A 217,602-nucleotide genomic window follows, 5' to 3' on the forward strand; every position below is an offset into this window, starting at 1 on the left:
GCTTTTTTTTCCTATTGGAAGTTTTCTTCTGCTAATCTTGTTTAGACTGTTACATTGTCCTCATGCTAAGAATTTTTAGATCACTAGATAGTAGCGGATGGGGAGCTAGTTCCCAGGCCATTGCCCATCAGTTTTGTATAAGGTCCATTCAATAAATAACCGAAAAAGTTGTATTAAAACTTCGACAAAGTTTGTGATTCTTCGGTATTTTTGGCGATGTCCTAGAACTATTATCAGATGGGCCTGGCACGCCTACCTCGCAAACGGGATGCTGGCCATCAGTGAAACAAGATGGCGACACCCTTGCAGGTTTGCACCAACGTAGAGCAGCGAAATGTCATTAGATTTCTGTTGGCTGAAGGGTTGAAACCAATCGAAATTCATCGTTGGATGGCAGTGCAATATGGTAAAAGTTGTTTGAGTCGAACACAAGTATACGAGTGGAGAGATAAGTTCAAACGGGGTGTAACAAGTGTTGAAGATTCACCACGCCCAGGACGCTTTGTCCGTCACGGAGAACTACATTGCGAAAGTTGTTGTTACTACACCCGTTTGAACTTATCTGCCCACTCATACACTGTGTTCGACTCAAAATAACTTTCACCATATTGCACTGCCTTCCGACGGTGAATTTGGATTGATTTCAACCCTTCAGCAAACCGAAATTTAATGACATTCCGCTGCTTTATGGGGCGTTTACACTTAGTCGATTTGCGTTCGATTCAGTTGAATTGACGTCACTTTCAACTTAATCGACCGTGTAAACGGGACTTCAACTTAATCACTTGTTGATCGAAGGCGACTAATCGACTGGCAAATGAATTGAAAGATGTTCTATTTTCTGTGGTTGAAATAATTGAACACATCCATCGATCTGATTCGGCCTAGTTGCTTCGATTTAGTGACAAATGCAGCGAGTCGATTTAGTCGTGCGACTAAATCGATTTAGTCGTGCGACTAAATCGACCAAGTGTAAACGCCCCATTACGTTGCAAAAGTGCCGCCATCTTGTTTCACTGATTCCCAGCATCACGTTCGCGAGGCAGGCGAGCCAGGTCCATCTGATAATAGTTCTAGGATACTACCATAAAAAATAACAAAGAAGCACAACTTTGTGGTAGTTTTGTATATTGTATACAACTTTTCCTGTTATTTATTAAATGACCTTGTTTATAGAATTTTTTCAAAACTGCATAAGAGCCTTTATTGTTTCAAAAGCAGCTCCCTCCACTTTGTTTCGAGACATTACAAGTTGACGGTAGTGAGACATTCATGTACGCATATCACTAGTTTCTTGACGTAAGTCACAATGCCCTACAGGAGGAATAGTAATTGATGTGTGCAAGTAAGTATCTGTGTTATATATCGTAATAGACTGAAATAATGTGACGTCACATCCTTCTAGTTACCATGGAGATAGCCATTTTCTTTTCTAAATAGCACAGACTAAGGAGCTAAATGCAAAACGAAAATAGTGTTACCTTATGTTCCGGATTACAAACATTAGAGCAATACAAATACTTTAGGGTGTCTACTGATACTGGAAATACTTGAAATACTGGAATTTAATTTTGATACTGAAAATATACTGGAATTTTGATCCACAAACTGGAAAAATTATGAAATATTCAAATATTATCAATCTTTATAATCTACCCTCTTATTTTTGAACTCCAAAGGTCCAAGTCTTGCATTATAACTAGAATAGAATAATACACAATTATTTATACAAGTTATAATATAACTTAATAATACCTCACTGTATCGGGCCTCCGAGTAGGGTGTCTACGGGCCATGAAAGTCATGAATTGAGGTTGTCGGTCAAAGGAAAGTAGTGAAATTGAGGTTCAGATCATGAAAAAAGTGATTTTATGGAACAACAATACTTACGTAATACAACACAGTTACTGAAATAATAAATTGTAATTTTCTCTAATGATCCGACGTTACGAGGTGATACCATCTCTCTTGGGGTTGCAGATAGTCACTAACTTCCTCCTTTCTGCTAATACTATTTTTAGTTTCCGCTTTTTCTTTCTTTTATTTTCAATATCTCGACGTATAATAACATGAATGCATTATATGATATGCAATGCTTCAAGTACACTATACAGACTGCAAACTAGTCAGTAAAGGCAGTAAAAGTATCCAAGTGATGGGAAACCGTGGGCCAGTTTTAATGCTTGGTATGGATGTGGCACATTGCTTGTGTAAAGATTTCAGCGCTTTCATGAGCAGCTACATATACCTAATAATTTGTATTTCAAGGAAATCAAGGCTAACTAAATTTATTAGAAATAAAATATTCATTTGATGGTAAAACAATTACAAACCTGAAATCTTCAAGTATGTGATTATTCCTAAAGAACATGAAAAGAAAAAAAAAATGTATTAAGTATTGGATTTTGCTGATAGGTACACTGAATATACTGGAATTTTAAAATTGAAACCCAGTAGACAACCTGTAGTTGTAATTTTGTTAAAAAAAAAAATTAAAAAAAAAAAATCGATAACTAATATGTTAAGTATTATTACGTAAAGAACAAGTATTGAAAGTGAAATCAGCGAGTTCACGTACGTTGTGAAATTTTCACTCTTATGTCATAAATTTTGTGTATTTTTACATTCTGTGGTACATTAAATCTTAAAGTGGTTACGTATTAAACCCTTCTTTATGGTTAGGTATTAAATTCAAATAATCATGGAAAGGTCTGATTGAGTGGTATCGGTATCGTGTATAATATTGCAAACATGAAGAGAATTACTGTTTAACAATTTTAAAAGTCTATGGTAAATCAATCATACTTAGATATTTGCTTGTACTGTCATGTGTATATTTTTTTTAAGTTAATAAGGAATATAAGGAAAGGTCCGATGGCTGTACACCTTAGTCGAAATTGAAAATTCTCAGCACACAAAATAACAAGCCTAGTATTTATTTATTGGAATTTTGTGGAGATTATAGTGGTGCGTGCATCCATATTGTAAAGGGTGGGCATAAGAAATGTAACTACATCAGTAGAATTAACATTATTGTAGAAGTGGATAATGATTTTTCCTTTATTTTTTCTTTTGGTGGGCAGTTCGTCCATCTGCATGTTAGAGAGCTTGTATTGTCTATATTTGCTTCTTCTTACGGTGAATTACATTTAACTGTAATTTCCTTCAGAAGCAATAACTAGATTCCAACTCATGGTTTACTGCATATCCCACAGTGATCAAACTCCATGGAACGAGAACCAAATAAGTCGTTCAGTGCGTGGATCACCTCGTCGAGGATTCCTAACGAACGGTAATTCGACGGTTCAGTATCCGGGGAATATAGAGGATATATTAGCTTCCCCCCAGCCAAGTCTGATAGTGGTATCACGGGTGAACTTTAGCAATGTACCTTCGCGTTGCTGTGGAACAATGACATCTTCAATTCATAACCATTGTCTCCACGTTTTTTAGTTTTTCATACCCATGTTCCAGTTACTGCGAATACATATTTGCATTGAGCATGTAGCCAGGTGGCAGCGGTGCACGAGGAGTCTACCAAATTCAGAGCATAAATTTTCGTTGGAGTGGTAGTTAAGGTGGTTTGGAATGAATTTAAATGGTGCTAGCTAACCAATAATAATTATGGTTCTAAAAGAAAGTCCCAGTAATTGTTAAGAAAATCCCCAGTGCCGCGTCCAACCTAAAACGAATCTCCCCTCACTATACAAAAAAGAATCTTTTTAAGCCATAATCAACTCATTTAGGATCTATTTTCCCATTTGCTATCATTTCCCAAGCTAGTGTAGTTGAATGCTTCTCCTAATACCTCACATGTATGGCCATTGTCGGATTCAATAGTCGCCTCGTTGTCTGTGATTTGTAAATGTTCCATTCATGTCGAATCCTGAAGGAATTTATTGCCGTTCTTAAGGTTCTTAGCCTACTGCTGTACTGCCCATATTGAATTATTGCATTTTTTTTTTTTTTTTTCGTTTCGCTTGTTCCCAGTTTAAACTCGCAAATTATACGAGATAATGTGACGCTGTTTGGATGGAGTTCCATGTTTTACGTGCTCTCACTAACGTCCGTTTAACTGTAGCAGTCACAACCAATAAGTATCAAGAGAAAACATTCATTGTCCTTTAAACAATCAAGTAATATAAATAACTCCGTAGATACCAAGTAATATTACTTTGGTCTAAATGCATTAATTTGTTCATATTATTCACATTTCTCTTTGAAAGTCTGTTATTGGTCCCAGTTACATGTGAATAAATGCCTCATAGTGTTTTTGTAGTTTTCAGTTGAAAGAAACATATTAATCTCAATATGAGAGGAGGGTGGATTCCATCATCTTGAAAAACAAAAATCCATACTACACGCTGGTTTATTTTTTAACACGTTTTTGAGAGGAACACTACTTGGTTCAACATGATTTGTCTGTGAGATTTCTGAGCCATCTCCATTTTTAAGGGAAGCGAACGAACCGGAGCCGGAGGGGGGGATCTATTTTTTTTTCTTAGAACAAAAACAAATTGAGATTCGTTTTTATTTCTACACCCCTCGCCCCGTCCTTACACCATGATTTCTTCAGTAGACATAGGTCTTACTTTTTATGAATTTTTGATCTGTTCTGCCCTATTTCCTATTTCATGTGTCTAGATCAACTAGGGAATGAGCTAGTAGCATTTGAAAATAACTAAAACTGCAACCCTTAAAAAAAAGTTGCTCGGTATCAAGGGTGTTACCATGCGAAGTAGGTTTGATATAGGTTAAAGGTTAACATATTTTCATTTCATTTTATTATAATTTTGTTTTGTGTTACTACGTGGGAATCCGATGGAGCTTTTGTGGGCACCTAACACTTAGTTCTTTTATACATGAGATCCTTTGGTAGTCTTTGTTAATTTACTCCTTCACTAAAACACTCTAGTTTTCATTTTTACATGTACACAATTTTGAACCAGAAGTCTAGCAACTTACTACTTCTCTACTGGCGTGATATCTGTCCGTTATTACATTAGATAAATGGGCGAGAACATGCCTTTGGGTAAAACAAAAGAGTGTCGAAATCAACTAAGATGGAAATATTGCACAATACTTTGATGTTTAATGATTATTGCAACCACTGGTAAGTAATGATGCATTTGTATATTTTCAAATCAAAAGTTTTGAATTCTTAGAACAAAACCGTACCTCGATTTTTTTTTTTTTTTTAAATCAGGGTGTGGAGTTTAACGTCCCACAATTATGCACCAAGGTTAAGGGAGACGGTGATGATGAAATGGTTGACAATGGTGGAATGACAGAACTGTGATGAAATGGAAGAACTATGAGAAAACCCACACATAGTGTTTGTCCATCACAAAGTCTACATGGCAGAAGCTGGGATCGAGCCAGGGACTGTGGGTCAAAAGTGGGCACTCTATAGGGGTGCCAGATCTTATGTTTTCTTCAGTAAATTTGCGTTTTTATTTCGTATCGAATCGATACCCTAATCTTATTTTAAGGATAATTTTGTTTTAGCATCTTAGCCTTCGTTTGCCAACGATGTCTCATCTCAGTTTCGATCAATCATGATATACAGGTGTCGGGAACAGAAGCTAAAGGTTAAAGTTGTTTTTTTACATTGTACAAGAGTTATGTACAGCGGTGGACACTTCTAAATGGTACACCTTAGCCGTAAATCTCCATATGGCTGTACCATTTAGAAGTGTCCACCGCTGTACAATATCTTGACATGAATCTTTCAAGCTCTGAAAGGAACGTCAGATAGGGATCTTAAAAGGTAAAATATGTTAATAATAATAATAATAATAATAATAATAATAATAATAATAATAATAATAATAATAGACTTGATTCTCTTGTGCACTGAACGCGCATGCGGAGCTTAATGCATATTTTGTAGCTTCATTGTAACATAGTTAGCAAACGCGTCTTTGGAATGGAATACTAAGGTTTTATTCCAGTAGGAGCACGTTGATTCAAATTCTACGTTTTAAACAGTTGGTCTGGTGCTGAAAGTGAATGGTGGACTAAATTACTCATTTGTTTTAGAAACGATCGAAATCGAATGTATACTTGAATTTGCCCCTATTGAACTTGAAACTATTATCATACCCCTATTTTAGAACTTAATAAATAGACTGTATACGAGTTTTTCCAGTGTACCCGTTTTAAATTACACTGTTAATAATTATGTTTCGGTATGTTAATGAGTATGAATCAGAATGATTTTTACACAATCGATTGAGAAATTCAAATTGAAGAAATAGATTGACTAGTGTTCACAACATAATTGTTTACAACTTCGTGAATAGCTTGAATTGTTTGTGCTGAGTAAAGTATGTAAAATTTAAGTTCAACAATTCTGTATGTGAGACACTAGATATATTATAGAATGACAAATTTTGCTATTTTTCCTTTAATATTTGTATCTCACATTCTGATTGAAAGAATGCCTTCAAAGTGAAAACTCACTGCATGCCTCAAAGTTAAGAGTTGATTTTGCGGGGATTGCAAAGTCTGTTTTACCGCCATTGCCGAAGTGTAGAACTCTGGAGCCGCCGCACCGCTACAATATTTTGTGTTGGGGCCGCGGTGGCTCAGTGGTAGAGCGTTCACCTCTGGTGTATAGGGTCCCGGGTTCAAACCCTGCTCCCGCCGAGTGAACTTTGTAGTGGACAAACACCGTGTGCGTGGGTTTTCTCGGGGTTCTCCCGTTTCCTCCCACTTTTTCATTCCACTATTTCCTTCATTTCTCATCATCACCGTCTCCTTTAGTTTAACCGGCATAACCGTGGGACGTAAAACTCAAAAATTTCATTTCAATATTTTGTGTTCTCAAATCAGGGCAATTCCAGTTAATTGGGACGTATGGTCACCCTAATGAGCAGACACGTACACAAGATTTCTTTCAGGAAGGGTCGAAAGCTTTTGTAGGAGGGTTCAAATTCAATATAAGCATAAATTGTATTAAAATTTGTCAGATCGCCCCTAATTAGACTAAATTTACAGAAAAATTGGGATTTCGGAGGGATCTGGACCCTCAGGACTCATCTCCTGCACACGTTCCTGCTAATGGGACTGACTGGCATTCGTGCCTATACTCGTAGTGAACCATGAATAATTTTGGCTTTGAGTAGACAAAATTCTCAGATGTTTCCTTTTTCTTCATGTAACAAGCAAGTGGATACGAAAAATTTTTCTTTCTCCTTTCGCAATTGAGAGAAAATAATGTCACTGAAGGTCATGACCATCTGACACTGATTCTCAGAATATTTATAAGCAAGTACTTGCTAACCTTTGATCCATGAAATTGCGATAGAAAGGAGCGATAACATATATTGAATTAGCCGTTCATAGATAAAGTCAGAAAATTAACTTCTTTTCCGATATAAGAATGACACCAATTAATCATCACTCTTGTTTCAAACGTAGCCTAAATTTCATGCAACCTGTAATATTCCATACGACGCATATTATTCTGGCTACCTATACGATCTTGAAATTTGGCAATAGCGGCCCTTGAGGGAAGTCGGATTGGTAAAATTTAAATTTTGATCGATATGACTTCCTTCTAGATCTGCTGTACTTTGTGTCATTGTCTCCTCCTTTCGTCGTGAGCACCGCTGTTAGGTATAACCAGTGGTGCTATTCTAATTTTTTAACAACCGGTCTGTATATAGGCCTAGGAAACGGATAAAACAAATCATAGAGGATAGACAAAAGCAATTTTCAAACTAGATACCACAAGTAACAAATAAGAGACCTACACAGTATCCTAATACAAGGTGGCGTGACGAAATTAGGTAGCAGTGCCAATATCTTGGAAATGAATTATCCGAGATAGATGGTTGTCAAAAAAAGTATTGAAAATACTTTAATCCAACAATGGATCAACAATTATTGATAACGGTATGTATGCGTTTCAGATATAGGTAACCCTCACTACTACACTCGTGATTCAGTTCTCATTCTTGATGTCTGATCATTTGAGATTGAGAAATAAACGCTTATGCATTGTTCTGAGAAATCATATGTTTAACCCTGTAGCTGTAAGAATTTCTAAAAACAAAGATGACGAAACTTTACTGTTCCTGGAAATAATGGGTAAAATTTACTGTTATGTCTGAGTATAACAAACGGATCTACGTACTCGAAATATTTTAAGAGCCGGTTCTAGCGAACCGGCTGAATAGCACCACTGGGTATAACATTGTATTCATCTGAAACAAGTAGAAAGCAAAATGGAAGCCTCAATAATCATAAAGTTAACATGTGAAGAAAATAACTGACTTGAATACCGATCGTAACTGATCGACTACTATTACAGATGGAAACGAACGTGTTTAAACGATCTAACTGTTGCAATAACCTTTTCAGGACCAACGCGGCTCAAGGACTGAGCCAGTAGTTTAAGCCTCCGTACTCGGCTCCTAATAACGTAGAGAGATGATTTAGGTGTTCATCTCTTCAGGAAGGATGAAACTTTCCAACGTGTGTATTTCATCCACATAGGGGGTCCCGCAGCGGAAGAGTAGGGGGAAATTTGGATGTTTTTATTTCCCCCTCCCCTCAGCATTTTTTTGGGGAACTCCACTCCAAAGGAGCTACAAGCATAAAAAGTAGTATCAATAAAGATAAATGAACATACAACTATTGATACCCTGTGTATGGCCATTGGGCTTGCAAAGGGTGAATCGGGGTATTGAATTTACCCTTTTCAGAGTATATTTTTTTAAAAGATTACACACACACACACACACACACACACACACACATACATATATATATATATATATATATATATATATATATATATATATATGTACAGTATATTTCATCTACTCTGACGTTGGCAGCCTTAGCGACGCCCCTAATTGTTACAGAGACATGAACGATATCTCGTTGAAGAGCTTATGCGACCCAGATTCCAACGAAGTAACTTTTGTGCCTTCCATGTCCAACCCGTATCGTAGCTTTGTGCCTTCCATGTCCAATCCGTATCGTAGCTTTGTGCCCCTGCGCGTACGAGAAATAACAGTGCCCCAGAGCCCCACGAACTTCATAAATGTGTATTTTTTTCGACTTTTTTGACTCTTCTTCTTTTACGGGTTGCGAATAGCTGCTTGACTGAAAGTCTAAAAAATTGCCCAAAATGCCAGGATCCGGAAAGGGTTAAAGTGACATCCGAACCGCTACTTTGTTTACGCATGAAAGAAGGGTTGTGGTTCGACCGAGAATTGAACCTGGGACACCTTGATTAAAAGGTGAAAAGGAAATAAAACCAATGCAGATGGTTTGATGTATGGAAACATCACTATGAAGTTAACACGATTCTCATTTTTCGTACCTTTTATTTTTTTTTCGGTTTAAACCAGTTGTTTATTTTAAAAAAGAAGAAAAACAGCTGGTGTAAACCAGCCAACCCTAAAAGTAAATACTTCTTTTAAAAAAATACTCAAATAAGTAGCAAAATTCTATGTAGTATTTTTACTTCAAAATATTTCATACCCTCTTTTTGGAACAAAATAAAATTAAAATAAAACATAAGGAAAATACTTAGATTTATATGATACACTTAAAGGCTGCACACCTAGAGCTTTTAGTTTTGTATATTCTTGAAATTCTACAGTTTTATATAAGCACCATCACGGTTTATTCAGTCCTCAAGTTTTCTGTATTTTTAACAAGAGGGATTGAACATGGTAACCCATAATTTTACTATTTTAAGAAATTAGAAATTTTCTGCTGCACAATCCATTTTGAAAATCGGAAAGCTGATTTTTCACATAAGTCTATACATGAGGGATTAAACGAAGCGGTATGCGTTGCTGCCTATCTGATGCTGCGTAACTCAGCAATTGAAAATTTTTTAGTTACCATGTTCTTGGCTCACACCCTTCATATCATTATAAAACTCTCCCCACCCCACCAACACATACAAAAAAAAAAAGGACTACGGAATATATTTAAGTTAAGATAAATACAACTGCACAACAAACATGATTGACTGGAGCTTTTGCGCTTCTATCGAGAAGTCCGGAATTCAACTCAGCATTTGACCATTCTGACAAAACTTTTCTTCATTCCATCTATGAAGTAGAAATAGTGCGTGTACTGTGAGTTGGCTGACTTCATTTCTTATTGTTTTTAAATCGTTATTATTACTAATTACCAGCAGTGACGGTTTTGCGAGGGTTAGGGGGGCGGTCTTTCGGACTGAAGCCTGTTCCCCAAAATTACGGAATGTCTAAAACAAACGAAATATCTATTAGTTATGCCTTTACTCATAAACTTTAAGCTGCCGTCAAATAAAAATTACGAATGTTTAGAAAAACTAAACATTAGTAAGAAAAAAAACCCTCCCAAAATACTTTTCTAAATCCGCCACTGATTCTCAGTATAAAATGATCTTCAAGGTTGTATCCGGAAGATTATCGCTAAATATATAAACGAAACGAAATACAGAATTAGTTATACCTGTACTCATAAACTTCAAGCTCCTCCCAAATAAAATTAGGAGATTTTAGAAAATGAAACAATCAGAGAAGCCCATCCCAAAGTACTTTTCTAAATCCGCTACTGATTATTTGTATAAATTAGTATTCAAGGTTGTATCCGGAAAATTATTGCTAAATCGTTGCACAGCTACAGTATAACAGAAATGTGGAAGTACGGTTAGACGGATATATTGAAAAACGTGGCTTTGACGGATATATAGAAAAACGTAAGTTTAACTTCTGCATTAGAAGCTAGAGTATTAAGCTCTTAGAAATGAAACAGACGACAAACTGAAATGATATCGAGAAGAAAAAATATCGATAACTCAAAAGTTAAAATAAAGTTAAATAGCCTCTAAAATTGCCCTCAAATACTACATTCTTCATGTTAGCTTTAATTCGTAAAACATGTGCTCCATCCATCTTGTGTAGGGAAATGAAATGGTTGGCAGCGAGGAACTTAGGTTTTAACGCCAAGTATGTAATGTTTAAAAGAAGAAGAACTGTGTTAGCATGTTGTTTATGGATAATTCAAACTGTAATGTCTAATAAGTTAAGGTGTTAGGAGCTGAGCAATTTATGATAAGATGACGAAATAAGTGATCCTCAATTTAAGTGAGAGTTTAGTGATTGTAGAAGTATTATTGGTAATAATAAACGTGTAATATGATCAGAGATTGAATTGTAATTACAGATATATAATTTAGTAATTATTCATTGTGCAAGTTAAGCCTAACCCGTACTATAGTTGAATTTTCATCTTTATCAATTTGGCGACGAGGTAATTGGAACCTACAAAGGCAAGTGAAAATGCAGTGCAATTCGGAACAAGGAAGTTTTAAAACAGAACGGCCACAGAATTATGTGGAAAATTGTTGGTTGTCAGAGCTTAAGAAACGTGATCTGTTAATTCGATATTTGGTTCGAGATGTGTGTTACCTTAAGAGAATAATCATGAATCAGAAGGCACAGCCATATGAATGCTTCAGTTGTTACCAAAAATCATACATATCAGCTAAGCGTTGTAAATTTTGCTTATTAAGCCATGCTGATGATGAGTGTCCTGCAAGAAATAAATTATGCTTCAAATGTCGACAGCCGGGACATTTTGCGTATGTGTGTTTATTCATTCAGAAATCACATCAAGTTCCAAACTTACCATCGAAAGTTTGTAAGAATGCTCCATCCTGTACAGAAGCACAATTTCATGTAAAGAATAATCTGAGCAAGGCGAAAGAGCAGGTTGAAACAAAAGAAATTTCTGAGAAGAGAGTTATTGGAATCCATTCACTTCAATTTAACACACCAATCGAAGTGCAGAAGAAACCAAAACGAACTCCACCGACATACGTACGAATAGGTACTCAATCTATAGAATCCAAAGAAAATGATCAGGCCAGTGCTACTGTAAACAAACTGAATGAAGAAAGATTTGTACAACCTCAAATACGGCAATTACTGACAGAAGATAATGCTCGGAAGGATCATGATGGAAAGAAGTTAAACTTTGCTAATCGGGAAGAAAGATTCAAATCGAAAGAGGTGAAAACAACTCAGAAATGTGCTGCTACGATCAAACTGCTTCTACCGTCAGAAGAAACAATAACTGGTGACGAAGTACATAACAGAAAAGATCTCGGACATTCAGCGCTACGTAACAAACGTAAAAAATGTAAAAAGAAGAAGGATGCTTGGTGAAGGATTGATAAGTGAGGGAAGGAGAGAAAAAAGAAAAGAAAGGAGGAGAATGTTGTAGGGAAATGAAATGGTTGGCAGCGAGGAACTTAGGTTTTAACGCCAAGTATGTAATGTTTAAAAGAAGAAGAACTGTGTTAGCATGTTGTTTATGGATAATTCAAACTGTAATGTCTAATAAGTTAAGGTGTTAGGAGCTGAGCAATTTATGATAAGATGACGAAATAAGTGATCCTCAATTTAAGTGAGAGTTTAGTGATTGTAGAAGTATTATTGGTAATAATAAACGTGTAATATGATCAGAGATTGAATTGTAATTACAGATATATAATTTAGTAATTGTTCATTGTGCAAGTTAAGCCTAACCCGTACTATAGTTGAATTTTCATCTTTATCATCTTGATGGTGAATTTTAGAGCGAAATATGGCATTTAGGTCATGGAATTCTTATCTAAGTATAGAATATACTATAAGAAAGCTATTTAGATAGAAAAATCATGAAAATGAAAAAAGCCAAAATTTCCAAAATTCTCGTTTTTTTTCCAAAAAAGCCGGCTTTTTATGTGAAAAAAAAACATCGATTCAAAAAAAGCCGGCTTTTTTGCATCTCTACTCTATATATAGTTTTTAATGATATTCTAAAATATACCAAAACTCGAACATTAAAGATAAGAAATTGGAGTGCAAACACTCAATTTTTGTCAGAAAGGATATCTAAACTTCTGTTAAACGTGCAATCAAATTTCAGGATGGTAACTTAGTTCATATTACGTTGGCCAAGTTGAACAAAAAGAATAGAAGCGGCACACGCTCCTCTTATTGAAGGTCGCTCCTGCACAGATGGAGGCGTGCTTCATAACAGAACAAAATAGGAGAAAAAAGACTAAATGTTTAAACTTTTCAGGACCGACAGGGATTTCAAGAAAATAGTAGGCCTTTACGTTGGCTGCCCTAGTACCCCTTCTGTCACAAGGACATGGACGATAAATCGTTGTAAAGCTTATGGAACACAGATTCCAACCAGCTAACTTTTGTTCCCCATGTGCCAGACTCGTAGAAGAAGATTTTTTTTTTTTTAAATGAGAAATCTTTTTGTATTTGGAAATTTGTGAGAGGCTAGCAACCCTGTTAATTGTCGTTCGCAAGAAAAAATATTTCACATGTACGCCAGACATTGGGTACAATCATGAATAAAAATGAAGGGATAAAGTTCAATACGAAATGAGAAAAAATTCCGAATGTGTTTCCTAAGAAAATCACCCTGTACATATTTTTCGAAATATTATGGTCTACTCTGACGTTGGCAGCCCTAGCGACGCTCCAAATTGTCACAGAGATATCAGCCATACCTCGTTGGAAAGCTTATGGGATACAGATTCTAACGAAGTAACTTTTGTGCCTTCCATGTTCAACCCGTAAAAGAAGAAGAGTCAAAAAAGTCGAAAAAAATACACATTTTTGAAGTTCGTGGGGCTCTGGGGCACTGTTATTTCTCGTACGCGCAGGGGCACAAAGCTACGATACGGGTTGGACATGGAAGGCACAAAAGTTACTTCGTTGGAATCTGGGTCGCATAAGCTCTTCAACGAGATATCGTTCATGTCTCTGTAACAATTAGGGGCGTCGCTAAGGCTGCCAACGTCAGAGTAGGTGAAATATACTGTATATATATATATATATATATATATATATATATATATATATATATATATATATATATATATATATATATATATATATATATATATATATATATGTGTGTGTGTGTGTGTGTGTGTAATCTTTTAAAAAAATATACTCTGAAAAGGGTAAATTCAATACCCCCATTCACCCTTTGCAAGCGCAATGGCCATACACAGGGTATCAATAGTTGTATGTTCATTTATCTTTATTGATACTACTTTTTATGCTTGTAGCTCCTTTGGAGTGGAGTTCCCCAAAAAAATGCTGAGGGGAGGGGGAAATAAAAACATCCAAATTTCCCCCTACTCTTCCGCTGCGGGACCCCCTATGTGGATGAAATACACACGTTGGAAAGTTTCATCCTTCCTGAAGAGATGAACACCTAAATCATCTCTCCACGTTAGTTAGGAGCCGAGCTACGGAGGCTTAAACTACTGGTTCAACCCTTGAGCCGTTGGTTTTGAAAAGGTTAAGATTGCAAGAGTTAGACCGTTTAAACACGTTCGTTTCCATCTGTAAACTAGGCTAGGCTATAGAGTAAAATGGAAAACGGTTCAAAAATAAAAGTAACATTGTAAATAACGGTAAAAAGACAGTTACTTGCTTTGTATATGCGAATCCAGGAGAGGGGCAGATCCCATCTGGAAAGAAAATACTTTTTGAGTATTTCAAAGATACGAGACGATAGATTTTTTTTTCTGTCAATGTATTAGAACAATAATCTGCATCCAATCTATTGATAGTACAAACTAGCTAATATCCCCAAGTGTTACAGCAGGTAATATTTTGCGCCCTTTGCGAAATAACCATCCTTTTGCACAACAGTGAAGGGAAATAAGTCATCTTGCCCTAGCATCAAATTCAGAAAGGATTGCGCGCCTCCTTTCACTAAATATAATTCACTTTGTGTTTTCTCAATATGACGAAACAAGAGTATTTTTCTGTCAATATATTAGATCAATAATAATCTACTGTCAGTCTATTTTTACTACAAACTAGCTAACATCCCCAAATGTTACAGCGATTCCCGGCGGGGCACTTGGTCAAAAAAATGAAAGAGTTTTTCAGGCCAGCCATTCTGAATGAGATTTTCCTCGGTTTCGTCATTCACACGAGACAAATTCCGGAATGGTACCTAAATATAGGTTCCAGGCCGCTGCTCCCTTCCTCCCCTTTTCCCGGATAGTGTGCTCGCCGAGAGACGTCATCTCTCAAAACAAGACGGGCTAACATAGCCATAGATGCCGAGAGCTCAGAAATCTAAAAATCCTAAATCCAAATTTTACAGTGGGTAATACTTTGCGCCTCTTTCGAACTTACCTTTTTTTTGCGCAAAAATGAAAAGATTTAAATCTTTTGAGGTTGAAGATCTAACTTTTTGAAAAAAAATATATATATAAGAATTATTCGAGATGATTTTATGATGATGCGCCACGTCATTCTCGGCACCAAAATGAACATTAACCTTTCCAGACTGGCCAGACACACATATTAAAAAGAATAAAAGTTAACGACTTCAAATTGAATTATACAGAGGTTTTGTGCAAACTGTAGAATAGAAGTTTTGAGGAGCATTCCGAAAATGTTTCATTTTTTTTCGTAGGAAAGCTGTATTACAAAGTGAGAAAACATATAGCCATAATCAAAGACATTCTTTCCTGAAGTTACGCCAGGAGGAACGAGAGTAGAGGAACAATAACGTATGCATATAGTGCCAAAGATAAACAGCATACGAACGTACCCGAACTCAGTCAAATGCAAACCAGTATGGCAGAAAGACATGCTTTAAATGTGCTCTCTCAAATGTAAGTGCGTGCTGTTATACGCAACGAACGTGGGACTAGTGTCTGTGGAGACAACGTCATGTTCTGTCAAATGATTGAGCGCTGATGCGCATTGCTCGGTGTAAGAAGGTAGAGTGTGGAAGTTGAAGACCAATCTGAGCATCCCTACACGTCCATGACTGTAATAAACGCCTGCAGAGCACAGGAAGTGGTTTTATAGCCAATAGGCATGTAACTGTGTCTGATGTTGCATCCACATTGGGTGTTGCATGTTGTCAAGCCACCACATGATTCACGGCTTGTTGTAATGTTGGGAATATCTGCAAGATGGGTGCCGAGAGACCTCACCCTTGACCACAAGACTAAATGTAAAAGAAACCCATAACATCTGATACAGTACGAGCGCGAGGAAACGATTTCCTGTTCAGGATCACCACAGCCGAAAATACATGGGGTGCGCAACTTTATTCCGTAGATCAAGACCGCCTCAACGACATGAAAATATCCTAGCTCACCCACCATGAAGAAATTCAAAATGTTTCAAGGAGGATTATGTTGACAGTGTTCTGTGAAACGAAAGGTGTCTTATTGCTTGATTTCCTCACTGCAGGGACCGTCATGCAGCACGTTATTACTACGGATTATGCAAATTGAAGTCCACTATTTGACAGAAGAGATCAGGGCTCTTGAGTCGAGAGGTTTGTTCTTGGACAACAATGTAAGACCCTACAGAACACAGGACACTGCAGAACACATTTGCCATCTGGGATGAGAGAATGAATCACCCGGCCTAGAGCCCCGATTTTGCCCCATCCGACCTCTCCTTTTTCAATCCCTCACGTCTGCACTAACAGGAACTGAATAATGGTAATAGTAGTGAGTGAAATGGCGCGAAACACATGGATTTAGAAAACACCGATGTCAAAAAGGATGCAAAACAAGTGCCATAACCCACACTCCAACTAAAGTTGGTATTCCTTATATCTTTGAGTAGACGTCTAAGATCTTGCAAGTGAAAATGAGATTGACAACGCAATGAGAAGCAACAGAGAAGATATCTTTCGAGACAGGTTAGTGTATTTTTGTTTTTCACTTACTAGAGGATAGGAAAATGGGAATTATTGTGTTTTAAACATAATCAGTTCTACTGTCGAACACAGATCCACACATTTCGAGAATTTTGGAAGAAATTGATTACTTTTGCAAGAATACTGGACTGTAGATTGCAGGTTGACATAACTAACAATGCATTATTTCAGGAAATTCGTTGATTTGCGGTTTAGAGCCCCTTTCAGCAGCGAGGCTATATGCGATGTGGACCTACAGCTTAACATGGGATCCGAATCACAGGAGCTCTCACCAAGAATCGAACTCAAGTCTTCGCGCCGAAGATGTGTACACTAACGATATAGCCACGAGGAGGATCTATGGCTTCGGGAAGATTGTTTAGTACTGTCCTCTTTTTATTTTTGTAAAATAAAGACCAATGAAATTACATACCATTTTGTATGCGAATATTATTTTATGTTCTATTTTATTTCTGTGTATGTTTACTTTCGAGCGAAAATAGGAAAGAAGAAACTATCATGATCTTGAAAATAATCGAATTCAAGATTTCAACGGATTTATAAGTTTCATGGCCCCTACATGAAAAAAAAAAAAAAAAAGAAGGGATTTTCGGCTGTCTGTCTGTCAGTTCATCCGTTCGTTTGCTCGTCCTGAACTTTTATATAAGACTATTTATAGGCAATTTTCGAATTTCTTCCTACCTCCAAAATAAGAATACTATACTAGGAGGTGAAAATTAAAATTTGCTATTTTCTCGAAAACGGCTATAAGATTTTGTTTATATTCATAAATCAACATGCCATCAACAACTCTGTAATATTATAAAGTGTCCAAAATAAATTTACAAAAAATATGATTGAATTTTTGGTGTTTTATGGTATAAAGAGTTTTCTAAAGAGTAAATCTAAAAGGGTTGTTTTCTCTTGGAGCAATTTCTGTTTGCAGGACTGTCCTCAAATCACTCAGTGGATTTTGTTTATATTGACAAATATTTCATTAACAGCCCTGTAGTATGGCGTAAGCCAGTTCTCCTGAAATGTCCACAAGGGGTAATTTATCTTGAGGTGAGTTTTCAGAAACCTCCAAGGGACTTTGTTCATACTTCATAAATATATACGAGGTGCATTCAAGTTATAACACCTCCATTTTTTCTCAGGACTGGTAACAGATAGAAACGTGCTTGTTTCAAAATACGCGAGCACTCATTTTCAATGCATAATAGAGATGGCAACATTGTACGTGACACCTCTAGCGGCAGCGGTGAGAGTGATGACCTTCTTTGGTACGATATTCGTCGTTTTCTCCATTTACGTAGTGTGACACCGCCTGAAATTCGTTGCTAATTGAGTGAGACATGTGATGATGGTATCATGGATTTGTGTAATGTGCGTTTGTGAGTGCAATAGATCAAAGAAGGTATAACGTCGTGTGACAACAAACCAAGACAATCTCGGCCTCGCACAAGCCGGTCTGACGACATGATCGAACGAATGGAGAAAGTTGTTTTGGAGGATCGCCGAATGATTGTGGAGCCTCCGAAATGGGCATTTGCGTGGGATCTGTGCATACTGTCGTCAGACAGGCTTATCCGACGCCGAGATTGTCTTCGTATGTTGTCACACGACGTTCTGCCTTCTTTGAATTGTTACACCCATGAACGCACATTAAACACATCCATGACACCATCATCACGTGTCTCACTCAACTGGCGATAAATTTCAAGCGGTGTCACACTACGCAAATGGAGAAAACGGATGATTACACACACAGTGTTCTTATAATGAAAACTTCGCCGTTTTACAAGTGTCGTATCAAAAACAGTCATCTCTTACCGCTATCGCTAGAGTTCTGTGTGCCGTATGGTGTTGCCGCCATCTCCGTCACGCATTGACAACGAATGCTCGTGTATCTTAAAACAAAAGCAGCACGTTTCTATCTATTACTAATCCTGAGTAAAAATGAAGGTGTTATAACTTGAGTCTGCCATATATATAACCGTTACGTAAATTTAACTTGTCACTTATATATATATATATATATATATATATATATATATATATATATATATATATATATATATATATATATATAAGTGACAAGTTAAATTTACGTAACGGTTATGTTATTAGGACATTCTCCGAACGAAAGGAAACATTGTGCCCTACTGGAGGCATTTTAAAATGCCTTGCTTTTCCTTACTGATAAATTGTAATGAATTAAATTTTAGTTTCCCTGCCAAAACCACACATCCGAACACGTATATATTGAACAGTTAGACATATGAAATGGCTAACACCTCTATGCGAACCGAAGTCTCGTGTATGTGTGAGTATTGAAAAGAGAAGGCTAGTGAGAAAAAGAAAAGAAAATCTTAACGAAACCTTTGAAAAGTCGTTAACAAGCCATACTAACAGTTCTATGCTAAGCATTAAATTCCTCCCGACATGATAGGGCTTAGGAGAATTTAGTTGCTATGTACAATCTTCTCATTATGAACCTATGGGGCTACATTAGATTTGAAATTAATATAATAATAATAATAAAACAATGAAAATAAAAATAATATAACTACAAAACTAAATTACTCAATTACTCACAGGTTCAGCACTACATAGATTGCAATTCTATTTAGTAATAATGCAACTGCAATGAGTTATTGGTTCGATTCCAAGCCATGCGAATTTGTAGATGCAACACCGTCTCCATGGGTTTTTTCAAGCTTCTCCCGTTTCCTTCCCAAGTTTTATTCCACCAATTTGTCATAATTATTTACTTTCACTGTCTCCTTCAGCCTGCAGGGCATAAAACTGAAAAAAAAAAAATCATTTCATTTTTCATAATAAATTAATTCAATTTCAATCAGCGTTTGTTTTACCCAGCTGTTTCACGTATTATTTTATCCTCCCATCTTCTCCTTGGTCTAAAATGCATTCTTATTCAAAGACAAACTTGGACATCTGATTTAGAATCCCTTACGATTGTTCATAAGAGAAATTAAATTAATGTAATCCTTTTTCGCCTACTAGTCTTCATTTAATGCTAACATATTAAATTTTCTTCGGTATAGTTATGACTACCAGTGGCACAAGTAGTGTTGTAAGAAACGGTTTTTTTTCTGTGAAGTTTTTTTCAATAAAAAAACATCGTTCTTTTTCATGTTTTTTCAAATGTCTATTTTTTTTCTGGCAACTATTATTTATTGATTTATGTTGCAGATTATTGAAATAATCAACAGAACTTGAGTCGAAGCCCTCGTAACATATAAATCGTTTGTTTCTTTGTACCTATACGAGCCAAATTGATTATTTCTTTCGGACCCAGGTCATTTTTGGCGTTTTCCTATATTTTCAGTTAATGACTTATTGCTCAAAACCCATTTATTCGATTGATATGGTTAAGGCCTTGTTTTTATTAGAAAATGGATGTGGCTATATTTTGGTGTAAGTTGTATTGCAGTGCTGCTAACGGGTGGGAAATTGTTGAGGGAAATGTAGGGGTGAAAATTTACCAAAAATTCCCTAACCGAATTTCAATTTTTTTTGTATCTTGCACTACTGCTGCCATATGGGTTCAAATCACCTAAAAAAATATTCTTTGGTATGTTGACAAGGTACAGTGAAATCCTGGAGTCGCTGGCTTCCATTCAAAGAGGGAAAGAAAAAAATCTCTGTCATCATATCATACACATGAAATTTTGACACTTTTTACGCCACAGAAGCAAAAATCAATAGATATGACCAGGCCCGTGCTGGCCCACCGGGACACCGGGACGTATCCCGGTGCGCCCTCTGAAATATCACAGTATAAATAAAGGTACAAGTTTTTAGTAATAAATTCTTACAGTTTTATTGGTAAAGAACTCGTGAAAGGTACAGTGCGCCCTCTACATAAGGCGCCCTACGAAACATCACATTATAGATAAGTGGTTTTGGTTATCCTGTATACCAGCTTTGTATAATAAATTCAAATACTGACTGTTAGTACAGAACCTATGAAGAATACAAGGCGCCTTTTACATAAGATGCCCTGCGAAACCACATTATTTTTTAAATTTTATTCCTCTGTATTTCAGTTTTGTATTATGAATTCATACAGTTGCTATTGGCAGAGAACAGGTAAAGAGTATAATTACTTACAAAAATATTATAAAGTTATATATCCATAAAACGAAACAATGTGATACATCAAGAATGGTTCGGATAGTCAAACGTACGATGCATAATACTACACTAACACTAATCTCTAATTTACGATTTTTACGGCATCGAAGCTTTCACAGTCTTAATATGCATCCATATATCCGAGCATATTAATTGTTACTGTGTGTTTTAAAGCAGTGTTCGGATAATCAGTACCTGTTGTATTTCTAAAATATAGCGGTATTAATTTCCGTAAAATGTGGTCTTCCTGTCACCACGGCACGGCGCGTCCTCAGGTTGTGGATCGAGAAGGAGGCGTCTGGAATATAGAGGTTAGCTGCGAATATACTGAGTAAGCAGTCACGGACAGACAAGGGGTGATAATCCAGCTTGGGAATTTGGTGTGAGGCTAACCTCATCCTGTAAAAAAAAAGGATTGTTCAGATAAGTTCGCAGAATACTCGGATCAGAACTCATAACTTGGCACGAACTCAGGAAAGTAAAATCGACATAAGATTTTGAACATGGAATATAAGAAGTCTCTATAGGACGGGCTCGTTAAAATTTGTAAAAAATGAGTTTAGAAATAGAGGTTAGACCTAGTGGGATATCAGGAAGTTAGATGAGAAGAAATGGGGGACTCAAGCCGGGAAATTTTACGTTATTTTACGGGGAACAAATTAAAAATTACCAACTAGAAACAGGGCTTTCCGTTCACAAACGAATACGTAATATCAGCAGTTACATAGGTTAAATTTGTTAATGATAGATTTTCTTTTACTTCTCTTAAGGGTCGGTGGTGTAATATTATTGTTTTAAATGCACATGTCTCAACAGAAAATAAGGATGGCGATTTAAAAAATACAGTTTTTACGAAAGAATAAAATGGGTATTTGATCATCTCCTCCAATACCATATGAAAATTCTGTTAGGCGGTTTCAGTACGAAGGTAGGACGAGAGGGTATTTTCAAACCGATTATAGGGAATAAATGTTTGCATAAGGAAGGTTGTGACAACGGCGTTACACTCGTGAATTGTGCAATATCCAGAAACCTTATCGTGAAGAATACAAAATTCCAACATCGCGAAATTCATAAATATACTTTGACTTCATCAGATGGAACAACACATATTCAAACTGATCACTTTTAGTAGACAGAAAAGAACAGTCTCGCACAACTGATGTTCGGTCGTTCAGAGGAGTTGATTGTGATAGTAAGAGACTATCGTTGAATAAAGGAAATACTCAATATCTGAAAACGGAACGGTTTATTATTATTATTATTATTATTATTATTATTATTATTATTATTATTATTATTATTATTATTATTATTATTATTATTATTATTAGAGGAGAGTCAGGTGAGAGGGGAGCCGGATTAAAGTGTCGAATAAATTTCGGGTTAGAAAGTTCGGAGTGCACTAGTGTTCAAGATACTCGGTTGAAATTAGAGATAACATTAAAATTTCAGCAAAAGAAATATTCGGGCACGCAGACATACGTAGGAACAAACCATGGTTCAACCAGGAAACTACTAAAGTAGCAGAGAAGAGAAAACAGAAGAAACAGCGTTGGCTACAAAATCCGAACGATATAACTACGTAGAATTTCATTGTCATCTGACAGAAAACTTTTAAAAACTTTTAGAACAAAGAAACGCGACTTTTGAAAGTTAAAATTAATTAACTTGAAGATAATAGTAAAAACAAATATATTCGGATGCATCAATAAAAACATTCGGATGTATAAATGCATCAACGAATTTAAGAAGGGCTATCAACTTCGTGCTTATATATTAAAGAAACCTAAAGGAACAGTTCTCACTGATGCAGATAGCATCTTAAATAGTTAGACAGATTTCTTTGACGATTTGCTTAACACATAGCCAAAAACTAATGCGCGTGGAGAAAGTGAAATGTATGCAACATAACCGTATATTCCAGAACCTAACCAGACAGAAACAGAAATCGCTATTTAAAAAAATAAACACATATCTCCGTGTGTAGACAAAATTCTGGTTGACTTAATTTTAGCTAGAGAGGAAAAATTGTATAGCAAGATACACAAACTCATTCTCCTTATCTGGAACAAGGAGGAATTAACACAAGAACGAAGAGAATCAATCATTGTTCCAGTTCAGAAGAAAAGCAACAAAACAAACTTAATAATTATCGAGGCATTTCTCTTCTGTCGACATCCAATAAATCCTCTTAAGCATTGTATTAGCAAGATTGACTCCATATGGAGATGAAATTATTGGAGATTATCAGAACGGGTTTAGGTAAAATCGATCAACTATCGATCAGATGTTTACCATTCGACTAATACTTGAAAAGAAATGAGAGAATGCAACATCCTGGCACATCAATTATTGACTTTAGACTCTGGTAGAAGGGAGATATTGTACAATATGCTTACATAATTTGCAATACCGAAAAAGGTAGATTAATTAAGATATTTAAATGAATCCCAAAGTAAGGTTCGAGTAGAGAAATTCTTGTTCACGAGCTTTCACGTTGAGAATGACCTGAAACAGTGAGGTGCGTTGTGGTCATTATTATTTAACTTTGTTCTGGACAACACTATAAGGAAAATCAAAGATAGCAATCAGGTCCTAGAGCTGAATTGTATTTGACAGATTATGGCGTATACTGATGATGTAAATTTAATACGAATGATGGAATAATAGAAAGGAATGCAGAAATCTTAATTAACGCTAACAGGAATAGAGACTTAAAAGTAAATGCAGAGAAAAGTAAATAAATGAAAGTTTGTCGGGATCGTAATAGTGCATTTTATGGATGCGTTAAAGTACCAAATAATATTTTCTTTCGGCAAAGTGGATACTTTCAAATGTCTAGGATCATTATTAACAGACCAAAACCATAATCACTAAAAAAATTGATGTCAACTGAAAGCAGGGATTTCGTGCTATTATTCAGTTAAAAATCTTTTGTTGTCGCTAATTCTGTTGAGGAATTTGTAGCCCAAAATATAAAACGATAATCATACCTGTTGTGCTGTATGGTTGCGAAACATGCTCACTGACTGAGGGAAAATCGCAGACTGAAAGTATTTGAAAACAAGTTTCTTAAACCAATATTCGAACTCCAAAAGGAACGGGAATGGGGAAAAGGGGAAACTTCATAAGGAAGAACTGCATAATTTTATACGGTTTACCAAACATTGCTAGAGTCCTCAAGTCTAGAAGGCTCAAATGGTCAGGTTATGTAGCCAGAATGGAAGAAATTAGAAACCCTTTCGAAGTTGTAACTGGAAATCCAAATAGGAAAATGACCGTTAGGAAGACCGAGGCGCAAATGGGAGGACAATATTAAAATGGTTCTCGCAGAGATTGAAATATAAAGTAGAAACTGGGTTCATTTGGCTGAGGACAGAAATCAATGGAATGACATTTTGTAAACGCGTCAATGAACCTCCTGCGTCCATAGGCGTGCTATATTAAGTTGTTGATACATTTAGCTTCTTTTTATTTGACAGAAATGTTATTACAGGAACTAAAAAGTTTTTCTGTAGTAAAGAGGATTTCGATTCGAGGTTAGCTATTTACGTTAATACTAAAACAAATTTGGTGGTGATTTTGATATAAAATGGCACCCACACTTTCTTTCAAAGTTTCTCTCTCTCTCTCTCTCTCTCTCTCTCTCTCTCTATATATATATATATATATATATATATATATATATATATATATATATATATTCTCGTTTGTATGGGCGCCCTCTTAGTAGACTTGTCCACCGCCCTCATTAGTATCCCAGCACGGCCCTGGATATGGCGGAGCTACAGCTTTTCTAATTATCCTATTGAAACTTTTTATGGTGCGTTCTGTAGGACAAAGGGGAAGCTTTCAGGTAGTGGTACGTTTGTTTCAATGTAACCAGCAGGAGGGTAATAATAGAGGGGAAAGGGAAATTTTCCGAATTTTTAATCTAAAAACGGGAATTAATTGTTTTGGCTGGAAACACTGCCATCAGACAGACGAAAACTATCTGAAAATAAACCTTAGTACCCCAAGAATATATATCCTACAAGTATCATATGGCGATATCTAACAAAGTAAACATAAAATATATAAAAATATCTCATTCTACCTCACAAACGCACCATTTTCTTACCATTTACAGAACATGGTTTATTATCAACCTCAACTGTACTTCCCCTAATTATTCTAGTGAAACTCTTTATGATGCGTTGTGTAGGTTAAGGACGAGGCTTTTAGACAGGCCTCTGCCTGTGTAGCGAACAATGTTTCCCTAATGTAGCGAACACGAGGGAAATAATAGAGACAAAACATAATCTCCCCCCTAAAATCTGGAATTAAAATTTTCTGTAGCTGGCAACACTGCTACCAGACAGACGCAAACTATCTTAAATTAAACATTGGTACACCACTAATATATCCCACAAGTATTATGGCGATATTTAATGAACAAAGCTTCTAATTACCAAAAATATATTACGGTAAACAGAAAAGTAGTGAACAACCAGAAAAATCAAGGGTTAGAACTTAAATACAGTTTCTCGTGCGTCCCCTAATTACTCCATTGTAACGATGTGTACTCGCGTTTGTTCAGTAAGAACAAATGTTCGATTGGCGTAAGCTGACTTGCACTCGGACGCATAGGTACAGATTTATAAACAAAAATTTCGAATTTTTTGCCCAAATTTAGGGAAATTTTAATTGCCCTGATTGGCAACACTGCGCGCAGGCCCGTCCAATTGATGTCAACAGTTAGGTATCCATCCGAGGTATCTACCTGACAAGTCTTAAGGAGGCCTCTCTACAACGAAGGAAGCTACAGGGAAAAAAGAAGCAAAGGAAATTCGAAAATTCTCGAATTTTTGACTGGGGTGAAATTTGAGAAGGGAACTCGACACCAGGACAAAAAGAAATTAATAAACTATGGTCCAACCATATTTGGCAAAAATAAATATCCCGATATCTTAATTAGTGTCCACACAGGAGCAGATTAAAAAAGTGACATACCCGTGTGTGCCACTTTGTCCACCTGGATCCGAAGGGTTACGAGTGTACATTTGATTACATTTTTTTGACTACTAACCCATGTTGTTGTTGTAGTTATAGTCTCGACTAATAATAATATCGTTGTCGTATACAATAACTTTATAGGAAAATTTTCTCTCCTTTTTACATCTTAGTTCCAACACTGTTGGTGAGAAATGCAGGGTGTTTCAAAATGAATATCGGGGTTTTAAGTCTTCGTAGTACTTATTACATTTTACGTACAATTATAAACAATACATCAAGTAAAAGAGCATATCAAACAGTCTTTGCTATAAGTGTTCGATGTGAGATTCATTCGTCACATGGCACACATCTAGTCGATAGGCGAGAAAGGCCCATAAACTTTCCGCCATATGCCACAAAACTCATTCAATTTAGGGGGGTCTCGTTTCAACTGTAATATCTCCTGCGGATTTGCTGACGGCCAGATGCAAACATTATGAGTGTTCACATTAGCTCTTAGGTGAAATGTCTATTTATCACTGAAGACGACACGATCCAGAAAATCTTCATTGTTATGCAGCAATATTTCACTTGCGAAATTAGCACGTAAACCGTAGTCTGTAGGCTTTAGACCTTGTAGCAACTGCAAACGATAAGGACGTAGTTGCAAGCGTCTCCTTAATATTCTTCACACAGACAGTTGCACTGTAACTACAGATTCAGTCTTTATTAAAACAGAAAAAGCTTTCTGCTCTCTAATCTCCATCTTTGCTACTTGCTCTTTCTAACGGCAGACAGAAGAAACAATGCATGTGCATGCGTGCCTACAAAACTGTTTGAGTTGCTTCATTTCATATAATATTTATAATTGTAAGTTAATCGCAATAGATACCACAAAGTTTCAAAACCCTAATATTAATTTTGAAACACCCTGCATTACTTCAAATTGTCGTCCTATATTCATGTCTTGTGTATACATTAGGGTGGGCCGATTTTTTTTTCAGACATTCAGGATTGAGTAGTTATTAAAAGTTGTGCATTGGTACGAAATGAAGCCATGCCAAATATGTTGATTTTAAAACAATATTTAACCGGGCCCCCGTGGCCCTAAAGTGTCTATTTTTTTGTTGAAATAAAATGAGTTTAGGTAATAAAAATATTTTACCAGACAATACTATTAATACATAAAACATTTAAATACATGGTTTTAATATACGCAAATAACTACTAAGAGCTTAACTATCTTTCATAACTACCATATTAACACACTAAAACCTTCGTGTTGAACCCAGCTCAGAACTCGCAAACTTTAAGAGAATATCACTTTTTCGCATCTGGATGCAAAATGCACAACACTGGCTTTCCGAAGGCGGAGCTTACATTGCTGAATTCAAATAAACCAGAAACGATATGGCTGCGAGCCTCTCTTCCTGTAGTGTCTTGCCTTCGAGTTAAGGATATGATTTTGAATTAAAACTCAAAATGCAAAACGATCATTAACCCCATTATAAAACAAGATACCCTCCATTAAGAGCCAAATTAAAGAATTTTAAGAACGGTGCTCAGAAGTTATTTGATATTATCTCTTGCAAATGCTGCAATATACAGGGTGCGGCAGAACCGACTAAGCAGTTTCTATCGATTACCGCGAGAGCTGTAGTGGGGATAGGCAGTTGCACGTGGTCTGCCTTTGTTCAGTCGTTGACCCCATTTCAGTAGCTAATATGGTCTGGACCGGTGTACATCGTGGTTGTGCCGTTCGCGCTTATTATGAAAACAACAGATCTGTGATCGCTACACAACGATCTTTGAGGGGTGATGTCGAGTGACCTGCGCGGTCACCACACTTGAGCATTTGTGACTACTTTCTTTGGGGATATCTGAAGGAATAGCTTTTCAAAAGCCGCCCTCACACTGTACCAGAGTTAAAACAGCGGATTATTGACGAAGTGAATGCCATACCCCACGATATGTGTGCAAGAACTGCTCGAAACTTCAGGGATCGTCTACAACAATGTATTGATGCTAACGGCCGCCATCTTGAGGGCATTATTTTCAAAACTAAATGAATGCAAAATGGTATATTGTACTAATATAGAAAATAAAAACATTTTTTCTCTATATATCCAGATTTACTTTTTATTGCTCCTTAAAACTGCTTAATTGGTTCTGCCGCACTCTGTATTAACCTGTAAGTGTGATAAATCAAATTAAATACAGCTTTTGGAGTGGGAGCTAATATTAGATCAGAGAAATCAGAGACAAATGACGAGTTGCAATTAGATAAAGCAGAAACCCATAGGCTCAAAAGAAAGCATGACACACAGATCGATTATGATGCTGCGGTACCAATTACAAGATGGTTATAATCGTTGCCTCAATCCCGCACTTGGAAATACATTAAGTGCTTCCACTCCGAATTCAGACGATGAAGAGTTCTCATGGAGCTATCGTTTAGAGAATAAAATCTAAAGTAAACCTAAATAAACAATAGTCAGCCCTAAACAAATGAGTACCGCAAAAGATTTAACAGGTGTCTCGAATAGGTCGGCTGCTAAAATTGTATCCGCTGTTTCAGAAGATATGCATTTACTGAACAAAACTAACCAAGACAAGGTAGTAGATAAAAATAAAATCCGTAGGAAATTAGCAAAAAAAGAAAGAAAGAAAGAAAAAAAAGAAACCGTCTACAGTGTAAAGCTACTAATTTTAAGGGTCTCTATTTGATGGCCGAAAATACCAAACTATAGTTCTAATAGACAATTGCTGTAGGCAAAGCACTGAAGAATGTGCGGATTATATCGATTTGATCGATTGGTCAGAAGTAATAGTAACGAAACCTCCAATTTCGGCTAACGTATCAACAGAAGAACTAACCGAAATGATTGTGGAAAGAGGAGGTTTCACAGTTTGTCACGTTCCCCTTCCACACACAGGCTTTGGAGAGATGTGTAAAGGTAGTAACAGAATCTTCTTCAGAAGTATGCGTTAGCGTTGCACGAGACGGTTATATTCGCGCAAAACTGGAAGCACGAAAGTATCTACCAAGTTTCGGACGTAAATCTTAATATTTTGTTCCAAGATTCAACTAAGGAGCTTTAAATAAGAGGAGGGTGGGTGGGAGCCATCTCCACGTGGTGAGTTCTGGGCTGGTTTGGTATTTGTTGGTCAATTTTTCAATCTTACCTTATGTATTTGTGTCCGTACTATTATATCTACTGAACACCAATCAGACGAAGAGCTACACATCAGACTAGAACATTTAAAATCCTGGGATCAAGTTAAAGTATTAGAAGTATTAACCAATTTTCTATACATATTTAAAATAATGGTATATATTAAAAAAAAAAATAACACTTTTCGGACCCTCAGGGCCTGGTGAAATATTTTTATCTGCCTCTGTTTTGGGGAAGGAACATAGCATTATACAACTTTTGCACGGTACTCAAACTTAACTGAAAACAAATAATTAATCTTCTGAAAACAAATATTTCAATAATATTTTCACTACTCAGAACCGTATTTCTTTCAGCATTAACGTTCTTTCGGGCTCCCGCGGCCCGGTTAAATATCTTTTTATCCGGCTCTGTTTTGGCGAGTAAACATGATGACATTATAAATTTTGCACGGTACTCAAATTTAACTTTCTAAAAAATATATTTCAATAATATTTTCATTATTCACAATTATCTTTTTTAAAAAATAAACGTTCTTTAGGGCCCCGGGGCCCAATAAATGAATAACTTTTATTCCGATTCTGTTTCTGTGAAGAAACATAACACTATACAACTTCTGCACAGTACTGAAACTTAACTTTCTAAAAATATATTTTAATAATATTTTCATTATTCACAAATATCTTTTTTTTTTTAAATAAACGTTCTTTAGGGCCTCGGGGTCCAATAAATGAATAACTTTTATTCCGGCTCTGTTTCTGTGAAGAAACATAACATTATACAACTTCTGCACAGTACTGAAACTTAACTTTCTAAAAATATATTTCAATAATATTTTCATTATTCACAATTATCTTTTTTAAAAAATAAACGTTCTTTAGGGCCCCGGGGCCCAATAAATGAATAAATTTTATTCCAGCTCTGTTTCTGTGAAGAAACATAACATTATACAACTTCTGCACAGTACTGAAACTTAACTTTCTAAAAATATATTTTAATAATATTTTCATTGCTCGCTACTTTTCTTTCAAAATTAGCGTTCTTTCGGCCCCTGGCGCCCGGTTAAATATATTTTTATCCGACTCTATTTTGGTGAAGGAACATAACATAATATTATACAACTTTTGCATGGTACTCAAACTTAACTTTCTAAAAAAAAAAAAAAAAAAAAAAAAATCAATAATATTTTCACTACTCGAAACTATTTTTTTCAAAATTAGTGTTCTTTGGGGGCCCCCAGGGCTCGGTTAAATATCTTTTAATGCGGCTCTGTTTTTGTGAGGAAACATAATATAACATATTACAACTTTTGCACGGTACTCAATCTTAATTTTCTACAAAAATTTTTTTCGGCCATTTTCGGCCCACCCTAAAATACATATTATCAGGGCTGGCCCTAGGCAATTTGTCGCCCCGTGCAATGGCATAATTTGCCGCCTCCCCCTTTCTCCAGAAAGAAGAAATCTTAAAAATCATGATTTTAAGTATACTACTTCAATATGAACAACGAAGGGGAAAGTAAGTGCAGTCGCACTCAGAAAGGCTTAAATAATTTCTAAAAATTCAATACAGTTGTGTCTGTTTTTTCTTTAAATATTAATCTAGTATGATAGTGAAAGATAAAGCAAACACACCTGAAGAGGAAAGATGGTAATCCTTTTTATAGAATTCAATATCGAGCTTCAATCTCAATGTATCAGTTTGCAATTCCAGAGCAACTAGCTCTTTTATCTTTATTTCTTGATTTTTCTTCTACATCTGTTAACATTTTTTTAAAAATAAAAAACTTGTTTCTATCTTCAATGATAATGAACTTGTTTCTGACAAAAACAAGACTAGTTGTCATATCAAAACTGTGATAAGTTACTAAATGGAACAGATATTCACTACTATTCGAGAATTGAATTCTTGCATTTGACAACAATCAAGCAATTTGTGCTCGGATTTATTCGACCATTTGCTTTAGCATTGTCCATGTGACCTTAAACTAATGCGACCTAAACATAATTTATGAATGTAGTATTCAAATAGAAGATCAGCTTAATAAATGTAAGTACCATCATCATGAAGTCTGTTTCCAACAGGAAATATCTCATTTAAATAATATACTTATGACAGAAATTTTCGGACCCTCCAAACTTGCCGCTCCATGCAAATGCACGTGTTGCATATATGGTAGAGCCGGCTCTGCATATCATATATATCTAGTTGACAAATTATTTATATAGGATATTTAGAAAAATACTATTAGGCAAATTAGTATTAGTTTTTACCTTTAGACAAGTTATTTGAATCTTATACTGTTCGTGACATTATTTTCGTACTTATTAAAGGCTTGCTTTCACGGAAAAACAAAATTTCATTTCTACTTTTATTTCTTAGTTGATATTGATGAAAACTGCTGAAACCCGAATTGTTAGTAGATATGCTATTCATATAAATTGTAAAATATTTGTAGCGTATCAGTATCTAGCGTTTAATTGATGTTGCATTTTACGGTGATTACACCTACATAAAAAATCTTTCATACTTAAATAGACGTAAGATGCATTACAAATGACTATTTTAAAAAAAACGAAATTTAGAAAAAAACAAGAGGCAATGTTTTTTTCTAAAAAACGTACATTTCTGAAAAAATGCGAACGTTTTTTTTTTCTATTTACAACACCAGGCGTAAGTAGAAGTTCGTCAAGAGAGAGTTCAAAACTAAATTGAAGTATTTCAGTTTTACTTCGCACGGTTTTGCCGAGTAGGCTTAAGAAGACGGTGTTAGTGAGAATGAAGAAAGTGGGAGAACCCCGAGAAAACCTACGACATGGTGTTTGTTCACCACAAAGCCCACTTGGGGCGAGGTTGAATCGAACCGGGAACCCCACACACTAAAAGTGAACACTATATCACTTCGCCACTACGGCCCCTAGAGAATCAAACTTTCAAGTTTAAAGAATTTCAAATCTCAGGTATTTGTATACGTATCTTAAAATAGTATTTTTATTTTTTAAAATATTTTTTCATTATATCTTGCTCAAAGGAGCTTAAAACTTCGAAATCCGCTCTTGCATACTGCACTGTTGACTATCAGCGTCAAAGCTACATAGTATTTTGCTACCACATATAGAGCACTTGCCACATATTGAGAAGCTTGGTTCTCAGCTAACTTATTCGTCTTGATGTAGCAATTCTCCTTTTAACTCATCCATCAAAGGCTCCTTCCCCCCTGTTCTCCTTATGACAGAGTTTCTTCTCAGTCAGTGTTCAAAACAGTTTCTTTTCCACTTTTGTAATTACATCTAAAATTGTTTCTTTCTATTTCTCCTACGTACTACTTATTCTTAGCGCTTCCTCGTTCCATTTCCGTTCGTCCCAGCTAATTCTTTCCATTCTCCTCCATACCAACGTTTAGAAAGTCTCCAATCGTTTTTATTGTTTTTGTGTAATGACCGTGTTTCTTCTATTCCGTACAGTACCATACTCCACACGAAACATTTATCTTCACTAATAATACCACCTGGAATAGAAGCAGGAGGAAAAAAAATAAATAAAATAAGTGACTATGATCCTAAAGCCAGTCGCCTGTTCTATTCTTCCCTCCTACTTCTATATTTGATAATGTTTGCTACGATTCAATCTCTGCCTTTGTGTTTCTGGCGTTTATTTTCATCCAAATTCTCAAGTCTCAAATGCAGAGAAGAGTAGGGAAGTCAGTAATGAACAGAATAAAGCAAGGGGAACAAAACTGAGCCTTAAAGGACACCAGTATTTAGAAAGATAGGATGTGATAAATGATTGTTGACAATAACATATGTAATACGCTAGGCCCCAAGGGGGAAAATAAGGCATATGTAAGGAAGGGTAATTTAAGTCAGATGAGCCTGAAAATGAGAGTAAGATGCCAGACTTCATCGAATGCTTTTTCGAGGTCATACAATAAAGCAAGAGAGACAGATGAAATTCGGTAATTTGTAATGAGGATACTAAAGCGTTGAAGCTCATCGTTAATACAGTATGACGGGTGAAATGCGGCTTGAGAAGATTTAATAATATGGCGTGCATAAATTTATGGATGAAGCCCGAGGACGAGGATGCGTTCAAGAATTTTTCTAAAAGTGGAGGTAATTTGTGTAGGTCGATAGAAAGAGACGTGCTGGGAGGTTTGTTCAGTTGTGGAAACACAAAGGTCTTGGACATTTTCAGCTCAGCGAGGAAAAAAATACTGTTTTAAGGATAAAAGTGTAAATAGAGGCAAAGAGAAGGATCAATAATTGGCCTTACCTAGGTCAGAAGGTGTGTGAGTGTTGATGATGAGAGGGTGTGAGGTTTTACTGTATTATTTACAGAGTGCGTTGTAACGTTTCCCGTAACAGAAAGGATACGCGGTGTCAGCAGGTTATTTCAAGTTTTGATCTACTGACGATGTTTGTGCGATCCACCATAGTCTGTATGAACACTAGGCCTATCACTATGTTAATCGTCATGAACATTTGAACGCCCTTCTCCAAACTCTCTGCACCATTCCCTGACTTTCCCTTTACTCATTACTGTCGGTCAGTAAATGCACATAATTCCCGGTTGGTAAGATTTATCTGCTATATTCTGTCCTTTGGTGTATGACAGATCATACTTCACATTTGGTAGGATTTTGTGTTGCGGTAACCATTTCACCTTCCTGCTACTCGTACGTAAACAACTCCATTTGGGTGAAAGCACAGAATACTAGGATACTCCTGCGCATGCTTAACTTCATCAGTATTTCCAACCTCGCGTAAAATTATCGGTCGTGCTTTATATGTGCTTCGTAGTTGCGGATTGTTCTCTGTAACTGCTTATAGTGACAGTGAGTCCTAATTTGACTGCGAGTATACTCACAATAGGCTGCCGAGATCATGTGGCTATAATGAGATAGTTAGGCGGTAACGCAGGCTGAGACGATGTGGATTTATTGATAAGAATGCGAAGGTTGCTTGTTTCTTGAGTAGAGGAAGTTATATTGTCTATGGCAGGGTAAAGTTTGTCTTCCGTTGTAGATTCCCTGAGATGTGCAGTGGTCCGATTCACGTTGAAGATTGTTTATTTGTTGTCAAAGCGACGTGTGGGAGAACATTGCCATGCAACAGTATGGCCTCTTGCGTTTGTTAGTTAGTAAAAGGTAATTTCTTCTCGATTTTCTCCTCAAACGGACCAATTGATTTTTGTAGCGTTCGGCCTTGATGGTTTCACCATCCTTCAGCAATTCGTAATAGATCATGCTCTTCATATCGTACCAGATCCGCGACAAAACATTTTGTCACTGATATTCGTTTCAGCGACGAAGTTGAAGGCTGACCAGGATTTACCCACGATTTTCGACGTTCAGGATTATCGTTGTTAACCCACTTTTCATCTCCCGTTAGTATTTTCCACATAAAATACCTTTTTTTTTTTTTAATGGCGAGCATGAAGTGACACACGTGTTTAGACGACTCTCTATAAAACTAAATCATTGTTGCTTTATAACATGTATGTTTTTAAATATTTTAAGCCTGGAACATTCAGGGGGGGGGGGGTTAAAGCTTCCTAGGCACTAAACAGAAGAAACATTAGTTTTAATGCTATTTTTAATTGTTACAATGATTTTGGAAATGAAATAAAAATGAAGATATATCCTTCAAATTGATTTATTGGTTTAGGTACCTTTTCAGCACAAAAGCTTCCTGAGACGTGAACTACAGTTTAAGGTGGATATTCTAACTCCGTATCGTGTTCAAATTTTTCAACGCTGTTGCACTGGGAATTAAACCTGGGACTCCATGCACCGAAGTTGCGTGTGCTAGCCACTAGACGAACGGGGAGGGCTCGTAATTTATATCTTTAGTGTTCGTAATTTGTTGTACTCCTACCTAACTTTAAATGATATACGTGAGTAGGGCCAAAGACAGGGGTTTGACGAAGATCCACCACCAAATTTTCTCCTCGTTCACAATACGTCATACAAGTAGTTCTCAACCTTGTTTACCTAGCACCTCCGTTCGTAAGCTCTGCATACTTCGCACTGTCCTTCGTAAACCCTGCATACTTCACGCCTTCTCTTTTAAACTCAATATCATACGTGCTTTTTCTCTTACACCTTCTGCAATTCCAGATACACTATTAAATTCTCAAATTTCAATAATAATAATAATAATAATAATAATAATAATAATAATAATAATAATAATAATAATAATAATAATAATAATAATAATAATAATAATAATAATAATAATGGGTAAAAGTGAATTTGAAAAGGTAGGGGCACGCATGACGACACGCCGTCCCCCTTTCCTATCTTTACCAATTGTAATTTTCTTAGGAAGTGGGGGACGCCATAGATTTTTTTGGAAGTGGGCGAACGACGTCCCCTCGCGTTCCCCTCACTTTTACCCTTGGTATTTAACGTCTTTTGTTACATTTTAAAATTTGTAATTACGAATTTTAATTTATTTATATCAGTAGTTTGCATGCCCTTTGCTCGCTCTTCACTTCCCCCAGGTTGGAAACCACTGCTCTGCACCGTTCATGACACCACAGGCAGCTATGGTTGACTTCTGAAATGTGGCAATGCAGCGATCGCTGTGCTGGAGATCGGTACTTTCTGTTCAGGCTCGTTCTTTTTCTTTCTTTTTTTAAGACAATCTTATGATCCTGTTTGTGTATCAGTTGACGCTTACAATTATTTATTGCCCTCCATTATGTTATTATTATTATTATTATTATTATTATTATTATTATTATTATTATTATTATATTAAGTAGTAGTAGTTGTTGTAATAGTAGTATTTTAATCCTAATATTCCACATGTAGTTACAGAAATTAAAAAAGAACTACGTTTGAACTCCGCACATAATGATCACCTGTTGAAGAATAACTGTTAGTCTATAGGTCCCAGTTAGAAATGAGTTGACATAGCTGGCTACTACACATTCAAAGTCCAACCACATAACCAGCTGCTCCCGACTCTCAGTCTAGCTTACGTTATTTTGTTTCGTCTCGAAATTTATTAATGTTGATTGCATTACGAAAGATTTTTAGATTGATTCTTAAGTGTACCAAACTATTATTTCATAGGCTAATTATTTTTAGTGCGGAAATGTAAAAAAAAAATATAACAAAATAGAAGCAATTTCTATTTTCGTATTTATTGTTTAACTCAAAGTGTTAGAATTTACGCCAATCCCAAGAGTATTAGCATTCGTGCGCTACCCTAGCCAGCTGTTTGAAGTTGGTCATGTAAAATGTACAGAAAAATTTGGGCCCAACCAGAAGACAGAACCCAACCAAGAGGATATCTGAAACTCTTGGGATCAGCGTGAATAAATTTGCCACACAGTTTATACTTTCTCCATGACTTTTCTTCTTCTTTTTTTGCTATCTACTAAAAGTTTCATTTATACGTAGGCTATGTGTTGCTCACAAATAGAACATTTTCGTTAGTAACAGAGGCTAGCAGGTGAAAGCATTTCCTAATCAAATATTAAGCTTAATTCTTAAGAACAAACATGTGGAGATTTGGCTTAGTTAGTAGCAAATTGACAATTCAAGTAAGACCGCTAAAGAAGACCTTGAAACGTGCGATTCTATTGTCACAATAATTTCTGTTCAATGCTGTGTGGTAGTAAAGAAAGGAGAGATTTGAAAGTGAATTAAAAAGCGTGCAAAGGCGCTTCTCACTGTTCTCTTAAACTCACTATCATAAATTATTGCCGATTACAACACAATCTGCCTTTTACGTTGCATGAACAAATCTTATCGATGCTTAGTTTAAAAAGTACGTTCAAATTTTCTTCACTTCATACAATTTGCACAAACTTCAGTCAACTGGGAAGTTATCTGTGAAATCTCATAACGAATGTTACTATTCTTTCATTGAGAATGTTGATTTTGTGGAAAGGAAACCAGATTTTCTTCATTCACTCAAAAATACAATTTTAAAAAGTAGAACAAAACAAAACACACTAAGATATAAACACTGGATGGGATATGAAATTCTTAAAACCCACAATCATACACAGATGAAACTATTATTTGTGTAGTGGGCCATAGAAATTCTTGAGGTACAAAATCCGTGAGTTAGGCAACCCAACTACACCCGCTCCAAGATTAATTACGCCTGATAGAGTAGGTAGAACAGTAGCATGAAGTTGCCCCACCTGTTAAAAGAACAAATCGTAAACCTGTGTTTTCCCCTTAGGTTGCTGATTGTTCGTGATATGTTTAATATTTGTGTAAATTTACATATTGAGAGACAAGGGAAAAAGAGGAGAATATAGTGTCAATAAACAACAATTTAAAAATGCACGAAATTAACCATTGATAGAATTAACTCTGTAACTCGTTTTCTCACTTATTTTCAGGATTACATCATCACTGAATTACTCCACTGGAGATTATCTTTCATTTAGCAGCATCCAACTGAAGCTCAGCCTTGTAAATGAAACATTTTAAAAAGTGTAAACGGCGAAGACGAGAATCGAACACGGATTGGTGGATTACGAAACTACAACGCTAACCACTCATCTAAAGCGTTACTCCTTCCGGCTCGCCTAAATAATCAGCCTTTTCTGTTTACTCAAAACAGTAGCGAGGACCAGGGTGGCTCAGTGGTAGAGCGTTCACCTCTGGTGCTTCGGGTCCCGGATTCGATCTGAGCCCCCTCCAAGTGACCTTTGTGGTGGACAAACACCGTGTGCATGGGTTTTCTCGGGGTTATATCACTGTATTGACTAAATTATCAACATTATAGATTTTTTAAAAACAAAATACAAAACTCCTTTATTTTAAATCAAATACGGCGCGTACGGCACGTATTACGGTGTATTATACTCGTAAACAAACTAAAGACAAATCAATTGCTGCGTAGTAATCATGGTTCAGTGGTCAAGGCGATCGACCAGTAATCTGAAGGTAGTCGAATCGAATCGGATCCACGAGCGGCCAGTACTTCTTTTACTTTAGAAGTTTTGGTGGCGATTGATCGGCGATGACACACGTTTTATTATCTTCAGATATTTGAATACTCGGATGTTTCAATACTTGAAGTATCAAATCTTCACGAACAATAATAATAATAATAATAATAAACTATTAACAATAATTATTATCTCATAGAAAATTAAAAGTTAGGAGCTTATTATCGCTTAGGGCATAATATTACGACTAGAAATGTAACATTTGGCAAAAATATTTCGATTTTGTTTAGTGTTGCTTACGAGAAGAGGAATTTCTTATCTCGTTTCTGAAACAAAAGAAACAAAATTGAAACGAGAGTTAACATTTTATATTCAAGAAATGATAAGGCTAACTCAAATTATCGTCTCGCTTTGGAGATAGAAATCGAGACGAGACGGAAAGTATCGCAAACATTTCTTGATTTATCTCGATTTTCGAAATAGTGTATGTCCATTCTTTAAGTAACAATTGCTTTGTAGACTGAATCTTATACGCTATTTTGTTACTTTGTATTTCGGAACTCATTGAATTTATTATGGTCTGTGTAGGTATTTTTGTAGCAAAGCTTTTATAATTACTTCTGCATATCCTGAAAGTTAGTGTATTGTATGTCTTATAGGGATGGTATCGAGACGAGACGAGACGAGACTTTGTACAGTCTCGGTCTCGTCTCGGTTGATAAGTAACGGTCTCGGTCTCGGTCTCGTCTCGAGTAAAAAATCACCGTCTCGGTCTCGGTCTCGTCTCGGTCAACAGATGCTTGTCTCGATCTCGGTCTCGGTCTCGAGTACCAAGTCTCGGTCTCGTCTCGAAAGTCTCGAAAGTCTCGAAATAAATAGTGTGAAATTAAAATAGTGAAAGTATTATTCTCGTATAGTCTGTCGTTTCCGCTTATTTTTTCCTTTCATTTTGACTTAGAATTATGGTATGGTGTACCTCTTCGTAGCTAATTTGCTAGTGCTAATGCTTTCCATGCGCGTATTCCAGGTTCAATGATCAGTGGGTATATCACGCTAAAACCCTAATACAACCCATATTTCACTTTCAGCAATAGACTTTGTTTCATATAGCCTCAGAACTGCCTATACCATTAAACTCTATTAAATTAACTCTAGTACTATACAGTAGTTCAATTCCTTCCTCTGAATCAGAATTGTTCAGAACCTCCTAACGGATAACGCAACACATAGCAGCACGAATGTAGGTCTATTAAATCGTACCGAAATTTATATTTTACAATTTCTCATTTATTATTTAATACATTCTGCATTGACTGTCATTTTAAAAACAGAATATAACGTTCATTATCTTAACAAATAGGGTAAATTATTACTACAATATACGTATTTTGTTTCAAATTGATGAAATGCTTTATTACCGTTTCACATCCCCGTGTTTAATTAACACTTTATAACACGAACATCCTGAACCTTTTGGTGGGAGCTACTCACTCATCTTTGCTATGTGAGGTCTCGAGTTGGATCACAAAACAAGTTAGATTCAAAGTCCGATGTTTCGCATAGTTTGCGTCTCATTTTAAGTACATTCTGTTTCTTATATAAGTTCATAATGTCATAATGCATTACGTAAGCACATATCCAGTGCTGTAGCATAGATTAATCATATTCCTGAGCTCTCAACGGTGCATGTAATCTTTATTCGAGAAAACTAATCGTGCGTTCATTACGTTGAAATTTTATATTGATTGAAAATTAATTGCGAAACTTGAACATACATATTATATAAGTATATAGGTAATTCGAGTTATCTGTATCTATGTTTTCTCACTCGCCAAAACAAGTGATTCTTAACTTTCTAGTTTTCTTTTGTATTAATTTTTTTAGTTTTGCTGCAGCATGATGGATTGAATAGTCAAATATAGTTTTTTTTTCGTTTTACGACTTTCATTAAATTTTGGATCCATTTTTACCCTACCTTACCTAGTAAAAGTTATATATATATATATATATATATATATATATATATATATATATATATATATATATATATTGTACAGAGGTAGACTATGCTAAGTCACTTTTTGGTGGAAATTGAGTTAACAATACTTTTTTAATGGACTATGTTCTTTCTAGTGGTGTAATAATGTAGGTCTAAAAGCAGCTTACCACTTTGTAACTACTTAGTAAGTTTCAAAAACAGTGCTATAGGTCTTAGTTGAAAAACCGGTTTTTCGCTTCTCTAAAATTACGAAATTATGACTTGGTTCAATTTACCTCCGAGGTCCAGATATAAGAAGATCATTACTATAATCATAATCAACTATTATCAATCCATTGCTGGATGAAGGTCTTTCCAAGTCTTCTCCAACAACTATCTAACTTGGACAATTCTTTTCCAGATTACTTCTCAGTGGTGCTTGATTTCGTCACACCTTCTTGTATGCGGAGGTTTCCTAGACTGTTTTTGTCTCGTGGTATCCAGTCTAGAATTGTTTTCATCCGTCGATCATAATTTCCTCTTGCAATACGTGCAGCACATTTTACAGTTCATATTAAATTATTTCATTAGCACCATCAGTATTCATTTCTATACATTTGGGCTACAAATAGTTCGAATTCGCTACTTTCGGAGTGCAGACACGCTACTTTTTAATCTTCGGATCTGGCAACACTGACTGGATGATTTAAATCAACACAATGTGAGGACCCCCATTTGGTCTAGGGGCTAGCACGCTTGATTATGGTTCGCGTGGTCCCGAGTTCGATTTCCGGTAAGGGTAAAGTTGAACGACTGAAGTGGTTCGGATTCCACTATAATCATTAGCTGCACGTCTCCTTTAGCCGCCCTAGCATAAGTGTGGGACGTTAAACTAAAACAAAACAAAACAAAAATGAACACTGTGTATTACTAACTGTAAGTCCTTGAATAATTGCATATAGCTATATGGTATGGATCGAGTTTGAGGTGGTCAAACTAAAACAAGTGAAATGTAATTAGGGTGTAATTAGAACTTTTAATTAAGCACGATCTTAATATAAAGTGTACACCAGGCCTAAGGCTTAGGGGGAACAACTAGTGCAGGGGCGGATCCGGGGGGGGGCGATCGCCCCCCCGCAAGAGGAAGCTTTCTTATTTTATATTTATAAATAAAACCCATCCCAAAGTTTGGAGCCCTTAAAAGTAGCAGTATGACAACCCACCGCCCCCCAGAGATAGGTCCTGGATTCACCCCTGAACTAGTGTTACTGAAAATGTATCAGTTACGTTTAATTTCAGTTACAATTTGCATTTACATGTACTGCTGGAACGAAGACTTAAACCAGCGTTTCCCAACCGGTGTGCCGCGGCACACTAGTGTGCCGCGAATGGGCCGCTGGTGTGCCGCGAGGAAATCGAAACAAATTATTAATTTTATAGGAACCAAATTGCAAGACATAGGGGAAAGTGTATATTTGTATTTCACATTACTATGAACCTCTACTATAAGCCTACAATTTTAAGTTTCATACTGTGTTACTTTTCTGTACATTTTTAATATTGAAAAACGTATTTATCATTGTCATGACCATTATTGCTTCTTTATTGTTGCAGACTATTTCGTAACTTGAAATTTTAACATATCATTCAATAAATTCAACAAAGTAAACATGCATACAAATTACCTACATTTGTGTTTTAAAAGTATAGAAGATTTATTTATTTGTTCGTTATTTAGTGATCTTCCCTTGTAGTTAAAGGTTAAATACAGTTTTCGAAAGAGAAAGTGGATTTTTAAAAACCCGAGCCCTATATTTCATTGCAATTGTCTTCTATTTTAAAATTAGAATGAAAAATAAGCATAATGATTTACCACGGGGAAAAATCTTTGTAAGAAGGACACCAGTAATCACATAAAAATACCACGGTATTTTATATTTACAAATAATAATAGTAATATATATATATATATATATATATATATATATATATATATATATATATATATATATATATATATATATATATATATATATATATATATATATATAATATGGGTGTGCCGCGAGAATTCAAGTTACACCTGTAGTGTGCCGCAAGTTGAAAAAGGTTGGGAAACGCTGACTTAAACATTAACATTATAAGTAGCTCAAAGACTATGAAAAACGTCGTCTCTTGAAAGCATTCTTGCACCATAAAAGAAATTACGAGTAACTCTAAAATATTTTGCAGTTTATCTACGTTATTTGCACATATTTAGAATAATATTTAGCAATAGGACTATATTTAAGTAGGGAACACTGCTTAAAATAATGTAACTGCGACTTGTAATTAAAACCACCAAAAACTATTGTTGTAATGTTACAGAAGCAAAGGAAAGCAATAATCATTATAAAAATTTAATACAAATACGTCATTTTAACCAGTATGCAATCACTACCAATGTGTTTGGATCTCTGAAACGATTTGAAATAATTGTTGTAAATGGCGTTATAAGCATTTAAGTCTTTTGGAAGCATCTACATGATGAGACGTGATATGTCAGCGCGTTTTCGAAGTAAAGTCTTTAGAAACATTTAAATTTTCCGTTTCTTGTAACTTTGTTCCTTCATTCATTCGAAATATATTATACCATGATCATAGCATTTGACGCTAAGTTACAGTTGATGCGCATTGCACCGGCCATGCCATTTGAGTTATTAGATATCTCCAAAATGTTGATGTTAGTGATACTGTGTTGTCCTTTGTTACACTAAATAATGTATGGGCTATTGTGGTTTTGTTAAATAACTAAATTAGAAATATGTAATACTTTACGTAGCGCAATTTGAGAAAATACAACTTTATTTTGCATTAGCAAAATTGCTTGTTTATCTAGTGGTATTGCAGAGTATTTAGAAGAATTTCCCAACTTGGTAGCTATAGGGACTATAGCCACCCTTAACGCTCAGGTATACACTGGATAAAATGGGCTTCAATCCTACCTTCTTTACACTGGATAAAGCGGCAAACCATGGTTTAGCTTCTCCCTTGATCCTATACTGGGTCCGCGGCTATATATATATATATATATATATATATATATATATATATATATATATATATATATATATATATATATATATATATATATATATATATATATATATATATATATATATATATATATATATATATACAGAATGGCAAATTTTAATCTTTTCACGGAGATATCTCAAAAACGGTTGAACATAAATAAACCGAACAAGAACTCAAATAGGAAATGCCATGGGGCACACCGAATGGTGTCGCGGCGCCTCTCGGGGCCGCCCTTCATGGGGTCTCAGGGCCAAACTACTAAATTTTAAATGGAAATATGAGGCGAGTGATACCTCGTTCCATAGATCTTTAAAAAGTAAAAAGCGTTGTGGCAAAAGATTTTTCATATCGGTCACCGTATTCAAGGTGGCCGCCAAGACATGGTGCCTGTATCAGATAGAACGTCCAGTACCACTAAATCCCTAATATGAAAATAGTTGGAGATAAATGAACAGAATAAAACTCGTATAGGAAAGCACAGAGGGTATTTATCATTTCACGGCTGGAGTATAATGCAACGGAGAAAAATATTATTAAAGTGTAATTGACATGATGCAAGAGGAAATGATAGAAAAGTATCTTTCCGATCTCTATTCGTAAGTAGGTGAAGCGGGAATGAATGGTAAAATCTCAAATAAGAACCTCACTTTTATTTGCAATAGATATGGTTTGTCTAAAACATTTGTGTGTACAAATGACTGGTATTATAATGAATAAAAATAAAGTGAAATAAGGTGAACAAAAATAAGGTGAAATTCAAGTTTAACAACATTTTGCCCGCCCCTCATAATTTAACGCAATGCGTGCAAGGTTTTGGGGACAATCTGCATCAGTATGTACCGTTTCGTTACAAAGGATCATAACTGAAATTACCGTTGAAAGTTATCCGGAATGTAACTGTGGACATATCAGTGAATCTCATATTCTATCACATGCAAGAAGACATAGAAGGAAAAGAAGCGAACCAATATCATGCAACTTTTGAACAAAACCAACGTTTGTAAACATTGTTCTAAAATTGCATTGTTCGACAAATTTGTTTCGCATTTCAGTTGATTCATTTTTGCATCAAACCATTGCCTGCAATCAAAATGGAAGATACCATTTAACAAGAATTTTACATACTTTATCCCATTAACTAACTAACTATATGGCCTATGGAACCCGGAGGTTCAATGCCGCATTCACAAAAGCTCTCCATTGACTTCTATTCTTAGCTCTTCATTGATTTTATCCCATTACAGAGACATTTATCCCTTATAAAAACACATTTCAAATAACTTTGTTTCGTAGATACAATTTGCAAAAACTAAGGTTCTCATTGCATTTTCACTGATCCTTCCCGCTTCACTCACTTACGGAGTGAGGTTAGGATAAATTTCTAGAAGTTAGATTTCTTCCTTTCCATTATGGCACTTTTACTCTAATCATCTTTTCGACTGTTGCAACATTCCCGAGTTATAGAATGATAAATACCCTCTGTGATTTCCTATTCGAATATTTGTTCTGGTGTTTTCATATTACTGATACTGGACGTTTTATCTGATGCAGGTACCATGTCTTGGTGGTCATTTTGAAAACGGTGACCCATATGAACATTGAACAATCTTATGCAACAGCACTCTTTAGTTTTTAAAGATATATCGAACGAGATATCACTCACCCCATATTTCCATTTACAATTTTGAAATTGCGCCCTGGGCCCCCATGAAGGGTGACCCTGGAAGCCTCCGCGACAATATCAATCGATGTGCCACATGACATTTTCTATTTGAGTTTTTGTTCGGTTCATTTATGTTCAACCCTTTTCATATTAGTGGTACTGCTCGTTTTACTGTATCTGATAGAGGCAACATTTCATGGCGGCAATTTTGAATACAGTGCCCGATATGAGAGATCTTTTGCCACAACGCTTTTTAGTTTTTAAAGATCTATCGAACGAGGTACCACCCACACCTTGCTTCCATTTAAAATTAAAGTTGGGCCCCGGGAACGTATGCAGGGCAGCCCTGGTGGGCACCGCGACCTTAGAGAGAGAGAGAGAGAGACAGAGAGAGACAGACAGACAGAAAGAGAGAGAGAGAATTCTATTTGCATCAGCAGTGGATTTTGTATCGGGGGAGGCTTGAAGAAAGAGTAAGAAACATTTGCGTTGTACGTGCAATGCAAAAAATGATCATAAATTTCTTTCGGGAGGGGTTTGAGCCCAATAACCACCCCCTAAATACGCCACTGTACATCAGTCAACCGTTCTCATAATATCTAACAGAGCAACGAAAGAAATTTTGAGTGAAGACAATTTTAGTATCTGTTAATATTCGAGACGAGACCGAGACTTTCGAGACTGACCTAAGTCTCGTCTCGGTCTCGTCTCGATTTATAGAGGTCTGTCTCGGTCTCGGTCTCGTCTCGGTATTTCAAAGTCCGTCTCGGTCTCGGTCTCGTCTCGGTATATAAAAGTCCGTCTCGGTCTCGGTCTCGTCTCGATAATTCGAGACGAGACCGAGACGAGACCGAGACTAGTCTCGGTCTCGGTACCATCCCTAATGTCTTAGTGTTCAGTGCTATTCAGTTATTTTTATTACAGATATTTTCCTCAAAACGTACAGTAGAATACTTTCTACATGAAACTTCAGTCGAACGCTTTCCTTTAAAATTTTGGTAGTCGTAGAGGTGTGTCCTGGAGGTCCAGACACTCTCCCGAAATCCCGAATTATATGTAAGTTCGCCTAATTTTAGAGCAAATTTAAAAATTTTATTATTATTATTATTACTGAAAATTTAAGACCTCAATATTACATCCTATTGCAATGTAAATAAGCACACTGAAGTTGATAGCAAAAGAAAAAGTAAGGATAAGAGATACTTCTGAGGGATTAATGTCCGAGCGGAAACCAGACGGGAGAAAGAAGGTGTCATCTCACGGACAATGTTAATATCGAAACTTCGGATGCCTAAACAGAAATTAAGTAGGATTTGTCTTCATCACGATACATAGTAACACGCTTTCTGTGGATAAAAGACTTTGGATTATGTATGCGTTATATTGATAGTTTAACAAAATATACATACCAATATAAAAAACAATAGTTCCTATTTACAAATTTTGGTTGAACGGATATATGGAACGTGTTGGAAATGACGAACGAAAATATTATTATTTCTAGCTGTAGGAGTAATAATGGAAGACATTCGGGATAATTGCTCGGAAACAATATTGTTTCAGACACATTTATGACTCATAATAGGCCTCAAGATGACCCTTAGGAGTCGTATTCATGAATTGTTTGCTAAACACGTTACGTTTTCACACAGTACAAATCAAGGTTGTAGACAGACATGTGACGTCGTTTTGCTAGTGTTTCCCCTGTGATGAAAGCCGTCTCCACTCTAACTTGTAAGGCCGAAAGAAATTGAGTATTTTTCATTTTACTACACATCAGAAGTATGAATATTGTAGTTCATAAAAACAACTTACCGCAGCGAGAATCGAACCCGGGACTCATGAAAACGAATGAAACTACGCTGAAATTACTCTGTTCACTAAGAGTAAAAAAAACACTAGTGTATGTAGCAAATTGCACACGTTTTTGATAACGACGAAACACACTGATTTCGGTTATGATAAAATACTCTTCATGACCTTTAGAAACTTCTGACATACTGTCATTAGCAATTTTGATATTTCATGATCAAAGCTTTTGCGGAGTCCGTGCCCACCCAACCGTTATTTCGAGGAAAATATGAAACATATATATTCCCTTATTTCGGGTCTAGAATATCCGTACACGATTTTCGGGTGTCAAATTTCAAAATTTTGGGTGGGGCTTTTGACACCTAAAAAGGTTTTTCCCGCAGAAAATAAGAAAACTCGTATTCCTTTGTTTTTTGCGTATTGTCCCTACACAAAGTTTCATTCCAACTTTTCATGTCCTTTATGCACTTCTGACATACTGTTATTAGCACTTTTGATATTTCGTGCTCATTGCGTTTAATGTTCCACGATTATGCCTGTTACGTTAAGAGGGACCATGATTAAAGCAAGTGAATTATGGTAGACGAATTAGTGGAAGGAGAAAATGGGAGGAAATTGGAGTATCCCAGGAAAACCCACCAACACGATGTTGTCTACTTCAAGCTCACTTGCCTTGGGAACGAACCAAGTACCGCACCCTCAGATCAGTTGGAGTGGGTCGGTGGTTCAGTGGGTCAAGTGGGTCGAGTTTTCTGATTGGGTCGAGGGTCAGAAGCATGTGACCCACTGTAACCTACCACCCACCATGACCCACTGCAATCCACTATAACCCACTGCGACCCACCGACCCACTCATTTACCGACCCACTCTACTTACTCCATTGTAGACAATATATTTTGAACAGTATATTTTTTCGCCCTCGACACTTGCCATAGGAACTAAATACACGTTCTGGTTGGTTGCAATTTGCGATTGTCCAAACCTTCTGGTGTATGTATTGTGTATTATAGTAATAGAAGTAGTGTAGGAGAAATACGGAAATATGGGGTGATAACCTAGAACAAATTGGAACAGAAAAATATTTATGCACAGTATACTAATACAGAGGTTGTTCAGCCTACGTTTGGCCGATTTTATTCGTTCCCCCTCCCGGGCAGAATGGACTCACCCGACATGGCTCGTGGCGTACTGCAGTGTTGTGCACTGGCTTCCTGGGAACGGAGTTGTTTTTCCGCGCGGACAACAATAACGCACAAAACAGGACCATTGTTGTGAGTGTTGTGTTAATTTGTTTCCAAGTGTGTGGGTTTCCGGTCTCTGACCAAAATGCCGCCCAAACTAATCCGGCTTTGGGAAGGCCATGTTGCGGCTCTTTATGACGTCCACTTTAGTGTTTTTGTCATTAGAAAACAGTGCAAGAAGAATGGTTGCAACATCAGTTTAAGTGGAATAAAAAATGGTATTAAAAGTATAAGGACAACGAAGCTCCACCATTTGATCGCCAACGAAGTTGCCTAGGAAGCGGGAATGCACCAAGACCAGCTCCAACATGCAGAGGAAACTTCGCAAAATGGCAATGCAAGAAAATCCGCCAATACAAAGGTGTATGGCTAATCATCGTGTCTTTGGGGACTGTGAGCCGGACGTTACACCATCAACTCAAGCTGGAAAAAGTAATGAAAGCTCGCGGCCATCTTCTCACGGATGCCCACCAAAAGGAACGAAAGTATAACGCCCGGAAGCTGTACGAACGGCGTCTAGCAAAACAAAGGTGGATGTACGTCGTAACGCTCGATGAATCATTGGTTTATCTTTCCGACTACGGTAAACCGAGAGCCATCATATGCCGTGAGAAAGGCGCCAAGAACTTCAGAAGGTGGGTCCGTGTCTGTAAAGAATCCTTCCCAAAAGGGTTCATGGTCGTTACTGTCTACTGTTGCTGAGGTAAACTGAAGATTCGTAAGGTGGTGAAGAACTGCAAAATAAATTCGAAATTTTTTTAGGAGATCATGCGTCCGATGTATGAACATGAGATTCCAACAATGTACGGAAATGACGCCAAACTGGTGCGCATTCACATGGACATGGCCGCATCACATACCTCACGATCGTCCCTCGCATTCTACAGGGAGATGGGGAAGGCAAGTGGTATACAGGTGATACCTTTCAATGAGGTAGCTGTTAAATCTCCATATGCAAGTCCTCCTTGTGGATTTGGATTGCTGAAGCGGGCTTTGGAAAACGGCGTGTGACAACTGTGGAAGGACTTTTAAAAACTGTGGAAAGAGAATGGGACAAGATTCCTCCCAGTTCTTCAGATATGCCTATTACAGTGAAAATTACACTGTCGGGCTATTGTTAGGAACCAAGGGAAACACACCGAGCACTTACGGACCTGACACCATGGATTCTTCTAAATTTTTAGGTAAGTCGAAATTGACCAAATGTAGACTGAACAACCTCTGTATGCGTCCCTTATAACATACACAAAATCCGCCGAAATCCGTCCACGGGAAATATCTAGAAATGACAATCGAATATAACCGTCTAGATGTTCCTCAATTTTCTCAGATATAATTACACCATTGCTATTACCGACTGTTACAGCATTTAGATTGTTATAAACTCGTAATTTTTTTTCACTTAATGAATCAATCAGTATTTAAATTTAACTGTTTGGAAGCAAAATTGTTGTATTTACCAGCATATATTCAAATGAACGTAAACCGAATGAATATACAGGGTGGTCCATTTATAATGATAGTAGTAAATATCTGAGAAATCGTAAAAGTCAAAGAAGCGAAAAATTCACCAGGTATTTTGAAACATCACCGGGTGAACAGTGTTGCCAACCCAATATAAAGTTATATTTTTCAAATGGCATTATGTCAAATTATTACATATTTCAAATCAACATGTCAAACGAAAATTCAAAATACTAGATTTATTATTCAGCGTTGCAAACTAATGTTACAGTATTAAAAACATCCAAAGTTTGAAAGCTTCTAACACACATACACACATATAGCACAACAGAGATGGGCATGATAATACACATAGAAAGTACCTTATCGTTTGATACTATGATCATGGTATGAGTTGTTTCGAATGAATAGGAACGAAGTTTTAGGACTTAAAATTTAATTTTTTTGAAATGATTTATTTCGGAAAAATGCTTAGATAAGTATCATATCTAGTTACTGGTACGTCTCTTGCCAGACTCTGAACAAGCATGTTATATTCACAAGTTGCTGGCATTGAAAGTAACCAAATCGCTCACAGAAGTTCCGTTAATCCACTTCCTCTTGTAAGACCTCCAGCAATCTTCAGTGGTCTCATCTACATTTGTTCATAGCTAGATCACATCCAAGGCCACACCATGAGGCACCTGTTCTGTATACAACAAATTCTTCATTTCGAAATGCATTGTACATATGTAATTGCTTCTCAGAGAGTTTTAGCACTTCCTGTACAGATGGACAGATTTCAGATAGTTGGTATGACCTGATGCTCCACTTCCTGTACACTTTCTATGTGCATCAATCACGAGCCACTTCTGTCTGCTTGTACAAGCTTGCGCATTGTAATTATATTCTACCCCCAACTTTTTTGTGATTGAGGTTTCACATAAATCACACTTTTTCCGTTCCACCAAGTTTTGTAGACTAGACAGAGTTTCGGACTTTTCGGTTTCATGCATGGGCCTTGTATTGATGTAAAATCTTCATACAAGTTCAAAATACTTGTACTAATATCAGATTTTGGTTCTTCCCTTTGTTCATTCAACACTTCAGCAAGTAGCAAAGAAGTCAAAGAACAGTCAACTAACATGTGACCTCGGAAAGCTCTTGAGACAGCTTTGCCAGTCATCATGTGTCTCACAATATTTTCTCCATAAACAACTTGGAAAATTTAATTTAGACCAGAACCTTCCATTAATGTTCCAATCGCACCTATGATATTCATTAACAAGTAAAACGACCACAACATCAACACTGGGTCTGCAAATTCAGTTTTGTATCTTCTATCATTGACGCTTTCCAGAATAATGGCTGGTCAAAGGTAATAATAACTGAAGTGAGCTTATGAATACATAAATTGCCAATATATGTCAAAGTAGACAGAATACAAGTTATGATACTTCGTGACATATCTATGATGGCAAGTATCACTACAGAAGATTTCTTAAACTCAATTGAAATGTGAATTCCTTTCATTGTTCCTGACCAGCTAGGGATATGTGGATTGAGATGCCACGCTGCCTTTCATAAGATGTCTATTTTTGAGGTGTCCTCTTGGAGCTTAAGTAGCTGTTCAAACATTAACATGACGATATGTTCGACTTGATAAACTCACACATATTAACTGTTGCCATTTTTTCACGTTGTCATCTGAAATAATCAATCGCGGAATTACTTGTGTCTGTCTTTAATTGGTTGGTGTTATTGAAGCCATTATTCCCATGCCATGGAGTATACCTTGACTTCTTCAAGTTCGCATGTTATGATCAACATATCTGCCACAAATATAACTGCTTAATTTTCATTTAGTTGAAGTAAATTTTCTCCTGTTGCTACCGCTGCATTCCGTTCGAACTTTTTGACTTCATCGTACGGAGAGCAGAACCCAATGTATCAACAAGGAGTCGGGAATGATAATGGGTATGTAACCAAATTGCGAGTGTTAATTGTAATGAAGCTAGTACAGTTCTAGGCCTACATAGTACAGTTCTATGTTTTGTAATATGCATTGACCTGAGTAGCCATCTTTAAGTAATTATCTCCAGTAAATATTTTAGACAGAAGTATTTATAGGCTTGGAGGCAAAACATCCTGAATGTTCTCAGTATTTATACTGCTAACAGGAGGGTAAAATTATTTGTTACCAACGTTCATTGTTCTTATATCACTTACTATAAGTCTTGCTGCTGTTTCAATAATTCTTCTCTTCTCATTTTCATCGTCCATAACATGCGATTTCTTTCGTAATGATCTCTTACGATTAACTTCATAGATTTCTTAATCCTTATGTCATTATTTCCTCCTCACAGAAATAAGTTCTCAGTTATCAGTCAATCTAGATTTCATGTATTTATGTGCATATGCTTTTTCATTAGAATCCTTTAAATGTTTTTCCATTAATATTACAGGATCTCGTATGATAAACCTATTATCCTGATGTTCTTCTAACAAGGAACCCTAGGTATCTATCAGAGCCCGATTTTCATGAAACTTTGTATATAGAGAGAGTACCTCGGGAAACTCGCACAGCCAAAATTGTAGCTGCAGAGTCCAAGACGTTGGGACACTAGGGCCCGAGAAAGATCAAAACTGGAACGTCAGTACATTAAGGGCATGGTGAGAAAATGCACGTTTTTCTTTAAAACTAATCATTTTAGCGACACGAAATGAGCATACATGGATACGAGATGGTCGATATGATCTGTTAAAAGTTATAAAAAGAATATCCGCCATTTTAAAAGAGGCCATGTTGAAACTGGTGTGATTGGTGTAAATGAGAAGAGGGTCATCCGATGCATTAATTTTAACGTAAATAGCCACAAAAACCTGTAGATGAAGTCTGTAGTTGGATTAAATTATTCCTGTTTTTCTGGTCTGTTGGTGAAGTCTGTTGTGGTGTTACATTATTCCTGTGCTTTAAGTACAAGATGAGCAAAGTGTACCTTATGACACTCAAGCAGATGCAGATTATGGAGCGCTATGAGTGGGATCAGTGGAACTAGAAAACCGAGCAAAATGTAACTTTAGCACATCATTTGTGTCACAGTCAGCATGTAATTGGTGTGATGTGCTGATATGACGGGTTCAATCTTCATAATGATGTCATGGTTGACATTAACTAGTAACTTTTTATTAGACTTGGCCTAATTCGAACAGAAATCAGAACGTCATATCAGTCCATTTATAGCGCTCCATACCCTGCATCTGGTCGAGTGTCATGAGATACACTTTGCTTATCTTGTACCTAAACCACTCTACCAGAAGCACAGGAATAATGTAATCCAACAACAGACTTCACCAACAGGTTTTTGTGACTATTTACATTAAAATTAATGCATCGGATGACCCTCTTCTCATTTACACCAATCACACCAGTAACATGGCTTCTTTCAAGATGGCGGATATTCTTTTTATAACTTTTAGCGGATCATATCGACCATCTGGTATCCATGTATGCTCATTTCGTGTCGCTACAATGATTAGTTTTAAAGAAAAACGTGCATTTTCTCACCATGTCCTTAATGTACTAACGTTCCACTTTTGATCTTTCTTGGGCCCTAGTGTCTCAACGTCTTGTACTCTGCAGCTACAATTTTGGCTGTGTGAGTTTCCCGAGATACTCTCTCTATATGCAAAGTTTCATGAAAATCGGGCTCTGATAGATACCTAGGGTTCCTTGTAAGAAAGAACATACTTTAAACAATGCTTGTGCTAATTTCTCATATTCTGATCTTCCAGGTACAACTGTTTCTTTACTCCCGGTATCTGTCTTTTTCCTGTACGGGTAAAAAATATACTTACTCGATCGGAAATTTGAACCACAAGTATTGTGATATACACAGTCTGCGGCAAAAAGATGATCATTACTGTAATATTCTAAGCGTCCTTGTACTTGAAGAGACCAATCATCACTTTTAATACAAATATCACTTATTGTTTTAGATAAATTATGTGTTTTCACACTAAACCACTCTGATTTAGGTAAATGCTTGAAGCCAATAGCTTGTCCACAGAATATACAATCAGTTTGGCTGTTAAAAGCCCCCCACTTGTACGACATCGTTTTTTGACTCCAGGTTCCACATCATCAGAAGCTTTTCTTAAGTATCTTTCAATGTCTTTTTTATCTGTAAAACGTTTGCGGCAAGAAGCATGACAAAACTGTTATCTGAGACACTGATATTGAGTCTTCGTAATTTAGCAGCCCTATTAATTCGTTCAGCGCCTTTTGATTCTTAATGGAATTTGTTCTTCACTTTCACATACAAAAAAGCGTTTGTAATTGATTCCATTTCTTAACTGGTTTGGAATTACTTAGTAGTTTTGATTTTCCAGTGATTTACGTTTTATTCATTTCTATCAATAGCTGAAACACACAATAAAAACAAAAATTCATTAGTATAGACTTTATTTAAATGAAACACAACATAATGTATTACGTTATATAAAAAAAACAAAATAAGCAAGGAAAATTAGTTTTAACCCGCATTTCTTTACTCTAGAAAATTACAATGGAGCCACACTCAAATATTCTCTCTTTCTGCGCCAGCTATTTTCAAAATGGCGAAAATAAACATGTTCTCGTGACTGGATTTTGGCGGATTTTTAGCATGTCACAGTTAATATACAATACTAATCATCTATATTCCAATTTGTTCTGGGTTAAATGCTAATTCTCCTGCTCTAAAGAAAATTGTCACTTTGTTGGAATTAAAGAAATTAAAGAAGCAGCTGAGGTTAAAATAATATCATGGCAATCAAGCTGGAATAAAACGAGCCCTGCGGGCTTCTGACTCATTGTTACTACTACTACTACTATTTATACTATGGATTCGTGTAGCAAAACTGCACGCGTAACGAAAGCATTAACACGAAATATTTCTCCATTCTGAGATGAATCTCACTGGTCAGAGCGTGTTGTCCAATGAACATCATATGTTAATCTCAATATTGCTGTGTATGTAATGTATTATTTATTTATATATTGTATGTTTACAGAAATAAAAATACTGACCACGCATGAATCAATAAATGCTTGAATGTAGCTGAAAATATCGAACCTAGAACAACTGCAGGAAACAAGTTTGTAAATTACTGTCTCTATTGAAAGACCTTCTCCAATTCTCCTTATTACAACATCTTTTCCTTTGTATTGAAGAGAAGATCTTGCTTGTCACACTGAGTATGCATAGAAATTGAAATTGAAACAGACACTTGAAAAAGATTCAGCCTGGCCGGGATTTGAACCCGGGTCTACCGAATAGAAGTTCAAAGCACTAACCACTCACCTATAGCGCCACTTCATCTTCCAACTAAACTAACACCTAGTTAAAATCGTTCCTTTCTTTATATGGACAGCACTTTCTATATATGGAAAATTGATAGTGGGTTAGTCTGTAAAAATAATCGAAAACGATCGATATTAGTTGAGAAACAAAAAATACAGTGCTTCGCATCACATATCCTTAAATGCTTACCTTGCGCTTTCTACTGTAATAATTGCTGAAGCTTGTTTATTATATGGAGCGTTTAGAGCACAGGAAAATTAACCCATAAAGTTGTGAGAAAAATAGACATAAAATTTGTAATGTAAGCTTCTGTACGTTGGTCTACTTACCTTGATTTGTGGCTTTCAAATTTCATCCGTTTTTTCACTGAAAAGTATCGTTAATCAACAAGGAAATAATTAGACCATGATAATTTAATTGAAATTTATCGTAATTTTGCTCATGACAAACACTTTACTATTTTATATCGTAAAGATCAGATTCACTGTTATTGTAACAGAGTGGTGCTTGAGCGATTGACCATAGAAATTCAAACTCTGATTAGTTAGAATTTCACAACCTAGTTTTATTAGTCTTTAGTCGGTAGAGAAGAGGATATGGATCATCTGTCAGAGTTGATGACGATGTGATTTGGTGGGTGGTGGGTCGGACTGGGTCATGGTGTTTGGTGGGTCAGAGTGGGTCACGGTGGGTCGTGGGTCAGAGTGGGTAACAGTGGGTGATGGATCAGTGGGTCGTATATCAAGTTTCCATTGACTCACGCCATCTTTGGTCAAATCTGTAAACCAAACCAAACAAAGAGCAATATTAATACACAAAACGCTCAACATCTTAGCTTCATGACATAACTATTGCATGATGCGAATAACTCTAGTATATCCACAAATCATTATTTGTCATATTTTACCGAATACAACACGATTTTTCCTACAACCTAATGCTTTAAATGTTGTTAATATGCAAAGTTCATTGATCTCATCTTTTATTCACTTACTCTCTTATGATCATCAAAACCTTTAGGATACTTCCCGTAGATATAGAAAGGTGAAATGTAGTATTCAAACTTGGTGTAGCGTGCAAGTAAACAAATAAAAAGCAACAGGATGATGTTTCCCTCCCCCAAACCCCCTACAATGGAGTGTGTTGATTATTCAACAAAAGACTTGAAATCCAATAAGAAAATTCATAAAATATATAGCCAAATCTCGACTTTGCATTATTATTATTATTATTAATAATAATAATAATAATAATAATAATAATAATAATAATAATAATAATAATAATAATAATAATAATATAGGAATAACAAAATTACAATATCAATTACGTAAACAATACCTTCTAATAAAGAAATAATAAATGCCACATCGGAATTCGAAACCGGGTCACTGTAATGGCGTTCTCTACTTTCACATTTTGCCAACAAGTCCTCATACAAAAATACGAGAATAAGCTAGTAGTTATGTTAGATATACATAGCACACACTATTTCTACACGTGTTGATATAATTCAAAGAATGTGAAATTAATTTCTACCCTCTTTTCTTCTTTGGAAACTAGAAGGTAAAGAAGAATTGTACTGTAAATCGGGACCATCGCTGAAAACAATGACGTAGCCTTAACTTGAGAACGTTTAGTCATATATTCCTGATTGAGGAACGTCTATAAAACTTGGTTTTAGGTTAAAGAACGAAATCTCGAGTAAGTTTTTGTGACACTCATAAAGAACGTCTCATTGTACGAGCATTAGTATTTTGTATAGTCTTACATGCAACGATTTTAACTAGTTAATAGTTTAGTTGAAAGAAGAGGTGACGCGAGAGGTAAGCGGTTAGCGTATTGAACTTCTATTCTGCGAACCCGGGTTCGAATCTCGGCCAGGTTGAATCTTTTTCAAATGTTTCAATTTCAATTTCAGTACATACTCAGTGTGTCAAGCAAGATCTTCTCTCCTCCAGAAAGAAAATGATGTTGGAATAAGGAAAATTGGAGAAGGTCTCTCAATGGAGGCAAACATTTACAAACTTGTTTCCTGCAGTTATTCTAGAATTGATATTTTCAGCTACTTTCAAACATTTACTGATTCATGTGTGGTCAGTATTTTTATTTCTGTAAACATACAATATATAAAGAAATAATACATTACATACACAGCAATATTCAGATTAATATATGGTGTTCTTTGGAAAACATGATCTGAACCATAGAGATTCGTCTTAGAATGTAGAAGTATTTCGTTAGTCACCTACTTCACATTTTACCTGCATAAGCACGTGGATCAGGGCTACCAACTACTGTCAGTGCCGAGAAAAGTTACGTGTAAGTTGGGTTGCATCTGTCTAGGCGTTCTCACAACTGCAAATGACCTGAAACCAAGTAACGGAATTATAACAGTCAGGGATCCAGGTACTTATGTGAGTGACTGTACATTCTTATTAACTACATTTAATAAACTATAGGGCTCTAGTATTTAATACAAGTATAATAAGTACTATAGTATGTGAGAGCAAATTAGTTTTCTAAGATGTACTTCCAATACCCTGTTAAATCAAGGAGAGGACAACTGCTCGCTTCGCCCTCCGCTACATGCGATCATGGGCAGTACACTGTCATTTCATATTCTAAGTCTCTGGATAATGGGAATCTTGGTCGAAATTGGCAGCATATGTGGGATTTCTTATATATATATATACTTCACCAATGTCAACAAAATTCTCCGTGGTCTAGAAGAAAACTGAGTCTTCAGTAACCTTGAAACCAGTCTTTATTGTCTAATTTCGTTACTGAAAATGTGCATGCTAATACGGAAGTGACTTTGTGTAGTGACTTGGTATCCTCAAAAAAACAAACACCAGGGAACATAAATGTTGCACTGGTATTTAAAAACAAAAAAAATTAACGGAAGAGAGTAAAAAAGCAAACGAGAAACAACCAACTTTGGAAATATCCCACATGAAATGACTGGAGATTTTTTTATTGGAACATAAAGTGTTTCTATTATTATTATTTTGAATAGAAGACTATGGCACAAAAACTAATGGCAACACTAAATTCTAACAAATTGTACTTGTTTTCAATTCATTTTTTTCAAGTAAGGAAAATTCTTATTACTAAATGCGAAAGATCGAAGTTCAGGGATAAATCACTAATATATTGAAAAAAATAAGTGTCATAGAGTAGCCTCATTTTTCATATTTTATATGTTTTTAAATTTTCGTAATTATTGTAACGTGGGAAATTCAAAAGTAAAATGGGAACTTTTGCCTATCAAGATGGGATTTTATAAAGTTTCAGGTTGGCATCACTGTAAACAATGTATCTCTATCAGTTAATAGACGATACTCTATTAGTTAATAGACGAAAGTTATACAAGATAATCGATATTTTTAGCAGTACAAATTTTTAATTTCTTCTCAATTAAGTTATATATCTAGCTCCTTCATTGCTTCTCATTTTCTGTTGTATTTTTTGATGCTGTGCTTCATTCACTTTCTTTCAAGTGTTATATCATTACTAACATTTCTTGATATCTGATCAAAATGTTCAACTTTCTGGAAGTCTCTTTTGAGTAATCGGAATCATAATGATCACACCGATAAAATTATTCTTTACTTCACGTTTGCCAAATGAACATATTTTTTAAGAATTAAAATGAGACACACTGCTATATTTGTTTGAATATATATATATATATATATATATATATATATATATATAAAACTTTAATACTTCAGATTTAACTTTACCTAAATGTATTACGGTGAACAGATTCTCTGTACTTAAAAGAAGCAAAACTATTTGTTGTAGGAGTATCTTTATGCATTATGTAAATTTTATGGGAATTATTAGTGTTCCAATTATCCTAAGGTGCCTGAAATGGAGACCATTTCGTCATGTTATTATTTATTTTTCGTTGTAGCCACCTTTTGATAAATCTGAATCGTATCTTACATGTATACAAGACAAAGGAAGGCTCCTAGGATAGTATGCAATAGTCGACATTACTCCAGAAGAAATTGTTTCTGTTTAATATAAGGCTTTTCCTTAGGTGATAGCTATTATTCCCGTTTCTCCTATATTTTATTTGTTTTAAAAGACTTTGGAATACATATTGTACTCCTCATATGTAATGAATTCTAATGTATTATATATATTTACATATTATGAGTTTCTGTATATCATGAATATTTATATCTCCATCAATTCAAGTTTACAATTGTATATTGTATTCGGAAATAAAAACACGTTAATAATGATATAATATTTGATAGAAGTAAATTAAGCACAGCATCAAACAATACAACAGAAAATGCGAAGCAATGAAGGAGCTAGGTATATAATTTAAGTGAGTAGAAGTCATAAATTTGTAGCACATCGTTGAAAAAACAACTATCTTCTGTAACTTTGCTCCATTGACTAATAGAATAGAAAACATTACAAGTAGTGTGTGCGTAACCGTTGGGAGAATATATATATATATATATATATATATATATATATATATATATATATATATATATATATATATATATATATATATATATATATATGTGTGTGTGTGTGTGTGTGTGTGTGTGTGTGTTATTCAACAATGTACTTTTACATACATAATAAATTTCTAATACACCATTTTATTCAGTGTTCCATTGCAATGATTATTTATATTTAATGCATGTTGTGGATATTCATTTTATTTCTCATGTTCAATGTTTAAGTTGTTTTGGCCTTTGTTTGTTACTTGATAGTGCGGTAACTCGAGGGGTGTAGGTCATTCATTTTTTTTGTCCACTCTCTGCCAGTACTATTTTAGATCTGAAAACAAAACCAAAAAAAGATAATGTACTTTAGCGAAAAGCAAGATGGCGCTGTGCCAAAAAAAACTAAAACAATTTCAATTTTGAAATCAATTTAAACAATGAATCATTTAAAGTTTTTGACAAATTAATTTTTAAAATGACTTGACTATATCATAGGTTCAGTATCTGACTACTACTGTATTAACAATAATCTATTCATAGAAAATTTTAGTATGTAAACAAGCGATCCTGGCTTTATCCGCGTCATCTTTATCTTGCAGTATAAACTGCAAATTGTATAATATTTAATATTTAATCAATCTCTACATAAAACAATTTCAAGTGACATGATCCAGAAAGCCTTAGTGCAGCGACCATAGTTAGTATTTAGTCATTTTGGTTACAAGAGAAAAAGATAATGCACTTTAATTGAACGTAATGAAGAAAGATTTCCAGAAAATTTATGAAATAATAGTATAATGATAATTTCGTAAGAATAATAAAAGAGTGTCTACTAAGAAGTTATAAAGTATTAATTAGAGCAGTTAATCTTCATACATACTGAAGAAAATTGGTAATTAATAATCTTAAATAATGCTCTGTGGTCCGTGGACGCCATGTTTAGAACACTCAAGTAATAACAGAAGACACACATAATGTGTAACTTAACAAATAATAATTTTTTATAGAAATACCTTTTCAACTAGCTGAATGCTTACCTAACCTATGGATACTATAGAATCCAATGACATCCCCATACATCCTTGTGTATACATCATCTCGAAGGCCTGAAATAACAAACAAAATTGTGTTATTTATGATCATTTTCGATAATCACGTGTGTGGTTTTTTTGTATATTATTTTTTATTTTCTTACATTAATTGCATTCTTTTACAGCTACCGTAATGTGTTGATGTGATTATTCTCTGATACGTATAAATTTTGTTTATCAACTGTATTTGTGTATCATATTCGTCGAATGACCAACTCGAGATTGATTACGTTTAATCTTAAAAATTCGGTAACTTTTGAGAATTTAGATGCGTTCGATAACTACGTATTTTCAAAACGTAATTTTGGTGGCGACTAGAATCGAGCGGGTGCCATCTCGGGGCGGCTTCGCGAACTTCTTGATAATTTATCCTCAAACATGTTATTTTATTCATGTCAATGTTATCTACTGATTTATATGTCTTATAAATAAGCAAGTTTATAATTAAGCAAAAAATAAAGTTCTAGAGTTAGTCATAATTTTCAGTTATATCTCATTAACCATATTTGGTAGACCATAATGAAAAGGTTCATTAGTGTATATTTCATTTTCCGTTTTATCTTAATACGTGGCGTAGTTGCCGTAAACATCAATTTTTAGGTTTACTAAAAAAATTTGTTTCAATTTTCGATTTCGAAACTACGCATAAGAATTTTTACACGCATCCATACCATTTTATACAGCTCAATGAGACATATTGATTTGTGTGTCTCATCTTTTGGCCTTTTTTTCGTAAAACACTAGCAATTTGTAGAAAAGTTAGTCCATAGCCCACAAATATAAATAAGTTGTTTCTTTTCTCTGTGCTAGAACATACCTAGGTACAAAACAAGACTGTAGAAACTTTCTAAGATATATAAAAAGTATTGCTTCTTGTGTTCAGGTCCGAAGATATGATTCGTTAAATGAAACGTCTGTTTCTCTTTGTCCTTTTCTTACTATAATACAAAATTTTCAAACATATGATGTACTTCATAAACGTTGGCTTCTGAAGTAGGAACTCGATTGCGCTAGATCAATTTAGTGCAAGTGCAAGCACATCCCCTCTACTCTCCCCGGAACCGTTCATATACGAATTTTTCGAAAGTCGAAACAATGCAAATCGCTTCCGACTATCCGAAAATAGTATTTATCTCATTTCAAGATAGTTGGGAAAAATATTAGGCTGCCTCTTCAAATAAGTTTAGCCATAATTAATCCTGAATTATGTCTTGAAAGCTGTAACTTTATGCACTCTAAGACTAGTAATTCGAATAAACAAATACACGTCTGCAATGCACACACCTGAAATTTAATTAACTACTAATGTATTGAAATTTTGTAGCTGAGAACAAGGAAAAATAGCATACTTTACTCCTCTTCCTTCTATTATTATTATTATTATTATTATTATTATTATTATTATTATTATTATTATTATTATTATTATTATTATTATTATTATTATTATTGAACAATTTAGTGTTGGAAGCCAAAACTATTTTTGCCAACAAAATAAAGAAAAACAATATATTTTAAAGGAAATTAACTTTATTTAAAATATCAATTTGTATACCTATTTTCAAATCATTAGCGCTGATAAAATTTAGACACGTTAGATCAGCGTTTCTCAACCTCTGTGTCTAGACACATTGGTGAGTCGCGAATATATATCAAGTGTGCCGCGAGATTTTTAATGTCTTCTAAGATATTTCGCAAAATTATCTTCAGAAGAAAATAAAAATTTATCGTCAATCGATTTATATTTCTGATGGTAATATTTCTTTCTCATATTCCTGCTTAAGAGTCAGAAGATTTTTTATGTTAATATGTTTCTATTCAAGAGTCTTAGTTAATTTGCTTGTGAGATTTATATCTCTTAGTCGTTCCATAATAAAAAAAAAAGTATTGTATATATTTTTATGTGTTTGCTTTTTTTTTTTTTTTTTTTTGCACCTAGGAAGAAAATTACATGCAAGGGATCACGAGATTCTCCAACTAATCTACTCTCACTAGGCCATTTCTTATTTCTTACTACATCCTTAAGTATATATGCTTATACTTCTTTGACCCTCTATCATAACGTTACCATATTCCTCCACTACAAGTAAGGACGCGCATTGTTTTTAATTGAAAGATTTTAAAACATACATACAACAAATAAATTATTTTGGCATTTAGAAACATATTAAGTTAACGTTTTGACAGTATGCTTGATTTCTTGACATTATGATTAATAGATACTTCATAAGCTTTATATGCTGTGCTCTTTCTCAAGTATTAATTTAAGAATTCGAGTTCGAGATGAAGATCGATTAAGATAAAAGAATACTCAGGGAGTGTAACGTTACAATTCTTCCATGAAACCAGGATAGTAAGAATATATTCTCTTTGAAATGGCTTAAAAATTTAGTAAGTACTGTATACGATAAATGTACTTTGTGTTCAATTTTCATACAGAATAGGAAAATAAATTATAAAATACAGGACATCTGGGAAACCCTACTCTATTACTTCAATCGTTTTGATAATCACAGTCTCCACTTATCAACTGTATTTTGTTTTGTCTATGTTAACTTCAAGATCCATGTTTTTCACATTTTAGCAAGAAGATTTTTGCATTTTCTTGCAGTAATCTTTTGGTGGGTCATTCCATGTCAAATCACCTAGAGCAGTGTGCTTCAATGTCTCAGATTCTCTTCAAAATTTTTTCATACATAAATACAAATAATATTATGCTAAATTAATTTTTTCCGATTTTTTGGATGAGAAACGGGCCGGGGAGAAATTTTTGAAAAATGTGAATTTTGCTTAAATTTCACTTTCTGGCACTCAGCATCATGGAACTAAATTACCATAACTTCCTCATTTTTGAAGTTATTGGGTTCATCCAGGTGTCAAATGAAAGCTTAGTTTTTGCTCGTTCAGTAGATCTTAAGTAACCTTGCAAAAGGTTATACTGTCAAACATTAAGGGGCATACAAAGCAAATTTTAGGGTTTTTACAAATTATGCCGTTGCTCAAAAGTTACAACTATGAAACTCTTGAAACTTTTTTGTACATTCAAACACGTACATGGTATGGTTAGAAAACAAAGAGGGTGTTTTTTGTATTTTTGTAATTATTATTTTTATGTACAGAAATAAACAGTTTTAAGTGTTGTTACAAATTGTGTCATTGCTCGTAAGTTACAACTAAGAAACTTTTGAAACTTTTTAAATAGAATCATCTTAGCACATAGATTATATGGTTAAAAAATAAAAAGGGTGCTTTTGATATTTTTGTAATTATTATTTTTTGGTATTTTACATGTATGAAAATATACAGTTTTAAGTGTTGTTACAAATTGTGTCATTGCTCGTAAGTTACAACTATGAAACTTTTGAAACTTTTTAAATACAATCATCTTAGCCCATACATGAGATGATTAAAATATAAAAAGAGTACTTTTGGTATTTTTGTAATTATTATTATTATTTTGGTATTTTAGATGTACGGAAATATACAGTTTTAAGTTTTGTTACAAATTGTGTCATTGTGCGTAAATTACAATTGTGAAAATCTTGAAACCTGTTTTATAGGATCATTTTAGCACACACATGATATGGTTAAAGTATAAAAAGGGTGCTCTTGGTATTTTTGTAATTATTATTTTTGTACGTCAGATTGCAATTCATGAATCGCTCTGGGCCTTCTATATTCGACTGGCCAGAAAATGAAAACTTTTGTTGGATACCTTTTGAAAATATCATCTGGGAAGTTCCTGTTCTATCTCTTACAAGCCAATCAGCCCGGACTTACAACTGAAAGCAAAGTTAAAAGAAGACATCATAACATCAATGAAAAGAATGAGTTGTGAAATATAGGACACAACATTTTGTATGTAAATCTATGTAATTCTATCCCGGCGGGAGCTCATGTGGTTCGGATTCCACGTTAATCAGTAGGTCCACGTCTCATATAGCCTCGCTGCTGAACGGGACGCTAAACTAAAATCAACTCAACTCTATGTAATTCTAAGAAGTATTACTGTTATGTATGTTTATTGTTTTCATCTATGTGCATTAGTCTATTCTTATTTCTGTTGATAGGGTTTGTAATAATCACTCAACCCCTTACATTACTAGTCCTATATTTTTCATTCACAAAACCGCAAGATTATTACAAAAAAGGTATCCCTTTTTGTTATTTAATCATACCTAGTAAATGCAAACTAATCCAATAAAAAGTTACAAAAGTTTGATAGTTGTTTGCGATGGTACACTCCGCATCAAAAGATTGCGACAGCTAACGCCGTACAGTTATGCAACCCAATATACACCTTCTTATCCCATAATCGTGTCAGGTAAATCGTGTCTCCTTCTCTCCTATACTGAAATTATCTAACAACCTGAGCGCAATTCTTATTTCAAACTACACATGTATTAGTTTCGTTAAATTAAGTAACAAAACCGAGAAGAAACAAGATTCATAGGTTGACGTGTAGAGAAACTGAAACACACAATGAAAAATTGAAACCAATTGATGTCTATTACGCACAGATTCAGAAATGAGGCAGAGAAAGAGGAAGAGAGAGGAGAGGAGAGAAGAAGAAAAAGAAAAGGTAGAACAGATAAAACTGTGGAATTCAAACGTAGTAAGAAAAGAACCTAACATTATAAAGTTCCGTTTCCAGAAATCCAACAACAATACTCGTATAGAAATTATGTTTGTTTCTACATATTTTTCAGAACTATTCGAATATTTAGAGGATGCTTTAAACATTCATTATGTTACTTTCACAATGGATAACATACTTAATTTCAAGTAGAACTGTAGATCTCCGAGACACATCTAGGATAATGTCAAAAGTTTAACCCACATGCCTTGTTCCCGTGTGGTTCGATTGAAAATTCCCTAAAATTTGCTTTGTATGCCCCTTAATGTTTGACAGCGTAACGTTTTGCAAGGTTACTTAAGATTTACTGAAAGAGCAAAAATTAAGCTTTCTTTTGACACCTAGATGAGCCCAATAACTTCAAAAATAAGGAAGTTATGGTAATTTTAGTTCCATGATACTGAGTGCCGGAAAGTGAAATTTAAGCAAAATTCACATTTTTCAAAAATTTTTCCCCGGCCCAATTGTCATCCAAAAAATTAATTTAGTATAATTTAATTGGTATTAATAAATGAAAAAAAATTGAAGAGAATCTGAGACATTGAAGCACGGTCATGCTTTAAAATTAGGTGATTTGACATGGAATGACCCTAGTACGAGTAAACCTCGTTATCAGTAAATATAATCATCTCATGTAGCATTTTCTTTCTATCTTTAGTTTTCGTAATTGTGCATTCTAGAGTAAATTTTAAATGTGTTTCGAAACAGGTGTCTCATTGCGTCAAGTTTTTGTGAATTTCGAAAGAATCATACAGTTTTCTTGCTATTTTCACCTTGCTTCTGCTTCATTAAAATATGCTTTAACCAACTGTACAAATTTCTTGGGAATTACGAATTCTTCCAAGAGGTATTATAGCATTTCTTTTGTAACATATTCATAGGCTTTCATAATATCTAAGTGGTTAGTAAACTATCTCGTTAAATTCACATTTTCTCCATAATATTTGAGGTGGAATATCTGATTCAATGTTGACTCGTTGCTTCTGATAATCTTCGATTACGTCATCTAGTAAAGTTTTATAGGGACTACAAAAATATTCATAACTTTATCACATAAAGTTGGTAGTAGGAATTTTCTTCGATTTCTTGACGCATGATTATTGTAAGCCGTTCTATAATCTCTTTTTTTGATTGGACACTAGGAAGGATAATCAATGACTTGAATGGGCATAATGACATTCATAATTTGTGTTAGTGATATAAAAACATGTTAGTTTAGTTTCACATTTTGATACTATGATAGACTTTCAAACTATGGAGATTAAAGTTTGAAACCGAAGTTCAGAGATGAAAAAGCTTTCAGTATGACACCTAGAATGCTGACATCCAAAGAGCAAAACACCTGTGACGGGCCATACATGATAAAAGCAGAGAAGCAAAAGTTTTATCACACATGTGTCACTATGGACGAGATGTAGGTGCACTAGTTCGATCCTGAATGTAAACTCCAAAGGATACATCATCTGCCTGTACCGCCCAAAAAGTTCAAAACCCAGCCATCAAAGAGATCTCTTTCGTGGCTAAGCGGTTACCGTTCGCGCCTTTGACGCGGGGGACCCGGGTTCCATTCCCAGCGGAATCTCATGTGGAACACATTAACAGATTCCATGTTAATCACTAGGTCCACGTCTCATATAGCCTCACTGCTGTAAGAGACGCTAAACTTAAACATAACTCAACTCAAAGAGCAGGATGATGACACTTGTTTTCTGTGATGTCAAAATAATTATTTACATTGAGTCACTGCAACACACAAATACTATCACTGGCGATTATTTTGTTAACTTAATTACAAAATTGCCTACTGCCAATCAATAATAAACTGTGTAGAGTATTGGCAGGCGGAGTGTTCTTCCTGAACGATACTGCTCCAATCTACACATCTCAGATTGTGGTGCTCGTGACTCATCGTGCAAGTTTTCAACTCATCCCACATTCCCCTATTCTCCAGATCTGGACCCCCACTAATTACCAATTATTCCCAAAGATATATAAACACCTTCACGGAAAGCATTTTGCCAATCATTCTGAAGTGATAGATGCAGTGAATTCCTGAGTGTAAGACCAATCGAAGATTTAAATAAATAATAATAAAAAAACTAGAATTGATTGAAACATCAGAAGCCCGTGTGGAAAAGTGTGTCGATGTTTGAGGGAAGTATATTTTAAGTTTTACGGTGGGGGGTTCTTCTATGTCAAGGGCAAAATGTGCTGAACAGTCCTTATAAATTAAACGAACATTATATTGTTAAGTTAAGAATTCAGTTATAATGTTTTCTTTAAAAAAAAAGAAGAAAGAAGAAAAGTGATTGGAAGTGTTCATACTCTGAGAATGGTAGTGAAAAAAAAATTAAATCTTTTAGTTTTATGTCCCACGTTGTGCTGGCTAGGCTAAAGGGGTGGGATGAAGAAAGTGGGAGAAAACGGGAGACCTCCCAGAAAACCCACGCACACGGTGTTTTTCCACCATAAAGCTCATTTAACGTGAGCTGGGACCCCATGCGCCAAATGTGAACGCTCTACCACTGAGCCACCGCGGCCTCAGAATGGTAGTAAAGTAACTAGGAAAACGATCATTGGGGATAAAATTAAGGTAAACAGTACGTAAAGGCATTATTTTTTTAAACTGTAAAACGAATGTTTACGTTCTTCGTTGTTGTGTAATTAATAAATTTTAATATAATTTTGGTGGCATTTAAAAAAATATGAAACTATATCAAAATTCAATGATCACCCTCTGTCTTCAATGATGGGTCTCTTCCTCTATTCTTATATGAAAGTTATTATAGTTAATATATGATGAAGAAGTTAAATGTATTCATGCATATTCATATGTTTTTCCTTAGCAAGTCTTCCAATGGAAGAAATTAGGAAATGGGAAGTGAGAAGTGGCCTCCGGCAGAGGTCTTCATTAGTACTTGGTCGTGAAACTTCTTCCTCGTGCATGGTACTCTTCATGGTTGCTAAAAATGCTTTCCTTCAGTTGGAACTATATGTCTCCTCAGAAACTTACTGCAAATAACATATTTGAAAGGAGATTGATTTACTGAAAACTATTTTTATATATTTACGCTGTCTGTTGGCGTGTGTGTCCAGGAGACATACAATCTCAAGGGCTAGTGATGGATCACCATCGATTTTGGCCAGAATGTAGAGGATCAAAAGATTTGAATTGAGTTTGTTGATGAACATGATCCAACCAGTTAAGAGTCTTCATCCCGGCGAAATTAAAATACCGCTAATTTTACAGTAATTATATGATATCTTCAAATAGATAAAAGATAATTGAAATATGGAACAAGAGCGCCCTAGACAATATTATTTTGCGTGAGGTGCTGTTATCACAAGTCACCTAGTGGCTTTCCGTTTTCAGCTGTTTAGAAACGCGAAAATAAATGCCGATTATCAAAATGGCTCGAAATCGAAAGCAGATAAGTGAGTCGTGATAACGGTTTCTCATGTAAAATAATATTGTCTAGGGCGCTCTTGTTCCACATTTCGATTTTCTTTTATCTATTTGAAGATATCACATAATTACTGTAAAATTAGCGGTGTTTTTAATTTCGTCGGGACGAAGACTCTTAATCCAAAGATATGGACAATCAAAAATCAGTTCTCATGTATCTTTTTGGGACTAATTATGAATATCATCCTTGCTCCGCAGTGCTGTAAAGATTAGCGTGTTAGTGTAATGCTCAGGATGTAAAATACTAATCTTTGCATGAATTTCCAAGTTAAAATGAAACTAAAACACTTTCTATTTTCATATAGTTCTTCATCCTGAAATATACCTCATTTCATTTGAAGTAAAGTAGCCTAGGCATTGTAAAATTTAGATTGTTAAGGAGTTTAGTTTACCAAAATTTAACGAAATTCTTTACGTGGAGTACACTGTGACACTACTACTTATATTTTTTTACGTATATGTACGTTAATCTACGTAAAATAAGAAAATTGCACTAAAATCGTAACCTGAAAATTCATTAAATTCGTTGTTGTAGTTGGAAGAGTGTCACGTTATTATTATTACATTTGATACTGTAAAATATGCTTAATTTAATACATTAATTCAGTGTTTCTCAAACTCTTCCTCAAGTCGGCACACGTAGTAGTCATAATGTCCTACGAACTACAGGTGTCAGAATGAAAATTCCTGTTCAAGTGCGTCATATGTCCATTAATGGTACTCTAAAAATATTTAACATACATGTGCCTTTGCGATGTGGAAATGTTTTGTTCAATTCGATTCCATTCGATTCTTTATGAATACACCTAATTTGGATGTATTTTTTTTTCTGTAATTAGAATGTAAAAGATTATTTTATAAGAAGTATTAGAACATCAAACTTGAAGAAATACTTTATTCTCGACCCACCATAAATTACAATGTGTAGTAGTTTACTACTAAAGCATAAACATTTTGTGGATAAACATACGCTAAACTAACTGTTCATTGTAAGATTAGTTTGGCATTAAATACGTTTCTAATAAGTCGTATATTATGGTGCAGTATAGGCTTACCTGCAGTGCCTATAGTGTACTTTGAGCGTAAAATCAAAAATTTAGGTAAATTGTTTTCTTTAAAATGCCTATTCTGTCAACCTATACGTATTGCTGTCAACCTATATTAACTATTTTAATTTTTCGTGATTTCTCTCACTTTATATTATACATTTTATGACTATTTATTAGTAAATACATCGGTCAATTTGACCGATGGGCATTTTTGCGTTCTGATATTGGCAACACTGGTTGATTTTGGCGCTCGTCGTTTACAATACCTTCCTGTCTCCCCCGTCCCTATCAACATCCAGAATATCGCAAAACAATTCTGCTCCCCAGGTTGAATGCGTGCCTGATGATCGATTCCAGAAAAGGAAAACACGTGAGAAATGCCCATCAGGAAGGGATAGAAAATGCATCAAGTTAGCACAAATGCATCAACCACAACCTCGCAATATGTGGACAATGTCAAAGAAGAGTATGTAGGCCAACAGACTGTGCTGAAGAATGTGCGTATAGTGTGAGCAAAGAAACTCAGGGAGTTTGTGAACTTTACCTTACACCAGTATATAATATGTCAATGTTTGATAATTTTCAATAACAACAAATTTCTGCTTTTGTAAAAGTTTCAAAATTGTAATACATGTGTAATAATCTTTGTTTGTTAATTTAAATGTTCTTTAATCTTTTAATTGCTTTACGATGCTTTTAAATAGTAAAATAGGCAGTGGTCGAAGTGAGACGGTATGCGGTGGTGTACCATACCGCCTCTGGTTTTTCAATGATTAAAACATACGGTCACTGGAAAGTAGATGCTATATACCTCTAATATATTCATTTTTATACACAGCAATTGACGAATAGCTCTGCACGTAAAAAGATTTTATTTCTTATGTAGAAATAATTTCTAAGTTCACAACACCGACATTTTTGTCATCTTATTCCTACCATTTGTTTTTAAAATGAAGTGGCTCCGTAGAAGTTCACCAAGTTTATATTTTGATGTGCCATATTGAATTGTTTCTTTGTTATGTATGTGTATATGTCTTCTTGCCTTAATGCATATAAATGTTGTGTTTTGAGCATAGGCGGATATACGGATTGTCTACTGTGGAGTGAACCTTCCGGTGGTTTGGAATACACCACAGTCAAGTGGGGGGACCGGGAGTTTCCCGCAGGAAATTGTTAATATCCTCATTCGATTTTTGAACATTTTCGTGTATAATTCTCTGTAATACAAGATAAGAGGATATATATATATATTTTTTTTTTCAGAAAGTTATTGGCGGGGAACCAAAGTATCTGCATACCTCCCCCCCCCCCCCGTTACTACAGAGAAGCTCTCCAATGGTTTTCAGTCATTATGTAAATAGAAATGCAATCTTTTAGGCAACATACCCTCACGGTATTTCATCATTTAGATATCCGGTCAAATTCGTAACAAAACTTACCGCCTCTGCTTTTTTTCCACTTCAAACGTTGAAAATAGGTTTTAAAAAATAAAATAAAAATGCATACGCGGTCAAAATGACCGCATGTGTACCTTTACGTTATAATGAACATGTGTTCCTATAGGTGTTAATGATGATAAGTGTTTATTGGAAAGTATAATAAATATTTTCCTTATGTTTAGTACCAACAGATTGAAATTCAAAATCGAATGAAATATTACTTGAAATTAGAAATTGTTGCGTGGTTGTTTGCTCCTCGTGGAGTTTTCCTGTCGAGGCTTTTGCCCTTAATGATTTTCTAATCGTGAGGATCGTGACTATTTCCAAAGGGCATGAGTCTAGAGGTGAAGAGCTCCTTGCCTCTGTCTGAATCGGGAACAAAAATTACAAAACCTAACAAGATTGAAAAGCATAAACAAGTTTCTGAAACTTAATTTTCTTAATCTTCGACTCAAACAAAGTGATAGTCCATAATCGAAAAAAAAAAAAAAGTGTACACATTATATTTTAGATATATTTGAGATGAGAGAAAATGACAATTTTTATTGCTTCTGTTGGTTATACGTAGTTTCAATAACATCTTTTGTGCTCTTTATGCATGGTAAGTGTTTCTATTGGTATTCTGTTTAATGTTAATTCTTGTGAAATATATGAACACTTCGAGCCACATCTGACGCAAATATTCTCTATAGTTGATCATACTCATGCACAAGTGTAACCGAACAGAGTGACTATGTCAGATCACTCATACAGGCAAGTTGCTCGACTAATTTTACAACTCTAAATTATAAAATATAAATGCGTTACTAGCAAATAGAGAAAGATGTTTCAACGTGAGTAATCATTCGAAATTAGCTGCCAAGAAGCTGTTAAGAAAATTTAATTTTATAAAATCTTTCGTAGAAGTGCCCTTTAAATACACTGGATAAACATTCGATCAATCAGAGGTAAGCGTTTGTCGACATTTTCTGATTTTTGGGGAATCAAAAACAAACATTTGTTGACATCTTTCAGCTGCGTCCTCTACCGTGTATAATAGTAACTGCTTACTAAAGGGTGAAAGGCAGTTATCTTCTCCAGAGGGGGAAATGTAATGGATTATATTCACAATTTACCTATTTATACTCATATGCTACCGCAATATTCGTAACTTCAAACTGTGACTCCTGTTCCTATTAATAGTACAGGACTCAAGTGGAATAATAATTACTATTTTATAACAAAGTGTATTTCATTCTTCGTGTTTGATACTTTGGCGTTGAGCAAGACTTTTTCTTAAGGATACGAGCTACAACGACGTTTTTTTTTTTTTTTTTTTTTTTTTTTAAGACGAGAAACCCATTAACATGTAAAGTACGAAGAGAGAATTGCCACGATTGGGCCACAGAACTTTCAGAATAAATATGTATGTCGTTTATTAGTAGAAAATCATTTAAAAAATCATACATAAATTACAGAACAGTTCCGATTGAATAATACGGATAGATATTTGACCAACTACAAACAAGAATTCGTTGATATTACCTAATTTATACTATATGTATATGCTGTATACAGTATATTAAATTGCATTTCAAGAACAAATGTTTCAGTGATAACTGCAACGTAATGGGATTTAATTTCAGAAATTGAACCGAGAGAGTTTAGTGCGTTGACCCATACCTTTTATTTATGGATATGTTTGAGGTTATACATTTTAACGAAAGATGAAAAGTGGTGATGGATTAATCGGATTCCGTGATTTTTTTTTTTCTTTTTGAGTTGAAGGATAATTCTTGCAAAGTTCTGCGAAAGTGAAATTCTATCAGTATTCATGAAATGAAATTAAATATTTTAGTTTAATGTTCCACGGATATGCTCTTTGGGTTAAGGGAGAGAATAAATGGAAATGAATGATTGCGAAATTACATTTTGAACTCTTACACCGGGAGTCGAACCCAGGGCCACTAACACCAAAGGCACACGTTCTAGTTATTAGTGTAGTAGGAATGGTTGTGTCACTATTCGTGCTCTCAGCACTTACAGTAATCTTTAATAAAATATGATTGTTTCACAATTTATGGCTTAAAAACTTGAATATAAGAATAGTGTCATTTCAGAAAATTGTTCCCTGATGTAGTTAATTTCGTCAATGATTTCAATAACTTCGAAACTGAGGCAACTGTTTTGGAACATACATCTAATTTTTAAGTAGAAAGTGAAACACTTAGGACTAGACTTGGAGAAATGTCAATTACTGTCTTTAACTTTAACTAAGTCTGTTATTTAAAGAGCCCAAGCTGCGAGTCCTCAAATAGACTTATTCACTTCGAACTTACGAATGAAAGAAAGAATGTGGTTATCCATTTTTGTACTTACTCGTATTTGCACCGAAAACATATTTTTGATTGCAGAGTTACATTGTACATCGAAAAGTATCTTAAGTTAACATATGAATGCTTTAACATACACGTATTAGTCTCTCTATATACAAACAAAGTCCTGATGACTGACCAATTATCCACGTCTATGCCAAGCTGCTTAAGCTAGAAACTTAAAATTTGGACGGTAGATGGGATTTGTAACTTAAAGTTACCACTAAGAAAATATTTTGTGAAATTTGAGGGGAATTTGAGATGAGTGTATAGGGTTGCAATTTTTATAGTAGGATGTCAATATCTCGGAATCCACTAAGGCTAAAGGTATGAAATTTGATACTTAGACATTTCATTTAAAATAATTAAACACGTATTTCACTGATTTTGAATATATGTCCTAGAAGGGAAGGAAAGAGGTGAAAAGAGTAAATTAAGGAGAAAAAAAAACATTAACCGACTTGAACAAAAGTGTCAAAAAGTAAAAAATAAAAAATAAAAAACTTTTAAAGCAGAAAATAATAATAATAACAGCTTGAAAGCTTAAGATAATTCATTACTATTATCTATAAAAGAAAATCAGGTATAAAAATGTAGCAGATACAGTTATTATAGCTAGAACTGAAGAACGACTACAGAAGATGATTGACAACATAGTTGACACTGGAAAACTGTATAGAATGGAAAATAACTTCTAAAAATCGAAAGTTATGAGAATATCCCGTGGAAATGTGCCCTTACAGGTCAGAAGGTCGATATTTCAAGTATTTGACGAAAGACGTTTACTACACCAGAGATCAGGTCAAGAATTGTCATAATCAAAGTAGCATTCAAGAAAAAAAACTCTTAACTAGCAGGCCTAATATTGGACTAAGGAAGAAGCTGGTCAAGTGCTATATACGGAGTAATGTTCAGGGAATTGGACATTATGGAAGTTAGGGAAGAAATATTTAGAGAGCTTCGAAATGTAGTGTTGAAGTAAGATGGAGAAGTTAAAATGGACAAACAGAGCAACAAACGAAGATATTTTGAAACGGATAGAATTGGACACATGAAATTGTCTTCTTTATACAACCATACGTAGAAGGAAAGTAAGGGATAGCGAGAAGAAGAACACAACTGATCGATGATTTGAAGAATCCAAGAATATAATAGGAATTAAAAGAGCAAGCTAAAGATCGAGAAACATGAAAGAAACATTTCCAGGCCTGAACCTAGACAAATAAATAAAGCTTCATTAGTTCCAGGACCTGCCAAAGGCAGAACTTAATAATAATAATAATAATAATAATAATAATAATAATAATAATAATAATAATAATAATAATAATAATAATAATAATAATAATAATAATAATAATCTATAAATTTGAAGTCTGTGTCAAGCCAAACAAATTAATCCCTTATAAAATTACCATTCAAATTAATATTATATTAGGGAGTAATTTGTTAGGTTTGGGACAGAGTTGTTTTTACATATAGTGATAATGTATTATTTTCAGCTTTAAAGCGATTATTATTATTATTATTATTATTATTATTATTATTATTATTATTATTATTATTATTATTATTATTATTATTATTATTATTATTATTATTATTTACTGCTTTTTAGCGCTTTTATTATATTTCTACATTTTAGTGTGTTCTTGAAATCAGTTATTTTTCTATTAAGTTTGTTTAAATATTTCAGTTTTTCTTTACCCACAGAAGTTTTGTTAGATATCTAAACTAAAGATAGAACACAAACTTGCTATAAAATGAGTCGCCCTATGACAAATCGGTCTACATGTTATAGAATTATATTATATACGTGATATTATAATTATATATATATATATATATATATATATATATATATATATATATATATATATATATATATACAGGATATTAACCTATCATTTGTTGTGAAGTTCACGGTCTAACATCAAAGATATTCATTAGACCGTGAGAAAATTTATATAGGACCTGCAAGAAACTACTCTGAAACTTCAAAACAATAATTAAAATCAGTGCATCTCTATTGAAGTTATGCATTAAGATGCATACAGTGAAATCAGTTAATTACTATATTAACGCTGTCATCCTTTGAAGCATTTCATGAGCTAGCTCCGAAGACCCTCATCAGAGTCTAGTGATATTTGTGTGGAACCACCAGAAAGTATACTCTTTCAAACAAACAAAATAATAAATATCAAAATCTGTGATAATATACACAATTATGGTATCCATTGTCAGCCATTGAAGAGTTTCAGGAGTAAGACTTGCAACCCCGTGCAAGTGCACATACGGTAGAGTCAGCCATGTATTATACACACCGCTAAAAGCAGACGCGCTAATCATTCGAATTCTATAACATAATCATATTCAATTGCTCTTTGATTGCCAGTATGTAAACTTAAAAGGTCTTATGCAGAGTCGTTTTGACGTATGATTAGCGTCATTCTAAAGGCCTGACTACTGCAGGAAACATGTTAGTCGAACTCTTTAGTATTGTACTAGTCACGCGTCAGAACGACTCTGCGTAAGGCCCAAAGTATTTAAAGTAGTATTTCTCAGTGTATTATGGGATTTAAATGTATTACTAGCCAAAATAAATGTTTATAGAGTGCAAATGCATGACAATACCACCTTCGAGTATTTCTGATTCTACTGATAGAAACTAGAAGAAAATTTTTGATCGTGTGCGGGAATTGAATTCTGCATAACCTACAAATTAATAGGACCACATATGATCAGTGACCTGGCTCTACATGGGTAAATGTATGCCATTTTATTACGATAAGTTAACGTTTTCTATTATGCTGTTAAAACACCTCACTATGCAAATGGAACTTACAATAGTCACCTGAATAACTAGGCTGTAAACTTCATAGATTCCCGTTGGTTGAAGACAGAATAACACTCATGAAACGAAAGCTCTTAGGTTGATGCAAAATGACAATGTGCGACTCCACAGAAATATATGATTTTATCAAATTCACAAAGTATAAAATACCTACTTTTAGTCAGGGGCGGATCCAGGACTTTTGGCGGGGGGGCGGTGGGTTGACATAATGCTACTTTTAAGGGCTCCAAAGTCTGGGATGGATTTTATTTATATATATAAAACAAGAAAGTTCCCTCTTCTGGGGGGGGGCAATCGCCCCGATCGCCCCCTATGGATCCGCCCCTGCTTTTAGTCTTCAGGTTTATGTAAAGGAGCTTTAAAGCAGTTACACATTTATACGGATAAAAGTATGTATTTATCATCGTCTTAAGTCTCTAAGAGTTTGAGTGGTTTTCTGTCTTTACTTTGTATGAGAACAAACAAACAATGTTTGAAAAACTAAAATCCTGAATAAATTAATTACATGAGCATTCCCGTTAGTGTGACAATTGATAACGCCATTTACAACAATACGATGGAACTTAATAATTTTAAAATGACTTTAACAGCGTTGGATATTTGCTCCATATTTATTTATTTACACCATTGATTAATAAGGGGAATTATTTCTCTGTTTTCTTTGAACTTTGTTTTTTGAAATTAAAGTTCTGTTACATATGCTTTTAATTTTCAACTAGTTGAAATTGCGCTGTTTACACAGCGCATCATTTTGATATGAGCATGAATCCTCACTATATCAGGCGCAAGTGAAGGACGGGAGGACACACAAAGAAGTGAATTGTTATAGACATATAAATATATGAACATAGCATTGCAATATTTAGAGTTGGAGTGATTTTGTGACAAATTTGGAAAAGTGACATATCGTCGTATGAGAACTAAAGGAATGTAACTCCAAGAATGGAATTTTTGTTTGCTTGGATTATGAACGTAATTTTGAAAGCCCCATTTGTTAGTTGAGTGTTACTGAAGTTGACTTTGTCATTGACTTGTCTGCTATACAATTAATGTGTTTACCATCTTATTAAAACAACATTTGTTTTTTAAAAGAATTCCCTCTCTCTTGTAAACCAACAAAAATGGACGATATGATGTGAAATAGGGTTTTTCTTCTTTTTATAAATCCATGTCCGATTATGCCTCATTGTGGTTCTACAGGCCTTTAAAATTACCAGCATGCAATAAATTTTCCCATTCAGATTAAAGCAAAGCGCCTGCAATGTCCATCAACCCGCTATACGTAGCTTTTCTACTGGTCACCTAACACATAGATATCAACCTTAGCACGCCATAGCAACAATGCTAATCTTGTGGGATCAAAACGACCCCTAAAACGTTGAATAGAAAAATAATGGTACTTGTTTTTGAAAATTTCAATGAAAACTGGCAATTCTACACAAAATTCGGAATCAACAAACGAAAACGCTACCTTTTTAGAGTTTGTGATTTCTGAAATCTCATTGTCAAAAGAATGGCCCACAAAAATATAAACGTAGCATTTGCCACAAACATATAAACGTAGCATTTGCCACAAACATATAAACTTTTCTTGACCACAAATATATAAACCTAGCATTTTACTACATAGGTATCTAAAATTTAAGTAATATTAAATCTATATATAATGCAAAATTCATTTTTGGAAATTAAGGGACATTTAAGCAGACTCGAAGAAGAAATCTGTAAAATCATATCAACAAAATTCCAATTCATTTAAAAGAAAATATAAAAGACTTATCCATACAAGTTAACGGGTTAAAAAACAAAACTAGTACAGGTACCCAACACTATTAACAACATTGTCAAAATTATCTTAAGAAATAAATAACCAAATAATGATAAGTATAATAAACTCTGCAAAAGGCAGTAAAGAGGATTACGCGATGGAATATGGAGTATAAATACCCATTTTTTTACATAGCATTTTTATTATAGGTATCCCACATTTCTTTGCTACTGTGTGGGTTGCATAAAACTAGGGTGTGATATAGATTTTAAACGGAAAGTGTGTATCTAGCGTTACGAGTGAAGGTGTTAATGGATTGACTCCGTTAAAAAAAACTCGGGTCGAGATAGTCGCTCTTGCTGTCTATTCCAAAAAATAGACTTCAAAAATATGCTGAGGAGTGGCGGCCGGATTTGAGTTTACAGTTTAAATATTTGTTTCTAGTTGTATCAAGATCATCTGCTTGTAGGTGCAATGCAATATAATATAACATTTTCGTGGCTATATGGTGAGCGTGCGCGCTTTCGGTGTGAGAGATCCTGATGCAATTCTCGATGGGAGCGTATGTGGTTCGAGTCCCTTATTACACTATAGATCCATGTCAAACATAGCCTCGATGCTGAAAGACCAACCCAATCAATCAATCAACTAGTAATATAAATTTATCAGCTAAAAGGTAGTAAAACTTTACAAAAAAAATTATTTTTATAATTTTGTAGGGTTGATGCTCTTCTTAACGTGTAATGGAGAAGACAGTGCTCACTTCCGTTCTTTAAAATCTCAAGTGAAAGGAGAAGAAAAATATCATTTTTACAATCACTTAGAAACAATAGTATGTACAGAATGGATGTTATGGGTCATATGATAGACTCATTGCTAATGGGGTGTAAAAATAATTAACGCCCATTGACGAGGCTGACCGTGAAGCGAATGTAACGCCAAAGCGTAAATTTAAGTTACGAAAAACATAAGAGAGTCTCTAATATGGGGTGACCTTGTGTCTAAAAACTTACGTATTTAATCTTCGGATTTTTTAGTCATTGGTTATTTATTATATGATCACTTGCCGGTTAATTTTCACGCTAAAGAAACAAAGTGCTCTGTGATTTGTGAGTGGTGTATTCTAGTGTAGTGGAAATCAGCTCACGTTAGAAGACACAACGTGCGTTGGAAGAGACGGAGGGAGCGTGCGCACTGATTGGAGCGATCCCGCGTGTTTTTCTATCAGTCGTTGGGATGATCCCACAGTTAGTCGTGGCTCTAGCACTGCTCGCAGGTAAGTTGCAAAAGCAAGCATCGTTATACGCACGCTTTTTAAAATATATTTTTCGTATTCGTTCTTATGTTATTTAACGATCCAATAAAGTTTATATTAATGGATTCTAAAAAAAATCAACGAAACAATTAAAAAAGCAGCGATTCTTAAAAGGCGGCAACTTGTTTAATAATAAAAGAGAAAATATTTATTAAATGATCTCTGGTTATTTATTATTTGTCTGTTAATTAATTAACTAATTAATTAATTGTTGTTTGTTGAAGTTTGCGATCCCTTTTTCAGAACCAAGACTATATGAGACTTGGACCTACAGTTTAAATTGGGATCTAAACTACCGTAATGCATTAATTTTTTATGGTCTTCACAGGAAGTAGAACCCGAGACTACGTGCGCCAAATACGCACGCACTAAACATTAGTTCAGCGGGGAGGGCTAAGTAATCTATCTATCTATATAAATAAAAATGAAAGTGACAATGTTTGTGACAATAACAACTCCTGAACCACCCGACCGATCCCGATCAAATTTTGAACATAGATGAAGTTCGGGTCTGGGATTGTTTTTATCATTTCCCTTTGATAGTGGAACTTAAAGGAAGGGGAGAGCGAGAGAGAGATATATAAAAATGATCGAAAATGACCGATATTAAAGAGCGCTTCAGTAATAGTAAGAAAGTGACTGACTGACGAACATATTACTATTTTTTCTTATTTTAATCCAGCGAAGAGGATAATTGACGTTATAGTTCATAGTAAATATACATTTTATACAAGAGTTTCCTCATAGAGATGCTATAATAAAGGTAACTACATTATATATATATATATATATATATATATATATATATATATATATATATATATATATATATATATATATATATATATATCAAAATTCGCGATTAATCCATTACTTAAATGAAAATAATAGTAAATATTCATTTTTAGATAGATTTTTTCATATAGGTAGCTGGGAATAAGAACGTTGTTGATTTACGATTACATTATCAAAATCAAAATTAGGGGGCACGTTAGCTCAGTAATAGAGCATTCATTTCCAGTGCGACGAGTCTCTACTCAGTTCATTGTGACAGGTGATTTTGTGACGAACAACATTGTGTTCGTGGGTTTTCTTGGAGTTCTATCGTCTTTTTCCCACTTCTTCTTTCAATCAATTCTTCCATAATCATTCATTCCCGTTTACTGTCTTTCTTTTTAGCCTATACGGGCCACGATGGGTCTGTGGTAGAGCGTTCAGCTCTGGTGCATGGGGTCCTTGGTTCGACCCCAACTCGCTGCAAGTGAACTACGCGGTAGACAAACACCATGTGCGGAGTTCTCCCGTTTCCTCCCACTTATTCATTCCACTATTTCATTCATTTCTCACCATTTCCTTTAGCCTAGGCGGCATAACCATGGGACGTAAAATTTAAAGAATTCATTTAGCCTATACGACATAATCGTAGGCCTTTAAACTAAAGGTATCATTTTTAACTTCCCAGAAGAAACAATAATTATTTATAACCAAATTGCAAATATCGGAAAACTTTCCAAACTGAACAAGCATGTTTTCAAGACTGTTATAGTATTAATTTGAAATTTGTGAAAGTCACCTGTAGTGGAAAAAAAGGCTTTGTCGGCTGAAGATGATAGTAATCTGAAATAATGAATAAATGTCTGGCCACGCAAGTTTTGGACAATATCGTATCAGTGTGGGCTTCTCGGAATCCATCCGTTTCTTCCCACATTCTTATATCACAAATTATTTTTAAAAAATCATTCACGTCCAAAAATTCAATCATGTAATATTAAACTCACTTCATTTGAACCGTATGTTATAAATTCAGCGACTGGGTTTATAATTTCCTGATACAAAATAATTATATTTTAATCATTGGGAAATTAAGTTAAATATGAAACTTAATTTATTAATTTTGATCATGATTTTATTCTATAATTTATTACTCAAATATCTTTAACTTACTCATTTATATATTGATTTGTTTGACAATGTCAATACAACATCGTGATTTCTATCATACGGCGATCAACTCCCGTTACGAGAATTGACTGACAAATTCAATTTGGCAACTTTAAACAACACGATAGATTCGTGCAAATGACGTTTTTTTTTCTAACTTAAAGTTTTAATTAGGCCTATAATTCATATTTTTGTTCTCATATAGTGGAATGTTTAGCGCTTGTTCCTCTAGTCCACTTAGTCCAAGGTTTTATTCCCTGTGGAAGCCATAAGTTTTTAATGTTGACCCGACATCCTGAGGCAATTAAAAATATATTTCAATTAAGAGGTAGCAGGTTTCTGTTTACAAAGTCAGGTATAACTGTGTTGGGAGGCGATGTACTGACCACACATTATTTAACTGAAACCACCAGACTGACCATAGACTGCGGTGATAATGTTTGCTGCTTAATAAGGGATGGTAAAATTCCCTCATTACAGACATCCTATTGGAATACAATAGTGGCTACGCTTGTTATTGGACAGTTGTTTGGTCGGCCTACATATGGACAAGTATTCTATTGGGTACTAAACTGAATTGAACCGTTCTTGGATACCTATAACAATAGAACTGAGAAATCTACTGAAAAAAACATCCAGAATATTACGTAAAAGGATCCTTCTTTACATGTGGATCCCAGAATGAAGTGGAAAATAATTCCATTCTGTTGGGTTAATATCCTAATACAGTCCGTTTCTTTTATTTATTTATTTATTTTGTAAATTTACTTCTTTGAGTCTCTTATTGTGATTTCTGTTGTTCATTATTGTTCTATACTTTGCTCTCGCCTTAGGAAGCTGTTGATTACTGTATGGGAAATTATTTATGAATAACTCTAGTTTAAACTAACACCTTATTTATTTAAACATAGCATATAATATTTCAAGTCGTTCAAACTAGAACGAGATACTAGTATGTACTGAAGAGTGCCTTTGCTTCTTAAAATATTCAAAATGGAATGGAATAAGTAATGTGTCAAACAAATGAATATCTTCTGGAACTTTAAAAAAAAAAATGAAATCAACTATCATATTTCTATGCACTTTCAATAAGTTCAAAAGAGACTAACTGAATTGTGCATACTCTTTCATAGCATTATAATACTACCAAATTACTTCGTCTATTACAATGTTTGTTAAGAAACTGTAAACTACGTAATATATTTCACTCGTATCTATGTGAGTGTTTACTGATAACAATATTTCCAAAAGATGCATTATATAGTAGGTCCTCTGTCAGGCATTTTAAAAAAATAATTTTATATTCCAAATAATAATTTTTGACAATTCTTCTGATTCATATATAATATCTTTACTATTCCCTCTACAATGGAATAAAGATTTGACACTAAAAGTATTCCCACCTCAATTGAAGACCCTTTCAGGTAATGAGTAGCCCCGCGTAGCGAAGTTGCTATCGCTCTCACCTTCGGTGCGAGTGGTTCCGGGTTCGATTCCCGGTAGGGACACTCAGTCGAAAAAGTGTAAAAAGCTTTTTCAGACCAGCCATCCTGAATGAGGTTTTCCTCATTCACACCAGCCAAATGCCGTGGTGTTGCCTAACTTATAGGTCCCAGGCCGCTTTCTTCCTTTCCTTTCCCCGGATAGTGTGCTCGCCGAGAGACGTCATCGCTCATACGTGCTGGGTTAAATGGCAATAGATGCCGACAGCGCAGAAATCTAAATCCTACATCCTGAAAATCTCTTTCAGGTAATGAATTAAATTCAATTAAAGGGTAGGACATAGAAAGGAGTGTAGGCGGGTGGTGCGGCTTCCTAATTTTTTCTCTGTCTCTTTAAATTTCGCCAATCAGGGATTTTTTTCAAAAGAAAAAGAAAGGAAAATTTTATATATTCCAAATTTATATTCCAAATTTTAAAATTTGGTGGCAACTACCAATTTGTCAGATACGGGATTGGAAGTCAGTTACAAAAGTAATGCACCACCAGTGAATTATGTTTCAAAAATTTCTTAGATCTTTGAACTTTTCTCTTTAAATTTTAAATTAATTTATACACAGACTTTAGAAGTGCGTCAAAAAATGTGAAACACCGAGATATCACATATTATGTATGCTTTCAATGTATTATTTATTTCAGTTTTTAGCTATAGCGCACCAAACTGTATAGGATGAGGTCAATATGTTTGGATAATATATAAATGGATTAATAAATAAAATAATCCTCTTGAAATACATTACAAATGAAGCATTAACAAATATACGAGGGGCAGTCGAAATGTTCCTGATATTTCTTTGTAACTATTTATTACCACGACATGGGTACCCATTCATTTAACCCTTTTAGGATGTTTGGTAACTTCTTTTACCATGGCGTAATATCGTCTTTGACCGCTTATTTAGATTCTATGACAGATATTTAAGCCTGATTTTTTTTATTGATCAAGTCAAGAATGGACCAAAGAATACCCCAGATGTGTTTTGGAATCGGATGGTCAACTTCACGGCGCCAGGTGGGGGCGGAGGGACATGACTGTTTTTCTTAAGGCACTCCTTAACAAAAAAAATCACTCCTTTAGTTTTCAAGATATCAAATTGAAACTTTGCATACGGATTATGTATACCTTTCGGTATATCTTAATGTTTTTTTATTATTATTTTTAGATTTCTAAGTGAAACTGGGGCCGGGCCCGAGGGACGCATATGTTCCGAGGTGATTTTTTCAGAAAAATTCCGGTTTTCCCTATTTTTCCGGTTCAGGTGTATGATACGCACATGTGAGTGGTACCGTTGGAAAGGGCTCGTAATGACTTTTGAACCATAACCCTAGACCAAACAATAATGACGCAGTAAATTTTTATATATGTATATATAGACTATAAATATAAGGCCTAAGTTCAGACTTTCAACAATATTTTCCATCCTTTGTTACAAGATACAAAATTGAAATTTTGCACAAATATTATGTAAATAACAATGTTTTTTTTAAAAAAAAAAGAAAAAAAAAGAAAATTCAGATCCCTACGTGAACCCAGGCCCGGGTCTGGGGGGAAAATTGTTTTGGCGGGATTTTTTAAATCCGGGTTTTTCCCAAATTTTCCGGTTCAGCTGTATGATAATGACATGTGATACCGTTGGAAAGAAAATGGCGTTTGAACCATGACTATGTCAAATAATAATGACGCAGTACATTTTTGAAGTATATATATATATATATATATATATATATATATATATATATATATATATATATATATATATATATATATATATATAACGAGATATAAACCATGATCCTACGGTAAATAGTAAGGAAGCAGTAGCTGTTTGAGTGAAAGTCTAAAATTTACCTAAAAAAGTGGAAATCCTAAAAGGGTTAATCGCATTCAAAATAGGCTTCTTGAGAACACACACACTTAGTCCACAGCTCTTGTCATTGCTGGAAATCAACGCTCCTGTTTTGGTATGTTCCGAAGTTCAGTCGTCGTGTTGGTTGGGATGTTTTCTACGGTGACAAAAACGACTCACAGAAACGAACATTCCCCTCCTCTACCAGCCTCCCTACTCACCGGATTTAGCACCAGCCGATTTCTGGCTCTTCTCCAAATGGCCTGAAAGATAACCGCTTTGCCACCGCAGAAGACATCGAAACCAATGCGACGGTTGAACTTCTGAACTTTCAGTCTTGTTTCCAGTAATGGCAGAAGTGGTGGAACAACTGGGTTGTTCTCAAGGAGAATATTTTGAAGGCAATTAAGTGAATGTCTACCTATATTGTGGTAATAAATAGTTACAAAGAAATTCCGGGAACTTTTTGACTTCTTCTCGTATTCTTGGTACTTTATATATTTGGAGTCTAATGCAAGGCAGACTATATCAGATGGGTCATACAGTTTAACGTAGGATCCGAACTATAGCCAACAAGGTTTGAACCTGGAACAAATGTGCGTTGTTTCATGTATCATGAATTATATATATATCTTGAATTATATCAAGAGTATCTGGGTTCACTCGGCTCAAAGGTATATGTATACAAATATAGAACTACTATCCATAGTTTATTTTGTTTATAGAGCAAGCTTTCTAAGTTGACTGAAGAATTATTAGGCTTCTTTAAGTCTTCACCTGAGTTAAAAGATAACGATATGACGTAAAACCCATTTTTTCTTCTTATTCTTTCTCTTGCTTAAACCATTTTTTTAAAAAGAAAAAAATCTGATCAAACCTGGTTTCCTTCAGAGACTGTAAACAAGAAGATAATAATATTCAGAAACGCATAAACAAATCACAAATACAGGAGCTTAAAGTTAAAGAGCGGAAAATCTAATTAAAAGTAAATGAAGAATAAAACACACATTCTAACCTGTTTAATGTAAGGGATAACAACAAACTCACGTCATTCGTATATGTATTTGTTAGATACATTCCAGATACAGCCGATTCATTTTTCACTGAATATAGTATATCTCCAGTTGGTAGTGGTAAGGGAATATCAATGGAAACCGTTCCTAGTCTTCTTCAAGATAACATTCAGGCAATCTGTAGGAATGTCAAAAAAATAAAAGACATTCACAGTGACTAGGCAGGGTTGGAATCCGGAACTGATAACTAAGTGAGCCTGTGAATTGTTCACCTACGTCTGCTAGTTAAATGGAAATTAAAAAAAAAAAAGTTTTGGATGTACTTCAGCGTTTTCGTTTCTCACATCGAAATAAAGCCAAATACAGGGTGGGACAAAAGTTACAAGACAGTCGAATAAAATTTTAAAAAAAATACGCGACCGACAGTAATGAAATGTCCCTGTGCATGTGATAAACTAGGGAAAAAATATCACAGACCATACCACGCTTTCGGCGGCCACCTTGAAATCTACCATCTTGAATTCAACTTCAAAATTTCAAATCGGAAGACTATGTGTCAAATTTCATCTAGGACTAAAATTAACTCAGAAATTCATATCTGTGGTTGATCTTTGTCTATCTCTAACAGTTTTCGAGTTTTAAATAGTTTTTTCGTCATATTTCGTTTCAGGTTCACTAACTGACGACGGACCTGACGAAACCTGAACACCTAGAGATTGTTCTGATGTCGGGTGACGAAGTGTGAGATTCATCGCAGACTCATCATTGCCATTCTGAAGGACACAATTGCTACTTTCCTATCCAAATTCAGGGATACAGGAGCTGTTGAAGGCAAATCCTGGACGGGCAGAGCTAAAACGGTTACGGACGAAGCAATAACGATAACAGTGTTGACGTCCATTCTTATAAAGCCGTCTTCAGTCAGATGCTGCAATGCTTGCGACTTGTTCGTGTGCCACTTGTTTGTTTTTCAGATTCTCCTTAAGGAGGGGATCGCGGTGGCTCAGCGGTAGAGCATTCACCTCTGGTGCATGGGGTCTTTGGTTCGATCCCACCTCGCACCAAGTGAAATTTGTGATGGACAAATACTGTGTCCGTAGATTTTCTCGTGGTTCTGCCGTTTCCTCCCACTTTCTTCATTCCACCATTTCCTTCATTTCTCATCATAATTGTCTCCTTTAGCCTAGCTGGCATAACCGTGGGACGTAAAACTTAAAGATTTCATTTCGTTTCTCCTTTGATACCTCATTTCATATATCTATCTATGGACACATGCCGTGTGCTCCTTTTGAGGACTTTTCTGAATGGACACCAAAACTGCTATTATTGCTTCGTTCGTAGCCGTTCTAGTTCTACCGTCTAAAACCTGCTTTCAACAGCTCCTATATCCCAGAATTGGATAGAAGGTAGCAACTATGTTAGGTGAGATAGGATTCCTCTCATGGCGATGGTTGCAACCATCTGTGATGGCCCTCATACTTCATTCATCCGACATTAAAACAACATGTGTTCAGCTTTCGTGAGGATTATCTTCAACGAACCCGAAATGGAAAGTAATGGAAATGCCATTCAAAATCGCAAGAACCATTAGAGCTAGACGGAAAACAACCACAAATACGAATTCCCGAGTCAGTTTCAGTACTAGATGTTGTGTCACACACATCCCTTGCTATCTGAAATTCTAAAATTGAATCCAAGTTGATAGATTTTTACGTAAGATGACTGCCGGAAACGAGGACATGTTTTCCCTTGCCTGTAACATGTGTAGGAATATTACATTCCTGATTTCAGTGTTTATTTATTTATTTATTTATTTTATTCTTGGCTTATTGTCATTTGGTGAAATTTATCGTCATCCATTACTTTCGATGTGCCTCAAATTCTTTCCTTTTAAAACTTAAAACCAACAATGATATTTCTGTAATTTCACCATAACTGTTACGATTTCTACAGAATATCCACAAAGCTCTGTTCTCTGAACCTTAAACTGTTGGCACTGTAGATTGTCAAACTGTTATTGTTTTTATTATTACACATTTGTTAGTTTCTCGAGAACGTTGTTATCAAGCTTAACGAAAGAACTATTGTTCATGCTAATGGTATAAAGGGCCCATGCTTGGATATATTTCTAACTGCGCGGTTTATAGTATTTGAGGACGCAAAATCAATTCAAACTATTTTTAATGATCTCAGTCCATAAGCTCACGAGAAAAATGACCTCAAATTTGAGATATAATTAAATACCCTAATCAACTCAGTCGTTCTTAATCCTTTTGGCCCTGACGATAACATATATGTAAATCATATTTTAAGATTAATATAATTACTCTGGAGGATTCAAAATGGCTGGGACTAGAGGAATAGCGAAAAGTGATTTAGACAAGTTTAAAGAACACTGACATGAAACCCCAGCCTATTTGAATTCTCCATGTTCCAAAAGGGTTAAGAAATGAAAATTTCATGGACGTACAGCATGTCATGGACCGAGGTTTATTGAAACACTCTAAACCAGCGTCTCTCTCTCTCTCTGTATATATATATATATATATATATATATATATATATATATATATATATATATATATATATATATATATATATATATATATATGTGTGTGTGTGTGTGTGTGTGTGTGTGTGTATGTATGTATTTCAAGTCAAACCAATTTTTTCCTTTGCGCAGGCCAACTTATCATTTTTAAGGATTTATCAGCCAAAATTCGTTTATACATTTACCCTCTCAGTCTGTCCACGAGACAAAGTCATGTCTGTCCATGTTGTCCGTCCGGAAGACAAAATCTCAAAAACTACTTGGATCATCATCAATTTTGGTCAGAACATAGGTCAAGAAGGTCAAAAAGTTGAAAAACAAGTTCGTTGATGAAACAGTGATCCACCTCCGGATGTAGTAAAAATAAACAATTTCTGTTTTTAATATTGATCATTGTAAAACAAAATGGTAATTGATAGCGAGAAGCGATTTCCTACAGTCTATTAAAAGTTCCAAGAATATATTTAATCTCCGTCCCTAACTCTCTATTAAAACTTGAAGTGGTAGAAATCCACTGTAACTTCTGAATTCAACATTGACCTACATAAAGGGGGAAAAAAAAACGATAAGAGATAACGATCCTTTTTTGGGGGGAGGGGGTCGATATAAGGTTTTAAGAATAGGTACCATTTTCTCTCTCAAACCTCTATTCAAACTTTAAGTGGCAGAAATAAACCACCTCAGGTTTTCACATTGATCGCTGCAGAGTAAAAACATTATTTGAGAGCGAAAAGCGGTTTTCTGTAATCAATTAAGCATCCCAAGGATATCTTCGTCTCCACTCTAATCTTCCTACTTAAACCGGAAGTGGCAGAAATTTACTACTTTCGGTTTCAATATTAATTGAGAAAAAATCACGCCATACAAACGAAACTCCCACACTTGGGGTGCACGTGACACTGCTTTAAAATATTTCGTGATATTTAAAATCTTTTGAGTATATATTAACAACAGTATGCTAACGTATATTTTTAAAGTCGTACTAATTAAAATTCCCGTAATTTTACAGTAGCATTCTGGCATTATTGGCAATCACTTGTTGCAACTGAGAAGCTTCTATGCTCCATGGTCTTCCGTTAACCTTTTCGTCTTCACATATGATTTTCCTATAGCATCTGTCAACTGCAGTCTGCTTCGCCTTCTCTCTCCCTCTTTCCTGCCACTATACCATCTAGCACGTCCCTCATGATACAGTTTCTTCTTAGCTAATGTCTCAACCAGTTTCTCTTCCTTTTCTTAATAATATCTAAAATTGTTCTTTTCTCCCCCCATTTCTAACATCCTCTCATTCGTTTTTCGCTCGACCCAGCTAATTCTCTCCATTCTTCTTCACGCTTACATTTCGAAAGCTTCCAGTCGTTTTTCATCATTTTTGTGTAATGTCCATGTTTCTGAACCATACAGTACAATATTCCACACAAAAGATTTTATTCAGTGGTAGAGCGCTTACCTCTGGTGCATGGGGTACTTGGTTCGATCCCGACCAAGTAAGTTTGTGGTGGACAACATTGTATCAGTGGGTTTTCTCGAGACACTCCCGTTTCATCCCATTCTCATTCCACCAATTTTTCCATCATCATTCACTTCTCTTAATCATTGTCTCCCTTAGCCTAAAAGACATAATTATGGGACGTTAAAATGAAAGATCTCACGAGTATGTTATGATTCTTTTTCTCAACACAATAACATTAACGAAAGAAAATATATATTAGCTTTATTTAATAACTAAAGGCTATCAAGAATGTTTTATACAATAGGTTTCATAAAATGTCAGTCTTGGGAGAGTAGACGAAAGGTGCTTGCTTGTAATTTGCAAACTTTGTTCGATATTCTCAACTGTTGTATGTGATACACAATTCAATTGAATTCTATCTATTTTGTCTATTTTGAAATAATGATCAATTTAAAAAGATCATAAGAACAGACTTCCAGGACCACTTGTGATCCGCAGACCACAGTTTGAACAACGCTGCTCTAAACTCAAATTATTCTAGGGATAATGCAAAAGTTTTTTTTTTCTTTTTTAAAGTTACTATCGTAGGAAAAATTTCCATATTACATGTTCAAGAATTTTTTTTTTTCTAAATGAAATCAATTAAATTATTAAAAGGATTTGGATTAATTTTATCTTTATCATAACAATAAGTTAGTAATACACAACAGAAGCAATAAAAATGAAGATGTAAGAAAGATGAAATGTTGAAAGTACACAACAGTATTTTCAGCAGATACAACACGTTAATTAGAAATAGCTATAAACTCATAAAAATACGTTATTTAATGGGCAATTATGATGGAAATTGATAATCCAGTTATTGCTCATTATCTATCCGGTTTTATAGACTATTGATAGAATGTTTTGTGTAACTTTTGATTTCTTGTCTTTTATTTGGTATTTGCCGAATCATTTTCGTGTAATTAAGTTTTTCTTTTTCTTTGAAATACTATACTACTCTGTATAATTACCTCATTTTTAAGCCATTTTCAAATTTGCAGATTAGCTTAAGTACATAGCTGAATAAATGTGATTAAAAACTCAAGTAGCGCTATCTTTTCTTTGTGTTTTGTTTATTGATTGCCAATGCATCTATTTGTCCATTTATTTTCGGTTGTGTTGTTATAATAGTCCATGTTCTAATTAAATTTATCTTAGTTATTGCCTTATGACAAACGTTGACGTTCTGACGGTTTAATTACTGGGGACCTATTTCTTAACAATGAAACTCGATAGATTCAAATATCTTTCATTCAAACTGTATAGAAAGAGAAGAAAACGCAAGGATTTTTTGGGAGATGATTTTTTATTTCAACTGAGAAGAAACACAGCTTATAAGTAGGCGAGTGGCCTCTACTTAGTTTCTATGTGCATGAAATCACTAATAAATTATGATAATCACACCAATATTCAGATAATAATTTATGTAGCTATATATTTGGAAACGGTACTACAAATGCTCTTCTAACGCCAATAAAATCCCATTTTCCTCCAATTTTAAATAAAATATATGATCTTGTTTGTTTGTAGTTATAACCATTCCCACGAATTTAATAATATAATACCATGGAAGAAAGTAAAGGCTGTTAATTCAAAATGATGCGAGATTTCAGGAATATTCTATTGCTTGTTTGTTGAAGCATACCGTCTCTTTTCAGCGCTAAGGCTATTTGAGACGTGGACTTACTGTTTAAGATGAAATTTGAATCACCGAAATGTGTTCAAGAATATTCTCCCATTAAGGATCGAACCCATGGCCACTTGTACTAAAGAAATGCACACTAACCATTTGACCAACGGGGAAGACTAACATTCTGTTGTTCTGTATATGTCTAGATCGGATACAGAAAGTTTATGCTGTTCGAAGAACACTTCTCAAAATTAACGTGTAGGTGTTATGAACATCTGTTTTCAGATTATATTCTTCCTTCACAGTCAAGTAAATATATACAGCCATCTGGATATCAGAATACTTCCTTGTTTAATGTTATCTTTGTTCTAAAGAAATTGTAATATCAGCCAAGAAGAGAAATACATACTACGTCTAACATACTGTTTTAGAGTAATTAATGTTCTCCTCAATCTGACACCTAAAATTTTATTTTTCTATTCAACTGATTTGTGATTAATCAGGAATTCTTTGGAAGATGAAGCTTTTGAAAGTTAAGTATATTTGCTCGTCACCAGTGGCGGATCTAGAAGATAAAAACTGAGGGGAGGGGTAGCCAGAACCCAGATTATGATAGGTATATCATGATATTACGCAAGTTTCTTTAATTTGAATCCCTTTAGTTAACAGGAATTAGGAATATCTAATGTTTCAAAAAGTTTTCAATAAAGAATGAAAGATAACGCTTACCATAAATTTTCAAATATATATAAATAATACTTTAATTGTTTTTGTTACTCAACAAAATTTTTTGGGGGGCTAGGCTCCTTGTCCTGGACTAGATCCGCCACTGCTCTTCATGTGTTAAAAACAGACAAAAGAAACAAATGAAGAACTGCAAGAAATAGTTAAAATAGAGATTGTCAAATATTCAACATAATTCTCGATCAGAATGTTCTTTTCGGAAATAAATGCTGGTGATTCTATTACATACTAGCTGAAAGATCCCATTCTTCGCATAGGAGCTGTATTTGGTAGTCTACGCTTATGGAAGTATTTTCATTGACCTCAGCGACCGCAAAAACTATGAATTTGACACTAATACCGGTCATTTTCTACTACTTTTACATGTTCCGGCAAACGATCCCCCTGAGACCCCCTTGGTTCGAATTTTGAAAAAATCTCTTCGTCTTGGTCTGGGGCCTGGACCAAGGTACCCGTGACCAAAATTTGGTAGCTCTCGATTCAGTCATTTGGTCCCCAGGCCGCGCACAGACAGACACACACAGAGACACACAAACAAACTCCTTATTTTATTTATATTACATAGTGATTTCATAATGAGATTAATTCGAAAAACCCAAACATTCTTGAACCAGTATAATGTTTATAGAAAGCATAAATAAGAAATAAAAACTCATACATCTGTGTAGATTTTATCTGTTTTCCTCTTGTGAAGGCGGAAAAGCTCAAACGAGAAGTGAACTGACTTCATCACTTTCCTAAAGAGTTACTAGAACCTTATCTGTGCCTACTTCATCATTCTGGGTATGGCATACTTAAAACCATTGCTTCTACATAAGATAATAAAGATGAAGGGTTCTCCTCGTTCCTCGCTTCATTCAATAACAATCTTCACATGCTATATCAATTTTTTCCTGTTTTCTGAACTATTCTTCTATTTGAAGGAAAAAATAAAAGGCGATTAGTGCTAAATTTAGAATGAAAAAAGACATCCTAAATTCGTTTATCCCATGACAACCAATTCAATTTCTGGTTCAAGGCTTCAAGTGAAGCTGTTAATTATATGTAATAACCTTTTCTCTACATGATACTTTGTAAGCAATATAATCTTCAATAAATAATCTGAAAAACTAACAAAATTGTAACTTTGTCTCATTTTATCCCACATTCTTCTGACTTTACTCACATGTCAGACTAATATGTCACAGAGTCAAAACTAGAGTATTAATTTTATAGTAATATATATGGCGCTAAATTCGTTGTACAAAAGCAGAAGAGTAATTCCTGAGAGTAAAACAAACAAAAAAGTTCCAATAAACATAGGGCGAAAACCCCATCGTTTACGAGTTACAGGCTGCCAAAAACATGCAAAAATGAATTTTAAAGGTTCATAGCTCCAAAACTATGGGACCCACCGTAGTCGGGTCAAGACTTCACTTAGGAACTAGTATATGCGATATCCGAAAATGCGAGTTTCAGAATCCTGAGGTGCTTCTACAACTATTTTTATAGAGGAAGTTTGACTACGGGCCTATGATATAAAGTACTCTCCAACTACCTCCATAAAAATTGTTGCGTGAGTACCTTAGGATTCTAAAACATGTATTTTTGGATAGAGCACATACTAGCTCCTAAGTGAAGTCTTGACCCGAATACAGTAGATCCCATAGTTTTGGAGCTATGGACCTTTAGAATTCATTTTTTCATGTTTTCGGCAGCCTATAACACGTAAACGATGGCGTTTTCGACGTATATTTATTGGAACTTTTTTGTTTGTTTTTACTCTCAGGAATCACTACTCTGCTTTTGTAAAACTTATTTAGCGCCATACTGTATATATATATATATATATATATATATATATATATATATATATATATATATATATATATATATATATATATATATATATATATGTGTGTGTGTGTGTGTGTGTGTGTGTGTATTCCTATACCTTAAACTGTATATCCTCGTCTCACATACCCTCCATGTTGAAAAGGTAAAGGTAAGTTTAACTTCATTCAACCGACCAATTGAAACTAAAGTTCTTCGATTTTCTCCGGTATGATTATTTCAAGTAACTCTTATTATTTCAGCGTCTAGGAAATATATTTGGAAGTGGAAGCAGAAGTAAGAAACAGCAATTTAAAGTTTGCGGACGGTTTGTAGAGTTACTGGCGTGGCCTCGATTTATTTTTAAGTAGGGGTCACATTTTAATATTTTCAGCTGTATCATTTTTCTACGAATCAGATTGAAATATATTGCACTTTTTGCATTAAATGACTCTCTGCCATTATAAGGCACTTACTTGTCACATTACCGTGCATTTATAATGGAAGTTCTTTCTATGTAAAGATTCAAAGATGAATATAATAGAAGATTCATAGAATTTGTTTATATATACCAGTGCCAACGGTGTTTGTATATGTGACCTAAGAGTGGACAAACGCATATAGATAGAAAAATACACATATGATATAATTACGTAAGATTTCATAAGTTTATATAATGCAAAGATAAGATGACATGTTAATAGTTTAGATATAATAAAGTTCCTTCTTTATAAGAAAGTTCAGTGTTTTAATTCACCTAGTTTTATTTATTGCTACAAAAATTAAATGGAAAATATGTATTTTTGTTTGTCTCGTCAATGAATTATGTTTTGTTTTAAAGGCCAGATTTACAATGCCCATTTCCTTCTTCATCTGGTTGATAAGGAGATTGAATAATATAAGCATTACTACTTTTATTACGTTGACTAACTATGCAGTAGTACGTCTCATAACAATGCACATGTGTTTTTATTAGACTTATTTTTCCTTTCCGTTGATCATCACATGCAAGCCTCCGAAAGTAAAAAGTCAATGTCACGCTTCATTTGAGATTATTCGTACGTATCTGCGAGGGCGGAAGTTCAGGATATCGAGATTAGATTGATTGAGTAACGTTAGTAGAGCAAATAACCATTCATTGAATTTGACAAAGTGAGAGTGATGAGGATGTTGTGGAGAAAGACTACATCCATCATGTAATGGATCTCTTTAAAAAAAAGTATCGGTTCTAAAGAATAAGAGAAACACGATCTTAATTTTTCTAATAGATACTTTATCCTTGATTTCGTTCAATTACAAGCATATTGAGAGTAACTCGAGCTTCATAATATGATGTCAGAAGTAACTCTTTTTTTCTAACTTAAAACGACAGTAAAAATACAAAATAAATGTATGGTGTTTTCAATGAGTAATTGTGCTAGCTGTTCCCACAGGTCTAGTAGCTAGGGCACGTGATACTGGGTTCGATTTCCAATAGTAGAAGATTGAAATTTGAATATGTTACGGTGGTTCGCTTTCTACCTTAAAATATGTAGATTCACGGGGCGCGGTGGCTCAGTGGTAGAGCGTTTACCTCCGGTGCTTGGGGTCCCTGGTTTGATTCCAGCTCGCGCCGTGTGGACTTTGTGGTGGACAAACACCGTGCTCGTGGGTTTTCTCGGGGTTCTCCCGTTTCCTCCCACTTTCTTCATTCCATCATTTCATTCATTTCTCATCATCACAGTCTCCTTTAGCCTAACCGTCATACCTGTCAGATGTAAAACTTAAAATTTTCATTTTTATGTAGATTCACGTCTTATATAGCCTTGGTGTTGAAAAGGGACGCTAAATTTCGACAAACAAACAAACAAAATTAAGCTGGGCATACTGAACATTAACGTGCGCGTAGTACGCAAATGGTAATTATCTATAGTTAAATCTACTGAAGATATTACTGGGCATCGTTTCGTCAGTCAATCCTTGATATTTCGCCGTACAAAAGTTTATAAAGGTACTATCAAGTTTTAGACTCTATACTCGACTGCTGGTGCACAATATCGTTTCATAAGCTTTTCCACGTTCTAAGTTGTTAATGTTTAGATGAAATGACGAATTTGGACGTTCACTCCGCCAATTGTACTACTTTTGACATTTTCTAATCATGGATTAAACACTAAATTTGCTGATATTATTCACTTTGTCCAAAACGGAATATAAATGTACAAACTATACGAAATGGAATCTGTTTTGAACTTTAACGGCGGTATAAAGAATACAAATGTTCGTAATTATACTTACACACGAAGTGTAATTCAGTAGCAAGATTGGACATATTATCACATGTAATGTTCTCTTGTTACTAAATGTTGAATTAACCAAACTAACTCTGTTGAATGTCCGGAATACTCAGATCCCAGAGAACGTTTTGAACTGCCTTGTCTACATACCAGTGCCTTGGGGGATGATAGTGATGTTGTTAGCCGGGTACTTAAGTTCATTTCTTATTGTGGGGTTGCTCACGTTCTCTGAGCTGTTTTAGTTAGTTATGATTGTTTGTTGCTGCTAAATTTTTATATTTTCTCTCAGTTTTTAATGTTGTTTTCTATATATTGCTATTGCTATATATTTGATCTTATTTATTCTTTTATCTTCTACTTTTGCTTTTTTTAAAAATTCTTTTCATTTATGATAGCAACACTTTTGTTCATTTGAACCCTATTCGTTTTAGCCTGTTTTTTAATATTGCTGTCCTGAGCAACCGAGTCAATCGTGACGGGGTCATATAGCCTCGATGCTGAGGTCCCCATTGACCCCCCCTACTCATTACACATCTATTGGTTGTGGTGGCAAGTTATCATCAATATATTTTTATCAGATCGAATTTTTCCAAACTTCAGCACGGAGCAGGAGGAAAAGGAAATATTATTATTACAGGTTTATTTTGAACCACTGAATGTCCAGCACGAAATTTTATATATTGGAACTTTTGATTCAGCAAATGCAAAATGTTATTTACCTGCGCGAATTTAATATGGATATCGCAAAGGAGAGTTTGCAATGAAAGAGGAATGTAAAATATTCTTTGTAGTAACGCGTGCGGAATTTGTTAATGTAATTTGAAGAAGAGACATTTTAATGAAACACTCCGCAAAAAAAAAAAAAAAAAAAAAAATCATTTAGTTATTATAAGTAATATCAATATTATAAGTTTAATCAAATAAATCCAAGAATTTCCTTATTTGTATTTGTGCCAAATCCTGTCACTAAATATCAGTTCCAATCACAGAACGTCAACTATTCATACTCTTAGACAGTAACAAAACAGTAACTTGGAAGTAAAGAAAACTCAAAACATTATTGTAATAGAATATCTCTCATTATAAATTCACAATACTTAATCAATGAAATAGATAATGAAGTAGACGAAGCTATGTTCCTCCTTTGTGCAGTATAAGAGGCGTTGAAGGACTTTTGTAGCCTTTTGACATTAATCGTCCGACTACAGGTTGTCAAAAAGTTTACATAGTTTCATTATCCTTAATCTTAACGTAACGTTTATGTCTCTTTTGTACTATTGTCAATCTTCAATTACACATCCCAATATCTATATTTTGGTTGCAGCTAACGTGTGTATACGGTATCTGCATGCTTAATAATTTTTGGTTCAATTTGAGTTTAGTGTTCCTGTCAGCAGCAACGCTATATGAGACGTGGACCTACAACAAACCACACAAGCTTCCGGGAATCGAAACCAGATGTCCCGCGCCAACTCCCCATGATAAGTTACTTTTTATTCCCAATTTCACTGTAAAACTTCCTTCTCGATTCTGTTATAATTCTCGAGTGCTTCATAAAGTGTAAGTTGGCTCAAGAATATTTTCCCAGGTAATAACGCAAACAATGTCACTAAATAATACTTTGAAAACAATAAAGGAATGAGAAAGTATAAGGAAAATCTAGGAATGCTTCTATAAAGTTGGTTCACTGTTAGTCTGTAAAGAAAGCCGAAGCTATATTAGGAAGTGTGAGATCAATTGGAAAGGCATGTTTGGAAAGTGCGTAACAAAAATTTATGCAAATTAAAGTAAATTATATCTTGAGTTTTATAACAGTCTAAAGGTGACATTGTCCGAGAGGTCAGATTATTCCATTATGAACTGAACTCAGTGACAGAGATCGCTTGATGTGATTATGTTGTTGGAGTGAGCGGCGTCTGACATGCTGGTCATTATCTCATTGCTTCGGGTTCTTGAATTAACAACTGTTAGAATGGCAGGACTGGAAAATTGTATTGGTACGGTAACCGAATATATACATATAGTGCTAATAGTATCACTGCAAAATAGTGGTTCTGTATATAAGAGGGATTAGCACCGTTTCTTTTTGTGCTTGTGATCCTAGGTTCGATATCACGGTGGCAACATAATGTTTAGCCCAGTGAATGAGGCAATTGAGTACCTATTAAAGGTAAGAGGTAATGAAGATGAATTCGATTTGAAAACTTGAAATAAAAATAGTGGGTGCGAATGTACTCATCACACACCACTCAACCACAATATGGCTGGTCATAACTCTTTATGAACTGTGACCTTTTCGATGGTTGTTGGTTAGTTGGGTTGGAGTTAAACATACCGTTCAGCTGCAAGGCTATATCAGATGTGGACCTACAGCTTAACGTGGGTTGCGAACCAATTGAGCTCCCGCCAGAAATCGAAACCGGGTCTCCCGTGCCGAAGATGCGGACGCAAGCCATATAGCCTCTAGGGAGGTCTGTGACTCTTTCGAATAGAAGACCATTTACAGATTAGTTTTTACCTTTATGTTTGTTCATTTGTAATTAAATGTCCATTTTCTAGTAGCGATATCATATTTGATACACAGTTTAACACAGGTTCCAAATTACATTAAATCAAGGATTGAATTCGGATCTCCCGCATGAAAAGGGAGAACTCTAGGAGGAAACACTTTTTTAAAAAACTGTAAATTAGCTGAAGTAGTGGTCGTAAAAATAGGTTTATGCGAAATATTTGAAAATTTGAACCCTCTTAGGATGTGTGTTTGAATCGAAATGAATAATAAAAACTCAGCACGACCCAAACATGGATTTTTGCCACCCTTCTCATGTGGTTTTGCCATGTAAATACTATTGCAGGCAGCATGACCGATGCAGGTTTTTTTTCTGGTTCCCAGGTTTTTTATCCTCTATCAAAACATAATAAAACCTCTCTCGCGCTTTCCCATCTTCTAGCTTACCCTTCTTTCTTCTATCTTACACTTTAGCCACAGATCCGCGTGTAAATGTCTATCGAATAGATAGAAACCTCGAAAAACACCAACCGACAGCAGCTTTAGCTTACTAACTGCATGGAGAAAAGACATATATAATGTTGGTTGATACCTTACTCACTATCCAGGGGGCGGGCTTTCTCGAGAGGTGTCCTTATTTTTAACTTTTCTGTTTCTGATTCAGTGTTAACCATGTTTTAAAGAAATCATTTCAATCAGTGCAATTGCTTTTCTTTGTGAAAAATTTGAACACTTTACACCATATAGGATACACATTCCAAGAAAACTATAACAATAGAAAACCATGTCGACATACAATAAATATTATCTTCAAAAATTGATCTTAAAACTGTTGAGAGGCTTGTGAGATACTCTGTTTTTAGTATAAATATTGAACTCTTCCTTTAAGCTACACATTTTAATATAATATCATCAAGAGCTCAGCTTCAACCAAATACTATGTTCAAAAATATATTTCAAACGGAGACATGGTGTAAATTTATAAAGCGGAAATAAATTTAGTGCCATATACCCTCTTAGAATACGTATTGTAAGGAGAGGGACATGACAGAAACTTAGCTCGAGCCAAGTGTAATGTTTAAAAATTCACTTGAAAAATTCTTAAGGACGTTTATGTGTTTATACTAAAACTTAAGAGCCTTTCTCACATACTTATCTTCTGAAATTCAAGATAAACAGATTAACAGGTCATTGCTATGAAGGTCATGAAAAGCTCTTACAAAGGACTAAGAAGGGAGATGAATTCTAGAAAAAATGTAATTATTACATGTTACTGAATTTATTAAACTATTCATATTAACACTATATGTGCATATACTAAATTTTGGACAGAAAGTATGAATGTGAACATGAATGTAGGGTAAGTGCACCTATAGGCAACAATTTTCCAAATGTCAGCTATGTAGCATATTAAAGGAACCCCAAAGAAAAATCAAAAGCAGGGTTCCTAAATTTTTCGTTTTCTTTCTTATTCTTTAGGGAGTCTATATGTGGAAAGTTACTTTTGTCTTTTGTATTTGACTTCTAGAGTTTGTAGCCTCAGAAGTGTTGTTTCGATATGGCAGTGGTGGAAGAAATGAGGCCCACCACACATTTGTGTTTAATAATAATAATAATAATAATAATAATAATAATAATAATAATAATAATAATAATAATAATAATAATAATACACTTTATTTTATGGAAAACTAAAATTCCCATTATTATTTCTAACAATTGTTGTTTTCAATACATGAACATATATAAAATATTTAAAATGTTATTGAAACAAAACTATGCTTTCAAAGATTAAGAGAAAGTTCTTATTTCATGAAGAACATTTGTAGATTTATAGAAATCATATTTTAAAGTATTTCCTGATAATATGAAACAACAGCAAGCAAATATATATAGAAAACCTCAATAAAAACAAGTAAAGGAAGATCACATTTCAACCTAATGAAATGGAGATAATATTTCCTGGCATGATTATAAACGCGTAACAGTGTCCTAATTTTTTTCGAACTATGCTTAAATATAAATATATCTCAATAGAATCAGCCCATACAAACTCATTAAAACATAAATTAATAAGCAATCGAGTACTGTCTAATGTGAAACGACTAAAATATAAATCCACTTAAATGGCTTACGGTCAAAGTCAGAAATGGAAAAGTCAGATATAATTTAAATTTTGAGAATTACCTAAAACACTCCTAAAATCTCTTTGAAGAGAAATGTTTAATGAATACTTAGAACTATGATTACGGAATAGGAGCATCAATTCAATAACGTGTTTCGGACCATTTGTGTTGTATATATTATGTTTACAAATATAATAGATTCAATTGTTATAATATCGTAATCTGGCAACCCTCAGCTTATGAGTCGATTTTGTATAAATATACACGATTATGATATAAGATAAATCAGGGAGAACAATACCGTGGCAAACAACATGTAATAATCTATCTATCTGCAAAACTTGGTTGCTCTAGGGAAGATTATTATTATCCTGGTTATTAGGTATTATTATTTCTGGAAGGGTCCATAAAACGAACTACCTATATTATAGAAGCACAAACGGTGAAATAAATAATGAAGTTTATCTTGACTTACAGAAAATAAAGGACTTGGTTACTGAAGCAGGAAGAAACATTTTTATTTTAGTGTTTCTTTCTCTTTTATCTGCTGTTATTGACTTATCAAATAAGGTCCACTTCTAGTATTTCTAATAATGAGTTTGTTGTACGTCTTGTCAGTAGATAAGTAGGTTGCTTAGTTAGGAGGCTTGTGAGTGGTGTCGTAATGTGTTGGATATTTCTCACCAAGTATCGAAAAGTTGATTTCTTAAAGGTGTCTTAAAGGGATATAATGTATAAATTTCGGACATATATCTTTTGATTACGAAGTACAATGTACATGTCTCCAGTTTATGCCAGTTACCTGATAGAATCGCTTTGAACATGTTAAGCTCTTGACTTCCATAAAAGTTATTAAAATTAGAGAGTGGACAACTGGACATTGACTAGCTATTATTGGTGGTTCACAGCCTTTTGTTATGGTGTCAGTGTCAGTGAAAGTTAAGCCTTGATCGGTTTGATTGATCCAAAGCTACGCGAACAGCAAAACAAATAGTTGGGATTCTCTTCAGAGGAATGATTCACAGAATGACAATGACCAGGATTGCATAATATACCGTATATAGCGTAGTTCTAGATAGCTTGTTTAGCAAAATTTCTGGAAATAAGCGGAGTAAATTCCATAATATTAGTAGCGTTTAATGAATAGAAGTCCAAAGATGAGATGTAGTGATTGATATAACTCATTGAGCTGAACGAAATGATATGGGTAAGCCTAAATCCTCATATGTAGTTTTTGAGAAAATATACAGAAACTACTTTTCTTGTTTTTTTTTTTAAATATACATTGATTTTGTGTGGTAATCAAGTCATTTATTAAGATATCGAAGTATATCTTGAACAAACTTTTTATAGGACAGTGACTCAGTGGTAGAACGTTCACCTCTGTTGCATAGTGTCCCTGGTTTGATGCCAGGTTGTGGCAAGTGGACTTTGTGGTGGACATACATCGTGTGCGTAGGTTTTCTCGGGGTTCTCCAGTTTCCTGTCACTTTATTCATCCCACCAATTCATTCATTTCTCATCATCACCGTTTCTTTTAGCCTAACCTGCATAACCGTGGGACGTAAAACTGAAAGATTTAATTCCATTTTATTACAGGGCAGTGCAAAGTTACTACCTGTCAGTTAATGAGATACAGTATAGTCCAAAATAACACGTATACTTTAATTTTTGTTTAACTGTGTTATTGTTTAAAAATTAGACATGTTTCAATCTATGAATTACATCAAGCTGACCAATATGAGATATTCTAGAATAAATTTTATGCGTAATTCTCAAGAAAATTGAGAAAAACAAATAATTTTATGACTCAAAAATATGTCGTTGTGTTGGAACATATTGTTTATTTATTTATTTTTGTACTGTATGTGTGAGAAAACATAGTGTTAAGTAGCAGATTGTATCCTTGTTTGTTTACTGCGGCAGTAAAATAGATGCTCCTAACACTAACACACACATTGCTTGTAACTGTTACAAATCTACACAAAAATCTTAATAAATAAAAACTCTGGTAAAGATAGTAGAGATCACGTGTATTATATCTATGTATGAGATGTGGATGACCATTGTTAATATTACCGTTATCTGTTAATATGTTAGCGGATTGGTTCCATTGATGAATTTAGCCGAGATGGTCATTCTGGTTATTTATTGTAATAAAAAAGAAAAAAAGAAAAAGAAAGAAAGAAACGCTTATAAGTATGAAATATAGCCTACGTAGGCTATAGACAACCAATGTTAAAGTAGCAGTTACCCATTAAGATGTTAACGGATTCACGCCATTAACGAACTCGATCCAGGCAATTACTCTAGCTATCTGTTGCAAGAAAGAGAATTAAAAAAAAAAACGCTTACGTGTATGAGATACGGGTTATAGATAGTCACCGTTTAGGTCTCTATTATCCACTAATATGTTAACGAATTGAAACCATTTACGAATTCGGAAGAGATAATGTATTACAAAAACAGAATTCAAGTCTTCTATTACAAGCATAGGATATGGAATATAGATAGCCACCGTTAAAGTTCCCGTTACATGTTACGTTGCTAACGGATTGACTCCGACAACGAATTCGATCCAGGTAATTGCTTTGGCTATCTATTACAAAAAAAAATCACGTCCGTTCAAGATTTATTTTGCAGAGTAACGAACGGACGGACATTCTAACAGAACAACCTTATAAGTTGTACTGTATGATGTTGAATTCTCGCATATAAAATATTGGATATGTTGGTGGACCCCTCAGGGACGAAGGTTAAGAATTTCTGGTACTAACATTGTGAGGCAATTGAGGGCTACTACAATTAACGAAAATGAACTCTAGTCTAGCAAGCCAGAAATTACACTAGGAAGCGATGTGTTCACCATATTTACATAACTGAAGTCCGTCTGGCCAGTCGTAGTCCTTTATGGGCTGTAACACTAGGGAAATTGTTTTTCTTTTTATTGTCATACCTTCGAATTTTATTCCGCCCAAGAATGGGAAGCGGTACGCAAGTCATAGGCTAAGACGAAAGAAAATATCTATCTGTTAGATAGTGCATTCTTCTGGACTTAATAGTTTTCGCTAGGAAGATGTAAATAGAATGCCTTTGTTCACCACATTATTCTGCACCTAAAGAGATGTCTAGCCCTCCCTACTTATCTAGTGGTTAGCGCGCGCGCGCGCCTTTGGTGTACCTGGACTCATGTTCGATTTCCGGTGGGAGAGCCCTAAAAATTTTTACGCATTACTATGGTTCGGAATCCACCTTCAAGTGCACGTCCACGTTTCATATTGCCTCGGCGCTGAACAGGGAGTTAAATTTTCTACTTTTGAACCTAAAGAGTACTCTAAGAATAAAAAATCTAATAGTTCGGCAGCTACGTTGTAGGAATATTTTCTTAAACTTTATTTGAGACCCTGTGGGTTTTAGTTATTTTAAATACATTTCTTACCCTTATTTACAAGTAATATGAGTGTAACTGTTAGCAGTACCTGTGTCAGTGTTGATTAGCAATATCCCTGTCGTCCTTAGAACACAAATAATCTGTTAGTTGTAAGTCAATGTTTTACATGTGTGGTACTTAAATAAATTTAAACATCTTTTAACAGAGAAAACTGTCTGAATTAATATTGGTAACGAACGATATCACTATAAAAACGAGTTTTTGTCAATTTTCTCAAAAACTACGCATGGGAATTCAACCGCAAATTTGTCTTTTGTTCTGCTTGATGTCATCTATCAACTGATATGACATCAAATTTGGACTTTATTTTAGTTAAACAGACATTAAAGTTTAAAAGTTATTGACAATTTTAGGCCATAACTCATTTATTATACTGTCTATTCTGGCTTTGTTAGTGTCATTATGAAGAATTTATTGGTGGTATCATTTAGTCTCAGTTTCATTTAAATTAATTATATGGTTATCATACAGCATCAATTTTTATGTTTACAAACAGATTTTTGTTTTTCTGGATTTTCTCGAAAACTACGCATGAGGTTTTACACTGATGTATCTGTAATTTTGTTCAGGTCAATGAGATATATCAATTAGTATGTGTCTGATGTTTGGATATGTTTTTTCTTTAAACGCTAATAATTGTAAAATTTATTTAATTATTAATTAAAATTTTAAAAAATGATATTTTTGCCAGACCATATTGTCCCTTTGGTAATAACATGAGTTCTTTTGGTCGCCAATAGTAACAGCTGTTTTCTATTGTTTTGCCGACATAATACGTCAACCGTTCCATTTTAATCTATGGTAAATAAAAATAAAAATGACTATGTTTGTGACTTAATAACTCTTGAACCACCCGATTGTTCATGATCATATTTTCAACATAGATGAATTTCGGGACTGGGATACTTTTTTTCTTTAATTATTTCACTTTGACGGTGCAACTTAGGGGAGGGGAAGGGAGAGAGATAAATAAAAGGTGATCAAAAATGACCAATATCAGAGAATGCTTCAGTAATAGTAAAATGTGACTGACTAACGGAACATATTATTATTTTCTTCTTATTTTAAACCAGCGACGCTATTATTTACTAAATTTGCTAGAGTGACTTAGTTGCCAAGAAGAATAAGAATAACATTGCATTTTATACCGTTGGGTAGTTACGATAACTGATATAAGACTAGTAGAATAGTTGGTTGACATACGCTCGATCTTTTTTTTTTTTTTTTAATTTAGCGTATATCCACTTCATATACATTTGTTCTTTCGCAAATGTAATGTGAGTATATGTGGAACTATAATAAATATTAGGTGAGTACAGGTCATGTACTCCCGTGTACGATCCATTACGACCTAATATAACAAAAAGGATGAGAAAGTGCATGAGACGCTTCGGATAGTAAGGGCGAACTCAACAAAACGTTACTCTGTTAATTACTTATTATTGTTGTTGTTATTATGGAAAATATGGGCAAACTCAACACAATTTATCTATATCCAATTGGGATTGCTGTCGGATGTTACTTTGGATAAGTAATAATAATTTTGAAAAAAGACCTGATGTTGAGATCGCCCTTACAACCTGAACGCTTGATATATGCATTTTGATTATTTCATTCCATTTTGTAAAACTCACTACTTCACTTGCTGAGGGTGAAGAAGTGTATTACAAATTGCAATGAACTGCATTGAGAATCAACCCATCATTTCCATGGTACTATATATTCCATGCCCTCCCAGCAGGGGCGCATTCATGCGGGGGGAGGTCCACCGGGTCCAGACTCTCCTCAAAACATCGTAACTCGATTAACACTTCCTTAACACTACAACACTAGTTCAAAAGAGAAATGATTGACATACCCTCAACATTTGATTTTACACTTCATATGAAGCTACTCTCTTTTTTTAAAAAAAATAATCTTTTTCTTTCTTTTTCTATTTTCTTTCTTTCTTTTCTTTTCTTTCTTTCTTTCTTTCTTTTTTTTGAGAATATAGGAGGCAGTAATTATTAAAAACTTATCGTATTCTCGGGTGCAGAATAACACAAGTTCAATACTAAGACGTATTGACACCTCCCACCAAAATTTTGGAACCCTCCCAACGAAAATTTCTGGGTGCTCGTCTCCCTCCCAGTATCAATTTTTCGTGACAATTTACATTGTAAATAAACTTGACATTTTGTTTCTGAAGTTGCTATTCTTCTGAAATAACTCCGTAAGAGATAGAGAAAAAAGTAGTACGTTTAACAATATGCACACACAAGTATAATAGAACTGAGGAACGAATTGCACTTTTCGGTGTCCATATTGAACACATGTCATAAAAGGATTTCCATTTTGAGTCATTGACGTAAGAAGCAAATGAATTTTCTGGCCCATATACTACTGTGGAAAGACTTGGACACTTGTTGATTATTAGGCAAGAGCACGTACTTTTTCAATAGCGGAAATGTAGAACGTGTAGTAGCGACTCAATACACTGTATATATTCTCTAGGTTCAGATCTTGACCACCTGAGCAAGACCACCTGTAAGAATATGGGACGTGTTGTCGAAACATGTCACCGACAGTCACAGAGTGAATGATAATAGAATATGATGATGTATTATCTGTAAGTCAAATCCTATTATAGCGCTGATTATAGCTACACCTTTTACGTAATCCATTGTACCAAAACATATTTGCTACGATGTATCATATTAACAATTGAACTTAACTAAACATCAGCATTTCAAATCAAATAGGGTCTGGTGAATTGTATCTTTCCAAATGCTGTAATAGTTTTTATATGTTTATAAATGCTGTTAAGTGCAATTGCCAGATCTCTTTAAGTATTTGGTTTCCTTTAAGTCAAATAGAATAGTGTTCCTTCACTTTATATGATACGCTGACAGTGAGAAAAAAATGTATGTGGCATACGTAAAATCGTTTGTTACATTTGTAAATCCTGAAGTTTTTGTTCTTAACGTACAGCAAACGTATAACTGAAAACGCATGTTTTATAATACTTTCCGTATAAGTGTTCCATCTGTAGGTACCTTCCATATGAAACAATATAGGCGGTCAGGATCTCACATACAAATGGACGTATACCTATAACATATAGCTGACGAAGGTAACATACATATATGTATGTAATATAAGGAAGGCTGTTAGATATCAGACATCCTGCAACGGCAGGATGTAACATCTAAGGGCAGTGCCTGTAGCATACGGATAACGTATGCTCTGTACTGATTTCTGTAGTAAGCAAGAGGATTCCGTATATTTGTACAATATACCACTGTTCGGAGAACGGATTTTTCCTAGTGTACATTCAGATGTCTTGTGATTTTTCGATCTGAAAAAAAAAAATCAAAGAATAAAGAAACATAATCAAATCAGGATTTTGCGCTTCGATATCAATAAGTAAGTCTGATTAACAAGGTATTTTAATTTTTACACAAATTAACTTCAGGAATATTCTGTGAGTGTACTCTGAACCGTAAAACAACGAAGACTGTATAGTATATATACATTTCTATTGATATTTGTTTAATTGTCTTTTTTTTATTTATCGAATAAATAATGTAATAAAAAGCCAATTGTGAAAAACCTATTATTTACTGAACGATATTAAAGAAATATTATATATAGTTTTTTTAAAAATGAAATGATCTGTTCATTTTATTTTTTTGTTAACCGTCATAAAATGCATTTTGGAATCCTGTCATTGCCTTCTTTTATTTGATGCCTCAAACATAGGATCTAATACGGTAGTTAACTGGCCTTTGGTTTTCTTGGCTTTACAATATTTCATTTAATGACCTGCTATTCTTAATTTTACGTGGAAGTAAATAATCAGTCCCACTTCTGATATTATAACAAATCTCGTACCTCATTCAGCTAATTATAACATGTTGTTTTAGTTTTAATAGAAAAAAAGAAAATTAACTTACGTTCGGCACCTATAAAGAAAATCCTTATTTTAGCTTTGACACAGCTGTTCTTAATTCATGATAAATATAACGATACAGTTTCTATTTTTAAAAAAAGAAAATAAAAAAGAAAGAAAGAAAGAACTAGTGAAAAATATTGTATGGTGCAGGGACTAGCTTTCATTAACGAAAACATAAAATGCGATCATGAAATAAAAGCAAGAATAGGAATGGCGAAATAAACCCTTAGGAAGAAGAAAAACAAAATTCATATTTTACGGAACTTTGAGTAAATTGACACGGGCAAAATTAATAAGATATTCATATTAACTACTACCAGACAGGAACATGGATACTACGTGAAGGCGTGGAAAGCAATTAAATGAGTGTAGAGAGAAATAAAGACAAAATATCAGAATCCAACAAAATGTGAGGATAGTTCTGGCATGAAGTCCAATGTTGGAGGTAATAGAAAAGAAGAATAAAAACGAACTGGGCAGGACATTTATTAGGAAATATGTGAATTACAAAGATTATGATAGAAGGAGTAGTTCAAGGACAAAGGTGGATGAAAAAATGGCAACGGATAGACGGAATTAATAATGATAACTGCTATGTCAAGATGAAGAGTTTAGCTGAGAACCCTGGTGCATGGAAACTTTGCACGTTCTCGTACAAGTTGCATACTAGCGATGGCAAAATAGGTCTGATGATGATAAAGACATAGCATCTAGAAAACACTCAATTAGGATGACTAATCACAGTCATACTTCACTTCTAAATTTAGGAATTCGTCAGATGGGCTTGTTAGCAACTATGCGTTACTTAGTTTGAGACCCGTTTCTAGATATCCAGACTATAGTATGCGTAAATATAAGAAATATTGTAGACTTTAGCACCACACACAGTGGGAAACAGTAGAATAGCTCACTCTTAATGTTGTACCTACGTTGTAATTGGCCGCTTTCCCGACTGTTTTCCAACTTAACCCCTACAAAAGAAGTACAATTGTGATAGGAAATGTGAGGTTCACATGTTCCATATATGTCGGTAAATTGTTGGTTGGCCAACATACTACATTGGACAACGTGCTTTTCAATGTTGTTTCGCAGTTAGCAATTCGCCACAATCTATGTAGGGCGTGCTAAAGTGTTCTGCTAAGGGAACCACTCTGTCCATCCCGACTGTTGACAAGTATCAGAGAAAAAATGGTAAGGAATAGCAAGAAACTATTTGATGAATGGATTTGGCGTCCTGAGAATAGCTTCCATCTCCACATTTATCTCTTTATTGAAAGCGAAAATGATGAAGGTAGGTATACCACTTCCTGTTCTAATATTAAAACTCCATACAGCGAAAACAGTAAGTGGTAGCGAGAAATGGTTTTCTGATACAGATTCAACATCCAAAGAATAGGTTCAATATCCGCCCTTATTCCTCTATTGAAACCGGAAGTAGTTGAGTTGATTTTAGTTTAGCGTCCCTTTCAGCAGCGAGGCTATACGAGACGTGGACCTACTGATTAACGTGGAATCCGAACCACATGAAACCGGAAGTAGTGTATCTAAACAACTCTGGTTTTAAATATTGGATTCTAATAGTTTGTAATCACTATTGCACTTTCATAATGAGAAATTAAATTCACTTGTTAATTTAAAAAAAAAAAAATAAATTCGCAAAATGGTTGGTTTGGAGTTTCGGACTTACAATTTAACGTTGAGTTGGGGTAAGAATCACTTGAGCTCCTACAGGGAACCTAACGGGGTTTCCCCTCTCTTTTAACCACGTAATCATGCGGGCGCGAAGCTCCAAGTGTAGAAATAGTATTTAGAAAAATCACTTGAAAAATATAGCCTACAATTTTATCTCAATAAAACTATATGTGTTAGTTGAGATAATAGCGCATACATCTTGATATCACTTGCTGTAGTCAATAATAATAAAATTAGTTATAGACATAACGAAGTCATTCATTCTCTGTTTCTATTAACTTTTTAATACGTTACCAGTTCTTTGAAGAACAATGATTGTATATCTCTTATGACCTGCGAGTTCACTTTACAACTTTCATAATGTTTCCGCGAAATTACCTTTTAAAATAGACAGTAAAACAACTTGAGTCATTTTTGACACGTCGATAAATCTTCTATTCTATCCATAGCTTTGTTTCACCTTATTTGTTCGTCTCCATGTCTCTCGTTACAAGCATTGTATTTGTTTAGCTTTACACAAGAAGCTTAGTACATGCATCAAAAGTCGTCATTTTGTTTCAGTAATTATACACTATCTTTATAAACATTTCCCCCTTTTCTTATATAGTACAACTTCTAAATATAAATAACTATATCTGAAATTAATATGAAGTTATTCTGTACAATTGTATACAGGACCGCAATACAGGAGAACTGTCGGTATTCTAGTGATTACTATAAGACGCGTGAAGTCGGGTTAGATCCGCTGTAGGGAACATGCGGTTCGAATCCCATGTTACTATAGAGCAATATCTCATGGGGATGAATGCTGCAACTGCAAGACAGAACCGATAAGCGTAAACGGGTTCTACTGGGTTTCAGTTCTGGAACCGGAACTGATTTCCTTAAAAGAACAAAAAAGCTATTCAGGATGGGGATGGAACCGAAATCAATATTGAAGTGGAAGCGAAGTTACAGAGAAATTAAATTTTGTAATAAAACTGCTCTAGGTGATTCCTCGAGTTATTACATTTGTAACGATCTTAAGCTAACGATGTTTGCAGATTTTGATGTCAAAATATATTTAGGTTATCTTCTTGAAACATATGAAATTATGTTTTTTTGAACAAAATGCAACCAGTATGTCGAAATGTATTTCTGTTCTCTTACTGAAGCACTTCAAATTCCGGTTCCGGTTCCATGAATACAACCAGTATGTTTAAATGTATTTCGATTCTCTTTCCAAATTAGGCCTAATTAAAAACGTTTATTTAGGTTACAAGGTTGGAAACCAAAACATGTTAGGTGGGAGCACATCAAGGTTGGGAGCACATGTAGTTCAGAATCATGTTAAGCTGTAGGTCAACGTCTCAGACAACATCAGTGCTGAAGGAGACACTAAATTTCAATCCAACCAACAACCCATCTACGGGAGCGCGTTTTTCTTCCAACTGAAATCCCTTAATTGTCTGGGTTGTTTAATTTAAGTGTTGGTACAGAAAATGAAATTTTTTATAAGTATTATGTAATTATTATATTTATAAATATAGACAAAATTCTTTCCTGAACTTGGCTGTACTATACTATACTTGACTATTGTAAATTTTGCTGTTAATTTAAATTGAAATTTTAATTTGATTTTAAATAGAATTATCGCACTCCGTGTTTAGTATTGTGTATTCCCAACATCTGAGATAGAACATAATCACATGTCTGTGTTGTTACTCACATGTATTGTATAATATCTGGGAGGATAAGGCATCTCCAATTTTCAGCTGGTACGTGGATGATGTCCAGCTGGGAACGATCCAGCCTTAGCATATGCCAACTAAGTTTCTGGTTCATACACGTCATTTAACATCTAAACATGACTGGAGAAGTGCACACATTTTATCATAAATGATAGAGGTATGAAAATTAGTGAAAAATTCATTGGACAAATTAAATTATAATCTTCTATAGTGATGACGATTTTAATTGGAGTAACGTCAGAGATTGTTGTCAAATTAACAAAAAAAAAATACAGTTGTTTCTATCTCGAGTATTTTTGCTAGATCATAAATTCTATACTATCTCATAATACTATTAATTAAAGAAATTAACGAAAAAATGTTGAAACATGATACATATACCAATCGGTACACCTCGCAGTGCTGAGCAAAATAATATAGGTGAGCTTAAATTCTGTTACGTCATTGTAAAGAAAATCAAGGAAAACGAATTTTTTGAATACTTAAAAATTAATATTGTACGATAACTACACCATCTTGTAAGGTGATAACTGATACTCAATGGTATTCTACACACTAATCAAGGTGTTTATTATGACACTAGCAAAACGACAGTAGACAGCATGGTTAATGATATACATATCTAACAAGATGAGGACAGTATACAGTACGATTAATGAGATATAATCATATCATTAACAAGACGACTACAGTATACAGTATGATTAATGAGATATAGACATATCTGACAAGATGACGACAGTATACAATATGATTAATGAGATATAATCATGTCATTAACAAGACGACAACTCATATTATTAACAAGACAACAATTTACAGTATGATTAATGAGATATATCATTAACATTACGATGGCAGTATACAGTATGGTTAATGAGATATAGCCCTAAATTATGATTAACTTTTAAACCTTGACTTTTGTTTAACTATAATTGCACAGAGATAAGACATACTCGATATATCACATCAAGCTAAACAAAATAACACACTTGAACGTAACTTCTCATGCATGGTATCAGATTCTATTCCTCATGGAAACATACGCGATTTTGTTTGTTTGTTACAATGTACGTCTATTAAAGCAGTGAAACATATAACTCTTGAATCGTTTTCAGAGAAATAATGAGCCATACTTCACGCAATGCAGCGATCAGTTGGGTCAGTGATGATGGGGAAGGAAATGAAATGAAATTTTTGAGTTCTATGTCCCACGTTTATGTCGGCTAGACTAAAGGAGACGGTGATGATGAGAAATGAGTGAAATGGTAGAATGAAGAAAGTGGGAGGAAACGGGAGAACCCCGAGGAAACCCACGCACACGGTGTTTGTCCACCACGAAGTTCACTTGGCGCGAGATGGGATCGAACCAGGGACTCGAGGAGGAAATCTGAGCCGAATTGGCTGCTGTAAAACTGACCATAGAGATTCAATAGTGTTCACGTCGGGAGATTCAGCGGACCAAGGGAAGTGTGACGAAATTCACTCTGATGTGTCTCAAACCATGTCTAAACGGATCTGGCTGTATATATTGGCACATTATCGTCTTGAAAAATTGCAACTTTCCTGTGTCTTAGTGCACGTGGTCATTTACAATGTTCGCATAATTACTGGTAGTAACTCGTCCTTACAGAGTAATAATAAGACGAACAGAATAACATGAAATTTCGGCCCATACCCAGGCCCGTATTTATATATTGTGCGCCCTTGTGCTCTAAATAATTAGCCGCCCCCAAACAAACTTTGCCGCGGCCCTCCCACGCGAAAGCGACCTATATTAGACTTGAATTCACAGTTTTTGGGGTTGCTGAGATGAATACTGACAGTTTTAATCCAATTCAAGGTTATACTCAACTCCCCAGGGAGGAACGAGATTTTATAATTATTCGAAAACGACAGATGCAACTGTTGAATTCATAGTTTTCGAAGTCGCTGAGTTTAACGGTATCAGTTTTCATGATGTTCAAGTTTATCTTCACCCCTTGGAGTGGGGTGGGAGAGGATGACTTTTTAAAAATAATCAGATTAGGTAGCTAATTAGTACTACTGTACTTAGAGCGAATTAAACACATAAACATATTTTCTCGCGCTTGCGCGGGACTCTGTGGGTTGCTAGTTTTAAATATTACTTTAATGTGAATTTTTTAAAAATCCAAAATTTCGCTGTCCCCTAAATTTGCCGCCCTGTGCTCGAACACAGAATAGCACTTACCTAAATACGGACTTGCCCACACAAGAATATAACCGCCACCATATTCAACAACAGAGAGCAGGCAGCTCAGAGCATACGTCTCTTTGAGCGTCAGTTCTACATATAGACAGGACCGGATTTAGGGAGGGTGCAAAGGTGCACATGCACCCCCCCATTCGTTGTAAATATACACTATCTAAAATGAGAAGCTAGCAGTGAAAATAGCAACACATTCCGAAACTTTCTGCCATCATGTTTCCGTTTGGGGCTTAAAAGAAAGCAGAGCTTTGCAAATGCAATAATTTAAGTTGGTTTTCTGAAGGTTGATAAAAAGGATTCACCAAGCAAAATAATATAACATTTGCCAAGTAGGGAAGAAAACAGAAGGAAGGAGGAGAGAAGGACATTTTTGTCCTTCATTCCACTTGCGACCCTCTTTAAAACACTTTCCTCCATGTCAGGGGTAAAGAATATTGTCACATGTCACTTTGAAGAGTTTCAGTATGATTGGTTATTTTGGTAGTTATTGGTGCACCCCCTCTCAGACAATCCAGGTTCCGGCCCTACATATAGACAACTTGTTTTAGGAAATAAGAAAAAAGATGACTTATCGGTCCATACTACTCTCTTTCAATCATTAGGTTCTCTGCGCCTTTTTTTTTTTTTTTTTTTTTTTTTTTTGGACTGCCGCGTTTGCAGCAATGATGAGAGGTTTCAAAATCGCAACCAGAATGTCGAGTATTGAGATTGCGCTGAATTGGCTGTGATTGTTCTAGATGTTGATTGAGCCCTAATGTTTGACAATTTATCTTGCCCAAATTTGGTTTCTGTCACTGTTTCTCTTCTTTGATAATGCTTGCCAGAGGTCTGCACATTGTCATCACTCTGGACACCATTGGTCTTGATATACCTATTACAGTTGCAGTCTTGAATGCATTTGTTCCAACTAACTGCGCATCCATAGTTTGCCTCCTTGAAAAGCAGAAACGTCTCCATTTCCCATCACCATCTGGCGTGTCGTACACGCGCATCCGTACTGCATTGTCTCGTATCTATCACTCAACAAAATAATCTATGATCTATCACACAACAAAATAATAGCGCAAAGTGACAACAGTTGAAATGAGAGAACTCATTGATACTATTGCAGTACACGGATGTTTACATTATTTTGACAACTATTTATAACATTAAAATACGAATTACAATAACAATCAGAGTTGAGTTTTTTTCAATTCTTTTGCAAGGTAAATAAATTTACGTCTTCATTTTTTTATAACATAAAAGTGAAAACTGCTCTTTCATTGAAAGAAAACTTTTCCAATACCTAGGAAATCCACTCCCTTAAATAACCGAATAAGTTCCTGCTAAAGGAATATTTTGTTTTCACTGGATATGCATCATCAAGGGTAGTTGGAAAACCAGCATAGAAACATTTTTTAAATAAAATAATTTAAATAGGCACCGATGACAGTCTTTTGACATTAACTTGGGATAGTATTCTCGTTGTATATACATTTCTCGAGGTCTCCATTTTCTTTTCACCCGAAACGATTACATATTTTAAAAAAAAAGAAAAACGATTTTAATAAAACTTCTCAATGTAGTATTTGGATTCCATCCAACAGAAACACGTATGAAAAGAAGCTGTCTCTTTGATCTGTTAATATCTTCTTCTGCTTAATTATATTTGTTTGTGAAGACCTGGTGATTGGCAATTCTTCACATCTTGTTTCTACTTTTAATTCATTATATGTTATATACTTAATGTGATCTATCTTATAATACTGAATGAATCAATTCACAAAGAGGCCTAAGACATTTCTAAGCAAAGCCATCAATAACTTGATAATAAGATGCCATGAAATGTACGTTATATGCAGGAACATCCTAAATCTGTAGTTTAGGTTCTTTTTTATACGGTTTTCACGATAATCATAAAGTATTCACACGGCCAGTGCTAATGTATCCGCAGCTCTCAGTTGTGCGTTAAAGCTTTATAACCATGACGGCCCGTGACATTCTGGTATCAACATGAGTGGAATGGTAAAGACTATATGGTTACTCCACTATAAGGTTGGTAACGAGATATGAAACGATACAGAGTTTTTCCAATGGATGAGTTAAGGATGACGTGTTTCCACCAGTGCTTCTGACATTGTTTGTTTCTTGTGAGCTCCAAAGACGTGAGCGACACATGGAACTTAGAATGGCCATGTTTTGCATTGACTCATAAATATTATAATGAAAGAGAGAGTTGTAATTTTGGTTTAATGCTATGGACTACGAAAGAGCAAATGAATCTGAGATAACTAAAGTAAGGAAACGTATTTACATGAAAATAAAATGAAACACATACTACCGGCGTATGCTTTCTTTACCTAGCAGATGTAATGTTTGGAACCGAAAATGTGAGTTTTGGAACCTTGCATTTCGGTTGACAGCAGTAGTGACTTTGATTTGATTTGACTTGCTTTTGAGTTTATATAGTCCCCTTCAGCAGCGAGGCTATATGAGACATGGACTTACAGCTTAACATGAGATCCGAACCACATGAGTTCCCGCCAGGAATCGAAACCCGGGCCTCCCACACCACAGGCACGTATGCTAACCGCTTAACCTCGAGGGAGCTCGACAGCGGAAGTGACGAAATTACTTGACTTATCCTAGAAACAGACACACTCTCCGAAGCGAGACATCACTTTAAGGAAAACTTTTGAGATGAGACAATTTGAATCTTTGTCTCGAAGGCAACTGTAGTGGAAACTATTAACATTCAATCTTTTCCAAAGTGGTGAGTGGTGACTTGAATTCCATCGGCAAACAACTTCCCTGGAGAGACGCTGTGGTTCATGAGAAAATAAACAGCCTCTAATATAAACAAGGAATATACAGCCCTTTTCATTATTTTTTCTTTTTTGAATATTCATCTGAAAGAGTGTGTTGTGGAGAAAGAACAGATTGGAGATTGATGCAACATCGTCTAATACTTTGTAAAGTAAGCAATGCTTTATGTTCTGCGTAACTGCATAGGAAGATAACATGAATATATCAAGGAGAAAATAGATGACGCTAGAAATATTTAGCTTTATATTTTCCAGTGTAGCACTATCGTTTTATTAGCAGCTTATATTCTGGCCAGTTTCCTGCATTCATAAGCATATACATAACATTATTAACTCGTTTATAATAATATAATTTGAAATAACTAAATACTATAACATTCCACATAATATGAAAACTTTGTTATGTTAAGTAGTAAGTTTTACTATTGATCTTATTGACCAAGTTCTGTTGGCTGAAGTACAACAAATTGTATTCCATTCCAGCAAATACCCTGAGTCCGAATGTTTTTTAACTTTTCAATAGCCTCCTTTCAGAATTAACGTGTTTCTTTTTCACGATTACCTTCAGGGTGATGCTAGAATGTTACACACACACACACACACACACACACATATATATATATATATATATATCCAGAATTATATATTTTTCTAAATGACTTAGGTCTCTTCTAATTAATATAACATTCAATTTTTAACTAAAGATTGTTCGTACCATACATCTTAGATATTTGTTTGTTTAGAGTTCAATGTATCTTTCACTCCTCTGGAGCTGTGCAATTTAATTACGTGAACTCCCACTGGGAATCGAACCTGGCACTGTTGAAACTTGCAATATATGAAAAAAAAAAAAAAACAATATGCTGCCAGGCTTTCAATTATTTCTATCGACTATGCAATATTTTATGCAATTGCATCTATCTCGTCCATAAGTTTTTGCATACCAGTGTAGTTATAATAGTAGCCTATTTTAAAGAAAATCAGAATCCAGCATGATGGAAGAACTAATTTTCGTAATTATTATCTTGCCATTTATGAAAAATATTTTTTCCTTCATTAATAACACTTACTAATACTGAAGTATATGCGAACGATCGGCAGTGTAAAATGTGCTAGGCTACAAATACAACTATTCTGTTATCTTTGACTGGATTATGTAGCCTTATGATCACAGCTCATCTATTTTAACTTTTTCAGGTGCTTTCATTTTGCAATCTGCTTCATGAACACGAATGGATTAGACGTCAAAGAGAAAAAGTAAGAGAGAGAGAGAGATTGAGTGAAGCTAAATATATGAGATAAAATCGATGATCACTCCTGGTAGCACTTTCTTTTCTGCAGAGATAAACTCTCCAGTCATTTCACTTTGATGAAACACACAACGAAATTTTATTACGAGATGTAAAATTAATATGATGGTGGTGCACGTGACGAACTCTCATTTCATCAACACGGTTGAATTAAGGCGCAGAAGAGAAGAGATATGGGCAAAGTATAAGTTAGTCGTACTCACAATATTAGCTGAATCTTCCCTATGAGAACCAGCGTTTTTTTTTTCCTAAATAACTTAAAGGCAATAACAATATAAAAAATGTAGCAGATGGAGTTATTGTTAAATATAAAATGCTATTGGGGACAATGTGGCTCAATGCTAGAGCGTTCATCTTTGGTGCAAGGGATCCCTGGTTTGATACCAGGCCATATAAGTTTGTTGAGGAGGGAAGTGTCCATGGGTTATCTCATAGTTCTCATTCTAAACCATTCACTTTTCTTAATTTTCCGTCTCCTTTAGCCTAAAGGGCGTAAACATGAAACGTTAAATAAAATGTTTAATATCGTCTTGACAAAACGTTATTACATGAGCGTGCTACAGACTAGAAGTCAGGGACAAAATATGACATCATAGTTACCAGTCTCACAAGTTTTTGAACTATATGAATTCAAACGATTTTTCAACGCCAATGCTGATATTTGAACCTACGGCGTAAGGTATGATTCTACTACATGACATTCTTCCGGGAATCGAACTCAGGTCTCCCACGCCGAAGACACATTTCGTAAAAAGAAAGAAATTTGAATGTAACAAAGACTACATAACTGTGCTATTGAAAGACAAGTGATTCGGTAACTTGAGAATATTACATTTCCAAGGTAAAAACAGATTTTTTCTCCTAATCTTTATAAGGAAATTATGGAAATAATTAAATTTTTTCTAAAAAATACTAGAAAAATAAGTTTGTAGATCATGCCGTTTCTCGGACACGTATTTCCATTAACGTAGATTTTGCACATGTCTGTTAGACACACACTTTCTAAAGTGACATTTATTTTCAAAGGAATTTTCTCAGCAGCATATACTTGCAGATTGTTTAGCAAGTATTGTGGACTGAGAAAAATGAATTACCTCAGTACCTCAAAGGAGAAACATGCGAAAGATTGTAAATGCAATAATTCATGATTTTGTGGCAAAAAATTGAAGAAGAATAAAAAAGCTAGATGAACACGAGAATCAAGAGGAGAAGTTTAAAATATTCTCGTCAGATTATTCGGACATTAACACCTCATTTGCTACTGGAAAACACGGGAGTCTCTAGCGAGTGTGACAGGGGGTACGTGTCCCCCCAAATATTTTGTTGAGGTGAATTGTATCAATGCTGATCCATTGGAAGATGCAAAGAGCCATAATAAATAAAGCTATATCTGTTGTTAAGTAGTAGGTTGGTGTGACTGAAATCTCCAACATACAGAAAGCATAGGCTGGTATAGGTTTCTCTTTATTTTCGAGTAAATAAGTTTCTTTTCTCTTACTTATCTTTCATCTATTTGGTCTCTAAATTTTCCTCTCAGAAATTTAAAAGTTTTAATTTTCTCATTATAAGACAATGCAAAATATAACAAATCTAAGTTCCATGTACATCTCACGATTTTGGAACCCAGTGGAAACAAATGAACAACAAATACTGACAGAAATGCGTCATGTTTATTATATCTATTGCATTTGTAATACTAGTATGAGGATCCTGTTGGCTCATAATTTAAGCAAATTCACTAGTCATAATTTTGACGTAAATTTAGTTAGGATGTACTAGGATTCTAGCCCCCCCCCAATTTTAACGTGCCAGAGACACCCATGCTGAAAAACAAGAATCATTTGCTGAAAGTAAATAAGATAATTCTGATTCTAATTCCTGTGTTCAAGTTGTGAGCTAACTGCAAAAGTAAATAGGTATCCATGATTCTTCAGGTGATAATAAAACCCTAAGTTACACTGTTAAAAATGTTTTTGTTTGGACTTCAATAGAGCCAAGAGCAACCTTGGAATCTCAAGATGTAATTTAATCAAAGAATTGGTTTACAATTACTGATGTCTCGTCTGCGAAATGGCATTGCCATAACAATTTTACACTGGAATTTGAAATGGATAATCCAAACCAAGAAATTTTGCAGTGAGAAAAGAGTAACCGCCGTGTGTTAGTTAAAAAACTTAAAAAAGGAAAATAAAACATAGCCTCTGTTCTTACTCGATAAACAGCAACCTTACAACAACAAGAGGTGTAAATGTGTGGCATGTGAGAGACCAATTTAGCTATATGTACACGAAAAATGAGCGTACACGAAAAGTGTGCAATGTTTGCAGAAATGACGAGTTCTCCTTTTGAACTTCGACTGCACATAGGCAATCTTTACAATAGCCAATTTCAGTTGCACTATTACAATTTGCTACGGTTATGGGAAAACAAAATTTGTTATTTGGAGAAACGTGTTTGCTATTGTATAAGTTGGTTTGTTGATCTATATCATTGAATGTTTTTACTGTTTAAGAAAATTTTCTTAATTAAAAGCAGACAAAATTACCTTTTGTTTTTATTTATCTAACAATCACTAGATACAGTTCAGAGACTATTTTAAATGAATTAGTCCTAGAAGCGACAGTTCTATTAGCGACAGGAACTGTTATCTGTCCCATGAGCGACCGATTCACTTGCATTGAGATGATGGAAGATGATATGATCCCCTCTTGTAAAATATGTTTGCCTCTGGCATTATTAGCGTCCGAACAACCTTGCTATGAAAAATGTAAGTGCCGGTGATAAAACTTACCTTAATTTTGAGTTAGATTTGACATAAAACATATCAAATAACTTAATGAGACAACAGAGATATTTTAACGAAAAATGTATTCCTACGTAACTAATTATTGAAAATCCAATTGTAATATTATCTTTCTTCTAAAGCTGTGCTTTCTGTACTTAGTTTAATTCAAATGTAATTACTCACTAAGCAAAACAATACATTTTATTTTGGAAAACTTAAACGTGTAACAGTTTCACCAACGATCTACTTTTAAGACTTCCTAAGACTCTATAAATAAAATGAGAAATACATTTCAATAATATAAGACAGCTTTTGAGATCCCTTACATCTCATTTACTATTGTCAACCAATCCCACCAGCTACAATGCAGTGCACTTTAAACAATTCAAAAGGTAAAAAACTCTTTAAATTACCTTTCCTCCTGTTGTAAGCTACCAAAACGTAAACTAATTGCTTAATTCACCTTCCCCCTTGTTTTGACTTATACATAAAAGCTTGTTGTATAGCAATCTGATATAATCCTTTATACCTAGATGAACTATTAAGTTCTGCGATAGATTTGTAACTTGTCTAATAATTTCTTCGAATACACTGTGTTTTTAGATTTCTTTGATATACTCAACTAGGGAGTATCTTCTGTTCGATTTCTTTCTTTATAACATATTCAAGCTAAAATTATGCTCCGTATCATTTTCACATGTAATTTTTAATTACATTAGAATTATAGACAGAAGCGGAGCTACTCTATGGAATTTTTCGTAGTACATTTTATTAGGTTCTAAATCACACTAGCATGAAACGAGTTAAAGAAGAGGGAACCTTATCTTCTTCCATTATCTTAATATGAACGAATCGGTGACTCATCGGGCAGTTAACAGATCGAATCGGTCGCTCATAGGCCAGTTAACAGTTCCTGTCGCACATAAGACTGTCGCAAGTAGGACGACACCTTTTAAATTGGATATCAACAACAATAACAATCAAAAGGATTTGTGAAGGTATTGGACAGGGTCTGTTTAGTAGATACTATCCCAGCATTTGACTGATGGGACTGAGGGAAACCCTTCAGGATGGTCGGAAGCGGGAATCGAACTCACGATCTCCCGAATGCGAAGCAAACAATCTACCACTTGAGCTACTTCGCTTGGTAAAAGTACATTATTTTATATTGTATATGTAATTTTTAAAGGTAGTTTGCTTTATTACTTTTCAGTGTTTCACAGACATGCATTTTCCCTAAGAGATTAAACATAACATTTCCTGTTAAGGGTTAATAATAAACTACAAATTGTAGTTGAAGTACAATTAGGAAATGTAGATATGTTTAAGAATGATGTTAATTTTAAAGGCACCCTGTACAAAGTCACCTTGTACTTAAATTTATCTCTTTCGTACCCCTCTTGGTTCATCTGGAAAGAGTTAGAGGATTATATGCACGGGTGTTTCCATACGTATCTACACATAACATTCACACCCACCCACCTACACACACGTACATTCTCATATAACCCAAATGCTCCTGAAACTAATCATGGAGAGACTACCATACGAAAGATATTTCCTTTCGGTAATGTATACGTATGCACATCGTGCTTCCTAGCTTCAACTTGTCTAAAAATAGTATTGTCAACAAACGGTTGATGGCTGCAACGTAGTAGTTGTGTACTAACTGATCCATACAGAGTGACAGGGTTGAAAAAAATGAAGTTTATTTTAACATACGCCTGTCCGAGTGCTTAACGTTATAGTGGTAGTAAAATGCAACACTTCGTTCAAAATGTACTCTACCTAGTGTTTTACTTTTCGATTATTATTATTATTATTATTATTATTATTATTATTATTATTATTATTATTATTATTATTATTATTATTATTATTATTATTATTATTGATAAAGTTGATCGAAACTAGTATACAACATTCTTTAGTTGACTGCTAAAGACACACGATATTTAAAAATTTGATTAAAAACTTAGCGCATCAGATAGTACTTAAGAGGAGTTTACACTTTTCAGAATTTGGATGAATAGAACTTGTGCATTTGAATCTACCTTTTGACATAATTAGGGCCACGGTGCTTTTGTGGTAGAGCGTTCATCTCTGATATGTGTGGTCTCTGGTTTGATTCCAGCTTGGGCCAAGTAAGCTTTGGAGTGGACGCACAAGTTTAGCGTGGGTTTCCTCGGGGTTTTCCCATGTGCTCCCACTTTTCTCACTTTATTATTATCATTCATCGCATCATCACCATATCTCAGCCTCGGAGCATAATTGCGGGACATCAAATAAGTAAATAAATAATAACAATAATAAAATAAATATTACTTAGTTACTTGTAATACAACTACAAGTTCTAACGAGTAAAAAGTTACGCATTGTAATGTTAGCTAACTACAATTATGTTTTAGAGCAGTGTTTCTCAACCGCTGTGTCGCGACACATTTGCCTCTCGCGAATACATGTCAGCTGTGTCGCGAGATTTTTAATGTCCGCAAAGAAATTATCGAATCCCATCCACCATGTCATCCTCTTTAAATTTAAAGGTGCTCAATAGATGACACTGGTTTCTTGTCTAGCCTCATAGATTGAAGTGAACTATCATTGTATAAATAGGACAAAAACAAGCACTGTGACTTTTCGCAATATTTCTTGCTTCTGGGTCTGAGATATCCCTCCAGAATATAAAACTTAGTATTTTTCATTGAATGTTGTGAATGGTAAACTAAGTTTATCTGTATACATATACGTATATAAAATGACAAAATCAACTCTCGAAATGACAAAGCAGGTATCACTGCCCCTAGAGAAGGCGTTACTTTCTGCGATTAGCTCATTTTTAAATGGGAATAAAATTGCATTTTTTAAATTTAAAATGCATGAAACTGTACACACATCTGTTGGAGTGTGTATTTGAAATGAAAATTTACTTGAAAACGCCAAGACAAGGATAAATATCAAGGTTAATTCTCACAAGTAAACCTTACGTTTGGGTGAATCGAGTTGCTGATTGAGACACATATGAAACAGTAGTACTAAATGTAGCCAGTATTTCAGTGAAGTTTTAGGTGCGAAGCTCCAGGGGTTTAGGAGATACAGCTACCAGAACATCACAAAGAAGTACAGAATAGTCTTCATACAGTTGGAGGTAAACGCTCTGTAAGACCTCTAATAACGACAAAAGATGAATAACAAATATATGGGTACATATTAGGACTAGGGGGAAGTCATATAGTAAGGGTATACCTGACGGCGGCCATCTTGAAATCCGCCATTTTGAATTAAGGTTAAGTTTTTAAAATAGGAATAGGGTCATGTGATACATGATTTAAGGCGCAAATTTAATCAGAAGAACAATGGTGACGTTAATTTTGATTTACGCGCAATTGGTAAAAAGTTACAGGGAAATTAAATATTGTTGCAGCATATGTATTAGTCCTTTACCCCACCTTGTAAATTTTGTGTTAATGATAATAATTAAATAAAAAGCAGATGGATAAATATTAGGTCTATTGTAAGAGTTGCCTTGATGGCGGCCCTGTTCAAATCCGACATTTTGAATCAGACAATAGTTTTAAACAAAACGCATAACAGTGACACCTTATTAATAGCAATTTTTACCATAAATCCAACGGTATAATCATTTTTGCTTTATCATTAACCAGCACTTGTTATCGCATAAACAAGTTGCTAATTTATGGAAAAATGACCAAAGTGGAATTGAGTCATAATTGAACTTGGGTCTTTCTTCCAGGAAAGTCCTCAATTAGTACAATCAATATGTAGTTCAGAAAAGAGTGCATGACTTGCACAAATGCTCTGCTCACAGTGAGCACACCTGACAAAGGCAATCGAGTTACACTTGACACATTTGTCGTTAACAATTCCGTCAAAGCAGTAGTCGTAAGGAGCGATCCATTTAATTTTGTGCAGGTTAATGATAAAGCAAAAATGGTTATACCGTTGGAGTTATGGTAAAATTTGCTATTAATAAGGTGTCACTGTTATGCGTTTTGTTTAAAACTTTTGTCTGATTGAAAATGGCGGATTTGAACATGGCCGCCATCAAGGCAACTCTTACAATAGACCTAATATTTATCCATCTGCTTTTTATTTAATTATTATCATTAACACAAAATTTACAATGTGGGGTAAAAGGGGACTAATACATATGCTGCAACAATATTTAATTTCCCTGTAACTTTTTACCAATTGCGCGTAAATCAAAATTAACGTCACCATTGTTCTTCTGATTAAATTTGCGCCTTAAATCATGTATCACATGACCCTATTCCTATTTTAAAAACTTAACCTTAATTCAAAATGGCGGATTTCAAGATGGCCGCCGTCAGGTATACCCTTACTATATGACTTCCTCCTAGTCCTAATATGTACCCATATATTTGTTATTCATCTTTTGTCGTTACAAGAGGTCTTACAGAGCTTTTACCTCCAACTGTATGAAGACTATTCTGTACTTCTATGTGATCTTCTGGTAGCTGTATCTCCTAAACCCCTGGAGCTTCGCACCTAAAACTTCACTGAAACACTGACCACATTTAGTACTACTTTTTCATATGTGTCTCAGTCAGCAACTCGATTCACCCAAACGTAAGGTTTACTTGTCAGAATTTTGAAGATAGTTGGAAGAGGAAACAAACGAAGAAATTGAAAGCGATGTGTGTAGATCAATTGGAATATCGTCATTCAATCACTGTTGAATCTTGTGTGGAGGTAATACAGACAGTAACGATGAGGAAGCAGGAGGTGACAATTATTTTCAATGCACTTTTACATTGAATCTCTGGACATGAAAATAAGGGGAAAACAGAAGAAAATACATTTATTGTTTTCATGAAAAATCTTATCTTGTCTCATATTTCTCAATATGACACTAGTAACTTCTCAGCAGATTTGCATTTAATCGATTCATAACCGATTCATATTTATTAGTAATTTTTCAATACGAGAAATAAGCAGAAGAACACTAACTTAACCATGGAATTAGTAAAAACACTCGAAAGAAGCAATTGGGATCTGTCAGACCCCACCAGAGTGTAAATATTTTTTTTTTTTCATCAGAATAGTTAAGAGTTTGTGACAAATTCGAAACCTAATTTCTAAAATTGCTATCAAATATATTTATTGACAGAGTCAAAAGAACATATGGGAAAATGTTTAAAAACAGCAATTTGGAAAATTTCCTGCTAAAATTCAGTATTCAGTATCGAAAGGCACACTAACGAGAAACACATTTCTGCAGACGGCAAATGTATTAACTCGTAAGAAGATAGAAAATGACATTCAATCTTAGAACAATAAGGAGCATCTGTTACAGTAGATGTTCAAAAATATACAAAGTATGTCCAGAAAGTAATAAGATTGGCCGCCGCGCGGCGCTCCAGTTGCCAGTAGCACGTTCCTCAGGAGAAAGATTGTGGTTGAGGATCGAAGCTAAACAACGCACTGGGTGGCAGACGCGTCCGAGCTCTGACGCAGTGAGGATCACGCGTGGTGCAAAAGCTGTTTTTGAGTTTTGGTCACGGCAGAGAATGTGAGAAAAGAAGCTTTTGCTGGAGCAGCGCTACGCGATTAAATTTTGTTTTCACTTGGACAAAACCACTTCAAAGGCGCTTGCATTTATCAAGGAGGCTTACAAAGACGACGCCTTGTCGAGGGCACAAGTTTTCCGGTGGTTCATTGAGTTCAAAAACGGACGGGAGACTGTTGAAGATATGGAGCGAACGTTGGTCAGAGCCCGGGAGATTTGTTACTTTGGCCACATATTGTTCAAATCACTCATTGAAGGGCGTCCAGAGCAAAATTTAATCGCGTAGCGCTACTCCAACGAATGCGCCTCATTTTGCATGTTCTCTCCCGTGACAAAAACGCAAAAACGGCTTCTGTGCCATGCGTGATCCTCACTATGTCAGAGCTCGGACGCGACTGCCACCCAGTGCGTTGCTTAGCTTGGATCCCCCACCACAACCCCCCTGGCGAATAGAGCGCCTCGCGACGGCCAGTCTAATTACTTTCTGGACACACCCTGTACTCTTTAAATATATATATATATATATATATTTATGTGAGAAGTAAAGTGAAATTCAAGTGCATGTAAAGTTAAGAGAGCACCTACAAATACTGTATACATGTGAATTAAGAGAGCACGTGTCTGCCTGGCTCTTAAAAATCAATATGATTCTTACCTGAACCATCACTTCCTAGAATGAAAAACAGTTTTTTAAGAGTTAGAAAGAGAAAATATATTTAAAAATTTAAGAAAATAGTAGGATCTCAATTAAAAGCCATGGAACGGAATGTTCGGTCAATTTAATAGATTTTATTCTGTCTTTAAAAATATTGCATGACATTAACATTGGAATACCTGACCCATCTTTGTTTTTTAATCCATTGATTTTTATAGAGTTATTTTTCTGTTTATTTTAAAATGAATTGGCGAAGCTTTCGTTGTATTGTCATAGAGGCACGTCCTTAATATATTATCTAATTGTATCAGCTTAGAAATTGAAAATAGTAGATGAGATAGTGTATATATACTTTTATCAAATCATTAAAACAAATTGACCTTTTTTAATGTTGCTATTATTCTGTTCAATTTAGTTATTATGGTTTGTAATAATAATAATAATAATAATAATAATAATAATAATAATAATAATAATAATAATAATAATAATAATAATAATAATAATACCTTTTTACATTAGTTTGGTTAAGTAACCTTTTTGAAGCACCATTTTTTCTTTTTGAAATAATGTATTATAAGAATAGCAATAGCAGTAGTACAAGTAGCAATAAATACTAGGGATGGCCACAAAGTTCCGGTTCCGGCGGAACCGGTTCCGCGAGGAACCGGTTCTCGGAGATCCGGTTTTCAGAACCGGTTCTGGAACCGGTTCCGGACCTGGATCCGAAAACCCGGTTCCAGAACCGGATCTTTGGAACCGGTTCCAGACCTGGATCCGAAAACCCGGTTCCAGAACCGGATCTTAAGAACCGGTTCCAGACCTGGATCTGAAAACCCGGTTCCAGAACCGTATCTTAGGAACCGGTTCCAGATCTGGATCTGAAAACCCGGTTCCAGAACCGGATCTTAGGGACCGGTTCCAGACCTGGATCCGAAAGCCTCCAAAGACCCGTAAAGGAGGCACAAAGTTCACCTTCAAAAATAATGCAAAGAGGACCATGCGCTTGTGCCTTCCCCGCCCAGACCCGCTTGTGCCCCCAGAAAAAAAATTTGGTCCACCAGTGGGTGTTTAGCCAAATGAGTTGGCTAGTTTGCCTGTTTAGCCAATGAGTTTGCCAGTTACCCAGTTTATTTAATCAAATGAGACAAGCTGCCGCCGTCTGGGAGCCTGCCTGTCGCTTCCACCATTTCATCTAGCATACTGTTCACAGCTTGCCAGCAGCTCGCGTTTAGGTAGGGATGGTAACAAAGTTTCGGTTCCAGCGGAACCGGTTCCGCGAGGAACCGGTTCTGTTTTCAGAACCGGTTCCAGACCTGGATCCGAAGAACCGGTTCTAGACCTGGATCCGAAGAACCGGTTCCAGACCTGGATCCGAAAAACCGGTTCCGGAACCGGATCTTCTAGAACCGGATCCGTTCAGACCCGAAAACCGGTTCCACCAAGAACCGGTTCTGGCCATCCCTAATAAATACGCGAGAACATTTTATGGTTTCGGTGTATGACAATTGACGAAGTACTTATTATTTGTAATGTGGTCATACGGTTTTAAATACTATACACGGACAGAAGACTAGCGCATATTAAATCATTGGTCGTTATGTTTTACGTTTACAAGACAAGAAACGAATATTATCTTCGTTCGAATCCATATGTAATGAAAAGTGCCATTAATAATTTATTAAAAAGAAATCAAAGTGGACATATGTTTGATTCTTTTCATAAATTTTCTCTGCTCCCCAGTCACTACAATAAATGTGAGAAGGACGACTATGACAGTCTCGTATCTGTCAGTGACACTTTGACTTCAATCCATTTAGTTAGTAGGTTCCTACGCTTTTACACTTGAAGCATCTTCTGTAAAACCCGGAACAACTCCCATGTCCTTCATGTCGATCTAGTATATCATATTTGCCTTTGATGTTATTTTTGGTCCGATTTCATTTAACAATATTGGCTCCGCGTGGCGTAGTCTCTAACCCTCTCGCCTTTGGTGCGAGTGGTCCCGGGGTCGATTCCCGGTGAGGACATTCGGTCGGAAAAGAGAAACAGCTTTTTCAGGCTAACCATCTTGAGTGAGTTTTTTCTTGGGTTTCCCTCATTCACATCAGACAAATGATGGGATGGTGCCTAACATAATGGTCCCAGGCCGCTTCCTTTCTTCCTTCTCTTTCATCGGATAGTGTACTCTCCGAGGGACGTCATCCTTCATATATGTGACGGGCTAAATAGCCATAAGATACCGAGAGCTCAGAAATCTAATCCCTAATCCCTTTATTTAATAATACTTATACGATGTTGTATATTTTCGTGTACACACCACTCTTTTAGCAGTCAGTATTTTTCCTTTGCTTACCGCTCACACCATCTCGTGGAATTCGGATGCATCCCAACTTTTGAATGTTTCGATATGCAACTCTTTTCTATCAATTAGGATGCATTTCAATTTATTTAGTGAAGAGATGCTTTGAACCTCACTTTAATATTAACAGGTCGATAGTAATAATTTGATTTTTTTTTTTTAAGTTGAACGTCCCACAAGTATATCCTTCAGATAGGACTCCCACCCATCTCGATCTTGTCGGGACAGTCATGATTTCAGAGAAGATATCTTGAGTTCCGACCAGGTTCTGTCGGGACTGTATAATGGCCGGACTTTCATATTTATTAATAAAGTTGGTGACTATTATTATTATTATTCGAAGTTAGTTTTCTCATTACTATACTATACTAAGTGTAAACCTCACACAGCGGCAGGCAGGTAGTAATGTGCCTGGCAACAGAAAGTTTATGTTCACTTTGTAATTTGTGAAGATTGGCTTCTCAAGGCAGCAATAAGTAAACAGAAATATACATTTAAATGTGATCATCAGAAGTCGATCTAGGAGCTCAGCAGCTGAAGCAGTAACAACAAATTGTACTGCTCCAGAACAAAAATCATATAAAAATATTGGAATACTACTAAATTATTTCTATTTGCATGTATCTAAGTACGTAACATATAGGTCTACACATAGACTACATATCATTGAAATTTGACATATTTTTAGCGTACGAGTATATTATATTATTTTATAGGGAATATACAATTTAAATTCTCTCATTTATTTTTTATGTATTAGATATATATTAACCCTTTAACTGCCACAATGTATTAGCAAAAACTATGTTCCTGGGGCCAAAACGTAATTTTGATTATTCTCATTTTATTTGGACCGATTCTGCGTACTGCATGTGTATAATCTTTGAAAACAAAAATAGTGTGAGGCATCCATAAGTGCCACGCGGCACAAATTTATAAAAACAGTGAGGCATAACGTTGATGCCTTATGGAGCTTAAAGGGTTAATATGATTCGATCATCACTATAAGAAATTTATATTAAATTATTACCGAAAAATAAACGCTGTTACCCCACCCCCTCAATATCTGCATGAAGTGTCCCTACATTTTGCTTTGCAAAGGCGAAAGGAGACGAATGAGTAATGAGAGATTGTTAGCTCTAACCACTAGAACAAATACTTGATGTCTAAAACGCTGAAATTGCAAGAAATTGTTAGCTATAAACCAACACAACACATTTGCGCACAATTGCTTATCGAGAGCAATGTTGCCATCTCTGAAAAGTAAATTTACCGGCACCCGCTCATAATCCTGAAAACAGATAAAGATTAATTGTACCTTAAACCTTGAAATATACAGTTGAGCCAGACGAAAATACCGATCAGGCAGTAAAATACCGTCAGTTGGCAACCTCAATCGAAAACTAATCATTTCTAGCTATCACCTTCCGTTATTTGACTGCACTTGAGGGTTTGTTGCGGTAGGCCTATAGACCTATTTAGCATTGATTCCAACTTGACTATCGATCACGTGATTATTCTTATCGGGCTATACTGTTTGTGGTCATAAAAATATATTAGTTTTTCTTTATTCATACACATTTAATTTAATCTAAAACAGATTTCAACTCATCGCATAAAGGAATTACTCTGTTCAGAGAGCATATTATACGCGTAAAACAATTGTTAGTGGAAAAGGATTGAATTTCTACAAAAGCCTGGTCGTTCGAGCATTTATACACATTGTGCAAAAGGAGAAACTACTGGAAATATTTAAATGCCAATCCCAGTTTCGGGAGTCGAATGCTACACTCTCGGCGAAGAAATGAAGAAGTCAAAATTTCATTCTCTTAAGTTAGATAGCCATCGATGGCTTTTGACTTTTTTTTCTTCTTTCTTCGATGCAGATACAAATGAACTCTCACAAACAAAGTATAGCTAACACTGAATTTTAAGAGTGCCAGAGAATGGCACCATATGATTCACCACGATCGAAGCGGAAGAAAGCACTGTGTCACCAACATTCACACGGTCAAGGACACCAAAATTACATAATTGGACGGCATGATAATATCCTGTCGTATGTTCACCCTGCATCTGTTGGAAACAAAGATCCGTGTGAAAAACCCAATCTTGCATCCTTTAGCATAGAAATTTATAGTTCGAGGGATATACTGTAGATTGCTTTGAAACTAGTTTCTTTCTCTCTCTTTGGTGACACACACACACACACATACACACACACACACACACACACACATATATATATATATAATTATAGAGGTACAATGCTGGACATTAAAAATGCAACACCGAGTAGAAGAAGAACGTGTAGGAGGCAAATTTGGCAGACTGGTAGTTTAATGCGGGAGTGTGAAATGGTTGTGCGATGAGAGAAACTGCTGCTAGTGCCCAGATCCACCAAACGTGTAGGTACACCATTGACGTCCAAAATGGTTGCGACACGACAAGTACTAGAGGGGATAAGAACTGGGATATTCTCCAGTGGTATGACAGACCATGCACTTGTTAGCTATTACCAAAATTAATCAACTGTTCATGAAACTGATTTTTATTGCGCGAGAGCTTGTCCAATCATTGACGTGATGTGTTCAATCAGCAAGAGATCAGGTGAACGAGGAAGCCAAGATAACAATGGAACATTGTATCCATCTAGGTAGTGTACGACGTTGCGTGTCACATTCACTCGCAAGTGGTCACTTGGGTTACGTGGATCATAATTTTTGTCCTAGTACGGCTATCACTTCTCACACTCAGTGTGACCCGAACGAACCCGGAAAGAGACGAAAACGGACTTCAGACCTAATCTGATTCTAAAGCAGCCGAAATTATATCAGCTCTAAAGCATTATTGCTGAATTTTATAGTGGAATACTGATACTCGCTACTCACGTGTTTGATTTTCGATGTGATATTTTCATAATCACGATACTTTTAATTTACTTGTTCAGTGTTGGTAAATTTATGGAACCGATCTCAATAAGGTAATCTTGTAGCTTAACGTGGAATCGGAATCACATACACTTTTATCAGAAATCGAATCCAAGTCTGAGTAAAATTCTAAATAAATTTGCTCACATATATTTATAGAAGTATAAAGGAGGTGACCAAAAATGGACCTTTTTCCGTCTATGATAGTCATAAAAAGTAAAAGCGTTCATAAAAACCAATATATCGCATGAAGTTCAAGCATTAAATTTTACATGTATGTAAGACCTACCAAACTAAGTTTCCAATACTGTTTTCCGGCTTGTAAGACCTATGAAACATGTAAATCGATTCAAATTCAGAATTCTATTCTCTTTTTCACGAGCACAAGACTTTTTTTTTTTTCACTTCTGTCGTTTCTTAAAAGTGAACCAAGTAATCCTTTTATTTTTCTTATATTTAATTTACCTCATTTTGCTTTCTCGGCTCAGCGGAGTGTTTAAAAGTGAAACGATGCCGTACAAAATCTTTTTTAACAGGAAACCTTTGAGTTTAATTCTTATTAATGGACTCAGGCGGAATAAAAATACGTATGGTTAGTATGAAGCTTCTTTTTCTTGAGTTGCAACAGTATAGATGAAAAAGGAAATGTACGCAATGATAGCGATTTATATGTGATTATCGTTTGCGTAGTATCTGTTACATGGACGTTATTTAGGGGGGCAGGAGGGGCATTTGCCCCCAAGAGTTTGAGGAATACTTTAATTGATTGTCTACTAATATACTAGTACAAACCGTGAAAGTCTTATGTCGGTGATGCTCTTGCCCCCTCCTCCCGCCCCAAAGCAAAGCCTGAAATGACACCCCTGATCTGTTCTTTATAAATTTATCTCCCCAACTTGCTGTGTGGCTATAATAATGCTCTGTAACATTTGACCAAAGTCGTGTTAACATTATTCAAACTGATGAAAAATCTCAACCAGATTATTTAAGATTGATACATTCTTTAGTTTTTCAAAGACAGCTGAGACGTTATAACGTATTATAGACGACAAGGATCTCAGTGTATCATGCTAATTCTTACTAGTAAACAATCACACTGATAGATGCCGCTAGCGTTGAGTTGATTTTGAGTTTAACGTCCATTTCAGCAGAAAGGCTATATGAGACGGTACCTACTAATTAATGTGGAATCCGGGGTCCTATAAACAATTTTCCCTATAACATTTATTACCCAGCACTTTTCTATTCTACCAAAAACTTCCCATCTACTAGTAAAGTTCTTTAATCCTCGATAGTTATTCCAATGTTTTTTAAAGCATAATTATTCATTTTCCTTTTGAAACATAATTCTATAACACTATTAGGGCCTTTATATTTCAATTGTGTCCCTGCTATCGTTGCGTGTTTTCCCGTACCTCCATCCAAAGAGGAGGGACAAATTACTATTACCTATTTCCTTCAACAATTGGATGTGGACAGGGTTGCCACATTCAATTTCACCGGTTTCGCAAGGCACGGTCTTGTTAGCCGTTCTGAGTAGCGTACGAACTTCACTCTCCAAGACCAAACAACTGAATCACAAATTGGCAACCCAGCCAAGATCATTCACTTCTTACCCCCAAAGCAAAGGGAAGGTTTCCTCTGTAAAAGAGCGGCGCGGAGTGCGCGTTGTATTAGCTATGTTTTACGTATTTTCCGAGAGCACACTTCAAAATAGAAAGGCTCTAGCGTTAACGAAAAATAACTAGGAAAATCGGACATATACCAACTGATAGATCCAGGGGCGGATCCAGGACGGACTTCTGGGGCAGCGGCGGGTTGTAATACTGCTGCTTAGAGCTACTTTTAAGAGCTCCATACTTTGGGAAAGGTTTTATTTATATATAAAATAAGAGTTTCCTCTTCTAGGAAGCGATCGTCCCCGATCGCCCCCCCCCCTGGATCCGCTCCTGGATAGATCTCACTGAGTAGAACAAAATAATATTCATCAATATAAAACGCTCATGCGTAGTTTTAAAGAAAATAAAAAAAAAATTGTAAACTTAAAAGTTGATGCTGAACAGAAACCGCCTTATCTACGAGGATTAAGGTGAGATTGAGACTGAAATATGGATTGAAACACTTGCAAGACGACGCACTATGGTTACTGTGATATATAAAGACCGGATTTTAAGGTGCAAAATTGTGGTAGGAAAAAGGGAATAAAAGGGGCTGAAAAATCATTCAAAAAGGTGCAAGAAAGGTGCTAATAGGATATATTTATTAAGTGCTATAGTATACAGTTACATGAACATTCTTTATTCATTACACCAACAAATATTGTCAAAGTCTTGGCTTTAAACATTGGACATAAATTGCAAAATTGTTTTATTTAATCCCAAACTCGTACAACATTCAACATTCTTGTAATAAAATTGTGGTTAAAACCAACTCGGTATTTTAAAAAAGAAAACCTTAATTTAGCAATATTGTGGCTAGAGAAACCGTCACATACTACTGGGTCTTCAGAAACTGGTTATACACAACATTTCTATACAGTATTTTCAAATTTAGTTTCTGTCGCTTGGAGCTTAGGAGATCCTTGTATGTGGAGAAACTTCGCTCGACATCAACGGAAACCAATGCACACATCTTGTAAGCGCATGGACATGAAGTTCAGTTGACATTGCAAAGATTTTTATGTCCGGATTGTTTTGCAAATTCAGTTGAAATTTATCCCTAGCAAATCCGTCAAGATTGCGTCTAAATTTATGAAATGTTATGTGTAAATTGGATTGAAAATAAAACATACTGTTCCGTCCAAGTTTTTAAAGAAAAGAGAGAGAAAAGAGACAATAAAGGTGCTGAAGGTTAAAATAAGTAAGAAAAAGAGAAATTTTATGAATCTAGCAAAAAAGGTGCAACATTCACGAAAAAGGTGCAACAAAGTGCCTTCATTTCAGTTCGTTTTATGCCCGGAAATACATATTTTGAACTTTGGTTGTTGTAACAACTACATTTTTAGAAAAGGTGCTGCACCTTAATATCCGCTCCTTAGTGATATAGTTCAAAATTATGATGAACTCTTGAAAACTTCATTTCTATTTAACTAAAATATTGTGCAAAGTTAAGACATATATTAGTTGATGGATCACATTGAGCTTAACAAAATGATACGCTTATCAGTAAATTCTGATGTGTAGTTTCTGAGAAAATCGACAAAAACAAACTTTTGGCTCTGAAAAGTACGTCGTAAGTTACTAATAATAATTAGTAGTTATGTTGGAACAGATTGTTTTATAGATATATTTATGTACTGTCATATACATTTAAAAACTCTGTTAAATATCAGATTATGTCTTGTAATTTAGAGAAACACTTTTATGCAGATTCAACTCTGATCGCTAAAATAATAGAAATTCTATTCCGTATCACAGATTCGAATTCTATATAATTTATGTCTTTCGAGTAACTTATATAGTAGACATAGCCCATGTTTCTATCATTTTGAAATACACGCCGTTGTGTGAAAATAAAACCTATTGCTCTTGCTTCTCGTATAATGGGATTTTACGTGTTAACAAAATTTTAACTGTCTGTCAAATGTGATTCCCGGTTCCTTAATAATTTCTGCTTTCTCTATATAATAATAATGGTAATAATACTTATTAAGTAGACGGTAAGTAATCGCTTTTCTTAGTGATAAAATTCAATTAAGTAAAAGCTTTGGGCTTCATTTATATATTTTTTACGATATGTTGATTGATTAAGTTGTACGGGATCCGATATCCTTCGTCACCGGGATCTGAAGCATTATAATGTGCTTTATTGTGCACACTATCGAACTATGGATTTCGTGCGCCAAAGTCACATGCATTAGCCACTAGATCAGTGATCGCCAAACCGTTGATCGCGAGCTCGTGGGATAATTTCTATAGATCGCGTTAAGGCTCTGGTTAGCTAACCTGAATCCTCTACTTGATAGGCAATAAACAAATGTAAGATTAAAAAAAAAATGTTAGTAGTTTTTTTTTTACTTGGTAGCTCATAGTAGGATTTAAAAACGGTACGGCAGCTCAGAAACTTCATAAGTTTGGTGACCACTGCACTAGACAGACCTGGAAGACTGTCCACCACTATAGTTCAAAGGTGAAGTCTCCTGTAGATTAAAGATTGTCTGAATACTTGGAAATCAAGATTGCCTTAGCAGCCCTTTATTCGCTATTAGGATTGCTAAATCAACGTAAATGACAGTGATTATTAAGAAAATATAAGAAACCAGCTATAAGACTTTGTTGTTATTATTATTTAGTTTACAAAAATATCTACGAATTCATATTGTACATTTTTAAGTTGAATCACTTAAGGTGGATCACTAGGTGTTTCCAATGCTATGCTAAACGCTGCGGCTGCTTGGATAGTGTGGCATTGCCAGATAGTGTCGAGTGTTTACTGATTCCAGACAATAAAGGGAGTAATTATCGAATTCTGCTTGGATACTTACTAGAGAAATTAGTTTTCGACCCTTACCGCAATTCTGCTTCTCGAACCACAACGCTAGAATCCAGAAATTTTCTTATTGTGACTACTACAGTAAACGTACACATTTGGCAACAACGCATTATGGCGTTCTGTGCAAGTTTCGTCTCTAAATCTATTTCCTTAAATGTAAATTAATATTTACATAAAATATGAAACATAACACGAAAAACGGTCGAATAATATATCTATTTCGTAATAAGATCGTTACTTTAAAATACTTTACACGTACAAATAAACATTTTATAAAACGGAGCACTTCTAGTAAGATCTAACAGTAAGTGCCATCTTGTGTGCGGATTGTAAAACGAATCAAATATTTTATTTTATTCGTTACATTTTTCGATATCAGGAGACACAACCAAATGAATTAGTGTCTTGTGTTGTAGCTGAAATATAACTATCTTCTAGTACAATATTTATAGTATGTAACGTTTCATTGCGCAGTAGTTAAGGCAGTGAGCTAAAATACGTACTGACTTCCGGGTGGTGATCCACCTTAAATTTGAAGGATTTTTAATATGACGTTTCTCAACTATTATACTATTATACTATTATACTCTATTTTACTATTATAATTTCTAGATAAAATTTCTTCGGCGCTCGGTCAGGCAAACGAATATCTATAATTCTCAAGGTTGTTTTGTAATAATCAAAAAGGGTAATATCTTGCATTATAATGACATATTTATACTTAACTTTCATGCTCAGTATTTACTTACCGCTACAGTTAATCAAAATTACGTTATTAACAAGTAATTACTAACTTTAAAACATTCATTTCAGTTGTGACTTAAGATATTTTGTTTTCTTTACAGTTGCGAGTGGAGGAGACGCAGGAGGGCACTGGTCATACGCTGGTGAGTGTTTAACTTTTCACAGTTTCATTATGTACAGGTTTAAGTGTTGCAAAGAGTAACAAAATATAAATAATTATCTTTGGAGCTATATAATCACATTCTTTCAATATACAACCTGCTTTGCTTGTATTTAACTGTTGTGCATGAATGCAAGCCGTGCCTAATTTGGTCAGGATTTAGTCACAATGCTATAAGCAGCCTACACATAGACAGCTGTACAATTTAATACACCGTGTTTTTACTAATCCTGTAAATAAAAACAAAGTCGTACATGGATCTTTTCTACAATCCATATGCTATATGAAACAGCTTGATAGAGCATGCATCTTGTCAAACGAATATGTGTATATATTTGAATTCCTCTCAAGTAAGAGTTTATATTCTCCAAGGAAGTGAAGTATATTTATATTTGGCATTTGGTGGATTTACGATGGTTTGCAGTAGTTTTATTTTCATTATCGTCTATTTTGAGACTAAAATCATGTAGTCCAACCACTGATAGACCATATTCTGGAGTATTTTGTGAGGAGAATGCAATTATTATAAATACGAGGGTGAAGTGAAAAGTTTTGCCTGTTGATTAATATCTCGGGTTGTAATGCGCCGCTATTCTAAATCTATACCACAGCGCATTACAAGATATGTAGAAAATTCATGATAAGCCTACTGGTCTGCATCACATGATCAAACAAATAAATAATTACTTATTTTAAAATCTATTTGGGGGAGACTTTTCCTTCTCTCCCAATCTCATCTACCACATTTTAAGATGAATTGATTATATAAATTATTTAAATTCTATGTTTACAGAGAAATCTATTCAACACTTCAGATCTTCAGGACCTTAAATAGCCATTTACAAAATAAGTTTATCATTATTATTACAACTGAATCTAATGCTGAAAGCTTAGGTTACGACTTTTACTATACAAGCTAAAATGCCATGTAATGATGTTTCTTGTATGCAAGCTATTTTAATGTTTCTTAGTGATTTTCTGAAAATATGATATATAAAAGAGAGAGAAAATAATACTTTAAAAAACATAAGATATACAGAAGCTATAAACTACTTACGCACGCGGTCTTCAATAAAAATGTCAAACAATGTAGTTAAAGTCAACTTAACCCGCAGATAAACAAAGATGACTATTAACGCACAAGGAAAATGAGAATATGAGTAGTTAAAGAGTTATATATATAGGCCAAAACTTGAATCATCCGTATTTTCTGTCTCTATATTTACCTTTTGTAATGCGTGTTCCTTCTTTCAATTTGGAAATATTCATTGTATATTTGTACAAAGGGGGCTTGTATATATTTGTTGCCTAAATATATGAGTGAAATTATATATATATATATATATATATATATATATATATATATATATATATATATATATATATATATACACCATAGCCCAGTACTTTCTAACCTTTCCTTGTGGTAGTATTCTGTTAATACACGCGATTTTATACAACACGACACCCACTCACTGTTTTCTCCACATATCAAACACTCCGGTATAGGTCGTTATTCGTCGCTACACTACTTGGAAGAAATTTTCCATCCTTCATTTCATTTTTACCTAAAAATCAACTACAATATGAGTTTAGCCGAACTCATTTAATCAGGATCAAATTTTGCATGGTGCTAGACCTTGACCTGCTATTTAAGCGTATGAAATAGAGTGTGATCCAAAAGTGTGGAAACTCTTTAATAAGTGGTAAACGCTGCAAAATATAACCAAAGTAACAATGTAAGTGGGGAAAAGGAACATTACAATAGCGTCCATCATCTTGAATTTTACGTGGAAACCGTAGCATGTGATGTATCATTTTAATAGCATTTCTTTGTCATAAATTGAATAACATTGTTATTTTTGCTCTATTGCTAACCATTATGAGGTTATGGCTGTTTGTTTGTTGTTTAATATTGGAATATGCCTCCACAATTCGTTCCCTGAGATACTGGACATTCCTAATTTTTACCGCATATACAATATGCGAGACATAGCCCTATAGGTAATAGTCCAATAGCATTAAGTCGAACGAGGGACCATTCCACAGCATCTCGCCGACCAATCCATTCATTAAGAAACTGATGATTGAAGCACTAACGGACATAGGTACCGTAATTGAATGGGATGCCATTATGCTATTTAAAATATAGGGAGTGACCCATCTTCTTACAGAAGTGATTCCAAAATGTCGTTTTCTAACATGCTCCGATAATTCATCGCCATTAGGGTCTCTTCATTGAAAAATGGACCCACAATGCCAGTAACCTCATACGCCACACTATACAATCACTTTGCCGGGAACACCTGTAGAAGCGTCACACCAAAGCATATTGCTATTCCACCGTACTGCACATTCTGTTTGTTAGCCTCGCACAACATGTAAAAGTTTGCCTCATCAGTAAATAATACGTCACAACACTAATGAGTGTGAGGTTTTATTGTAGCTTCTCTGTGGCCCATTGAGCAAGTTCCAGATGATGATTTGGATCATAGTCTGTAATGTGTTTTTGAAGTTGTAGCTTATAAGGGGTCACTTATTCACTGACATAATGCGCATGATTGAGATGCGATTAATACCACTTTCACAAGCTACACTACGCATGTTTCTCTTAGGATTTTTGCTGAATGATGCAAACACTGCCTCGTCTGTCACCAATGTGTACTCTACCAGTATTGGGTTCATCTGTCACAGAACCGGTTTCGTGTAGTTTCTTCAGCACTTTGAACACAGTGCCATTGCTGATGAATGTCCTTTTCAGATGACCAAGATTAAAATCGTCTGCAATAATCTGGTGCCTATTTCTGCAGTGATTAGGACGATCTCAATGTGCTCTGCATGCGTCAAGGCCATCTTCTGATAGTAAGTCAACTGCAACGATATAAACAGTCTGAACTTCGTAAGATAAGATCTAGAGTAAACATAACAGTGCCATTCAGTTTCTTCAAAAATTTGCTATTAAAATAACACATCACATACTGTGGATTATATTTAAGACAATTGCGTAGAATTCAAGATGGCGGACTTTAAGATTGGGGACGTCATTACAATGTGTTCTCAACATTTCTCCCTATTCCTATTCCTCACCTACATTGTTACTTTAGTTATATTTTGCAGCACTTACCACTTATTAGAGTGTTTTCACACTTTTGAACTACCCTGTATTATATTGTGCAGACTTACGGTTTCCTAGTTATGGGTGGTCAAACTTTTGCGTTATATTTTCGAAAGCAAATATCCATATACCGAACTCATTTGATTGGGATCAGATTTGACATGTTGATAGAACTTCACCTGGTATGTAATCGTGTGAATTTTATGTTGTGCAAGCTTGGGGTCCCCAAGTTATAGACACTGTCAAATTTTGCGTCATATTTTCGAAAGCAAAAACTCATATATAAGTAGGGCCTGAATAATGCAATCTGGATCAAATTTGGAATGATGGTAAACCTTGATCTGCTATATAAGAATGTGACCCGTTATATTATAACTGTGCAGGCTTTTTGTTCCCGGATTATGAGTGGTAAAATTTTGCGTCATATATTCTGAAACAAAAACTCGTACACCGAACTCATCCGATCGGGATCAAACTTGGGGTAATGGTAGACCTTGATATGTTTATTAGAATGTGAAATGTTGCGTTGTACAGGTTTTGGGTCCCCGAATTATGCAAAATCGAATCTCTAAGTCACTGGGCATAACAAAACCGTAATAAATACCATTTAAATAACAATAAAGATTAATCTTGGACTAAAAAAATAAAAATCTAATGATTGACCATTTTTTTACGACCATGTGTATTTCATTTGCTAGGTATTTACTATTATATAGTCTCATCTGTTCTTATCATGTTAAGAACAGAGACATCTAGTGCTATCATTGAATATTACTCACATAAAATTGTCGAAAAAGTCATCTCGAACAGATAGTTCATACAATGGGTGAAAAGAAGGAAATTTAGTATTACTTTATTAGAAATCCTTCGCTTATTTAATATTCTAAGTTTATAATGAAAAAAATCGCGATGCCTTCTGATACTCAAGTTAGAACGCTCTGCCATACACTAACAGTGTAGGAGCTAGTGTTTAATTAACTTAGGTGTTCTTCCTAATTGGTATTATGAAGTGTTAATTTTCTAATAATATCTTCTACTTAGAACTGCAGGAATTCATATCTGTTACGCAATCGTTCTTTTTCAATATTTAGCGACTTCACAAAAGCATCCTAATAGTTCAGAAGGTTAATGGAATATTGAGATAGTAGTCCGGAAACATACGTTATTTAATATTCTTTATATAACTGTTCCTATATATGCGGAAATTTATATATAAAGTTTGAATTAAAAAACTCTAATTTTTAAATGGTGAAACAAACACAGTGACCTCATTTAAATAAATAAATTCAGTTTCATCTTATTATAAACTTACGCAAAATCTTTTGTTTTCTATCATTTTCATTTATTTCTTTAAATACATCTTTATATACAGTTTTTATATGTTGCTGTATGTTACTCAATCTGTACATCATATTCTTCGAACATTGGCGACCCCAGTTTTAATTTGTTAGGAGTGAAAGTGGGGAGAAGAATCTTTTCTTAAACAAAAATCTGCTGTTTTGAGCTTCAAAAACAGATAGGTCTATATTATTTACCAAATGTCATTTAAAGTTTTGGCAGAGGCAGGGCTTAAGATTATCCACAGACATAAAGACTGTTACGTATTTTTTATTAGTAAATATTAGTGTATAGATTTTTTTTTTAAACACATGTTTCTTAAACTCACGGTGAAAGGCAATTGCCCTCTGCCCTACCCGAATGACACTACTGTTACTTAGACTATTTTAAAATTCTTCTTGACAGTAGCCATTTGGAAAAACACGTAATCAGCGAAAGTAACTTGTACCCCACTCTCTTTCTCACACTTATTTATTGTCTCTTATGCTGATATTTCCTTAAAGATAGGGACTGAGTATTCATTAATTTTATACTGAAAACTTAAAGAAACATTATATGAAGTCTCAATTTTTAAAATGTTATAATATAATCATGATTTGTGTTATATTTTTAGAGAAAGACTCATGGACAGGAACATGTGAAACAGGAGAGAAGCAGTCGCCCATTGATATTATTCCTGCCGAAGCGTACGATCTGCATTCTGATGGACTATACCCTCTGTACTTCAACACAACTCCCTCTCAGATGACGCTCACCAACAATGGACACACAGGTAGGACTATTTAGTTGTTTATGATGACCATTATATTCAGTATTTCGTTTCATTGAAACAGGTTCGTTGGTTAGTTAAACTGAGGTTTACCGTTCTCTTCAGTAGCGAGGTTATATAATACATGGATTTAAAGTATAACGTGGGATAGGAACCATCTGAGCTATCGCTTGGAATCGAACCAGGATCTCCCGCGCCGAAGATACCTATGTTAACAATATAGCTACGAGGGAGCTATTTAAGGGAAGTTGTATGTACACTCATGTCCAAAATGATTGTCGCATATCTATAACTGTTTTCTTATAAGAATATAATTTGATAATGGTTTTGGTGGGTACTTTTAATATTGATACTATGTGTATAATCGGGAAATGTATATTCGTGGTGAATTTCATAGGAAAAGAATTATAAATACGAAAATTAGAATGAGTAAAACAAAATGTTGCTAAATGGACAAGAAAGTTTTATTTTCGTTTTATTGTTCTTATTTACTGCTCTTTTGACATGAAATTTCCCATATACATGTCTTTGCCGATTATACACATACTAACATTATAAGAAATACCAGGCGAATTCGTTATCAAGTTATATTCCTACAACAACATATTTATAGCCATGCGACAATAATTTTGGACATAAATGTTCGTAATATGTTTCGTTGTTTAAAAAGAGCTTTCATATATAGGAATGTTGAATTCTTGATTATCAACACTTGTATAAATGACGCAGACAGTCGAGGAATATTTTAACTTGGGAATGGCTTATAACTGGTCATTTAGAAGATGCTACAAACATTTAGTTCACAATTATATACAGCTTAACATTATAATACTCAACTGCTGAAAGGGACGTTAAACTCAAAATCATCTCTTTACTTTGACTTTATATGAAAATGTAACAAAACATTTTACGTTTAACTTAATATAATATATAAAAGTTATCGTTTGAGGAAACAAAATTGCGTTTTTTTTTTTTAATGAAGCATACTACCATTTCATAATGTACTATATCTGTTGAGAATGAAGTAAAACGTAGAAATTAAAATAATGAAACATCGTAATTGTGAGATCATTGTGTTCTTACTTCATCTCAACAATCACCTTTACTTGTGCTGTCACTAATAGCATTCCTATGTTTCTGATTTTTGGCATCTATTCAGCTGAGATATTTGTTTCAGTTCAGTTGACGGTAGAAACAACCTGCGAACTTCTGGTGGTTGGTGGCGGACTCCCAGGAATGTATCACTTTGACCAGCTTCACTTCCATTGGGGTTCCGAACATACGGTCATGGAGAGGAGGTAGGGAAATTTCTTTAAATAGATAAGAAAAACTTTGTAATATGTTCTTTCATTTTAACTGCCTTTTTCTTTTGCATAATTTATGAAGATTAAGCCTGTCTCTCAGATTTGATAAAATTGATAAATTTGTCCTGGCTGTATCTCCAAGGTTTTCAGCGAATTTACCACTAATACAATGTCAAAAGACTTAGAAAATAGTGATTTAATTTCAATTAAATAAATATGGATATAGACAGAGTTATTTAGTTTGCTGTCGAGGGTAATGAAACATTAGGCACAGGTGCAGGCTTTTAGTTTTCCAATCGGTGCTTACGGTTTGGTACTTATAAGATAAATCGAAAGAACCTGCATTGTTCTTAACGGACTCGATAGACCACTGGAGGTGTCCTCCAGAGAGACATAAAGAGCTATTAAGAGAACATAGGCCACTAAAATAAAATAAACTTTAAAATTATTTGTAAGCTACAAAGGTGTCAGATTTATTTTTGTATAAACCACGATTACTTCGCATTATAATGAACAAAACACAAACACTATTTCAAATATTTAACCATGTTGGCCAAAGATAAGAGACGGAAAAATAAAAAAAATTATAATGATAATAATCAAACCTCTAAAATATTGAAAATGATTTGTGAGAACAGAAAATAACTCAACTGTCTTGTAATTTGCATAAATGCTTTTAATGTTTTTTTTTTTTTTTAAATAACATCAGACTCTAAGTTGTTGAAAGAAATGATTCCATAAAATTATACTAGCTTGTGACTATAGATTATTATTATTATTATTATTATTATTATTATTATTATTATTATTATTATTATTATTATTATTATTATTATTATTATTATTATTATTATTATTATTATTTAGCGCACAGAGCTGGAAGACAACTTGCTTAATTGATTGTCATCATAGTTTTAAGATTGCATCGTGTAATTAAATAAATTATACTCATTGGTAAAGCTCATATTATATTACTTCTTTCTTCATGGCATGAAAATGTAAATTTGAAATTAAATCTGACGGAAAAAGAAAATAAATTGTTGCAATCTCCAATGGGCGCTTGAATCCCGGAGCACCCATGTAGTCGACAGCTATGATTAGTGCATTGAAAAAAGTCTATAGTTATGATTTAATATGATAGAAAATGATTTATGTTTTACATTTTACATTTCAGATTTGCTTTGGAGATGCACCTGGTGCATCACTCGACAAAATACGACAGCTTGCAGGCTGCCAAGGGAATACAAGGAGGCATTGCTGTGATCGCTGTACTGTTTGAGGCAAGTATTGCAAACTATTGTCTTTTTTCTTTTTTGTAATTGTGCTTGATTCTTTTCAGTGCATGAATGTTTGTCCATGACTTTATTTTTCTATATTCTATTTTTGCATCAAATGTAGTTTTCGTGTTGCACTTGATTCATTAAATATCCATGAAAATTATTTTTTTGGTGAAAACTTCCCACGAAAATTCCCAAAATTGTAAAGAGTAAAGGTTTCTGTTTTCAAAGTAATTATTGTTAAAATTAAAAGAAAATTGCTTACTTTTATGAAAAGTATTCTTCTGATTTTGATATGACAATTGAGGAGTGTATTTCCAAAACATGCTAAATTCAAAAATGTCCGATTTTGAATTGAATGTGGAAGAGTATAGTATGGAACCTCTTACGTTAAGTTCTGTAATTATTTTTTGTCAAAACACATTTTCTGTGGTAAATTCTGTTTGCAACATCACTTGCTACAGTGTTTCAATGTAAAAATATATAGTATTTTGCCCTTTCTGAAGAATTCTGTCAAACGGATTTAGCATGTTTTGGAAATACACTCCTCAATTATGTGTGCTTTAATTTCCATTGTAAAAAATAATGTTGTTTAACATTGAAATTTGCACAAATCTAATTAGTTTCACACACTAAAAAAGATTTCAATTAGTATATTGTATATATTTTTATAGATTATATCCATTATTTTAATACTAAAACTTAAGTCAAAAAAGCAGATCTAAATTTCATATACACGTAACGTGTTCATCTGTAAGAAATTATTTTATTTTTAATACGGAACAGTTTGAAAAAGTATGAAAATAATACTCTTTCTTTATCTGGCGGTGAACTTTTTATTTATGTTGCTAAGGCTAATACTGCATCTAAAGATATTTTAAGGAAGTTGTAATTTGATGCTCTTAGTAAATAAATAATAGCAATGAATAGTATCTAAAAACGTTTGTATTTAATGGACATATACACTTATCTTTCGTTTTAACGGACTAAAAAGTGGTAATAGTCCGATATTGCCAATTGTCCGTATGCTCAATACTAAGTATAGTAGCTAATATTCACAATTACATTACGAGAACAAAAAGAGGAATAGAAAAGTTGAGTACTATACTTTTAATCAAACATGCTATCCAATCTGAGAGCGTAAAATACTTGGTACACTGTAATATACACTATAATAAATAAATAGTACAATACATTCAAATTTAAAATAAGAACTCTCAAACTGAATCGGCTTCTTCAGATTTTGTCAATTGCTCTCGAAATCCACTAAAAGGTGATCCATAAAATTGAGGAGTGAATGTATTGTATTTATCAACTGACATGTTTATAGAAACCTTACCCAAAGTCTTACTAAAGTAATGAATAACAGAAATAAATAGGTCAAAATGTCATAATTTTCTGTTGTTTCCCGGCAGGAAGCATCCGAAACGAACCCAAAACTTGATCCAATCATCAGCGTTTTGGACAGCGTACGTCAAGTAAACAGCACATCAAGTGTTCCGCCATTCCCGCTCAGTAATCTCTTCCCTGAGGATATTACCAAATTTTACAGGTACGAAGGTTCTCTTACAACCCCTGACTGCGCTGAAGGAGTCATCTGGACTGTCTTAGTTTCCCATGGAAAGATTCACAAAGATCAGGTAAGTCATCTAATCAGAAAAGAAAAGGAAAAAACAAACAAACGAAACTTCTAAATTTTAAGTACTGTATACTGCGCTTCTATCACTATACTTTACGCGGTTCATGGGTTAATTGTAATATCGCTGTAACTAGCTTCGCAAATTGAGTGGGTATCGTAGGCATCTATTCTATCTTCTCTCCTTCTATCTGTATGTTTAATTCGGATCTCTTCGTTTCTATCAGATAGAAGAAAGGTGCTAAGCGCCAAAATGCAAATTTCTCAGGAGAGCATAAAAAACGAATATAACACTAATTAATTCCGATTCTTTCTTTCTTCTAGAATTCAGCTTTCACTGCAGATCTTTCATATTGTGTCCTGACACTTGTCTAATTTCTGCACAACATTAAACATGGAATGGGTAGTCAAGATTGCACTTAGTTGGAAATGAAGAAAGTGGCGCTTAGCACCTTTCTGCTTTCTGGGGGCGATTGCTTTTGTCTTTTCAAAGTCTTTTTCATCCCATATTCTTCACAGCTTTTCCAACTTATTAATTTTCTAACATTTTATTATTATATTTTAGATTTTATAACAAGCGCCATATTATCTGCGAACCGCATCAACCTAATTCTTCTACCCTCTACCCAAATACCATGTTCGTTATGTAGACTGCTTTACCACCTGTTCTAGATAGATATTATTAAATAACGTTCGTAAGAGGCAACATTTCACTTGAACACTCCTTTCACTTGCACTCTCCCAGGCACGTAGCCAAGAGGGGAAGGTCCGGGGGTTCGGATCCCCCCTTCGAGACCAGAAATAAAAAAAAATATACTGAAGGATGAAACAAAAGGAAATGAGAAAAAGAAGGATCAGCGTTAAAAACAAACTACAGGAAACTTTTGGTTAATCTTTCTTATGAGGCAATTTGTATTACTTGCAATACATGGTTGCGAGGTGAGCGATATATCCTGGAAGAGTCAAGGAATTGCGGAATTCTCAGAATTTCTGCTACTAGTCAGGGAGATTTCAAGCTTCCGAAAGCATAGTGCCGTTGTGTAACAGCTTGGACATTTTTTATCATAATTTTTCGTCATCGCATCCTTGCAATATCAAACATGTTATTTCAAACACAATTTTCTACTGCTCCTTTAACCTGTCATTTGAAACAGACAATAGTTAGCGGAATAATAAAAACAAAATATATGTTGAAAGAAAGTTCTGTTAACATTTGTTTCAACAGAAAAAGGAACGCTGATATTGCAAAATATTTGAGGGCCTACAAGACATTATTGAGTATGTACTTTTTATAATAGTGTATATGTAATTTTTATAATAGTTGAGGTCATAATGAAAGGAAAATTGTTATATTTGAATAAACAGAGGAAGGATGTAAATATTGTATAATTTTTTTCAATACGTTTTTTTTTTTTAAATTTTACTCGAGATTTCTTCATAGTTTATTAAAATACTTACCAACATATCTTCACAAACCAATTTATGTTGATAGTGAAGTAGTTTAGATTGATCGAGCTCCTGGGCCCTCATCCCCCTCTCCCCTCCGTTACGAAATCCTGGCTAAATGAACCAATATATCTTCCAGTAAAATTCTTTAGAATGATCGAGCCCATGGTGTGATGACCACAATATTTCATGTCACGCCCCCCCCCCCCTTTACGAAATCCTGGCTACGTGCGTGACTCTCCTGTATCATTTCTTCGTCTTTTCTCCAAGTTACTAGTTGATTCAAGTGTATGAGTTTCTTATGAATTTTTGATCTTTACATTGCAATCCAACTCTGTTTAGAATTACCATCAACGACCCCCATTCATCTGGTCAAAGACCTTTCCTAGATCAATACACTAAACCTAAACTATTCTTCCTCAGTTTCCTCATTTGTTTTCCATATAACCTTCTATGGAATATTCAAAGTATAATTCTTGATAGGAATACAGGGTGGGCTATTTATCTTGATAGGTCCTTGTAACTTTTAAATTAATGGATAAAAAACGCTATTTACATCGGATTCACGTCATATTCATATGGACCTTTACTTGTCAGAATGCTTTTCAAATTGTATTCTTTCTTTTAAAGTTAGTTTTACAAAGCAGTGGTATTAATGGATAAATATCTTTCAATTTGCTCTAAGGCTTAGATTTTTTTTTGCTTTTTTTTTTTTTTTTTTTTTTTTTTGCACGGGAAGATTGAAGATTAACGAGGAAGTATTTGTAAGATACAAATTAAATATTCTCGCTTCTGGCTCAAATAATTTATGATACAAAATTGAACTACCAACCACTGGGACTTCTATCACAACATGCTTTTCCCAAAATTGAAACTATCTGCTTCATGAAAATTGTTATTTTTCTTGCATTTCACTAACTGTAGATTAAATCCTGGAATATGTCTTTCTTCGTGTCACCAATAACAATATTGAATTAGTGCCAGCGAATGATGAGACATATTCTCTGAATGAAAACTCTGTTAATTTTCATGGCGTTATGTCTGGGAGTTCTATAGTTATGCCCGGTCCTAGTTATGCTCCTGTCCTCTGCTTCTTTGATATTGAATACGTGCAAATGAATGATACTCACATATTCTGTTATACAAAAATATACCAGATTTCGTTCTGCTACGTCAAGGATTTAAAAATTATGACTGGAAGGTAATAAAAGAAAAAACTCTCGCTCCCTCTACCTACACCATCCTTATTGAATTTTTATGAGTGAATGCAATTTGTGCTTGTGTGCATCTCGATTAACCACATTTCTTTGTGTTATATGTGTCAGTTCAAAAGTTATGTTTGGCAGGTGAATATTAATTTCCAATCACTTTAGATGTAAATTTGCTTAATAGTAAGCTCCTAGGAGTTAAGAATAAGAACGTTAATACGTCCCATCTCGTTCAAACTAGACGTTGAAAAAAATACAGTAATCAATCAATTAGTGGTATTTCGATTTTAAATATATTTATGAGTAAAAATAGATGTTCAACTTTGGGTTTCAAATAAAAAAATCTTTTACAGCTGGAAGTGTTCAAGACTATCCTTGGAGATGATGGAAAAGAGCTGGAATTTAATCACAGAGATATTCAGCCATTGGGAAAACGTTTCCTGTACAGAAGAACACCAGACAGGGGCGCATCAGTAGGTGGAAATATCATATCCGGAAGCTCGAAATTGTGGCTATCACCAGTCATTTTATTGACTGCTCTTTTTGTACATTGTTGACCTCAAGGGACTCATAGAAGAGGTTTCTTCATTACATAAATAAATAAAAACTACATCCAATCACGGCGAAACATTTCCTCAAAATGTTACATAGTCGTGAAATGTCAGTTAATTAAAGTTCAGTGTTAACAGACCGAAGTAGACTGTACATTTGCTTGTTACAGAAAGTGTAGACAGATATTAAAGTTTTGTGTGTCTAGAGAGTATATTTGTAAAAATATTAGAATCCTAGTTCTGTTGTCTTCTGTAGATACTAACCCAACATTTATAGTTTACTTGCGTTCTAGTCAAGAAAACTGAAATGCTCAACAAACCAAAAGATGAGTCTCAGAACCACGAAATGAAACGTAGAATGTAACTTCTACATGTGTGAATGTGCATGTGTACTAACTGTACCGTATTTGAGGTAAATTAAGGATACTTATGCTTAAAGGCAAATTTTGTAATTTGTGAGCATTATGTAAATAAGTATGTTATTTAATTATTATAATTGTGCAACTCAGGAGTCCGTAAGTTGGTGTTATACAAGGAACTTAGTTCTAGCTAACAATTTTATGATTTTTTGAATGTAAGAATTCAGAACACAGCACACAGTAATTTCGATAAAATTTCTTATTTTCAATGGAATATATTATGTTATCCAAAATTATACATTTTGGATACAATTTAAACATCTGAAATGAATATCATAATGGAACATAAATATAATTTATCAAACATTAAAAACAGTGATGGTTAACGTATTTATTTGTTTCACTAGGAGATAATATATTTAATTTTTAAAACTTTTCTTGGGTAGATTGATTGTGATATACCATCATACGTATTTTCAAATGTGAGCTAAACAGTGTTCTAGAAGATCATATTGCAAACTTCAATGTAATATTGTGGATCTGTTAATGTATGACCTCTATATATATATTTAAAATATTATTATTTATTAACACTCAATGATAACCTCTACCTCTTCATTCATATTTCGACCATCTTGTTTTGAGAATACAGTCATAATTTCACTTAAGGTTAGATGTACTATCTATGGTTTCCGAAACGTATTACAAAATGTTACTTTATACTATCAATTTTAATTTAATTGTCCTTCACATCAAGAGACCATAAAACTAAGATTAGTGTATCTATGTTGTAAACAATGTGTAATAATGAATATAATAAAATAAATCTACATTTTTATATGTAGTTTGGATTTCCTTTAAAATATCATTCCCAGAAGGTCAGTACATTATATTTTTCTCTTTTTTAAAAAATAAAAATAAAAATAATCTTCATATGAGCATCACTCCAGTCAAACTAAAAGGCTTTCAGAATAACATACGCAAGAAATACTACGAATACTAGGACTAATGTATCATACTAACATTACAAGCAGTTCAAAATTAAAGGAATAATTTAAATGTAATGAAATTTATTTTACAGTGTGTAAGGCTGTCTTGAAATTGTCAAATAAAGGACATTTTCTTCTTATGTTATGTGTTTTCAATTATCACCGATTAACTTGACAATTTTTTTTATAATCATAGTAATGATTCTCAAACAGTACCGCAATGTCTTTAGTAAATTGTAGAGAGGAAAGTGTTCAAGTATGTTTTTCCTATTACTTGAAGTTATTTCGATTTAGTTCATATAATTGCTATCCAGTAATCGACGGCTTTAGCATACTTCGAAGATAAAATTATGATATGAACAGTTTTATTAAATCAATATTTAGTTCAAGGAAAAAATAGTAATAGTATACAACAGTTAATAATTTCTTTATATTCATCTTGAAATAAACTTTAAACTGTAAGTTATATTTATCTTACTTCATAAATACGGATTTTTGTAAATAAATTTAATAGCGTAACAAATATTCTTGTCACTGAAAATTAACAATTCACTCTAGTGATACTCGTGTTATAAATTCATAATATAACCACTTTTTATGACGAAATTATTGTTTTATCTATTTATTCACTTGTACGTTAGCACATTAACAAAGTTAAATTCACAAATTTTGAAGTTTATTATCTTGACGTAGCTGAAGATCTCACAGCTAAATAGTGTATAGTGGAAATAAGAAACAATATTATAGTCGTAATGCAAAATAAACATATTTGTGCTTTTGATTTAGCGTATCTCAAAACATAAATCAATGGTATATCCAAATCGAATTATCTCAACAATACTGTTGGTTGATTAGGCATCTCTGTAGCACATTTTTGTAACTTGTTTTACGCCTTTTAAAATAACAGAAAACAAGCTAAAATTATTTCGAATGAAGTGATGCATTGTTTGTTACAAATGTGTAAGACTCGAGTGTTGATAAATATGTTAAAAAAGAATATGATTACTGTATAATTCATCTTACGATTTGTGACCTAAACCACAGCAGTATTCAAGTGAGAACAGTGCCGTATATTGTAGGGTCTCACAGCCTTCCTAGAATAGCTACTAAAATGTATAAGTTTATTATCAATTCTAACTACTTCATGTCTGATTTCAGTTATTAATGTATCATACTAACAATTTATGTTATACTAATAAATTCTACTTTAGTAGATAATTGTTTTCTTTCTCATATTACTTTTTTTCTGTAAACACAAGCGCAAGTATAACAATTAATGTTTTCTTAGTGAGCCGCATTGCTTTTTCTGAGTCCTCATGGGAAATCTGTTTTCTTTAAATCTTTGGTACTTCTATGCTTCCTATCTATATTGACGTTTAATTTTTGCGATAATTTTCATCTGGGCGTTATAAACGTGTGTAAGATGAACTTCTTTCTAGATGAAAGAATAAAATCCTCTTTATATGAGAAGTTACTTAAGGAAGGGACGTAAAGGAAATACTCAGATTTCCTTTTAAAATGTTTCAATACTAATGAAGGTTATATATATATATATATATATATATATATATTCTTAAGGAAAACGAACATTGGAACATGGAACGTTTAACTCCCAGTAACACTATCCAGTTAATGATTCAATTAGTTATATATTTGAAAATATATAATTTTGATTTCATTAAGAATCACAATTTGTTTTTTCCGTAATTTCATGTTTTCTCCCAACATATGGAAAGTCTGATTCATAAAGTATTCTCTCAACTTTTGATTGGACTACGTTGTGTTTTTCCTGTTGTGTTACACAGGGTGATAAGATAATACATCTATAAACTGAAGGAGGTCATAGTAGACATAAATTTAAGCAAAAAATGGCTAATGAACAAAGATGTAAAGCGGCATCTTTTTCACGTAAGAAGCGTTCAAAAACCAGTGAAAGCGCTGATATAATGCTGTAAATCATGAACGCAAAAAGACATTTCCGTTTGGTAAAAAGATTACCCAGAAATTAGCATCCAATAAATACAAGACTTACAGATCATAGCGGAGCGGTTGTCGCGATACGGGGATGGCTACAGACAAATGGAGAATCCCATTTGATGATAACCGTTCCGCTTCCATGTGCATATCTTTGCATTTATCGGATACGACTTTCTGTTTAATCTTGTGACCGGTGGCGATATCTTTCTGCGTTCATGAAATATTCAGCATTATATCAGCGCCTTCGCTGGTTTCTCAACGCCTGTCATGTGAAAACGGTGTCGTTTTTGACTGATATTCATTAGGCATTGTTTGCTTAGTTCCATGTCCATTATCATCTCTACTAGTTTGTTGGTGTATTATCTTACCACGTCGTATACTATACACTAGGCAACAACTTAAAACTTCCGAAATATGCTGCGTATAAGTATGAAGAGTATTGTAATACAGATTTGTCTCTCTGTATGCCTGTATAGCAGATAAAACATGATACTCATAAGAGATAAGGAAACAATTTTTGATATAGATTCAAAGTCTCAAGAAAGGGTTTCATCTCCAACCATATTGCTCTATTGAAACTGGAAGTGTAGATAGCCTGGTTTTAATGTTAGACCTCCTTAGTGTGGATGTCTCTCGTGCTTTCACAAGAAACTCAACTCTCGTTTTCGGTGTATATAAAACGTGGGTTAAGATAAATAACACACACACACACAATATATATATATATATATATATAGGAATATGTAGCAACTTGCTCCTATAATATATTTGTATCTTGCATTTAAAAAAATAATGCATCAATGAGGTAAGAATTTTATTCTAAACTAAACTAACAAACTAAAAATTTAATAACAAACATGATATTAGAAAATAGTAAGTGATCGAGTGTATCATGCTAACTTCTGGTTATTGCATTCTGCCTCCCAGTTTTCTGGAATTTTCTCATTTATCAACTGAATAAACTGATCTAAAGGACATTGAGCGTCGCAAGTCAGCACTGGTAAAACTTCATTCTCAGCTCCTAGACCATCCTTGAATATAACCTAAGTCAATTGGATAAAACAAAATATCGCATTCAGAACGAATTAATGAAAACATTGAAACGATTACCGTTATATTTTTACATCATAATATCAGATAGTCTAAAAAGTGTTGAGACTTGCGCATGAAATGACGTTAGTGAAATTTTATCTGCAAATTTCTACAGAAACATAACGAATTTAAGTCATTTCTGAAGTGGTTGATCACGAGTGATAAAAACTGGATGATCTATGATCACAATGTGCAAAAAAAGATCGTGATCGAGCGAGGAGAATCTCCACAGCCTGCCGCAAAGTCCACACTGACTCCCAGGAAAGTTGTACTATGCCTTTGGTGAGATTGAAAGAGCATCGTACATCACGAGCTGTTGCCACTGGGCAGAGTGATAGACTCGGACCTGTATTGTGCACAAATTAGAATGAGTATACCTAGCAAGTCAAAAGAAACGGAACTGGTCAACAGAAAGGGTATCGTATACCATGCTGACAACGTCAAAGTGCATACCTCCTTAACGAGCATTGAGACAACTTTAGTTGAGAGATTTAAATGCATCAACCGTATAGTCTGGCCCGGGCACTATTAGATCATAATGGGTTTCGGTCTCTGCTTAATTTGCTGAATAGTGTAAGTTAGTTTCAAAAGAGGCCTGTGAAAGACACGTGCTACAATTTTTTAACCCAGAAACCATAGGAATTCTATAGCGATGGGAATTGCTATTGGCTGAAATATGGCAGATGGTCATCAAACAAAATGGTACGTGTGTGATTTCACAATATTAATTTCAAATTACAAGAAATCTATTCTCAATTTTGACTTTCAAAGGATCAATACTTTTTAGACAACCTAATATAGAAATATTAATATATTTATATTAATTCCTATTATATTTAAGTTCAACACAGAGCTGCTTAAGAAATTCAGCAGTTCGCTTATTTATTTATTTGATACAATAAACAAACTCCTATATATTAATTATACGTATGTGGGTCACTTGAGCACCACGTTGTCCAAAATTTCAATTTTCCAGGAGAGGCATTTGAAGTTTAACATCTGAAAAACTCATATTTCTGCTATGTTAGTAACCAGAACCATATTTATATATTTTAAAGTCTAATAATTTACTATATACGAATGAAAAATCACGAGGAGTTGAACTTCAAATGCCTCCCATGGAAATTTTCAATTTTTCACTTAGATCATTTGGTATTCAAGTGTTCCAAATAAACTTTCACTTTTTAGACATGGGCAACCAATTTGTACTGCCCATCAACATCAAACTGATTAAGCCGTGAATTTGTAACCTGAGACATTCCGATTACGAGACGAGAAGACCAATACTTACTTGAACAAAATGCTCCTTGGTTTGTAAATCTTCATGTAATTCTACCATAACAGCAGCATTGTATTGAGGAAGAAATGGTTTCAGATATCCAATGGTTCTCAGAAAATTGACAACAACATCTTCATGACCAGAGTACATAAACATTTTCCGATCAGGATCAAGAATGCCTAAATGCTTCTTTTGAATATTAGTCACCATTTCGCCCAATAAGGGACCTAAGAATATACATTTTGATAAAAGTGAAAAGGAAGAATTTAATTAAAATTTTACTAAGAAGAAAGGAAGAATACGTTTCAGTTATTCTAAATTTAATATTGTTCTGTTAATGTATACCTGCAAAGAAAAAACTTAATTACATTACAAGACTATTTTTGATGACTTTTAAGATGTGAAACAAGAAGTGAATTAAACAAGGTTGTTCTTCGGTTTGACATATAATTAAATATATTCAGAATCAAAGTTAAAAAAAAACTAATATTCACGTATGAAATTTTAAAAACTTTTACACATTTAAATATTTATGTAATCATATTTAAAAAATGAGCGCCACTACAAAAGGAGTACTGAAAGTATATACAATGTCTGAAGGGTAATAAATATCTTGCTTGTTCAAGTTGGTGATGTTCATACTTTTTAACGATGATTTTTTTTATTGCACTTTTGTTGCAAACATTATAGCAGGAGCTGTTTCTTGCGCCTGCAACCAAGAATTTTTTGTATACTTCTTAATAAAGTTAGTCCTATGTGGTAGTTTTTTTTTCTAAAGTTCAATTACAGATTAATAGCCCAACTATAATGTTTGATAAAGAAGTTGAAAATAATATCATCGAGAATGATCATTAATCGAGGCTATTCAATCTCGTTACGATTAAGTCAAATATTTACATGCGGACTTATAGGGTTGTTTACTAATATGCACATTATCCGGCAGTATCTAATGTACTGTACAAGATATTACATGTACATAGACAGAAAGTAATAAACTAGAATAATGAAATAAAATTTTGTATTCAATGGCGTATTGTAGTTTCTTCCAACGTATTTTTGAATCATTATATAGACTTCCTGGTAAAGACGTGCGGATACAGGGTGGCGCACGAAATGATCCACCATTTTCTTTTTTAAATAAAAACTTTATTCACAATCAGAACAGAAAGAAATGCACGTCACAAGAAAGAGTGTACTGTGGAGAAATGTTCTAATTCAAAACATGTTCAATGTGGCCGCCATTGTTGATCTGAACTGCATTTAATCGAACACTGAGGTTATTCACTACTCGACGACACATGTTTTCATCAATTTCACTGCAAGCCTGAACAAGAAGTCGTCTGAGATCTACCAAATTGTTGGGATGTTTCGGAAAAATCTTTTCCTTCAAATACCCTCAGAGAAAGTAATCACATGGGTTTAAGATAAGGACTATGAGGTGGCCAAGATTGTCCAGCGTGAAACCGGTCTGGAAACCGATCCGAAATAACGCACATGTGAAAAATTTCGTGCAAGAAATCCGAGACAACATTCTCAGTGTGCGGTTTGTCTCCATCTTGCATGAACCACTGCGTGTTGATGGGCAAAGCAGTAGCAAGCAACTGCGGGACAAAGTTATTCCGGAGCATAGTCAAGTATCGCTCACTGTTTACTGTTTCTTCGAAGAAGAATGGCCCAATCAGTCCATGGCTGGAAATTGCAACCCACACTGTAATCCTGGGATCGCGGTGTTGTTTTTCATAAATCAACAGTGGATTTTCATTGGCCTCAAAACGCACATCTTGTTTGTTGACCACTCCGTCAAAATGGAAATGTACCTCGTCAGAAAACCAAACGTTGCGAAGGATTTGTTGCTTACGCTCTGCCAATTGCGCGAACACTAATCTCTGCTGCTTGTGATCATTTGTGAGTCATTGCACAACGGTCATCTTGTATGGGTAAAAATGGAGGTGGCTCTTCAGAATTCGTTGAACTGAACTTCTTGATATGCCAAGTTGTACTGCTGCCTTTCTTGTCGACTTCCCGGGACTCTTCTGCATTACAACTCTAACAGCTTCAATATTCTGAGGCAAACACACAGGCTTCTGTCGAGGACGCTTCGGCTCCAATATTGTTCCTTCCCTCTGAAAGTTTCCATACAGTCTGTGGATGGTTTTGTTGGAAGGAGCTCATCGGGTATTAAACCTCTCTCGAAATCGTCTTTGAGCAACAATAACACTTTTTGATTCATGGAACAAAAGCACGATTGTTGAGCGCTGCTCTGTGGTCAGTCTGCTCTTGTCAGCCATCTTGAAAATTAGCCCTCTAACGGCGGCAGGGTGAGTTAGGTGTCAATTTTTTTCTTCAACTGTTTCTCCAAACTGTACTGCTACTGCTGTAAAAGTGTACATTGCGATTTCTTGTTCCCCTGAAACGATAAAAAAAAAGAAAGAAATGGTGGATCATTTCGTGCGCCACCCTGTATTTTGGGAGGTGTTAGGTGTGGTCAACTAAGCCAAAAAGTATATATGCACATGATCTATTTCTCCTGGTTTTCGAGATAGAGGGGAACCTTTTCATTCTCTGAAATCTGCTGAGTTTCAGTTAGTTTAGGGTTGCCATATGTCAAAAATGAAAATCCGAGACGCTACTAAATTACGAGAATCTTTGAAATGCTTAAAATGAAGAGAAGTTTATATACTAATTTACTTTCTTCCATTAGATAGAGTTGTTCGAGTATTACGTAATTACATTTTTAGTTATTTTTGTAGACATTCTTCTCCCTAGTTAAGCTAACGCAATCAGATGATTTACCCTCTCCCAAGATTACTTTATTTCAGTGGCATATTTACGATTTTGTTAAGGTGGAGCTTTGCTAACTTTCGGAAGGGGGGGCTTTGCCGGAAAATGTAAAAATTCTGCAAGATATTTCATATACTTTACTACAGTAAGTAAGATTTCAGGGGGGCTTAAGAACGGAATCCCCCCTAAATACGCCACTGCTTTATTTATTTATTTTTAATTTCCCAGGATCTGTTATGTTTCGTGGCTTTCAGAGTCTGTTTTAGCTTATTCAAGATGCAATGTTTCCTTTCACGCGTCTTGTCTGTTCCTGATATATCCTTTTTTAGAACAGTTAATTCACTAGCAATAATTTCTGGCGGTGTTTGTTGTCTTTCAAGAACTTCTTGCGTTGATTTTTTACTTTATTTCTGTTGTCTTTCTTTCTTTTCTTTTCTTTCTTTCTTTTCTTTCTTTTTCTTTTTTTTTAACAAACTAACAACTTAATAACTCGCACAAGTGCTTCGTTCAATGTCAAAGTAGTTAAATCGTGAACTTAATTAAAACCATGTTTTATGTATTCAATTTTTTTTCTTTTTTTCAACTTTTGAATTACTATACTCAGAAATGGAAGAGAATAACTATATACCTAACCCTGTTAAAACGCACACTATAATATTCTATCCCTTTTTCTTCGGTGAAATCCGGGACATTTAAGCGTCCCGAAAAATATTTTCGGGACGTTGGGACGCAGATCTCGATTTCGTGGCGGTCCCGGATTTTTAAAGGATGAATGGTAACCCTAAGTAACTTGTATATAATATGTCCTGTAGTTGGTGTAAAGACGAAAATTACATCTCATTCGAAAAGTAATGAAGTAAGCTTTCTGACATGATACTGGTTATTGCAAGTCTGTCTAAAGGAGGGAAGTAAGAGGGAATATTTAAAATCTTATCTCTAAAATCCTCCCTTTGTTTTTACAATTATCTCCTGTTATTGAATGGTAAAACTGTCACTTGGGCACAGTGTGGGAATTAGATAATTTATATTGGAGGGGATAAAATTAGGCCAACAGGACGTAAAGTATGAAGGTACAATAATTAAAAATGAGGCAATAATGCCTTACCCCCACACACATAAATATGATATGACATCTGTAATAAACAAGAGATTTATTAATTCAATAAATCTACCGACAATAACTACATACAAGGGCTATCCAGAAAGTAGATTACGTTTTGGAATAAAAAATCAACAAAGTATAGGAAACAAATTTTATTATATACAGATGAAAGCCACACACAATGCGATCGAGTAAAGAGTCACCATCCTTATTGTAGGCGTCCAAAAAGTGCAACGCTGCAGCCATTTGCTGATTTTTGTGGTCCTCTGTCAAGATTTTTGGAATCCATCTTGCACAAAACTTGTGGTAACCAAGCTTTTCGCTGATGATTTCGTGCAACAAACTTCGCGAAATTTGTGGAAAACTCAAAGAAAGTTCCGTTATTGTGAACTTTCGATTTTCACGGACTTTAACATCGACTTTTTCGACAAGTTCGGCAGTCACTTTGCTGGGTCTCCCACTTCGATCTTCGTCGTGAACATTGGTTCGGCCATTTTTAAATCTTATGACCCACTGTCGCACTCCACCTTCAGTGATAATGTTGTCCCCATACACTTCACACAGCTGCCGATAGATTTCTATCGGTTTACAGTTTTTTGCTGTCAGAAACCTTATTACTGCACGCACCTCGCAGCTCGCGGGATTTTCAATTAACGCAGACATTTCAAACCGTCACAGTATCTTAACGGAGCACAGCACGAACCTCTCACTAGCACGGCTAGATGCCGACTGAGCTGCGCAACGCTCTGACCCCAAGATGGCCGCGCTAGCCCCGCCCCTAGCGGACACAGACGAAAACGTAATCTACTTTCTGGATAGCCCTCGTATATATACGTATTGTCTGATACGCATATTGTTAGTACAATATTAGGGGCTTCATTCCCATTATTTTACTTCCCTCAAAATTTGCGTATTACTTTGCGGTAATCGGCATAGCAATTTTAATGACTTTTTCAATTTTTTTCGTTACTTTTCTATACGCAAAGTTTGTGGAGATGTGCCTCTAGAAATAGCTATTCACTGAATTTTTTGAACAAAGAAAAAAATTGGCACAACAGACATATCACTCCGAATTGCCTGAACAAGATGATTGTGATATACGGGCACAATCCATATCGGTATCCTTAAAATTTGTGTATCGCAACGCAAAACAAAAATTGCGGATAGCCATTATAATTGCTATGCCAATTACCATAAATTAAATGCAACTTTTGAGTTGCGTAAATTCAAGCAACTAGGGAATGAGGACCATGCGCTAACGAAGACTGCACTGAATATCAAAAATTAAAATACGATGATAATCGATACAAATCTAGAAGATTAATATGACATGTCCGATCTTCGCCAAGTATTGCGGAAGAAGCTATTTGTTTACTTATTCTTGGCCAACCGCTAAGATTATTTATAAATCCACATGTGCCTTTACAATTAGTACATTCAAAATTAGTAGGACGAACTGGAGGGTACGAGGATACGGTTGCAAGCAAAGACTATAGTCATAATAATATAGTTCAGCTAAACAACGGTGGAAATAGTGGGGAAATTAAAAATGAAATTACATTGCTCATTACGAAATACAACTAGCAAATTAAACTTACATAAATGACAAAAATCAGTGAAATTTGGCGTTATACTACGCATAGTTTGGGGAGCAAAGCGAGCATTTCCTGTGGGGATACTTAAGTTCATTTCTTTGGCTACATTTTATGTCAGGGGTGTTGTTAAAGATTCACGTTGGTGGCATGAACAGTAGTCGACAAAAACATCATAATGTGACTGTGTGCTGATAAAAGTTATGTTACTTGGGCCTTGCGACTGTTTATTTCAATCATGTTGTTTAACAATAATTTATAATTCAGTAATAATTTATTTATTTGCAATAAGTTAATGAATTTACAATAACAATGTCATGGGAATTTTATTAATGATACAATACAATATAAAAAGCAATAGTAAAATGCAAATACAATATGTACAAAAATAGAAGGGTAGTGAAAATGCAATTGGACGTAGTTTTTGCGATACAATTTATGGTATGTGATCAAAGAAGGTTTTCTAAAATATCACTATCTCCGATGTATTTTGCAGTACGGATCATTACATGTCTTATTGCCCGTCTGATGTCTTCTATGCTCTACTTGATGATAATGACTGCCTGGACGATGATCTGTACTAGTTCGTCTCTTGAGTTAAATCTTTGTCTGCACACAATGTTCCTCAACCACCATCACAAGCAAAATTAAAAGATATTAGGTCGGATACATGAGGTGGCCAGTTAACTCGTCATGCTCCGACCGATCAAACAATTTGGATTTTTTTTTAAAATCAAGATACTGACGTACAATATTGGTGGCGTGAGATGGTACTCCCTCACGCTGGTATATTAATGACAATTTAGTTTCCAGAGAGATATTGTTTAGCAGTCCTGGTAAATCATCGCGTAGGAAGTACAAGTAAGCTTCACGAGTCAAACACTGAGGCAAGAAAAAGGGACCCAAAAATCTTATCATCAATAACCCCAGCTAACACATTTACCGCAAATCGTTTTAGGTAATTTGTTACTGTTGTTGTTCTAGAATTTTCATTGCTCCAATGATGTGCGTTGAGGGTGTTATTGATTCTGTTTTGGGTGAAAGTGGCCTCATCAGTAAACAGAATGAATGACAAAACATTATGATGCGCTTGTACCCATTCGCAAAATGCAACACATTCACTGTCTTCTGGATGGAGATGCTTCATGTATTGAAGATCAAGTGGATTAAGCCAATCTCCTCAAAGTGTATTATGTATTATACATGAGTACGGGTAAGTTGAAACGGACGCGAAATCCTTCTAACACTTGTTGTTGGACTGTAATGCCTGACCGACTTGACAACGCTACTGTCATCACTGAAGTTAAACCATAACCATGAAATCTGCTACGCTACGGGTTTCCATCAATGCAGTGATATTAAAAGTGAATTCTGCGTAGAATATATGGAGTATGTTTCATTTGTGATCCCGATGTTACTTTTTTTAACTCCCGGTGAAAACCTACGTGAGCTTAGTTTCACTATAGGTGTAAATGTATGAGTATATACGTGTATATATATATAGGGTGTTAATGAACTAGGTGACAAACTGAAATAGGTGATTCCTCACATCAAAATAAGGAAAAAGGTTCATATGGACCCATGGTCAAAAGTGTATACTTCCAGAGACTGTCCAAAATCGTGGGAAAATTAACTTTTGGGGCGACTATTAGTTATCTCCAAGACTATTAGTTATTGAGCTGAAGTGGCATGAAGCAGTCTGAAAAAGACTTTCTGTTACTTGTGGAATGCTCTTCCATCTGTCATAAATCGAACCCATCTATCCTAACGAAATGTCCGGAACCCCCCACTCCTGTGGAGAACTCTATTGCGCCGCTACTGAACGATTCAGCATCATGCATTTTTGGATAGAGCAGACTACAAGAGTAAGACAATAACATGCCGCTTCAGCTCAATAATTAATATTTTGGAGATATTCGCCCCCAAAGTTCATTTTTTCAGTTTTGGACAGTCCTAGCTCTGAAACTATGCACTTTTGACCATGGATCCATATAAACTTTTTTCCTTATTTTGATGTGAGGAATTACCTGTTTCAATTGGTTGGTCTAGTTCATTAACACCTTATATATGTGACAAGTAGCCCATTGTCTAAGGAATAAAAATCCCTATATTTTGTGGTCGAGTTCGGCGAGTGGCAGACTCAGCTTGGCAACAGAGTCTGTGTACAACAACTTTGAACCTTTGAACGTTGGGAGTTTCTGAGTTCGAGTTACAGATTATTTTCCCCTTGTTATAATTTACCATCAAAAGCATGTGTAGTAATGTTTAAAATACATCCCGGCAGCTCTATATGTAGCTCTACATAAAATTTTAACATATTAGTTATGTGCAGTATTCTTCACCTTTTTGATCTGTTTCTCTGAAATTTTGCCTAGCCGAGACTGAATACTGAAACCTTTGCGATGACAACTCCGTTTTGTTTGAAGAGGGGTTAGGGTTCGGAAGTATAGTTTTGTCCGCCAGAGAGTGTCGAGATGTGCCCAGTTATTGGCTTCAAACGCTATATTTCTGATCTTTCCAGGCCAGTATATGTAATGACATGACTTCTATGTAATGTTTTGCTATAGAAAATATGTTGTGGGCACGAAACGAAATCTTAAGTCTGAATCTAGTAGCAAGATCAGAGATTTTAATCGCCATTTTTCTCGCACAGATATAGTTTATGCAAGTGTTTATCGCTAGTCTAAAATATTTAATCACTAATAATGAGCAGGGAACCAATTTGTTACGTAATCTTACATGATTTGGCTTTAAATTAGCTAGGCACCAAACTCGTATTTGCACTCGCCATGGTGATATATATATGCTTTGTGTGTGAGCCCCGTTAATGAGTTTCTGTATATGCCATTGGGCCAAGCAAACCCGCAGAAACATTCGCCTACAAAATGGAGCCCTTCAAGGTTACAGGCCAGCAGAATCCACCATCTCAACGTGACAAACCCGAGATTCTAACTTTTTAATTATTTGTTTAGAAAAAAATACTACATATACTTCAATACTGTGCAGGCTCCTATCTATCAAATTTTTTAAAAATTATTTGTGCTAGAGAAAATAAAGTACAAGACTTCCTATGAGTCGAAAATGTAATGTAAAGTGTGAAAAAGATTTCGATTTCAATATTTTACAAACGACATGACACTATATGTTGATACATTTGAAAATGGTTTCAGCGATCATCAGGATATTGTCATTCTTGTTAACTTTAATGTTAAGAATAGATTATTTAGTCATGGCGCTAGCTCACATCTCGTGTGCCTGAAAGGTCCCCTCAATTTGACTTCAGATTCAATTGATGGATGGTTGGGACATTTAAAAAAAGTTGGTCACATGGTGTGGTGAGTGCTCGTTCTGTCCGCCATATTGGATTTTGAACATGGATAATGAGAAAACTGTTAGGTTACTAATTATACAGTTCCAGAATAGGTTGTAATTATAATATAGAAACGAGTTATACCTCGTTCTAATTGCAAATATCCATGCTTTAAAACGGTGTATATGATATGCGTGTGTGTCGCAGGAGGGGGGCGTTACGGTGGGGAATTCCCGGAAATGTACACAAAAAATACTTTTATCTAGTTCGATTGCTTATAAGCTGGCAACCGTGAGAGCAAGAAACAACATGAATTTTGCAGGAAAGTAAGAATATATCTGCAACACTTCCAGAAAGTTTGAGGAAGATAGTTGATGTACAAACAGAGAAAAAAATAATTCATGAAAGTGTTGCTTATACGCGTGGGTGACCAGGACATAATTTATCGGGTTTTCCTAAGACATCTAAGAAATCTAGCATTGAAGTAGAGAGTACTTTAATTTAGAAAAAAATATGCAATGTTAAAAAATTATACATAGTTATTAGTAATCCTGAGATACAAGGAAACAACTGTGGACAATTTTGAGTACGAAGAGCACAACTCATCAGGAATAGGCTGGACGCATGATACTGTCATGATAATCTTCCAGGACAAAGTAATTCTGGACGTGGACTGCGAGGCATTTAAAACTAGTGATTAAAGAATGTCTGTTGAATATGGAGATATTGACACTTCCGGTCGGAGTTTATCCCATACTTTGTCATGCCAAGAACACCTTGTTTGCAATAGGCGACCAGAGGGAGGAAATGTCCCTCTCACGTTTGTTCCGTCCACAAGACCTGACACAAGTCAATCTGATAATAGATGTAGGGAACAAGACTTTGTTTGGTTACTCTCTTGGTTTCTCCAAAATAGATATTTTCCAGATGTAAGCGAAGACATTCAACAAGTACCCTCGTGGAGTGCATTCAATAGTATGATAATAGATGAAAATCAATCTATTACCCAGACCATATTCACTCCAATCATTCCATATCCAGCAATAGAGTTTGGTACAATATATACTTGTATGGTAAACTTTGAAGACTGTTTAAAACAAGTAGAGGTGGAAAGTGGATCCTTGTGGTGCGATCAAGGTGTGTACCAGATTGCGAAAGAAATACATTTCAACATTTTCATCGACTTGGGTGGATTTCATTTCATAAAGGAGGTCATTTCGTGTGTTGGGAAATGCCTGTGAGACAGTTAGCAGATCACATACTTACAGCAACAGAGTTTTTTTGGAAACAGCTTGCAAAAGCGTTTTCAATGGTTTTCACTATGCTAGGGGAATGAGGGGACTTTCTATACTGGTAGAGGCAATGGAACGCTTGTGCTGGTTGGCTTTCATATGCAAGTATGATGTGAATGAACATGGACAATGTATCAGTGACCTGCACAGAATACAAAGAGTCTGCCAGATGAAAGATGAAGAATGTGTTCTTGAAGGTATGAAGAGTGAATGTGAACATTATGGCCATTTAAAAGTAAATATTCAAGCTTTTGTAGTTGATGGAGAGCAGAAAAGTCATACTTTTCTCTTCTGGAGTCAGTTTGTCCATGTATTATTTCCAATTATCCGTGACCTGCTACGTGCCCAACGTGAAGCGAAATGGAAGATATTTGTGAGTGCTGTTTCCCAATCGGTTCCTCTTTTGTTTGCTTTCGATGAGACAAATTATTCTCGTTGGGCTTCTGTATTCCTAGAAGACTGTCTAAGCTTACTATCTATACTTCTTAATGTGTACCTCTCTTTTAAAGCTGGCTACTTTATAGTAAAAAATATTACTTGAAAAGTTAGTTGTGTGCCGATTGATTAAAGATTAGAGCAGAACTACAACAAGGACACCGGTGGTATCAGAGCTACAACAAGGCAGCAAAAGGACACTAGTGGTATCACCCGCAGGAAGGAGGTTGTGGCCCAGCATGATCGCTTCAAAGAAGAAAAAAGTCTTCTAGGGCAGGTTTTACGTACTTTCTATGACATGAATGAAGAAGATGAGTGTTCCCTTCACCACGAATTTTCTTCTTCCCGCACTATTCGGTATGAAGACTGTGTCAGACGTGTTGTTGGTTTCATCCTAGCAAGAAAAAATCCTTTCAAAGTTTATTCTGGTGATCATACCACGACATTATATAATATTGCCACAAACAAAGTGATGGAGTCTGATGAGGAAACTTCTATGCTGAACTGCATAAAACACGGTAAACGACTTCACGAAGACTTTATCCAAGAACGCTTTGCTGACAAAAGCAAAAACGTTGATGGATCCAATTAAGCGAAGTGTTCTACGCAAACCTGTAGTCCGAACTTAACGGCTGGATATTCAAGAGGAAAGTTCAAAGGCATTGCAAGTCATTGACGTTGCAAGAGCAGGAGGCTACAGCGTTGAGACGTTACTCAAGTATAAGATCACACCCACGTCATTCCTTATGACAAAAGGAATGTTCCTAAGTAAAGCAGTAAAATCAGACCTCATGTGTGAACTAGAGAAGCATCTTACTACCTCACCTCCTTCGCAGATAGCCCACGGTGACATAGTTTATAGTGTTATTGTGGACTTTATGGTGCAAACTAGAAAGATTCCAATTAAACGATTGAAGCTGAAGATATTTGGTGAGTTTTTTGATTACTTGGTGCCAATTTGGTATCAAGTGAACCGTTTGGATGTTGCTTTTGATATTTATGAAAACAAGAATCGCTCAGAATGATCGTGAAGAAGTAAAACAAGTTCGGTACAGTATGATATTCCGTCACCACTCACATCATGTGACCAACTTTTTTAAATGTCCCAACCATCCATCAATCGAATATGAAGTCAAATCGAGGGGACCTCTCAGGCACACGATACATGAGCTAGCCCCTACACTAATTATGAGTACGACAATCATTTTCTTTTTGAAGATAAAGAATATATTGCTATAGAAAATCACATTTAATCCAAATGTGTGGGAGGGGAAATCAATTAATTGAAGAAAGTAAAATGATTTTGCTACGTCCTTGCGAGAATACCTATCAGCAGTATATAATACATGAACTAATTAGTATATAGAAATCTAAAACATATTGTAAGTTTACTATTTAACACTTATTAAAACATAGTATAAAATATAAAATTGATGAATATATTGAAGTCAGTTCAAAATCCAATTTTTTAATCAGAAATATTACTAAATGTTTGTAAAGTATGGTATGTATAGATCATTAAAATGAACACTTGCATATTATGGCCTATTTATACTAGAAATCAATATTTTATATGTAGTTTCCTTATAGCTTTTGAAAATATTTTAATCTTGAATTGAAAAGTAAACTCTTTGAACACATATTGTAAATAGGAATAATCTATATATATAAAAGAGAACGTACAAAATCCTTTGTCCGCTCATCACGCTAATACGGCTGAACCAATTTCTTTCATTTTTGGGGGGTTATTAGGATTTGGACCCTAGATGGTTTTTATCATATCACTTTAATTTTTAATTACCAGTGTCTTGAGATAATTGACCATTCAAGTGTCCATAACGTACAAATCCTTTGTTATTAGTTCATCATAGGTAAAAATAAACGTATTTATATGCAACCCGCATGACCGTGTCACTCGGCGGGTTAACATAAATGACAGGCGATATACAGCGGAAAATAGCTTGAATCTTCTGTTTAAAATTTTTTAATTGATTTGCTTATTTTTACAGACACTTTTACAATATGCCAGCACCGGGATGACCGCAGCGAAGCGGGGCGGGTTAACATAAATGACAGGCGATATAATGTTAAGATTTACTGCAATCTTCTATGGTTTTTATCATATCACTTGAAAGCGAAAAAGTAAAAATTATCTAAGTAACAAAGTTTATTGCGTTCCGGGGTGACCGCAGCGAAGCGGGGTGAACGCTGCTAGTATCAAATAAATAATCTTCATAATATCTGCCAAATATACAAATTTTAGTAAATTATAAAAAAATAAAGTTATATAAAGAGGAAATACCTGATGTAAGACGCTGCATTTCTGGAGAGTAAGCTTCGATTGTAAAAGTGAATTCTCGTATTTCCTTTAATGGTTCTGGATAAATGGTTTTAGCCCATTCTGGTAACGTAAGATTATGAAGTTCCTAAAAGGAAAACATCACATAGTGTTATAACATTAAATACTTATTAATATTATCACATGATATAAGAATGTAAAGATATGTTTGTAGAAATAAGTAAGTATACCCTACTTATAAATGTAAGCGTAAGCGGGATGTGAGCATATACGAACGTAGGTTGTGGTCTAGCAAACTTTACAAACAGTAGCTTGTTAATATAGCCACATGATTGTAGCAGCCACATGATTCTCACTCATACTTAAATGGCTGTCAAAGTCATATTAAATGCAAAAATAAATGTAATCATTAATTTAGATCTCACGGTAATGTCCTTTAGGCTAAAAGAAGCGGATGATTAATGAAAATGAAATACTATAAAATGATTGGTAGAATGAGAAAGTGTGAGAAAAAAGGAGACTAAGAGAAAACCCACGGATACAACACCAGTCCACCACAAACTCGCTCGGCTTGTGATGCTCTAAAAAAACAATAAAATTTACGCCTATTTTGGTGATTCTTTCACTTGTCTCCAGATCTGCTACCATGGCAGATGATGATTTGTAACTTGGACTGGTGGTGCCGCCTAGCGTGTGCAGACGAAAAACAAAGTTAAAAGTGTTGAGTGTGTGTATGTAAGTGCTGGTGAAAAACAATATGACCATAAAATAATGAAAGGAAAATTGCACTTTCGAACACAGAGGAAGTGCAAAAGTGTAAAACATAAAACAAAGAAGTGCAATATTCTAATATAATGATGATTCGATGAAACATTTTTATTTTATTGTACGACAATGTTAAACTATTACCTTCTTTTACACACGTTGTTTCTTGAGAAATTCGTAATAAACATGTTAAGAGAAACTTTCAGGAAGTTTTCCTCCCAACAAACTGCGTAATTGTTCGTGAAGAATACGTCATTCTGAGTAAGGAAGGAAACAAGAATTGCCATGATATAAAGTACGAGGCGCATTTCAAAAGAAAGAGCCGATATTTTATTAAAACCGACTGCCAATAGTGATCGGATCACGCTTGCGCAGAAACATTACTTGGTCCATTGGCTATCAAACAACCATAGTTTCGCCAGTCATCTGTTTGTTTTCGTATGTGTTGGAGCGTGTTAAAATGGCTGCGCGCATACACAATCCCACCAAGTGCGAGGTCTGCTCTGTGATTAGATTTCTTCATGCCAAAGGACAAAGTGCTGCTGAAATTCATAGAGAATTGTAGGCAGTGTACGGCGACAGTGTAATGAGTGAAGGAAAGGTACGGCAATGGTATCGTGCATTCAAAGAAGGCCGTACAAATATCCACGACGAAGCATAGAGTGGAAGACCAAGCATTCAGACTGACGACTTTGTGCAGCGAGTGAATGAAAAAGTTAAAGAAAATCGTTACCGCTCTACACATCGAATTTCCAGAGGTTTCACCAACAACATTGTTTCGAATTGTTACAGATGCATTAGGATATCAGAAATTGTGTGCCAGATGGGTCCCAAAAATCTTGAGGAACGTCCACAAACAGAACCGACTGACTCCAGCACATGAATTTCTGGATCGCTACGACAGAGAGGCTGATGGATTTTTTACCCACATTGTTACAGGTGACGAAACATGGATTTCTTACATCAATGTCGAGTCGAAACAACAATCGATGCAGTGGCTCATTCAAATTCCCCAAAGGCGAAAAAGTTCAAGCGAGCTCTATCTGCACGCAAAATGATGGCAACTGTGTTCTGGGACCAAAAGGGCATTCTTTTGGTGGATTTTTTTGAATCAGGAAAAACAATCATATCGAAAGCATAGTGTGAAACACTGTACAAGCTCAGACGTACCATACAAAACCGACGACGTGGAATGTTGCGTTCAGGAATTGTGCTCCTCCATGACAACGCCAGACCACACACTGCTGCCCTCACCGTTGAGTAGATTGAGAAGTTTGGATGGGAACTTTTTGACCACCCCCATATAGTCCAGACCTTGCACCAAGTGACTATCACTTTCTGCACCTAAAAAAGTGGCTTTCATCTCAATGATTTGAAGAACCTGATGAATTTGAAAACGGCAGTGTTGAAGTGGCTGAACTCCCAGGGGGTGAACTTCTATGCAGAGATATAAAAAGTGCTTGGAAAATAATGGTGACTATGTTGAAAAATAAAATGGATATGTACTTGCTTTACCCAATAAAACAATGTTGCTAAACTTACTTACCTGTTTCCGATTAAATATCGGCCCTTTCTTTTGAAATGTACCTCGTATGTGTCAACTAATAGTTTGATTTTCAGTACCTACAAACATTTTCTTGTGAATTGTGAAGTACCGATTGAAGAATACATACTACTAACTTATAGTGATGTAGAACTTAAAGTTTTTATTAATCACACAATATTAAAATTTGACATAAACTGACCCATGTTTCGTCGCTTGCTCGTGTCGGTTACTTAGTAGGGCAAAAACTAAACTTAAAAATAATAAACGAACAAAAGTTTTCTATTTATGATCAATGAAATAAATAAGTGATACAAAGTGATTAGTATCATGCGCTTCATGTAAGTGTTTAATTATAAGTCACTTTGAGGTAGAATTGTGTGATTTCTGTGTTGCACAATCGTTCCTCCACCAAAGGAAATAGAGTAGGGGTACAACATTCTCCTGATCTCTGGAGTGAGTGTGTTGGGAAGTTTCGACAGATGTAAATTAACTTTACGAGTGTCTCCACTTTGCGTTTTACCGTTCCCGGAAAGTAACATTATTTGGTGTGTACATACGGATGAGAACTATAGGGGCCTGTAAAGATAAAAAATATGTGCTAGGCTCGAACCGATGCCTTTCCGGACTTAAATGAGACTATTAATATAATAACGGTCGTATAAAGAAATGGGATATATATACATACAAAACTCTGCAACTAACAATGGTCTCGGACAACTACGGGAAAATTGTATCGGGTAAAAAATACTTTGCAAATCGACCGATTACCGTAACAGTCTTGGGTCGAATCTGAAACACCTCGCATCAGAGATGAGCGTTACGGATGAGGCAGTTGACTCCGTACTAAATACAATCTAACTCGATGTAAAGATTAGTGCAATGGACCCTCGGGTTACGAACTTAATCTGTTCCGTAACACTGACCATAAAACCAAAATGCTTGTAAACGAAATTATTGTAATTTTTACTATTAATCCGTTTTAGCCATTTAAACATAATACATTTTTTTTACATTTTAAGTGTTTTTCTGTGATGTAAAAATATAGAATAAAAATAGCATTATCCTCTTTAAAGACAAATAAGTAACATTAAAATAAACAAAATATTATGAGGGTAATGTTTTAGGTTTTAGTTGTCCAAAACTTATGAGCAACTAAAAACACAAAAAATGCAGAAAAGAACAAAAAACTAGTTTCAAATGAAACTTTTTCAGTTTTACTTCCTACGATTGTCATGTAGGAAAAAGGGAACAATAATGATGAGAAATGAATGAAATGGTGTAATAAAGAGACTCGAAAGAAACAGGATAACCCCGAGAAAACCCCCACACATACTTGTCCACCACAAGACAGACTTGGCGCAAGATGGAATCGAACCAGGGACCCCACGTCACTGACTCATTGTGGTCCCTGAAGGCTCCGACATATAATGTTTATAACAAACGCGGAGCACTACTTGGGTGTGAAACTGTTGGTACAGACGCGTGTGTGTGTGTGTGTGTGAATTTGTATCTCGGAAAAATTGTTCACAGAAGTAGTTCGTAAACCGAATTGTCAACAAAGCGAAGAGTTCGTAACCCGACGGTTTGCTGTTTCTGGAATAACTTGCCCACTTCCGCAAATTATACTGCAATACATTTATTCTCAATATCAATGTTAGATGCCCATCTTAATGTAAAACACCTCACTATATTTTGCCATAAGATTGTTCTTAGAAGTGAAATCAAAACTTCGAACAATAATCTCATAGAAATAATTTACAACTTAATGACTACATACCTTTACTTTCATAACTACTTCTAAATAAACTTTACATTTTTAAAAATACAAGGATAAATCAAAAAGTAAGGTGAAATTGTCTGTCAAACCCATAGTATTGTGTTTAGCTAATTAATTCTTTTCCATGTTACAGGTAATCTGGTAATAGAAGTGTGACGGCTTGTACAGCATTCTATGTCCACCCGTCTGGTGCTGAGAGCAACTCAAAGATGGAGCAACGACTGGAACATTACACCAAGGAGGAAGTGCGCGGTGTCATTCGTTTTTTCTGGGCCAAGGGAACAAAACCATGTGATATTCATCGAGAATTGGTGCAGGTCTACGGAGATAGTGTTATGTCGCTGAAACAAGTGTACGTGTGGTGTAACGCATTTGCAAGTGGTAGGAGTACTGTCACAGATGATGGCAGAAGTGCAGACCATCAACGTCCATCACCGACACGAATGTGGCTGTCGTCGATGCCATGATTCGTGAAGACAGAAGAGTGCGGTTGCAGCACATTGCCAATAAATTGAATATCTATTATGGTTCCGTAAGCGGTATCGTCCATGACCAACTGGGCTTCACAAAAGTGTGCGCGCGCTGGGTACCCAAGCTTCTGAGTAACGAACACAAAAACCAGCGAATGGGCATTTCCCTGAGCCACCTCACACGTTATGCCGACGAAGGAAATTCATTCCTTCATCGCATCATAATGGGCGATGAAACTACGATACCTCTATGGACACCTGAATCTAAACGTCAGAGCATGACATGGAAACATCCATAGTCACCACAGGCCAAGAAACGCAAGACAATAGCATCTGCCCAGAAAACAATGGCAACTGTCTTTTGGGACCGTCTTGGTGTTATTTATGTTGAATTTCTGGAAAAGGGTACGACCATTAATGCAGACACCTACTGTCAAACCCTGGACAGGCTGAAAGCAGCCATACGGCAGAAACGGCGGGGGGCACTCCGAGAGGGCGTGTTGTTACTGCATGATAACGCACGTCCACATACAGCCGAACGGATCCGTACACACCTCCGCGGGTTCAAGTGGGAAATTCTCGATCACCCTCCGTATAGCCCTGATTTAGCCCCGTCGGATTACCATTTGTTCGGCCCCCTGAAGCAGCATCTCCGTGGGCAGCGTTTCCAGACACTGACAGAGGCACAACAGGCTACACGTACCTGGTTAGGAAATCTGGAACCACATTTCTTTGAACAGGGCATGGATGATTTGTGCCACGTTGGAATAATCGTTTAGACAACTACGGTTCCTTCTTCGAATAACAGTGTGATGCCATACTTCAAACATAGTAAAGCTTCATCGACGTATCTCTGTACGCTTTTCTGTAAATCAACAATTCACCTTACTTTTTGATTCACCCTTGTACATATAACATATACTTCATGAGAGAATTCTAGACAATTGATGATATTATTTCGATGAATGAAGATATCTACTGACATTTTCACTGTTTTACACATCCTACACTTGTTTTCATACAAATGTTACACACAAATTATAATGCTTATTTCTGTATCCTCTAACGTCCCGGTTTCTATTCCCGTTGGAGACACTCGATCAAAAAAGTTTATCAGCTTTTTCAGACCAGTCATCTTGAGTGAGATTTATGCTAGATTTCCCTCATTCACAAAGGGCAAATGCCGGGATGGAACTTAACATAGTGGTCCCAGGCTTCCTCTTTCCTTTCACAACCTTTTCAACCTTCCCTTTCGTCGGAAAGTGTGATTGTCGAGGGACATCATTCCTCATATACGTGAAGGGCTAAATGGCCTTAGATGCCGACAGTCCCGAAATCTAATTCCTAATCCTAATCCTCTGATGTATGAATAGTCTTCGGTGCATAAAATATGCATTTTGTGTATACTGATTTACCCTATTACTTAGACTTAAAGGCATTATATGTTGTAATATAACAATTAAAAGGTATATCACATTAGGGAGAATATTTGTTCATAATACTCAATGTTATACGAAATAATGTTTAGACTTACCTGAATATGAAACACGCTGTAATAATAATCTGCCTGAATAGCAGATGTAATGACTTCACCAGAATGTTGTGTGATATATTCATATGTGTCTTCATGTTCCCTATCAAAATCCTTCAATACAGAAGAATTTAGAAATTCATTGATTAACGTTTCGTATATTGGACAAGGTTTTGTACTGTGAAGCAACTGCAAAACGGGCAAAGTAATTAGTACATATGGTTATTCATTTTATAAAGAGGATTACTTAAATTATGTGGTTAGCTAAGAAAGTATTTAACATTTCTGAATATTGTGTAGTTGTCCTGTTACTTTTTGATTTAGCATTATGAACAATATACTAAAAGTACCAAAATGTAAGCTTACCTTATCTGCATCTTGGCTCAATATTCGGGACACCGTGGAAGTAGAAGTTATTGGAATGGGTGTTACTCGAAAACATTTGGGTCCATTGAGTTTAGTGTTGAAATAAAATAGAAATAAGTGAACTTTGAATCTGATTATATTTGTTTAGTTTGAACATCGTCCGGTAAAACAAAAAACAAGCAGAACATGAAAAAATGTTTTCAAAAATACTGTTTCTTCTATTTATTCTACATACTTCAATACCAAAGACACCGTTAAGTTTCTTATTTCTTTCTTTCGTCCTCCTTAGACGCCGTCTTCATAGGCTTCGAACGTTTAGTTCCTGTAGCCTTCTCCCTATTTTAGTAAAAATTTTATGGTATGTATTTGTTCATTATGTTTCTTTTCCAATATTGCAGTTGGAATCACTGACATACATATGTTTTAGAATACCGTCATTGTAGCTGCTCTATAATTGTTACAGAAAGGTTACATATGACTGTGTATACATATTGAATATCGTGTTAGCTAGTGGTAATAGATAATTCCCAGTCATTCCGTTTATTTGATTTAAGGTGGTTTGTTAATCACTAGTTGTCTTTTCAGTTGTAGTAATAGTTGCATTATTTTTTATATATAGACCTATATGTAGATATCTTATGTATATTTATATTATTTGTTTATTTAGTTGTTGATTCTTTTTAAAGATTTAAGTTATGTTCCTGGATGAATTGTAAAAGTAACTTGATAATGGTCCAATTTCTTCTAGCCACAATCATGTTGATTGAAATAGGTAAAGTATGAAAAAATATCAGATGTTTTATAAGAACAATCCTTTTTTGTTTTAGCAACTCACATTGGAAAATTAAATGGTTTAGAGTATCTATTTCTTCTCCACACCAACAAAGGTTTGTCTCTCTTTTTCGTATAACAAATAATTTGTGAAAAGTTAAAGCTGTATGAAAAAGTACACGATGAAATAAGACTATTTTAAAACCTTGGCCAAGTTTTTACTGAATCCCCAAAATCTTCTTCCTCCATATATAGTCTGGAGGAAATCCATCGGAACTAAAAATTTCAGTATGTCTAATGTTGCTCGGTGGCTTTTACCTAATTTGAGGGTGCTGAATCTGAATCTGCCGGGTGTACAAATGTACACCTTGAGCGTTTTGAGTAATTCAAGATGGCGTCTGTAAAATTGTATAACACACCGTTTTCACGATCATAAAAGAAATGAATACCTATCAGGCAAATCCTGAATTGGATCGTCAATTATAACAGCCTAGCTTCACATATTATAGCAAAGGGGTCGCCGATTTATAACAGTCTTTTCAAGGGGATGAGAAAATCTCAAGAATAAACCAATTTACATATAAAAAAAAATTCAATAAGCATGCGCAACAAATTCTTTTATCAAAAGATTCCAAATTCTTGTTAAGTGGCTAATCGGAATGAAAGACTCAACGTCGTTAACTTAAGTTAAATGAAAGAAAAGAAAAAAAAAATTCAAACTTACATATGCTTAACTCTATGAGCAGTATTCGAAATTATAAAATTGAAATTTGGTCGTGATGTTTATTTGTGCCAATCATTCAACAGTTACATTGTAATTATCAAGAGCAACAGAATAAAGTTGGTTGAATATTTGCCTACATCGCAGTACTTTCAAACAATTACGATATTATCTTAATACATTGACTTAACATCAGAGTCGTATCCATTCTCACATTTCAATATCTTTACAATATATATTCAGTTCGTGATCACTCGAGATCGACAGTCCATATGCTCTAATTATCCATTTAACGAAATGACATTACCATTATTAAAATTACTGCTAAATAGACGTTCATTATTCATAACCCTGTCCATATTATTGGAATTAGGCAACAACATAAGCCTACACGACCGCTACTACATTATCATTGCACTCTAGCACAAGTAAGTAGCATGTATCAATCGTACATAATACATCTACAAAAAAAAAAAAAAAAACAAATCTACTATTGATGAGATGATGTATTTACAAATGAAAAGAAAAAAAAATGCTCTACTTCTACTTCTCTACGCCAGGGTTTACATATTTTATGGGAGATTAGAACGTCATTATCAACATTATTATCATTTTTAACTTCACACTATAATGTCATACAATTTTCAAGAGCAATGGACACATGATAAATTTTAGATTATGTTTAAGAACGACAAATTGACTAAATGTAAATACGTATATGTTTATCAATAAAGTTGAGCATCAGTTAGCTACGCTGACTTCCGATGAGGCAAATATGTAAGAAATTCCATGACGCGTGAATGGCACCCTTAAACTAAATATATGCCCAAGACAGAGTCTTGCACGGACGCGTATTTTAACAGGATTTTAAGTATAAACAAAATAAAAGAAACTACAACTGAAGGTTAGCTGGAATCTGCATAGATCGAGTATGCACTTACATATCATGAGATAACAGCAATGAAAAACCGGTATATTTACTATCCTAAATTTACCAAAACCCTTTTCACATTTAAGACCCGAGTCATATGGACGAAATCATTTTTTTTTCAAAATATAATTTCTTAACCTACATAAAGCCCTAACCTACGCAATTGGAAATACATGTTAAAAAAAATCGCGAAACGAAATAACAGGACATTATTTTTACCGTAAACACACAAGTTCAATTTACGTAACCTAAGCAAGCAATCAAATTATGTATTTCCCAAAATATATATCACGAGACAAAATAGTAGCACATTATTTAACCGTCAGCACACAAGTTCAATTTACCTAACCTAAACAAGCAATTGAGATATATTTTTCCCGAAATATATCACAAGACAAAACAATATGACACTATTTAACCGTAAATGTACAAGTTCAATTTTTACCTAACCTAAACAAGTAATCGAAATATACATTTCCCAAAATATATCACGAGATAAAACAATATGACACTATTTAACCGTAAATGCACAAGTTCAATTTTACCTAACCTAAACAAGTAATCGAAATATACATTTCCCAAAATATATCACTAGACAACATAGTATGACATTGTTTAATAGTAAACACACAATCTAATCTCCTAACCTAACAATCAAATAGCTGTATATTGTGGGACACGTTCAATTTAAATCTTACCTAACCTAACACGCAATTAAAATATATTATCTAGTAAGGTACACGTTAAAAATGACATCTTAAAGTGAAAATATCACTTAATCTAACAGTAAAGAAAATCGTATCAATTGTTACATGGAAAATATTAATATCAAGCGGTGCGCTTAAAGTAAAGTTCACCAACAATTTTCGATGTTGAATCACATATTCTTATGATATCATGCTATTGAGTGGTAACGAGATGAGCTGTCTAAACGCGTAACGCCCTTTACTTTAACTACACATATTTATTTCAAAGCACTCCATTTGTTGAGTTAATGAATCTGTTTATGATCGGAACAAGAAGAAAATAAGATAAAATGGATAGAGATTACCAAATCGATGGGGTTCCTACAAGATATTCCTCTCAGTCCTTGTCACCTGGATCCTTGGCTTCACAGGACAGAATAGGTTACCAAACCTATTTATTACACGTCGCAATCTATCTCTTCGGATAATCGTTCCACGTCCTATTGAATATGGGACTTGGTCCCTTTACCCGACGAGATGAACTCCAACTGCTACACTTCCTGCCCCATTACTTCATATTACTCGTAATGGCGGAAGTGACATTCGATGGCTTTGGCCAAAATTTGTTTCAATGAATTTTCACTTCTGTCGGTTCCTCAGTGTTTCTTTTCCTCCCAAACTAAGTTAGGTTTTCCGATAAATAATTTATAGTAGGTTAACGTCCAAAATTTACACTTTTGATTACAAAATTTCTGTTTTTAAGGAACCGACTTAAGCCATCGTTCTTTCTATGTTGTAAAACGGCGTTTCACTGCGTCATCATCTTCGCATTACCAGACCTTAATAATAGCGATTTAATATTGCATAGTTGACTACGAACAAAAACAAATTTATATTATTTCTGTTATTATACAAAACCCTAAATAAATAAGCAATCGTTTTACCTCTTAAATAACATCTCCCGAGTATTGGAAGTACTCCTGTAATAAAGGTTTTACCACTCACTTAGTTAGTTCTTGCAGTTATTTAATATCACTAACAAACCATCGTTCCCGCTATGTAAAAAGAATCGCCATCTTGGCGATGTTAGCTTTACGTATAGCGATTTCTATGCCCTCTTGCGACCGTAACCGAAATGATCGCTATGCTCTTAACAAAAGAATGACGGAAAGCAATAGCGAGAAATAACATGATGAATAAAATTGTCGTACGATCGTATTTCTGGATTGATATTATTATGAGGTAAAGTAAATTAAGGTAAATTAAAATAGAGTAAAAATGTAAATTAAATTTTCACTATATTAAGCTATAACCTGAGTTGAATTATTACAGTAACGCGAAAAACATTGTAAAAAGAAACAATTCGAAATTTTGTGATAAACTATTGGTGTGTTTGCGTATCTCATATGTGTTTTGGATATCGCATATAAAACTAATAACTCTTTTGTGCCATTTATTTCATTGGCAACGAAACAAATTAACATAAAAACGAATCTTTGGAGGCACTCGGGTGCAGTATTAAAATACACGGACCAACTTTAACACTGCCTAAGCAGCCGGTAAACATTACAATACGGGTAAACATTACAATCCAGGAGCCAACTCAAATAGAATGTAAACAACCGTTAATCGGTCGGTTACATTTTTCCCGGCGGCTTTAGAAAAAAAAAATTTTTTTAACTACTTAAAACATTAACATTTAAACTTTTTTTTTTGCGACTATTTAAAGTCTTTTAACAATTCTTCTCTCTTTTCTGGAGAGCAATTGAACAATTTTATATTTGATAAATTTTGAGTCGGCACTTCTCTCCCCTCCAAATCTTTTAAAGAAACAGAGTTGTGATGCACTCGAGTCACAACAAAAGGCCCTGCGAATACAGGCATATACTTATGTGTATCTTCTTAAACGCATCCGATTGAAAATGGGTTTTAACCATCACCAAGTCCATTTCCTTAATTTCAATCACATTATTTTGCGACTTTCGTTTTCTTTTTGATAACAAACGGGGTTCCACCTGAATATGCCGTTTAGAATTTTCTACTGTTTTCAATTCAGAAGGCCATGGAAATTTTTCTCGAAATCTATCAACAGCCGAGTAAGAAATGAACACTTCAGCAGGCGTACATCCAATGGTACTATTGTAGGAATAGTTTAGTAAGTCTTGCGCCGTCTTAAGCACTGTTTTCCACTTAGTGTGGTTATGGCTGCACAATAATCGAATAATTCGATTGAGTTCTCGATGCGAACGTTCCACTATGCCATTCCCAGAAGGGTTGTATGGTGAGACCAAGATGTGTTGAATTTGGTGATCATTACAGTAAGTTTTCCACGTGTTCGAGAGGAACTGTGGGCCCTGGTCGGATATGATAAAATTTGGATAAGGGAAGAGATAGAAATATTCCTTTTCTAGAGTCCGAACAATCTCAGCAGCTGTGGCAGTCCTCAACGGCAAATAACATAGAAACCGTGAATAGACATCAACAATTGAGAGGATGTAGTAGAATCCATAACTACATGGCAATTTTCCCACGAGATCTATGCACAATTTGATATGTGGCTTATCTGCCTCAATATGCAGATCCTCACGAGCGATGATTCTATTGGAGAACTTCATTCGGGCACACAATTCACAATTATTAATGAAATTTTGAAACGTACGTTTTTGTCCTTTCCAGAAAAACAATTCCTGAACTAATTTCAAACATTTACTAACACCAAAATGCCCCGTTTCATGAACCTTCCTAATCGTTCTCTCAACTAATGACTCCGGGATTACTAGCAGCCAACGTTTCGTTTTTGAATTTTGAATATAGACCAAATTATTTACTATACGAATTCGAGAATTGGCACTGTCTGACATTTTCGCTTTTAATTCGTTACAGTACTTATCACCCGCTTGCATTTGCATTAACTCATTTACAGTGAACCACGTACTCTCATCATAACAAACAAAATTAACAAAATTAACAGAATTAACATGGTATTCTTCAGGTTCGGCAGGGAGTTCCGGAGTATTGTGACTCAATATGTCGGCTATTTTATTGTCCACCCCTTTTATGTGCTCGAACCGAAGATCGAACCTCTGTAACTTCAACAAAATTTTTGTGGTTCGGGGATCTAGGTTCTGTAACGTAAAAGCGTATGTCACTGCGCTGTTGTCACAATGAACCGTGACTTTTCTACCTAAAATATAATATGAGAAATGTTCGCATAGAAACAATACTGCCAGCAACTCCAGTCGAAAAATCGAATAGGAAACTTCATATAACTTTAATTTTCTACTTGCGTATCCGATAACGAGAAGTTCTCCAGTATCATCATACTGAGCCAGATAGCCGGCCAAATTTTCTAGAGACGCATCTGAAAATAAGTGAAACGGTTGGTCGAAATTAGGTTGACTGAGTGCTGGAGGCTCACTCAGCAATTCCCTCAATTGTTGGAATCTATTCAGCAATTCCTCAGTTAGACAATATTTCTTGTCTTTCTTCAACAAATCGAAAAATGGCGCTATTAGAGCCGCAAACTGAGGAATAAATTTCTTTCGCCAAGAAAGAATGCCTAAGAAGGACCGAAGTTTCTTCTTAAATTTAGTGCAAAATTCCCAAAGGTTAAAAATTTTCAAAAGTTGTTCCAAATGAATAACGTGTTCGTCCAACTTAGAACTAAAGCACATCACAAATCGTAAAGAGAAGTGAACCTATTAATAGTTCAGCCTTCATTTTTAGCTATAATTACCGGTATACTTCAAATGTACACTGGAAACAAGTCGAGCTTAGCCGCACGAAAGGAATTAAAAAAAAAATCCAAATATTATAAATGAAGAGATTCAGTTCAGCTCTTGTGTTCAGGATACATTTTATTTATATTTCGATTCGCGGTACTTCCTTCAGAACAAAGTACGTCGATAAAGTTTAAACAAGGCAGTACAAAATCACTTCGTCTCGGAATGAAATGCATTTTAATTTCAAATTATTATTTCGAGGAGAGAAGTTCAGTCGAGCAATTATCGCTTTCCTTTAATACCAACTGCTCAATCTGTTTTCCCGCATTAAGACCAAAGTAGCTAACAAAATGGGAAACTTTATTGTTATTATCATTATTATTACTAACCAGCTTCGCTGCAACAAAAGAATACGGCGATATAACGAAGATGTGATCGTAGTCCCTATTAGTACGTTTGAAAAAGACAGAGGAATCACTGGACCCAAAAGGAATTAATTGACAGGTAGGTTATACTGTTAGATTATACATTTCTGATACTGCATACTATAATGATACATAAACAAATCCTGAATATTCAAAGTTAGTCCTAATAATCCCTTTTCAAAAAGAAAATATCCTTTTCCGCGAGTTTAACCATTTTTTTTTTAAAGCTGAAATTATCATTCCCACTGACTAAACGAATTTGACTCAACTTGCCGTTCTTTTACACAATTTCAGTTCTTAGGTTCAATAAAGCCACTAAAAAAAGAGAAGTTTATAGATCAAGATTCTAAATTCCCATTTTGTTATTGAATATCTATATAATCTTTTACCTCCTACATTATTCACAAAACATCATGAACACAAATTAAACTACTAGAAACACAACAAAAAGGAAAAGAAAACAAAAGTCAGGGTTACAAATTCAGTTGTAGGAGGAGCTAATACAGGCGGTGATATCTTTGCCTGTCTTATCCTACGGAGTGCTTCTAGCCACTTGCAACAGTGTTTTCCGATTAACGTATGTCTCCGCCCCTGGCTAGAGCAATTCCCTATTAACCACCTAAACAGCTTTGATCTGTTTACATTAGCATCTGTGCTAGGTATCCCGTTAGGATTTCTTACATCTTTTCTCCCTTTTCGAAATCTATCCATCCTTTCGTCATCAATATCAAAAGGAGTATCAACATTGTCACTACTTAGCATATGAAGCTTTATAATTTTCACTCGACTACCATCCGTTATCCTATCATACTTCTTTCTTTCACAATAAGCATACCCGAAAGAGCTATCATTAGCCTTATCATGCATTATTTGGGGCTCACATAACAAATGATTATTGGCACATATCCTATACCTACTACTAAATACTAAATCTAAATCTACGTCTACATCTACTTCATCATAATCCTCAGTCTCATTAGTTACATCATCATTAATAACATTTAAATGAGAACTAAGTTCAGGCGCTTCTAATGCAGCCATATCATTTTGTAAATTATTATTTATCTTATCTAAAACATCACAACAATTATCATTGGTTAATTGTAAATCCGTGCCTTCAACACTATCAGTTTCAAGTAACCCCATAGCTCTGATTTCTAGTTTAGTAGTAGCGAGTTCCATTACTTCATCATTCTTAACCGTTGATACTGGTGACAATTCTGTTCGAAAAACTAACATATTAGACGATAATTCATTTTTCAGCACTTTCATCTCATTTGAATATTCATGCTTAAGAGCTTTCACCTCAGAAATTACTTCACCGAATAACTCATCCATAGTACTAACTATGCGTTGTTGGCATGGAACACAAACCCAGCATGAATCTACTTTAATACTTTGTTCAACTCCGGGCTGTGATAGTTTCAAACAGTCAAAGTGAACTTCTTTGCTACAGTTCGCACATGCCGTCGTTTTTACGTTACTTCGATCTAGGTTTTCTTTACAATAAACACAAACTTGAAATTCCTGATCGTCACTGGCAGAATCACTTAACATAATCTATTTACATCATATTAATTGGGTCACGCGTTTAGCAACTCATCATCGTTATATCCACTCATTATTTAGCTTTCATCTCGCTTAGCACACAAAACAGAATACTTTATCAAGTAAACAAATATCCTAAAGCTGAAGTCGCCAATTTATAACAACTTCAGCCTTACATATTATAGCAAAGTTAATTATTATCCTTGGCTAAAGGTCGTCAATTTATAACACACCGTTTTCACGATCATAAAAGAAATGAATACCTATCAGGCAAATCCTGAATTGGATCGTCAATTATAACAGCCTAGCTTCACATATTATAGCCAAGGGGTCGCCGATTTATAACAGTCTTTTCAAGGGGATGAGAAAATCTCAAGAATAAACCAATTTATATATAAAAAAAAAATTCAATAAGCATGCGCAACAAATTCTTTTATCAAAAGATTCCAAATTCTTGTTAAGTGGCTAATCGGAATGAAAGAATCAACGTCGTTAACTTAAGTTAAATGAAAGAAAAGGAAAAAAAAATCAAACTTACATATGCTTAACTCTATGAGCAGTATTCGAAATTATAAAATTGAAATTTGGTCGTGATGTTTATTTGTGCCAATCATTCAACAGTTACATTGTAATTATCAAGAGCAACAGAATAAAGTTGGTTGAATATTTGCCTACATCGCAGTACTTTCAAACAATTACGATATTATCTTAATACATTGACTTTTTTCCCGAAATATATCACAAGACAAAACAATATGACACTATTTAACCGTAAATGTACAAGTTCAATTTTTACCTAACCTAAACAAGTAATCGAAATATACATTTCCCAAAATATATCACGAGACAAAACAATATGACACTATTTAACCGTAAATGCACAAGTTCAATTTTACCTAACCTAAACAAGTAATCGAAATATACATTTCCCAAAATATATCACTAGACAACATAGTATGACATTGTTTAATAGTAAACACACAATCTAATCTCCTAACCTAACAATCAAATAGCTGTATATTGTGGGACACGTTCAATTTAAATCTTACCTAACCTAACACGCAATTAAAATATATTATCTAGTAAGGTACACGTTAAAAATGACATCTTAAAGTGAAAATATCACTTAATCTAACAGTAAAGAAAATCGTATCAATTGTTACATGGAAAATATTAATATCAAGCGGTGCGCTTAAAGTAAAGTTCACCAACAATTTTCGATGTTGAATCACATATTCTTATGATATCATGCTATTGAGTGGTAACGAGATGAGCTGTCTAAACGCGTAACGCCCTTTACTTTAACTACACATATTTATTTCAAAGCACTCCATTTGTTGAGTTAATGAATCTGTTTATGATCGGAACAAGAAGAAAATAAGATAAAATGGATAGAGATTACCAAATCGATGGGGTTCCTACAAGATATTCCTCTCAGTCCTTGTCACCTGGATCCTTGGCTTCACAGGACAGAATAGGTTACCAAACCTATTTATTACACGTCGCAATCTATCTCTTCGGATAATCGTTCCACGTCCTATTGAATATGGGACTTGGTCCCTTTACCCGACGAGATGAACTCCAACTGCTACACTTCCTGCCCCATTACTTCATATTACTCGTAATGGCGGAAGTGACATTCGATGGCTTTGGCCAAAATTTGTTTCAATGAATTTTCACTTCTGTCGGTTCCTCAGTGTTTCTTTTCCTCCCAAACTAAGTTAGGTTTTCCGATAAATAATTTATAGTAGGTTAACGTCCAAAATTTACACTTTTGATTACAAAATTTCTGTTTTTAAGGAACCGACTTAAGCCATCGTTCTTTCTATGTTGTAAAACGGCGTTTCACTGCGTCATCATCTTCGCATTACCAGACCTTAATAATAGCGATTTAATATTGCATAGTTGACTACGAACAAAAACAAATTTATATTATTTCTGTTATTATACAAAACCCTAAATAAATAAGCAATCGTTTTACCTCTTAAATAACATCTCCCGAGTATTGGAAGTACTCCTGTAATAAAGGTTTTACCACTCACTTAGTTAGTTCTTGCAGTTATTTAATATCACTAACAAACCATCGTTCCCGCTATGTAAAAAGAATCGCCATCTTGGCGATGTTAGCTTTACGTATAGCGATTTCTATGCCCTCTTGCGACCGTAACCGAAATGATCGCTATGCTCTTAACAAAAGAATGACGGAAAGCAATAGCGAGAAATAACATGATGAATAAAATTGTCGTACGATCGTATTTCTGGATTGATATTATTATGAGGTAAAGTAAATTAAGGTAAATTAAAATAGAGTAAAAATGTAAATTAAATTTTCACTATATTAAGCTATAACCTGAGTTGAATTATTACAGTAACGCGAAAAACATTGTAAAAAGAAACAATTCGAAATTTTGTGATAAACTATTGGTGTGTTTGCGTATCTCATATGTGTTTTGGATATCGCATATAAAACTAATAACTCTTTTGTGCCATTTATTTCATTGGCAACGAAACAAATTAACATAAAAACGAATCTTTGGAGGCACTCGGGTGCAGTATTAAAATACACGGACCAACTTTAACACTGCCTAAGCAGCCGGTAAACATTACAATACGGGTAAACATTACAATCCAGGAGCCAACTCAAATAGAATGTAAACAACCGTTAATCGGTCGGTTACAATTGATAGGAATATTTTTGTATATTTTATCAATATGGGTATCAAATTATATGTTTTTTGGGTTGCAGATTCGAATAACAATGTTAAAAATGTTATGAAATTGATACAAATCGAGATATTCAATATGGCACCCAATTTGGCGGCAGTAAAATTGACAAGAATATTTTTGGAGTATTGTATCGACATGGGTATCTAATTATGTTTTTTAAGTTGCAGATTTCAATAGTTACTTCAAAAATCTTATGAAATTGATAGAAATCAATATATTCAATATAAAATATTCAGATTCGCGACCCTCGAGCTAGGTACGATACATACTTAAAACAATATCTGATACACTGAAATTTTGGATTAGGTGTTGATGCATTCTCCGTCACCTCAACTCACCTTGTTTGCGCTAAAGAACATTTTTTTTCACATTTTGGGCTTCTCTATATTTATTTACAAAACCATTCTTTAACTTAAATAAAAATTAATAATAATAATAAAATAATGTAATAATGATATTGTGGTTTTGTATGATGTTCCCTTTCCTTGAGACTACAGGCTATGCTGAAAGTATCACTGACTAGTGACACCGAACCTACTGGGCCCGTATGGGTTCGTCATCAACAGCCACTGACACACTCACCAAGCCAATCATCTACGGAAAATAGAACTCAAATCTTGCCCGAAAATGTAAAGATTCCAAACTTTCTTCCATCACAACTCACAGTCCGGTATCCAGACCTGCAGTTCTTATCCACATCCCATCCGGAAATAGGTTGTGAACCACGACTACAGACACAGGACATCGACCTACGAGTGGAGCTGGCAATGAGCAAAATGAAGATCTTAATGTTGTCTGTAAAAGCCCTATCTGAATAATAATAAAAAAATCTTACAAATCTCGAAAACAGAATTTTGCAACTTAAAAAAAAATCCAAACTGAGATTTTGATTTAAAACTGATAAAATGAGAAAATTTCTACCGATTCGGTTGTTTTCAACCCCGGTCACACTAAGGAAAGTCTCTTCCCTTGATTCACAGCTATTTCATTTCCCTAGTCAACTTATTGTGTACGTACTGCTCTTTGCTTTGATCATTTTCACATTAAATATCCAAAACAAAACTGTAACTCAAGATTTCTACTACTTCTTAGAACTACAAGATAATTATATTCTGTGCTTGAAAAGAAAGATGTTTTCACGGCTAGTAAATTTTATTCGACAATATTCATGAAAAGGATTGGACAAGAAATTTAAGGAAAATCTTTACACTTGACTGACATACCCATCTGAGAAACTAACATTATCGATTTCTTTAACTTTCAGAGCCAAACATTATTTAACTTTCCACAGATATTCCTAAAATATTCATATTCATTTAATATTCTTGACTCTCAAAAACATTCACATTAAATCGACACAAAAACAAATGAAAATGACACATTATAAATACACTACATTATTGGAAAAATAAAACTTCACTGCATAAGGTTGTGGTTAGCTACTTTTCACTTTCTTTATCTATTCTTTGGTGCTCAAAATCCGCTGTGCATTGAGATTGTGGCCGGTAAAGAGGATTTACGCTCTTCGCTACCTCTCTTACAGCTCGGACCCACTGGACAATCTAGCACAGGTAGACACTCATATAATATATTGACACAACTTAAACCTAAAATCCCTATTCTAACCTAGCTACACTAACTTAACCTAAACAAGAAAGAAAAGTCACACATATATTTTATGAAGCACCATCCTCATTTACGTATTTATATTTTGTTTCGCTACCACATCATAACCAAAGACGCAGTGGTTACTTACTTCAGCGTCGCTCTGAAATTCTGAGTTTTTCTTAAAAAAAAAAAGTATCTAGTATTAATCATTAAAACTGAAATTTCTAAAACTTGATGGGTATCAGAATAGAATATCACGGAGGTTTAGCCTATTGACGAAAGTTTCCTGTTACCGGTACGCAAAATTCATGTACCCTTGCACTTGACTGTAGCCGTGAATCTGACACTTACTTCCAAAAATTATCATTTAGAATCATTTTTCTTAAAACCAAAGAAAAACATGCCAAAATATAAAATTTAAATTTCGAGCAGTATTACCGAAAAACGAATAATTTCAAGATTTCAGGGAATCTAAACATCTTTTCCTCACTGGGGGAAAATGTGCGTGTGGTACACACATTTTCTTGTTGTTGCGACAATCGCTCTGTGCTGAGATAACCTAGCTTTCTTCCCCCCATTGAATGAAATCACGATGTCACATTGACCAAATCTGCATGTGTGCGGCGTTGAGGGAAAACTTAATGCACTTAACACATCATGTTGTAAATTTCACACATGCACAAGAAAAGGAAAATCACACACACTTGTTCTGCCAAGACAAGGAATTTTGAAGTTGCCAATACCTGGATTAATTTTTACACTGGTTTCCTACTTACTTGAATCCATTCCTTCGACCGCTGAATAAACTGATATATAAAAAAAAAGGTTTTGTGATAAAGTTATGCCAGGAGAATCTCCTTGGAGATTCTTAACTCGTGGGTTCCAAAAAAGTTTACAGATTCCGATAACTGTAGCACCGTTCTAAGTGGCCATTGAGCGTCACTCAACTTCTTCTTCTCCGATGCTAACACGCCAACTCAAGATTTACGTTTTTGTCACCGTCTCCTTCAGATTCTCCTACGTTCTCTCGCTGATCGAGAACATCAAACTTTCAATAAGCTCATTCCATACCAATAAGCACATTCCATAAGAATATCACTGATACAAGACGTAAGTCACCTCACAGTTTAGAATAATACTTATTTAACAATTTCGTTCAAATACCAAACACAGCACGTCTATCTCCGCTGATAATTTCTGATACAAGACAAAACGAAGAATTAATTACAGTTTTTAAATAAGGACTAATTATTTCACAATTTCTACAGACGTCGAACACTGCACGTCCTTATCCGATAATGGCTGAAGATGCAAGACAATGAATAACAGGAAGATGATCCCTAATTGGAAGATAATCGTGACGTAACTATCGGATGATAGGCTTCGGTGCGAAGATCAAAGAAAGCCGAAATCTCAGCCGCAGCTGTGATTGCGGATTATCCAATCAAATAATTTACTCCGAAAACAAAGAGATGCACCAAGAAGAAATTATGGCTGACTTTCTTAATTTGGAATTTTGAAGAAGATTTACGAAATTAAAATTTTAGCTTTCTTGTGAAGATTCCCTATGCCGAAATATCTATAAAAATAAACTGAAAATCATTGAAAAAGCTAGAATATACACTTATTTTTCTAAAATAATGTTATATTTTTGGATAAATACGTAAAATATACAAAATATAATTACTAATCATATATTCTTCATGTAATATTCGTTGAAACGATTTACTTTAATGAAATTACGCAAAATTTTGCGACCTACAGTTTCCTACTACAAAAAAAAAACAGTTTCTCTAACATTCTAAATAAAATTAAAATTTCCCTTCCAATATACAAGGTGCTCAAAAGCACCGGGCCATGTTACGTTATGCCGAGCATAAGGTAACAATTCCTTTCTGTGTGGAAAAGAAAACAAACAACACAAGCTGAGGTTTGAAGATTTTCTTACATTTGATAGGAATGTTAGCGACAACTTGCTGTTGTTCCTATAAGAATCTACAAAGCGTGGAACGGGGACCATGCTCCCTCTGGAAAATGGAACTCGAATAAAAGTTGATCTAATTTTAGCATATAGGTCTATATACCTTGTGTCCATGAAATGTAAAAATTATAAGAAATTCGAAGAATTTCAATAAGTAGGCCTGACGGTGTCAACTCTGTACAACACCGTAAAGTACCAACAAGGCGAGTGTATGAAAATTTACTAGCTATACCTTCTGGTTAATCGGGCTTATGACCCTCTCTCCCCAGTAAAAGCTTGCAGACACCTCCGATTGTTCCTATGTGGTATTCACTTTTATTTATTTGTTACCTTATGCTCGGCATAACGTAACATGGCCAGGTGCTTTTGGGCACCTTGTATATTGGAAGGGAAATTTTAATTTTATTTAGAATGTCAGAAAAACATGTTTTATTTTGTAGTAGGAAACTGTAGGTCGCAAATTTTGCGTAATTTCAGTTAAGTAAATCGTTTCAACGAATATTACATGAAGAATATATGATTAGTAATTATATTTTGTATATTTCACGTATTTATCCAAAAATATAACATTATTTTAGAAAATAAGTGTATATTCCAGCTTTTCCAATGGTTTTCAGTTTATTTTTATAGATATTTCGGCATAGGGAATCTTCACAAGAAAACTAAAATTTTAATTTCGTGAATCTTCTTCAAAATTCCAAATTAAGAAAGTCAGCCATAATTTCTTCTTGGTGCATCTCTTTGTTTTCGGAGTAAATTATTTGATTGGATAATCCGCAATCACAGCTGTAGCAGAGATTTCGGTTTTCTTTGATCTTAGCACCGAAGCCTATCATCCGATAGTTACGTCACAATTATCTTCCAATTAGGGATCATCTTCCCGTTGTTCTTTGTCTTACATCTTTAGCCATTACAGGAGACAGGCATACAGTGTTCGTCGTCTGTAGAAATTGTGAAATAATTAGTCTTTATTTTAAAACTGTGGTTTATTCTTAGTTTTGGTCTTGCATCAGAAGTTATCAGCGGATATAGACGTGCTGTGTTTGGTGTTTGAACGAAATTGTTAAATAATTAGTATTCTAAACTGTGAATTGGTTTTCGTCTTGTATCAGTGATACTCTTATGGAATGTGCTTATTGGAAAATTTTACGTTCTCGAACAGCGAGAAAACGTAGGAGAATCTGAATAAGACGGTGGCGAAGAAATCAGGTCTTGAGTTTGGTGCTCAGGAAGAAGAAGTTAAGTGGCGCTCAATGGCCACTTAGAACGGCACTACAGTTGTTGGTACCTGTAAACATTTTTAGAATCCACGAGTTAAAAATCTCAAAGGAGATTTTCGTGGCATAACATCATCACAAAACATTTTTTTTAAATATCAGTTTATTCAGTTGTCGAAGGAATGGATTCATGTAAGTAGGAAACTAGTGGAAACAAAATTTAATTCAGGTAGTGGCAACTTCTAAATTCCTTGTCTTGGCGGAACAAACGAGTGTGATTTTCTTTTTTTGTGCATGGGTAAAATTTTCAAGATGATGTGCTAAGTGCATTAAGTTTTCCCCAACGCCTCGTACATACGGGTCTGGACAATGTGACATCGTGATTTCATTCAATGGGGGGGGGGGAAGAAAGCTAGATTATCTCAACACAGAGCGATTGTCATAACAACAAGGAAATGTGTGTACCACACACACATTTTCCCCCAGTGAAAAGAGATGTTTAGATTTCCTAAAACCTCGAAATTATTCATTTTTTGGTAGTACTGCTCGAAATTAATTTTTATAATTTGGCATGTTTTCTTTGGTTTGAGAGTAATTCTAAACCTTATAATAATTTTGGAAGTAAGTGTCAGATTCACGGCTAAAGTCAAGTGCAAGGGTACATGAATTTTGCGTACCGGTAACAGGAAGCTATCGTCAATAGGCTAAATCTCCGTGATATTTTATTCTGATACCCATCGAGTTTTAAAATTTCAGTTCTAATGATTACTAGTAGAAATATATATATATATTTTTTTTAAAGAAAACTCAGAATTTCAAAGCGACACTAAAGTAAACAACCACTGCGTCTTTGGTTATAATGTGGTAGCAAAACAAAAGATAAATGCATAAATGAGAATGGTGCTTCATAAAATATGTGTGTGACTTTTTTTTTCCTTGCTTAGGTTAAGTTAGTATAGTGTAGCTAGGTTAGGATAGGGACTTTAGGTTTAAGTTGTGCGAATATGTTATATGAGTGTCTACCTGTGCTAGATTGTTCAGTGGGTCCGAGCTAAAAGAGAGGTAGCGAAAAGCGTAAATCCTCTATGCCGGCCACAATCTCAATGCACATAGGAGGTTGAGCACCAAAGGAATAGGGAAAGAAAGTAAAATGTAGCTAACCACAACCATATGTAGTGAAGTTTTTTTCAATAGTGTAGTGTATTTATATTGTGTTATTTTCATTTGTTTGTGTCGATATAATGTGAATGTTTTGAAAAGTCAAGAATATTAATGAATATGAATATTTCAGGAATATCTGTGGAAAATTAAATAATGTTTAGGCCCTGAAATTTAGAAAATCGATAATGTTAGTTTCTCAGATGGATATGTCAGTATGAGCAGGTGTAAATGTTTTATTTTTATCAAATTTTCTTGTTCATTTCACTTTTCATGAATATTGTCAAATAAAATTTACTAGCCGTGAAAACCTTTTTCTTTTCAAGTACAAAATATAATTCTTTTGTAGTTTTAAGTAATAGAAATCTTGACTTACAGTTATGTTTTGGTATGTGAAGCATGATCAAAGCAAAGAGCAGTACGTACAGAATAATAATTATACTGGGGAAATGAAATAGCTGTGAATCAAGGAAAGAGACTTTCCTTAGTGTGACCGGGGTTGGAAACAACCGAATCGGTAGAAATTTTATCAGTTTTAAATCAAAATCTCAGTTTGGATTTTTTTTTTTTTAGTTGCACGACAAAATTCTGTTTTCGAGATTTGTGAGATTTTTCTTTTATTTAGATAGGGCTTTTACAGACAACATTAAGATCTTCTTTGTGCTCATTGCCAGCTCCACTCGTAGCTCGGTGTCCTGTGTCTGTAGTCGTGGTTCACAACCTATTTCCGGATGGGATGTGAAGAATGAACTGCAGGCCTGGACATCGGACTGTGGGTTGAGATGGAAGAGACTTTGGAATCTTTATATTTTGGGCCAGATTTGAGTTCTATTTTCCGTAGATGATTGACTTGGTGAGTGTATCAGTGACTGTTGATAACGAGTCCATACATGCCCAGTAGGTTCGGTGTCACTAGTCAGTGGTGCATTCGGCATAGCCTGTAGTCTCAAGGAAAGGGAACATCATACAAAATACAACAGTATCAGCATTTTATTTCATCATTTATCATATTTATTTTATTTTTTAAAGTAAAATATTGTTATTTTTCTGCTATGCAAGCTGTTGTGTTACAATAATTATGAGAAACAGTTATTTCCCTATACATTTTCTTCTTTGCAGACATGTTCAATGCCAACGAAGGAGACAAGATTCTGCAATTACTCGAATCTGGAAATGTAGCTGATCTGGACCTCAGCCATAATGAGGATGCTGGGGAGCTTGCAGTACCGCAAACATCCAGTAGGACTATCCAAGAAGGAGCAGACATATTACAGCCTGAATATGAAGTTGAAAATTATGTGAATGATGACTGGGACAGGGACGAAGTTGCAAGCGCAGTAGAAGTTATTGAAAAGCAAAATATAAAATGGAGAAGACGTTCATTTGAGAAAGTTGATATTCCTTGGAACAATGCTGAATATGAAGGTGATGGGTTACTTGTTAAGTGGATGGACAATCGCTCAGTTGCTCTTCCTTCAAAGTTTGTGGGCTCAGGAGAATTCGATGAAGTTGAAAGATGGGACAGAGGTATGTGACAGTGTCACGACCGGAGATGGTCGGATTGTATAATCATACAATGATGGGGGGGGGGGGGGCGTCCATCCCTTAGACCAACTAATTTCATTATATTGTATTTATATGCGTTCAAGAAAGTGGACTCCCAGACTAGTTTTTCATACAATTGACTTCGCAACTGTAACCTGCTGGATCTAATATAAGCGTAGTTGTTTTGCACTTTCAATTAAAGCCAAGAACACGCATCTTTTGCATTTTCACATGCGAATTGCAGAAAGTATTGTGAAGGCAAGCAAACCAACTGCGAAGAAACGAGGAAGACCTACCAGTGTCGATATTCAATCTTTGAGCAAACCAAAGCGCAACAAAGAAGAGCAATGTCCAATTCCAGAAGTTCGTCAAGATCTTATTGAGTACATGTCTCAGTTAGGAGGGAACAAGGAAGAAAAGTGTTGTAAAAACGGGCCGTGTAACCGAAAAACACATTTCTATTCTGATAAATGTATGGTACACTTATGTATTACAAAGGATAGAAACTGTTTCGTCATGTACCATCGTTTACGTAATGTTCCTTTTAAAAGACGATATTCAAACAATGTATTTTGTGAGGTCTAGTACAGTTATTTTTATATATTCAGCAGCTATATAAGTATTTTTCACTGTTGATATACTCAAATAATTTTACTCACATCCTATAATTGTATTTTGAATGTCTCATATGATGGTTTAAAATATTTTTATTTAGAGAAAAAGTAGGTGTCTCATATATGCGTTCATATAGGGGCTATAGCCCCCCCTTGACGCTGAGGTATACACTGGATAAAATGAGCTTCAATCCTGCTTACCACTGGATAAAACGGCAAAATATGGTTTAGCCCCTCCCTTGATCATATCCTGGATCCGCCCCTGTATATATATACATATTTAGTACAATTGGGCATAATTATGCATCAAAATTTTGGAAATTATATGTCAATTTTCGAAAAAATAAATGGTTTGGATCAATTTGTATAGTATAATGAGAATAAAATTTTATTCATTTTTTTTTTTTTTTTTTTTGTGCAGCACATAATAATTCAGGTCTGAAGGGGTTAATGCCTCACTCTGTACTCTATATATATTCAATTTAATTAAAACTTACGTAGTCTTCATCCTCTGGAATTGTATGTACAGGTATCGGCTGCCAGTTGATATCTTCATTCCATATTTGATTACCTGACGGCGGATAAAGCCCAGCCAAATTACACTGAGCGCTCATTAAGGTTCTATCAACATCTGTACTCAGAACATAGATTTCGTCTACATAGTACGCAGTATTTAGTATATCTCCATATCTATCCCTAAGAAACTGGCCAAGCTGAAATTGCTGTTGTTTGCCTTCCTGTAGCGAAAAGAAAGACAGAGATTAACTAACGTGCAATAAACGGGATATCCATCCGTCGTACAGAACGATCCAGGTTTTGTGTGTATAGTCTGGGTCTGAAATGCGCTCCTCCAAGTTAACGTAACCAGGGGCGTAACTACAGGATAGGTGGACTGGCAAAAGGCCAGGAGCCTACCTTGACCCGATACATTTCTATAGTTATTTTCTATTTTTTTAAAAGCAGTCTTAATATTAAAGAAAGTATAAACATGGTATTCATACATATTATAATGCATGCTATTCTGAAATCTTAAGCTATAACTGTAACAAATGCAAAAGATTGCAGTCTTTTGAATAGGTAGTGTCATACTGAAATAATAGTATTTTGGGCACGGTAGAATATTGACAAATAGAATAGTTGTTTGTAATCGCACCTTTCTAACTGCGATACATGAGTTTCAGTCAACTTTTAAACTCATTTTGAACAATAAGTATATATATATATATGGTGTTTCAAAACAATACCGACAACGTTTGGGAGGTAATTCCTGACACCAAAATAAGACAAAAGTATAGACATCCTGGGTACACAAATGCTTCCTTTTGGAGTTATAGCCTTCCGAAAACATGAAAAAATGAACTTTAAAGGTCCATAGCTCCAAAACTATGGGACCTTTCTTCGGGCCAAGATTTCACTTCGGAACTAATATGTGCTCTATCCAAATATCCAAGTTTCAGAACCGTAACAATTTTGATAGAGGTAGTTGTTGAGTACTTCATATTATATGCCCGTAGCCAAACTCCCTCTATAAAACTTGCTTCGTGAGTACCTTAGGATTCTGAAACATGTATTTTTGGATAGCCCACGTATTAGTTCCTAAGTAAAGTTGACCCAACTACGGTAGATCCCATAGTTTTGAAGCCATGGACCTCTGAAGTTCAATTTTTCATGTTTTCGGCAGCCTATAACTCCGAAAGGAACCATTTGTGCACTCAGTATGGTCTATACTTTTTGTCTTATTTTGGTGTCAAGAATCACCTCCCAAACGTTCTCGGTGTTGTTTTGAAACACCCTATATATATATATATATATATATATATATATATATATATATATATATATATATATATATATATATATATATATATATATATATATATATATAATATATATATATATATATATATATATATATATATATATATATATATATATATATATATATATATATATATATATATATATTTTGAAACACCATATATATATGTGTGTGTGTGTGACGTACGTTTGTGAGTTGTCCCCAACCAACAGACCAGAAACTTTCGTTACCATATGGATCATTAGGATAGGAACGGCTTGGTGTTCTGTCGCCATGTCGAAAGAGCTGAAAAAAAAAAATGAAAATTGTAATTTTATTTCTTTTTGTTTCTAAAGTAAAATAGTAATAAGCATTTTAAAATTGAAGATTTCTTTTCTAAAACCTACGAAATAAAAAAGCGACTTTTCTTTTCTTTCTTTGCCTAAATAGTATATTAGATAGTCCCTTATTTATTTTTTATTTCTTATTGATTTTGTTTTTTCCTTTTACGTTCCACATTTCTGCCCTTTAGTCTGAAGGACACAATGAGAAATTACTAATTATAATGAAATAAAAGGTAATAGAACCATACATCCAACATAGAAAATGTTTTCTTTGAGTTTTTCATCCCACCGTTATGCCGGTTAGGCTAAAGGAGACGGTGATGATGAGTAATGAATGAGTGGAATGAAGAAATGAGAGGAAATGGAAGAACCCCGATGAAACCCACGCACACGGTGTTTGTCCACCACAAAGTTCACTCAGCATGAGCTGGGATCGAACCAGGGACCCCATGCACCAGAGGTGAACGTTCTTCCACTGAGAGAAAATGTTTTCTGTGATCATAATCATACTCTGAGCGAGATTCGAACCCGCAACAGACAGGTCATACAATCGCCATCATAAGACCTCAGACCATATTGCTTCATGCAATCAACCACAGAGCGTTGGTGTATCTGGCATGTTAAAATTGGGGAGGACGAGGACGACTAGAATGCTAGTAGAGCCAACTAAAGTTAGGTCAATATTATGAATAAATTGGAATCTACTTTACTAATGGCATCCGCTCTTTCTACCTTTAGAAACACAATTCATCATAATTTTCTTCCATTACTGGTAGAATACTTGCCGATAAAAAAAAAAGTTTATATACGGTATAATATGGTTTCTAGATAATTTCTTCACCTTGACATTCCTACCGGTGAATTCCTGTTCAGTGTTCTTAAACGCATTTGCAGCAGTATAGTTTTATAGTCCTCATATATTTCGATTGTTTAGCTAACAAAATCTTAACTCTCTGAAAGAAGTCTTATGATGACACTTGATTTGATTGCGAATTTTTTATTTTCATTCTTCTGTATTTTTAATAAACTCAAAAGGTATATTATCTACCTTTTTGTTCGTCATCTCGCTGTATGTTTTTGTCCAATGAACCATCCTCGATTACTTTGTTTTCCGTTTTAATGTCTAAAATGAACATTTTATTCTTGCTGTCATCCGACTTCTCAATGTATTCTTTCCATTTTCTTCAAATTCAATTCGCTCATTAAACACTCATTTCTATCTTTAGTTTCTATATTGTCATAGTAGTTGTCCCTTGCTGCCCTTCTACAGTATTCGTATGAAATTTATTCTCATATAGAATATTCAAATTTCTCTATCTTTTTAAATTCTTCTTGCCATCTTCGTCCTATTGTATATTTCCCTGTCTTTATAGATTTCCCTTGTTACTTTGCAGGTAAATTTTCTATACATCCTTTCATTCTTTTCTCCAGTCTCCCTTCGTCATGGAAACCAATTGTTGCTGGTTAAGCAATGAAAAAAAAATGTGCTGCAGCCGAGACTACTTTGACTACCAAAAAGCGTAACTTAAAATAAAATCCTTCTTTAAAAGTGACACACGTCAGGCGGACAATTTAATGTTTAAGAATAGACAGAACTTTAATTTGTTCTGCCTTCTTACTTCTTCCATATAGATGTAAATACTTTCTGCATTGATCCACTTATCTCGTACTCAAAATATTTGGGGGAAGACGCGTCCCCCCTGTCCCCCCGCCAGAGATGCCCGTGGTTATGAGGAAGCCAGCAAAGTGAAATCAGTGTTTCTATTTCGATATTTGTGACACCATTTCGAGTAGTTCGAAGGCTTAAACATTGCTTAAACAGGTAAACAGCAATCAATTCGACTTGAACCATAACGCTGAGTAAAGCATATGGAACAAGGAGTAAAACGCAACTCACCGTTCCCAAGTTCATTCAACCTCTCTTGGAAGATTTTTTTTTTTTTTTTTAAGATTTCCGTAGAAGAAAGAAACAGTGTTAGATGTTTAATTTGTCGAAAAAACGTTAATTGGTTGTCTAAAGAAGTGTAACGTCAAGCGACATTATTCAACCCTCAGTCAATCAGAAGCCAGTACTTCCCTCAGCCAATCACAAGCCCCCATTCATAGTAGTTACCGTATATACATGCTCACATCTGTGGTGTCCATTAGAATCCCTGAAGATGAATGCGATGTCTGCATTCGAAACGTCGGATGTAAATATCTTTAAATAAAATATTTAAATAAAAATCACATGGTGGCTGAATTTTCTTTAATGTGCAGCTTTGAGTTTTTAAAAATATTATCTTGTACAAATTGTCCACATTGAAGAAATAGATATACATACAGAAGGAATATACAAAATTACTCAGAATATAGTACTTACCACATTGGTCAGCAATACACGTGAAGCTCCATAGGAACTAACACATGGAAAGTATAGTGTCAAAACTGTTATAAAAAAGATGAATATCAAATATGACTGGATGTTGATTATCATAGTAGTTACTAGGGAAGTATTTTATCACAAATACTATAAAATACATTTAAACTTCACCTAAGTAGTTTCTTGTTATCTGCCATCGAAGCTTTTATTTTCCTATCTTATCATTTTCTTTTCCTACTTGGTTGTAGGAACATTTATCAGATAAAAATATCTTTTTTACAATATTATTATCATTATATTCTTCAGCCAGTTAAATTTATTAGAGCAGTTGTGGATAACAACTCAAGAAATGCACAATAATACTGTGACACTTGCAAAATACCAATTGTCTAATGACTCATATAAAATTTATTCTGATTTTAAGAACTTACTGATTTGAATGGAAACTATGATTGGCTGGTAAACTGTAACAACCGTCTCCTTAAACTATTGAAGTAAGCAAATATGTACGCATTTCAGGTTTGCTTTCGTAAATTGCACAATAAAACCATTTTCTGAAATAAGTATTAATACAATACAGAAGTGTGTTCAAGAAAGAAGACGCATGGGATAAAACAATATAGACTACTAAATTTTGTGTTTGGGTAAGTGTGATTCAGTTACTACTACTACCCCGAAATTAAATCCTAGATATGTCTGGGAGTAGTATCCGAAAGGAAATCTTGAATTTTCAACAAGTTTTGCTGAATGAATGGAGCATACGATACTTTAAAGTATAGGTCTATTATCAATTTTAAAATATGAAAATTCCACTAATTGTTTGGTTGGTTGGCTTGGAATTCAACTTTTCATTCAGCATCGAGGCTATATGAGACGTTGACTTACAATTTAATGTGGAGTGCGAGCCACTTATCAAACCCAGCTCTTCCGTGCCGAAGGCGCGTATACTAACCACATAGCCACGAAGGAGCTCTGCTACAAAGTTATAAGTAAACAACTAAAACCTTTAACCACTGTTCGAAGTGGGGGAAAGCAGAGGCAGTATCTTTTATTACGATTTTGATTTCAGATACCGGCTATCTAAATATTGAAGTAGAGTGAGGCAATGTTGCCTAAACATTGCATTTCTACTTACATAATGACTGAAAACCACTGGAGAGCTTCTCTTTAGTTACGGGGGGAGGGGCATGGAGAGACTTTAAACCTTCGCAACAACTTTCTAAAAAATATATATAAAAATATTCCCTTATTTTGTATTATAGAGAATTATACAAGAAAATGGTCAAAAATCGAGCTTTTATATTAACAATTTTCTGCGGGAAACCTCCTGGAGCCCCCATTCGACCGAGGGGTATTCCAAACTCCCGGAAGAATCGCTCCCCTAAATCCGCTCATGCTCAAAACACGATATTTATATGAAATAAGACAACACACACACACATACATACGAAAGAAACAATTCAATACGCACATCAAAATATAAACTAGATGAACTTCTTTGAAAACACCTCATTTTAAAAACAAAAGGAAAAAAATACAAAAAGTCAATGTTGTCAACTTAGAAATTATCTCTACACAAACAATAAAATCTTTTTACATGCAAATCTATTCGTCAATTACTGTGTATAAAAATCGATTTATTGAAGGTATTTAGCATTTCTCTCCAGTGACGGTATGTCTTGACAACTGAAAAAGCAGAGGCGGTATGCCTTCATCACTGAGAAACCAGAGGTGGCATACCACCGCATACCGTCTCACTTCGACCACTACTTTTAACTAATCATTATTTTAACCTATAACATACAATGAACGTAAGAATGAACATTCCAACCAGTAGTTTTATAAAACCTCAGCGTCTTGCATTTTAAGACCACAAATCACTTGTGTTATTTGTTGTGATACCAGTAATTGTAATTTTATGATACATATAATTAGAAAGATTTTTTTACAAGCTCTACGACGTAAAAAAAATGTATTCGACCTTCTTTGTTTTGGGGAAAAATACATGGCGCAGGTTCGCGAAAATTTGCGTCATGGAAGAAGGGTCCATGATGTCTTTATCCTGCAGATGGCGTTACTTTCATTTGCTTCGTCTGTTGTAGAGGAATAGGTGTTCTTCTGTCTTATCGGCGCGGCTAAAATGATAAAGACATGGGATTGCGGCGGATAGGACCCGAGGACGAAGTCACAATCGACTCCGCGATACATCCGACCTTGCTAAGGCCTGACAAAGCCCGCGAATACCCAGAGAAGATCACCAGATGCGCAGTAAAATCAAACCAATGTTGATTATGGTTTTCAATTACCGAGGCAATGTGCAACGTAAGTACATACAGGAAGGAATACAAAGGACTTCTCTTCAGATAGTTCCCGTCATCTACGTGACACTCTGTGTCCGAAATGACGAGATCTGTGGACCTCAAAGTCCCGAAGACTGCTCTGGGATTGTGATTCCATTCATACATCTCATATAGTTGTCCTTTTCACCACAGGACAAGATTTCGATATTACTGCAAGCTTCGTACTCTCCGGGTATAGCCTTGTGAGATCTCTGCCTCTTCCAAAAAATCAAAAGAAATGAAAAAGAAACTAGTTTTCGCAACCGAAAGAAGATCTAGTGCAACACGACGGCTGATCTCATAGCACTTCCCAATGAGGGATTTTGAGTCTGTTTTCAGCAGTAGAAAAGCTACCAATTAAACTCGGTTCATGTAAGCAAGAGGAAATTAGTTTGAAGGGAATTAGAACGAAGAACACGTCAGGTGAGTGTATTGGTTTTCCGGGGCCATAATGGGATACTACTAGGAACGTCCGAAGAAAATTTTCTAGAGGGGTCCCATCTCCACGGTTGCTATATTACGTCTGGTGTTTCTGTATTTAATATACGTGATTTGCTATATTACGTATACATTTTCGTGAACCAGAGGGGGCGAGTGCCCCATCCTGCCCTCCCCTTCGGGCGCCCATGGATACTACACTCACACACAAACACACACACACAAAGTCTTAGCGGTAGGTGTCACTCTTTCTGCGGCCAGATTTGGGGGAAATTACCTCAGATGATTTCATACGTATGGAACGTTTAAGAAGTTGGTTACCTGTAATGATACTTTGTATTTAAAACTAGGCTCTCTGGTATAAGGATAAAATATGGTATGATATGCAAAAATGAGAAACGGTAGGCTAGCCAAGAACCAGCGTTGGCCCTACCAATTCTATTGCAAAAATGGTCCCAATGAAAGAGGTAACATGGTAATTAGAGTGTGAGGTCGTAATAGTTGGATAAATGACGACACATTGTTGGTTGGCTATCATACAGTTAATCCATCTTGGGCTAATGTACTCTTGAATTTTATTTTTGCAATTTCTAATTCCAACTACGCCGAGCAATAGCCTATGTAAGGACTATCAAGTGTTCTGTTAGGGTAAACAGCTGAAGAAAAATTTGTTTTCCCATAAATCGTTAAAGAAAGTTTAATCAGAAAAGAAATGTAAAAGTTTCAAGTGGGTAAAAATACACTTTCAGGGAAACACTATTGACTGCAAAAACTTCAATTGAAAATGTGAATGAAAATGAAGAGCAACATGACAAAAACCCTGGTTGAGGTAGATACCAGGGGTGCCCACAAGGGTTGGCTATGACCCAAAGTGCGTCATTGAAATATTTGGGGGGGGGTAAAAATCTGTATAAATATGTTTGAGGAGTGTAAAAATTAATCGAAAAGAAGATTTTTTTCGTGGAAGAACACCTACGGGTAGACAATTGGGGGGGGTGCGTCATGGACATAAGGGGGGGTGGGCACCACTGTAGATACTAACTATGTTTCGAAATTAATTTCAAACGCATTAGTCGTTTTCCCGTGAAGCGATTATAACAACAGATAGCGTCTATTTCAATGTGGCAAAAAATATTTAGAAAATCCTCTTTTTCACCCCTTAAAATGGAATTTCAAAACGCTGGGACACATGTGTATTTATTTGTAATGAGGAGTTCATATATCAAAGTTCATCTTCCTAACTTGACGAGCTCGTGACGTACTAAATTTTTGTTATAAATTATTACCCCCGTTCCAACCTTAGAATACTTATCTTCATAAAATTGACATGACAGAAACCCAATTCGAGGTAGATAATCAGCAATAACGCCAGTTTATATTTCTTGGATGAACTAGCGAAGGGGCAGAAATGTTTTTGGAGGGCAGTTAGGTCTATTTTTTGTATCGTAAATAATAAAGTTATGTTACTTGAACTATATTACAATACAACATATCTGGTGAGTATAGTTGGAGAGGCACGAAACGGTACTTCTAGGTCCGCTTCCTGCTGCACCTCTGCCTTCATCACTGTAAGTAATAACCATATTCCGAAATTCATTTCATACGATTCAGCCGTTTTTCCGTGATTCGATCAACCACAAGCACTGGCGCAAATCCCGGGGGGGACGAGGGGGACATGTCCCCCCAATGTTGGACCTGGGGGGGACTGTCCCCCCCAATAATCTGACTTAAAAAGTGCTTTTGGGGATAAGTGTGATGATTTGTGTCCGACTTCCACAAAGGAATGTGAGATGATATTGATTTCTCTAGGCTTTTCCACTTCTTTTAAAAAGAATCGTAATCGTATTCTGTAGTATTTCAACTTCGTGCTGTAGTGCTTTTAGTAGTCTCATCAATATATATTAATTCCACTTCCGCTACTTGGGCACAAATTGTAATAAATGCCAGAGGAGGATAGTTGTCTCGGCACAAATTCCGGGGAAATGGGGAGACATGTTCCCCCCCCCCCCCAACATTGGAACTGGAGGCTCTCCCAATAATCCGATTTGAAAAGTGCTTTTTGCAGATAAGTGTGATGATTTGTGTCCGACTGCCACAAAGGAAAGTGAGATGAAATTGGTTTCTCTTTTTTTTCTATTTTTAATAAAAATGAAGCTGTGCGACTGTGTGTAACGTAACCTGATGTGAAATCTTATCTCCTCCTTCTCTCCCCTAGGCCCGAGACTACCCAATGTCAGTAGAACCCATCTTTTCAGTAAATGCGCATTTCATCTATTTGCAGTATCAGCCTAGGCATCTACTCATGCTTCGCAAGCCAACTCCGTTGCCTATGGAACCCGGAGGTTCAATGCCGCGTTCACAAAAAGCTCTCCATTGACTTCTATCCGTAGCCAACTGGATCCAGTTTCTACTTTGCATTCCTATTTTTGCGAGATCCATCTTAATATTGTCTTCCCATTTGCGCCTACGTCTTCCTAATGGTCGTTTTCCGATTGCTCTTACCGCTAACACTTTAAAAGCGTTTCTACTTTCTTCCATCCTGGCTATATATCCTGCCCACCTAAGCCTCCTAGACTTGATGACGATAACAATGTTTGGTAAGCCGTATAATTTATGTAGTTCCTCGTTATGAAGTTTTCGAAATTCCTCATCCCCGTTCCTCTTGGATCCGAATATTCGTCTGAAGATTTTATTCTCAAATACTTTCAGTCTATGTTCTTCCCTCAGAGTAAGCTACCATGTTTCGAAACCATACAGAACAACAGGCATGATTGTCGTTTTATATATTTTAAGCTTCAAATTCCTCGACAGAATTCACGACGACAAGAGATTCTGAACTGAATAATAACACGAATTCCCTGGTTTTAGTCGATATTTAATTTCTTCGTGAATATGATTTTCGTCTGTTAATATTGATCCTAGATTTTTGAAAGTATCCCCTTTATCAAAAGTATTATTTAATATTTTAACGCATTCATAATTTGTATTATTACTGTACCGACGCACTTCCATGTATTTTGTTTTCTTTGCATTTCTTTCTATTGTTCTCATATCATTCCCTATTAAATTTACATCATCAGTGTACGCATAACCTGGTGAACACCGTTCAACTCTAGGCCCAGGTTGCTATCTTTGATTTTCTTTATAGCGTATTCCAGAACAAAGTTGAATAATAATGGCGACAACGCATCTCCTTGTTTCAGGCCATTCTCGACGTGAAAGCTCGTGGCCAAAAATTTTCCTACCCGGACTTTACTTTGGGATTCATTTAAACATGCCTTAATTAATCTAATTAGCTCTTTCGGTATTCCAATTTCTGTAAGAACGTTGTACAATATTCCTCTCCTAACCTAGTCGTAAGCCCTTCTAAAATCAATAAATAGTTAATGTACCGGGCTACTGTATTCCCACTTCTTTTCGAGTATTTGGCGAATGGTAAATATTTGGTCGATAGTTGATCGATTTCGTCTAAATCCGCACTGATAATCTCCAATAATTTCATCTTCGTATGAGGTCAATCTTGCTAATAGAATGTTTGAAAGGATTTTATAGGATGTTGACAGAAGAGAAATGCCTCCATAATTATTACAGCCAGTTTTGTCGCCTTTCTTGTGGATTGGAACAATAATTGATTCTTTCCACTCTTGTTGCAATTCTTCTTTGTTGTAGATAAGGAAGATGAGTTTGCTTATCTTGTTCCACAATTTTTGGCCTCCAGGTAAAATTTACTCAGCCGGAATTTCGTTTACACCCGGAGATTTGTGTTTATTTAATTTCTTTATAGCGATTTCTACTTCTATTCGGTTGGGTTCAGGAATATAATGTTTTGCGGTGTATATCCCCCTTTCTCCACGCACTTTAGTTTTTGACTGCGTGTTAAGCAAATCGTCAAGGAAATCTTTCCATCTATTTAAAATGCTATCTGTATCAGTGAGAACTGTTCCATCAGCTTTCTTTAATACAAGCACAAGGTTGATAACCTTTCTTAAATTCGTTGATCCCTTTATACATGTCCCGAATGTTTTTATTTTTACTATTATCTTCAAGTTCCTTAATTTTAGCTTTCAAAAGATAGCGTTTCTTTGTTCTAAAAGTTTTGAAAGTTTCCCTCTTGATGTCTATGAAATTTTGTGTAGTTATTTCATTCGGATTTTGTAGCAAACGTAATTTTGCCTGTTTTCTCTTCTCTGTTAGTTCGAACCATGGTTTGTTCCTGCGTATTTTCGCGTGTCCCAATTTTTCTTTTGAGAGAGGATGCTTCGTAAGCAAAGAAAATAATTCAATTGCTGAAATATTTTTCTCCATAATCTTAAGGTTACATCTGTTAACTAAAGGGTATATGACATGCATCAGTTTTCTGTAACGATTCCTGTAATGTTAATGAGATTATCGTCATTTTGCTCAAATACGAGTATTGTTGCGTCATACATAATTGATATTCTTTCTTCATAAATTGGGGGAAATCATTATTTATATTATTATATTATTATAAAACAATTTTAACGTTGATCTTTGTTGATGCCTAATTAGAAACATACCAATTATAAATATGCATGTATTCAGATTTCAGAATGTGTTCACGGCAGTGATATGTAATACTGATATGTACTACCATGAGCAAAATAAATGACGCGTCTCTTTATTTTGAAGTTTTTTGAAAATATCTCCGTTTTCTTTATATGTTTGAAATTTCGGAAGGTTTCCCCAGCAGGACAGGTTAATAACAAACCCGTTTTTAATATTTGTGTTAGATATTAGCTTAAAATAAAGAAATTAGAAGCAAAAAACATTAAATCGACAGAAATCTCGAGAATTACCAACTCTGCTAAAGTGAGAAATTTTCAAGAACAAAGGGAATTCTGCATTTCAACACGAAGCAGCGACATCTATGTCATTGAGAGAAATGTGGATTAAATCTACAAACTAAACTTTTAACGAATATTTCTAGTATGTCTTATTATATGCATTATCTGCAAACTCCAAATATATGAATATATGCTAAGTATTAACATAAAGATAGAGCAAATAGTGGAAATTATCTATGGAAAAGGACGAATTGGTAGGACGATCGTAATGAAATAACGTCTTTACCGGAACAGGCTCAGTTAACGTAAAAAACAAATAGCTGAGTTAGTTAAAGCGGCGAGTCTGTATGCTGAAGGTAGCGGGTTCGATCCTGTGGAAGTGCCGTTATCATTTTTATCACTACACTACGGTTTTTTTTTATTTTTTTATTTGGGAAAGAATCAAATTGTAACGTATGTGTAAAACTCATGACGATACCAAAAAAAGAAAAAATGCTGTTGTCGCACTTGCATTAGCGTCCCTAATTTTGTTTGCAAACAGTTTCGTAATTATTTCCCCTGTGCTCACTGCTCACCATATGCTCGCTGGCGCATAACGAATGTTTCCCAGTAAATGTTAATTCTAATTTGGAGAATTTTATAAAGTTTCACAATATTTCTCACTAGATAGTCTTCTATCTACGTGTTTGGATATTTTGATAACAGATTTCCCTATTAAATGTTTAATTTTCCCTAGATGTTTAATTACGGAAAAGTTTTACAATGTATTTGTATTGAATTGAAATTGTTTTGAATTTACTACATAAGGTAAGTAGACCGAAGGAGAAGAACTCAAGTAATTGATATTCTACGTAAAAGCAACCTATTGTAGAATGATGATGCTTCTTATCTTCAGCACATAATCTTTACGTTAGAGAGTCAGACAGAGAAAAATCCTGGTTTTTCCTCCTCTATGACCACCCATCTTAAACCTCTACATATCATTGTTTGTCTCACAAAATTTCGGTGCTCCAAAAACATTCAAATAATAATAATAATAATAATAATAATAATAATAATAATAATAATAATAATAATAATAATAATAATAATAATAATAATAATAATAATCCTGAATATGCCATCCTTACATAATGTAGGATATCTTAGTTTCCTAGTTTAAATCTTAAATATCTTAGTTTAAAATGCTTTCTTTAGTACTTATTTGAGCAACCATGTAGGAGGGGGTACGACTTTTTATTTTGCCCCTCTCATTTCAGTAGCCTTCCAACAGAAAGTAATTTTTGATAAGCAGGACAGACAAAATGAATAAGAAATATATTTACAGCATCCTCTCCCCTTTCATGATTGGAATATCACGTAATATTTTTTATTCTACGAAAGATGGCCCTGTGCGGTTAGGAGTAGGTAACTAAAAAAATACCTAATATATAGCGCCCCTTGATTGTAATATTACCGCTTCTTTATTTGTACGAGGGAGCCCCTACACAATCAAGGGTGACAAAAAGAATAGGAAGAGTGTCTATTGATTCCAGTGGTGGATCCAGCACGAACTCCTAGGGGAGGGGAGGGGAAGTGAAACATTCTTTTGATGATGTGAAGCTGTCACAAATTACCACTTAACTAAACTAAACAATAGTGGGGGGAACTGGAACCCAGTCAGTTTAAATTGATGTAAAAGTTTAATTTTTGGATTCATATTAAAGTTTTGATTTCAAATGAGAATTTCAGTCCAAGTGGTCAATGATCAAATCTCGTGGGGCTCTTCAGTGTAGGCTAATACGGCCCCCTTATGAGAAAAGGCAAAATTATTAACATGTTTATAACTTTCGAATTTTTCGTCTATTTTAAAGAAATATTTTGCTTCGTATTAAAGTGTTGGTTCCAAATGACAAACTCAGTCCGAGTGGACAATGATCAAATCTCCGGGGGGGTCTTCAGTATAGGGGGCTACGGCTCCCTTATGGGAAAAGGCAAAAATATGAAAATGCTTATAACTTCTGAATTTTCCGTGTATTTTAAAGAAATTATTGGCTTCATATTAAAGTCTTGGCTTCAAATGACAATTTCAGTCCGTGTGGACAATGATCAAATCTCGGAGGGCTCTTCTGTGTAGGGGTTTCGGCTTCTTTATGGGACAAGATTCACGTAGTTGATATTGCAAAATTGTTTTGTATATATAAGTGGAAACTTGCACCATTTGGTTAATTTTACCTCTTATGTTTTGCAGATTCATATTCCAAGCAATAGTTACTTCGCAGAGCTAAAAGAAGGCACTTACTAGTTTCATTAAAATGAAATGTCTTTTATGAGAGGAGCAGACGAACGAACAGGCACCCAAACGTTGGTTGAGTCGTACGGTTGAAACTCGTTAAGCTCGCTTCAATTATTATTATTATTATTATTATTATTATTATTATTATTATTATTATTATTATTATTATTAATAATAATAATAATAATAATAATAATAATAATAATAATAATAATAATAATAATAATAATAATAAGCATTGCAGGGACCTTTGGTGCAGGGGGTCCGTGGCTCGATTCCACTTCGTGCCAAGTGAAATTTGAGGTGGACAAATACCGTGTGCATGGGTATGTGTTTTCTTGAGATTTTCCATTTTCCTCCCACTTTCTTCATTTCACCATTTCATTCATCATCATTCTCCCTTTGCGTAGGTGCATAATCGTCCAACGTTAAACTAGATATTGCAATTTCAATAATAATAATAATAAAAATTAATTCAACTGAAAGGACTGTAATTTATGTCGACAGCAATTATCATAAATATGCAACCATTATAAAAACAATGCTTTGAGTAGAAAGATAATCCTTCCCAAGTGTTAACGAATGCGCACGAGATAAGACATGTCTCGAGAAAGAGACAAGACGCGCTTTGTGACATCCAAGATAATACGAGGCAAATGTTTTGGACACGAGATAGCTTGTAAAATGTCTCGTCTTGTCTGGAATGTCTCGAAAACAAAAGTCTAAGTTTTAAAATTATTTTTCAAGATCTATTCTCTCAGAAGTAGTTCTCTGCCTTAAAATTAATAACGACATTTGTGATTTAAAAAAAGATAAACAATGCCTAAAGTTAATAGTTAACTTTTCGAAAAGAAGCTTCATTAAGGGTGAACCTGAAAGATGTCCACAAACTTCGGGAGGTGATTCGTGACATCAAAAGGAGACAAATGGTCCTCTTGCAGTTTTCGAATTCAGCTTCGTTGTCGAGATACAGGGTTGCCAACTGGTCATGTTTGAGAAACTCACTGGGAATAAATTCAAGTCCAAGAATAAACTACTACTCATATATTATTCAGGTCAATTGACTTATACCATGTTGTAAGGTCAAATATTTATTTATGAAGTGTGTACAAAATTCGCCAGGGTCTTTTCTGAGAAAATCGTCGAGAAAAAGTCACCTCCAAGAATACACTACCCCTCGTAAATTTTTCTAAGAGAAATATCTGATACTGCAATATAGGGTTGTTAATTAAATATTGATTAATGAAAAATAAACAAAATTGTTAAAACCATTTTTGAGAAAATAGCGTTTTTCGATTTTCGGCTGTTTGTAAACCACACTTATTTTAGGTGGTAGGAAAAAATGGAAAAGCTCCTGTAAGAATACTAAGTAAACCCTAAGTTTAAAATTTGGTGTAGATAAGTTGAACGGTATGGCCTCTAGGCGAGTGCATATAAAAGTGTGCCGAACGGACGGACCGGAAGGACGGGTGTCGAAAAGTCACATTTTCGGTATGTAGACGCCATGAAACATGTAAATCCGTTGAAATCTGAATTTGATATTATTTTCACAATCACTATATTTTCTTCTCTCTTTTGTCGCTCGAAAAAGAAAAGCCTGAGTTTACCACAAAAAGCTAGGGAGTTTCTCAAAAAATATTCAATTACAGGGCCACCGCACTAAACTTTTTCAATTCAATTTCTTAACTGTGTTAGGCCGCAGTTGTTACTGAAGTGTGTATTTGGATAATACGAATAAAATTATCGTATTATTCAAATACATCGAATGTCAGATTATCGAATAAAAAACTTCGATTGAAGAAAATCCATACTACAAAACTAACTCACACTTTGAGCACATTTTCATTAGACATATAATAGACCAATTAATGCAATCATTGTTTATGAAATATGAAAAAAATCAAATGAGTCACTTTGGAAAAGTCGTTCAAAAAGAACACGTCAGGAGTAACCTACCTCTTGTGAATTGTTTCGAACAATGAGTTAAGATATACTTTTGGTTATTAATGAAATATTTATTTGCGAAATTTGAACAAAATCGCCTGTCGTTCGAGAAAATTGTCGGGGAAAAAACCTTGACCCCAAAAATAAACTATCCGTTGTAATTGTTTTTCATAGAAATGACATACTAAAATATAGGGTTGTTAATGAAATACTTATTTATGAATTATCAATAAAATTGTCCGAGTAATTTTTGAGAAAATCGTGAGGGAAAAATAACTCCCCGAATAAACTATCTCTTGAGGATTCTTTCAGGGTAAGCGAGTTATTCCACATTACTAGGTTTTTAATGAAATATTTATTTCTGAGTACGAACAAAATTGCTTGACTCATTTTTGAGAAAACCGTGGAGGAAAAACACTCCCAAGAGTAAACTACCCCTCGCATATTTTTTCAGGACAAACGAGTTTTGTCATGTTGTTCGGTTATTAACGAAATATTTATTTTTGAAATATGAATAAACTCTTTTGAGTCGTTTTTGAGAAAATCGCCCAGACAACACTCCACCAAGAATAAACTACCCCTCGCATTTTTTTTAGGACAAACGAGTTATGCCATATTGATAAGTTATTAATGAAATCTTTATTTATGAAATATGAACGAAAACATTTGAGTCCATTTTGAGAAAATCACTGAGAAAAAACTCACCCCCTTAGTATAAACTACCCCTTGTAGATTTTTCTCAGATAAATGCCTTATACCACAAAATAGGGTTGCTAATTAAATATTGATTTATAAAAAAAGAAAGAAAACCAGATCGTTAGAGCCAGTTATGAGAAACTATATTTTTTTTTATTTTCATCGTACAGGAAACTACCCTTGTTTTGGGAGTAGGAGGGAAATAAAAAAAAACTATAGGAAATACTATGAAAATCTTAAACTAAAATTTGGTGCAGATAAGTTGAACATACCGTAAATTTTTCAACTAATTTACGGTATGTTCAAGTATGGCTTCTAGGCGAGGTATGGCTTCAGGTATGGCTTCTAGGCGAGTGCACAGAAAAGTGTAGCGAACGGACGGATGAACTGATGGACATGTATCGAAAAATAACTTTTTCGGTGTTAGGGGCTATAATACGTGTAAATTCGTTGAAATCTCAAATTTGATTTTTTTTCGAACACCATACTTTCTTCTCTCATTTGTCACTTCAAAGTAAAAGGAACTCAGAACTACAGATAAAAGACACCTACTTTTACACATAGACATTTATTGATTTAAAACTGTTTTAGTTTGTGTCATTTCACTTCCAATTGAAAGGTTTTACAATGATTAACGGCATACCAATGACGAGACGGAAGTTTTCAGGAAGTAAATGCATTCAGAAGTCTAGACTGCATTACAGCCTGTTTTTATTTCTGCAATTGTTAACAGCTGTAATTTCGTCCAAACGCTACATGAAATAATTTTTGGTTGACGTCATTGTATTACTATTTTAGTATTGTTCTCTTCAGACTTGGTTGAAGTTTTGTCTTAACGGTTATACATTTTTTCTTTCTTATTTCATCGTTACACATAAGAACAAAATGTTATGGTGAGTAGATAGATTCGAACCTACGAACATTGAGTTTATATTCTTCCAACACTTTACCAATGGACCAAGCTTTGTCTTCACGTTAACGCCCGGTTACAGGGTTTACTACGATTTAAATAAAATGGCTGGCTGTTAGAATTCCCTGCTCACATATTTCGATAAATAATTTTCATTGCTTCGTAGATACGTAGAGCAATGTTTAGATACACATTTTAGGAGAGTGAATTTTGGTGTATATAATAATTTCATGCCAGGTAAAAGCTAGATAAGTTTTGATAAAATGTTTCATATGTAGTTCTCAATAATAAGCTTGCTGTTCGGAGTGAAGTTCCAAGGTTCAGCATTGCCTAGCAGTTTTTGCTATTAATATCCCTTCTAACAATATTGGCAGTGGACAAAAGTTAGCCCGTGTTGAAGCTTTTTGCTCCTAATTTAGTTATTTTACTTATTTAAGGAATATATTGAAAATTGTCAGCAGGCACGTATGCAGTAATTTATTTCGGGAGAAGTCCGACTTCAATATTAGGATAAATTATAATAAAATTTAAAAGATAATCCTTAAATTTAGGCTAAATTTACAGAGAAGTTGGGATTTCAGAGGGGAGTCCGGACCACCTGGACCCATCCTTAAATGCGTCCTTGTTTGTCAGTAAAGTTTCCTCATTTTGAAACCCTCAAAAACTTCGGATATATAAAGGAAAACGAGTTATTTTCGATAAAATATCACTTCAGAAGACGCGACAGTTTTATTGCACATGGTGGTATCCCAAGTTCACAAGGGCAAAAATTCATTAATTTTGATTCTCTGTCATTGTGCTCTATCGAAAGGTTAGGTTTGTAACATATTACTCCTACGAACAAGCATGGCTGGCAGATAGGAATACTAAACACAACTCCAGAGAAATGCATACTGAACTTACGTTTATAGCTACGCTTTGGTGATTTGCCCTCAAGGTCAATCGAGTGGTAATTCAGTTCCGTCTCTGTTCTTAAGCCATGTTCGTATTACTTCGAACAGTTTTGATAATGAAAAGCATGCCTCTTAATATAACAGACTTCTTTCGCGTAAGAAATCGAAACTCAGTTGGTCAGAGCAACTAGTCTGTAAGAATTAGGTTGTTAGTTAGTTAGGAGCCCAGTACGAGTAAGGGTTTTTATTACTATTGTTTTTATCTTTTTTATGTGAGGAAAAATCAAATTGTGACATCGGGATATCAAATGTATTTGATTAGGTAGCTTTGTCTTAGCTAAACTTTAAACATCAGTAACCGTCGAAATTATTTCACCAACTGATCACTTAGTGAACATTTCAAACACGTCAAACCAGTGGCATAACATGAAGGTTAACCTCTCCTCCGCAGTCCTTAGTTATGCGTCCGTACTTTCAAGGGCGGACTAAGGGCCGGGCGACTGCCCGGGGCGCCAGAGAAAGAGGGGCACCAAAACGAGCCTCAAAAAGTAAATTTTATAATGTGCTTTCTACTGACGTTTTTGGTTTATATTCTTGTAAAGTAGTGGCAATTATATGATCTTTTTCCATTTCACTATGGAAGAAGAGAGTTTCATAGTACTAAGGGGGCTGTATCGAAAAATTGAGAGATGGCATGTAGAATAAAGAGTGCCGGGAATTAAGTATTGTTTGTTTGTTTGCTTGAGTTTAGCGTTCCACGGTTATGCCTTAATGGGCAAGGGAGATGTGGATACTAATTATAGTGGAATCCGAACCACTTTTATCGTTCAACAGTAATCCACCGGGAATTGGACCCGGTACCACAGAAGGCAGGCGTGCTAGCCACTAGACCAGGGGGGGTGGAGTTGGTATTGTTTATAGCGGGCCATATTCTTTGTGAACTTTTCCTAGGTAATGGATTTCTTTTTGAAAATTGGTTTAAAACAGGGGCGTCATTTAGGGAGGGCAGGGAGGGGCATTTGCCCCCCGTGAGTTCGAGATGTATATAGATTTTATCATTAGAATAGTAGTAAATCAGTGAAAAACGCGAAATTTTACTTATATCAAGAGGTCTTGCCCCCCCCCCAAAGCAAAATCTGAAATGACGCTCCTGGTTTAAACTATTAAAAACACTATGATAAAATGTAAAATATAGGCTACTACTAGGGGAAGGGCGCCAAAAAGTCACTTTGCCCGTGTGAAAATTTGGCCTGCTCCGCCCCTGCGTACTTTCTGTATATTTTTTGGCCTTGCAGCTTGTGCGGTCCGCACGCCACATTGTTGCGGGGGCGCTATTTACGCCTACCCTTCGAACGTAATTCAATAACTGTTTAAGAAATTCTACCATCAGCGTGAAAACGGGAATATATTTTTCTAATAGTCCCATAGAACTTTCACTCAGAATGCCAGATGCAATTTTTCAGAGTGGGCTCTGGCTAAGTAGAAGGAAGATCTGTTTCCTAAGTAAGTTCCTTTCAGAAAGTTTGCTATTTCTTTAACAGTGATGTAAATAAATATACTTATCGTTATTAGCTCGACACCAAACCATCCTGGACAAATCCCTCTAGAACAATGATCGGCAAAAGTTATTCTGCATAATTTTATAAGCGACTCAAGGGTGAAACACTTGTTAACGAAAGCAATGTTGTGTATATACTGCCTTGTTTCTGACAAAACATAAAGTCTTTTGTAATCTTTAGACACTTTTCCTATTCTTTTTGTCACCCTTGGTTGTGTAAGGAAGCCTCGAACAAATAAAGAAGAGGTAATATTACAGATAAGGGGCGCTATAAATGTATTAGGTATTTCTTTTGTTACCTAACCATAACGGCCTAGGGTCGTCTTCAGTAGAATAAAAAATGCTACGTGATATTATATTCACGAAGGAGGAAAGGATGCTCTAAATATATTTCTTATTCATTTTGTCTGCCCTGCTTCTCAGAAATTATATACCTTCTGTTGGAGGGTGCTGAAAAGAGAGGAGGGGAAATAAAACGTCGTGCCCCCTCATACATTTTAAATTTTGTGACGTGGTTGCTCAAATTATTACTAAAGAAATCACTTTAAACTAAGATGTGTAAAGTTACAACATTATGTAAGGGTGGCATATTCATTAATATTAATAATAATAATAATAATAATAATAATAATAATAATAATAATAATAATAATAATAATAATAATAATAATAATAATAATAATAATAATAAATATGAATGTCTTTGGAGAGCCGAAATTATGTGAGACGAACAATGATATGTAGAGGTTTAAGATGGGTGGTCATAGAGGAGGAAAAACCAGGATTTTTCTCTCTCTGACTCTCTAACGTTAAGATTATGTGCTGAAGGTAAGAAGCATCATCATTCTACAATAGGTTGCTTTTACGTAGAATATCTATTACTTGAGCTCCCCTCCTTCGGGCAACTTTGCTTATGTAGTAAATTCAAAACAATTTCAATTTAAGACAAATATTTATAGAGAAAATTAAACATTTAATAGGGAAATCTGTTATCAAAATATCCAAACACGTAGATAGAAGACTATGTAGTGAGAAACATTGTGAAACTATAAAATTCTCCAAATTAGAATTAACATTTACTGGAAAACATTCGTTATGCATCAGTGAGCACAGGGGAAATAATTACGAATCTGTTTGCAAACAAAAATTAGACACACTAATGCAAATGCGACGATATTTTCTCTCTCTCTCTCTCTCTCTTTTTTATCGTCATGAGTTTTACACATATGTTACAATTTGATTCTTTCCCAAATAAAAAATAAATAAAATAACCTTAGTGATAAAAATGACAATAGTACTTCTACGGGATTCGAACCGTCTACCTTCGGTATACAAACTCGTTGCTTCACCTAACTGAGCTATTTGCTCTCTTACGTAACATGAACCTGTTCTACAGTAAAGACGATTTTTCATTACGATTGGGCTAACAATTCGTCTTTTTCCATAGGTAATTTCCACTATTTGCACTATCTATACGTTAATACTTAGCATATATTCATATATTTGGAGTTCGCTGATAATGCATATAATAAGACATACTAGAAATATTTCGTTAAAATTTTCGTTTGTAGATCTAATCCACGCTTCTCTCAATGACATAGATGTCGCTGCTTCGTGTTGAACTGCAGAATTCCCTCGCGTTCTTGAAAATTTCCCACTTTAGCAGAGTTGGTAATTTTCGAGATTTCTGTCGATTTAATGTTTTTTGCTTCTAATTTCTTTATTTTAAGCTAATATCTAACACAAATATTAAAAACGGGTTTGTTATTAACCTGTCCTGCTGGGGAAACCTTCCGAAATTTCGAACATATAAAGAAAACGGAGATATTTTCAAAAAACTTCAAAATAAAGAGACGCGTCATTTATTTTGGTCATGGTAGTACTACTATATCTACATCGCCTAATATATAATATATTCTAACTACTATATCTACATCGCCTAATATATAATATATTCTACAACAGGTTCACCTCAGAAATCAGATTCATCTACCGTAATATGAGTTTCACCTCCCTTTTCTAGAATAAGCCTCAAATCTGCCAACCACCCAATGTTGAAGACAACCAATGGCGTATTTAGGATTTTGTTTCGAGGGGCTATGTCCAACACAAGGAAGGAAGTGGGCAATTGCCTACCTGAGTTAAAGAATTAAATATATTTTAATTTATGCATAAATTGAAGTTATAATGGCAAGAATTGCAGACTGATAAATCCTATATGTGATATGATACAACAATTTAGGAGTGAATCTAACCTTTTATTCTATTGATACAAGAAAAAGGAAGCATCCTCTTGGCCTTCCTAATTTCCTGAGCTAATTATTCCCCCGTTTTGATTTTCTTTAATTCAAACATTTCCTTCTTTTAAAAATAAATAAACTATATAATTTTTCCTTTGTTATAATAACCAAAGTCCTGTCATGTTGATATCCGCGAAGTTGGTGTGGAACACCAGTTTCGCTTATCAACTCCTCTTAGTTTTGGTGTTACTAATGACGGCAGACTTAAATCACAACTGACAACGGTCGGTAAAGTATGATAAGTGAAATGAAAGAAAGGAACATCAAGAAAAAGAAACAGAAAAGTAGAAAGGACGAAAGAAAATACAAAAGGACGTAGTTCTTACAAGGAATGAAATTTGACAAATACAGTAATATTTCTGAACAAAGAGTATATAAAAAAATGGAGAGTCAACCACATTCTTAGAAATGGTAAGAAGGATTTGTTGTGCGTGA

The 217,602-nt window shown here is 34.9% G+C and overlaps 2 protein-coding genes across 2 annotated transcripts; one reads left to right on the forward strand and one right to left on the reverse strand.

Moving 5' to 3' along the window:
* Positions 1–78,726: 78,726 nt before the first annotated feature.
* Positions 78,727–151,377, forward strand: LOC145694818 (carbonic anhydrase 14-like). The gene is made up of 7 exons (XM_081771476.1): positions 78,727–78,933; positions 137,187–137,228; positions 142,312–142,470; positions 143,645–143,765; positions 144,946–145,055; positions 146,468–146,688; positions 149,692–151,377. The coding sequence occupies exons 1-7, from the start codon at positions 78,894–78,896 to the stop codon at positions 149,893–149,895; spliced, it is 897 nt and encodes a 298-aa protein (XP_081627602.1). The 5' UTR covers positions 78,727–78,893; the 3' UTR covers positions 149,896–151,377.
* A 2,634-nt stretch (positions 151,378–154,011) lies between these two features.
* LOC145694819 (testicular acid phosphatase homolog) lies at positions 154,012–199,149 on the reverse strand. Its single transcript, XM_081771477.1, has 7 exons — positions 199,010–199,149; positions 196,511–196,609; positions 195,003–195,242; positions 174,489–174,674; positions 168,400–168,523; positions 155,598–155,812; positions 154,012–154,257 (listed from the first exon to the last, which is right to left on the reverse strand). Exons 1-7 carry the CDS (start codon positions 199,121–199,123, stop codon positions 154,105–154,107), a joined length of 1,131 nt encoding a protein of 376 aa, XP_081627603.1. The 5' UTR covers positions 199,124–199,149; the 3' UTR covers positions 154,012–154,104.
* Between the last annotated feature and the right edge of the window lie 18,453 nt (positions 199,150–217,602).

The sequence above is a fragment of the Thermobia domestica genome, chromosome 9, assembly GCF_964235325.1.
Source record: "Thermobia domestica chromosome 9, izTheDome1.hap1.1, whole genome shotgun sequence".
Classification (NCBI taxonomy): Eukaryota; Metazoa; Arthropoda; class Insecta; order Zygentoma; family Lepismatidae; genus Thermobia; species Thermobia domestica.

Coding starts and splice junctions, on each gene's coding strand:
- LOC145694819 (XM_081771477.1), bottom strand. CDS start 199,123: ATGATAATCAACATCCAGTCATATTTGATATTCATCTTTTTTATAACA. Junction 174,675..195,002: donor TTCCAGAGGATGAAGACTAC/GTAAGTTTTAAT, acceptor CCCGTTTTGCAG/TTGCTTCACAGTACAAAACC. Junction 168,524..174,488: donor ACAGCGTGTTTCATATTCAG/GTAAGTCTAAAC, acceptor TTTTCCTTTTAG/GAACTTCATAATCTTACGTT.
- LOC145694818 (XM_081771476.1), top strand. CDS start 78,894: ATGATCCCACAGTTAGTCGTGGCTCTAGCACTGCTCGCAG. Junction 78,934..137,186: donor GGCTCTAGCACTGCTCGCAG/GTAAGTTGCAAA, acceptor TTTTCTTTACAG/TTGCGAGTGGAGGAGACGCA. Junction 137,229..142,311: donor AGGGCACTGGTCATACGCTG/GTGAGTGTTTAA, acceptor TTATATTTTTAG/AGAAAGACTCATGGACAGGA.